We start from the raw sequence: 288,358 nt of genomic DNA, 5'->3' as shown, positions 1-288,358 counted from the left end.
GGCTTCCTTAGTCCTGCCTGTCTGGACTGACCCTGCGGCTCATGGCCGCTGGGTTGGGGAGCTCCTGCTGGCCCAGGAGGGGTGCCTGCAGGGCAAGCAGCTGACTGATGGGGAAGAAAAGTAGTGCAGCAAAGAAACCCTGCCATTGTAGGGAGAAGGAGTGGCCCTATTTTTGTTCCACTTTTCTGCGGAAGCTGTCACTCATGCTGCAGCACGTCAAGCCCAAGCAAACACAGTTTGCTGTCCACAGTGACAGGCCCACAGCAGGGCTGGGGCTGGCTGGCACCTCCAGAGATGGCCTCGTCCAGCCCCCTGCACGAAGCAAGGTCAGCCTCAGCAGCTTGCATGGGGCTGTGTCCAGTTGTGTTTTGAATCTTCCCAAGCTCAGAGCCTCTCTGAGCGGCCTGTTATTAAGTTGTAAGTTTTACCTACTGAGTCCCTTTGCTTTGCAGAAACACCAAAAGGCACCTTTCAGTGGCTTCGGCAGACAATGCTGCCTTTCAGCTCCTGTGTAACTGTAGATGCTTCCAGAGGACACCAATCCCTGCAGGACTAATCCAGGGAACAGGCTCTAGCCTTTAGCCAGAGGCAGGGTGCAGTGGCAAGGCGACCACAGTCCCACCACCTTCTTTATGTAAGCCACAGTTCAGGCAGTTTTTCCAAGTCCTGCTGGAAGCCTTGGCAAGGTCAGATCTCCTCATTTCCCATCTCTTGTCTCTGTCTTTACTCAGTGCCACAGCAGAAAATGGTCCACCTTAAGGGAAGAAAATCTATCTTTTGAGAAGCTTTGGGCTTTGGGTCTATTGCTTTAAAACCCAGAGAAAGAAAAACAATCTCTGCATGACCGAAATGCCAATTCAATGCATAATCTGTATTTATGAATTACTGCACAATTAATCTAAATAGTTTCATCTTAAAGAGACATATCATATTAAGCCCAGTCATACTGTCAACAGTAACAACACAAATTATATTTCTCAAGACAGAATAAAAAGAAGGTGGAATAAAACAACCCACAAACACCAGCCCAGTTGCCTTGCTACTGATTTTTTCTTCTAGGACTTGATACCACAAGCTTCCCACAATTATGATCCTTCCTGGTAGGGTGAGTTTAGAGGATGTGAATCTCTGCTCATCTAGCAATGCAATTCAGTTGCAAGCTAAAGTAAGTACAGATACAACAATATTTCAACTCTGATTTCCTCTGATATACAGCATAAATATATACAGCATAAATGGCAGCCAATTCCAACTATTGAGTTATCACAGCACTGAGGAGGTCCAGAGATTTTGAAAGACGGTGGAGAAAAGCCCTAGCAGGACAACTCATGCACGGAATTTTGGGCCCATCCCCCAACATTTCCTGGATTTTTTTTATTCCTACCCAATAAATGAACAAAAATATGATGCTTGACCTCCTCCTTACTCCTAACCTTTTCTTCCTCTCCTATGCTTCAAACTTCTTTTAAAAAGCCTGGGTGGAAATACTTTTATTTTTCCAAATGCTGTGAGAATAGCTGGTCCTGTAACACTTCCAGAGCAGCTTTACTTCAAATGCTGCCACAGCAGCAAACGGGTCTGATGAGGATTAACACCTCCCTGTAATTGGTGGATTTTGATCATTTACAGAAGTGACGTTACTCCCACTGCTCTCATTGATTTTGTTTCATAAATCCCAAGTGTGGTATTATCCCCCTGTAATTTAACTGCTTTTTAGGTGGTGGGAAGGATGGAGAAGGGGAAGAAAATGGGGGCAAGTGGCACAGTTCATGCTACGTTTAATACTCTAATCCATATGTTTTATTTCAACATTCTCTGGTTTAGGCTGTCTTATTTTCATCTTTAGCTCTCTTTGTTTCAATTCTCCTTGCTTCCTTCATCTTCCTTTGGTTTACAAAGTGTTACTCTGCTTTCTACTGTCTAAATTTGCTACGTATTTAGAGGTGCTTAGATTCAGTCGTAAAGAAGGTCAGACAGAGTTCAGAAATGTTTGGAAAGGAAAAAAAAACTGAGAAAGATCCCTATTTTTCTTTTGTTGATGGAGGGTGCTGATGGCTTTGTGATTTGCATGGTGAGGGTTATTGGGGACTAGCTCTGGTACAGCTTGTCCACGTGCACTCAGGACAGTGCAGGGTTGCGATGCTGCTTCCTCACATGAGATCATATCTGCAAATGAGCAGTGGGAGTTCTGCTGGGGGAGGCTGGGGGGAGGAAGGGAAGAGACAGACTGCAGTCCAATTTGAAATAATTAATCTAATCTTTCTGTAACTGGTCTGACCAATTCATATCATCCTTCTGCTCAAAACAAACTGCTGGATGTCGCGTTCTCTTTTTTATAGACTTCCTGTAGCCATTAGCCCTACGTCAGCTTATGTGATATATCACGTATCCTTTAAAATTCTACATTCATTTGAATGAGTTCTTGAGTTATTAGTTCCTCCATCCACCCACCGATCTCTCCCTTCCCTGCTCTGCTCCAGGTAATCAGCAATTCAGCAGGACACTCAAAGCACCTACTTACAAAATTATCTATCCAGGAGGATGTTAGAGGTTTTATGTATATACAGAGGAGGACCATAAACAATTGGCTGGGTAAAACGTTTACACATAACTTCTGGCTTTCTCTCAGGCAGAGCTTTTGCAAGGGATTTATAGGTCAGATTGGCTCAGCAGTTTCAGCCAATTGCCCACCCTACCTTAACAAAGCTTGCGTGTGTTTGTACAGCTGTGCTCATAGCTGTGGGAGTCCCAGGGATCCCACAAGCCTTCAGTTCCTCTACCTCCCCTTCATCATTTACCAGCACACAAATGTGCACAGAATGAAACTGTAGAAATCTGTCTGACTAGCAGGTTAAAGGCCCAGGATTCAAACCCTGTTTATTTTCTTTGCTTGATTTCCTGCTGCTACAGTGAGTAAATGGTATTTTTCTCCTTGCCTTTTTACCTGTTTGTCTATCACTGTTTGGCCAAGAATGAAAGAAACCATCCCTTTCAGGCTCCTTTAGATGACTTCAAGGGACACAGAATGTTTATGTGCTGCTCTGGGTCTTCAGTGTTTTGTTCTGTTTCAGCAGGGGTGTTGGTATAAAATGGGATATAAAGTCACACAGAAGTAAACCCACCTGCATCCCTTGAAACTTCATGCTAAGGAAGGGATGTATTTTAATTAATAGTAAGCCAATTCACAATTAAACCCAGTAAATGCTTGATGCTGAGCAGTTTAGAGGCAGTTAATATACCTTTTTGAACTGGTGCCACAAATTACAAAGTCTGCCATCTGGGGAGGTATTACATTTGAAATTAAATAAAAAAAAATCAAGATGTTTCTGAAAATTAGCTAGCAAATTCCAGCCAGCCTCACATTCATTAGGACTTTTTTTGAACAGCAAAAGAAAACAAGACAAAAAAAAAGGTTTTTAAATTATATCTATTAACCTAATAAAGTCTAGAAACTAAGAATATCAATAAAACATTAGCTTAGCTAGCGATTTCAAAAGAAACTCTATTTGTATTTCAAGTATTATTGTCATTCCTAAAGTCTGATGGCAGTTTGATAAAAGCTCTAATTCAGAAAAGGATAAACTCTACTAACAAAAGAAATTAAAAACTGTCACATTTTGAAAGGATCCTATTACTCAGTTCTTGCAGACATTTCTAATTAGAGAACTGTATTCATTAACACTTGATATGTTAGCAATCTGCCAAGATTTCTGCCTTCTCTTTCAGTCATTTGGGCCTCTGTTCTGCAATGAGCTAAGCGAAGACTCATGTCCACATCCAGCCTAACTCTGAGGGTAGAAATTCAGAGGGAGTGAGAGCAGGAAGAGAGGCTCCAACACAGAGCTTGCAGGGGCAAAAGGACATTCTCATTCCTTATTCTTCTGACCTGTCCTTTTTTTCATTTTACAATCATGTAGACATAAAAAGGAAAAATGAAAACCTCAGATGTTGTCCCCATTGACGTCCATTTATGAAAGCGAGTGCGCCAAACTTTCTAAAGGGATTAAATATTGCATCCCTGTTTGAAAAATCACAGTAAAGTTTCTGACTAGAAATAAAAAAAAAGTCAGTCTGCAGTTTCTCTTGCAGCTCTCAGAATTGCATCTGTCACATTCCCAATTATTTTAATTTTTCCAAGCTGCTCTAAATAGTTCTGGTTTACCTTGCTCTTCTCAGATTAACCCCACTTCTCACATCAGGTAAGATGCTTGCTAGCTGAAATGAAGTAAAAAGAGAAAGAGGAAGTGTATGGATACACAAGTAACATTCACTTACCAAATGACCGTGTTAAATCTTTTCATGGAGAGTCTCAAGGACGTGCCCCAGGGAAGTATTGTAAAGAAACACCAAAGGAAAAAATGTAATTAAGTGTAAGAAATCTCCAAACAGTATTTTTCTGTACAATTACCCATACTATTGCTATATCAAAGTTTTTCAAAAATCTTGCGATTTACTTTTTTTGGCGGGTAGGGAAGGAAGAAGAGGAATTGCCTTTTGGCTTTTGACACCTTTTCAGGTTCATATTTTAATGATTTCTGTCCAAGTTTAATGGTTCAATTTTTTATTTTGTTTTTAATTAGGAGATGAAATTATTTTCTCATCACACAGAGTCCTCACTTTAGGACAAGGGGGAACTGGAAAGAAGAGCTTCATGCCACACCGAATCAAAGATCCTACTTAGCACGTGACTGCACATTTCATTTCTTTCCACAGGACATATGCACAAGAGACCTTCAAGAGATCTCTGGTTGTCACAGTACTGCCTCTTCACTCGGGGGAGTTTCCTCTGCATCCTGGAAATAATTTCAGAGGCATTGCGGGGATAAGACAGTTGGACTTCCATAGTCAAAGCTCAAGATAAAGTGAGGAGGAGAATAGTGTTCAAATACCAGTGCATATTGTCCAATTCTGTACATTTTCATTAAGGAAGTAAGAAATATTATTCACTGCTGAAAGTATGACTAGCTGAAGAAGCAGCTAATCTTCTTTTCCAGTTTATGAAGAAAGTTAGATTATAAGCAGACAGTACAGGAAGGGGGTGAAGGACTGGAAAACTCAAGCCCTTCCCTTGAGATACATTTGGAAAAAATCTGTGGGAGAGCTGAAGGAGTTTTTGTTTGACTTTCCGTTTGTTTGGTTTGTTATACTCCAAAGCAAAAAAAGAGTGTGGATATAATACAAATCTCTTCAGTGTTACAGAAGATCCACCTCCCATATTAATCAAAACATGCAAAGATAGACACTTAACTGAAGGAATTTGTACAGCATGGCAAGAAGGAGAGATTATTGCAAAAATCTGGAATGGAACATCTCAGTGAACAGGAATAAAACACAAACTTATCTGGAAGTAAATGAACGTGTTTGAAACCCCCTTTTGGCATGCATGAAAAATTCATAATGTGTTTTGCATCCAAGTGAGACAAGGCATCCTCAAGGCTACTAGCCCAAAATCTACACTTATTTCTGAAGAACTCTAGGAGTTTAGTCCAGTACTTAGGCCAGGAGACTTTCTTTTGCTTTTTATATTTTTCAAATTACCAATGAATTTTAGACCTGCCTCACTTACCCAAATAAAAAAAAATAAAACCACACTAAAAAAAGGAATTAGAAAAAAATAAATATGCAGCCTGACAATTCCTTATGTCTTTTGTCATCAATGAGACTAAAATTAGAGGAAAATACAAATATGCAATATTTTTTCACCACCTTGTGCCAAACATTTTTTTATACTGATAGGGACCACATGGTGTCAAGAAGCAAGTCCTGACAACACACAATAAATACAGCTACACACAAGCTGTTAATAGCTTTCAGACCACAATGGAAAATCTTAATTACAATCTGCATATTTTCCTCACATTTCTAGGGTGCTACATATGTAATCCTGGCAGCATAGCTCATCTGCATTTATAAGCCTCTAGTATGATTAGAGATATAAAATTTCCAAAGTGAAAATCTGATGTGACTGAATGACAATCCTTTAGTCGTGCTGTCCCGGGGATAAAACTTCTGAACAGCAGATTTTGCTTTTAGGTGATCCAAGCAGAGGAACTTATCAGCTGGTAGAACCGTACAGTGCCAGGCAGTATCAGCCACCATTTCTGTAAGAAAAGGGGAACACTGAGGAGAACACATTGCTATTGTTATCAATCCTCACAGAGAAACAAAGGACCAACAATTTTCAGGATTATACTTGGAATTTGTGAGGTCTTGAGATCTGTGGAACACTCTGGAAGACTTTTATAATTAGCAAGTGATACCATTCTCATGCTGGTATCATTTAGATTAAGACTGTGCTTAATCTTTCTTTGTTCTTTTCAAGAAGGGCACTGCTTCACTGAGGGCTCATTTCTCCTGTATCCTTCTGTGATTCTCACTGACATTGTGCCATTTAAGCCTCTTCCTGCTAATTCGTTGCCTTTCAAACCTTGACCTGGAAATGCTGCAGAACAGATAGCATACTGGGGAGTATGACTGAGTGATTGGCAGGAAGGATTTAGGAATAGTGGAAAAGCTAATCAAAGAGAAGCAAGAGAAACAGAGAAAGAAGAAGCCAGAATTGAAAAACTCTGGGACAAATTCTTACAGGAGACTGTGGAATGTTATAGAATGTTTCTCTCTGGGAGACAAGAGGTTTCTCCCTATAGTTCCAGCAAACACATTTTCCAGAAACCCCTATTGGTGTTCAGATGAACAGGTGACAAAAAGAGAGGAGGAGAAGAGGGTAAGAATTCAATAGAAAACTGGAGAGAGGTAAAGGACAGGAAAGACATTAAATGCACCACAAGGAGTTCCAGTTGTGGTTTTAGTGGCTCAAGGGCTCACCAAATCTTACTTGGCTCTGCAGAGCTGCCACTGTTGGATTGGGCAACTCCATAGCTCCCTGCAAGGAGGTTTTTTTTAAGAGAAAATTTGTCTACTGTATGTGAGAGTTGAACTGAATATTGTTCCCATGTTTGGGTCTTCTGAGCGACAGTTTTTCATGTCTGCTCTGTGCCTGTGAACATTCTTGTAAAACCCTACAAACTGAAAAATAGCAAAAGTGAGTGTCAGTTTGGGTACAATAATTTAAAAAAATGTTGAAATTAAGGCTTAGATGCTTTTGCACAACAATGCAATGTTCTAAATTGCTTGAAACAAGATAGGTTTTTGGAGTTTTTTGCTACTTTCTTTAGCACAGAAAACTGCATCTCACACTGGGCAATGTCATGCAGTAACTTTAATTTCTACTACTGAAGAATTAGTCAAAGAGGCAATGTTTGCACCAGACTCCTGTAAACTTCAATCAGGTTTGGATTTTATCCTCAGCTTTCATTTTAAAAAACCACAAAGTTAAGTTTTGCAAGTATACAATGAACAATGACATGAAGCAATGAGAAAGTTCTATAGAATTGAACTGGTAAAGCACAGCTTTTTTCTATGAAGGTTTATCTGAGTTACTTTCACTTGTGAACATGAAACAGAATACAAGACACTAAATTGCAATTGAACATTTTCAGTTGTATATATTTATATACTACATATATATGTTTTTATATAAGGTAAGGCAGAATGCTACAATAAAATAGACTTTAAAAGCAGAAGTTTCATCTGAATTGCAATTTATGGAAAGGTTCAAGAAGCATTTGTCATTCAGCTCATTTTGTATGTGCACAGTTGGCTCCCTTCCTTCCCATCCTCCTCATCCTTGAAAGCAGCATGCTGTTATCCTAAGTAGTCTGTTTCCGGTCTAGCCTTCTTTAATCAAGATGAAAAGCCTAAAATTCAGAAGAAGATCCAGTGTAATGATATTTTTTTTTAAACAGAGAAATACTTAGCAAGCATTTATTGTGATTGGCCTAATTATAGCAGCAGCAGAGATGTGCCAGTATGTCCATTACAGTTTTCTTACTCATTGCAACATCTCATTGGAGAAAGAGAACTTTCAGCTCTAATTAATGGTGGCAAACTTGATGACTTTTCTTACGGCATATACTATCCAAAGTCTCTGTTTATTTATTTGAGTCTAGTTCAGGCTGGTTCTAAAGATTGAAATTATTCCTGCATTGTTTTTATTTTGGGGTGGAGAAGAGCCTTAACAGTTACGAATTATACAATGCAATGAACTTCTTCTCACCTGACCCTTTGCTACATTTACTATATGGAGAGGTTAAATCTTGAAATAGTTCTAAAAACTAGTTGTTAAAAAAAACCTGTTCAGGTACTGTAACAATTGTCTTTGTTCTGAGTTGCATCAAAAGTGAGAGCGGACTCACTGTATTCTCAGGCAAATTTCACAATGAATAAGGGTGCACTGAAGGGGAAAAGTGATGAAGTCTTGCTTACCAGAAGGAACTAGGAGGAGCCCATCAATGAAAGACTTGAACTGATAACTCATGATCTTGTTGGCTCTCCACACAAAGATTCTTTCCTTTTCCTACATGACTGCTTTTTAGGGTAGTAACTGTCTGATTGCATTTCATTCATACTACTGCACAACAAAGAACAGGGCTCACCAAAACTGAGGAGTGGTGTTACATCCTCCAAAAGGGCTGAGTATCCTGCAGCAATGAGATATCGTGCACGATAAGCAGCATATGATGTCATTTTCTAGGTCCAGCAAGATAGCTGTCTTCCTGAAAGTCAGTTAAACAAGAATTTTCAAGCTAGGAAGAAGCATCTGCTCAGCCAGTGTGCATATCTGTTGCTCAATACCAGGGAGCACCTTTAAACTGGCTATTCAAGTGGTCTTAACTCTAGTTTCTTCTTTTGAGATTTTCATACTAAGGAAATAAGCTTGTCACAATCATGGACACAATGAACATTTTAAATTTCATTTTCTTTTAGCAAATTTCAGCTGCTTACCCGGATGTATTTATGTGCAACAGAGTTATAAATTCAACTGGAATTTTAAAGACCTGCAAGCATATCAACTCTCTAATTCTTAGATCCCAATGTAGGATCATACTTTTATCTATAAGACAGCATGAGAAATGCAATGCTATCTGTCTCCTTTATCTTTCAAAAGCAGAAATAAACAGAAAGACTGAATCTCTTTTTGGCTTCAAACTAAGTTCCTTTCTTTTTCTTGTATCTAATTCATATCCTGTTCTCTCTGGTCAATTTGTGACAAAAGTGTCTTTATTATCCTCACGTGTTAGTACATTTAAGTAATGCAGTAGGGAACAGTAGCTTAGCAGTGAGAGACTGCTCCACATTTCCTGTTTTCCAGGAGAAAAAGGGACATTTCATGATCCTTGCTATGCCTTATGGATGTAAAATTCTTTCTCATCATCCCAGCAAAACTTTTGCAATGATGAAGTATTCAGGGCTGATCTTTTGGGCACTGGAAATTTCCTGGGAACTCTCACACAATTTAGTGTTGTTACTTAATTTTTTTTTAAATAACTGCCACTGCAATAGACACTTTTATTTCATATAAATTACCATTTCTAACTAAGGCTCCCAAAGTTTTAGCTTGTTATAGTGGATGATTTAAAACATAAGAAACACATTGGTATATTTTCTGCATCTTCATAATTTTTAAAAAAATTTATTTTAGAAATGCACATATGAAGTTGAGGCAATTATTTTTGTTTGAGTTGCTAAATTACCATTAATTGGTTTTCACCTGAAATCACAGAACTTAATTCATTCAGGATATCATAATGCTGGCCCATATTATGTGATTTTCAACCACTTCATAATTTTTGTAGGAAATAACTGTTAGGATATAGCAGTCACCACATTTTTTCTCACCAGGCATATACATGTATTAATTTATATGCACAATATGCAACAGGAAAAGGTTAATTCCAAAGGGAGAATTCTATATCACTCAAATATGCTGTTGCATATTCACTATATGTGAACACTTACATGCCCAGCTAAACTGCATAATCACTATGATTGTAGGTGCAAATTATGTAATTGTACATGCTGGTAATTGCCATAACTCTTTGCCTGTGAAGTCACCTTATTTGCATGTGTGACAGTGGCATCTGCATTTTCAAATTAGGGAATTTACTGTGGGGCAAAATGTTTAACAAAATAGAGCCCTACAGATTAAGTCTCACTTCCATAAAAACATTCCTAACCCTGAACAAGTTGGGAGATGTACATGGAAACGAAACAAAATTATGTCTCCTAAGAATGTCACTGGAAGATTTTCACATGGTATCACAACATTTTGAAACAGCAATTGCCAAATGACAGTGCTGCAGGAATCGGGATGAAAGAGCCCTTGCAGGAAAGTGTGTTAGAATAGCATGGAAATAAAAGAGTAGTCATGCAAATGTCAGTTCCATTTTGCAGCTATAATCTAATGCTTCAGTCTAACAAGTATTTCCAGCCATTATATTTCTTTGCTTGCATCACCTGGCCTTCTTCAAGGGTAAGCCAAACTGCTCCACAGAAAGATTTGAGAATGGGCCTGTTTAGCTGACTGTGCTATCACAATCTCTGGCACAAGTTCCTTTTTCCTCTTACTCTCCCACAAAGCAATATTAAACTTTTATGCTATGGGGGAAGGTCACTTGTTTCCTTAAATTAGCAATCTACTACTGACTGCTGGAATTTTAGAGAGAACAAAACCTCCATAAAACTCTGTTCCATGGTCTGTATAGGCACATATCCAAAATTATGATATAATTTATAACCTTTTGCTTGAAAGTGATGCATGATGTTAACCTAGCCTTAGAAGAAGAGCATTAAGAGCATGTCTATACCATCTGGTGCAGCCTGAGGGAGAGCTTCCCAGGGCAGGGCCACAAAAATGAGTTAACCTATAGACACACTGAGGTATAGACCCAAACAAGTAACACAGCACTGCTGCTCCAAAGCTAGTCGAGGGATTAATCCTCAGGAGATGCTTTTCTGACATGCAACTCCTCATCAGGGTGGATTTCCCCAGTCAGAGTGCAGCACTAATAACCTTCCTTGAACTTATCAAGTGAACTATTTATCACTTTTACTTCTATCCTTAACGTCTGTAATCCTCTCTCTTTAATAAGCACTCAGGTCATAAACACTAGTTCAATAGTTTAATGAATTGGTTCTTCCTGTGACTGTGCAGCATTAATCTCACACATTTCAATAGGTGTGCTAAAACTACTGCCAGTCATGCCCACTTGTTAGCTTGCAAGGTGGTTCTTCTCTCTAAATAAAACCTGGCCAGGAAGACAGAACAATCCTATCTGCTATCCTGTTTTTTGTTTAAAGTCCGTGATGGGAAGTATGACAACTTTGTCTGCATCCACTGGCTATGCTAACAGTCCTCTTCGTCCATTTCTTTCCAAACCAAACTATTTTCTGTTCTAGGACTCTACCTCTCTATATCTTCTTTTTGGCAATCCAAAGGCCTCAGTAAATGATAAACAAAAATTGGCACTTGCATCCTAACAGCACTTCCAGCTGCCTGTCTTTGACAGCTTCCAAGTCAATCTCAAGTACAAAATCCAACCTACAGGTTGTGTCACCTTCTTGGAGAGATGAAACCAGTGGGAGGGTCAGAGAAGGAAATGTACGGAAATTCTTTCTCAAAAGACAAATGTTGCCAGAGGTAGTTTACAAAAGCCCATAAGTTCTAGTGAGAAGATATGTGGGCATGATCCCCTCTTGGTTATTTATGTGGAGTTTATATTTGTAATGTGGAGTGAGAACAATACCGCTGTTCAACACCAGCTGTATGATTTTAGATAACACTCAATAGCCAATTGCACAAGACCAATTCCGATCTGTCAGTGTAGTGTGGTCTGTCCTGTCACAGGAAGTGTTGTTTTTGGAACAGTTTGAGCAGCCATTGCCATTTTACTGTCTACTGACAGAAATTAGTAGTGAAGGCCTTGTAGAGCAATTTATCAACAGCTGTTTGAATTCACACTTTTTTCACCCCTCCTATCTCCAGACCAGAAGGACTGCCTGCCTATTTATGTCAAAATGTCAGTGGAAGGTAGAAATTGAGCAGGATCAACTCCTGGGAGTAACTGATCTCAGTGACACAGGGTTTCCTTAAACTCCACTCGGGCGGTTTTGAAAGGGGCTGCAAGGCTGCAGCTCAGGCGGGTCACAGGAGAGATGTAAACACAGATGCATTGAGCGAGCCCAGCCCTGCAAACGCAGGTCCCAACAGCGCAATCAGCGCTGCGCGAGACAAAGCGACGGCACAAAACCTCCAAGAGGAGCAGTTGGTTTTGCTTCAATTCAACCATATAACATAAAGTAAAAAATACAGACATGTTAACTGACATAAGAAGGAAGTTTATTTTCAGCCTTTTCAACCTTTTTTTTTTTTTTTAACCCCCCACATTCCCACTCTGAGAGAAAATATGAACGACGGCTGTTTTTAAAGTCTTTTATAAATTCCATTTCTTCTTCTGAAAATGCCAGGCTGAGATTAGTGTTCTTCTATATCCACAGACTGTACTTGTGACACAAATTGTTCTGCCATCCACCTTAAATGACAGTGTAGTTCTGCTAGAATACAACAGTACTCATAGATGTACCTTATTAGTAGTGACAGGGTGTATACAAACAGTGCTAGGATGGCAGTGTCATTTCAGTATTCATGAAGAAATAAATCAACATCAGAATGGAATTCAAGGACTATACGGAAGATCAAAAGCAAAGAAGTGAATGGAATATTGACAATCTTGTAAAAAAAATTTAGGGTTTGTTTTTAGGAAAATAAAAAAAAATATTTGTTAATGAGAAAGTTATTTGAAACAATACTTGTGTGTATATATGCATAAAGATAAGTTGAAATTAAATCTTCATTGAAAAAAACACCACTCTGAGATACACAGCGATTCTAAAAGGATTACTTTTTTAAGCATGAATGACATTTATGTAAAAATATGTTTGTACGCAATAGCTTTGAAAAAGATTAATCTCTAGACAGGTTTGTCCATGCAGTTTTTCTCACTAGCTTGCATCACTGGAGAAATAAACTTTAAAGTCTTGCAGAAACTTTGAAAGCACATTTTCCAGTAGCAGGCTTTATTTTCAGCAATTTATCTTTTGCTGCTTCCTTTCTTTGAATGTGACTTTTGATGCTGTTTTGTGTGAAGGATAACAGCAAACGGTCTGGAAGAACCTCAAAGGGGTGGGGGACAGGGAAAAAACAAGGCTGCCTTCCTTGATGAATAAAAATATGCTTTACCATTCTCTCATGCAAAAAGCTGATTTTTCCAGTATAGGAAAAAAAAGGGTGTTCTTAAATTTCTGGCAGCACCTAACATAACCTTCATTACTTGCTGTCCTAACCACATCATCAAAGCCTTAAAAATTCAATGAGGAAAAATTGCTTTTTTTTTCTTCAAAGGATCTCATCGTATATTTCACCATGAATACAGACAGGAGCGATTTTCTTTCCTCTAAAAGGTGTGATTTTTATAGCAAATCAAAAAGACTGTGGAGGTCCAGACTATGTTTTACACCAAAAGACTAGCACACAAGGAGCCTTCATGACATATTGCAAGGTCAGGAGCTGTAAAAATTAATGCAGAGAGCATACCCCAGTTAATAAATAGTTTTACAGAATCTGATCAGCCCAGGAATGACTGGAATATACTTTTTTCTTAATATAGTATTTGTTTCTGGTTTGTAACTCCTTGGGAATAGTGGCTTGGTTGCATACATATTCATTTTTCAGACTTGAGATGAAATACAAAGGTAGGTGCATGAAAGAAACATGGATAGGAACCATCCATACAGAGCAGGATGAAGGGTGAAGAAAGATTGTTCTCACTGAAGGACAAATAGGATTTTGAAATAGCTTTATACACCAATGCATCTTAGTAGAAACCGTTTTTACTCTGAAATGAAATTAGATCTTACCTTCGTTTCTCCAATTGAAATGCCTGTCCTGAACGTTGCAGGACATGAATGCCGAATTGCTGTTCTGCAAGGGACACAGGAAAATTCTCCCACCAGAACCCCCCTAGCACAGCTAGTGAGTTCCACTTGTGGGTAAGTACAGCCATATGAGTTGTTGAATATTTTGAAACAATCTATCATCTATCCACGGCATTGATGTAGCAGAGTCTGGGGCATAATGCTTCACACAGAGGAAATTTTTTACTCTTTCTTTCAAGCTGTAGGTGTTTTAATAAAGACTACAGGCAGTACCTACTGAATTCAAAGAAACATAGGTAAAACCCATATAAATGCACAGACCTAGTTAGAAATTTGAAACTGAAAATACAACTGTGAATTGACTGTGGCTGTACTGTCCATATTGTGGATCTGAAGACAGCCAGAATATAATCAGAAAATGCATTAGAAGAAAATACCTGGTCTTATCAGCAACAATGTGAGATCACAGTTAAACCTGGGTGCTCAGAGTGTCCTGAAAACAGTCAGATCATCCCCGTGTGCTTTGTAATTATCTGTTTATTAACTTTATTTCACCTCTGTATACTTGCAGAGGTGCTTTTCTTTAAGAGACCTTCTCCTTCAGTACTTCTTGTTTATCATTGCATAGAATTTTTTCAGGTGATACTGAACCCAAGAGAGAACAATCACTTCTCCCAGCTTCACAAAATTTGCCATCTCTGTCTGATGCGTGTTACTATTCTGCTCAAGATATTTCTTCTCTCATCCATGTACCTTGTGGTAGTACAGGACATCTGCTGGGTGGACATAGATAGATTTCTGTTGCTCCAGTTTGGTGCAGCTTCAGAGCAACTGAACCTTCACTGGCCTTTAAGGAGCTAAGAGCAGCTGAGACACAGTTATATGTGTGTCCTTTAGAGGTGTTGATTGCTGCTGTGTTGGACAGTGGGAAAAAAAGTGGCATCTTAAACTGGTATAATTAAACCAGAGCCATAAACCAGAGAAACCCCTAATGTAATTTACCTTTTTCTAAAGTTGCTTTTTGTCAGCTGATGAGACAACGGAAAAAATGGAACAAGGAGGGTTACCATCATATTATTCCCTCTCAGCATGACAACAAAATGAGATAGTAAGAGTAAATAATGATAAATTCAGGTAACTAAAATGTGTTTGTGAGGAAAATTACAGCTCTCTTCCTGACCTGAGCATGTAATGAGGATGCTGAACCAGCAGTGCTACTGAAGGAAGACCAGATCAAAAATGGGCTTCATAAAATGAACAAGGTTTCAGGGAAACAGACAAATGCGAAAACAGGTAAAAATATGGTTGTTTACATTTTTCAATAGTGATTCTTTTTTTCCACAAAGTTTTCTTAATCCATGAAAAATCATCATAATGTCACACTATTAATCGGTTTTGATGGTTTAATTTTTCTACTTTGTGTGGAACAAGTGTTCTGTGATTGTGAGACCTGATGAGGTCATTGTGAAAGAGCTTGTACTTACACCTGTTTTACTTTCAAGACAGTGCACTCAACAGACGTGGAAATAAGAGGGTCAAATAAATCTTGATCAGAGCTTTGCCTGCAACAGATCACAGTGGTTTAGCCATAAGGCGGTGAGAGATAATGTTTCAAAGGTGAGTAAGACTGTGCAAAAACTGCTTTTGTCTTGCCAAGAAACTAATCTGATTAACAGACAATTCTTTCATGTTTTGGGTGTAACATCTTAGAAATGAGGCATTTGGTCTTTTTTTTTCACTGAATTCTACCAGTGGGAAGAGATGAACAGGTTGGTTTGTGTACTTCCCACTGGGATATATAAGCACAAGGAGAACTGGTTCATAGGTTATTTCAGCTGGTAGAGCCTCTCTATGCTTTTTGTATAGAAAATAGGTGTTTATTACTTGGGAACCCAGTAGAGAGTTGTCCTTTAATCATCTAACTGTGGGATCTGACATGTTATAAAATGCACCTGTTAGAGGCTGTGCTGGAATTCAATTAGTTCTCATGTGATTTTGCAGCTGAACTAATGGGCTGAAAGGTTATACTGGGTAAATACAAGATCCCAAATTGATTCACAGGGAAGTCTGGAGAAATGTCATGATTTCACTTTGTAAATTTGGGTCATACCACAACAATCACATTGTTGTTTTGCTTTAAAAAGGCCCTAACTAGAGTGATACTGCTTACTTACTTTGAAATTTCAAAACAAAAAAGTCTTTTAGTTAATACTTCTCCGTTAAATGTCAGCTCCTTCTGAGTAAGAAAGAAAAATTACTGTACTACAACAACTACAGTTTGATAAATGGTGACCATTCATTTCCACTCATTGTTTATACTGTCATGTTTGACTAGCATAGCTAGTCATAGAGAAAATTCATTAAGAAAGTGATTGTGGCTTGTAACAAGAAAACAGTGATTTTAATTGATCTGCCTAAAAATAACTTGTAATTACATTAAAAAAATTAAATAATAAGAGACAGTTTTCTTTTAGGCATATCTGCTACAGCAAAGATTTTTTGGTGTGTGTGTCCACCAAGGATTTGGCAGGTTTATTTCCCTGCAAGTTTTCATTTGACATTGTATAGCATGGTCTGGTATCAACTGCATTATGCATTTCCTACTTTTACATTGAGCAAACAGAACTTTTACTGGTTTACTAATATGAATGATCAAAAAAGCTATATCTTGAATCAGTTTAATGTAATCTTTTAGTGTCTTTCACATTTTTTACATTTTAGATTTTGCGTCTTGTAAACATCAAATTAGAAATACTTGGTGCTTACATAGCAAACACAGCAAAAAGCGTAAAACCAGAACGCAAACAAGATAATATAAAAAGTTAGAAATTTATGTTACTATCTACACAATTTTTGTTATCTTTTTAGATTTTGTTCAATCCTTCATCTGTCAAAAGTTGCAGATAACAGACTTTGTTCTCTTGGTCTAACCCTGCTGCCTCCACAGTTCCCATATCTACACACTTTTCACGAGGTACTGCTTCCATAATGCAGAAACCTGAGATATATTATGCTTTTCAAAAAACCCATGAACAGACCTTATTCTAAAATGGCCACAGCTGTTGACTTGCTTTCCAAGTGTACTTTGTTATAAATTAATATATGGATGCATAATTGTTTACTTTATGATGTATTATCATGATGGTAATTTTGTTTTTCCCCTGTTGAGAGGACCAGTGAAGCACTGCAGCATTCTGGGGAAGTTGCAACAGTCTTGAGCTGTGGCCAAAGCCCTTCCACCAGCTCCTGCTCCCCATTCATCAGCCTCTGAGAGCAGGGATAGGAAGGAGCTGGATTGTTACTCTGCCTCCTTGACTAAGTTATATTTTCAATAAACTTGTTCAAACAAACCACCAACCCATTTTGCCTGAAACTTTCAAAATAACATCAACCTGAGGAAGAATCCTGGCAAAGAGAATTTAAGCCTAATGCACTGTTTTAAGTAGCATCTGAGAGAAACCTTAGGTGGCCTTCCGAACGGGACCTTAAGCCCAGAGGAATACAAGAAAATCATCAAGTAGTGTGTTTTGTTACTGTGAACATCCAATATTGGCTGAGTAGACAGGCCTTGTTGTCCTTCCCATGCTTTCCTGGTTTTAGATTTGAATTTATTTTGACTTTTTTTTTTTTTAAATGTTTATTTATTAGCATAGTACAAGGCTAAACTGAAGGAATAACCTTAGTAATCCTTCGAACAGGTGCTGCTCACCATTCCTTTCTCTGATTTTTGCTCGTATTTTATTTTTTTTATTTATTCAAGTGGAAGATGCAACAGGTTTTGACAGCTAAATGACTGTAAACCCTGGTTTAGTAGAATGAATGCATCCTTTATGAAGTTTTCTAGTTTTTGAGCAAATAAATACAGCCTTGCTTCTGTGTACTTAAGCTGCCTCTAGTCAGGGCTTGGAGAACTGCCATTCCCTGCTGGTTGCTACTGTGGTTAGAAGCCTAAGTAGAGTGAAGTTATCAGGCAGCTGGATGTAATGCTAATTAATAGATCTTGAAAATGTCTTAACCCACAGCCCTAGAAGAACCCAATCTACTTTTCTATTTGCGTTTTTCATAGAAAAATGTGCATTTATAATTTTTAAAACTTTTATTTTGGAAAAATTAAATTCAGTTTTAAAATTAATTGATGTTTTGCTATTAGATAATTAATTTTATTATTTAATCCATGGTGTTCTCTGGGATTTCCTGTCAGGAACTTGTTACGATACAAATATCTTATCTGTCACGAGACTGTTACTGCACCATCTCAGGCCATGGAGTGCCCTTAAACAATTCAGATTATCAACAGTAAGACTGTCTGACCCCATAATGACTAATCAAAATGCTTTTGCTGAACTTGAATCCAATGTCTTCCTAGGCTCTATGTTAATTATTACTTAAATATAGAAGTTAAAAAGAAAACAGAGTATTAAAATGATCAGACAAGCTGCCATGGAATCACTTTGATCACTCTTACTATGATGGAAAAATCTGTAGTGCAAGAATTCATAACAGAAGAAAATTCAGGATGTTTACGTTCATAATAAAATCAGCATAATATTACTACTGCAAGCCAGACATGTCCCTTTGAAAATATGAAACAATCCTCTCTTTTATAACAGATGTTATTGAACAATGAATGATGGATTACAAAATTAAAATAGGCATCTTTCAGTACATAGGAAATTTATTGATTAAAAGTCAAAAATGCATATATTGTATTTCTGTTGTGAAAATGTTGTCACATCAGCTTCAACATTCAAAATAATCTCCCCTCCATGGTCACTGAAGATCTGGGAGATTTCCTTCTCCTCATTTATTCTTTTTCTTTCTTGATGGTTTAATTTGCACTAAGCTCCTGTGAAGAGTAAGAAGCAGAAGCAGTCTCTCCTATTTACTCCAGTTTTAGCCAAAAGCAGTAAGAAATTGCTACCCAAAGCACAGGGCACTCCCCAGCCCTGTGCCTGGCTGTAAACTGCACCTGATACGTGCATGGCTACAAGGTGCAGAGAGGAAGACACCAGCAAGGGAAGTGTGAGTGAGCATTTCATTGGAAAAAAGTCAAAAGAAATAACTCCTTTTGGGCACTGCGTTTGTTGTCAAGTCAGAGGTAGATTTCTGTCTGACATAGTTGGTTGCTCCTATTAGTTTCTGTGGAGCGCAAATAAGTAAAGAATTGCCCATTTTCCATAGCAGAAAAGAGAGGCGTCAAATAAATACGTGGCTCACCTCAAAGGTTTGTTCTGTAAACAAGAACAGAAAGACCTTGAATGGTCTGTAGTCACCTGAGCCAAAAAGTCAGCAGCTCCTCCCTGAGTCACAGGAGGACTGAAAAACTGGAGAGATGACACTGAACCTTGTACTCCCCTTTGCAGAACATCCTGCGCCCGGTGTGAGCCAGAGTGCTGTGTTGGCAGCTGGAGGGTGTCCCTCATCTCTTGGAAGCACAGATCCCCTGCTTCCTTCCTACCTTCCTGGGCACAGGGGTCTGCTTCCCCCAGCCCTCCCTGTGTGCTCATGGGGCTTTGCTGCTGTGGGGCTCACAGATTTGCTTATCTGCTTTCAGTCGGTAGCATAGGAAGGCAGTTACCTCACTGTCAGCCAGCAAGGGGAGAGCTCTCACAGCAGCGGAGGTTTTCCAGGGTGTGTTCTTGGGCTGTGCCTTTGGAGGCTGCAGGGCAGTGCTCATCTGGTGTGCATTGTCAGCCTTGCTGCACCAGTTAGCAGAGAGCTGTCAGATTTGCACTGCCTGAGAAGCTGTTTCTCCAGTGACAGCCCTGCATGGCTGGGCCTGCTTTGTGTAAGGAGGTGATTGGCTCAGCCCCAGAGAGACCTCTGAGCACAGCCCTCTTCAGTTTTGGGAAAGTTTTTTTGAGGTTCATTTTAATGCTACAACCAGAAGAAACTTTGTCTGACTTCAGGGTAGGAACACATGTTCACCTTTTAAGTCCTTTTCAGGGTTCCTAAGACAGCAGAAAAGCGGCAGGATCTTTTAATATTCAGCAGAGAGGATGGCTTAGCAGCTGCCAAGTAGAAGCAGTTGACATTGCTTGGGAACGGGAGCAAGCGCTGCTCTTGCTCACTCCTCCTACCTCCCTCAGCAGACTGAACATAATAAATATAGTGGTAAGAAACAAATGGTCTCCCCCGCTGCTTTACTAGAAACTGGAGTGTCAAGTCTTCCTCTGCTGGATAAAAAATAGAGTGGGCAGGATGTGACAGGATTTCTAAAATAAGCTTTGCAGAAGGTAGACAACACAACCAGGATATGAGCAAGAGGGTGGATATGATCTGAGGGGCACGACTGCGTGATGGAAAGCCCTGAGGAGGAGTGGGAAGAGAGAAACCATGAGTGCTTGGTACGTAGTAAAGCGTTTACAGTACCATTTCATGGGACGTTTGTGGTTTATGAGGTATGCTGAGGCAGCTGCTGGATGTGTATTAATGTATTATCACAGTAATGGATTATGTTTTAATTCCCTGTAACGTGCCCAATCCCGAGTAATGCAAAGAAGCAAATCTGGCTTCTGTGCCAAACAGCAAGTTGTGTTTGCAGATTTAAGACATGCTCAGAAGGTTGTGACCACTCCTGACCACACATTGTGCTGGACATGAGTCCTGCATGCAGCTCTGTGTCCCAGGGCTTTCTACAAGAGGGAGTATGTCTCCCAGGGAGGAGAAACACTCTGTCCCCTGTCCCTAGCAAGTCTTTTTTATTGACGGGAAAATGTTTTCTGGGTTAATCCATTAGTATAGAAACAGTTAGGGAAAGGGGCTGGAGCAGCCTCACAGGCAAGATCAGATCCTCAGCTGGTGCAAGTAGTCAAACTCTCACTGATTCCAGATAGGCCATAGTAACTTAGCCAGCAATGGTAAAAATAGTCACAACACAGGTCCCCAAGAGAAGAATCTCACTCTTATTTTACACATCTGTACATCAAAGACACCATTTTTTGGCAGAACTTATTGTACAGGAAAACTCCTCTGCCCTCAGGTTTGGCATGGAGGAACCAGGAGTGATGTCAGAGGTGATGCTGGTCACCCCAGAGCAGGCTTAAAGAGAAGCAAAAAAGTGAAGCGTGCATTTGCTGTATGAGCAGCACTGTGTCAGTGTTTGGATTGAGACAGGGAAGAGCAAGCCCAGGGTGGATAGCTTGTTGCTAACACTGCAGCCCTGCCTGGGAATTTATTGGCCATAAATGTGTTAAAGGACAAACTCAGAGGAAAAAGACTGATCCAGAATGCTTAATCAGTGATGTAGGATATACCCTTACCAAGTGTTTTCAGTAAAATAAGAACTACCAAATGACTGCACAGTTTTGACTGAGTGGCTGGACTTCAGTGTGTTACCAATAGCACCAAAATCAATAGGCAGAGACTTCCTATGGCTGCAATATCAAAGGGATTTAGGAAAATACTGTCAAATCTCATAAAGGAAACAGGCTCTTGGGGACCTGATGCCAACATTTGAATGAATTCAAATGTCTAATACCAATTAAGAGGAGCAGTGCTAAACAGCAATCCTAATTCAAGCATGGCTCTAGCAAAACAAAAAGGTTTTCCCTCTGGGTGTGGTCCTAGAAGCCATCCCTAGAGCTGTCAGACATACCCCAGGCATGAGTCAAGAAGCAGTTATACAAGTGGCTCTGCTCTCTGTGCTCTTCAGTCAAGGACAGCAGATATTTCATTCAGGTAGCAAAGAGCACCTGCCTAGCTGGGTGAAAAAGTTATGTTCTCTCTCTTCAGCAGAGCAAAGTACCTGAATAGCTGGTCTGGTGGAAATATTCCCCAGAAATGCTATATTGGTGTCCAGTGGGCATTTAGAGTTATCAAAAATAAACTCTCTTTACATGTATTTTCAAGGCTTTCTCTACTGGATCAGTAAAAGAGAAGGTGTCAGATGATGTGATAGTGCACAGCTAAAATGTTTTCTTTTAACAGCCTCATTGTATGTTGCTGGGGTGAGTGAGTTGTAAGATGATCCTCTGGACACATATTTTGGAAACTTTTTGGTCAACTGCCATGCAGCCAGCAGATTTAGGGCCAGTGATTAAGTTACTGAGGCTTTTGTTTTTTAAGTATGTTCTCCTCAATATATCTTTCAGGACTAGACATGTGCCAAGGGGTTTGTAACCAAGCTGTGATCCTCTTTCATGCCTTCAGAGGTCTCATTACAGGCTGCTGGCACCCACAGCCTGCTTCCTGCTTATTTCAGATGACCACAGCATTCAGGAGAGGTTGAACAGAGCAGACAAGTCCATCAGTGAGTGGGTCACAAGGAAACAAAATGTGTTTTTCTTCTGGGAAGGCAGAGGGTTTTATTTGTTACAAAATGGTGGTTGTTCTGATCCCAGAGAGCTGTTTGAGCTCAAGCAATTCTTTGCATACATGCATATAGCAGCCAAAGCCAGGCTTTTGAAGGCAGCAGGGCATTACATAGAATTTTTGTAAGTTTTTCTGAGATGCAGGCTTCAGGAAGAGTCTCTGCTTCAGATTCTTGGTCAGGGTAATTTGTTTAGCTCTCTTGGCTTCCTTACTGTTTAGCCAGTAGATTTTAGGTCTAGGATTTAATTGTGGAGAACTTTTGTTCTGCATCCATATTGTGGTTTATTCATATAATTTGGTTGTCATCCTGCTTTGACTATGCTAAGAAAACCATTGTGGGTTGTTCTTTTGTTGTTGTTGTTGTTGCTGTTTTGTTTTGCTGTTTTTTGGGGTTTTTTTCTTTTTCTTCTAAACAGCTTCAATAATTTTTTCTCCCGAAAACATTAATACGTACTTACTAAATATGATACTCAGATCCTCAAGTCAAAGGACAAGCTGAGATCAGTGGAGGTTGCACCAAATGAGGATCTGGCCCATGACTTAAAAACAGACAAAAGGAAATACCGTCCAAAGCTGACTTCTCTATTACAGTGTTTCAGCCTAAATGAAATGCTTTGAGGACATGATATTGGGATTTTTTTTTCAAGAGGATCAAATGCAAGAAATAAATAGGCATGCAAAGTCTGCTTCCCAGGTTATTCGGGTTTCGGAGCTCTGTTGTATCCTGCTGCAGAGTCTTTCCTTTTGCTTTGGTAAAACATCAGAGTGTAGAGGGTGACCCTGTGCACTTGTTTCAGATGAGTGTAAACAGAAGATGATATTACTTGTCTGAATGAAGTGGACTATCCCATGGAGGAGAATAATAGCTGTCTCCTAGGGCTGTTTTTCTCAAAAAGACTAGTGAGAACTTAAAAGTCAAAAGACCCAAGAAGAGGGTGAAAGTTGATTACTTTAAGGATTAAACTGTTACCCTGGTGAAGTCAGCAAATACTGTTTCTAAGCAATGATTTCAGTGTCTCTTGAGCGCTGTGAATCTGAACCATGCAATTGGAATGTATTTCTTAAAGATGCAAATATAATGTTATTAGTTTTTTAAAATGTTATTTGGTCTTTTGACTTCAATAAAATGCATTCTGGAGTAGTGCATAAAAATCAACGTATGCAGAGAATTTCATTTGGATGTGTGTTTTTAAAAAATGTAAAAAAACTGGAAGTATGTAATTAAAAAATTATGCGGCTCTTTAATTTGCATCAAACTGTGTCCTGTTAAAAATGTGCTTTCACTTGGTGTAGATTTTTAGCCACTTTTTCTTCCTTGGAATTCCTTGGAAGAAACAAACGAAAGCACTGTTGCTCTGGTAGCGTCCTGTTAGGTAGGGAGTGATTTTTCACAAAGTCTTGAGTATTATTTCATCAAGAAAGTAGGTAGATATTAAAGGTTACCCAGATGGTTTATATATTACTATAATAATCTTGTTCATAGAAACTCTCACAAAGAAAATAATTAATCATAAACATACTGTGATCCCCCTAAAGCAGTGACTGTTTTAAGTTGAAATCCCATAATGGCTATGACCTCTAACCCTGATGTAACTGTTTCTATCCTGGCTACTAAAGTGGCTGCTCATGAAAGGCCACCAAATACAGAAGTAAATGCAAAGGTTAACAAAGTTAGTGGACCAAACAAACTTGATACTGAGAATGAACTTTCACATGTAGCAAGAAAATAAACACCACTCTTCCAGACTGATCTACACAGGAGGTTTGAGATGCCAAAATATTAAATGTTATTAAGCACATAATCTCTATTTTACAGATAAGTGTTTACTCTGGGGGTTACCATCCTTTTATATTGATAAAAAGTCTTCACTCAAATTAAAAAAGAAAAAAGTTCATGCACTAGTGTGTTTTCATTGAGATGGTGTTTGCTCTAGACTCCAAGAGACCACTGGTGATTGGTTTGGGAAAGAGAAGAGATTGCACTGAGATGTGTAAGTCTTAAGCACTTTTTGTGTGTGGCCTGGTTATTAACACATCATTTGATTTTTCAACCCCTCCCCAAGTGTAACCTTTGTATGATATCATGCTTCAGGTTGTTCTTTTCAAAATTTTTGTGTTGTATTCTTCCCCCCTCCCCAGCCACCTCCGTAGATGGGGAGAATGCAGTTTGCCTTTCTAAGACAATGTCTATTGTGAGGGGTTTTTTGCTTCAGAAATAGAAATTGCTAATTGATGCTTTGCTGGTTGAGTTCAGCAGGACAGGACTTTGTAGCTTTGTAGTTAAACTCTAAGTAAGTTGGCAAAGGAGTAGAGTAAAGGCAGGTTTGCATGTGGCATGTACAGGTATGCACTGGTAGCTAGAAAAGGCATCTTCCACATATAGATATAGTGATTTCAGCAGTCCTTGAAGAACAGTGTGGGATTCAGTAGTCTGAAATTTATAGCTGTCCCCCATGCTGACAGATGAGACACCACCATCACCAGGGTGCCAGTGACTACTACTCCAGCTTCCAGCTGCCTGTGGTGTTCTTTTGTGGGATCCAGCATCTCTGCTGACCTCAGCTGCACTCATACCTTCAAAAGCACAAATTCTGCCTCCTTACTCAGAAGTGGTCCACAGCATTAGGAAGAAAGCTTCTTTATCAGCATCATGATCCTGTGAACATGCATAGGACTGCCAGGAAGCTAGTCCCAAATGAGAGAATAAAAAGTCAAGCTCTTTTTATGAGTTTTGAAAAGAAAAACAAGAGCTTTCTTATTAATTTAATCAACTTGGTATTCTAAGCCCCAGTCAGAAATTTTTAGGCTGCTAGGGAATAAGCAATTCAATGATGAAAAGAGAAAGAAATGTGGGTTATACAAAACTTGACAGTTGGGGAAACTATTTCCCTGGCCTACAAAGTAGTTTTTCAGGTAGATCAAAAAGAGTTGTTTAGCTCTACACAATTTCCAGTTTTAACAACATTAAATACCTTTTCTCCAGTTAGATATCAGTCTTTGAAGATCTTGAAATTCTTATTCCTGTGGGGAGGAGGATATTGAATAATTCCTACCAGTTATGAAACTCAATATTCTCCAGATGGTTATTGAGACAAGCTTTTATACACCATTGTAAAATGGGTTTAAAATATCCTATGCTGTGATTGACTAAACAAGTCACATGACTACTGAATGCAAGTTTGAACTCCTTTTTCAACTAAATGACCTTATTAAAACCATAAACAAAATGGTACTTAAAGGCTGGCTTTAAAGCAGCAGCTATAAATCCTAGATTTATTGTAGTATTGTCTGTTATTTGTGCTAAAAAAGACAAAAAGCTAGGAAGGCCATTCTGAACATGAAATTACGCCCTTAGTGATCAATTGGTTTAAAAATATATAGTTCCATGTGCTTTAGCAGTCCTCTAACATTGTCTTCAAACGACTTAACAAAGTTACATGTATACACAGCCTAAGCAATGTCAAACAGAGTAAGGAAGGAGCAAAATGCTATGGTAAGGAGTGTTCCTTGAGCAACACTCTGCCTTCTCTTTCAGGAGTAAATTTGTGCCTAAAAAGACCCTAAGCATGGTTCTTCATAAAACCTTCACTCTCACTTGTGGTCTAGTGCCAAGTTGTGCTGCAGTTCAGCACAACAGCAGCACAACAGCTCAAGCAAAGACTCTGCAAATCATGTAATATAAACAAATATCCCCAGGAAGGGGTTACTGGTGGGGGTAACTGGACAAGGAGGTGGGAGTCTGGCTGGTGTGGGTGGCAGTGGTTGCTTGGCAGGGCTGGACTGGTGCAGAATTGGAAGCAGGATTTCCCATCTCTGCCTGCTAATGCTCTCGGCCTGCTGCTGCTGCCCCTCGTGCAGCCCAGTGCAACCCTCCTGGCCTTCCACTGCTTCTCCTCCAACTGCACAGGCAGAGCCTGCAGCACAAGCCAGAGCAAACACAGCAGAGACAAGGCAATTCCACGGGAGAAGAAAAATTATACTTAAGACTTCTGCTCCCTGACCTTGCACTGCAGAGTTTGCTGCACCTCAGGGGAATAACATCAGGCACCTTTCACTCTTTATCTCCTCTACCATAAAACCATGTCTACCGTGGTGGATTTTTTTTCTGTATTCATTAAGATGCTGGTCCTGTAAGCTTTCTACCAGAAATGGTTACATTTCAAAGTTACTATACTATCCCCTTAGAGTTTACAGGGTGTTTAGGAGCCCCAGCTTACAAAATTAATTATCCCCATTCAAATAAGTGCATGATTCAGTTTAGGGATTCTTTGTCACTGTTTATGGACCCTTTTTTAGGGTGAGTATCTACCAAGGTAAATTATAAGGGAAAAGGCTATGTAAGTGCAGTGGTTTTAACTTTCAGAATAACTCTATGGCATAATTGTAAACTGAATAAAACCTTGGCATTTTTCTTCCAGGAATCAGCATATTTCCCTCTTACTTTTACCTATATGCTCTATACAAGCATTGTATATGGCTTGTGACAATGAAAATATTAGATATAATCATTAACAAAAAGAGCTTTAATAAAAATTACATAGTGATGAGAAAAATGCTTAGGGATTTATGTTTCTTTAGGAAACGTGTTTCCATGAAAGGGAAACAGGAAAATCCATAAAGTGGTTGAATCTGGTACTACACTTAATATTATGCTGCTGAGATTTTTAAAAGCAATTTTATTTTTTCCTCTTCTGTAAATATTCCAGTTGTAACATAACTCAACTCACTTATCGACACTTTTTTTTTAGCTTATTTAGTGTGCCTTGGTTTCAGAGTTTCAGTTTAATATTGCTAACAGTCTTAGTAAAAACCCCAGGATTAGCAGTGTATTTGAACACCTGCAAAGTTCATTTAACAACTGGAATGGCAAATGTTGCAAAATTCAAAATATATTTAACATATTTGTAGTTTGAATGTTAACCACAGCTGCTTAGCTGTTCAAGAGGCTTGGAATGTACATATTTTACACATCTCAAGGAATAGCTGTGATTGATGGCCTTTCATGTCAACTGTTTGATTTGCTGAAAGACAGAACCAAAAACAGTGGAAAGGGGAAAGACTGGGAAGTGCTGCCAGACCAGCAAAATTGTTTATTAAAACAAAAAAACCTATCCAAGTTTGGCATGCTTCTGAATCTTAGCTGAATTCAATAGAAAAAGGGGGCAGAGAGAAAAAGAAAAGAAAAAAAAGAAATAAAACCAGACAAAACAGAGAAAAAACGGTTTATTGTTTTGCTGATTGCATTCACACCGATGAGTTATGCTATCATTCAGACAGATGTAAGTCCAAAATATGCTTCATACAGAGCTATGAATATCTGATATACAGGCATTTTACTATCCTTACAGAGCCAGATTTTTCAATGGATCATTCACAAATCTTTCAGAGAAACACACTTTTCTATGATCCTTGGCACTGATAGTATCATTTTCCATACCAGACTAAATGATTAATCCAGATGCACTACATTCACTTTCCTTTTTCATTCTGAGGAACTGGTTCTTCTCATATTTATACTAGCATATTTATACTGCAGCTCAAAAGTTTTACTTGAGCAACTCTTGATTTAATTGAGGGGAAGAAATAAAGCCTTTAAACCATTTCCTTTCAGTATTGATAAATGTAATGTATTTTTGTCCAGATTTCAGCCAGTTCCAGTTCTAACCAAAACCATCATTATGTACAAATTTAACATTTAATATTCTAGGAACCTTTGGCCTTCACCTCTTAACACACTGGACTAACAGGCAGAGATGGAAAGCCTGCAAAATAAACACATGCTGCACCCTCTTCTCTTTAGTTTTACAGAAGCTACTTCCTAAATTCTTTATTAACAAATGCTGTAGATATTCAGCTGAGTGTGCTGGCAACCAGGACATATATCTTGCACTCCTAGATTTTAAGCATCCATGTAGAGTAAAAAAAAATATTGAAGAGCTTAAAAAAACAAAATCTGCAGTAGATATTTGTGCACAGCTTTTAGGCTATACCTATTTAGGGCAAACTGTTAAACATGCATAAGCTGAAAGAGACAGTAGTGTTCACATACCTTAGTCTAGACTTGCTTTGTGTTCTGTGTGAATCATCAACTCATCACTTAGAAGAAGCATGAATGAGCAAAGATGAATGTGGACAGCAGAAAGACTGAAATACTTTGTGGTGTGATCTTCAGCACCCAACATATTTCTGCTGTGGGGGACATTTTAATTGGAACTGTAACTCTGGTGTCTCTTCGGTCTAAGCAATACTTGGGATAAAAACCTTCATCTCTTTCAATGATGAATCAGAATGTCCCTTTTTAATGAACATGCGTCTGATCTGAGCACCTTCATACACTCTTCAGTACTTTTTGTTTTTGCTACAGCTGCTCAATATTTTGAGAAATTCAGTCACACTGAAAAAGCTTCAGACATTTCAAAATTCAGTATGCCAAGAGCTTAGTAACGTGGGGGGCTTATCCCCGTGCTCTATTCACTTGTTTCCCTGTGGAATGCAATGTCCAGATCAATGTTACTATTCTGATACTCAGAGCCCAGTATGAATTTGGCTACAGCTAGATGACGACTAAACAGTTCCTTTGAGAACAGGGCTTCCCACCAACAGCTAAGTTTTTTCTGGGACAATTAAATTGTGCACATTCCAGAGAGGTGTTTGAATGCAAATGCTAGGGGGAAAAAAGCAACGATTCAGAATAAAATCCAAAAAACAACTGTGAGATGTAGTTTTGCTCAGTAAAACCTGGATCGAACGAAGTGTTGAATAATTTGGCTTGAACTATTGAAAAATGTAGCCAAAACTGTTTAAAAGTAAGTCTCCAAGTTTACTTCAAACATGTCACTCAAGTATGTGCTTAATTACTTTTTCCAGAATCTTTTTTTTGCCAGCATCTTGAATAATCAAGCTTTATATTCTTATTTTATGTACCTAAATACACAGTTGCCAAACATGTAAAACACAGAACAGTCAAGCCTTTTGGGGAGGACAAAAGATTTACTTTATGTCTTTTATTTTTCATTACTATTATAATATACTTTGGAGGTGGTTAGATAATGATAGATACATTTTGTTTTCTCTGTTTCATTAAAGGTCTATACTCCTAATTTTTTCACAACAGGAACTCATTGAAAAGTGGAACTTGCCATATGCTGATACAAGGTCCTGTACATGTGCAAGTGAGAATTTCAACTATATTAATTAGTAAAGTATATTCTTAGCAAAAAATTGAAGCTTAAATAAACCTTCAAATAAAGCTTAAATGGTGCATTAAAAATTACTGGATAAAACCTGTTTAAATTCTTTTCTAAACCAACGCATTTTTACTATTTCTCCTTCCTCTGTCTGAGCTAGAGCATGCTGCCCAAGCAGAGGGATTGTTGCCTTTACTCATATCAATGACACTTATGGAATCTGTCTCTTTTGGCCCTAAATATGATACATGTGTCTAAAAGACTGGGTATAATTTCTAGCTACAAGTTACTCTTTGCAATTTAGCTCAAAATAGGTATATGACTATTAAATTATGTTAACTGTAATCAGGTTATTTCCTCACTTTTGAGGGCTTGAGTGCATTAGAGAACATTTTTGCATGTAATTGTCTTATTTCATTTTGAAGCTCAGTCTTTGAAGCTCTTTTGGGCTGAAACACCCCACTAACCGTCTTCCAGATACAAATGTGCAAGCCCCGCAATCTGGAACTAATTGCCCAGACACCATCTGGAGGTCCTGTTCCTTGGTACAGGCTGCTGTAATCCTGAGGCTTTCACAGCAGAAGTAGCATTTTACAGTATCCTCAAGATCTCAAAATATTTCAAAAATGTTTCAAAATATTTCCAAATACATCTGCCAACTGGGGACACTGGGAAGGCTGCCATGCCCATAAACGCTTGCATGCCCACATGCAATACAGTCTATTTCAGGTAAGTACTGCCCAAAATGAGAAGCTGGGTGGGGCATTGGGCAGACATACTGAGATGGGAGCAGTGTAGGTGAAATATCCTGAGTCTGGGTGCACAGTTGTTCCAGGCAGTTGCTTCTTTCAACCCATTTTTAGCACATCTTTTTCTCAGGCAAAATGTGGGGGTTCTGCAGGTGGCTGATCCTCCTGCAAGAGTGCTGCCCTAATTATTTCCTGCCTTTCAGTATGTGAGGAACTCCCCAAAACTGTGCTTCTCTCTTAATCCTGAACTTCCTTTTCATTCAAGAGGCCGTTAATTTTTCTGCAAGGAACCCCTTTTTGGGAATGGGTTTGGCCAATAACAAATAGCTTATATTAGAATTTTCCAACTTCAACCATTTCAGCTGCTTAAGAGCTATGATGAGAAAGTAGCTAAGAACAATCAGAAGAAAGAATAGATAGGAAAATGAGGACCTAAGGATTTCTTGCTTTATGTTTTCAACTCAGGAATTCCTTGCTTTGGAGAGAGAAATATTGGAGCCAGGAAATTATTGTCTTTTCTCAACAGCACTTTTCTCAGTGGCGTATAAAAATTTGGAGTTTTTGTAAGGGTTACCTTGGTCTTTGCGAGACTCACAGATTGCTTACTTCTGAGTGGAACATTTAAGCCTCAAGTCAGTGTCCACCAAAACCAGCTAAAGCCTTTGCATTTTCTCTAACTGGTTTTTGACTTTCCACTTAATGGTCAGGGGGAAGCATCTTTTCTTTCATACCATCTATTCAAATTTTAGATATTTGACTACTTAAAACTTGCTCAACCCAGAATCCTCTTTGTCTGGAACAAAGCTGTACGGTGACAATCAGTGAGAAGTAATTCCAATTCAAAACAGAATACAGACATTCAGTGGCTGGTCAGTCTGGAGGCAGAAAATGCTGCACAAGTGCTCTTCTAGTACAGCTTTCTTATTTACGGAAATGTCCAAATAATTTCCATCCAGACTTTCAGAAAACCAGAGTTGAACACTACAGTCAAAAAAAAGAATTTATAGCAAATTTTCATGGGAAAATTGGGCTTTGTAATGGAAACTATTTTTTAAGTAACAATAGCAGCAGCTGTTACTTATGTTGCTCCCCTTAATAATAAAATCCTGTAGGAGTAGTTGACCATGTTCAAACATGAAAATGTTTCAGCCAAGAAAAAATGTCTTGTTTTACTGACATTCCTTTTACCCCCAGCTGGTTTTGTATAATTAAATCTATCCATAAGGAAATGTCTTAGAATTGTTTTTGGCTGTTTATTTAAACTTCTAATTTTCATGTGTTCCCTACACATGCTATCAGGCCAAGTGCTGCTTTCAGTCACGAAGGTTTGAATCCAGAACTATTGTGCTAATATCAGCTGCATCAAAGTCGGCTCCAGAGGCTAGACATATGTCTCCAAGAGTACTAGGTGAACACTGTCTTGGAATTTAACACCGTTCTTCAAGAAGAGTTGTCTTTCTTGTTATTGCTTAGTCATTTATGAACAGGTTTACTACCGTTATTATACTGACAGTAGTCTGTTCTTTTAACCACAATGCAGTGTTTTCATGCTGGTTAACTGCTTGCTACCTGAAGACCTTTTAAGTTCTTGTGGCAGACAACTTTCATATCCTATTTTGTCACAGAAATTCATCTCATCCCACAAAAGCCCCAGCCCTACCTGTATGTTCATCTGAAGAGACCTAAAAACTCCACACAGAAAGAAAGTGAATTTAAGTTCTCCAAGGATTTTGATATGATTCTTGAGACAAACAACGTTCAGAAGAAAACCAGAAAGTTAACTAACTAAATAAATTTTCCTAAATGCAGTTAGAAGAACTTTGTAACTGCTACCAGACTGTCAACATTTAATCAATTTCTATGTTGTTCAGAAACTTTCTAATGCTCCTGCATTGTCAGCTTCTCTGGCCAGCTACTATCATAATGATGTAACCATGAATATTAATATTTTTAACAGCAATATTATCGACCACTCTGGAAAATTCACTCTTTATCATATGAATGAAATTATTAAGATTTACCTTTTTTTTTATGATCTAAGTGAATACAATACATGAAAAAGAAAAGGTAATCTGTCACTCATCAGACTTCCCAGAAGTAAAAGCATGCATCCAACTTTCATTTGTAGTTTGTTATAATGTAGAAAGACTCTTGATTAACATAGGGCTAACAGAAGAAATACAGGTAATTAGTTTCCTTCCTGCCTTCCTGCCTTCTTCATTCTCTTTCTCTTTTCCTTCCTTCCTTCCTTCCTTCCTTCCTTCCTTCCGAATTCCTTCCTTCCGAATTCCTTCCTTCCTTCCTTCCGAATTCCTTCCTTCCGAATTCCTTCCTTCTTTCCTTCCTTCCTTCCTTCCTTCCTTCCTTCCTTCCTTCCTTCCTTCCTTCCTTCCTTCCTTCCTTCCTTCCTTCCTTCCTTCCTTCCTTCCTTCCTTCCTTCCTTCCTTCCTTCCTTCCTTCCTTCCTTCCTTCCTTCCTTCCGAATTCCTTCTGAATTCCTTCCTTCCGAATTCCTTCCTTCCTTCCCCATCTAAAGGGGAATGACCAAGATTTTTTCTAGTTATATATTCAAGGGGAAAGGCTGTTTAAGATTTAACCCCTTTTCCTGTGAACAATAAAAAGTTTACTCATATATATGGCCTGAAGGTCTGGAATAATTTGTGTTTACTCATTATTTCATTTCTACCATCAGCCTTATTTTCATTAAATATTTTCAGCTTACTTTTTCATCTAGGCTGCCTCACTACTCTTGTGCTCTCTTTTCCTTGGGAATACTAAAGGACTTGTGTAATGTCTAAGAACTGCAAGATTTCCTGGTTTTTCTACAGTGGTCTGGGATGTATTGAAACATACAGAAAGATATTATCTCTGTTCATTTTTATTTAAATTAAGTAAGAATTTTTTTAATAAAGAAATCCTTGTTCCCATCATGTTCTTGAGATGCACTAATCTCACTGGCTCCCTAGCCTTACAGATATAACCAACATTAAAAAAAGGCACTTCAAAACCAGTGGTTTTATACAAAAAACAGAGAGGATGCTGATACCTGGAACACAGCTATCAGCTTACAACAGGAGGAGTATTTCAGTGGAACAGTGAATTTAATTGGATGGTGTTGGGCAAAACATTGACTTCTTTCTTTCATTCAAATTTTTCCAACATGAGTTGAACCATAAGACCATCAAAATGCAGACTGTCTTTTATGATTTTCACTCTAACTATTCTTCCTAAGTTCATAGCATGTTCTTCCACCTTACTGAGCAAGGTACAAAGCTTCATGAACCATGCAGGAAATCCTCTTTTCCATGCAGGGTCTTCATTTCTGTGCTGGGCTCCCAGATCTCAGCTATGTTGTCCATTGTACTCTGCAGCACAGACAATAGTTTTTTGAGCTTACATTCATTATCTGTGCCATTTATTGAGACTGTAAGGTGATCTGAGGTAGTGGACCACTGAGTTTGCTTTACCAGCACATTTTTTCAGAGACCAGGGATGGTTCAGACCAGGGTATAGGAGATGCTCAATAGTCTCTAGCAGGATTCATTTCTAAAAAGATTTAGGCAAGTTAAGCCTAACTGTCTGATAAACAAGAAAACATTAACACAGTTTCAAGTTCAAATTCCAGAAACGTTCATCAAAAGTTGCTGAAATCCTGAAAAAAGTAAACCTAATTTAAAATTGCCTGTCCTGTTGTGCTTTGTTACTTACAAAATCACCAATGGCTTTGTTCATTATGCCACAAAGGTTCATTATTTTTGCAGTGCAGTGGGCATGCATTCTATTGCCAAATAACTTATTTTTTAGTCTCAGCACTTCCATTTTGACATTAGAAAAATATACAACTAAAATCTATAAGACTTTGATTAAATGTTGATACAGCTGATTCCGACACAGCCAAAGCCAGTGACCATACATGGAATCTAAACAACAGCTAGTAATTACAGTGTCAAAGGCATGTATACACTGTGTGTTATGTTTCATTGTCTGGCATGCAAATATAGACTTGGTTTCCTTTGCACTATTTCCAAAGTATAAAGAAAGCTAACCAGAGAGTTCTGTTTCGTTTACACAAAAGAACAAGGTTCAATCATGTTTGATAAGTTGCAAATTACTGGTAATACCACAAGTGTTGTTACAGCTGCTAAGAGTGGTCAGGAGGATGTACAAAATACAGCAACGGCATGAATCAAAAGAAAAAGTCTAAACAATTTGAATGATAGTGTATAATACTTCTAACTTTAACTTGGTGCAAGTGCTTGTCAGCAGCATCTCGGGCAGTGGTGAGATATGTGGAGCAAGTTGCCACGTATTTGATATTCTGTGCTTTGTCAGACTCTCCACTGACTTATCTCCTAAGAGGACCAGAAGATGTAAAGGGGAAAGAAAGACAAGGAAGAGGAGATGAGAGGAGAGGAGAGGAGAGAAGAGGAGAGGAGAGGAGAGGAGAGGAGAGGAGAGGAGAGGAGAGGAGAGGAGAGGAGAGGAGAGGAGAGGAGAGGAGAGGAGAGGAGAGGAGAGGAGAGGAGAGGAGAGGAGAGGAGAGGAGAGGAGAGGAGAGGAGAGGAGAGGAGAGGAGAGGAGAGGAGAGGAGAGGAGAGGAGAGGAGAGGAGAGGAAGAAAAGAAAGAAAGAAAAGAGAAAGAAAGAAAAGAAAGAAAAGAAAAAGAATGAAAGAAAAGAAAGAAAGAAAATGAAATGACGTACACTTCTCCAATAAATGCATTTTTAAAGTTTTCAGCTTAGCAATTTGCCTTATGTGGAGATTTTCACAGCTGAGTACATCCTTTTCATTGAAACTCTAAATATGGTACATTTTTCAAGGCCTTCAGGTAGAACCCATCTCTTTTCTGCAGAATGTGGATGTTGCAAGTCTCATCTAAAGTGGAACGAGTCTCAGAAAAGAGGCACAGTTTGGGAGATTTTCACAAACCACATGCAACATGAGTTCAAGATTTGTCCTTTCTAAACCTTCAGATTGATAGAGCAGACTAAGTTCCCTTGCACAGGGAAATCTGAATTAGTATCTTGCTCTGTACTCGGCTCTTGCAGCTCTTCCAGCTGTTGCAAGACTTTCCTGGAAAAGGGCTCTGGAAAGATAAAGTCCCTTCTGATCATGAGATAGAAGAGTTGCTGCTCTGTGGGTCACTATCCATCTCCTTTCAGAGTGAATTAGCCTCCTTGACTGTGATTACAAGGGTTCCTCTTTTAAAAGATATTGGCAGGAGGTACTCACCAGGGCCATATTTAACTATAAAAAAGGAGCAAGGAGCAGGAACTTAGACATGGATCTTCTGTACAGTACTTTCATAGTGGTGGTCTTTTTATTTGCATAATTTCTAGTTAGGTTTTGGTGGTATAATGTATTTGCCAAAATTTAAAATAATGTGAAATTATCAACAGTGAAAAATACAGACTTACCTGCGTCCAACTGATATAACAGAAATAGAAAGCATTCCAGGAGACCAAGTATCCATAAAACCATAAAACCAATGCAAATGCTGCAATTTCTTCAAGTACTGCGAAAAGGAAGGAAGGAAGGAAGGAATTCGGAAGGAAGGAATTCGGAAGGAAGGAAGGAAGGGAGGGAGGAAGGGAGGGAGGAAGGGAGGGAGGAAGGGAGGGAGGGAGGAAGTGTGGGAGGAAGTGAGGGAGGAAGGGAGGGAGGAAGGGAGGGAGGGAGGGAGGGAGGAAGGAAGGAAGGAAGGAAGGAAGGAAGGAAGGAAGGAAGGAAGGAAGGAAGGAAGGAAGGAAGGAAGGAAGGAAGGAAGGAAGGAATTCTGAAAATTAGCACTGTGAAATCTTTGCATTAAAATGAGCATTGAGTTCCTTTGGGCCCTGCTAATTAGAATCAAGAGGATACAAGAAAATAATTGGCTTCTATGAAGAAAAGAATGACAAACTTTCCCTATTACAGAAATAAAATTGGAAGACTGAAAAACGTTACTAGAGAATGAATAGCTGAAAAGCGACTTAAACCCACTTTTATTTGTAGTATCTCATGGTTTGTAAAGCTATAGGAATACTGGGCAACAGGGAGAGGATGATGCTTGTTTCCAAATGTGAGAGGTAGGCAACCCTACGAATGCATCCCAGGAGGATTAATTTTTATTTGTACATTAGATGATTGTGATACTCCTAAACCTTTAAGTAATTACATTACATAGGACTCTGCATTTTTAAGCAAACTTGTTCTTCTGTAGTCCTGCCTCTTAGTCAGAGTATGTTCCACAACTGGAACAGCTCGCGCTGGGTTAGCCCCCTGGGAAAGTTCTAATTTACAAAACCCTGTTTAGAAAAATCAAATCTATTTAAAGGCATTACATTATAAACATAAACTCCCTAATGAGCTGTAGTGAAATGGCTCTAGGCAATAACTTGCGAAGTTCAAATGATTTAGCCATTTTCTGCCGTGTATTATTTTAATTTAATCTGCATCACAAGGACTGTAAAGAGTCCAGCTGTTCAAAGTGAGTCTTAAAGAGTCCTGCCAAATGCAAAGCCTTGTCCAGTTGTTTCCTTTTTTTTACCGTGTTTGGTTAAAGACTTATTAATTGATAGATCAAATGGTTCCTAAGTTTAAAAAAGAATAAAAAAAGGAATGCAAGGGGAGTCAACATTTCTATATAGAAATTATTGCACTTTAAAAATAGGCAATTAGAGGCCACTGAAAAGGAAGGAAGGAAGGAAGGAAGGAAGGAAGGAAGGAAGGAAGGAAGGAAGGAAGGAAGGAAGGAAGGAAGGAAGGAAGGAAGGAAGGAAGGAAGGAAAGGAAGGAAGGAAGGAAGGAAGGAAGGAAGGAAGGAAGGAAGGAAGGAAGGAAGGAAGGAAGGAAGGAAGGAAGGAAGGAAGGAAGGAAGGAAGGAAGGAAGGAAGGAAGGAAGGAAGGAGGAAGGAAGGAAGGAAGGAAGGAAGGAAGGAAGGAAGGAAGGAAGGAAGGAAGGAAGGAAGGAAGGAAGGAAGGAAGGAAGGAAGGAAGGAAGGAAGGAAAAGAAAGAAATCTGTGGAACATCCTTGGTGTAGTGAAACAATCTGTGCTTTCATGTTCAGATCTTCACTTCTTTGGGACCAAGGGTGCACCTTGAGGATATGATAAGTCTCTGATTGCCTTTGCCATCTGCAAGCTGCAGTGCAGCTTTTTTCAGCTATACCTGCAAGAAAGGCAGTACAGTGCCTTTGTATGGCAATTAATTTCTACTGTGTTGAGCTCTTACTAGGAAACTTTTTCAGAAATCCCATCATTTTTGCTTAGAAGCAGGACTAGAGGAAGTGATGGAGAACACACAGGTTCTCCTAGAAGAAATGCAGTGTCAGATGCAGAATGCACTGGTGACTAATAGGTATTTCTTACCATTCCTTCAGAGACCATTGTCCTGTTAAATGCAGGCCATGGTTTGCCTCAGGTTAGATTTAAGTAATGGAAATTACTTTTTGGTGAGATTTATTACATAATTCTAATAAAAAATTAGAATATAATATCAGTACTCTGTACCATTGAGTAGTTGCTCTTTTCAAGACTTTTTATTCAACATCCAGAAAATGCAAATCTGTACCTGTTACACGATTCGGTATTTTGGTCTGGTCAAAATCACTTGACAAATTTAAACATTAAAAAGTAATATTCTGAAATGTGTAAATATTAAAACCACAACTTCCATATAGTAATGGTGAATAAACATAGCAAACTAGGTCTATTTAATAAATGAAATGGTGTAATATTAACTGGAAGAGGTGGATTACATTCATTCAACTGCTTCCTATTTTAAGTAATTATTGCAAAAACATTGTATGCTGGTCGGAATGCCCATCAAAAGCAAATATAAGGAAACAATTTTCACTTTTTAACTTCTTATTAATAGAAAGATTTGGTTTGTGCAAATATTCCCTCTTTTTACAATGGGATACTGTACCAGAACTGGTAACACAAATTTGGAAGAACATGGGTCAAATAAAGATGTGATGCAGCAAAAATTTTGGTTCAGTTTCTCAGCTCAGTTGAAAATATTGTAACAGAGTCCCTTGCTGAAGGCAACTACAACTGTACTGGCATCTAAACTGGATAAGGATTTTTTTATCTTGCTAGACTGGTGTAAAAGGATGAGCCATGCATGAGGGTCCAGTCCAAGATATACTGCAATATGTATTCTTTACAAAAGAAATTAACTCATTTTTCTGATCTTCACCTATTTTCTTTGGCTATTTGCCCACAATTTAATCATGCAGCAAGTATATGTAAAAGCCATTTGACTTCAATGACACAAAACCCAATCCTGAACAAACTACAAATATAAATGAGTTTTGTGGCTCCATCACAATCCTGCAAAGGTGAAAAAAAGGGTGATTCACCACAAAGCCAATATACAGCTGAAGAACAATGTTCGGGTCTGTTTTGATACTATTAGGCATATTACATATCAGTACTGATTTGAGGGCCAGATCATTGTATAGCTCAGTGCCATTGCAGCTGCAGGGCACAAGGACAGCTTTAAGCTGTTTTCACTCTCCCTTCACTACTGTTAAGGAGACCACCCCCCAAATTTCCCTCTGGGCATACACTGTGAGACTGACAGTTCTAGGAAGACAATCCAGAGCCCTATGATAAGTTGTGCTTGAGAAAATCCAAGACACACTCTCTCCTTCAGATTAAAGAGACAGCTTTAAACCCACTCCATTACATCATGAAAACAGTAGTACTGTAGCATTTGGAATAACTTCTGTATTTAAAAAAGTAAGAATTCCTCTACCTGCTTTTCTAGTGACTGGCCAAGCAGAAATTAACGTAGGCCTGCAAGGATGGAGAAGCACAAAGGTACCTCAGTGTACTTGAGGTTCAGACTGGAGGAGTAGAGAGGTTGGGTATTGCATGGTTCTCCTGCCAGTGAGATTAATTTCATGACTTCAGGAGCCCTATATTCTCATTTACCAAAGAAAAATTGAACTGAATACTTCACTGCACTGTTGTACCAAAACACAGAAGCTCAATTTTAATGGCCTTGCTAGAGTACGGAAACAGAACCTCTTGCCCCTTTGTTATCAGAACTGGCTTTTCCTGCAAAAAATTAGTCCATGCGATGTTTCACTACTGATAGTACTTGAGCCAGCTCTGGTGTAATGGAATACAGACCTTAAGTTACAAGAGCTTCCATGACTTGCTTCTAGCTGATGTATATCAATACAGTTCCACTAAGATAAATTAATAATTGAAACTCTTAGCTCATGATTTAAGGTACAGTGCTTTGACCAGGCAATCAGTCTTTACTTCTATTTATTTGGTTAGAATTGTGCAGTGCTAATGAGATCATATCTTGGGGATTAAGAAATACCTTTCCAGAAAGGTAGGCTGAACTGGAGAGAGATGAGTGACATGCTAACCATACACAATGTCCATGGAACATGCTGACTAATATCGTCAGATCAATGAACTGTAGAACACTCAATGTATCATCCAGGTAAGATTGTACAATAGCAGTGGACATAGAGAACACAGTCTATCAAACCCAACAAAATGAAGAGTTGGTGTGTAATTTGTGGTGTTGTGCAGTCACAGACATGTTCATACTTTAGTCAAATGCACACACAGAAACAAATGTTAATCACAATTTTTTTGTTATCTCTTCATGTAAATACACTGCCTGTTGTTTCTTTTCCTACAACTGAAGAAATTTAGCTTCATTCTCCTGGGAAAAAAATGTCTGTTATTCTGTTTTTAATTTCCCATCTGGTCTGGTTTTTTGAATACAACTGCCTGGACTTTGGAAGAGTGGTTCTTTCTTTACTCTCATCACAGGACAGAAGATGCAATTATAGAATCCATCATCCGGATATTTATACAGTTACACAAATTAAAATGAAATGGCTAATAATTATGAGATAAATCTCAAGTTTTCATGTCCTCTTATCAAGTACTAATGGTTTAGGAACCAATGAGGATGAAGATTTTGATAATTTAATTAAAAACTGGAGGTAGAAAATTAGGATCAAAGGCAAAGGATTTCTTGGTGACTTATATCAGCTTATAGCTGTTGAGAAGTTTGCTCCTGAGTTCCTATTGTCCCACAGTCTTAGGCAGAATGAGTATGTACTCCCAGTACTTCATGGAAAGGATATCAAACTCAATAGTTCTTAGCATGAAAAAGGTGTGAAAAAAACTTCTAAGAAGCTACACACCAGGATAATGAAGATTGATGCAAGGTTTCCCTTGAAGAAAATGTGCAGTTCAAACAAGATGATATTACGTGATGAAAACAAGCAAAGATAAAGACAAACCAATTTTTTCCTCATCCTTATGTTAGGTCTCACTGAGGTAAAACATATTTGAGTTATTACAATGGTCATTATGATTGTCACCCTCTCAACTGCATCTCCATCTGGCCATGATAAAGAGGTGCTGGGGATGGCAGAGTTATTTCTATGATTATCTTTTAGCTGCTGAGATGACTCAGTTAAACAAGCTCCTGGCTGTGTCCTGTTGGCCTCCTCAGTTTAGTCTATCATTGCATGACCAGTAGTTCCGACACAACCTGTGCTTGCCCATCATCTACAGTGATGTTCCAAGGTGCCTCCTGTAGGTACTAACATATGGGGAGGCATCCCGGCACCTACCCTTGCAATTTGTTCACTCAGTTATCACCACCAGCACAGTCTAAGGCTGTGTGACAGAGTTCGTGCAATTGCACTTATGTACAACCTAGCTGTAACTCACTTACTAAACTTAATAATTATGTTGGAAACAAAGCGTGTGTTAATCTTGCAAGTCTCTTCAGGGGTTCTAGCCCTGTCTAGGGCTGATAAACACTGCCATTTACCCTGTCAAAACACTTGGGTTTTGAACTTCTGAAATCCTGTGACCAGATTTCCTTTCTTACTGTTAATATTCCCTGAAATACAAATGCCAAACTAATAGATGCTGAGATGGGAATAATTTTCTAGTGAGACAGAGTAAGGACTATAAGCTGTAAGAGGAAACACATTCACTGTTAAACAAAACATTTTGCTTTTGAAGGGCTAGGTTTAGGAGGGATTTCTGAAGTGTGACCACCAAGCTCATCTATACCCATCTAGTAAATGATGTGCATCAGGGTTGTTTGGCAAGGAGGACTAAACTGAAATACCCTTAAAGCAGCTCTATAGACCATGCTCACCTGCAGAGTGGAAAGCTTCAAGTCTCCATCCATCTCAGCTACTCCTGAGGTGCCAATACTGGGACAAGTACAACTTCAGGCTTCCTTCTGCCCAGATTTTCTCCGGACTTCAGTCTGTGGTTTCTCTCTCCACACACAGAGCAGAGGCTGCTAGCTATGTGTCTCTGCCCCAGTGGAAAGCCAGAGCTTTATGGCAAGCACTGTCTGGTACAAGGGAGGTGTAGCTTTCTCCATCAAGGTTTCTTCACAATAACATTGCCAGGATGGGGCAGCCTCCAAGAACTGGCACTGTCTTTACACCAGTTCTGAGACTCTTTGCATTCTACCAGGCAGTGTAAAGGGGCCACAGCTCAAATTTATGAGAAACCACTTAGTTTTGTATGTGTCCTGAAAATCTGCTGTTCTCTATGTTCATCTAAATTCAACCGAGCATCTAAAATGAACAAAATTGAAGCTGGTGGTACTGCATTCTATCTAACCCATATGAGACACGATTTTGCAGGCCTTGTTCCCAGAAGGTATATGCTGTATGAAATGGATGGAAAGAGGCAGACAACAGAGCAGATGAAGGCTGAATCAAGATTTTGGGTGGGCTTACTCCAGGAAAGGGGATTTAGTGCTGTGTGCCAGGATGCTTGTAACAGGGAACTGATTCCAAAGAAGACTGCCTCTATTCTTCAAAAAGACCTACTCAAAGGAGTTTTGAAAATAAATTAGAAACATGATACTGCAGTACCCAGAACTGGTGTAAAATTCCAGTGTCAGCTGATTTTGTTGAATGCACAGTGAAAGGAAAAAGAAAAAAGGAATTGATAGTTAATATCTACAGAAAAATAAATCTTTGACAAGTAATTTGAGCCAGTGTAACTTTACTCAGCAGGAAAACAGGAAAAGTCATTATTTGCCAAAACAAATCTTTCAAAATCTGATAATATTTAGGAAATAAACAGCTCAATCAACAGACTCAAAAAAGTTCAGGCAATTTCCTTTCCTAAGATGATGTTGGGCAATGTCAAGCAGAACCACACAAGGTGCTGTGGTTGTGAAAAACGATCCCCTACGATATCGCCATGCTCTGCTCCTAGAGAAAGGTATTTCACAGAGACCATGAACGGGTCTGTGCCGTGCACGTCTCTCCACACACAGTTGGCTCTTTGGCATCAGCATCATCGGCTTTGACTTCACCTCTGTGTTTTAACATGAGTTATTTCTCCTGTTGTGAAGCTCATGCTGTAATTCATTACTTTTAGTGAGTTAAGTCAATTGTAAATTGCATGATATAAATGATGATTGCAGTTAATTGAAGGCAGTATCCTTTACTACTGTATGAATCAACAGTGGAGGACTCAGAAGGAATTCTGGTTCTGATTAAGCTCTGATTTTGGCCAAAGGCTTTCAGTAATTTTTTCCTTTTTTTTAAAATTGAAACCTAGCCAGCACCTGTTAGATAACAAAAGAGACTAAAACCACATTCAAAAACTCTTTAATCAGCAGATAAACTAGCAAAAAAGACATGAAGTCCTGAAATCACTCTCCAATCAGACTATCTGTTACTAGCAGAACAGAAATATTTACTCTTGCCTTGGGCTCAAGAGGAAGAACAAACCTTCTGGTCTTTTCTTTTTTCCTGGGCATGGCTGTGATCAAAGAAAGAAGATATTAGTCAGTTTTCCGAAAGTCCTTCTGTAAGAATAAAGAAGTCTGGTTTTCAAAATATAGCATGAGGTTCTTACCTATCAGCCAGAGTAGATCACAATTTAGGACTGCAAATTTTCAGGAAAGGAAATGGCATGAAGCAGAACAACGAGAGCATGGTAAAGGAACACTGTTCTCTTCTCCTGTGCCATTTAATGTTTTGAATTTTTTCACATCCTAATTTTGTCTGCAGTGTTTTGTGTCTGGAGTGAAAAAACATTCAAAATGCTAAATCTAATAATATTTTTGTTTCTAGGTTTTATTTGGTGAATCCTGGCCCCATCATTACAGAAATTGAAAGGTTACTGGAAGTTAAAATTCTAAGTCCTATTTGTCCTGTTAGATAAAGGTGAAGGGCTGGATATCGGGAGAACAACCTCTCTGGTATGTTGTAGCAAATAACTCGTAAAACAAAATGTACCTATTGTGCAGATGAAAAATAAAAGACAGCTTTGAGGTTGCATTTCTCTAGATAGAATTATGTTTATGACTTAAAAATCCTCATATACAGATTCTGAGGCTTATCAGATGACAAAGAATAATATAATCTCCATTACTCTACGTGCCATGTGCGAAGGAGAAATTTCAAAGCCAGAACAATATAAGATTATATATGGCAAGCTATTAAACAGGGTCTTTTGGCATGTCATTTTGGATGAACTAATTGCACCCAACAACCAGAAGAGAAGGAAAATAGATACCAAAGGATTCATGCCAATAAAGCATGCTATAGAGACATTTGTTACTCCACTGGGTCTAGTGAAAGCCTACAGTATATCACTGCACAATTGTTCTCAGGACCTTTAGCTCTTTTGTTTTATAAACCCTGGGTGCTGTTCAGATGCAGAGGATTTGGAGAAGGGAGACTGCAAGCAGATAGATAATCACAAGACAAATTCAGCCTTTTTTTTCACGTATGTTGTGCTCCATGGTATTTACAATAGCAGCAATCTGTTTTCATGACAGCATGTTTTTGTAAATCCAAAGAGATAAACTTTCTCAGCTATTTATAAATCAGATGCTTACATTATGATCTCCTGCCAGTAACTCTGGTCACTCTTGAACTTTGCTGCGTTCAGTTTAACAAATCTGTTTGTTACTGTAGTGCCAAAGGTGAGAAAAATGTTCTGGAATCCTGTAGAGAAGATGCAATAGCTCTTTGTGGCTAGGACAGTGATGTCCTGCCACTGTTAGGGTAAAGGAAAGTCACACACCTTAGTCCCAATACAGCTAGGAGCCAACAATCACAGATTCTGTTTCAGATCTGCCATTAACTTGTTGTGTGGTCTCGGAAGAGGGTTTTGCTTTGATAAAATGAAATCAATATTATCTCTCCACTCTTCAGTATTCTGGTGACCTTCTATTAGATAAATATGCAATTAAGTGGATTATAACTAATATTTTTTCCACTTTCCTTATTTTTGCTATTTATAGTACAATTATTAGAATTATTAAAAAGTAAGATGGATTTCACAGCCTCCAGTAAACATACCACAACAAACAAGAAACAACTTTGCTCTTTAGTGTATCCTTTGTTTTGAAGGAGCTCAGCAATTTGCATTGCTTCTCAAGGTAGAAAATGTACATTTAGCATAATTTATAATGAATCACTTCTACATTGAATAACATTTTATTTTCATTTCCACAATTTTTCTGTGTGAGCAGATCACAGATATCCTAATGGGGCTGTTGAGAGCTTTTTGTTGAGAAATTTACGAAATTCTTGAACTTTTTCAAACCCTTTAAACAGAAACTTCAAGCTCTTTTAATATGTAAATATAACACCAACCATATTTGATCAGGCTGCAGGTTCACTTAGTTTAGTTTAGTTTAGTTTAATTTAGTTTTGTTTTGTTTTGTTTAATTGCAGCCAAATGTAATTAGTAAAGCATGTAAGAGGAGAGAGAACACATGCACCAGGATCTACTTACAGTTTCTAACAGGTTGGGGCTCAGGTATATATCTTTATGCATAACAGCTACTTTAGGAATTATTAAAAACATACTTAGCACTTTTGTCCAGACCATCCAGCAGTTCTCACTTATAGAAGGGTAGAGCATGACGAGGGTACACGCAGTGTTAAGCCATAAGTGCAGTGCCTAGCCACAACTTAGTACAAATTGTTACATTAACCCTTTTCCTTGTTAACTAACTGCAAACCTTAACTCATCCTCCCTGCCCAAATATGCTCTCTCACACACACACAAATAGCAACCTTTCAGATGTCCCTCTCCTTAATATTAGCAGAAAAGGTGTTGAAGTCTGAAAGCCTAAGAGAAGTAAACCCTACATAGCGCAACCCTACAGAAATATGCTATCCACACCAAAGAAAGTAGTTCTGCATCTTCTGTAGCATAGGCAGGGGTAGTGGAAACACATGAACTACCTACTGTTTATAAGTCAGTACCTCAGACTACACACTGAGATTGCTTTAAAAGCAGGAAAGTCATAGCTGGATCAGCAGTAAATGGACACGGAAGGATATGGCCATTTTTTTTTAAGTATTGCCATGTTTCAGTAACTTACAACTGGTCTTTGAAACTTGGTAGCTGAGCCTGGGGGTGGGGCTTGCCTTTTGCTAGGGCTCAAATTGCCTCAAGGTGCTGGGCTGAGCTGAGCTGTGAGCACTGGAAAGCTCCAGTGTCTTTGTGCTATACTCAAACAGCTCAACATTACCTGCATGCCAAGCAGTCTTCTCAAAATCTTCTATTGACAACTCAGACATATCTTCCCCTCACTTCAGATGCAGGAAAAAAGGATCCTTCCTTCCCTCCAAAATACCCTGCACTTACCTTCAATCTGCTTCTTCACTTCCCACTTTAAGCCTATGAAGGGAAGTTCTTGCAAATATCTGTATGAATCATAAACCCAGGGCGTGTTTCCTGAATGTCGTTCATCTTCTGAAGCTCAGAAACCACGACGGCAAAGAAAAGGGAATGATTTTGCCTTAGGAGATAATTTCCTGTCACATATCTAAAGGCAGAGAGAAGGAGAGACCAAAGGGTAAAGAATTAAGGTACTGACATTCCTCTCTTTCCATGTGCCAACCTCATTGATACCTGTATCGATAAACATAGAATATCTCTCGATGTAACCAGAGGAATATATAGGCGCACTGACTCCCTTAACTGGCACAGGACAGAGTATATACCCTGTCTTTGGGCACGTATGGCCTGACTCCTCACAGCCCAGGGCAAAACAAGGAGCTATGCTTTATCTGACAAATGGGAGGGAGGATTTGTTAACAAAATCCTACTTGTGTCTGGGTCTCCCTTTAGCCATGGGCTGCACAGGAATGTTTATGGAAGGACAGAGCTTTCTGGTGCTATGACACTGATGCGATGAAATGAAGGATGCCTTATGTCCAGTCCTAGTTCTGCCCACAGCCTTACTGGTATCTAAAAAAGTAATTTCATTTCTCACTGACTCAGTTTTTTCACTCCTAACATGAGGAATATGTCAGTTCAAAAGTTCCTTATACACAGCCATAAGAGAAGATGCCCTGAAAGCCACATACTCATATTTTGTTTTAAATGAATAAATATTGCAAGAAAGGATGGAATTATGTGTGTTAAGTAACAATAGGATTAATTAATGGACTGCTTAAATGCATAACAAAGATGCAAGCAAACTCTACACTGAAACAGAAAACTGTGAAATTTAAACAATAATTTCTCTATACTTTAGAGTTTTCTACTGCTGTGTTCCATCAGCATTGACATAATGAATGTTACTCAAATATACTGATGGATACACTTAATAAATTATGAACTATGAAGCAGGAACTTTATTTTGGGGACAATCCATATGTTAACATTTCTAATTATGATACCAGAGCATGCCAGAAACAATTGGAAAATCATTGTAATCATATCCTTCAAAATTATGTTAGACTTTTTAATGAATAGTTTAATGTGATACGAAATTACCTAAAGTCTGAAAAGTGTTGAGAGGCAAATGGAAAGCACAGAATTATTTTAGCTCAATTAAACACTGATGAGACATTTTAAAGACTTTTCCTCTTAACTGAAATACCATGACTATGAACACGTAATTATGAAATCTTAAACAATTATTCTGAGTCATAATACTGATGTTTTTATTGAAAATAACATTTGATTGCTCATATTTTGAAAAATCATAAGCAGTTAGTAAAAGTTGACCTTTGTCCAATATGATTTCTCTACAGTTGCCAAACTCATGCTGCAAGCCTGTCTTAGCCTCACCCAAAATTTTGTAAATGTTCTTCAAACTACAATATTTGGTTTCATTCAGAGCACCCAGGTGACCAGACCTTACAGTTCTGCTAGTGCCTTATGTGGCAGGCGGGATACCCACCTGAGAAGGACACGTGGCAGAGTCTTCTAGTAACTACTGTCTGCTGAGGGAACATACAGTACGTCCCATAATCTAGGAGATAGGGAGAACTTGTCTTTGAGGATACATGCATATACATAAAACCTTCACCAAATATAAATGGCTGTTGCATTCCTAAGAATTCTGAATATTCATGCTTCAAATGTATATGCTTGCCTTCCACTATAGGTCTGATTTAATGAAGCAAACAAACCTTGAACTTCTTTAGCCTTCCAGTATGAAGTGGGTAGGCATGTGTGTGTATTGTCATGAGACTGTCAAAGATTTAATTTTATTTGACTATGTTTTATTTTCCAAAAGAGAAGGGAGTGTATTGGATACCATCAGCTGCTCTGGGTGCTGTCTAAGAAAAAATGAAATACTTCAAAACAGAAACATCAAAAGACTTTGAAACAAAACCAGTTTCTCCTAATCTTGCATCCAGGGTATGTACTGACTTTGCAGAATCACTGCAATTAGTTCTAAATGATGTATGAAATGAGTAATCCCTGCCTAAAGACTACAACTTGTGCAAGCATTCACTGGCTGGCTGTGAAATGTGCTGTAATATTATGCTCAGACATGTCCAGGAAAAGAGTTCAAACCATTCCCAGTATTTCTAGACATTTTTATTTTCTCTTTTTTTCACTTCTACTGCTTCTTTAACTACTACTCCACCTCTCTGCCTGTCCTTGCACTGCAGGGCTGATCAATTTTCCCATTTCTCCTTTTCTTCAAGATGCAGCCAAGATGGCCAGTTACAACACACAGATGTTCCCAGTTGGGCTGGCCGTGCAAGGCTCTGTTATGAAAAGATCATGGAAATACAGACAGGAAGAGTGCTCCTTCATTCAAAGGCCCTAGAAGTATTTTAATGTAAATGTCTAGATTGCATTCATCTTTGCTTTGAACCCCAGCTACTTAGGAATTACATTCCCCTTGCACCACAAACTAAAGCAATGAGTCTGCAAAGAATTCTGTACTCTACTATCTTCACATAAATCAACTCCTGTTAATCTCAGTGGGATTATTCACACACATAAACCTTTGAAGAATTAGGATTTGAAGTGTTTAGTTCAAGACAGATGAAGGGACATGGTGCCACATGAATGACTGTAAAATTCAACTCGTATTAAAAATCTTAATAGTTGGCTGACTCTTGGCATGGAACAAAATGAATTATAGGTTACCCATCAATTTTGAGAAAAAATATGGATCAAGTTTTCCTACTCATACCAGGAAATAGATATTACTGTAGTTTTATCCTCTAGACACAGAATTAAACATCAGTATTCACTCATAAAAACCCTTTCTGTTAATTATTCTGCTCAAAACCAAGCTGATGTGAAAGTGTTGTGCAGTAAAATATTGAACCATACTTTTCAGACACCAGATTAGCAAAATTTGGACTCATTCACTTTATGGAATTCTTGTATTTGAAATCAGAGAGTCCATAGAAAGATCTTCCCAGTCCTTATAAGGACCCCCTGTATACTGTCTAATCCAAGAAAGCCTGGAGCTGACCCTGTCAGATGGTCATCACCTCTTTAGAATGCTAAGTAAGATCAATCAGGCTAGATTTGATGAAATCTAGCTTTGGTAAAATATGTTTAATAGCAATCAACTTGTTTTTTGCAAAAATTTTTTGTGCTCAAAGAGAGCCTGTGTCTGAAGTGATGGCTGGTTGTCAGGCAGCAGGTAGAGGAGCACACATACCTGCCACACACACACCCCCTGAATTGCTCAAGAGCTATGCAGTGTTGCTCTATACAGTGTACTCAGAAACAAAAAAAAAAAAAGAGTAAAAAGAGCACCTTCAATTTCCTGAATGAAGAGGATGGAAGCAAAAAAGCTATATCTTCAATGGGGTAGGGCAAACACTTGAATTTCTGTGCCCCACTTAAGCTGGACACTTACACCCTCAGCTACAGCATAAGAATACACAAATTTGTTTTTGTAAAAAAGTTCAGAAGATCTTTCTACCTCAGTGGTAAGACAAAACCAAACCAAACCAAAACCAAATAACAATCAAGCCACCATAATTTATATAAATCAACTCTTCGTCCCTGGCACCCAAATGCCTTCCTACACCACTACCAACATTCAGTAATACTTAAGGACTGCTGGTATAGATTGCACCTACATATAGTTATTAGATTTTGAGGTGCTTTTCTGGTAAGGTGCAGTTTGTGAAGTTTGTAAAGGCATGTGTCAATAGACTACATGGTTTTGTACTGGAGCTCCAGATCCCTGAAAGGGTTCTTAAAATAACTTGACAGTGTAATAACTGTTAAGCAGCAGTGTAGCAAGGGAGCACACTTAATGAAAATATGAATATATCCACAGAGATTTCTTTTCAATTCTGCCTTGAAAACTAAGTTTTTAATGATATTCCAAGTCACTGATAATGTTGTTAAATTTCACTCTAATGACTCTTTAGTTCTTAAAAAAAATGGCTTCAGTTCTGGTCATGTGGAAAATACTTTTGTGATGATTATAGGAAATACTGACAATAGTTTTATATGTAAAATAATCCTAAAAGTAGAAAGCCCACCAAGTTCACAACTAATTTCCAAGTGCACTTGCTGCCCTAATAGCATGGTTGTCTCTTATGTCTGCTGTAGGGAGGATACTGCTTAGAGATGGAAGGAACTAGAAATGCGAATGAGTAGCACCTGTGTTAGTGCATGGCACAGGGAATGATAACTTGTGTGCAGTAGAGGAACACAGTCAAGGCACAGCAAAGCTGTAGTGCAGACTAGAGATTATTTTGTGCCTACAGAAACACATTCCCTTTCTGTCATGTACAGAAATCATCCCCAAAGCTATGCTTCCTCTTGCTCAGTGTCAAAAAGCTGAGTGCCTGTGGCAGGGTTGGTCTCAGAACAGCACATCAGACACATCACAAGCCAAGAAAAAATAAACAAAATTCAGATTTGCCAACACCAAATCCACTTTCTGCCTAACAAGCTCACAATCGTTTTGCTTCTTTTCATTCACACCTAATGAATCAAACAATCTTCCAGAAAGTGACAGTTAATTAGGAGGTCACAGAGCAAAAGTACCTGGATGGTGAAGAAATCAGAGATTTTCCAGGGCCTCAAACAATGAGGACAGATTGCTTTGTCTGGGACATGCTGGCAGTGTGGGCATTCTACTGACACTTTCTGAGTTTAAAGGTGAGGAGCAGTAGGCTGCAGTGTAGCAGCTAAACACCTGCAGGAACATCTTCACGATGCCAAAATTGGATGATGCACACCTACAAGGCAGTACTACTCAGACCAGTAGCAAATCAATCATCTCACGTCTTCAGTACAACCACAGAGTATACAGCTCAGCCTGCCATGTTACTGGTGCTTTAGGAAGGAGTGTTCCTAAAAAAGACAGAGCAATATACAGTAAATATATTCAATGCCAAGAGCACAGAAATGTTGACATGCCTGGCCATAATTATCCATGCAAGAATGAAGAGTAGTGCCACAGAAAAAAAGAGCACCACATGTTTAGAGTGTCCTATAGAGAAAAAGATGTTCTTGCAAAGTCCCAGAGAGGTGAATCTAGGTGACCTCAATCTCTTCCTGGACGAGCCCCTCTTCCTCACTGACTACCACAATATTCTCAAGAACTACCAAGGCATGTGAATCTATGATAACTTGGACAATTTTATTTATTTTTGTAAATATTTTTGTAAGAAAATATTACACTCAAGAAAAATTACACTCAATTGGAGAAAAATTGTTTAAGGACTTCAACACAGAAACATTTTCTTAAAAAAAACAAAAGCAACTCATCAGCTATTTTTTGCTTTCTGTTCTATTTTCTGAGTCTTGTGCCTATTTCTGCTGTAGCATTACATTAAATTTCTCTTTACACCCTTGTTCTCTCCTTTTTTGGCAGCCATCCCAGTCTAGGGTTGCTCCTGTGGCATGTGTAGAGGTTGCTGTGAGTGTCCATTTGTGCTGACAGTGAAGTCACACAGAACCCCTGAGACAGCACTGTTTGTGGGACAGCTGTAGCTTCTTATCAGCAAGCACTTGATAAAGTACTTCACTTAAAAAAAAAAAATGCCATGGACAATTTTTTTTTTTTTTGTGCTTGGTAGACATGCAAACCTGAAAGAATTCTCCCAGGGGCATCTAAGGAAACTAAAGTGGGAACTGAGAGACACCATCTTAGTTTAAGCCATGGATCTGCTGCAGGTCAGAAGTGTTCTTTGAGCCCATTGCATGCAGAATGAAGCTTTTAACTAAATGTCTGGCATTTTTTATGTAAAATTTCGAAAGGTTGTTTCAGGATGAGACACCCCTGTGTGATTTAAAGCTGCCAAATAGTAATGGATTAACTTAGGCAATGGTAAGTTAGCTATAGTCTCACTAAAAAAAAATCTGCATCTCAGTCCACCACCTTCTTTTGGACCTAGCTCTTCCTGTGGTAAGGAAAGCAATCTTGTCCTGGAAATTACATTTCTACCAGGCTGTAAACATTACCTACTTGTGCCCTGTGCCCTGTGCCTGCTGTTTTCAGGCAACCAGTGGTCAGAGAGCTACATCTGAGGAGGTGAAGAGAAATAACGGTGAAAAGACTTTTGTCAGTAATGTTGACGTCTCTATGCTGGTATCTGCGCCTCTACTGGAACATTGCTGAGTAGAGGCATGTATCAAGAAAGGTTGGGAGCCACAGCCCTCTGTCTTTCTACTTTCATGAGTACTGAATCCTTGAAATCTAAGTACTATATTTTACATTTGACATGTAGATAGTGGCAAGAGTTTAAACCAAATGTAAAGGGGCCACTGGATTCCAATAAAAACATACTTCTCTTTTTCAAGAGCAGACAAGCAAAGACTTCCCATATCTAGCCTTTCTGACTAGAAACAGGACCCAGCTTTCACATTTTTGTGATCTTATGTCTGGCATGTGCTTTCAAAGTCTGTAACGTTTTTATCCCTGGGATTGAAATGTATCAGTCCCTAGAGGTGATTCAAACCAGGGCTCTCTTGGTAAGGAACCACAGGCTATTCCAAAATTTGACAGAGACATACTTTAGCCACAATATTCAAAATAATAATCAGTTTTACAAAATACAGTTTTCCCCTTTGAAGGCTGAATTGTCTTGGCCAGAGTTATATGCTAAAACAAGGGTCTAAGGTGCCTTTCTTGGCTCTGCCATTGACTCAATCTTTGCCTTTTAGCAAGCCATTTAATTTTTCTGTACTTTCATCTTCTCCATCTGTGAATTCAAAATATTAACTATTTATGGTATTTTTTTGGTGAGTCACAAGCAAAACTGGCCCAAAGATTGTGGTCTAAACTTCCTCTTGTCAAAAAAAAAAAGACTGGCATTGAAAATAATCATAATGGAACCACAGCAGCAAGGATAGTAACAGCAGTAGCAACAGCTTGGATGAGATCCTCATATTCCCAAAAATATTTAAGATCAAAGATGAAATTTCCCACAAAAAGGTAATGTGGTTTCTCTCCTGCCAGTGTCCTGTGAGAAGATCACTTGGAGGCAGAAAGTCCGAGTACCTGATTTATTTGATTCAAACTTCAGTGACTGGTATTGCAAATCATTGTTAGTATGGGGTATTTTTGTCCACTGAAGTTTGCAGAAAATCTTTTTGTTCTCTACAATATAAAATTAAATCAAAAGACATTTCTGATTTTTTTATATATGCATGCTTTTTTCACATACTCTGTGTTTTATTTTTTTAGCTTCAAGCTGGCATAACTCCCAACCACAGGTACAGAATGGCATGTATCCGTTTCAAAGGGTTTCTAATGCACCAGGTTTTCAGCCAGAGAATATGGAGAGTAAAAAAAAAAGGCAAACACTATAAAAGAAATCAGAAGTCAAAGTCAAAAACATAGAAACCAAGGCATAAACAAAAACAGAGCCAGAGACCACAAAGCCAAAAGGAATCCAAACAACATCCTTCCAAACGTCTGGGTGTTTATTAATTTGAAAGGTGTGAAATAGCTGGAACTGAAACCTGAATAACATTAAACAGAACTAGCTCTAAAAGCAACATCTTAATTTACCTTTGAGAAGAAATATAAATGCTGCAAGATGCGATAAGGGATATTTTTCTTTGTAAAAATATTAGCAGGGCTGCTTTAGAGTGTGCTGGATGATGAAGGGGCTGTTGCTGTATCCCAAATCCAACCATGGCCCTGACTCCTCCCAGCACTGACCAGTTTAAAATGAAGGGTTTCCATGCTATCAGCCATAACTCGGGAGAGTTTATTTTAGCACAGCTATTAACAGAGAAAAGGTGAATGATAGTTTTTTGGCTCCTCTTTTTACTTTTTACTTTTAGGAGTAGGTCGTTTTATACCACTCAAAGCCTAGGTCACTCCTTTATAGTCAGGGGAGGGAGGAGGTCATCTCCTCCAAAAATCTTTTGAAATTGTTCCCACAGCTGACTCCGTAGTGGGGCCTGTTTCCCCTCAGCAGCCTTGAGGACAGGCTGGGCTGGCAGGGCTGGGTGCCAACACCAGGCTGCCACACACCGATGAGCTGTGGCCCCTCGCCCAGCTGCATCCCCTGGGTACACACCCCTCGCTGTGCTCGGGGCTGCTCCCCTCTGCACCAATGCAGGCAGCTGCCTCAGCTCTGCGAGATGCTGGGGCAGCAAAAATGCCCCAGCTGCCAACTTTGTGAAAGCCAGGTTGACTTTTGCTGTCAGGAAAGGTACTGAGGAAGGAGAGACCTGAGCCATCATTCACAGGGACCCTGTGTGTCCTGTCCTCTGCAGACGGGGAGGGGGAGTGGCCTTCCCTCATGCTCCACTGTTCTTACCAAACTCTTACCCTCGAGTTTTGTCTTTGTAGAAAGGGAAACGAGCATTTGTATCTTACACATTGTAGTTGGACTGGGATAACTGAATTCAAAGGGAATTACACTGAGGAAGACTTACAGATAAAACAGGTACTTAATATTTGCATCATATGTGAGAAGTCTTTATGGATTTTTTTTTTTTTTTTGCAAGAAAACTATTTATTAGGCAAAGAAAATTCATTCTAGGTTGATCAAAACAATTCACATTTTTTTGCCAAGTGTTGTGAATATCTTTGGCCAAAGAAGTGAAGGCTTTCGCTTTTTATGTTAAAATGCTTCATCTCAGTTTATTTCAAAAAAGAATGTTTTGGTTCAAAACAGTGATTTGAGATCAAAGTTGCTTAAATTGAATACAAAAATACAATGAAAACAAAATTAAATTAACAGACTCTAAACTGAAGCATTTTTTGAGACTGAATGGAAAGGTTCATTTGACTTCAGATAAAGTTCTGAGAGAGGGGTTTGGTTTTTCAGATTAAAAAGAAAAGAAATACCCATTAACTATTCACTCAGCCTTTGTCTGGAGTTTTGGTTCAGCTGGTTCTTGAGAGAATAGTCAGCTACCAAGTTCAAATCCAAACTGGAAATTCGCCATGCTTTGGGGAGTAGGAGGAGAGAAAACAGGATGAAGCAAAGGAGACAGAGGGTGTTGGAAAAAAAAATGCTAAAAATGACAAAAAGTAAAAGCCAAAAATAACCAGTCTGATTTAAAGGAGAAACATGTCAGCACAGAATTTCCTTAGCACTAACTTATGTTTATAGTAGAAATCACTGATAAATCTTACATTGTCAAACATCAAATGTCAAACACAAAAGCATCACACAGTCCCTTAAAAATTGCATAGGAGGGAATGATTTTTAATTAAAGATAAAACAAATGAGTTCAGTATAGCTGCAGCATAAAATAAGTTTGGGAAAAATATGTTTCAAAGAGGTAGACATAATTAATACAATAGTTAAGAACACTTTCATATTTTTATTTGTTCTAAAGTAATATACACAAGAAAAAAGTCATCTTCAGGCTTTTTTAAGGGATTTTTAATTAGCACAATAATAATAATTACAATAATAAAAGAATTGTTTCATTTTAAATACATTTCTCTGTTCTATCTCTGGTTTTTGGGACCTCTTTATTTCTGCTCCAGCAGCTGCATTCCCTATCACACTTTGTCACGTCATCAGTCATACAGCTACTGAAGTCAACTCCCCCTCTGCAGAAAGGGACACTTGTGAGTTTATATTACTGCCATAAATTTTTTGGCAGTAAATTTCTTAACAAATAATCCCATATTCTCCTGTATACAGTGCACAAACTGGCTAATAAAATGATTTCTACTTGGGGATTTGTGGAATGCCTCCATCTTCAGTCAAATGTGTAGACAGAAGTATCTTGTAAAATGTACTGGAAAGTTCATAAGTTTCAGGGTTTTCAGGAACATTCCACCTGGTGAGAAAAGCAGATTTAAAAAAACCCCAAACTTTAAAGTTCTCCAAGTTCACCACAATCATGAGCCAAGCAAAACCTTAATTAGAGTCAATGGAGAAAGTTGAGCAGTTAAGAGCTGGCCTTTTGGGGCTAACAGCACTCAAAGAAATCCAATTATTAAATAATAAGTTATTTGTGGTTCTGAGGTTTGCATTGTGAATATGTTAGCCCATGCTTTATGCCAGCCTCCTCTTCCTGAACGTTTTAGCTGGAGATGCTTGAAATAAAGTAGAGCACAAAGCTGCAGAAGTCCTTGCAGGTCTTGACTTAAATTGGGACCACTTCTCATCTGCACTTCTGACTCTTAATAAACATTTGACAGTGCAAACATACTTTGAGTGGGTATAATGAGCTTGCTAAGAATGAAAATAAGCACATCTTGCCCGTGTGAAAAATAACCCTTTATTTTTTATCTCCTTTCAGTAGCTCTCAGACTCTATCACCATCCTTGGGTAATCTCACTATTTTTAGTATAGAACGAATAGTGAGAATAAACAATTTTTGTGACTTCTAAACTTAATTTGTGCATATGTTCCAGTTTCATTCAGTTTTCTCCTAAGTACATGCAATAGCAAACTCTGGATCTTGGAGAGGAGAGTAATTTAAGTGCTGAAAGAAATGCAGTTTATAATTACATAAATTACTTCACAGCACACAAAAACCCCAGGTCAGCCAAAGGAGAAGCAAAGCCAGTACATGGTTTAGGAGGCAGTCTTATCAAATTAGATTAATGAAATTCCTAGGGAGGTAATAACAGTAATCAGTGATGGAAGGACAAGAAGGGTGGGAATTCTCCTCACCAAACCTCATATGTCTAAAAGCTTCCAAATTGGGTATCTGCACCCCAGTATGTGAGTCTGCTGCAAAACCCTGGTGGTTTTGCCCACAAATCATTAGCAGTAACAACGAAGAACTGAGAGCAAGGTGCTATCAGGAGCACTAGAGAGCCCTGAAGACAAGCAAGGTTTAAACTCGAGATAAGAACAAGAAGGAAACTGTTAATGAGGCTTAGATAGAAAGTGGAATTATACAAAGAGCCGAGTTTCAACAAATATGGTAGGAACATTTTAGGTCTATTGAAAGGGACATTTATAACATGTAAAGCATATAAGAGGTTCATACTTTTAAAAATGGAAGGGTTCCTAAGTACCTCACAAAACCAGAGTGTTAATAAAAGCAAACATTTCTGCTGAAAAGTAAAAGTTCCTGCATCAGAAATGGAAGGAAAAGCCATGGAAGCACCTGCCCTTCAGTGCAATAAAATTTATTGCAGGGGCCAATCAAAGGCCAAGGAGTTCATGGTCTCCCCTGCCCAAATCTTCCCAGGCTGAAAATTATGGTGTTATTTTTTCACTCTATCAACATCATGGCGACAAAAAATATCATGTAAACCGAGTATATATCAGAAGAAACCTTCAGTACCCTGAGAAGAAAAGGGAGTTTCCTTTTCTCTCCATCAGCAGCTCTGGTGAGAATTTTGCCTCAGGTCTGTGTTCCACTATTTGCCCATGTCCCAGACACTGTAGGCTTGTTGCTGTCTGGTGGTGGCCAGTTCGTGAGCGTTCCTTGATGAATCCCTGGAGTTTGTTTTGTTACCTTGGGGAACTCAGCTCTGCCAGTAAATTACAGTTTAAGGATGCCTGCCATTTAATTTAAAAAGACATCGCTTATGCAATATAAATCTTGCTGCAATGAGGTTTATTTTCTAAATAATTCTTTTTGTTCAACCCTGGTCATTAGGAATGTATGTTTGTGAGTTGAGTCCTAATCTCTTTAGATTTTGGAATCTGTGGGTTTTAGCTGTTTGGTCATATTTAAGATCAGTTCACACATGTATCAGCTGACACACACTATGTTAACAGCATACAGACTGTCCACCTACATGAATATAAAGAGGTTTCCCAAGATTTAATTTTTAACATCTTTAATTAAGTGGTGAAATTTAACCCCCCCCAGCCCCATATTAAAAAAGTAGGATTTTTCTCTTTCTGATTTTATTTTTCCCTTTCTCATGTGTGAGAGAAAATGCTAACATAAATCAAAATAGAAGCTCTTTGATTTTTCTTCAAGACATGCAGATGTCCAGTGTAACTCTTAAGAGAAATTCAAAGGAAGTAAAAGTCTACCAAAAGGGTATGGACATCAATAAATTTTTGTTACTCAGACTGTGATCTGTGAGCCACTTCTGGTCCAAACTACATCAGATGTTTTTCTGCAAAATGACTGCAAACAAATTAGAACAGAATGAAAACAAAAATTAGGTGAATTAAAGCAAACAAACAAAAAGTGGTGGGAAAAATGGTACTAAACAAACATTGAAAGGTTTGGCATCATTTCTACTTCATTGTAAATAAAAAAACATTCCAGCACAGCATGAGTAAATACAATGACCACTTTATTACAGAGGGAAAGGGGAAAGGCTTGGAAAAATAAGAAAAGCTCTGAAACTAGAAAAACCACACTACAGCTGCTGATTTCTAGCAAAGAAATGTCACTCCCACTCTGGAAAGTGAAGAGCAGCTATCCTTCAGGAGAGAGATTTGGGTCAGCTCTGAACCCTTCCCTGGGTGCCTTCCGTGAACTCAAGGCACAATTCTGCTGGGAACAGAAGTCTCATATCCTCCTTCCCACAGAGCTGGTGTGTGGCTCTGGCTGCCCCTGCCCTGGGGAGAGGTGTCTGGGGTGGCAGAGACCCACTGTGTTCTGCCTGGGACGTGGCAAGGGGCTCTGGAATTGGCCCGGGGCTGCAGCTACACCAAGCCATGCCACATGGTCTGCAGGAGTTTTCGTCCGCTTGTTTTCCTCTGCACTCCTCAGATGAAGAGCATGTAAGGAAGAGAGCTCTTTCTTGCTAATAATAGCTTAAATTTTCCTTGTGGGAGTAGAGCAGGCACATTAACTCCAGTGTAATGGGATAAGGGAATGAAGGGTCAAGCTCAAAAACAAAAAGATATTTTAATATCTCATTTAATTTTTCCTTTAGCATTGTTCTTGTGCTCTCTGGACTGTGGCAAATGGACTTGATTTGTGTTTCTAATCTGTTTCAACCCAGTTTCACCCAGCTTTCACAAGTGAGTCCAGTGGTCACAAAAGCAGAAATGGAGTATTTCAATCCCATGTCAGCAAGTGTAAGTAACTATAATCCGTTTATCTGTAAGACTTTTCCTTCAGAATAATCTTGTTCTTCTGTAGTCTGTAATCAATCACAGCCACAAATCTTTTACTTAATGTAGATTTTTCTTCCTGAGAAAAAAAATGCCAGGGTATTATTGTTTTGAATAATTGCAGGTGATGAGAACACTAAGAGGTGAGAAAGATTGGGAAATTCTTGTTTTCTGAGATACACTAAATGCCCGTCATAGTTTGGAACAGGAAAAAAGTGAGTATAAAGGAAAAGCAAGCAGAGAAAAAGCAGATTCAGTAAGAGTTCTTTCTAAATTTTTACTGTCAGCAGCCATATGTTTGCAAAAGCATCTGGATCAGGAGAATTACAAAGTGGTGTGTGTGTTTGTGCATGGCATTTCGTTCTGCGAATGAAGTAGAGCATGAGTGCAGCAGTTGAAATTTAGGTTCAAAGAAGTGAATATCTTTATTTTTAAGTAGTTTCTCCTCTTTGTACAGACATTTTTGGCAATACACCTTCTGAAAAACTTGGCATGAAATATTTCAATCCCCTCCCAAAATCCTGAGACTAAAAATATTTAAGAGAAGCTTCTGGAGTATGAAAATGCCCAAAAATCACTCTTTGGAATGCAAGAAGTTGTAAATGTCACTTGGTTCCTGGAGATAGGCACTGCTCCATGCACACAGCTACACTTGATTGCTTTCTTGTTGTCTGAGAGCATATTTTAAGCAAATGTCTTTAGGTAGCTGCACTGTGCAATAAAAGAATGGTGCATAGTGAATGGAAATGGAATATTTAGCATTAAGAAGGAAAGATCTGTCTTGCTATTTATCTCAAGAAGGGTTGTGTTATACCAATAAACATGGAAATAAACACTGGTAATGGAGCTAAAGGCTGTTAAAAGCTGGTGGTAGAACTTGTCCCAGCAACTTGGCACTTTGGTAAGCCAGCTTTTGTAATCCATGAGCTCTAACAGCAGCTATGGGATTTAGGTGCAGAGCATGCAAATAGTGACACATGTGCTTAACCTAAAGACTTGTAAGCCAGAGGTCTCGAGTGTGTCAGATTTTACAGCCTTGGCCTCTGCTTTGTGATGACCAGTTCTGTTCCACTGAATGCTCCAAGTTACTGTTGCTCTACTTATGAACTAAACAGAGACTCCTGTCTGTGTGCTCTAGGGTAGGATTCAGGTTATTATTAAATCTGTCTTCAACTCTTCTGTTTATAAATCTGGGAGCTTCAAAGCCCTCAGCAAAACCAGCCCCTTTGCTGAGGCCGGGAGGCACTGCTGCATACCCACAGTTTAAAAACATCTTAGTGAAGAGATTCTGCAAGCCCAGTGATAAAGGTAAGGTTGTTCTAGGACAGAAGCAAGATGCCTTGCTACTCAGATCATTTGTGCCAATCCTTCCTTAGCTGCAAGGGCCACTCCAGTGCTACTCTACCCATCTTTCTATTTTGCAGAAGGCAAAGGTATTGCCACCACCCTGTGTTTCCCTGCTCTGAGATGTGCTTAAGACATCAATGGAAATAGATGTGTCACTTTTCTCTGTCTTACAGCTGTGGCACTATATAACACTACAAAAAACACTGAGTTTTCTTTTCACTCAGCAACAAGTTCAGATCAAAAGAGAAAATAAAACCAGAGCAAAAAGTTAGCATGCTAAACTGAGTGGTAAGGTCCTTAATATATGTTTCGTAATCAAAAAGTCTAAGTAATATGTCCATTGTGGCAAGAACTCCCACAAAATACTTAACATTTCCACTATTCGAATTACACTTTGGTGAAAGACAACTTCAACTAGGTCTTGCAAAAGAATTTACACAATAAACACTATCTCAGCTATAATAAGAAAGACACAGGGATGCAGTCAAGAAAGCGGAATATTAAAAATATTCTAGAGATGCGCTCAAATTCAATTAATTATTTTCATTGAGAATGAAAGGCAGAAGAGCTGAAGGGAATTGTGGGGATATAAACAGAAATGATGTCAGCCAGGTGAAGTCAACAAGTAATAGGACATTTGGCAGTGGCAGTTAGGTTCTTGCATTCTCTTCTTTGACCAGGACAGAAGAAACAGAAAAATCTGGCTAGCACTATCAGCTGGAGCTCAAGAGGATTAGAGAACTGTAGAACAAAGTTTAAGGGACAAAATAATTAAACACAAGGCAATGTATTTGGATAAATTAGCTGATTGCATCAGGACCATGGCAACTACCAATGAGAAAGGCAGATGTTGTGTTAGGATTAACCAAGTGCAGTTTTTCCAGAAGTGTGCAGTTGCCAAGGCACTGATGAGTCCTCATCCAGAAGACTGTCTACAGCTTTGGCCATGAGTATTCAGAAAAGCTGATGTCCAACTAGGGCAGATGTATGTGAAAGTTAGAAGAAAGAAGTAGAATTTCTGTCAAGCAAGAGACTGGAGGGACATAGCCTGGATCACCTCACATGATTATCCTGAGCATGTTTGTGGCCCATAAATCTATGAGGAAAATAAATATTAATGAGAAAAAGAAGAGGAATTAAAATAAACTTTTATAAAGCAGCTATGAAGACAGGTAGAGTGGAAAGGAGTTTTCTTATGGCTGTGAGATCCTGTAACAGCCTTTTGGTAGGAGTAGAGGGGGAAAAACCACTTGTTTATTTTCAAATGGGACTTGATCAGTTTTTGAATGAGATTATATGGTAAGAATGCCTGAGTTTGAAGAGGACCAAACGTAGTGATCCTTCCATCAGCGTGTTTCTAGCTGCACTTCTCTGTTCCAGCTTCACATTGGCGAGCTGGGAGGTTGGGAGGTTTGCCTTAATCATAGAAGTAACTCTACTGAAGGGAGAGAGAGGAAGAAAACTGAACTGTTCTGAACCTTTGCCAAGGCTTTGGAGACATTAAAATAGAAACCCAGGAATTTGTCCAAGATTTTATGTGACCTAGTTCAGCAGTTATGGTTCCCTCCCCCTGCACACACATCTTAAAAAAGACATAGTAGAACTGAAAAAAAGTAGAGAGGGGAGTGACAGAACTGATCAAAGGTATGGAACAGCTTCCAGGTGAAGAATAAGTAACTGCACCATGACTCTTTAGCCTCCAGAGACTTCTCTGAGGACAGACACTTTACAGAGATCTACAAAATCAGGTACAGGGCAGGGTCATTGCACAGGCAATGTGTGGTCTCTGTGAGTGGAACTGGAGGACATCAAAAGGAAGCATCCAGTGGCAGTTTTGAAAAGCCGGAGGCTGGTGTGGTGGAGCTCCCTCCTGCAGGGTGATGTGGATATGACAGGATAAATCCTTTCAATGAAAAGGTATCACAGCTGGCTAAGTTGCTGAAGCATGAAATGCTGCAGGATGTGAAAATTTCTGGGTAGAAGTATTATACTCTCCACTACCAACTTTTATTTCCCTCTGCCAGCAGCAAGATGCCAGGGTTAGACAGAGTTTTGGCCTGATTTGACACAACTGAACAGTTCAGAACTGCTCAGTACTTAAATAGCACACCATGGGCAGAACAGAGATCACATTTGGGATCAGCCCTGTGTGCTGTGCAGTGAGCAAACACAGTCCTGGCATGGTCACACAGGACAGACATCTTGGGCCACACCTGCCTGACTACACTCCACTGTCTCAAGGCCAAGCTTGCCCAGGCCAACTGGCAATGTAGACAGAGGGCAGGCAGGAGCTGTCAAACTCATTGCTTTTTAGCAATATAGCCACAGCTGGTGAATGCAAGACACGTTCAACAGCTCTTGGCAAATTGTGCTGTTGGAGCACAGCTGAGAACATTTGGAGCACATCTGCAAGAACATTTGCTGAAACACACCTGGGTCCTACTGTGTTTGTAATGGTGACCCCATAAAAAGGCTGTGGGCCTTAGCTTCTAGTAGCTAGTCCACGTAAGGACAGTTGAGGCTTGTCAGGTATTCACAGCTTCAGAGTTACTCAGTTAACAGGGAGCAGTATGGTAAGATTTATATTATTTTCTTGCCATTCTCAGTGGAGTTAAGCAGTACTTGAGTAAGGTAGCATTAAACCAGACATTAAGGTTATGCTAATTGTCAGCATTGTAATCTCCTCTCGAAATCTTTCATCCTTGTTTGCTCCCCCTCACCTGATTTGCACTACTACATTATCTTTCAGGGCATTATCCAACAAGAATAATGGGCAAGAGAAAAATAGGTCTCTAGGTACTCTACACTGTAGTACCAGGAGTGCTTCCAAATTCTTGTGCAAGGTACACAAGCTGGCCACAGCCCAATTTCATATGAGAGTGAGACTGTGCACATGTCAGGCTTCCATACACCTCAGCTTTTGCCAAGTACCACCCCAACACATTCTCCAAACGAAAGCTCTCCCCACCCACCCTGTGCCCACCACCCGGGTGGTACCCAGGGGTGTAGATGGAGCCAAAACCCCAGAGCTTAAGCAACCTGATGCCTGTAGGCTTTAAAGCTGTTAAACTTTTAACATTTGAATAGCTCACCTAAAGCTATGAGTTACTCAGTGCTTAAACTTAAGCACTTGTTTAATTAATTTGCTGGCTTGGGGCCTAAAAGTTTGGTAGCTGTTACCTAAATGCCTCGCCTACTGCTGCTCTGTGAACTCCCTGCTCTTTTTTGTGGTCTGGATCTTCTCTTCCCACATGCGCAAAACCAAAACACCTACCCCTGCAGCCAGGGCAACCCAGGCTGCCATAACTCTTCTAACAGCTTCCAAGGAGCTGGCTGCTGGGAGTGCATTTAGCCATGCGTGACCTTACAACTGTCCGTGGACATTGAAAGGCTCTCCTTTTCTTAGCTGGAGAAATGATAAATTTCATTGACACTTCTCATTCCTATGCCCAACTGGGAGCACTTCAGAATTCAAGCTAATGTTTTTGTTACAAGGATTTTTCCCTTTTTCTTTAATGGACTGCTTTGCTGCAGTAGAAGTTCCTTTACTGTTAAATCCACCATCTCCAACAAGGAAAAAGAGTTCCCTCTAGCCACCAGCTTTTGTAATAACATCCAGCTGCCTCCATCCGCACTTCAAATGTGGATTTCTGTTTTCCTAGCAGTAAAACTGTAATCTGAATATCATTGACAAGTCTACTGAAAAGTTATTTAGATCCTAAATTATTATACTGGTTTTTCAGAGGGAAGGAAAAACAAATTTATCCAGGGGCAGACAGAATGCCAAACTGAGACAAAAAAATATTGGCCATAATAATAAACTGAAAATGTTTGGAATAATTTTGAATAAAATGCTCATTCAAAAATGTTTTCCAGTTTTTGGAGAAAAGCCAGTATAGTCAAATAGGTCTGGGAAAAAAATATCCTGATATTAGAACAAGAAATAATTAGCTTGTAATAGAATTCAAAGAATCCTCATTTTAGTTCTTCAAACAGACTCAGGAACCGAAAATATTTTTATTTCATTTCTATTTATTTTATATGAATCCCAATGTACTAACTTCTGGTATTAAATCTTGCTTAAAATCAACCTTTTCAGACTTATTTGGTGATCAATGCACTCTTTAGTCCACTTTGAGTGTTAGGAACAAGCCAGAAAGAAGAGATCAACATTTCATGTAAAAAATGATGCTGAAATATGTAGAGGTTCTGCCAAGCCAATATGGCTATAAAAAATCTCTATCAAGTGGTTGAAGCAGACATGGTGTAGACACCTCACAAACAAACCAGTGACCATGTTCAAACACTACTCAGTTGAAGACTCTATCCGTAATCTATCCAAGAATACTGAGGAAATGAGGGTGGAAGAAGTGATATCAATATGGGAGTGTAGGAGGTAGAACAGAGAAGAAAAATCAATTTCATATAATATTGAAACAATGATTTCAAAGTAAAGTGAAAACTCAAATAATATACCAAGTAAGTGATCACAAAAACTATCACTTTGAGAGCCTGAGAAAAGACTAGAGAGAGGAAAAACAGAAATGATTGCTACAATAAGGACAGAAAAGCACAAGAGAAATCAAATCTGACATTAATTGTAGGATTGCGTAGGACTTATTGTAACTATGGAAAGATATACTGTGCTGTGGGTTGCATTCTGCTTTCAATATTTACGTGAGGTTTTTGAAAGTTAACTACTCTTTTATTATATCATATGAATAAACCAAAGAAGAGACTGTGAGAAAGGAGAATTAGCTCTCAGGACAGTGGAAAATGTGCAGCAGTATTTGTCATCATATTGGTCTAATAATCATTTTCCATAGTAACTAGATTGTCATTAAAGAATAACAAAAATTCCACATGAGATTTTAACCTCTGCTAGAAACCTTAAGCTGCACAAAGATGCATCAAAGCTCTCTATCAGATGCCCTGTTGGAGTCCAGGGCTCTCCCCAGGCTTTGATGCCCAGCTTACGAGGCCCTGGCAACTCTGATAGAGAACATAGAGTTAATGTTTTTTCATTAGCTTAATTTTTTTTAGACATTTGGATTATATGTAACAGTGATTTTGTTAGTCAGAGGGGGAGCTGACACCATCAGTGCTGAGCACACCGTCCCCACTGGTTACTCCACTGCCAGGTGCCTCAGGGAAATTAGGGCAGAAATCTCTTTTCCTGATGGTGGGATGCAGCCAATTTTCAACTCTGGAGTGTAACACAACCGTGGGTGTTAAACAGTGCACAACAGGTCCTCACAGCCACCATGCATTACTGTGTCTACTGGCAAGGAGACCAAAGACAATAAGTGCAGCAACTATGGCTTGAATTCTCTTTAAAATTCCCTTTGTCAGTGCTCACAAAACCTTGCTGAAGAAAACTCTAAGTTGGTGGATGCTGGGTGCTAGGATGATACATCCACTCCATGTTGTACTTGATTTCTTTCTACCTATGGGGCTATCTCACTCTTCAAGTCTAACCTAATAACACTATTTTTTTACTCTTAAGCTTTCTGACGATATTTGCTCAACTAGCAAAAATATTTTCCATTTGGTATTAAACAACTTGCTTTAAAATGGATTTTTATGCCTCAGTCACGCATGTTCTTCAGAAACAACCAGACAACAATTCACTGGTGACTGGTTTCATTTGAATATATGTTTCCTATGGCCTATCACCAGGTGATAAATGTTAAGCTATTTATAAAAACGAGATTTTAAAAAGCTGATAAATATTTGCATATTATGAGGAAGAAAAAATGCTCAAGAAAATAAGTCATTAATTTAATGGAAATTTCAATGCAAACTATTTATGTATCATGGATTGTTACTAAAATGTGTATCAGGCAGTGGAGTTAATACTATTGTCTTCTCAAAAAACCTATTTGGTAGATGTAAACTAATATTCACTAAATCTTCTTGTGACATAGGCTTGCTATAAATGAAAGACCAATTCCGCTTCCTCCATGGATGTGGATTTCCTTTTGGAGGACTTTCCTTCTTTGAAATACATAGCAGATAATTCATTTTGTGAGACTTGGCAAGATCAGGGCAGAAGTCTGAAAGACTGACAGCAAAAATAAATGAGAAGAAAGTAGTTCATGGGAAAAAATACCTGGCTTGTGTTTGAACCAACAATCGATCTAAAAATCCTATTTGATTTGCGTATAGACCATTTCTTTTAAATTTATTTTAAATATTTTCATAAAATGCATTTTAAACAGATTGTATAGGTTGCAAATGAAGTCAGATTAATGTTTCATTACAAGAAAGGGAAAACTGCAAAAACCAATAATGCAGGATGTTAAATTGTTAAAATATAAACAAAACTCTAAACCTGTTTGGGAAACTATTTTCATTCCTGCTATTCCTAGCACAATAATCTTACTCAAGCCTCATAAATGCTGGATAAAGGTTCAGTTGATATCTGTAACAGAAAAATCTTAGATATTAGTTCTTTGATATTCTTATATGCTAGGTTCTGGCCAGGACAGAAACATGTCCTTTGAAGACTGCCATTGAGTTGGTCTCACTGCAGGAACACCTAACTTTTATGACCTTTACTACCAAAATTGGACAAGACTGCTGGACTAGTTCACAAGAGACAGCTCCAGTGTTCATTATTTTATGAAGTGAAATACAAACGATACCTTCAGATGAGGAGCAAAGTTTCAGTCATAGCAGACTCCAAAAAATACTTCCCCCTTTCATGTGCAAGGTTCAAAGCTTTGCAAGTCTGGAAAGCTCGATAGAGGATGGAGAGTTGGCCAGATTCTATTCATTAGAGCACGTCTTAACTGTCAGCTTGTAAAATAAACCTTCTCCCTCACCTCTTCCACCTCCTTCAAAAAACATAATGCAATCCTGACAGAAAGCTGATAACTTCACCACGCAAAAGGAAACCTGAAATCTGCAGACAAGGATTTTACTATGTGCTGAGCCTGGAAAGTGGAAGGAAAATAATGTAGCATTGTCCCCTACATGCAGAATTTCAGGTAGAAACCCTCCAACAGTGTAGGAAATGTGTTCATGTTGTACAGATTCCCACTTAAGCAGGGATAGACGGTGGCTTATCCATCATGGAGTGGCTTGTAGAGACCTATATTCTATAGGTTATTTGCTTATTATATACAGCTGTCTATCTCTATCTCCCCAAACACACACAGGAGTGTGAACACACACATACTCCTGAGATATTTTTCTTTTATGTCTTTCAGACTATTTAGAAGCAAATCCCTGTTTTTTAGCCTGTGGACTTGCATCTGCTATCTAGAGTTAGTGGTGCTCTTCCAGAGTGAATGGAGAGTTAAACTATATAAAACATTGTGTCTGAAATAAATGTTGTCCTAGGCAAGCCTATCCTCTTAAAATGCAGCAGGAGAATCTCCAGATGAGATCTCTGCAGGATATTGGTGTTCCTTCAATCATTTTCTTGATCAAATCCAACCCAAAATAAGGTGCAAGCACTGTGCCAGCACAATATTTCTAATTAACCGTCACACACTTATATGCATGCAGTACTTGGTGTGCAACATATATTTATGACTGTGTGTGAATAAACATATATTAGAAACACAAAACATATGATTCTCTGTTGGTGAATATCCTGTTGTTAGTTTTAGCACAACATTTATGGTTGCAGATCTCCCAGATTTCACTATGATTAGAACAGTTTATTCAATGTACAGTTTACTAGCAAATATTTCAACTATTGATTAGTTCCGTTTGTCACTGGCTTCCCGATCACGATTGCTTCAGTCACTGGAATAAATCTTATGGTTCTTTTCACTATTATGCTACAGGAATAAAGGACAGAAGACAGAGGTAGTTTTACTCTTTCTTGAGCTGTACAGAGACTTCCAAAGTTCTTAAAGACACTTCTGCCACCCTAAATCTTGTCCTTTTGCAGGTTTATGTGAGAATTTACTTTTATTTTTATTTATATATTTCTAACCTTTCTGTTGTTTTGTTTTTTCATTGTTCTATAACAACCTTGAAATTGTCTCTCTAGAAGTGATTTACCTCTCCAGTAGCTGTATGTATGTCTGGAATAATGACTTGGTACTTCAGGATTGGACCTGCCTTGATAATATTGTGCATTATGAGAGATTAGCACTTTGTTTCTTCATAATATCAAACCACATTTGCATGCCAGTCCCCTAATCCTGCAGAACTTGAAACATGGGAGATGCAGTGGCAGTGAACAGAACAGAACTCAAAGACTGAGGACACGGAGAGAAACTAAAGCAGACCTTGTACATTTAAACAACATTATCACCTCAAAAACAGGTACAGGTTAGCCTGAGGGGAAGGGCAAGTGAAGAGAGGAAGAATGAGATTCTGTTTTCTTCTGGTTATGTTCACTTTGCAGCTGCAGCATAATCTTTCCTTGCCCAAACTACGCCATGAGGAAAAGAGTAGAGAAAATAGTACAGAAAGTACTATTTTTTCAATTCCCCCTAATGACATTAATTCCCTGTTTCTAAAATTCTTGCTTGGGTCAAGACCTTGTTAACAGAATCTGCACCTGAGTAAGAATGGAGTAACTCAGCTGCTTACAGGAGCTGGTTCACTATGATAGTGTTCCCATTGCACCATTTTCCATGTGTAACAGTCCTGTCTGCCTTTGTCAGAACCTGAAACTAGAGCTGCTAAAAAAAAAAGAGAAAAGGGTGTTTTATTCTATGAAATGCCCCAGAATGACTCTCAAAAGACATGTTTCTTGGCTGTTAGGGTGGCTGCCCATCTGGTTATACTTTTCAAGAAAAATTATGATTGAATATTCCTTCTTATGTGAAACAGAATTGCTAATTCAGAAATATCAGAGTGATCTGGTTTTTGTTCTGTCACAGCCTGGTGTTCAGGTTAGTCTATTAAACTACTTCAGCACTTTATTTCATCCACTCCAAATCTGCTATTCTTTAGCCAGACTTTGAATACAGCAGTCCTGACTCACGCTCCTTGCCATTCCCTCAGATATCTGTAGCTCAACAATCCACTTAGCATTAAATGTTAAACTTTAGGAATAAGCTTTAATGGTCTTGCCCTGCAGAAAGTGCGCTTACTGAATTTGGAAATAGTCAGGATCAAAATTGGCCAAAGCCTCTCCAGTCCATGGATCCAGGGATCATTTTTCCTCTGACTGGTCTGTGGTTGTGGCCCAACTTCATTGACAATTTCATCTCTTCCTCTTCTCATTTTTGTGCTAGACAGTTTCCTGAAGTGTTCCTTTTCTTGTTTAGTCACACGTTCCCATTCTCTCTATTTTTTAAGAGTTTTTCTCCATCTTGCTTTCTGTGAGAACTTTTGGCTCTTGTTATCTTATATATATGAGACCTTATATACCATGTACTAAGACCAAAAGGAGGAAACTGTGCTACATTTGATAACACCTTGCTATGTCTGTGATGCTGCTTTGTGTAAGATGTCTGGAGAAAGTTACTGTTAAATGTGACTGGGGAGCCAGACTTCACCTGTGTGTTTTGTAACAGTGGCAGCCTTCTGTTTGCCACCCAGACAAAGTCTTGGAAATTCACATTAACTCACCACTTAGCATTATCTATCTGCTTTTGGCTGATCACTGATTTACCTTTGAGTTTTAGAAGTAATCTTGCACCAAGTGCTGATTTAGTGCTGACTGTGGTTTGGATTAAAGGTGCCTGTTCATCATCATTACAGCCTGTGAACCGTCTACTCTAATAGAACATTTATCATGTATTCATTAATTCATGCTTGAGAAATGCTTTACAACTGTTAAGCAGTACATAAATGCTGATTTATTGTTTTTCTGAAATGTGCTGTTATTGATCATCCTGTTTGGGTTTGTTGCAGAACTTTCTGGAGATTGTACTGACTGTACTGCATTCTTGATGAATCCATGGGCTGGGACTTCATAGCCCAAAGGAAACAGAAGAGAGCTGAGTAATGATGGCACAAACATGTTGCTGCTTGGACAGAGATCTCAGCAATCTCTGTGGCCCTTGTCACTCAGAGGACCAAAAGATGAAGAAAGCAGTGCATTACTGCAGAGGACAGCCTTTCCCTCCTCCCACTCTCCTTAGGGAGACACTGGTACACACCTCCAGCCCACCCTGACTGTACTTTGCAATCCAGGATCTCAGCAAATGCTTTGCCATCACGTTTTCTGTCCTCCTGAGGGCAACAGCAAAGCAGGTTTGGCATCTCCTCCTTACAAGCCTCACTGCTCTCACACATACATCACACAGAGGCTCAGATCACAACTTAAGTAGGATTTCTTGGCGTCACATACTGCATGACTCAGGCTGGGTGGTCAAGGTCCGTTTGCATCTTTAAAGGAAAGACAAAAATCCAAGTATATTTTCAAACAGAACTGAGTTCACCAGATAAAGGAAATGCCTTTTTCTTTTATAGCATGAGGTTTTACAAGGCTGTTGAGTTACCCAGATAAACCCCAAAGGAGATCTTGAATGGTGCCATCTCTGAGGGATGCCAGTTTGTGACTGTATGGAGCACCTTTCTGTCTGTTGGAACAGCCTATCCATAATTTAGCAATACACCTTAAAACCAGGCTACTAGAACCAGACAAAGTTTAGACTGGCATCGAATGGTTAAGTAATCTATTGCAACCCCAGAAACAAAAATAGAAGCATAAAATGGAACATCAAACTTTGTCCAAAATTTTAGTTTCATTCCTAGCTGCTCACAGTGATCTTTCCCCAGCATGTCCCTCTCTATCTCAGGCAGAAACCAAGCTCACACTGTCAGTGTACTGCTGTGGAGGGCTACCATGTAGAACATCTGAGCCAGCAAAACTGAGGGACAAGTTTGAGAAGCAATACTACCATGGAACAGACCTGTTGCTCTGGTTTGTCTGCTGTTTGTAGGTTAGCTTGTTCATTGAAACCAAATTTAGAGGAAGGCCATTTTAATTATATTCCTCTCTGTTCCTATAATTATAATTTCATGTAAAACAACAGTATTTTAAATACACTTAAGTCAAGGGGTAAAAGAGATAGCAATCTCATTGGCAGGAGTAAAAGCTGTATTCCACCTACCAACAGAGGCTCTACCTGTAGAAAAAATGGAGAATGGTGCCTGAAAAGGATTTTAACTGCACATGGCTGTTGCTCTTCCTTTCAGAAAATCTAGTTTCATCAGTGGTCTGTGATACATGACTTTCTCAGCCTAACTGTGACATATAGAAAAGGGGTCCTGTTGCCATACAAACTACTTCAAAATAGGTTACTCAAAGATTTTTTGATAAAAGAATGCAGAATTATTAATGAAAATTTTTCCTGCCTAACATAACCATGCTGATCTCATTCAAACCTAGCCCAGCTATGAATGAGACCCATTCAGTTTAACATAGGAAGGGTTTGCAGGATTCAGATTCCATGTTTGACACAATTAATAGTGTTTATAAGTTCAAGAATGTTGCTGTTAGGACGGAGTGTATTCAAGACAAGTGATCATATTTCATAGCACACTTAGAGGGTGAAGAGGCACTTGACATAAAACACTCTCGTTTACATAATTCAAATCATTTGGTTGTTTAAGAAGATTTATATTTTCTTCAGCCTCTTTCCCTCCCTTTTTCTACTAGTTTCATGTGTAACGTAAATTTTATTTTTCTCCTATTCCAGTTCCTTGCCTTTGAGAGGATCAAAACAAACAAAAAAACCTCCCCAAACCGTTGTGAACTGAGTTCCAGCAAAACTGAATGGCAGCAAAATTAAAGCATGCTTTTGCATTTAGTGGTTCTGCAGCTGTATGAAACAAACTGTAGCATTGTCATGAAATTCATATAATGAAATGAATAGCAATGATTCTGCCCGTTAAAGCCATAAATAGAAAGAGAACATACTGAGAAAGGTACATAAAACTAGCATATCTTGAAATAAATCAATAGAAAATAAAGAGGCACTTGAGAAAAGGTGTATTGGGGGAATATAGAATTCTTAAAATGCAAATTCTGCAGTCAAAATAACTGTGATATTGACTTTTTTTGCACTCGCAGAATCCTTTTTTACCAACCTGGCTACGCAACTAGTGAAATATCATTCTGACTTCAGACCCCTTCAGATCCAGAACATATTGACAAAAAAGCAGGCTCTGCTTCAGGAAAGCATCTGTACCTCAGTGCCCAAGTTCCACTGAAATCCACTTGCTTTAACTTTAGCTCATATAGCTGCTACCTCATGTTGGGGGGAAAAAAGAACAAAAAGTTCAATGTGGAGGAGATACTTTTCAACAAAATGTACATCTAAATCAAGGAAGTAGGCATATACTAAATGAAATTTTTTTAGGCTGTAAAAGGGACAGAAAAGTTATCTCAGTTACAGAGGGACATATAAATGTGATTGATGGGCTGGGATAAAAGCAAGAGAAAAGCAGAATCGAGACAGCTTCAGAGTACAGGAAACAGTCTGTCCATCAGACATTATGTTTACATGGCACCCTCTGTGCTGCTGCAAAGCTGCTAGAACAAGAAAATGCTCCATGAAAGACCAATTAGTTAGATATTTAACATGTATGCCAGAAGAAAAACCTGGCCTTGATTGATTAACCTGGAAGGCATGTTTACCCTGCAGCATTTGTTGTATTGTGGTTCCTCAGCTCCTCAAAGAGGTGCAGGCACTGGCAACATCTTCTGCCAGAGGCCCTCAGGGGCTGTTTATGGGTCTTCTTGAGAAAAATGCCTAGTCACAAATTAACACGATTTAAAGATCCGAACTGCAAGCAGATACAAAAATACCCTTGAGGGGGCTGAGGCAGTTGCAGAGTGGAAGTGAAGCAGCCTGTATTGGGCGCCTAACACATACTGCACACTACCCTTCCAAGTGGCAAGGCCTGGCTTGTGCTTTTGTTCTTTATCACCTTTTAAAACTGAAGAACAAAAAAGGAAAACCAAAGTAAAAGAAAAAACCAACCAAACCCTAAACTAACCAAATAGCAACAAAAACCCCACCAAGTCTTCCTGAACAAGGAGCTCCTTTCAGCTGGATATTAATTAGAGAAGCAAACGCTGAATCTCCTGGCCCTCTGCTGAGCTCCTCACAGTGAAAAGTACAAAGTGAGGGCCTGCTGTGTGGGTAAACTGATGACTCACTTTTAATATCAGGTTGAGCCAGGATCTTGAAGGCTGCCAAGTTAACTCTACAGGGATCCCCACTTCAGCCCACTCACATTTCCTAATAACAGCACAGCATTTCAGCAGGCTGAGCTTAAGCGAGGCACTTTGATTTGTAAACAGAGGCGGTCTAGGAAATAATGTACCAGTGTGGTTAGCTGGATAATGTCGTAAGACAACAAGATGTAATGGCAGCACCGGTATTAAATGGCCAGAGGATATTGCTCAAATTTGAATGTGACAGCGATTAATAAGAGATAATTTTTAATGGCATTTTAAAATTCTACCCGTGCTTTCTGTAGTCCCAGGAGAGGTATTACTGCCCCTCTTTGAATCATATAGAAAGGAAAGGGCTGCTGTTAAACTTATGCCTACAGAAGTACACATTTTAAAGAATTTTAATTTATTGTTGGAAGACCAAAAAATATTTTATACAAAATAGACTGCTTGTTCCTGTGTTTTGACATAAAGGCTTAAACCATCATGCTTGCTTGAATAGTTTTATGGGTTCTTCAGACATTTACTTCAGGTCCCCTAGTCTCAGACTGGTGAAATTTAGGATGTGCAGAAACACCCCAGAGTACTGACTCACTGCTGGCAGATTTGCATCTCATTCTATCCCGGCATAAGCTACGACTCGTGCACTGTTGCCATGCAGATCAAAAGATGCATGTTTATTGTCTTGGCCACATGACTGAAAATATATTGCTGTGTAAGCTCTGCATTAGGCTTCCTGCTTGAGGACAAACCTCTTTCTGTTCAGACATAAAAAGGTTTCTTAAAAGAGATGTCTGTTTGGTTACAAGACTCCACTGCCAAACTGATTGCAAATCCAGTAGTGTATTCTGAAATGTTAAACAACTCTGTGAAAGAGGTTTAACTCCCTACCCACCCTTCTTACCTTCTTTGCCCGCTTGGCTAAGGCTTCAGCTTTCTTTGTGGCAAGCAGTCTTCCACATGCCTAACATTTGGCACTCTTTCAGGATTAGGGTCTTGTGCCTGTCCTGTATGCACAGCATAATGTGCAGGAGGTTTAAGTCCTGAGGTAGGAAATGAGTGCTTTTTCCTTTTCACTAAATCACTTTTACTTCCACTGGGCAGTCACAGAAAGTGAGGAGAAAATCCTAACCGTGGGTTGTTTAAAAATCTGAACCCAGGCAAACAAAAGGAAAAGTCCTCAGCTGACCAGTGCCATTGCACCCGCCCAATCTCCCTCAGCTGAAGCCCTGGGGCAGGAAGCATCCACCACACTCTCAATCCACTTCTGCTTCATCTGCAAGCAGCAGGTTGTCAGCCCTCGGCTTCCTGCTTGGATCGTGCTCCACAGACCTCAGGAGGTAACTTCTCTCCACATTAAAGACCTGCTAGGTCCTAGATATGCCTTAGGTCATTTGTAAACCATGATTTTTCTTCAGATGTCTGTAATGGTACAATATGATATAAGGTTTTTTCAAACTTTATTAATAGTTCAAGCAGAGAACTGGTTTTAAATTACCTTAAAGATGGCAACAGTAAAAAACTGTAGCATTTCCTAACTGTACCAGTGTAGCAGCTCGTACAGAGATTGATGATGATATACATCTGCAAGTGTGTGAGGCAGTTATTTTGGTATGTAAACATGCCTGTTGGGAAGGAGGGGAAGAAGCCACCAATTGGTTTAAAGGAGGTAATATTAAAACATATGTAAGTCACAGAATCACAGAATCAGCAAGGTTGGAAAAGACCTCTGAGGTCATCAAGTCCAAGCTATGACCTGATAGCTCCTTGTCAACTAGACTATAGCACTGAGTGCCACATCCAGTCTTTGCTTAAACACCTCCAGGGATGGTGACTCCACCACCTCCCTGGGTAGCCCATTCCAGTGCCCAGTCACTCTTTCTGTGAAGAAATTCTTCCTATTGTCCAACCAAACTCTCCTCTGGTGCAGCTTAAGACTGTGTCCGCTCCTCCTGTCACCAGTTGCCTGGGAAAACGGGCCAATCCCCACCTGGCTACAGCCTCCTGTCAGGTGGTTGTAGAGAATGAAAAGGTCTCCCCTGAGCCTCCTCTTTTCCAGGCTGAACAACCCCAGCTTCCTCAGCTGCTCCTCACAGGATTTGTGCTCCAGACCCTTCACCAGCCTTGCTGGTCTTCTCTGGAAGAGTCGCTGTGGCATTTGCAGTTCCTCAGTTTATGGTCGGCTGCCTATTGATTCTTCATGTTCTGGGTTATATTCTGAAATGGAGCATCTTCAAAATTTTGTCTGAATAATCTCTACAAATCTTTTTCTTCGATATAGCCCAAAACTGCAAGAACTTTTGCTGCAGGAAGTGCAGAATTTGTCTGAAAGCTTGGCATAATGTCCACCGCACTGAAGGCTGTGCAGAAATAGTAGTTTAATTATAATAGGCCTCCACACCTTTTGGCAGCACTAACTGTAAATGACCTCTGTGTTTTCAGTGCATTGAAATGAGTTCCCTGAAATGTGCTCATTTTTCATTGCAGTGATATTTTTTCACTGATATAGAAGCAGACTGAGACAGCATGGATATAGCACGCTCTATTCTGGTTTGACAAGAAAATGCCAAAGCTAAACATCCCCAGTCTCCATAGCAATTAAACCTGGCACAGGTGCAGTAACATTATTTTCTTGCTGTTGGGACTAATCCTGATGGTATTGATGTGACTGTTTCTCATTTCAGTATTTTGTACTAGTTAGTTTTCTCAGAAGACAGCCTAGGGGCATTGACTTTTTTTCAGCAGTTTCTTGAACCAGACCCATGTTAAAAATTATCAATGAGCTTTCAACGGATATAGATGTCATAGGACATTCAGGATATTAATGAGAGTCAGAGATGAGCATGAAAGAGGCTGTGGATGAGAAGTGGGAATGAGATGTACTGTATCATTTTCAACTGTTTGGTGGAAGTCACAGGGATAAAATTACAAACTTTTGTAATGCCCATGAGAACACAGGGGCTCCATAGTGCATTGTGAGCGCATGGAAACACAAAAATGCAGCGAGAATCTTTCTTGTCCTATTGTATTTGAAGAACAGAAGTTGTTAACAGTTGTGGGGATTTTTTGGTTCCCACCCCAGGTAAAAAACCAATGCAAAACACCTTTTCCCTCCAAAATAGCCATGAGTCTGAGAGTCAGAGAACTCACCTGTAAGTAAGAAATGTCAGAGCCAGAATAGCTTATTATCAAGGCTCTTGCTTTGACAAGCAATAGACAATTTTCTGGAACCAGAGTCTCTCTCCAGGAGCCGGGGCAATTTATCATATCATCGCCCTTTCTGCAAATTTTGGGTGTTTTACTATCAGTGAATTTTCTATCAGTGCTTGGCTGGAGTAAAAAGACACTGGTGCACTGACATCAGGGGATTTGCATTGCTTGTGTCTGCTGTGAACTCAGCACTTGTTGGGAGGTTTCAGTAAGGTCCTTTGGAATTTAGAATTTCATGTACTTTTTATCCACAAAAAATTAACAAGTTTGAAGTTCCAGCTGCTGGATTGGTTGAAAGATTTGACTTTATTTGACAGCCTGCTTTGTAATTGCAGTAGTGACATGTAGGAGACTTATTTTGGCCTCTGAAAGATTAAACACGATCAGGCTGCCAGGCCTCTAGAGAAACCCATGTGGCAATAAGAAGTGCAGATTCAGCAAACCTCTGGCCATTCTGTAGCCCTAGTTCTGCAAAATAAATATATATATGAGCACTTCAAACTAATTGTGGATACTGAATGACAAAGATTATAGATTTATTTGAGAGTTGAGGAGCATAATTGCCATGAATTTGAGAAAAAAAGTATAAGTGATTTCGAGGAAAAAGCCCAATACCTTGCTATTATATTATTAGAGCAGACAGTTGCAGTATTTTCCAAAAGTACAAGAGAGTTGGAGTTCCACAGGATTATAAAACCCCAGCTTCTAACAGGAATTTTTGTGCTTATTTCCTTGCTTTTCATCCTAGACTATGGCAGAATGACAAGGACTCCTTGTCTACAGATGTTACTAATTATCATAACTTACATGAAAGATGCTCAGATACTTTGGTAATGAACAGTATGTAGGTTAAAAGTGTAATAGCAACTTCATTTTTCTAATGAACACTTCTGATTCGACACTACTCCTTCAACTAAAATTTTTAGCACTTGATAAGAGACCTGATATTGTAATATTCCAGTATGAATAACATTCATTCCCTGCTTGTCGTGGCTGTTCATGGACTGAGCTGTCCATGAATGCAGGTGCCTGTTACCTCCAAAGCCAGATAAGATAACTGCTGTGCTATTTCATAAGCTGTTCTGATGAGGATTCTGGGACTAAGGAGGACCTCACCAATTTCTTCAGCATAGGATTTAATCTCTATTGAATTTTCAGGCCAGAGGAATGAGTTTCAAAGAGCACATCCACTTCTCTCTGCAGATCTCAACATCATTTTGCTAATGTAATTAATATCCATGACAATTTAAACAATACATTTACTCAACTGTTTTTGGAGCCCCATGACACCTCGCTAAGTTACTTTCCAACACTGTTGTAAATCAAAAGAGAAAGGCTAAGGTCACTGCGTTTGCTGTATGTTTCAGTTTGGGACCCTGATTACTTTACCAACTGCTCATTGATGTTGTTTTCATAACTTGCTAAGGAATACTTCATTTCTTGCTTCAAGACTTTAATTTGTATCCTCACCTGACATGCAAGGTACCCTTTATCTTGAATATAATATGCTTAAATTTAAAAAACAAAAAAACAACTCAGGACAAGTACTTGCAAAGGACAAAGCATACAGCAAAAATTTAACAGAAGTAGTAGAAAATCATGTACTTCTTTGATGTTTTGCTTTTAAGTTTTCCATTCCATCTGGGCACAATTCCCATTCTTACAGGGAGCAGTATAGACATATTGTTTGAGAGCAAAGTAAAAACTTGGACAAAATCTTCAAGAACAGTTTCTGTGGAGAGAGCAGCCCAGCAAAACAAAGTGATGGATAAATAGTGGAACAAAATGTTATTGGCTTGAACTGGTAGATGGTAATGGAAAAGCAGGAGAAGAGAGAGCAGACAGGCCCAGGGCAGGATCAGTCCTCAGGACAGACGTCCATCACTGCCCCAGCTGGGACAGTTCCTCTGCTCTGGACTGGGGCGGTTCCCTCAGGGAATCAGAGACAGAGCAGCATGTGAATCTCTAACAGGGAGTTTCAGACAGGTCTGGGTCGTGATGCAGACTGTATTCAAAACAATATTTTTTGTTGTTCTGAGTAAGGGTCTGGGAAGCACCAGCTCCCAGCCAGGCAAATTTTGTCACAATGCAATTTCTAAGCCAATATTAAAAGTGCTGGTGACAGACAATTGTCATCCACAGTAGATATTTCAATTTCCCAGCTAGCAGACCCTTAATATTTTATGCCACTATGTCAATATTTTTTACCTGTCTAACATAAGTTCTGTGCTTCATATAACACTGTGTATACAATTCTGCTAAATATGAAGAAAAACCAATAGTATAATTAGGGGTCAATGGAAGGTGAAGGTGTTGATAAGATTTACTCAAGTCTCCTATTCAAGGAGTGTTTTTTTCTTGGATAGTTTTCACTTATTTATAGACAAGACTGTTAGAGCTGAAAAAACCTAAGGAGATTATGAAATCAAGGGATTTGATGTGATCCTGGGAGTTCAAACTCACAGATGCTAAATTTTCTTCCACTAACAAAATGCTGCATAAGAAGAAGTCTGGCAATGAAATTGAATATATTTATATTCAATACTTGGTCATCTCCATGTTTTTGTTCACAATATTTTGCAAATGTCAACATCTATAAAATAAAGCCTCTGTATCTGATATCTTTTGTGTATAAATACCTTTTAAAATACTTTTCTGGGACACTTTTCACTTCAGGCAAGTAATCTTAAATTTTGTCACTTTTCTGTGTGCTTGTTTGCATTTATAAAATTTCCCTAAATTCTCCTATCATCCTCAGTGATTTTTTTACTACTGGTTTTATGGTATATATCTGGGAATAACCACTATATTTGTGTTTGCATGCTCGCACATACTGTTCCATCCTCTCTACTGGGAGTTGTATATAAATTTTGCAGGGTGAATACAATATTTATTTCTGTATTAATTAATATTCTTTTCCTTGAATGGATCACATACTACAGATACTATTTGTGGCCTAAATCGAGGCTGCATCCAATATTTTACATGGTCAGATATTTCAGACATGGAATAGATTTTACTTCAAAGATTCAAAAATTATTCTTGAATTTAGAACTCTAAGGACAATATAGGACTCATAAATAAAATCTGGGTTTGAGATGACTCTGAAAAACTTCTTCTGCCATAATATAAGCAGGAGTCATAGAATCATAGAATCGTGAAGGCTGAAAAAGCCTCAAAGATTTTCAAGTCCAAGCATTATAGTCTGAATTTGAAAAGCATCTGGCACCATGTGAGTGTGATTCTGATTTGGATTGGATGATGTATTGTAAAACATTTTTTGTTTTTTGCCCTTGTCATCTAGTTCAATGATTGAACTAGTCAAGTTCAACTTGACTGCCTTGAGGTTTTTTGTTATTTAAACGTACATATTGATAATTCTTGGGCATATTTTTTCTATTAGTCTAGTTATTAATTTATCATTTTCACAGATTCTATCAAATTGTAAATAGACATTAGATGTATTTTTTTAATCCTCTGTGTCCAAACAAATTATAATTTAATGGCTAATGTGCAGGTTTTAATTGGACTAAGAAGAACTAAGAATGGGGTGTTACAGCTCAGTGAGCATGGCCCAGTGCCACCCAGGGGCATTGTCAAAAAGATGACATTTCAGCGTATCCTCCATTTCCAAAAATCTCCATAAAACTTTCTATGGCCAGCTGTAACTGCAAGACCATCACAGATACAGCTGTGGAATGAGTGGGATTCACCACTGCCTCTTAATCTCCAGAGGATTTCTACTCACAGTCTAACTAGCTCACCATGCTGCATTATAAAGCAGCTCTCAGCTGCTGGCAGAACCATGAGATGACAGGGTTGCACTGGCTGCTCTTCCAGTAAAGCCTCTGGGAGGTGGAGGGGCTGCGGCAGAGCTCTGGACGAGTGACTTGAGGCTTGAGGTTCCTGCTGGACTCCACCACCTGCCCTCCTCCAAGGGCTCTGATGGAAAACCACAGCTCAGTCCTTTGGGCTCATAAATGGATACAACCAATTTGAGAGAGTTAAAGACAGAGTGGAAAAAGGCAGCCAGACTATCAGGATAAGCACATCAAACCTCTGTCCTGACTGCTGGTTCTGGAATAACACCTCACCTGAACTACACACTCCCAAGTTTCTCCTCCAGTTTCTGGAAGTGATGGTTATTTCAGAAGAAATCAATAAATGTCAGTGTGCATAAAATATGGGGCAGATCAAATAAAGGTATTTCAGTATTAAAAGCTATTAATTTTCTGCAACATACATCTGAATTACAATATTATTAAATTCCATTAAGCTAAAATGATATATTTAACTCAGACTTCAGAGTGCTAATTTCATAGTCCCCTCCAAGCTGTACCTGCAAAGGTGTTAGGGGTAATTAACTGCCATTTTCTCAGTAATTCAGAATCTGCAATCAATCAAAATGCAGGGCCTGGGTGATTGTAGAAAACAGTAACACTTAGTTTATTATGTAGTACATTCTCATTCTGCTTGTTTTATGATGGGATCAGCTACACTTTTTCCTCAGAATTTATTATGCTTACCCTTCAGCCAATTAGTTTTTCTCACTTCACTTTAACTTAAAACCTGGTGAGTTTGTTATATATGTGTGTCAGTTTGCCCGTCAGTTATACTGGTCATAGACCTGCAGGACTGCATGTGTTTAAACAATCAGGAGCCCAGTACTGTCCAGAAAAAAATGGCAACTGCTTTCTTAAGGCAGTGTTTGTTCTTTAAAAAATATGAAGGGAAAAAGGAGAGCAATGAGAAGGCTATTTCCAATAGCTACAAGTGCCTGGCATGGGGGGACACCCAGAGCTCCCCAAGTACAAGCTGTGGAGTCCCGGTCTCCAGTTGCTTGGCTGTGGAACTGGGAGAGGCCATGCTTCCAGACTGTGCATGCACTGCAAAATTAATTGCTACCAAGGCATTGTGATAATGATGGAGCAGAGATATTTGATCTTCATATTCAAAATAAAGCATAGAGGTAGTATTTCCACTGAAGTTCTCATTTGCTTTTGGAACTCAATCCCGGCGCTTTGGCACATGTTGACTTTTACAGCTAGTCTCACAGGGAAGGAGATTTTAAAATTATAGCCAGTTAAGTGGGTAGTTTGCTGAATGTTACTGGTGTGGATAGCAGTAGCAGGCCTCCAAGATGCCCTGATGGGAAAGTATAATTGACTTAGGCCATTTTTGTTTCCTAGCCATTTAAACCTGCATCTGGAAATCCTTCTCTAATTTCATAGCTGTGTGGTGTTGAAACACTTAGGGGGTTGCAGTGGAGTTTAATCAGTAATAAAAAAAGAAAAAAGATAGAAACTCTGAAGCAAACCGAACTTTGACAAGAAATTTACAGGAATGTAAAACCATAAGAAGGACAATACTGAAAGACTCCCACTGTTCCTGAGAGTGTTGGTAGAAATGAACGTCCCAGTGTGATAATGCTGACTGGATATCTTGCAGTACTGTTCAACCACAGCACTACAAACATTCTGACTAGGACATTATTTAACACAAATATAATTTAAAAATCTTGGTACCATATTTTACTAACTCCAACACTCTGGGTGCCTACAAGCCCAGCACTTCAAAGTAGCTCTCAGGTGGAGCCTTTGATCTTATTCTGTCGCTGCGATAAGGTGTGCCCTGTGTGAATGCCTTCAGAATTCCTTATCTAGGCAGGACTGGGCATTGTGTCTGATTTCTCAAGGGCTGGTTGGGACATTTGGCAGACCTATAGAGAAGTCCTTTATGGTCAATCTCTATTATACCGGTGCTAGTGCTGCCCTCTACTGAGGGCAGGGACCACTGGAAAGGATGGGGTTTGTCTGAGTTCCACTACTATTATTTTCCCTTACTGATCTATAGTGATCTATATTTTCCCTTACTGATCTATTTCTTGATGGGGTCACAGTCTAGATCAAGTGTATGACACAGTGTACTGACAGGTGGGAGACCCAATATATCTACAAAGTACAGGTTTTGCACACAAACAAGTTCTCCCACAAACTAATGCCAAAGAACATGGAGACAGAGGATATTCAGTTTGTAGATTGCATCACTAAGTGATGAAGTAAGTGTTGCCTTTAAATATACACTATATTACTTTTTTGACTCAAGTACCCTATTTGGATCTGAATAACCCTAATGACCTCACAAAGTATCTGAGAGCACAGAATTTGGCAAAATAAATTGAATATTTATTTCCCAGGGAGATTAAAGAGACATGATACTGAAAGAAGTGACACAAAATTGAGATTTTACAGTGTTCTAGGTAAATGTTAGATAAACACGAGCAGTAGCAGTATTACCCTTGTGATGGTTGCAGAGATGTAGTCAAAAAATGACAAGTGGTATTTAACTCTCTGTTACATAGCATACCACAGTCTTACTGCATTTTGTTTCCCTTGAAAAAACTGTGCCAACATATATTTCTCTTTCTTGGTTCCAAAAGTATAAGATTATATAGAAAGAGGTGAATAGAGCTCTTGTATTTCTTTTAGGATGAAAGAGAAACACATAGAGAAGTGGAGTAATAAAGACGTTTTGAGACAATGAAGTTAGGAACAGATGTTGCTGTTTATTTTTATTTCTCTCTCCCCCTCCCTATGATTACAATAAATTTTCTCTTTTTGCAATGATTAGGGAAGAAGGGGATTACACCAAGGTTAGACAGAAGCATCAGATAAAACTGAATATAACCCCACTTAAATCCTCTATTCAACATTACTCCAAGGTGGAATTAAAGCTACTATGTAATCAATCTGGTGCTTTAAATGAGTGAAGATATCAGAACAGTCTTCAGACACATTTCAGGAAAAAATAAAGAGAGTTTTCTATCTGGTCTTTGAATGCTGATATGAATGAACTGTATCATTACATAATTGCCTATTCTATGTTGGTTAAAATATGAGTAATAGGAGAGGCAAGTAAGGATTCAGAGATGCCAAAAGCAGAGGTCATATAAAAAAAAACCCAGGGCTATTCCACATACTGTGTAACTGACAGTAAAAAAGACATTTATACTGTTGAAGAGGAGGTTAGTTTGTCTGAACTCTTTGTCTTAACTCTTTAATACTAATACCAAAGAAATAATTTAGTCAGCTACTTTTTCCACTGTTCATCCTGTTTGCCTGCTTTTTTCATATTTCAACTTTGAAAATCAAACCAGACATTTTTACAGCAGACTTTTAGCTCTTTGCTCCAAGTGTGTTTGTAATGTTCCAGAGTTTAGAAAAAGATAAATCCACTGCACCTTGTAACAAACCCCTTAAGAATTCTAGGCTAAATAAAAGTACTGCTAGTCATATTCATGTTATTTTCTAATATAAGCACAGAGATCAAATAGATAGCAAAAAGTAAAAAATACTAGGAACAGATCTCTGTGTTAACATGAACAGGACAAATTGTTTTCAAACTTCAGTAACATTAACTTCTGTGATAAATACATGGGCTCATTAAGGGTTTCCACTTTGGAAACCCCACTGTGTTAGGATCCAAATATATTGTGGTTTTGTTTTGGGGAATTTATTTTCTTTTAAATTTTTTTTTCTTTTTTTATAGTCAGACAAGTCATGTTATTTATCTGTCCTGCAGAGGAAAAACATGAAGTTTCAGCAAGGTATAAGTGAGAGGAGACATTCAGATCTTGGAAAGCCAACAAGCTCTCAAAAATGGAACTAAACCCAAAATTACTGGAGCATCTCCACCTAGCCTGAATCACTTGGAAAATCTTAAGCAGGGCCAAAATGTGTGTGAATTGTCATGAGCCATGCAAATAGAACTTTTAAGAGGTATTGCTAAGTTTCCTTCTAATTTACGAACTATTACTTCTCACAAAACCATACGACAAATGGCTTTTTACTTTCTCCTCCCATAAAACCATACAAAGCTTTTTGCCAGGCTAGTAACCATTAGCAAAAATGTTAATGTTAGTTTTGTATTGTAGGAATCTATCTCCTGGGATATGGATACAGTAGCATGATTTAAAGCTTCAGCATAGTAAGGGTCTTTAAGTTTCTGCACACGATACAATTTTAATAGAATGTGTACATTATTTCTGCACTCAAATGCTTTTTTGTATTATACTTTGTTCTGTTAAGAAATGACACATATGAAACTGTACTTAGGATTAAGATATGAGTACTTCATTATACAATTCTCATACCTTAGGAACTATTTCCTTTAAAATTGTTCATGCTGAAACTTGGCATACACAGTTCTAATTGGGGAAAGGCTGGGATGAAGAATGGTTTTACAAAGTTTCACATGAATCAGTCTTGTCATTTTTAAATTATTTTTACAGAAGAGCACGACACCCGTTTTAGTACCATTTCTTGTTCTCTTAATATTTGCCAAGACTTAAATAGAAATAAGTTATTTTTCTGAGTTGTTTTCACAGCCTTTTCTTGCCGGTTTAAATCATTTCACCTTAAATAGAAAGTTTACCAAGTCACAAATCCTACTTAGTACTTGCTTTGCTTCTCTCAGAGCATTTGTAGTGATGAATGTTTTAAATTAATTTAGTGATGTGAAAGGTGCCAAACTGTCAGATGTAGATACTAAAACAGTGTGTTTGTTCTGAGAATGTTTATTTTATTTTATTTTATTTTATTTTATTTTATTTTATTTTATTTTATTTTATTGTTAAAATTGCAGCTGGAGGCTTCTCCAGCGTTGTGCACCACAAAGGCCTGTAACTTTGGCGGACATGGGAGCTGGTGACAGGGATGAGGCTGCTAATGGAAGCATGCTGGCTCATCTGTGCAACATAAAAGATGACCTGGCACACAGCACTGTATTTGAAGTACATCTAGGATACTCCTCTACCGCTCATCAGACAATCCAAAATTCTGCTGAAGGCAAAGGAAAGCACAGTGGGATAAAAGAATCTTTGATAGAGACTCATTGCCAACATACAGCAAAAAGATCATCAACTTAATTCCCCATGATTAAACACAGGGTGAGCTACTCTTGAGACCTCTTAGATAGAAACTTTCCCCAGATGCTCCTATGCAAATCTAATTATTCAGTTATTTTCACAAAGGCAAAATAGCAGGATATGAATTTTCTCTGGTTAAGGATAGCAACTTTTGTTCATTTCTTACCAGTCCAGTAAAGTATATAAACCTTACTTCACCTATCTCCTATGATTTATTTTTTCTTCTTTACCTTAGGAAGGCATTAATCTATGTGTTCTAAATATCTATGTTCAAAATTATTAGCAATGGACAGATTTCCACAGATACATTTAAGACAAAAGATGGACTTAATTCTTCAATTGGGCTTTTATTAATTTTAACTGCAGCTTGCTATTGTTTTCCATTATAAACAGCACAGTACAGAAAGAGTGAACTCTTTCATTCCTGGGGCAAGTACCTACATTCTCAGTAACAACCACTAGAATTATGTGAGTTAGAAAATACGTGCCAGTACACCTTAAGATCACTGTTTTTATTTTTCATTAAATTTATATTCTCTTGCCAGAAGCATTTTCCTGGTAAAAATAATTCAAATCCTTTTGGGGGTTCTTTTTTTTCTTTTTTATTTTTTTTAGATTTGATATCTGCTACACTCTGTTCAATGTCACTGTGTTTGTACAGGAATATGGCTATAACATTCTTGCATGTGAAACTGTGCATCAGGCACATTTTAACAAATTTATGTCATCAACCCCTACACAGTATTAATCATTCTTCAAGGTCATTTTTAGCTACCAAAGTAAGAGCCTTAGTGAAATTTCCAAGACAGCTTTCAAGCCAGGCCAGTTGCAAGTTTTCTGCAAGGTGCTGGGAAAAAAATAAAAGAAGAAGCCGAGGAATTCACAAAACAAGTTTCTTGGCAAAGTGTCCGTAAAGGTCTGTGATGGGAGACTAACCATTCATCAGCATCCATGCAAGCTGTCTCTGTTATGAAAACCAGGGCACATTTAAAGGAAAATAAACAGATTTATCAGTCTGGTTGCAATTTTATGAAGTACAATATTGAAAGGCTTCCCCTGTCTTTTTCAGACACTGACAAGATAAACTAGACATGGCTAAGGCTGAATGTGTCGCTTCTGTCAGGTGCTACGATAAGTATGAAAAGCCAGGTATGCTTCACACCTGGACTCCAAATAAATTTCAGACAAGGTTTATGTTCCTTTATTTTGTTTTCCATGTTTCATTATTGCTGAAGCCAAACAATCAGTGACATAAGATTTGGGGATGTTTATTACCACACCAAATGGCTGAGGCTTGCAAGTATGGAAAACCACATCAGACTGTTGGGTTTATGTGAGACCATGCTGACATTTAGCTAAAAATATTTCAGTTATAATCATTTGAGAGTTCCTCTGTTTGCTTTACATTTTGGAGAACTAGGTAACAGGACAATGCTGGTTTTCTGAGTTAAATTCAATTACAAAGGCTGTGCAGGGATGAGAGGCAGCCTGGAGAACAGTTATACACTATCATTTTACCAGCATGTGAGTACCAAATATCTGCTGTGGAGTAAATTCAAGAGCTGATCAAAGATCCCAATGTTGCTACATTAAGTTTAGGATGATTTTTCTCACAAAGCAACCTTGCAGATATTGTTATTTATATGTTCTTTGGGAATGTGGAATGGAAACGTTACATGTGAGGATGTCTGCAATGAAATCCTTTTTCTCCTACTTCTTCCTCTCCTATATTTTGCTTCCAGAAGACCTTTTGTTTGAAGGAGACAAAAAATATCACATTAAATAGAACTTCTGATATTGTAGTGGTTTCCTAAAGGATATGCATGGGCAAAACAGAGGCTGATGTAACAGAGAGACCACATATGATGCCCTCTTTGCTACAACAGTTTGCATCCCACAAGTGCAGTTAAGCTTTCTCTATTAACTCATTACTAATTTAAGTACCTATCACACCTAGCAGCTATGTAGGTAATCATAACTTACGTTTTTTTAGACCTGAAGAAAGACAGAAAATGAGAACTAAAAAAGAAAAAAAAGAAAAATGTGATAGAAATTGAGGAACAAACCTCAAGATATTTAGAGGGAAGTGCAATTAAAAGAGAAAGCTGATACAAGAAAGATGTAACTAATTGAGTTGTAAGCCAAAAATACTAAAGGTGAAAGAAATTGAGCTCTTGAGTGTTTGCCTCACTTTTTTAAAAAAGGCAGAATCGATGCCTTCACTTTGATGTGCTGGCTATCCTCACTGCAGGACTGGCAGGCACCCCAGTAAGCCTGCCCTGCTCCTCAGGCTGCCTTAGAGACAGGACACGAGCTGCACAGGAGCCTGCCATGGGCTCTAGGTTCAGTCACCATCACTGACACCCACTCTGTTTGAACTGTGCTGACATCAAATATGGATTATTTCCATTGTTTAATCCTTCCTTCATAGCAGCCAGTGTTAAACAAAGATGCAGTGCTCAGTGGCTTTTATTGCATGAAGCACAAATAACTGGCTTGATCCTGGAGGGTATGAAATATGAATGAAAAACTAAGACCAGAATGCAGCAGGGCAGGGGAAGGAGGAATGATGCTCTGGTTCAGAACAGATGCCTGGGAGTGGGAAAGCTGTATGAGACATGATGTTGAGAAGTCAGAGAAAAATCAAAACATAGCTTCCAGTGCACTCAGTACATGCATATATTTAGAAAGTTATTCAGAGAGAAAGCTGAGCATCACAAATATCTGTCTAAGAGTAGCACTTGGTGGCACAGGTAGAAAAAATTTGCATCTTTTTTCTAATGTGTACCTGAAGTGTACGTGGTTTTGTGGGCAGAAAGTCCCCTTTGCAAAGTCCATCTTGCTTCAAGATTAAGCACTTCAGCAAAAGAAAAGTAATATGCTCTCTGTTACTATGTAGGAATAAAGGATGTCATGTTACACCAGAATAGCCATGGCAGAGATTTTTGTGCTGAGCTTATTAACAGCTTGATACTTCTGATTAAAAATTAGTAAAGGGGAATAGAGATATTATCTAGTACTCAGGAAAAAGAAGACTTGAATTCATTCTGCTACCCATCCAACATCTTCAAATAGAAAACCATAACAGAGTGACCGTCTAATGTCTCCATCTGCCCACAATAAAACATAACTTCTCTGTAACGGAGCAGTTGACTTTGCTGGTATTTAGAATGAAGATCATGGCCATTTCCCCCTATTTGCTGGATCCTCAGGTATGAAATCTTGGTTTTGATCTCAGTACTTGCTATTAATGTTCTTGTGATCTTAGACAGAACCATCGTTATTGATACATGACCAGTTAAATGGATTAGAGAATTTTAAAAAAAGGGTTTTTAATGTAAAAACTGCTATTAGTTATGAAAAGAAACAGGAAAAGCAAGAGATTGGTAGATTTAAACTATAAATAGAGAAAATTGAAATGGCTTCTCTTATGAAAAAGTTGGTACTAAGAACTAGGGAAAAAAATTGGAATATTAAAGAGATCTTTTCTCAGTTATGCACACTGATAAAAAAGCCTTTAAGCCTAAAAAGAAGAAATTCAAAGAAGATGGATTCCATGAGCTTTATTTCCACCTCTGGTAACTTATGACTTAACACCTTATGCCTATTTTCTGTGATTAAAAGGACTGTTAAGGAGACAGTAATGAAGAAATCAAAGACAAGAGGCACTCTTATGCTCATAGATAAATAATAAAAATGTACCTTCTGGGATCCTGGGGTTGATTTCAGTAGCCCTACTACTCTGTGGCAAAAATCCTATTGTCTTGATCAAGGCTAGACTTTCAACCTTGGCTTTTAAAAGGGAGAAATTATTAAAAAAAATAACGTAGGCATTGTGCCAAGTGCACATTAAATACAGATGGGGATCCCATTTAACTTCTGCTTCAGCTGCAGAAACCAGGCATTTATGATTCAAAAAGTAAAGGAAATTTGTCATTCGTTGCAGATTGGAAGGAATAGGATTTATTTGTTGGGGTCACGTGCAGAAAAACAGTGACAGAAAGAGCACATAGTGAATGAGACCCAAAATGAGATTTGGGGATGCTGCTAATTCCTGAAGCACAGACACACCAATAAGCAGAAAGCTGAGAAACAGTTCTAGGAGAAGGCCACTATAACAATACAATGATGAATTAAAATATACTGTGCTCTAAGCAGCAAATTTAAAACTGATTAATGGAAAAAAAAAATAAACCATTGTCAAATCCTTCTTAAGGAAAGTCACTGGCTGACCCAAACCTGCATGAAACTCACAAAGGTGGTGCAGGGGCCAAGGTGTTGTCTCCTTGCTCCCAGGATGCTTGTGCATATGCCTCCCTCCGACTTGCCCTGAAAACCTGCCTTTGGCTTGGTCTAGGTAAGAATTGTCCTTAAAATTCTCAAAATTCTAAACAATCACTTTTGCCTTAAGCAACAGTCCATTCCTGTCTCAGGAGTACCTACTAATGATTGGAAGATGATGAAATTTCATTTATGTTACATGTTTTGGCTGATATGAAGAAGGACATCAAAGGGCCAGTTCTTCTCTCTGTTTGTGACAGTTGTTTCTCATCTTTAAAATTATTCCAGAATTTTAATTAAGCAGGAATATACTCAGTTGCTGGGTAGCAGCTTCCTATGGTTCAAATCATAATTTGAATTGAGATGGTGCACATGTGTGCACCTCCAGCCCTTGCAGAGGAAAACTGGGGGCTCAGGCTGGGTGGGGGCAGCAGGTCACCCTGACAGTCCCCTGATCCTCCACAGCAGGATCCAGCTGGTGGAGCATGTGGCAGAGCCCCTGGCACAGCCATAAATTACTTCCAGTGTGTATGATTATGATGAGCTGTTTGACTTCTTGTTAAGCAACACTTACAATATCTGTAGGCACACAGTAAGCAGTTTGGAACTGCTGATTGCTCTCTGATTTACGACGGGTGGTGGAGAAGGATGAAGAGAGACATAAGTCTTGTTTCACTGCAGTTTGGAAATCGGAAGCAAAACTGACAAGGAAACTAGAAATTTACTTGTCACCCCACAGTACACACTTTTCACTCCTTTGGGGGTTGCCTTTTACTTTTTTTTTCCCCTTAAGTAATTAATGCACTACTATCTTACAAGTTTCGGCAAAAAATTAGAGTATCAATATAGGGAAAAAAACCTCTCCAGATAGCATTTATACAATATCACATCCAACTAAGATCATCACTAATGTGCATCACTAAGCAACACCAATACTGATAAGTGTAAATTCAAAACACAGTCCAGATTCATGAGATTTCCAGACCAAACAAGGTTAAATGTACTTGGAAGAAGTTCAGCTACAGATCTGTGTTTTGGACACATGTCCCTTCGTAACTTCCCAACTTTTGGACACTTGCTCATCATTTCTTTCTCAAATGATGTTTCCAGATCAACAAACTTATCCTTCCCCGGGATCAGTCATTTCCTTAGTCTTGCCTTTTAGAATGCAACCCTTTTACTGTCTGTTTTATGACACTAATAACACTCTATGCTCTAGCTCTGTATTAATCTTCTGAGAATGTTATTTATTTTACAGTATTGGCACAGCAGGAGACTTTCCTCTGCTTTTGACGAGGGACCCTGGAGACAGCAGACACACCACTAGCACAGTGCCAAAATAATACTGCAGCACATTCAGCCTAAACTAGCATAAAATACTAAGATAACACCATTTCTTTTTCCTCTGATACTGCTCATATTGATACATTATGTTACGAAGAGCAGACTGAGATCATAGTTTTACTCTCCTGTAACCCCCTAACCATACCCTCCTAACTGCCTTAGCCTCAGGCCTTCAGCAGAAGTCCTGCTGTTCCCCATCTTGGCTTTGCTGCACAGGGCTGTGAATCATACTACATAAACTGCACAGACACACAAAGCTAAGAATTTACTTGATTTGTCACTTACATAATATTTTAGTACTGATCTCACAAGCAGTCTGTTAATTTTATACTGAACTAGTGAGAATACTACTCTCATAATTTGTGTGACAAATTTTTCTAATTAGAAAATCTGCCAACTCAAGGGGAAAAAAGTGGCTTAGATTAAATTTGGTACCTGAAAACAGAAACACTGCCAATTTATCAGCACTAGGACTTTTTATGAGAAGACATTTTGAAAACATTTTTTTCAAAATATATTGTTGATGTTTCGAGACTACGAGTAAATGAAATAGCTCAGTGGTGAAAGGCCCTTCTTAGTTAGACTAACAGAGTGGAAGTCTTTAATCATGGGTGGCATCTACTGAAGTAAAGAAGTAAAGCTTCTGTTTTCTAGAGCTTTAATAAGCAGAGCTTATTAAAGAGTTAATACTCATCCCATGCAGGCTGTTTTTCTTGATAGACACCCACATTAATTTTTGTATCAGATCCCTTTAGGAAGCAGTGTGGACGAACATCTTCCACAGTTTAGGGCACGTTTCTATTATATCCCATTAGCTAAATTCATAGTGAATTTATTCAGTGTTGCCACGAAAGTTATGAATTAGTATTTTTCTTTTTCAGAGAATCTCCTTAATTCTATTCTCTAGTTAAATTAAAAAAAAAATCATGCAATTCCTAAAATAAGTCAGTGGATACTTTCATGTCTAAGTCTGAAGCAACCTGAGCAACACCCACATCCATTCCAGAGCTCAGATATAACGCAAACACAGTCACATATTCTATCATATTCCATCACCAATATTCACACACACATGGCAAAGTCTTACTGATGCTTTTGAGTCCTCACGCACACAAGCCTGACACCCCACTCAAAGACAAATCTCCACAACCATTTCATTAGCAGGGCTCAGTTTTCTTTAAAAATGTAATTCATAGGGGTAAAGAATTTGTTATCCACTTTTTCTGCAAGATTCTAATGGTTACATTACTTACATGTAAAACATATGGATTTATGTTCGGGTGGGAACATCACTCACCACATTAAGGAGGATTAAGACACCTTTTAACCTTCCTAGTGAAGCTCTACAGACAAGCACTTAAGAGTACCTTATTAAGAATAAGGCTAAGTGTAATTGAGCACATTACTGTATTTCAGTGCAGTCAAGTGGGTTATGGTGTCAGCCACCAAGACAGTTTCTGTATTTTAACTTTGTGACTGATATAGTGCAGAGGGGTAAAAGTGTAATCTGATGTCACCCTTTTTACATTAATATATTTCATATGTGTCTACTAGTGGTATTGTCACAGCACAGAAGCCTACTCAGGTTGGTGGTATGCAGAGAAATTCCCCCACCTCCAATTTGCTCTTTAAAAATCTTAATTCCAGGTCTTATATCAGCCATTGATATTTAACATGACTGATACTGAGGTTTTGATAGTTAACAGTGAGTTTATGTGAAAACTAAAATGCTTTGATGAACTCAACACTAACATGGACTTTTCAGCCTCTTTTTCCCTTGTTCCCAAGGAGAAGAAACTAGGCTACAGCAAACCCAGAAAAAAAACAGGCATGTGAATAAACACTAAATAATTCTGTGTTATAAAAAAAAACCAAAACAAAACCCCCAAGTGCAGTAAAGACAAAACCAAGTTGTTTCCTCAGCACCAGAGCTCAGGATGCCCCCCTTCCCTTTCCCTCATGTATAATAAGGTGCAAAGTTCTGCCTGGAGCTTTTCCCACTGCCATGGAGTCCACAGAGTGGTTTGTGTTCACCACAGCTGAACTTGGGTCACTTTTCTTCAAACAGGTGAAATAATATAATTTCTCTCCTCTGCCCAACAACTAGTATCCATGAAAGTTATAGGAATTCAGTATTTAAGTAAACAGGAATCTGCAAACTGGCCACTAACTACAAATTTACTAAATAAGAACAAACAAATGCACCTACACATCACAGCATTTGCATGAGCTTTTATTCGCAGCATGGCCACCTAAGTGTCTTTTCCTATACAAACAAACTACAGAAAGGATATGAAATATGAAGAGTGAAAAACTGGATGAATATCAGTATTAATGGCGCTTTGAAATATATAAAAATTAGAATATAAACTAAAGCAACATGGTCACAGCAGTGAGGGTAGATGCCAAGATTTTGATGCTGACATACAAAGCACGTACAAATTCTATTTCTCTTCTAGTCTTATTTCAGTTAGCTGAAATACTTCTTCTCATCAAATACCAGTTCACAGAAGTTTTTAGTTCTTTAGATGACAGATGTGGAGAAAAAGCCCAAAAGAAAAAGCAATACTCCACCATGTGGCATTGCATGAGAACAGGCAGAACTCTTCCTCAAGTCAGATTTTTCCAGGTCCTACATTGATTTCTGACACATTTGACATTCAGTCAATTTCCCCAGAATACGAATTTGGGAGGAAAAAACCCTTTTGGTTCACTCCCTAACAATGCAACTCAGATACCTGGAATGAAATAGTCCTCTATTTGAAATGACTACTTGCACATTTAAAATATTTTATGTCATACTCCAAAAAATTAGGACGCATTTTTAATGGACTGAAAATACTTAGTGTAGAGATGAGAAAGGCATTTAAAGAAAAAACTTCAAATTTCCTTTCATTCTCAGGAAAAATTTTGAGATTTCAAAAACCTCCTTAAACGGAAATTTTTCCCTTTGCACTCTTTATGAAAAAATCCCCAGCTTTTTCTCTCTTTTTTTTTTTTTTATCCTTCTCTCCTAGTCAATTTTCCATATATTAATTGAATTTTTTTAGACCATTTTTCAAAGTGTGCTCCAGTGAAGAAACAAGTCTAACCATAAGTAATTGCAGTAATATTTTTTGCCTGAGAAAAGACATTTGCTATACTCAATTAATAGGAAGATATAAAGTTATTTGCAACAGCTTGTCCTCACGTTCCTCGTCAAAATATGGCACAACCACAGATTTACAGGATAAATATAAAACAGGAATGAATGTGATGATGCTGGGCTCTATTTTGGGATCATTTATGACAATGGTTTTGCAAACCAGACTTTGAAGTGAGATAGAAATAACCACAATACAGATGACTCCAAAACTAATCTGTGAGCATCTGCATATTTTGGTAAGTACTTCAGAAATACTACATGGGTAGAAAAATGGATGTGCAAATGCACTTAAATCTGTAACACATGCACATTTTTCTCTACCTCAGAAACCTTACAACTGTCCATAATATCATTCCTTTGGCCCAAGAAAATGAAGAGTTCAATTTTAACTAATGCCTAGTCATAATGAAAAGATGAATTTTCAAATTATATCTATGAAACAGAAGAAAACTAGAAAAATATGGGATTTAGTAATAACTAATTTACACATAAAGCAGGTCACTTATTCAGCTAAATTCACTTTAATGTCAAGAAGATCATATCAAAAGTACTTATCAGCACATCCCATACATCATCAGTGCAGACTTATTTGTAGTAGCAATATATGGAATTTCTTTGAAAGGCAGAGGTCCTGCACTGCTTCTCTAGGCAGAATGAAGAAACTACGAATACCTACACCATCTGTGCACTTTTTGTTTTGTTGTTGGTTTTTTGGGTCTGTGGCTTTTTTTCATGAAGGAGACAAACAGCTGTCCCTCTAGGAAAGTGCTTCATAAAAACTGGTCATCCTTGAGTCCATGTGGAGATGACCAAATCTCTGGAGAAAAAATGAATCTTGAACATATATGTAATAAAATGGCATTATCCTGAAAGAGGGACAGATGTCACTGGTTCGTTACCTATAACAAAAAAGGAGCTGATGCAAAAACTTTATAACGGTCCAAAACAGTCTCATTTTTTCTGATATTGATGTTCATGTTTACTGATGCAGGATAAATTTGCCTTCTCTTTTAGTCCAGCTTTTATATATTGATTTGACCGATCATACAGAATTTTTAATTTATCCATGTGCTGACACGTTTATTCTAAGGAAATAAAAGCACAGGCTGTGACTTATCACTGGGAACAGTATGTAGCCTACTCATTGAAAACAAGATGACTCTGACTTCAGCCAGCTCCCTGAATGAGTGGGAGTTACTTCATACTAGTTTTGACAAAATGCTTCCAATGAAATCTGGGACTATACTTGCACCGCCTGCATTCCACTGACTGCTGCACTCCAAGTCTCCATCAGAAGCTGTGTGTGCTGGGCATGGGGGTATCACAATGAGGTCACGCCCACTGATCATGGCTTTGCAGGTAGAACTGAAATACCATTTCTGAATGTGACCTTAACTGCAACTCAAGTCAAACCATTTGATAAATCTGCTTCTTCAGTGTCCAAACTTCAGCACTGCTTAGAAGCTTACACACCTAATTTGAGATTCTGAGCAGCATAGTACTGACAGACTGGCTCTTACCAGAGCCTCTTAAACACATATTTCTCCTCACTCAATTTGTGCAGCACAATGAAATCCTGCTCTTGAAGTGGACATCATATTTCCAGTCTATTAAGAATATTCTTAGAGATGTTTCCATACCCCAAAGGCACCTGAAAGAAAATATAAAGGAAAGATGAACATGGGTAATAATGAGCAAGAGAGCTTTGAAGTGCCATAGTTATTCCTACCTTTTTAATTGTATTCTCACTAAATATAATACAGATTCAGAGACCAAAGGTCACATCTTAACCTTCTAATCCTATGAAATACCCTAAAATAATCCATAAAAGAGGAAGGTATTAATAGTGAATCTTCTATCAAAATTTTTTCCTCCGTTCGTAAGGTTTCTTTGCTATGTACTAAAAAGTGCTGCAGTTTCACTCACCTTCTGTACAAAAAGTTCATTTCAGCTGTTTTTATAGATAGATTTCTCAAATAAGTTCTTTTCCAAGTTCAACTGTCTCTGGTTGTAACAGAAACATTCTAGCAGCAACGATACTCTATACACATATCTGTTTGGGAAATAGGAGGAGATCATGTTGTATTCAGTGTTATGGAGCAGGGGTCCTTAAAATAGGAAAATTAAAGCTTATTCCTTCTTTGCCTAAGACAGTTGGCTTCAGGGGAACTTGAAGTCATGGCCAGGCTGAAATTCCTTTTACATGCTTAACATCAGGTCAGTTGAGTGGCTTGGCACAATATTTAGAGCTGAATTTAACCCAGCTTTAACTTAGTTATGTGTAAAGTCATGAATAGCAAAAAAATCTTGAGCTGTGTCTGTAAAAAACTTATTTACTGACAGTTTTGGAGAGGCTCAGAGCTTGATTTTCAGAATCTTATTTTTGTTCACATGAATCCAGAAGATACCTTCTCCTTACAAACAAAGCCTACCGGATACTGAAGTCTCTCACTCTTTATTGAATATACAGAATTTCTAAAAGCTAAATAGCAGAATAGAATCAACATTTTGGTAAGAAAAATACATGCCTTATTAGAATGAAACTATTTCAGTCCTTCCATAGCCAACAGTTATAATCCTTAGAGCATCATATCACACAACCTCTTCACAGCAAAGGTCTGTACTGTCTGAGGGCTATCAAAGATTGGGATACTTACAAAGGAAAACTGTTTACTCAGAGGCAGATTTGATCAAGGGTCGTGTTTTTTCCAAAAGGCAGCTAGTTTGCTTAAGCCCTCTAAAAGAAATCCTTTCCCTAGAGCTCATCCACTGGGCTGTTTGGGCTGAGTATTTCAAGGAGCAGCAAAGTGCCAAGTCAAAAGCAAAGAATTTGTTTCTAAGAGAAGCAGGGAAAAGACAAAGAGCAAAAGTCAATGCCGCAGATTATTGCAAGCTTCAGAGAATACAAGACAATTGTTCTAGAGACAGCTAAAAATACCTTCTTGTAAGACTGCTCACTCTTTTGCCAAAGGCATGTAATACACCGAGAAACATTTGCAGAATCAAAATATTTGTACTGCAAAGTAGCAGTTCCTACTTTAGAAACTTATAGCTGATTAAGTCGGAACTACATTTTTCATAATACAGACAAAAGATTATCAACCACAGCCATAAGTAAATATTGGTTTGTTGCAAGCTTAATGTTAAAACAGAAAAAAGAAAAAAAAACCTCAGCAGTTTTTTTTCTCTAGATCACAGTTACCTTGGTGTAACTATCAATACAGCTATAATAGAAAATACAATTTTACTTTCTAACCTTCTCTTTGCTATGTGACATGAGTTGTAGTAGAATGTACCCGGAAAAAAATGACAGAACGGCTGTACAAACAAAAAAATGAAGTCACCTGGCCTCACAAGAAGCTTTATAAATGATTGTTCTGTATACTCAAAAATCTTGTCTCAACTCAAAATTTAATACAACTCATTTGTAGTCCAGGGGTACACAGAAAGTTACAGATTTAGAGATCAAACTTCAGAGAAACTTTATTGGAAAGTGTCAAGTTCAGCTTCTTTGTTAATTTCAAGCATCAGAAAATCTTGCCTTTTTATGGGGAAAAAACAAAGACGAGTGATTTAAATCATGATCAGAGAGAAAATTCACTTTTGAAAATCCAAGTTTTCTTGCCGAATTTAGCAAATGTCAAAATAGTATTTACAGCAATATCAACAGTGCTGCTGTGAGGCTGCCAATATTGCCTCCAATTGCGTAAAACACATTTTTCTTCCTTCTTTTTTGAAGTCCTTTCTTCACTTTTCCCCTTCCAAAGACACACAACCTAGCAAGAATTTAACATGTTACGGTATCTATATTATTGGAGCAACAACTTGTTCAGCAATCATTAATTGCCAGTTCCTACATTTATTTTTAATTGCTCTCTTTTGTTGTAACCCAAGAAAGAAACCATAAAATTATACAAGTGGGTGCCAGCCAAACTTGTGTGCCAAAAATAAACAACCTGCCTCTAAGTAAGGCCCAAAACTGAGATTACTGAATGCTTTCAGGAAGGACTAATCATCAACAAAACAGTTTGCTAAACTACAGTAAGCAATTCCCAGTAAGAGAATGGTAAAGCAGCAGAAGTGGAAATAGAGCATTCAAAGTGCTAAAAGCATTTCCACTGCCTGTTACTTGATTCCTTAGTTGCAACTTCAGTATTCCCCCTGAATGTCATCTTTCTTTCCTTGCATGCAGATGAAAAGGCAGAACAGAACAAGACAAATTTTTGGCGCTACAAAATGGCTCTATCAGCTGGTGAGGCTTGACTCTGGAGATGTGTTTCCCTTCCCTAAAAGGGCGAGTGAGGTACAGTGAGTATTAAGGAGTGAGAGATGAAGCCATGTGACCCAGTCTTTGGTTCATCTGCAATAGTAACTGCCTCCATCATTCTCTTCGTGTTGGCATCATCAAAAAATATCTTTGCTTGCCATCCTCCTCTCTGATATGTCCTTACCCACCCATCCAACTTGTTTCTCAAGTCACTACATAAATATACAGATATTTATATATATATATACATATCTAAAGGGGAAAATAGCACATAATTTCTGACTGTAAATTATGTCCCAGCCTTCAGGCTGCCTGTGTACTTTAAATATAGCAGGGTGGGACTTCTGTGCCATTCTCTGCAACCATGAACACACCAGAATACTGCCCTCAGCTGACCTTGCAGCATGGTGTAATACATTACAAACATCATCTGACTTCTCAGGTTTTGTCACAGTACAGGAAGAATGGATAGATGAGCCAGCACCTATGAAATTGCATGTAGACCAAGTGTCAGCATCATCCCATGTAGAAAGACAGGGACAATTCATGTTCATCTCAGGACTGTTCAGAAACTGGCTTCAGGATGAAGTACACTGAAGAGCAAACACAAGAGGATATACTGCAGTTTCTGCTGCTTCTGCTGCCACTAACTATTTAAGCTCATTTTCTTGTACATCTTCAAAAAGTCTTAACTTGGTTCCTTATGGTATCATAACTTTAAAATGCCTACTATGTACTGCCATGCCATCGAGCCTCTAAGCTGGTAACTTTGTCTTGGTAAATTTGGAGCTTTAAAGATGCATAAAAGACATTAATATAGCACAAAGTGAGCCCTAAAACAAGCATTGTCACACCTGAAATTCAAACACGTTCGATGTGAATGGATGTCTTATTAGAAATGGTAAACACATCTGTTAAAGTGAACTAATAGCATCAGCATTAATCACTAGAGCAAAATGTTTTGTCACCTAGGAACAAAGATAAACAGCAAGTTTCCACATTCATGCTGTTTACTCACAGGGTTTTCAAAGAGCTGGTTATGTTCTTCTTGTAACAGGTAAATCAATACCAAAGCAATCGTGGCCTCCTACCTAGGTGAAAGACTAGACCATGTCACACTACAGCTCTCCCCAGAGCTCCTCACAGTAGAAAAGAGCAGCAACCAAAAGCACTGACACATTTTTTTGAGTATCTCTTTTCAGCCCCCTGGGAATTCACATGAATCTCCAAGAAGCCAAAAGGTAATCCTAGTCTACTCTTGTAAAATCAAGATTGGCAAAGATGGAGTTAGAGCAGCAAACATCCTAACTACCGACTGGCTAATGCGTGGAGCTGGAAAGCAGACACAGAGGTGATGCATGTGTTCCTGTGATTACATTCCACGGTTCTTTTGTGCCTTGTTCTCCAGTAAAAAAAAACCAGGCAGATATTGGTTCTATCCCATTTCTTCTACTACTGCTTTAAAAGATCCTGCCTTTCAAGCTGCTGGTGCACATATGCACACAAACACCATCTGACCTAGCAGAGCAGACTGTGTAGTAAAGAACATAGGCATTTTGAAAACAGGGTTTTATTGAAACTTATCAAAAACATCTGAAATCTAATTCAGGAAAGGCACTTCAAACTTTAGTCCCTTTTCTTTTTTGCTTTGGGTTTTTCTGACATCTGAGACAACTCATTTTCTTCAACTTCATCACAGTGCTTTCTTTTCTTTTTCTTTGACTTTTTATGGTCACTTTGGTAACCACTGGAGTCACTGGCAGGCAATACGAGTTCCTGTTCTTCTTGCTTGTCCTTTTTCTTTTTCTTCTTGTTTTTATCATCACATAATCCATTCACAGCATCAACACTTTGCTCTTCTTCATTTTCCCTCCCAAGGTTATCTGTCTCATTTAAAGGCTCTTCTGTGACAGTATCTTCCCCACAGTTATTCAAGCTGTTTTCCTGGTGGCCAAGCTTTTGAATTTTGTCCCCATTTGTACTTTCAGTGACTGTGTCAGATTTTTTGGGTCGCATGCTGTGAAGAAATATACAAAATAAACTGAATTAGAGACACAGCATTTACACCAAGTAGATAAAAGATAAATATTTGCTAAAAACAACAACAAATGGATAACACGATACTCTGTGTTATAGAGAATCATAAAATTTAATACTCTCAGGGTAGTTTTTATTACCTTACTGGCTTCCTTCTTACAACATAAAAATATTCTCTGTCAAATCTTAGCCTAAATTTATTCTCTAAAGTGCCATACAGACCATTTGGTATTTCCTCTTTTCTTGTGCTCCTTTATCCCCTAATTCATTACTACACATTGTGTAGTGAAGTTTTTTTTTTTAAGTCATTCACAAACACACACAGCTAGTGGCCTATTCAGTCATACATGAGGCACAGAGCTGATTTTACCAAGCAATTACCCTACTCTAATTAAAACAAAGGCGATGCCAGAAAAGTTAAAAAAAAAAGGAAGAAAAAAACCTTCACAAAAAACACCAAAAAAAAAAAACCCCAGCAGATACCTTGCAACCAAGAGCACCGGAGAAAATATCTAGGAAGACAAATATGGAAAGAATGCAGTTAAAAACCATGGAGGTTTTTATGTCCCCAGAGGCATTGAAGATAAAATTGCTAACTTTCATTGTGAATTCACTGAAACGATTCAGAGAATCCTTCCAGATTAAAAAAAGGAAAAACAAACAAAAAATGCTATGAATTTGCCAGTAGGAGTCATAGCATACATTTAATTAAAACCAAAACCATGTTGGAAGAAAAATATTGCTCAGTAAATGACTGTTTTTTAAAAAAAAGTGAATGAACTCTTCTGAAGATAAGATTTCTTGCAAGGTGCCCTATAAATTTACAAAGGCCTAAGGAGGAAGTTGACACATTTGCTCATCTCTGAAATTCTATGTTTAAGCAAGTATTTAAGTCATCCACATCTATTTGTCATTATACAACACATATGCACTTGTTTGTGTGTAAATGTCAATGTAACCACTGTGTTCAGGACCCCGGGGCTGCTTGCACTTGAAAAGCCAATGCACAAAGCTACTCTTAGACACCTGCATGTATTGTTTTGAGCATGTATTACATATGCAATCAACAATTCATACATCAGCAAACTCAGATTTTTAAAGATCAAGAAATACCTAGTTTTACTTTTTCCAGAGAAAACTTCCATGGGAGTCTTTAACAGTGGAAAGTTTAGTTTAAGACAACATATATATATAATTATATAATTATATATATAGGGATCTGTATGACAATAAGAAAGCTTAAAGATTAAGATGTAATTAAAAATCACTTAGCTTGTAAAAAACCTATTAACCAATTAAAAATATTCTCCATTAGGGCACCATACCTGCTTTTAGTGAGTCCTCCTCGAATGAAGAACACTCCAGCTGCATCAGAATCCAAGTGCAACACTTGAAATTTCAGTTCATCCCCTATTTTTAACCCCAGCTCTTGCCACTGTACAATGGACATTTGTTCAGGCTTAGGGATAGATGCATTGAAGCATCCATGTATCAGGCAGCCAATATGACTAGGGGCCACTTTATTAATTACACCCTAAAAAAGAAAAAGAATGTCATGCAAGTCTGTAGCAAAAATCAGCCCTTTCAATGCACACCCTTTAAATATTTAGTTTCCTATATGGAAAGTTTTCAGTAAGAGTTTATGTACAAGGTATGAAATCAGTTTATCTAGCAATAAGTTAATTCTCCTTCACTAAAATCAAAGCTATTCTTGTAAACTCTTCATACAATTCCTCTGAAAATAGAACTGAACTGCAAGAGAAGAAGTCAAAACATGGGATTTAACTACAGTGAATACCTGAACAGAGGAGGTAACTCTTTCCTTACACTACAGTGATCAACTTTGCTTTGAAGCCATTTTAAGTCTGATTTACTTGCCTAAAAATGGCCTTCGAGCTGGCACAGCACTACTTAGCAGCTGAAGATAGGTAAGACACATAAAAAGCCTTTAAATACTCCATTCAGAGGGTTTCTGACACATCTGCATGTGAAACCATATCCACCTTTGTTTTAATCACAGAATGAAGGACAGACATTGAAAATTTTTTATTCTCTTCCTAGGAAGATGGCACATTCATCCTTAAACACAATTACAAAGACACCATCTATGCTGCAAAAGGTGTGGCACAACAATGAATGTAAGCCAGCTCTCAACATACTTTACCCACAAGTGCTGAGCAAGGGCACTGACAAGCTTAAAGCTGTTCCGTGAGCCATACGCTTCCTTTACTGAACAGCAGGCTCCAACTCGATGTACTGCTCCTGTGCTTGAAGGAACCGAACTGACGAGAGCATCTTAAACACTCCTGTCACTATAAGAAATGCACCTGCTTGAGAACTACCAACTCTTCAGAAAGAAGCACCGGTACGATGTATGCAGTCATGATACACTATTTAATACGTAATCCTTATGATACAATGCTTTAGTTATACATAAACTCAATAAACCTAGGGATGGACAAAACAGACAAATTAGAGCAAAAAGTACTAGTCCAAACTGCTAAAAAATTGCTATGAACTACTCATAAATGAATAAGCTAACATAAACTAAAATATGTCTCCACCTAAGCTCCAGACCACCTCATGCTGGAGATAAATCAAGCTTTGACCACTTAGCAAAAAAGCCCGTCCCATGAGACGCCAAGGCGTTCACATACCACCAGCTTCTTCCCCTTCTTGGGGCTGAAGATGATGAAGTCCGCCTCGATGTTCAGGTGGATGAATCCTTGGTCGTCGTAGATGTCGCCGAGCTCCCCCACCACTTTGATGTTGTCGTAAGCCACCGGCACACCCTGCAGGCTGGAAGGACAAGGAAGAGGGAGGCAGCGTTAGCTGCTAGGCCGCGCCAGCCCCCCCGCCGGACCCCGCGGCCGCACCTCTCCGAGTAGCGCAGGAGCTCGGCGTCCAGCTGCGCGCGGATGCCGGAGCGCTTGCGGCCCAGGAAGCGCGGCGGCAGCGCCACGTGCCGCCGGTGCGGCGCCGCCACCAGGCACGAGTAGCGGCGCGCCACGAGCGCGCGGGCCGCGGCGAACGACGGGGCGGCGGCGGCAGCGGCAGCGGCAGCGGCGGGGGCGGGGGCGGGCGGCAGCGCCGGGGCGGGCGGCGGCTCCCGCGGCACGGCCATGTCCCGGCGTTCCGCCGGCGCCGCGCGATGGCGTCAGCCGCCTGCCCTCCGCGGGGCGGGCCCGGCCGCGGCAGTGACGGACTTCCGTGGGGGTAGGGCGAGGATGTGTTCGCAGTGAGGCGCGCCGTTTCGTGCGCGCTGCGATGGTGCCGCCGAGGACGGCGTGATTTATTTCCTCTTTCCAACCGATTTTACATCTCGGAATCAGGGAATGTTCTGAGTTGGAAGGGACCCGGAAGGATCATCGAGCCCAGCTCTGACGTGAATGGCCCACAGGGGGCTCGAACCCGCAGCTTGCTGTGAGCGGCGCGCTCGGACCAGCCTGGCGGGAGCCCCGTCGCGCACCCGTCCGCCCCGGGAACCGAAACCAAACGCGCGGTCCTTGGGACAGGAGATGTGTTACGGTGGCCTTGTAAATTTAAGTTGAACATTTGGTGATTTGGACAAAAGACGCAATGACAAATTATCTTAGTAGCACTCTTCGTATACAGCAATTTTGAGAATACAGGATTTGTTTCCTGTTGCTAGACCCCAGATCCCGTTCGTGCATATGGTGAGAAATGTTGAAATGCATTTAATAACCACAGACCGAGGAGAAAAGAAAAAGTCCCCAAAAGCGTTGCTGGTGCGCTGTGCACTGCAGTGACTTACAAAATGAGCTGCAGTACTACAAATAGAAACCTTGTCCTGCTGTAAATGATGGAATTTGTGGCTGGTTAGTGAAGACTTTGTCCAGAAAAGTAATTTAGACTTAATATCCTCTCTAAATGGCACAGTATTGCCTTATGATTTTACTTTAAACTGATTGAACTGAACTCATGCAAAACGTTGAAAAGGTGTTCTCCTATTGATTTAAATCTAATTTATATCAATTTAACTTGTTACAGTAAATGTACACTTTCAAACTGATTGAATCCACATGGGGAGTTACAAAAAAAATAGGAATTGATGTATCAGTTTCATTAAAGGTGTTAAAACTCCTTTTATGCTGTGGAGGGCTCAGAAACACTTGTTTTGTGAAAACAAGCCTTACGTCAGATACCAGAAATCCTTGAATTCCCGATAAAACGTTAAGTGATGCAAAAGCCTTTGAAACTACTCAAATACTACATCACCAGAAAGTTTTCTTTGACTGAACTTACAGTGAAGACAGGATATTGTTTGCTTTCACAAGTAAAACAAGTGGTATAATTTGCAGTACTTTACTGCAAGTAAAGTTGCATTAGTGTGAAAGAACTGACATAAAAATGGCTTTCAGATGTCATACTAAACTCCAAATTTGAAAGAGAAAATGTCTTGAACTACTGTAATCTGTATTCCTATGTGGCTTTAGTCCTCCAAGGTATTTAATGTCTGTTGAAATTAATTTTATGTTATGTGGTCTCAGCTTTCTGGAAAAAATATCGTATTTTTTATTTCATCTATTTGGATCATATTTAAACCTTGCAATGTGCTTTCAATCTTGGTTAAAGACCTTAATAACTGCATGCACTCCTATTCCTAAAAGAAATATATGTTTTATAACTCTTATTTATGAGTGGATTTAGTTTGCAGGGAGAACATATAATACACTAAGGGCTCTGTTCAGTTTTATCGAGGACAATAAAAACCTACCTCTTCTCTTAAAATAAAAACTAAGAATAAGATGGAAAGGCAACATGAACAAAAATGTGGACCTTTGTCTTTCACCCTGTAGTCAGGTTGGACAAGATGGTGTCAGAAAGGCTCTGTCTTTCAGGGCCTGCAGCTATCTGAGGTTATCCCCATGGACTTCGGTCACCAGAAAAATCCCTACAGAGATCGAGTCTGTACTTTCTAATTGAACCTCCATTTATCCCTGCTACTGTGCCTGGTTTTCATTGCACAGTGCTCTTGAGACTTCCAGATTTCCTTTCAGGCTAAAGTAATCAGAAGAATGAACTTTAAATCCTAGTGGTCATTAAGGCTGTGTGGCAGGCCAGAGATAATTAAAAGTAGCCTATTTGAAATCCTCTAACTGTGGATACCTGGCCTCAGCACCAGCTGTTTTCTCTGCAAGTCCACACTTGTCAGGTCACACTGCTTGCTGATGCAGCATAGACTATCTGTACCAAAAGCAGTGTTGTCTTGCAGTCTTGTAGAGACTTCAGACCCATGGTGTGACTTGGACTTTCACTACCTCTCTGTAAAAGATACTCTGATAAAAGAAGGAATCTCAATCTGACTGCCACCTCCCCCAGCCACAGATCAGTTCTTAAAACCATCTGGACTATAAGACTTAAATCCTGATATCCCCACATTCATTTCTTGAATTTTTCTTCCCTTTTCACTTCTTGATGTTGGCTTCCAGCTTAAAGAGCCTGTCTGAGCTGACCTTTCAGCAGCGCTGCAGTGAGCCTATGTCCAAAAAGGCAGCTGAAACCAATGTCTAAAACAGCACAGCTGTTGGTATGTTTGCCAAGTCCCACAGTGGCTGATAAGACTGTTCTGAGCCTGTTTTTCTCTAGAGGTCAGGTTGCCAGTAACAATGGGGACCAAACCCAAAAGCTGCATTTGCAATCACTGCTGTTCTTTTCCTTCCTATTTTATCTGGGTTTGTCTTATTTTCTCTGTGAAACAAAGGCCAGATTACAAAAAGGAGATTCCTTGACAACCTCAAATTCAGCACTTCTCAGCTGGTCTTTTCTACCCATGCTGTTATTGCCATCTTGTATCCAGGTGTCTGAATTGACCATATATGTTGGGTAGAAAGCTCATCCAGTTGCTTATTGATGCTCTGTTGTGGCAGGTGCATTCATTCAGAGGGCAGCCCTCATCCCGCCTTAAAATCCTGGAAGTCATAGCTGTGACAGAATACAGTGCATCTTATGCAGAGTGGAAGAATGCCTGTGGCAGTGTGCTGGAGTAGGAAATACCCTCCCCCTTAGGACTGTGAGCTCAAAGGACTCAGTGCATTTTGAAATTTATCCCATTGCGGGTTCCTTATACCACAGCTTGCACTCTATAAAAAAGATAAATGAAGAAATGCCTCAGTTGCATAGGAAGGGTGGATACGATACAAAACTTGTGCTCTGAACTTTTTTTTTAAATATTTCAGCTGGCTTCTCATTTTTCATTTTTAACCCTACAGTACTTCTGTTGACAGTTGTTGCTGTCATACTCAGAAGGAAGAATCAGTACTCAAACACTCAGTTTTGTTTTCAAAGTTGTGTGGTAATATGTTTGCTTCAGTCTTTGACACTCATCTCAAATAGGGACTAATAACATGTTTGGTCATTGAGAACTAAGCATCTAAATGCCATTGTGGATGTCAACTTGTGGTCCTAAATACGGAATTCTGTTACGCTGGTTTTGTGGAAGTTATTTTTGAGAGGGCCACCATTCAATTATGGTGAATTATATTATATTTAGAAAAAATGCATCAGTGCAAAGGGTTAGCTGAAGTTAACAACAGTTACCACAGTAAAGACTCTTTTGACTGCGAATGTGAGAGGAATTAAGTTATTACTGTAAGGCAAACATTAATTTGAGCAAATACAGGATGATAAGACGAATACTGTCAATGGCCAAAGAAGGTAGATACTCCTGACAGTGTAGCAGGACTCTCTTTATTTGTACTTAAACAAAATGCACCAAATGCTGAAAGTCCACCAGATGGCACACGAAAGCCTTGATACGGAAAAGTGCCATCATCCAGGAGAACGAGGGGAACTGCATGCCTGGCTGAAAATTTAATCTGTGTTACACTATGCAGACTCTGTTTTGTCAGCAATTAGTAGGTCAGTCTCTAATAGCTAGGAAATGACTTAGAAAAACATTCAGGGAAAGAATGCGATAAGACAGCAATTATGTTAATTTCTGTCAGCTAATAATTTATCTTGATTTGTAGTGACATTCATGATGTAAGGACAGGGAGCAGTTGGAGTGAGTCCAGAGGAGCGTCACAAAGATGATCAGAGGGCTGGAGCACCTCTCTGTGAAGACAGATTGAGAGAGCTGGGGTTGTGCAGGCTGGAGAAGAGAGGGCTCCAGGGAGACCTTACAGCACCTTCCATTACCTACAAGAGAGCTGAAGAGAGACTTTTTATGAGGGCATGGAGTGATGGGGCAAAGGGAGAGTGGCTTCAAACTAAAAAGGAGTGATCTTAGATTAGATATGAAGAAGAAGTTCTTTCTTGTTAGGGTGATGTGGCACTGAAACATTGTGCCCACAAAAGTTGTGAATGTCCCTTCCCTGGAAGTGTTCAAGGCCAGATTGGATGGGACTTTGAGCCAATGGAAGGAATCCCTCCCCACAGCAGGAGGAGTTGGACCTAGACAACATTTCAGGTCTCTTCCGTCCAAACAATTCCATGATTCTGTGCTTGGGATGGACATCTTTGAACATTTGGGGACTGACTAGATTTGCCTTTGGCCCTTGATTCTCTTGAGTAGGTTATTGCCTGCTGGGAAATGGCTGATATGGCTGGCGATCACTCTTGTGGAGATAAAATATCTTGTTTATAGGTATACTCCTGAAAGACCTGTGTTCAAGTAGCTCCCTGGCCTTATATCTGTAGAAATGAAGGAACCTGATGTAAGATGCCTGGTGCTGACTGTGGTGCCCCTGACCAGCTCTACTGGTGCTTGAAGGCATAGTTGCAGTAGCAGAGAAATCATGGCCTGTGGAGATCTGGCTCTTGGTCTAATGCTGAGACTCTCCTGTGTGTTTCCAGCCAGTGAGTGAAGTGTGTTCAGATAGTGGATTAAATAATGTGATAACGTGACTTTTCTCATACATACAACAAGTGAAGTTGCCACAGAAACAAGGGAGGAAAGCAGCTTGTGCCACTGTAGGAACAGTAGGGCTTTTCTACAGCATTGTGAATGCTTCTGATGAATGATGCTAACAAATGAGATGGATGCACAGGTTGTAAATGGGGTAAATGAGGTGTCCCTTGACAGTCTGTCTGTGCTATTTTGCAGTTTATACTCGGAGAAACTTCTAGCAACCCTTTACTCCTGTGTTTTTAAAATTGTCAGGAAAGATGGGAATTAAGGATCCACTGGGGATTGCCTTCAGAAAAGTCAGCTGCTATTCATTTTAAGAGTAGAAAATGTCTTTTTGTCATCCTGTTTAATGACTCCTATACTTCTTCCAGATACTGCAAAAGACAAAATAATTTTCTGGTTCTACTAGTAGTAGCCTACTCTGTCTTTTCAGTGCTCCTCATATCCTGAGCACTGTTGAAAATGGAATTGTGAAGACATTTGTAAATGTAAGGAAGAACATTGAGGCATTTATACCTTAATCCTTTCTTGCACGGTGCTATTCCTAGTTTTTTTTAATTTTTTTTTTTTTTAATAGAAACCTGTTAATCCTTCTGGCCTGGAAAACAGGTCCCAGATCTGAGGAGTTTGCCATTCAAGAGAGGTCCAAAGTAACCATCCATTTGATAGAAAGATAGCTGATTATATCTCCTAGGCTACTTTCAAGCCCCTGTACTGCAATCTCATTTTTACAAGTGAGTTTCGGGAGGGTTGACACTTGAGAAATATTAAAAACAAGGGTGAAGAATTCAGTTATGTGGATTTTTTTTTTTTTTCATTTTATCTACAGACTTTAGCAGGTAGCTCTGTTATCAACTGTGTTTAGGGTAGCAAATTAATCTGGGGTTTTTTGTCTGTATTTTCTTCTGAAGTTAAATGTACTTTTGCATTGATAGACTGGAAGCCTTTGCCCCAAATGTAATGGAGATGAGAGACAAATCTTTTTGAAGTTAAAAAATGTGGTTAGTTTTAGTCTCCTAAATGTATGGTTTTGTTTTGGATCAAATATGGACTTGCTTGGATAATATCAAAACAATTGTTCTTGTTGTATTTCCATCCTACAAGAATGAAAAATAAAATCTCAAATCTAATGGGGATTCTGTTTTCATATTGCAAGCCAAAGAGGCTGAGTAATCATTATAGCATTTTCCTGTTTATCTTGTTTATTTCCAGGAGCCACTGAGATTCATTTTTCAGGAATACTTTTTGATAACTCAAAGATAAGCTTTTAATTATTATAATCAGTATTTTGTATATGAAAATATGCCTAAATGATCTAAATCTCTGCTTGAAGATGAGCATAAAAGAAATGACATCAGTGTAAAACAATTCTAGATTTATTATTTTTTTGCTGCCCTTCTCAGGTAGTGTATACTACTTCAGAAAGTCTGTAATATAATTGATTTTCTTAGAGGAGCTGAGCCTCTGACTATCAATAGCAGCATTATCTATCTTCAGGAAAATAAAGGGTAGTAGTCATTATTTTGAGTGAATGCTGAAGAGCTTGAGGTCACTATTTTCATTTGAGTACAGAAGCTGGAGGTGCTGAAGCAAATGTACCTTCAATAGATTAGGTAATCTCCAATGTGCTGTGCCTTATCTTGAAAACTGTTAGAGCATTAGTCACCTCTGAATGAATCAGTGCTAGGTATCACTTGATGCCTGAATGATAACTGAATGTCAAGGTTGAAGACAAGGTAGGATAATTTTTAGGCAATTGCCAAGTTGTTCTTATTTAAAGAGAAAATTTTCCGTTCTCATTTGACTTCCTGCTGAGTTCATGGTTTAGTTTGGTACGTCACATTCTCAGTGACCTGGTTCAAGTGCTTACTATTACATCCACCCTCCTACATGTAAAAATCCCAAGATTTCAGAAGTCATGGTAATAGTAAAAAAACTGAAACCAACCAACCAACAAAAAAAAACCACCCAACACCCTCCCCCAAAAAAACCCCCAACCCCCAAACCAAAACCAACCAATAAAACAAAACCCCAAAGCAACCAATCCCCCAACAACCAAGGCAAAACAAAACACGAGTGTCAGGGACTCTTCTGTGAGAAACAATTTTAATGTTCCCTACACTGGTGAAAGTAGGAAAAAATAAATGAGGTGTGGACAAAATCCTGCGCTCATATCAGATTATCTTCTCACTTACCCAAATCACTTATGAGCATTTTTCTGCTTAGGCGGTGATGGAGGAAGGAAACTCCAACACCCAAACCTGAGAGAAACTGCAACAAGCTGACAGCAAAATCAAGGCCTGCAGCTGACTGTCCTAGTCAGTAGTTTCCTGAGCAGTGCTTCTGTTCGTGCTCCTCTGTGCAGTAAATCATTCTTACTTCATTCCGACAGAAGAGGGCCTCCCAGTGTAACCTTTAGCGAGACAGTGGATGCTGCTGAGGAATTGGAATGGGAGCTTGGATGCTTTCAGACTGAGCAAAATAGGCTCTTGCTGTCGAGGTGTCGTTCAGGAGGTAGGACCCTGAAGTCCTCTTGAGGCAGCCTGAGTTTTTAAGTGCCCAGTTTTTTAACAGGTTACTGATTTATGGTAAAATTTATGAGCTCTGGATTAGGAGAAATTAGGAGAAATCTTCCTCTGGAGAGCCAAAGCTCACCCCTTTCTCCACAGCTAGCCAAATATCTAAATAAACTTTGGACATTCCACTCTGAGAGCAAGGGACATAAGATATCAGGCTTGCAAGACCTTGTTTGAAGCTCCTCAAAGCATTTATCAGAATCTAATGCTTTTTAATGCTGGACTCATCAGTGGGATTTAACATGACATGGTCCTAAACTGTGCTTACTCTCAGTTTGAGACCATGTTCACTATCTCCATTGGAGGGTCTCTAAGAAAATGCAGACCTGTTGTCAAACTGGAGTTCACTAGCACAGCCAGGCTCAAGCTGAACTCCAGAGAAGTGGTGTGAGGACATCCCATGCCTTGGAGTGCTCCCAGGTTGTCCATGGCTGGATGAGCCAGGTGTTGTGCGGCCGGGCTCGCTCGCAGGAGCCCAGGGCCAGCAGCTCCGAGGCTGTACGGTGGTGGCAGCCAGGCTGGCCAGCTGGAGGGGGCTACAGACTGTGCAGGCCATGGGCTTCAGCGCACTTAAACCCATGCTTAGGCCTGTTCCTAATCTTGTGCTGATGAGCTATCCAAAAAGTTAAGTCATCTGGCTAAACCAGTACTGAGCTCTTTCTCGGTAAGTAGTGTCGCTTCTGCAGTGATCCCCACTGCCGTCAGTGGGGCAGTTGATGTGGCATATGCAGTCGTCATTTGGAAAAATACACTGTTTTTTTTAAATTTTGTTTTCATTTTTATTCTGGTTTCATTCTGTGTCTCAGAGCAGAAGGCAAGACGCCCATATTACTGTTGCAAATCTTTGGACCATCTCTACAGATACTTGCAGACAGGAGGAACTGAACAGATCTCCCTGGCAGCCTCCTCACTGCTCAGCTGTGTGCATCCCAGCAAAAAGGACAACTTGGGGTGTCATCGTCTTTTTCACTTTTTGCAAGTTTTCAGCTCAGCAGAAAATGATGAAAAACGTTTCCTGTAATTTTCCGCCACAACTGCATTCAACTGAACCTATGGGTTATTCTAACATACAGTACAATTATAATTTTCCTGGCAAGTCACTGCTTTTTCATACTTTTTATTTAATTATTTACCTTTACTGGAGATGTATATTTTTAATTATGCCTGTGCAAACTCATTATGTTGGATGAGCTCTCTCATGCAGGTTTATAGATTGAGAATAATTAAACTTCATGGCTGTCACACACTTTTGGTAAGAAATAATACATATGTTTATATGAAAAAGGATTTATAGTTCTTATATTTATAAAGACAACCTGAGTCTGCCAAGTTATGAAACTTTATTTGCAAATAAATATTCTACTTAAGTGTTCTTAAGACATCAGTATAAACATTGGAAATGTAAATGCCAAAGAATGAGTGCCATCAAAGAAGGAGATTTTAAATTAAATTCTTAGTTCCCAAAAAAATGTGCTGTTTTGTCAGAACGTCCTGTCTTTGCCAGTAAGCTGGGGGGCATCTATAATGTTTCCATTCCTTGATAGAAGCAGTATATATCCTGGAAGTCCCCAGAATGTACTTTTACTTGAAATCAAAAGTAAATTCTTCCAAACAAACCTGCAGTGTTCAAGCATGAACCTTTTTTGGGGGTTAAGAGCAGTGTATTTGAGGAAACCATTAAAAGGAGTCATCTTAAAGGCTTGCAGGTATTGCAGACTGTAAATGTAGGTGTCGTGAGGGGTGAAGGATGGTGCAGTCTATCTCGTAGGAGTGTGCAGGCAAGGCAGCTGTGATTGCACTGACTGATGGAAATGGGCATTTTTCACTATTGGGTGCTAATGGAAAGGTGGGGAGAAAGCAGAAAAAATCCCTTTGTTTATCCCTTTCCTTTTTTTATCCTTCAGTAAATCTGTACTTATAAAATTCATTTATTCTGATTGATCAGTTCTGTGTCTGCACATCCACTTACTATTTTTTGCAGTGTTCAGAGCAATGCAGATTAAGGCCCTGATTCTCACACTAACACCACTACAAAAATAGTTACTAATCATTGGACTTGTCTGAGTGTTAGGCTGCCATTAAAAAGGAATCCTTGTTTGAGACAGTTGTCCAGGTTTAACTTTAAACATAAATCTTAGTCCAGTTACTCTCAGTGGAAGCAGTTTCTTAAGCATATCTTTAAATACAGACCTCAAAAGAGACATTAACTTAGCATTTGAGAAGCTGAACCCCAAGGTACGTGAACATACTACCTTCTGTTCATAAAGCATGAACAATTACTTTCAAATATTTTTCAATATTTTTTCTGTTTGTGGGATTTTTCAAACCAAATATTGAATATAGTACTATAGAGCATTGGGGAGTCACAAGCATAACATAAAAGAATAAACTGAATACACAAAAAAATTGTTACAATGAAAGTGAAGAACTTAAAGATATATTGAATAGACCTATATTAGTGGGATTTTTTTGTTTTGGTTTTGCTTTTGGATTTGGATTTGTTTTGTTATTTCTTTTGGGTGTTGGTTTTGTTTTTTGGTTTTTTTTTTTTTGTCAGCCATTAAAAGTATGATGTGCCAATACATCACTAAACTCTTAAGCCCTTCTTCTCAGAGGTTTTTTTTCCAAATTTTCCAGTCTTGCAACAGATCTGCAACTGGCTCCTTTGTGCCTACACAATCTCATCACTGCAGCCATAGAATAACCACAGAGTTAAGACTGTTGCAACATTTTCTTGAAAGACCAATTGCAACAAATTAATATTTATATATCCTTGAAGCTGTTTTGTTGGATGCTCATTCTGGCTCCATCACTTGCCAAGAGACTGTTGTGACTCAAGTACATAGCGTAGACTCTGAAAAAGCTAACGTGTATCCTAAGAGGGGGAAGAAAGGTCATTCCCTCTTGAGCAAACCATTTAACATAAGGGAAACATCTTTCTTTTGACAGATGGGAATGTAATCCCTGCATAGTCTTCCAGCTTTGTTTGACAGCTGGGTTTGAAGCAGTGTAGGCGTGCCTGTGCTGCACAGTGCATCCTGTACGTGACCTGCAGCGTGCAGGAGCAGTGCGTCCGCGCGCGTGGGCTCTGTGTTCTGGTGTCAGCCCCACCTCCCAGCATGCCCCAGAAGCTCAGCTCAGGGGTGCCTAACGAAGCAAATGCTTGCAAAACATGCTGATAGGCATGACTGGCTGTCTCACCTGTGTGTACTGAAGCAACGACTGCACCTGAAAAGGTATCCACTGATACATGGATATTTTTAAATTTCCCGAAAGGAGGGTCGGTATTTGGTATTAACTTTACCATGACTCACTCTGTATCTGTGTTCTGCAGAATTCCTTTTGGCACAGTGTAAATGTTTTAAAATCCTAGATATATAGGCATCACTATTAAACTTGCCAGCCTGCGACAAATTCACACAAGAGATCTGTCTATCCATTGATGGAAATCAGGGAAGGAGACAGATTCTAAAATATAAAATAATTCCTTATTTTCCTCATTACTCCTATGGGTAAAGCAAGCTGTTTATCTGACAAGAAACTGGGCAGAGTTAGACAGTATGAAATTTTATTCAATTTTAATATCCTTGTAGGATAAAGATTAGTTCAAAGCAATCAAGGAGAGATGAGATGAGATGAGATGAGATGAGATGAGATGAGATGAGATGAGATGAGATGAGATGAGATGAGAACTCTTAGCCTACTAGCTGTTGGTCCAATGTAAGTTTGGTAAGGCAAAGTAAAGATACTGACATAATTCCTATGCACAGGACAGAAAGAATAAGTTTACATGGGAAGATTTTAAAGGATTCAGGAAAGAAGTTATGTGTGTGTATATATATATTCTGGAAATCTGCCCCAGGGTGAGGGAATTTAAGAAGCTAACCCAAGAGAAGGTTAAGAAATTACTTGATCCCAGTTTGTCCCAGGCTCCTTAATTTAGCAGATAATAGCATAGTGAGAGCCAGTGCCTGGGAAATCTGCATAGAAACAAATCACTTTAAAGTGGGTAAGTTTGTGCTCATTGGAATAAGGGAGGTGATAGATTACATCTTCTGAGGGAAAAATATATATTGCTTCCAAAGATGTTTTGTGATTGATAAAAGGATTATCAGATAAGTGTCCTGTCTTGTGCTATACAGAAGGAAAAGTTAATCATAAAATCCATTCAGGTATTTCTTCATGTTTGAATATTTTAATTTACAAACTCAACAGTTTTCTTCATAGTTTTATACATTATTTTTAGCAAGTGTAAAATAGAAACAAAACAATCCATTGCATAAATAGAATCATGCAGAATCCTGTTCCTTTTAGGTCCAGAACTCTTGGACCATTTTGAGATCTCTGCTGCTGCCACCATAGTGTGGGTATAAATATTAACCTACTGTTCTTCATGTGTAATAGTTAAAAAAGGAGCTCTGACACATACTTTTCCAGGGTGCTACACAGTGCTACAATGAATAGTCCTCAGAAAAATATTAGCTATCAGCATTCCTGGAGTTTATTCCTGGGTTAAGGGGGGAAGAGAGCAATGATATCAGTAATGTAGTAAATCACAGGCATTTAATACTGTCAGTCTGCATGTTTGGACTTCATGGTTTAGATTTAGATTTGCCTTGTTTGCAATCTCACTATAAAATGAAGGCAGTGATCAGTATTTCCTTTCTCTGGGCAAGAAAGGTAAGAATTGATTCGATGCTAAACACTTTAAAGGATACAGCTGCATTTTAACAGAAGAGAAGACATGATCTCCTAACTTGAACCAGCATGAAGAGGGAGGGAGAGAAAAAAGGGTTCACCGAATGATGTGGGAGAGGAGCTGAACAAGTTTGTGGTCCTGGTAACATAATTTGATTTGTCTCACACTGGCTACTAGCCATGGGATGCAGGAAAGAGGGTAAGAAATCCTAATGGTTCTTAGATCTCTTTTAATGTATGTATGATTTCTTAAGGATGCAGAAGGAAGTTTTGTTGACTCCTGTGCCTGGTTTATATCAGCAGAATCATATACAGCTTTTCAGTTGTGCTTATGGTGCCTCTTTGTCCCTGCCTTCCTACCATGTTCCCATTGCACATTATGCCAGCTCATTTAAACAGCTATTTTCAATATGCAGATGAAGTAATTTTTAATTCATGTACCTGGTCAACCTGTTCAAGATGCGATAACTGCATGTATTTTTGGAAAGACACAGTTTGCAGTTTATGGCAGGATTTTAAATTAATGTCAGTGATCTCTGGGAAAAAAAAAACCCCAAACCTTCCACTGGTTATGAAGCAAAATTGCACTGATATGGAAGTCACTAAAGCAGCCTGCTATGACTGGTGGTTAAAGGACATAAAAAGTACCTTACAGCAAATCAAATGTAAGGGGAAAAAACAAAAAACCTGCCGCTTCTGTATATGCTTGGAACTCATTTGAGGGAACCATAGAGCAACTGTGAGGTTTCTCTGCACAGCTTATTGTTGGTTCTCTGGCAGAGCTAGGTGTGTCTGTGCTGTGTCTTCAGTGTTTCTTTGCTTTGATGAAAAGTGGCAGGAGAGACCCTGGTGCAGCTCTCTGGACTTTCTGCTCCAAGTCAAAGCTGCTTCTTTCTGTAGCAGAACAACATTTTCATAGCCAAGCAAGTCTCTCCAGGCACACACCTTCTGCTGAAATTCCAGCTACTGATTAATCTCATCCAGTTCCTTTTTTTTCCTTCAGAATACCAAATTGCATTCTCATAATTTTATAATTAGGAGTAAAAAGGCCTTTCCAAGCAAGCTTCCCAAGGTCATTTAGAGCTCCTCAGGTTGGTGATATTAAACTAGGATGGGTTTAGCATCTTCAATCAAATTATGTTTTACCAAAAATATTCTGCCATTTTCTTCTTACTATTTTTTTTCTACCCCCTTGGCAACTCTGAGTCTGTCTGGTTAGCCTTTGGACAAGTTCTAAAAATATTCCTCAAAATCAGTCTCCAGATGCATGTACAGCAGCTTTGGTTGTTTATGTTGGAGGTTTATGGTGGAGCTAAAGATGTCACTTTGATACAGAAAAGGAAAGCTAGGCAGAATCATTTTAGGCAGGAAGATTATGCAGTAACATCTACAGTGATATGGTAGCCTAATACCAGTCTGCATTTAGCTGTTTCTAAGCATATAATTATAAAAGTCTTCTTTTAACTCCTTAACCTGCCTGGGACTGGGATCTGAAAGGATTAAAAACGGCTTAAACCACTAGACACTCTTTTCACTGTATCTTTAAAATCACACTGTCAGGGAAAATTTAGATATAAGCATGATTATTTGTGATTACAGCTTAATGTATAGCAATTTCCTATTGAATGTGGCCTGCTCCACTGTTCTTCACGCTTCTCCAGACGATCGGAAGGGAAATTTGGATGTCCTAATACAACAAATATATACTGAAGATTGTGCAAGAAAGAGATTTAAAACATATTATATGCACTTTTCTGCACAGTTTGCAATAAGCACTGCTGATTGTTGTAAATTCAAAACGTGTGCGTTTCTCATCAGCTGAGGTTCAATGAAATGCAAACTATAGTATAAAATATAGCCTAAGGTATAGCACATATCAAGGACTTACCAGCTAAGTCTTCTGCACAAAGTTCAATAAGTAAGTTCCTTCAGGAAGAGTGTTGCTTGACCTAGTAAATAACAGCTGAATATCTCAGAGAGAATCTGAGCCAGCATCTGATTTTACAGCAGCATGAATCCGACAACTGTGTCAACGGCAATACATGTTTCATCCTATTTAGACTGAAAAGGACTTTGGTGCCCAGCCTTCAAGCTATTGGTGTAGATACACTGACTGGTCACATTTTGAAAAGTGAAAGTTTTGTTTTTCATGCAGTTGGATAAGTGGAATGAATGTCCTTTCATCTGTACCAGTAATGAAAACATACAGAGAATGCTTCCATTACAGTTGAATTCTGTATGCAATTATGGAACAAAGCCATTAAACAAAGTGAAACTTTTCCCAGAATTCCCCTACCACACACATATTGTGGTAATTTGCTTTGAATTTAAGAATTCTGATCCTCTTTTTATGTCTCAAGTAGCAGTGCTCTTTGTCACATTTGTTCCCAAGTCTTTTAATTTCCAGATTTGCATTTTCAAGGCTTTTATTAATGTAGGGACCAGCCAGTTTTTCTACATTCTAAAGGCTTGGCCCCAAAAGAAGGGAAAAGAACCCTACCAATTGAATTTGGGGCCCTATCTCTTTTCTCTCCTTCCAGCACATCTGTGAATGCAGCAGAAATGGTGTGGTGCCATTTCATAATTTACAGCAGGGCATCAAACATTAGGAGATTAGAGAATGGATCCTCCTTTCCTGTCCAAAGTGGCTGTTGTACTGCACTACTGTGTTGGATGCAGAAGATCCACATATTTCCCTGCACTATTCTATACTCTCACTAACATGCCAGGAAAGTGTTTGTGATAAATAACTGGGTGGTGTTATGCTCAGTACTTTCATGTCATTCCTGAGCAGATTCTGAACTGCAACTCCAAACTGCTCCAGGATCTGAAGCTACCATTCCCAGTCCTGAGGTGTCACAAGAGACTCTGGTGAACTGTGATATTATAGTTGTGCTATGGAGGTAGTGATGAACCTCAGCCAGGTAGTTCCAAGGTGGATTTCTGAGTAATTTTTTAATTTACTCTTGATTTTATTTGATAAGGCCCTTTTACATGTTTTTTGCTGAGACAGTGAGGAAAGGAATGTTACAGAACCACCTCCTCAGGCTGTATGTTCAATGTGCATTTTTCAACATATGTGAATCTCTGCACCCATTTATACCGTGGTCCTGCCTTGGCAGGTTGTGTCCAGAGCTGCAGCAAAAATGCTCCCATAAGGGGCATGTACTGGGGACAGATATATCTCATGCTTCCTGCTGCAAAGGAAGAGGAGTATCAAACTGAAGGGACAATGCCACCTGTAAAGAGCAGAAACAATCTGTAATGTAGTGAAGGAGACAGGTTAAAGACTGGCAGTGCCTGGGAAGGGGAGCACCTCCTTGAGCAGAGATACCTTAACATCTAGCTGTTTTGCTATGACAGTATCTGTATTCTTTATGAACCTGAACAGTGTCATTAGCAATTTCTAAGGTATGTAATAAATACTAGTATATCAGGGCCTTTGAGGAAATCCAAAAACTCTTTGGGACAGTAAGTAAGTGAAGAGAAGCCTTATAAGGTGGACCGTTTTTTGACTCATAAGCTTAGCCATCCAACTAATTAGCATGGAGTTTAAGTGAGAGACTTAAATTGCAGAGAAGATATTCCCCATGTTGTAATTAGATAGGAAACTCCCTTATGGAATTCAGAAATTCTAAGACAGGTGATTTAAAGATTATTTTGTACCATATAGATTCACAAAACAATTTAATGTAATTTATAGCGGTTTTTAGGGCGTGGTTTGAACAGTAGTAAGGTTCTATTCATTCCTGTCTGGGAATATGGGTATGAATTACCAAATGCTGCCAGTCATCATTGATGCTCACATCTGAAACTTATGTTGCTGTGCTGGGCAATACTGCAAAGTCATAGACTCACTATGTAACATATGAGTGATTTTATACGAATATTTTATATTAATATTATGCTGTAATTGTTCTTTTACAGATCATACCTTCCATTTTTCACGGCTATACAAACCACTAGGTTCTACAATAAAGTTTGGGGTCAGTTAAAGCTACTACCTTAACATACCTGCAAACTTTATTGTGGGTGTGGAGAATTGCCAGTAACTTCTGACCTTGACCATGATTCTGTTCAGCCTTCATTTTTCTCCTTTCTGAGCTTGATTCACTGTTTTGGAAACTTTTCAATATATTGTGCTAAACTGCAAGCATGACAGTTCAGCTTTGCGAGATCTTTCTAACAACAAAAAAACCCAAAAATCTCTCTTAAATCTCTGGTTTAGATTTCATTTTATTTGTCATCTTTTATGAACAAATTACGAAATATACTTCATTCACAAATTGGAAATATTTACAATTTCTTTACAACAAGGCATTATTGAGGTTTTGATTTATGGCATTCTTAGAGCATTCTGTCTTTCAAAACAAAGACATTGGTGTTGTTTTCAGCACACTGTTCATTTACACTCTGGATGTGAAATAGGAGCTTTTTGGAAGAGGAGTTTGCACTCTCTTTTGATATGATCTACTGAGAAAACTGAGGCAGGATGCATTCAAAATGTGAGGAGAGGGACTGTGCAGATGTGTTGCTGTACCATGCCATGATCTGAAGCCATTGTATTACACCAGATGCTGCTAAGTGAAGAGGAGAAAAAGATTCCCCTGAGCCATTCTTCCTCTGCCTTCTCCTTTGAGTGGGCTAAACGCAGTTCAGTTTAATTTTTTTCTGATTTTCGAGTCTTCATGAGAATAAGAGTCTTGAGAAGTCTATTTCAAATACTATCACAATTCAGAAAGATTATTCAGACAAAAAACTGAGAGTAGCCAGGAAGTGAATAAATATTGTATATCCGCAAAATGTTTAGGAGACAAATTTTGAACATGGTTCTAAAAGGGAATTGCAACTGTGCTGGTCTGCAGTTGTGACATTTGAGCCATAAAAGCTAAGATAGTTTCATTTTTTAATTTCTTGGAGTCTATTTTTTTTTCTGAAGAAAATTCTAAAACCACTTCCTTCCATGGAACTTTTAAAAATTTCTTAATATACACCTCCATTATAAATCAGATGTGGGCCACCATTGCTTAGGTTGTCTGTCATTTCCTAGAACAAGAATAGAAAACATTAATTAAAATTAGAATTACTGTAAGGTGTTCAAAATTCAGTTATCTAAGGTTGTGATGAAATTTGAACAAACTCTGAATTTCAAACATTCAGAAACACTTTACATTTTTATTTAGCTTAATAAATCTCATGATAAAAAAAAATTAGATTTCTTCCTACATAAATTAAGTACATTTGAAAGCTGATAGACTCATTGATAGTGATTGAGTTGGACATTACACTCAGACCACACATACAGCATTGACGGCATCTGTACAAGTTTGTGATGTTGTCCTTTGAATCGCATCAACTCAAGCTTGTGTGCTGATCTACAAAAGAACGAAATGGTGAAGTCTCTGTTGCCATTCAAACCTCTGTGCTGACATGCTACAAACAGATGCCATTCAATGCTTGCTGAAATAGACATTTGGGAAGTAGATCTACATCCAAACAGGATCTAAGGTTTTTAACTGTTTGTTTTCCCTTGGGATGGGACTGATTTTAGTTTTCCCTTAATATGCCAGTCTACACTTTTTAGCAGTTTGGGGATTGCTTCTCCAGTGGCAGGTGAGTCATCCCAGAGTAAGCTGACCGGCTCATGAGTCAGAATCATAAAGCACCTAAACCAAGATTTATTCGGAGATAGATTTTCTAATTCTCAAATTGAAATCCAAACAATACCCCCTTAGCAGCTGTCTAAGCATAGACATGGCTACATTAATTAAACAGTTCCCTGATCTTCAAGGCTGCAAAGCCACACTGAGTTTATGGTCAGAACTAACTTATTCTGAGCAGTCCCAGGCCTGTGTCATACCTAATTGAATCTGGATGCAGAAATAAGTGATCTGCTGCTTATGTCCAATGACAAGAGAACATTCAGCTATGGCAAGAGGAATGGGTACAGGTAAAAATGCAGCTTGGGGTATTTCTAAAATTCTGGTAGATGAGGTGGAGGTGCCAGTGTTGGACTAGTTCTAAAATAGTTGCATGATGACCAGAGGCTCTTCTCTGCATGGAAAGATTAAATTCATCTCTTCTTCCTCCTAGGTACACTTGGAGAAAATGTGGAATAAAAGGGATTTGTTTGTCTCCCTTCCTGCAGAAGCTTCTGTAAAAAAAGTGAAGCAAGATTCATTGGGCTAGACAGAGAGAGAGAGAAAAAGACAGAAAGAAAGAGCCCGACTCCATAGCATAGTAGCTGAGATTCATGGTAAAGAGAAGAAAATTATACAACCTGGTCTTTATTACTAGTCTTACTCTGTCTCTCTCTTATTTTAATCCACAATATTTGGCAAGCAGAGACCAGAACTCAGAGTAACATAAAGTTAAAAAGCACTGATGCCTCCTTTCTCAGGTGTTCCCAGCTACATTTTAAAGTAAATCACAGGACTTAATCATTCCCTCCACAGTTTTTGAAAGAAGGGACGTTATATTCTTCTCTACAGTGTAAGCTGAGGGTCATCAAACCAAGTAGCCTTGCCAATTAATACTCCTGAATCAAGCATAAGCTTCAGAGAAAATCAGGCGTGAAACTAATTTTGAGTATTTTCTACCACCCAGGTCTCCATTTGCAGATGATGGTGTTGGATGTTTTGGTATTATGCCTTATTCTTCTTACAGATTGAAGAGGAACATGCATGCCTAACACTGGACTACGGATCCCAGTTTGGGGTTGTCTGTTCTGAAACAAGGCACTGTAATATCCTTATTTGTGGGTGCCTAAAGCCTTTTTTGGATCTACACTGAAGGTACATGTCAGCTGGGAAAGGGACCAAGAATACCAAAGCCATTTAATAGCAGCTATCAGTCAACCATATTTTGATAGTAATGATCTGTCAGAAGGCTACTCATGAGTTTCCTTTTGTCAGCTTCATCACTTGAATCATCCGCAGACATCAGCTATTAAAATATCATCATAATTTCAGAAATATATCAAAACCCATTTATTTTCCCCAATATTTCTATTTAAAAAAAATAATTAAAAAAAAAAGTTGCTGAATTCAGGGAATGAAGGAGCACAGAGATTAGAAGCAGAGTGAATCAATGGTGGCTACATCCAAATAAGAGTATTTGGATGCCTATAACTAGGGTGATTATTTTAAATACTCAACTTACTTCCAGATTGCAGCATTCACCACGTAGAGTTATGTCACTACCTGGAAGCACCATTCCTGCCTCAGAGTGACATCACAGCATCAGCCAACTTTGATTAGCTGAAACTATGACTTCCTCGTAGAGGTGGCCCTTCCTGAAGTGACATAACAACATGGTAGCTCCCTAGTGTTCAGCGTACCTTGGAGGTAACTCTGGTGTCGGGGGAATCACCGGACAGCTGGGCAGGTCGGTTATTTCAATACCCCTCAATCTCTAATATAAATATAACAATTATACAATAAATATAGCACAAACAAATGCACATGCAGTACATGTCTATATTACTGTATATCAGTATAAATATACAATATAGTCTTATATATAAAACACTTTCAAGCTATTTTCTAAATTAGGGTCTAATTTAATGTAAGTTTTAAGTAGACTTCATTATTTTTAGGGACATGCTGTGAGCTAGTGTACTCAGCCCTGCCATCAGCAGGCACTCTGTGGGTCTAAGAAGTCCCAAGTGAGGCCAAGTGTACGTGGATACTTGACCCTACAGCAGACACGTGGGAAGTCTGCCATCGATGGGGCACATCCCACATCCACTGAGCGTGTGCAATAGGGTAGCTCTGCACATGCATCATAGCCCAAGATACATGGACACCTGGCAGTCCTTGCTGCTCAGTGTCAAAAAGCTCAGTAGGTCAACAGGCCAGGAAGGTAGGCAATGAACTACTGCTACACATGGTCATCTTCACCCCAAACTGATTGGGTTGGCAGGTTTTTTTTTATTTTGAAAGGTTTTTCTTTCCAAGCCATTTCTTCTTCCTTTCCCTCTCTTCTTTTCTCCCATCTTTATCCTTGTTGAGGCAAGAATCTCTCTGAAAGCCAAGATCTAGCCTTCCATCAGCAAGACCATCATACTTGCCTAATAGCTCATCAGAATTCTTCTTCATTTTAAAATGAGATGGAGAAATGTATCTCTTCTGTTGATTTTATCACCCTGCTTTATGTTGCTGTTGTAACCTCTACTATTGAACTTTTTAAAACATGTTTAAATCATCATCTTTTTAAAATGTTTCAAACATCCTCTTTTTAAAACATGTTTCAAACATCTAAGATTAATTCAGTGTATTTTTCTACTTGGAGTCTCATCTCAGTTAAGAAACCAAAGAATAGTGACGAGTCATTTTAACTGCTATATCATATTTTGTCATGGAATCTAAAAACCATTCTACAGTCTGAGCAAATTAATCCTTGCTCTGCTCCTCAGAGGTTTCAGTAGACAACAGACTCTTGAACTTAACAGTCATGAAAACTTGCATGTGAAGGTTTAGGTGGACAGTCCACTTGACTTCTGTTCTTTTTTCTGCTCATTTATCAAATGAAAGGCATTGGATAGATACTGAGTCCAAATGCAAAGCACAGGGTTACAGCGAACACTTAACTCCTCAAATATTATTCAGATGGTTAAGTCAAGGAAGTGATCTCAAGAATTCCATTCAATCAATTGTTTTGATCCTATGTGCTCAGTTTTGGGAGCTTCAGTTTCAAGCACCTAAATATGTTCCTACACACCTTGGTAGGCTTCCTGTTAATACAGAACGGAAGTAAATGCTCAGTGCTGCTGCAAATGAGACCAGTTTCATTTAGGTGTCTAAATATGCCCTTAGATGCTTAGGTTAAATCATCTAGGTTTGTGAACTGTGGCTTTTCTGTTTAAATAACCAAATTTATATGCTGAGTACTTGGGAGAGGAAGAAATTGATTAAATCCTGGAAGCATGCAATGATGTGGTTACAGAAAGCTTTCTGTGCTTTTTTTCACAGTAAAATACATGATAATCCATATTAATAAGGCTTCCAATTATTTATGAGGTGCTATATTTAGCAGCTAAGCCCCTGAATAGCTATACAATGGAATTATGTTGAAAATGGATGTACTTCATTGAAATGGATGTACTGCAAATATACAGTACCTAAAAATAGCTCCATATAATGCAACATAATAAAGCTTACACAGAATGGCAGCATTTCATTTTCCAGAAGCTCTTTCTCATATAAAACTGAAAACTGAACACATCTCTTGCCAATTGTAAACGTTAACACATACAGTAACATTTCAGGAGAAGCAGAACAAATAAGGGAGGACACACAACTCACTTTTTCTGCCATTTCATGGGAGTGATGCAATGAATGTTCCCTTTCTGAGAACATTCGCCTTTGTTCATAGCTGGCTAGCCGACAAGTGAGCCATGAAGAAAGGGTGCAACCACCAATTCCAATGCATGCAAGGGACATGGAGGCAAGATGCAAAGAATAGAGAGCAGATGACTTCTTTGTCAGAGCACGAAGAAATTGAAAATTTAGGATTCCTCCTATTAGTCCACAGATGCAACAGGCAGAAAAAAGTATCATCTGTCAGGAGAGACAAGAGAGGTTATGTCACAGCGATATTTTTCAGAGATGGATTCATGCTTATAAAATATGAGACTAACCATTGTTCAATTCTTTGATAGCATCATTGACTGCAAAACACTGCACAGACACTTATTTAACTCTCTTATCTCCCACATTGCTCCCAGGGAATACATTACCTTCTGGTATACAAGAGTTAAGATTGATGTTGCATGTAAGGACAAGTTGGGTAAAATGAGTAGGTAAACCTAAAACCTATTCAATGGAAGGACTGCTAGGACACAAATGTGATTTCCAGCTGTTCATGCAGAACAGTAACATGACAGAATGTGTCGTAATTTTCTATTGTGCAGTTTATCACTCCTGCCTCAGGAGTGAATGCCTCATGTATTTGTAGTGAATCTCTCTTGCTTTGTGTGCCATCTGACTCTGCCTCCTGCTCAATTATAATTTATTCAGTCAGACAGCAGATTGGAGGTTTTCTGCAGCTTTTGCGGGGTTTTTGAAAGTGTTCAAGGTGAATGTGCTGGTCAAAGAAGCAAAAGAAACAACAAAGAAATCTGTGATGCTGCTTTACAGAAGGTCAGTTCGGTGACTATATGGTTGGTTGGTTTGCTTGATTTTAACTTGACTAAAATGTTCCTGGGAATTTTAGAAGGCTGTGAAACAGGCTGAAATCAATGAGAAATATTTAAGGACCTCCTATTGCTTTTAACTGCAAAGATGTTATGCTGGTTCAGGATGTGCTTTAATCACAAATGACTCAGAAGCAAAAGACCTTATTATGGGGACAGTGCTAAATGATTGTCTTATTCACTTCCCTTGATACTGCTGCCCTGTCAGATGATGATCTAGATGGGCTTTTGATGTTTCTCGATACAGCCTTGTATATGTACTTATCTACTCTGGTGGCAAAAACTTATAGAGTCTTACAGACTACTTCTGTACACAACTGGGATGAGAATTTCATCAGGAATGTTGCACTGAGGATGTATATTGCAGTCCATTGGCAAGTGACTATTCCATGAGACCTCCGGAACAGATGGCTTTTAGAAACTGGTTATGGTACACATTGTAAGAAATGGAACTGTCATTTTAACAGGGTTTAGGAAAACTCATTGATATTAAAAAGTAATCAGAGAGAACTCTTGGTTCCCATCACACTTATACTGGTTTTATGTGACTTCCATCTGTATGTGGCAGAATAATCAAGCTGACGGCAAATTAGGACTAGCATTATCACTTACAATAGGATCATGTCTTTTACGCAAAGTTCTGCTGTGACTTGTTGAGTAATAACACCATTTTTCTACAGTCAGAAAATGACTGTATCCAAAGAGACATCTTCCATCATTTTAAAACTTACTTACACGTGTTTCAGATTGCTAAACAAACTTCTTAAAACACTTAACAGCTATGATATCTAGAAACAAACTTGGTCAGCAGCCTTATTGAGATGGCAGCCCAGTGTTGTGTTTTTGAAGGAGAGAAGATACATTCCAGTGACATTACTGAGAAGCATTTATTGACTTGGCATAAATCACATAAATGTGAAGTGGTTTCCCATCAAAGTTTATCCAGACACGGATAAATAGGGATGTATGGCTTAAATAGCATGACCTTCTTGGGCCATTTCAGAACTGCCTTGTTTTTATGATTATTCCAAAGTGCTGATTTCTTTTTCTGGATTGCTGACTCGCAATTTTTCTAATTGTTTATCAAAAACACTTGGATACAGAAAGCCCACAGTAAAGAGTTCAAATTAGATAAATAAGCCTTTCAAATACTTTATGTTATAGATGCAGTGGAAAAACTTACAACAAGTCCAGATTTTTTTTTGGCGCACAATATTCCACATATGCCACAAAGCAAGAACTGCAAAAAACAAAAAAAACAAACAATTACTTCATCATTTAAGGTATGAAGTTCAAATCCCACTGTGTTGCCGTGGTGGTGACCACAGTTTAGGCAATGGTTACATTTGTCAGCATTTTTGCCACAAACCTTATGTTTCAGGAGGTTATAACTCAACCATAAACACTCTTATCTGATAAGAAACTGGAATGAGAAGTCAGAGTGACCATGATAACTCATGAGAAAAGAAAGAAAATCTGAATTTTAAGCTGCTTAGGTAAACAAGGTGGAAAAAAATCCCCCGTGTTGCAAGGATAAAAATGCCTTTTTACTGTTTTTCTCTCAGAAAAGTTTAGCAAGGTACTAGTCAGTGATCCAAATCATCTACTTCTAAGCATAGCATAGGGACTTAATGCCCTGATCCTACCATCTGAGCCACTGAAGAATTACATATGGATCTTTTTCTTCAGGACAGTGGAACTCTGGGCAAGAATGTAATTCAGTCATGTCTGTGGGTGCAGGTGTAAATATGAGTACATCTGTTGGTGTGCCTACTCTGGGCATGCAGAAAGATCTGTTTCAAACTCTTGATAGATGAATTTGCAAGAGATAGCGTGAAGGTATCTATACTTTTTTTTAAGTCATTCCATCACACAAACTGATCTGCCAATTGCAGCATCAAGCATCAGGCAAAAATTAATTAACAAAACCGGACAAAAACGTCTACCAGCTGATAAAAATAGATGGTAATGCTTAATAGTGACCTCTGTCAAAGACCAGTGATGTCCTCTGATGTCTTTTTCCTCCTACAGAAAAGTTTAACGAGGAAAACAATGAATAGTCCCCAAGGAAGCAGTCATGGTAGGAACTACAGTAGTTGTATGAAAGCAATAAGTCCTTCTCCAGGTGTTAGCAATACTGTCAAAAGATTTCCTTGATACCTCATAAACTCCTTTGTTAAGAAATCTGTGCTATTTATTTCAATAAAACAAACCCTACATCCCTATTGGGAAGTAATTTTATAGTTTTAAAACTGGATTTTTCCACATCCTTTTTCCTTTGAGATGGTATTTCTAGCAAAAGGCTCTGCTTGACCCTGATTTGGAATTAAATCACAAAACAGACCTGGCTGTTACAGAAGAAATTAAAAAAACCCAAACAAACGAAAAAACTGAGAGTTTCCATACAGCATTCAGGGTCTGTGTAATATATTGCAGGTACTTGTTATTCACACTCTAAAATTTTGGAACTTCACTATTTCAGTTGAGGAGTTGCTTTAACTCATAGTTTATCTCCCTCTAACTAAAGCAGTTCATGTGTATAAATATAAACCTTGAGGTATCCTTCTACTCTGAGTTAGACCCATGAAATCAGTTCCCCATAATGAATGTGGATAAATTTTGTATATTATTTACCTTCACACTAAGCATGGGATGTGAATTTAATACTACTCTGATTACGGAGAGGGCTGGGTCATGTAGACCATGGTGCTGAATGGCTCAGGACATACCAGAACACACAACTGGTAATTGCTACTAGAACCCACTGACTGAAATAACAATAAAACAAAACAAATCACCAGGGGCAATGCTCCCTCTGCACCTTTCCCACACACAAAGAAGATTTCAGCTCATCACCTCTGCTTTATAAGTGTTCACTCAGACTTTCTGTGAAGTTTTGGGGTTTCACTCCCAGTCCTGCCATTGCAGATTGCCTTCAACTGAAGGCATGCTTCAGATTTTCACATGTAGTGTTTTGTATTCCTCAAAATGCAGAAACCGCAAATGAAATTTGTTGAAGACATCTTTGTAATTAAGTTCTATTCAGTCAGACTTGATAAACTGGATTAATAATATATTTTCTCTCTGTAGTGATTGAATAGGATTGAAAGGAAATTTTTGTATATAGAAAAATTAATTAGTGTTGGAAGATACCATCATAGATAGTTTTAACTTGTTAACTAGTTTAAAAAACTGTGGGTTTGATAATTTACCTTCAAAGCTGAAAGAGTATGAAAGAGGTCACACATTTTTTCAGGAATGCTTTAATTCTGCTCCAGTTTGAGTCAATGAAGCTAATCTATGAGCCCTAAGGTACCACCTTCTCAAAACAAGGGGTGACTATTCCATTTAAAGTATCTGACTACCTGGAGTAAAGATCTGGATGCAGTAGTTAAATACACATTAAGTTTGCTAATGATATCCATTAGGATATACTATACTAGGAGATATCGTGGGCTCTGTTAAGTGTAGAGAGGCCTTACAGAGAGATGTGAATAGACCTGAGAGCTGGGCAATCACCAACCACATGAAATTTAACAAGAGCAAGTGCCGTATTCTGCACCTAGGACAGCATAATCCTAGTTATACATAAGTATTGGGGATCAAGACATTGGAAAGCAGCCACATGGAAAGCGATCTGGGGTCTGGCTTGATGCCAAGCTGAATGTGAATCAACAGTACCCTAGTAGTAAAAAAGGTCATCCATGTCGTGGGGTACATCAAGAACAGCATCACCAGCTGGTCGAGGGAAGTGATTGTCCTGCTCTATTCTGCTCTGGTGCAGCCCCATGATGAGGGGGGCTGGGTTGGAGGCCTCAATGGGCTGTGTGCTGGGTTGGAGGCCTCAGTATAAGAAAAGCATGAAACTATTGGAATTTGTCCAGAGGAGGATGCCGAAGCTGGTGAAAGGCCTCAAGGGCAAGACTTACAAGGAGCAGCTAAGGTCACTTGGTTTGTTCTGCTTGAAGAAGAGAAGGCTGAGGGGTGACCTCCACACAGTCTACAGTCCTCAAGGGAGGCAGTGGAGGGAGAGGTGCTGATCTCCTCTCTTTGATGATCAATGATAGGGCACAAGGAAATGGAGTGAAGTTTCATCAGAAAGAGGTTCTTTGCTGAGAGGGTGGTCAGTCACTGGAATGGGCTCCCCAGGAAAGGGATCATGGCACCAAGTCTGTCAGAGGTCAAGGAGCACTCGTGGATGCTGCTCTTAGTCGTAAGGTTTAGTGTTAGGTAGTCCTGCAAGGAGCATGGAGTTGGACTTGGCAATCTTTATGCGTCCCTTCCAACTTGAAAAATTCTATGATTTTATGATAATATTGTATTGTGACATGTATACTCTGTATGTATTGTCTCTCTTTACATCTACAGTATTTATACATATAGGCAAGGAATAACATATTCCATAGTTAAAGAACTAAAAGAGTTCTTTGTATTCTGACTCAGAGGAATTGGATATTCATGCTTCCTCCACATTCTTCTGTTTAATCTTGAGGTCATGCTGAAGTTTTATAATCTGTATGGCTATGAGATAAACAAGTTGTGAAACCGAATGCACTCAAGTGCCTGAATATGTTAAAAACCTTGGAAGAAAAGCATTCGGGCAGTAGCAAAGGATTAATGTTACGTAGGTTGAGGGGTTTTTTATATGACAATGTATTGCATTAATAGAGAAAAGGCTTGCCCAAAACCCAGTATAGTTATTTATTTATGTCAGCAGGCATTTTGCAATTAAAACCAATGGATGACTTTGAGCCACAGGGTCAGGCAATTATACCTCATGCAAAGCTTTGAATATTATGAACCAAGTTTACCACTTTCTTCTAAGGCTGATTCACTGGAAACAGTGGAAACCTGCTGTATGAAGCGAGTATTAGTAATACTTGTGGCTCAGGAACACTGCTCATGTAGTTTCTTTAGCTAAGCTTCTCAATGTGGAGACTTCTAGATTTCAGTGGGACATTATGTGGTTAACTCTGTTCTCTGCTTTTTGATAGCATAGAGACGATTTTTTTCTTTTTTTGGTGGTGCTATAGGAATTTCCTGTAGAATTTTTGATGTCTCAGTGTTGTGATCAGCAGTAGTGAAAACTGGATGGGAAAAGCTACACTAGCTCTTTGTACCAGAAAAAGGATGCAGTAAAAATGAGATTGAAAAGTGTCTTTAACTTAGAATCTTCTATTTTATAGTACTGCCAACTGGAATACAGCCATCAGAGGCTCTGTTGTCTTGACACTCTCTCTGTTCTTGGCTATCCTGAAAGACTTCATGTCAATATGTCAGAACAGTAAAACTTGGTTTGTAAATGTTGAGCTACTCTGGACTACAGTTTACCCTTGACTAACTAATACTGTCATGGTGAGGACTTGCTCCTTTCTACTTGATCATTGATTATCCTTACCAATTTTTTCTAACCAATCTCATGGACTCTTTAAATACAGTTATATTTTCTAACCATGTCAGTCTTGAGGTAGGTTAGACAAAGGGACTTCTACTGAGAATACAGTAAATCAGGAGTGGAAAAGGAATATATTACTGAAGATAAGCTCCTTGTAAAGAATGGTCAGTTGTTGAAGTGTTCACAGCTCATGCAGAGAATAAGGCTAAAACATTTCAGTAAGGATAAGCTAAGCTAATAAGCCCTACAAAATGCCCTGGAAGCCAGAGAGGGAATTTCAGCTGGAACTTTTTTAAACAGATGTCTCATAGTTGGGCTTCCATTTTAATTATGATTCATAAGAAAAAAAAAATAATAAAATGCTAAAAGACCCAAAGACTCACTTAAAAACCTACAAGATCAACAATTACACTCAGTCCCTATTGATTATAGGGTTACTTTTGGTTGCAGACTTATTCACACCTCCTATACATACATGATGCTTTGTGTCAAGACTAGCAGAGAAGTCATGTATTGAAACTGTTGGCACAAGTCCAGAGCAGGGCCAAAAAGTTGTTAAGAGGGCAGGAGCACCTCCCCTAAGAAGGCAGGCAGAGCAAGTTTGGGCTGTTCTGCCTGAAGAAGAGAAGGTTCAGAGATTCACAGATTGACAGAATATTCTGAGTTGGAAGGGACCCACAAGGATCATTGGGTTTGCATGGAGACCTCATAGCAACCTTGCAGTATCTGGGAGACTTCATCAGGAACTGTAGTTATAGGACAAGGAGTAATGAGGTAACTGGAAGAGGGGAAATTTAGACTAGATGTTAGGAAGAGATTCATTACTGCGAGGGTGATGAGGCACTGGAACAGGTTGCCCAGAGAGGCTTTGGATGACCCAACCATCGCAATGTTCAAGGCCAGGTTATACAAGGCCTTAAGCAACCAGGTCTAGTAGTAGGAGGGATCCCTGCCTATAGCAGGGACAGTTGGGACTAGATGATCTTTAAGGTCCCTTCCAAGCCTTAAGCAACCAGGTCTAGTAGGAGGTGTCCCTGCCTATGGCAGAAACAGTTGAAACTAGATGATCTTTAAAGTCCCTTCCAACCCTTACTGTATGATTCTGTGATTCTATGAGTTTATGAGACTGTATCATCAAGTAATAGACAGGGGCATAACCCCTCTTGGGTGAATGGTAAAAAATCCAAAGAAAGATACTACAAAAGCACAAAAGCTACTTAGAAACCAAGTGCCTCAATCCCACTTTCAGCAATGATTCACCATGGACCCACCAAAGTCAGAGTCGCTCTGACAGCACCAGTGTGATTGCAAGGTGATGCAGTAGTGTCTGTTTGTCTGAGGAGGTTTTGCCATTCACACTGCAGCGGTACCTGCTAATGTTCTATATGCATATTGGAAAACCTCTCCTTTTGTCTGTTGAACTTTGAACAAAAACCCCAAAGACCTCCCAGAAAAGTGGAATGTTTATTTTGAGACTGCTTTAATTTACTTTATATTGAATATTGCCTTGAAACAAAACCTCAGATCAAAAACCCCATAAATTTTGGTACGAAGGCCAAAATCTCAATTTATATTCAAGTTCTGTGGTTTGGGTCCATCCCTATTTCATATTTTCTGTAACAAAAGACTTGGCTTCTTTCACTTTCTTCTGGAAAATGGGTACTTTCTCCCTGGCAGTCTGAAAAAAAGATTCAGTTTTAGTTAATCTGCAGGAAGCCAAAGATTTGTTTCTTTCCACCATGCAGAAGAAAAGGAGCTATTTTTATTTTATATCTTGAAGCTAAGAAACCTTTCTGTCTTATGTTTTGAAAAGGCAAAAGCAATGGTGAGTGTAATTCCCTTGAAAAAATGAAAATGGCACATAGAAAAATTTCCTGGACACAGGGTGAACAAAATAGTAGAGAAAACCTGTTGAATATAAGGACACCTTGATCCCTAGTCATTGTTCATGACAAAAAAGACAGCTAAACTGTATACACTCTATGGAAAGTCCTCCACCATTCCGGGTCATCCATATGTATCTCATGAAACAGAGGAAGGGAAGGTATTCCAAAATGGAATATAACACAGTGAAAATGCATCATATCTATTCAATGTATCATACCTATTCAAATGACACTCTACTTGGAAGACTAAACCATCAAGACAGAATTAACAGGTTCCCTTTTATCTACCCTTGTCAGGTAGTAAACTAGAAAAATCTGTGTTTTACACTAAAGCTGCATAACCATGTGACTTCCAGGAGAAAAATCAGGAATTTGATTTTAATAATGTAAAGAAAGAAAGATTCTATTTAATAATGTTGTTTCAACTCCATCCAAATGAGAAAAAAGCTGAAATCCCTAATGGATGAACTAAGCAGAAGAGATATCTCTAATTGTAATCCTTCTCCTAAGCAGTATTTCAGAACAAGGACTAAATTTTCTTAGCGCAGGCATAAAGGGCACAGAATCCACTCATGAAAACAAAGACATCAAACTAAATAAAAATTACAACAGGCCAGAAAATCAAGCTTAGGTACTAGGTTTGCCCATTACCTCCACAGAGAAACACAATAATCTTTGCAAAAGGGGGATGGAAACTTCTAATGACGTCCCATGCAAGTGGTTGTGGGGACAGGAATGTCTAGCTGGCAGAAAGTCATCCAGACACAGAACAAGACGCAACAGCATTTCTACAACCCAACCTTGTGTTCCACCAAATCTGTCATGCTGAGAGGGGAGGCTCTGTTATAACTGAGGCATGGTGTTAAAGCATGTCTAATCTGAGCCAATACCTTGTCTGGCAGTGTGCTATTGGGTCTTATCAGATCAGGTGCTGCTACACTTCCCACTGATTCAAGCCATATGCCAGCAGTTAAAACTCCATCCCAGTCCCTGTGATTAGTGTTTCCACTCGTCTTGTTACAGACCTTCAGAGATGCTTTAAAAATGGGAATTGGTTTTTAGAAACAATCAAGGAAATTTAGAAGTGTGTTTCTGAATCTGAATCTGAAAGTTTACCTAATGTCCATGATTCGAAAAACCTCCACCCATCTCTAAAAACACTTAAATTCTCAGCACAAAATAATAATATTTACTTTTTGTTTGTTTAGAGACTATCAGAATAACAAATAAGAATAGTGCTTTCTGTTTGTTTTCTACCAAGTATTTGGTTTCGAGTGTGACTGGTTACATCTCAAAAAAGTAATAAATGAAAGATTATTCCCTGCAGGTGAACTAAAGTCTTATCGTAGTAAAACATTTAAGCATATGCTTAAGTCAGTCTCTATTCAACAGAACCTCTAAATACAACCCAGGAACTAGATGGACCATCTTCCAGGTTGGTTTGTGCCTCTGGAGTCTCTGAATGACAAAGAAAACCTACTGAAAGACTTTAGCTCAATTCAGTGAATTGTCCTGGCTCCATGCAAGGCAAGGAGCTTCCACCCTTGGCATGTCCTTCCCCATCTATAGGTACAGAACTCTTTCCAGCTTCCACTGAGCTCACTGAAAGTCCTGTGATTAATTTCATCACGAGTGAGAGCCAGACAGAAATACGGTCAGTTTGATGAAAATGCAATGCATATGTTAAAATAAAGTAGGATCACATCTGCATTTTGTCTGCATGCTAAACAATAATGTGATTTTTTTAGTGCTGTTTTGAAAAAAAAAATAGTTTGACTGTTCTTTCCAAAGGAAACTTGGCAACAGTAAAATCTAGATGCAAAATTTAGTGGTTTAAAATTTCAGGCCACCAACATTGATTTAACAGTATAAAAAGGTTTTCTTGCTCTGAGAAAGTCCATACAGACTGACACTTGTTCTTTTCCTTCAAATTTTGGATAAAAAATTAAAGTAATTTAAATCAAATATTTCAAGTGCCAACTAGGAACAAATTTCTGTAGCCAAATGCAGATTTTTAATGAGCAAGCAGACTTCCACTGTGATAAAATCCCAAATCATGGAAACAATAGTTCTGCCTCTATCTACAGACAAGCAAACAGACCACCATACAGAAAGTGCATATCTCTCAAGTAAATTCAGATATTTGCCTTTATAAGGGAGAAAATGATTACTCTTGAGGGGTATAGCCATAAGTGAATCATCAGGTATCTCTCCTGCATATGAAGATAGATGACATATTTGTCTAAAGATGTGGGTTTTGTCTCTCATTCTCTCTCTCTGTGAGGGAGACTCATTTACAACAAGGATTTATTCACCACTGCAAAATAAATGAGGATTAGACCCATACACATGTATGTGTGTGTGTGAACATCTATTCACTACTCATAGTGATGGTGATGAAACCACTATGCTCTAAATATAGATGGGGAAGTATGTGACCATTAAAAAAAATATCTGTGAATACTTTTTGGTTGACTACCAACTGATTTTTTTTTTTTTGTTTGTGCAAAAGCCTCTGCTATGGATGCTGTCATTCTTACTATGTTATTGTTAGTGGTTCAGCATTCTCATTGGTTGAATTATTTCTATAGTATGTCATATAACTGAACTGGAATGGTGGATTTCAGAAATATCCCTCCGTTCTGGGAAACAAGGAAATCTGGGAGACACTGATTATAGCCTGTAGAATAGTTTATCCCAAAACAAACGTAACAAACAGAAAGAAAATTCAGAAATCAACAACGTGTGCACTTTAGAGTATTTGGGACTGTTTTTATTGTGGGTTTGGTTTTGGTTTTGGGATTTTTTTGCAATTTAACAGCCATGGCCTATTTTAAAAAGAACAGATTGGTGATGATGTAAACTGGTTAGTTGTCTCCACATGCTCCAGATAATTTGAGAAGACAGTTACACCTTCAGTTGTTTTCTTTTGGCTACTTTTTAAACAATTTGTACTACCTTAATCCAATTCAACTCCAATGAGAACAACAGATTTGAAACTTTTGTTCCCCATTTTTATGCATTTTTTGATACAGACATTGCCTAGGCTTTCAATTTCTTCATTCTGGTGCACTCTACTTTCCCTGGCTTGCTTATACGTAATGCATGGCATGCAATGATCAGGGTACTTCAGCCCATGCTTAACTTCACTTGTGTCCAACCCTGTGGATGGAATCCACATGGTTAAAACTAGGTATGTTAGTAAATCATCTGTCTGAATGGAGGCAGTGAACAATAAGAAAACCTCTTTTAATAGAAAAGCTAATGTTTGTCAAATGCAAAGCATCATAGGGAGGCAAGCATAGAAGATAGAATGTGCAGGATTTTTTAGATGCCCAAATTTTAGGAATTCAGGTTAAGGTTTCCATGGTGATGCTATCTTCATCTACTTCCTTATGAACTTCGGTCTCTGCTGAGTTCCACCCACATAAAAGGATAGAACAGGGTCAAAGGTTTTCTGTGTATTTCCAAGTAAATTGCAACAGGAGGACTGGTGCTGTTCAACTTAAGTGTTTTGTATCTTAACATGTCAAAGAATTAGTTTTTCCTTTAATGTCCCCTTCTTTTCCTTAGTGTTCACTTCTCAAAGGAAAACCCTGACTCAAGAGTGTGAATTGGAAAAAAATAACATATTTTATGCAAGACATATCCTTTAATAGAGGCAACACGAGCTCAGTGTAAGATTCAGTGAGCAGAAAGACGGCTTATGCCACTTCTGAAGCAGGACAGTCCTGAGGATTGTCCAAATAAACCTTTGTCCAGGTGTTTAAATTTGAAACTAGTTACCCATGGCCCTAAACATCCCTGGAGAACAGTAAATCTCTGGCTTCTTTCTTGGCCTGCCTCACCTGCTGGTCCCTTAGTCAGAAGAATGCAACCTAGCAGTTTTACCTGCTGGAGTAGTACAAAGAGAGTGGTATAATGGTGACAATTTAGACAACATATCTTCAGTCCAAGGAAAAGTAAGTCAGCCTTTAGAAACGTGTCACCCCACTCTGCACGTCACTTTGATTTCTCATTTCCTCTGCTACATGAAGCATAAGCTTCTTGCTTCCACTTTGCATTTTCTTTGAGGCCTCTCTCTGCCTATTCAACTTGCAGTTTTTTGCTCAGTTCCCAGCACTTGATGCCAGCCTCTGCTGACTCGGGTTGTGGGCATCCTTTGCCCACTTTTTACATTTGCAAACAAGTCCCTTTGGGTTACCTTCCATGCCTCTGCACTCACATATGAGAATAATTTCCTATAAACATCTGCAAAACCCCTTCATTGTCCTCTGTCTTATTCCTCTCTAAAACTCTATCTATGAACAGCTTGAAAGCAGCCAGACTGCTGGTGTGTTAATGCAACCACCTGTTATACCACTCAGTTTTGGTTTGTTGTTTCTTCATACTCGCTTACCCCCTTTTATACGGTATCTGTCTCTTACTACGATTATAAAGTCCTTGGAAGCCAACATCTAATATAACAGAATCTTAATCTATGCCTAGTACAAACTCTGGGGTAACAGAAAGCATAAAAATGAATGAGGCAGTTATGCAGGAAATGTGCATCGTCATGAAATGATATCAGCTGTGATAGCATTGTCACAAAATACAATCACTGCATAAAATACTGATCTCACTGACTGATCAAAGCTCTTTGACTTCAGTGAAACCCAGGAAATTGCCCTTTGCCATTAAATCTTCAGATAGACACATGGTTTAAAGTAATTTTTTTCTTCATCAACCATGATCAGAAACCTCCCTTTTTGAAGTGATTTTGATAATATCATTACCTGTTGGCCTGGTAATATCATTACCTGTCTGAGCTGGTCTTCACTTTCATTTCTTGCCTACCTATTCTGCAGTGCAGAATTATATGTGTGTTTATATACTGCCAAAAATATTTATCACTGTTGTCAATAATTAATAATTATTGACAGTGCAAATATTACATGAAGCACTTTGGCTGGATGAATCTATAAATTAGAGGAGGTTATGCTGGTGAATAACCAAGAGTGTTTTGCATTTATCATATTATCTGAAACAAAGCAAACAATCCTATTTGAAATACTGCTGTAATACAAGCTGGCCAAAACCAGCTTTGGACTTCAAAAATGCCCACTCATGTTTAGACTGAAAACTCTGTATTTCCTATTCTTTGTTTCATAAACATAAACAACCATTTGGAGGAAAAATCTTCCTAGAAACATGCATATCTCAAACTGGAAAAATAAGAAACATTTTTGAGAAGCAAGAAATGCTCTGTGATATGAACGTGCTACTTCTATTAACCCATTATTTGGTTTTAATTTTTTTGTTCATTTTACAAGAAGCTCAGGGTGCCCAGATCATGAGAACATCATTCTCCTTTTCCTTCCCAATGCCTCTATTTTTCCTCCAAAAGCTCAGGACTCAGCTGGTATACCCCTGACATTAATTTAAAGCACCTTTTGACAGTCTCCTCATCACGGACAGGGTTGTTCTTTTTAAAAAGCAAAACTCACAGACAGTTTAGAGACTGTAAGCTATGGCCCGGGTTCCACGCGAAGCATCGGGCTTTGCCGGGTGTGACAAGGGGCTCAGAGAAAGTTCAATTGTTCACAGCAAGACTGAAAAACGGAAAGGAGCGAGAAAGAAGGGGTCTCCCCCCGCCCAACACACACATACATCTGTCCCCGCCGTGCCTCCCCCTCTCCCCACGACTCCGCAGACCGTACCCCAAGCACATCGGAAATGGACCCGGCGACATCGGCGCAACATGCACTCGCGGGAGGGAAGGGAAGGGAAGGGAAGAGGGGATGCCTTCGCACGGTCTGATCATCACCATAAAGAGTTAAAGAGAGAGTGAAATGGCTAACGTACACACACCCCGCTCCATACCGGAGAAGAGTCTCCCAGCTGAGGTTTATGCTCTGTGAGGACCAGGCTGAAACTGACCGCCCCCACGGCCACGCTGGACACCCCTAACCCTATCTCCAGCACGGAGAGCACCAGGAGGCTCCCGATGATCTGGCTGCTGGTGCACATCCTCCCTCGGTCATCCTTCCTTCCCGATCAGCCGGGGAAACCGCGCATCCTCCTCCTCCTCCGGCGCTCCCGCGGCCCTAAGTCGCCCCCAAACTTTTCTTCCTTCGCCGGCAGCCGGGGCGGAGCGGCGCATCCGCGGCCGGCGGGCGCTGCCGAGGGACGGCGGGGCGGCCCCGGCGCCACCGGGCCCCGCGCAGGCAGCGCCGCGCCGGCCCCGAGCGCGGCCCCGAGCGCGGCCCCGAGCGCGGCCCCGAGCGCGGCCCCGGCGCGGCGGAGCTCTCCAAGGTGCCGGGCCGGCGGTGGGTGCGCGGCTCCGCGCCCCTAAGGGCTGCGCCTCCGCCGGGAAAGTCGACCTTGTCCGCTCGCCTCCTGCGCTCTCATTGGAATGACCTCACCGGGATTTTTTCCCCCCCTTCTTGTTTCTCTCCCCCTTCTCTTCCTGGGCTGGGGGGCGGGGGGTAGAGGACAGTGGCGAGCCCAGCCCGGCTATATTTATGTATGAATCTAGACCCAATGCACGGGCAAGGCGCACGGCAGCCCCGCCCCGGGGCACAAGGCACGCCACCTTCCCCGGTCCTCCCCCGGCGCGTCGCTCGCACACCTCCGCCGTCCCGCGCCGATGGCGCTGGCGGCGGGACCCGGGAGCCGATGGCAGCCACAGGCGGACGTCTGAAAGGTGACCCTTCTCGGGGGATGGGGGGGAGGTCCGCAGGCCTCCCTCCCCCCAGGTGCTGCTGACAAAATTCAGGAGGAAGCCCGTCTTCCTCTTGTATTAGTAAAAGGGCTGGAGCATGTTGTGTCTCACCACTGCAAAACTCTGGTCTTCTGCAAACCCTACTGCCAAAATAGGCAATTTCTGTACCCATTCCTGACACTGACGATGGCCAGAACTGTGTCAGTCCCAAAGCAAATGAGCAATAAAGCAAAACAGAACAAGAGGTTCAGGGCTGCTACTTAAACCATACTGGATTGCTTGGTACCAGTCTTTATTACTGTGTCTGAGATACAGAGAATGCTGTGCCACTCTGACTACAGTTTTGCAATCCAGATGTGTTGCACAACATGGTAACATGCAGACACTCAATGTTGCACCTTGGCTTTCCTAAATGTAGATCACCAACATTTGGATATTTACCTTAACAAGAGGGCAAAAGAACTGCGTAGATAATTATATCCCCCAAATCTATACCAGGATTCAAAAATATTGGCATCCTGCATGATTTAATTATTTCCTCTATATACACGCTATTTTTTTATTCTAACAAAAACTTATATAGAATCTTTCCTTTTATCAATTCATAGCCTGTATATAAATCTTACACTCAGATGTCAGAATCCAGAATGTCAGTCTAGACTTGTCCAGTATTTCATGGTGCAATTTGGAAGCAAGACCATAAGATTAGCAAGCTCTGACTGAATATTTTTCTCTGGACTTCACAACGTGTCTTGTGTTTTGAGAATAGGTATTATATACACTTGAGAAGACTGGATCCACCACTGCAGTCCAGAGTTTAGTTCTCATTTGTGGAACTCCTCAATAGTTAATTGTGGTTAGTGGAGTTAGACTGGCATCAAAGTCTGTCACCTTATGGTGTATGTTTTTTAGGTATCCAAGGGTAAGAGTAAGTGGTCCTAAGATAGGATCTTATGCTTTCTAGTTTAGAACTTTATCTGTTTCATATTTTCACACACTTTTCCCACTTCACAGAAGCAGAACAGTTGACTACGTCCAAAGGAAAGCTGTGTTATAGTTAAAGCTGAATTGCCCCCTTTTCATGTCTTATGTTTTAAATGGTACGTGGCATCTCTTATCATTAAAAATCAAGGCACAGCATAAAAGTTCCTAAGCTACTATATTTATGTAGGAGGATGGAGAAAGCACAGATTTTCAAGTACCCACATGGGTGTAGGAAGGTGTTTCTGCAATGACAGTATCCTTATTATGTCAGATTGTTATAAACGCTAAAGTGTGCTAAGGTGCAATGATTTTGGCACTCAGAGTATATTTTACCAGGTCTATAAAATCCAGTGGTGATAAGAGGAGAATTGCATAATGACAGATATAATTAATATATTTAATGCTTGCAGCCAGATAGAGAGCCTGTCACATCAGAATAGAGCTCATGTGACAGAAATAAGATTTCCATAAACAGCTTGTTTTATGTAACATTTCCACTTCAGTCATAATAAGCTGTCAGAAAGATGGGGGGAAAGAGACCTTGTGAAAAGTGTGCCCTAGATGGAGATCATTTCATGCAACAGTTAATAAAACAGAGATGTAAAACTGGAGTCCAACATCAGGAGAGCAAGTGTTCTGGGTACCTGCTTTCTAATCAGCAGGCTACAGAGAGGTGAAGGGCTAAGCAAGACCTCAGCCACAGTTAATAAGACTGCTCAGGAGGAGCTGTCTGAGTTATCTCTGTTTTGCACCCTTTCCAATAAAGACAGGAAGGAAATGTAAAGTTCTAATCACTACCTTTTTTAAAATTAAAAGATACAGTCTTTGTCCATGTAATCACTTGTGTTTACTTGTACTGTGGTGCTGCATCATCATTATGTGCTGATCTAGGCAATTAACTTTACATATGGGACTATTCATGCATATATTTTAGCACATGCTTACATCTTTGCAACATTAAGTTATTTAACTGCTTGCTGTCTCAACTGCTTGCTGGCTGGTTTTAAAATGTTTTCTGTATTTGTGATTCCAGTAACAAAAAGATTATGATGAAATATGAAGGAAAAAAAAGGAAAAAATCCTTCAATGTGCAGGGAAGTTTTCATTATAACTGCATAAAGTTAAATACTAAAATCCCATCTCCAAAGTAAAATTAATTAGAGTCATGAGGGGTTTGGATCTTTTAATTTAAACTGTTGGGTTCATGAACAAAAGACATCAATCTTATTCTTCTTGATTTCTATGAAGGAAAACTTTTTTCTCTCTTTTTTGTCATTGGAGACTTTAAAAATGGTTCATGGCAAAAAAAATTCTAGTCACACAGCAGGATGAAGGGTAATTGGATGACATAGCACTGGCAATGAAGAAGTAGAAATCAAAGCACAAAGATTCATTTATACTTAGTCCCTTTTACACGTCTCTGATGACCAAGAGACCCTAAGAAGGTTATAGCCTCTCCATTGGAAATTACCAGCTTTATGTAACACTTGAGTATGTATTCATAACTGAATACACTCTGTTCAAGTAGTTCAGTTTATTGATTTCCTAATTTCATATGTCTCGAAAACAATACTGTATAGATTTTCATTATGAATAAGAACTGGGCCTATAGCATTAAATCAGAACTCAGGCCCTTGAATCCAGTTCACCCTAGGAAATTGGGAATAAAGTTGAAACTGTACACATCTTGTGTCTGCTTAGACGATGAGAAATAAGTTGGTGCAGTCCAAGAGGGGAAATACTCCCTAAATATGATGTTCCTAATATGCAAGTATAAGCTAGCAGTTTTGGAGAAATAAACACAATTTTGAGTGATCTTGAAAGCTGGATTACTCTTTTACCTTATGGATTTATTTTCTTGTCAGTACCAAGGCATATCAGTTGTGCTATCTTGGAATATTTGACATAGACTAAATGAATTCTACCAGGACATTCTCTGGGAAATGGAAAAAGTCAGCCTCAAGGGCAGCTTGCAAATCCTCTTTTTTTCACAAGTACCTTATGCTTTCAACTTTGCAGATTCCATTTTGTTACACTGTTTTGTCACCTGGATCCCTTCAATTAAGTTTGACTGAAGCAAAACCAAGGAAAACCAGTACTCTAACAAACAGCTTTTAAGTGTTTGGAGTGCCACACTGCCTTGGGTTCTACGAAGAGTTGCCTACTGATTTCATTCTAAAACCAGCTGTATCAACTGCATCCTATCTATAGAAATGTGTGCAAAACAGTCTTCAGAGCATTCCTTCTTTTTTTCCCTTTTTTGTATCTTTTTTCTTTTTCTTTTTTTTTTTTTTGCAGAATCAACTCTTAGTAACTCCCTGGTTTGTTCATACTCTAAATTAATATGTGCTGGTGTTCTAAACTGGGAAGCAAAACCTATGTAAATCTCATACAGCAGAAGATAAGGGACTGTCATTGATTTTGTCTGTTCAAAGTTCAATACCCAGGCAAACTTTCTGCTGAATGCGTAGTTCAGGCCCAATAAAGCTAGGATCTGTGTCACTGAAGTGACTGTTAAGCTGGTTAGGTCAAAACTGGTTTTTTTTTGATCAAGTCATTAAGGCATTGGCTTATAACACGCACAGAAAAATCTGAGGACATAATCTAAAATTACTTGGCACATATTTTCATTCTCACTTCTACTTTGTACAGTTGCAGGAAGTTATTCCACATCTCTATGTACATCTCATAGTTCCACTCCTGAAGCTGTGAAGCTGTGGAGAGATGTTAGAGAAGATCAGCATGAACAGTTGCAGAGGATGAGCATATAGCAGCTCTGCAAAGAAAAAGCCGTCGCCATGGACTGCCTTCTTGTACTGTACCTAATAATTATTAAATCTACCAAGACAGTGAGCATTTTGTTCAGACCATTTCTGAAACCTGCCTACAACCATGAAGCAATTGCACTTTTCAGTAATGCACTACCATAGTAGGTGTGAGCATATTAAAGTTCCAGACAGTTCCTAGCTATGCCGCGAGTATCTCACTGACATCTTCTGAACATATCTCATTTTCATCTTGTCCTCTGCAACAAATGGAGTAGTTTTCAAATGACATTTGTGTCATCACTGCTTGCAAGAATCTCCACCAATTTACTCTGCTGTTTGGGAATACTGAAAATAAAAAAGGATTGGGATCTGAAATAAAAAAGGAACATAAATCTTTAATCCAAATAATTTATTCAATGCAATGATGAGGAAAAATACTGACTTAGTTACCTTTTTTTTGTTTTATTATCTCAGTTGGTTAGAGCATGGTGCTAATAACACAAAGGTTGCAGGTTGGATCCCTGTATGGGCCATTCACTTAAGAGTTGGACTTGTGGGTCCCTTCCAACTAAGACTATTCTGTGATTCTATTATTAACCTTGGATGTTCAAAACAAAGCAAAAGTGAGATAACATCATTCCTGTCTTGCTATATAAACAGAATGTGTAAACAGTCTCTTCAGGATAATAAATTAACGTGTGCTTTGAATTTCATGACTTACATAACTTACCTGACATTCTGCCATCTTTCAGTCTCTGGCCTTCCCTTTTTGGGGTAAGTTTCATATTCCACAGAAACCCATTAAATTGTGATTTAATTAAATTCTTCTGATCTGAAAGCAGTCAAAATATTTTCTTACAATGAGGACTGTAATACAGCATTCTCAAACCTGAAATACTGTGAAATGGGTGTCTAAGTAACACCTCAGTATATTGTAGATCTGCCATTGTACTTTAGAACCCTGCAGCACTTTCAAGTAGTAAGGTTAGAAAGTGTCTCAGTAATATCAGCCCTCATACAGTACAGCACTCAAGTGAGTTCAGAATTCACCTTATGTATAACACATTTCTGAATGAGGGTGAATCTAACACATGTACAGCTAAATATGCACTGAAGGGCTTTGCTGAATCAGTCATTACAGCTTCCATCATGTAGACTCCCAAAGCTCACATTTGTCTAAGTGGGAGCACAGCCTGAGTGAGGGCTAGAACAGACCTGCACATGTTAAGTGCCCTGACACACCACATAACTCCTGCATGAAAGGAATTTGTGCTGCTACAGTGACCAGGAATAGTGCTATCCCAGAAACTAGCACTTGAGAACCTCAGGACTAGTATCTGCTCCCATTTTCAGCATCCAATACACTGTAGAAAAAGGCAGAGACAAAGCTCCAGCTGTTGGCTGCTCATACATTTTGGATGAGTCATGAAAGAGATAACAGCTGGTGGGAACCCTGTTAAGAGCCCTAATCTGAAGCCTCTCAGGATAGTTTTGCTGTTGAGTAAGGAGTGTGGTTTTTTTCCTTCACCAGCTCTTTTAATTAGATCAGAATTTGTCTCTCACAGAGTAATTTTTTTCTAGTGATGAGATATATTGTATTGAAGAAAGTCCTTGACCACGGGGTATCTGAGCTGTTACTTGAGAAGATTTGAAATGAGGTTTTCTTTTGTGGCATTGTTCTTTGCAAAACAATTGTTAAATTTTTTGTGTCAAAGGTACAGTACAGAAAAAAAATCATTAGCAGTCTAAAATAAAAATGAAAGTATTTAGGGACTAAAGTTTAATTATTCACATTCTTTCAATGTTAATCAAAAATAGGAATTAATGGTTAACAAAAAGATTTCCTTTGAACTGTACATGCCTCCATCATCCCCTGTTCTCTGCCAAACTGTAATAATAATTTTTATTAGAAACACACTTTATGAAGAAAGTGAAGAAAGAGTCCAAAATAGTAAGCTCAGAGGGCACAGAGTTGAAAGAGTGATTTGTCAACATGCCTGGAAATCATAGTTTTTCTTGGACTCTACCCAGCAAATTGTTAGTTACTGTAACACATGATTTTATGGAAGACCTGTAGTCTGACCCAATTCCTTATCTAGTTGGTAAAAATCTTACAACTGAATGAAATGTAAGTTGAATTGGGTATTGCTGTATTATGGCTATTCATTGGTCAACATTTACAAGTAATTTGTACAGCTGAAAAAACACAGGGTATATTGCTAGACTAAAGTCCTGTTACATCCATCTATAAAACTCAGATTATTTTTGGCCAATCATATCTGCAGATTGCTGACAGTTTAGCAGCAGCAGACCTGCTGGGAAAGTTATCCAGTCACATCAGTGTCAGGGAATTAGGGGCTTATGCAGAAATACCCAATGCTAACAGCGTGAAGAAGCCATAGTTACCCCAGCTCTTTCTTTCACTTTATAAAATCACATCTGGACTATATAAGAATATGTGCTACAGATATAAAATTATAAATTAGAATTCTGGCCTTACAGCTCTGAAAAGCAAGCATGTCTGAAACAACCATCCCTGGAGACATCTCTGGGTTGCTGGTTGCCCATGGTGCATTTGGTTCCCACATGTTTTGGTCAGACCAGTTCACACATATCTGTCAACAATATCAGGTCCCATAGACAATATCTCCCTTCACCTAAGTTCTGACATAATTCACTCCAGGAGAGCTCTGCTCACCCAGGTGAGTACTCTGCTGCACCTGGTGAGACAAGATAGTGTGCTTTGGTTTGCATCTGACTCTTTATGGTCTGTGCTATCATACTGTACTGCTAATCAGCTCTTCAACTCTTTCTAATGAAATGTTAAAAACAACAGCACATCAACAAAATTATATTCCTTAGCTAAACTGCACAATGATTAATTTCGTAGCGTTTTATCCTGGGTGAGCGAGAAAAGAATGTATCTCAGCAAAAAACTGCTGAGGAACATATTAATTGCAATTGTTTCAAGATAAAGTACTGAGAGCACAGGAAGGATTACAAATAATGATCTTAAAATTGCATCCATCTGGCAGCAGTTAATGTAGTTGAGCAATCAAAAAGATGTCATACCTTCCCAACCAGCAGAACAGTGAGTTCTAGCTTATAGTAAAGACTGATTTTGTAATAATTTCTAAGGGTTGTATTACAGTAGTATTTTCACTTCTGCTTAGTGCTTTTTAGTTCACCTTGAAAAGGTGAACACAGAGCTGGTTTGGTTTCTGATTCAAAGCTCATACCCCAGTATGTGTTCCTGATACATTTTTTGACATTGTCTATTCTCTATGATAATTACAGTAAACTACTCTTAAAACTGCTGATTACTGCATAAAAATTTTTGAGGGTTGGTTTTTGTGTGTGTGTGTAGAGAAAATCAAAACATCTTAAAATAAAACAATGGTAACCTAAGAAGTGTGTATTTAAAAGACCTTCACCAATTGTCTCCTGTCTCTGCTGGAAGGGTGCAGGTTATTTTCATGGGACTGGCATTTCCTTTCAGAGCTGGGGCTGAGCTACTCAGAGAGAGAGAGTCAACCAGACCTTCAGTAGGGGAGGAATAGCACTGCCTTAGGTCATCTCAGCCATCTCTAGGACACTTCACTCCCATTTGATTTTTGCATTTCTTTTTCCATTGGGACTGAACAGACTGCCTCTCGTGAAAGCATGATTTCCCTCAGCTTTGTTCCAAACTTTCTTAGTTTAAACCATACTCGTAGAAGTCACTGATCATGTTTTACATATTTTGACTGTTTTAACTACCATAAAAAAAAAAATGGAAACTATTTTTATGACCTACCAACCATTTGAGGATGTTTCCCTTTTAGTACAGTCAATATGAGACTTTCCTCCCAAGAGTATCAGGAATAATTTTTAACATGTTTGAACTGTATATTTTTCCCAAAAATTAATCCTTGGTCTAAATGAATTGCCTCCTAAACAATATTTTCCTTCTGAAAACTAAATGCTAAATGTACATATAATTAATAAAAATATCTTGAACTTATTTTTAAGATTAAAGTTAAAAAATAATGTAAATTGTATCATGTCTGTAAGATGCCTACATGAAAAATGATGACAGTTCAGAAATAGATGCTTTTATGAAAAAAAATATTTTGAAGAAAGAGAGGCCACTTCAATATAATAAACAGAAAACATGTTTTTCCTCTTGCCATGCTACCTCATCTCCCTCCAATAGCACTCTAGAAATAACAGCATATATTTCTGCTTACAACATGATATTTTGGAATCGTAAGGAAAAGATAAAATATTATTGAAATAAGCATATTTTAATCAGTTCCTAGCTATTGTGGTCAAATGCAACTCAACATAGGTCAAAAAATAAATTTCTGTCATTTACAGACTTAAGTAGGCTTCATATTAATCATTGAGTGCATTAATCTATTTTAAATCTGGTGGAGCTGAACCAATGAATTATCACCCAAAAACCTACCCTGCAGAAATAGACATGAATAAAAACATCCTCACCCATATTTAACACCAGAATAATTAAGGTTTCTAAATTTACCAACTCCTACCACACCACATACAACTTTTTATTTGTCAGCTATTTCTCAGAGCTATAGTGCCTTGGGGAAAATTGTCACCCCTGGAAGATTGTCCTGTCATTCATAATTCATCTGTGGTTCCACACACTGTAGATATAGGTTATAAACCAAGACAGGGAATTTGAAATATATAGGAAAGAAATCAGGTTTTTTACAGGAGATGTTCTTTTTATATTATATTTGTTTCATCAGTGCTTCAAATTATTTAATAGTCCTCTTTACTGATATAGAAGGAAAATTTTCACAGAGAAGAATATGATTGCCTTGGTTCAAATAATTTAAATATGTCAACCAAATTATATTACTTGAAATTATACTTGAATTATATTACTTGATCTAAACAAACACTTTACTGAAATCTTCTAGCATGCAAACACAGGTAAATTATTTCTATGTGGCCCTATCTATTTAATATTCATAAAGAAAAAAAACAAATACAAGGGCATCACAACTTGGAAAAAAAAACCCAAACCAGAAAACATTAATCAGATTAAAATCTACAAGGCTAGTGATATACCAAGCCAAATTCCTACTCACATTTAAAGTTAAATAAGAAAAAAAGTATTATCCAGGTATATTTCCTACTCCCTTATATCACTGTAAATTAGGAATATACAGCTGAAAGTAGTGGGCCATCAGCAGACATAAAAATGAAGGGAAGTGCTTCTGTGACCAGGTACGTAGTTTCTACACCACATGCTCATGTATAACACCTGCATTTCCAGAGCAGCATAAAGAGATTTAAATATGTATTATAATCAGAATATTTGCTTCCCATTAAGCTTGGAGTTTATTAAATAAGAATCTGTTGTTCCCTGAAAATAGCCTTTCCCATTTGTAAGACAGAAATAATCCTTGTGCTTTTCTTTTTGTCTGATTTGATGTAGAGCATGCCCTTTCTCAGAGGCGGGTTCTTGTTACATGTCAGCACTGTGCCTCACTCCAGTGCCGTTTGTTGTCATGGAAGAAAGCAGTAAGTGTTGTCACTCCAGGTCTGAATCAGTAGGATTTGGCTGTCATGCCAGCCTAAGGCACAGTATTCTGTGGTTATGGAAAGACATGGGGATGCTTCAGCCCAGAGCCTGTCAGTAGGAGAGTATCCTCATTAAAGGGAAGGTCCCCAAATGTTTAAGCTTTAAGGTTTCTTTGTGAGATGCTTCAGGATAACCACCTGGGCTCTTGAGGACAGGCCATATCCCTGACTTCCCCTCTTGTTTCAAGAGGATAAAGGTCTTCAATTAACTGGAGAACCACTAAATCAGATTTTCCTTACTTGGAAGTAAATGAATGACTTTTGGTTTCAATTTCCTTGCTCTCCATTTACAAAAGTGTGTGAAAAGAAACATTAATTACAGATTATATAATTTTAATCTTTGCTGCTGGGCAGAGAAAATGCTGCATAGTCCTGAGAATTCATAACATGACGGTAGGCATACAGTTTTCTTAATTTAAATAAACAAAACAATTAGTATATTAACAGAAAGGACTGAAGTTATTTCTTGTTTTTCAGTTTCCAAAACAAATTACTATTATTCATTGTACTTTAACTCCAGAACAACATTTTTCAAATTAATTTAATTCAAAGAGATCAGAGGAAAATGCCTCTGGATGAGGGAAATACAGCATAATCTATGACACAGGCTATTTTAATAGATGCCACTGGCTTCAACTCTTTGTGTTGCCATATAAGCATAAATCACAATTTGAAATTATTTGAACATTAATGCAAAAACAAACAATGTCTATAAATATTCAGGGTAAAATAATTTTAAGAGAGTCGTTCTTTTGAGAAAATATAAACTACATAGGAATTATTTTATTTCAGTAACATTTTTAATTAAAAATATGACCTATTTTCTTTATTTCCTATTAGTCATTTTGATTTCCATTTTTTGTGGATCAATGTGAAATTACTCTCCATATAATAATAACTATTAACTTGATGATGATGTTCTGTGGCAAAATAAAATATTTTAATTTGACTTTGTTCCAACAGGACAGAAATCAAATTAGAAGCATTTCTCTCAAAAAAGAAATGCCTTTCAAAAGACATAAGAAGGTTTCTTACACCTTCTACAAGTTATCGTACCGGTTTTATTCCACAGCTATAAAGATTAAGGTGTAAGCCAACTAGTTTGTCTATTCTGCATACAACTTGAAAACTAGTTTTCCACACGTAAGGAAATTGCCTTACTTAAAATCCTAAGCCAGATACAAGACATTTCCTGCTCTACTGGTCAATCTGCAAAAGAACACTGCATCTTGTTTCCTACTCATTCCTACTCATCCTCTCTCATCTTCCATTTCTCTCTCCGTCGTAGGTAAAAGTCTTTCAACAGGTTACTGTGATATTTTAGAAATGCCAATACTGCGGTATAGACTACTGCTCTTTCATTTTTGTTCCTTAAAGTCACATTTGTTTGAAAAAATACTTTATCAGCTTCTTCCTCTGTGAAGGAAGACACCTCTGTGTGTCCGCAGGAAGTGGTGTCAGCTCTTAAAGATTTGATCCTGCTGTCCCTGAAATAATTTAAAAATGTCTGCCGAGATCTGGTACACTGGAATAGCTGCAATGGTAAATCCAACTGGAAGATTGTAAAAATTCAGTGACAGCAACATTGTGGAGTATATTAACTTTCTACTGGGCAGGAGTCCATCCCAGCTATTTCGCTGGGCTTCTTACCTGGCTATGTAGATGAAGGTAAATATTTGCTTACTGTTTCACCACTACCACCACCACAAGCTATTATATCAGTAACATAGAGCTAAACCAGATTTGGAAGAACGACCTGGATTTTTGTCTGCCTTGTGTATCAGCAGGAAAATTGCCAGCTAAACCCTAATTGTGGATTCTTTATGACAGGTAATAATAGGAGATGCAGAGAAGAGCACAGCTTGTATTTCATCTACCATGCTGAGCTGAAAGAGCGAACAGCTTAAAAAAAATGTTTTGATTTGTAAGCAAAGCACATTTTATTTGGGTGTCACCAAGCAAGGATATACAAGGGACTGTACTGTAGAGTGAAGCTGACCCTGGGGAAGTCGATAGGAATTTTCCTAATACTTTAGTGAACCAGGAATTAATTCAATATCTCTTTTCTCAACAGCCCACAGCTTTTCAGGCTTATTAAAAAAAAAACCAAACAAACAAACAAGCAACAAAAAAAACCCCAAAACAGAAAAAAACCCCACAGTACCAAACAATACTTGTAAATAATGCAAGAAAGATTTCTTTGCAGAAATATATCTTTGTCAAACGCTCTGCCTTGCAGTGTAGACATGCTGCTCCCACCAGCTTTGTCAGGAGCAGGGCGTACTCACAATGGGAAGAATTTGGCCCCTGAACTTGGTGCCTGTTTAGTGGTTTGGCACACGACCACCAGACCCTTTGGATCTTGTGGCCTTGTTCCATCTATGTATTGACTGTAATTTAACATTACATCCTCAGCTAATCTAGCTCTTGATTGATTTCTGAGCAAATCACAACCTTGAATCATAAATGACACTAATTCTTTTCAATGTGTAAGTCCAGCTAGAAGTTTTGTGTGACTGCAGATGGTTTCTAAATCAGCTTTCCCATAATGTGACATAGGATACTGTGTTTTCATTAGTACAATGCAACTTTCCATATAGCCAGTTTTGTGCAGTAACTGGCTCAGTAAATCTCTCATTTAAAGTTGTTCCACAGCCGATGACTGAACTTGGAAACACACAGCAGGGTTTTTAAGATAAGTCTCAGACACGTTTCCTAGACTATGAATCCTTCTCAGGTTAGCAGTTTTAAATATAGTCTGGTTGGGAATGACTTTTGCCCTCACTTCATTGTAGTTGTCAATTATTTAGACAGGCATCTGACATTCCTAGGTCTGGTGTCTCTTGTAAAGCCTCATGCCTGGCAGCAGACAATAGGTCTTTGAGCTCATTCTTTTCTACTTTGCACCTGCCAAGCTCATGCTCATGCTTTCTTGTAGAAAGTAAGAAGCGACTCTAAAATGCCCCAAAACTGGAATAAAGTCATCTCACCTCAAGAATATGTGTCATGGACAAAAAAAGCTAACAGGTAGTGGAACTGTGGACCAAAATCTGCTTTCTGAGTCATAGTATTGATATTCTTATTTTGTATTTATTCTTTTCATTGGCAGTGTAAAGGTGGATTCAATCATCTAAATCTTAAACTAGGTTTTCCCTCCCTGTAATAAATGATTTAAACCAATGCTGTTAATTTTTATTCTGTGGTCTTCCTGGTTAATCTTTGTCTAAACATTTTCATTCTATGGAAAAGTGCTTACTAAGAAAAACTTCAGTTAAGTATGTAAAGAATTTCAATCACATGCATTTTTCAACATGCCACTTCCTTTTTAAAAACATTTTGTATTGATTCTGCAAATTACAGGCGACTTTTTATTTATTTTGAGGACAGATTTTTAGGTGGAGAATACCTTGAGCTAAAGCTTCACAGAAAGTTAATAAAATTCCTATACATAGTTTCAGTATTAACTACTTAAATTATGTATTTTGATGGAATTCAGTTTTTAAATTTTTAGTTTTAATACTAAAATTGTCAGGAAGAATCTTTAATAAAGAAGTTTGCTTCTCATCACTTTTATGAAACCAATTACTCTCAAATCAGCTACTCTGAAGCTGATTTTCTAAGGAGTTTCTTCTTGGGCTTTTCTCCACTAACCTGTGGGACAAACAACAAAGGTATGTGGTAATGGCATGTACTGATCTGAACCCATACCAAAAGACACACACCGTTGCCCCTCCTGATCCTTTGGAGCCCAGGAGTAGGAAACAGATGGCTGATCCAACTCCCCATGCAGCACTCATTGCAGTCTGTTCTGGCCTAGCTACACTGACTCAGTGGATCCTCGAGGCCTGAGTGAATATTTGATTGCGGTCTTAAAGAGCTAACACTGTTAATTATTGCAGCTGCTAATAATTTTTGAGCTCTCAGCTTCTTGGAAAAATGGGTCCTGCACTCCACTTTTGTGCTGCAACTCATTTTGGCCAGTGGAATGTGCTTTGTGTCCACAGAGCATTAATGGGTACCTACTCATGGGTTGGCATAGAGCAATTCTGATAGCATAACTGTTACAAAAATGCCATTTGTTTGTATAAATATGCATCTAATCACCCTAACGATGCTGGCTATACCAGTTTTTCTTGTCAGTAACAGACTTCAATCTCCACCAACAGCTTTGCATTGAACTTCATAACCTTCAGATCGATGGCAGATTGAACATAGCTGTAGGTTGTCTTTACTAGAGGGGAACAAAAGCCACCTCACCGCTGGTGCCAGCCAGGCTAACCAGGGCTGTCTGGCAGTCAGGCCAGCTCCTGAGCTCTGCGGAGTACATTGTGTCTCCAGTTCCATTAACACTCAACTCCTCTGCTTATGTTCAGGTCCTCATGGACTGCAGGAACACTGCTGAAGAGCAGTAGCCTGCATGAGACTTTGTTGAAGACCAAAGGAGATGAGACTCATGTTCTGGGAAGCTGTGCCCTGTGGTTCAACTTTATTCTTGAGGAGAACATTGGTCTGGCAACAGCTGCTGTGCCCTTTTCACAAGCACATTAATTGGTTTCCAAAAGCATGGCTTCATGGAACCTGATACTTTGCAATCATGTTGCTAAATGGCCTGTTTTGGGGGGGATCCTAATGACTGACCTGGGGGAGGATGTTAGGGACTGCTCTGGTCCAGACACAGTCAGCTCCAGCCACCTCGATGGACGCATGGCAGGTCAAAACTCAGTCTGACAGTGTGTGCCAGTTTGTCCAAATCTAGAAATATATCCTCTGAGAGAAGGCAGGTCACAACCACGTCTCCCCCACCAGGTTAGGGAAAAATAAATTTTCCTCGAAGGAAAGTGAAAGAGATAAAAACTATTTATTTAACAAACACATGGGAAAAGGATAATAATGCTAAATGATAAAACCTCCCGCTATACTGAGAGAAACCTGGGGGAAAATTTCAGAGTCCTTCCATAGATCTCTCTTCCCCTCCTTGGAGCTGGGACGGGGTGGTGGGCCCACCTCCAGGGCCAAGGCCTTGGTGGAAAGTCCTCCCAATGTATTCTGATGTTGAAACAGTTCAGCAGAGAGAAAAGGAAAAAAATGAAGTCCCAAGAAAAACAAAAGTTCAGCTCTCTGGAGGAAAAGGAGCTGAGAAAAAAAAACCTGCCAAAAGCTGGCTGGAAGGAAGAGCAAGCTGGGTGCTTCCCTTCCCTCTCCCTCTCCTGCCACTCTGAAAAAAATGTCTCTATCTCTGTGTGACCTTGGAACATGAAAGAAAACTGCTTTGAAAAAATTTTGCTCAGTTTTTCCTTCCCCCTCTCAGGCTCAGTGTAAAGGCATAGAAAGGCAAAAAAAAAAAAAAAAAAAAAAAAAAAAAAAAAAAAAAAAATATCTGGGCATGGGGCAGCGATAGGGGATACACATCACAAAGTCACTCCAAGACACAGTGGAGTTAATGTAGCCTCCAAACCAGAGAAGGCTGCAGTGATGCAGTGAAATCATATTTCAGAAATTACAGAAAGTCACAAGGCCAGAGGAGCAGGAGGTGCTTTGTGCTGGAGCAGGGACATCCCCAAGGTAACTGAAGCCCATGCACAACCTGCACCAGAGCATATGCGCCCATTGCAGCCCTCAGCATTTAAATGTTTGTCATCATTGTTTCCCAATACCTGAAACAGTAATTAAACATTGCAAATTAAGTTAAATCCCCCAAGCCAAGTCTGCTTTGCCCGTGATAGTAACTGCTGAGTGATTTGTTTTGACCCACAAGCTTTCTCTTGTACTGCCTGTTTTCTCCTCTGTTCTGCTAGAAGGTGGGGAATGAGTGAGTGCATGAGTGAGTGGCTCTGTGTGCTTGGCTGCTAGGTCAGGGCCAACCCACCATGTGATGCTCATTTTTTCTAAGGACTATTTTTTTCCTGGCTATTTTTTGTACTTTGTGTATATTTTAACACTTTCAAAGTGCAAGAAAGTAGATTTGACAGTAATTCATGACAGAAACAGGGAGAGAGTAGACAGCTTGTTAGTTCTACATACTGCCAGGTGTGTGAGTGAACCTAATGACAGGCATCATGCAAGGTATGAACATATATTTGGGTTCCTTAAACTGAGAGAAAATTTGACTGCTTAAAGATGTATTCATATAAATGAGAGTTACTGACAGAAAGACAAGTATTATTTCTCTGATAAAAATGTTCAAATGTTTCTTCTTCTGTTTTCAGTTACATTTATATAATTTTCATTTCAATTCAAAGTTACCTATGGGGGTTATTTTCTCCTAAGTATACGGATATTAATTCTTGGGAGCAGGTGGCATGCAAACATGCAAGATGACAACTATCAACATCAGGGTAAGATATTGATATTTCAATCCATGTCAAAATTTGGCCAGCCCTTTCTATTCTCTATAGAACAATAACAGTTGAATTCCTCCAACCACAAATTGTGAGATCTTGCTCACTTTTTATTTGAAGACTGCACATGCCCAGGGTTATGCAGTATAGTAGCCTCTTTCTTTTTGAGCTCAGAAAAAATTCAATATAAACAAAAATGCTGCAGCAAATCTGTTCAATGACCCAGAATAACTCTGTATTTTTCTCTCTTTGTTCCTTTTCATATATGATTAGAAAAGCTTTTCCTTTGTCTCTGATGTGCCCTCTGCCTCTGTTTATCCTTGCCTTTTAGTTATTTCACTCTGTAATTGCACTTTTCTTATTCTGAGGATTCTCTTGTCATGGCATCTTTATTATGTAAGGAGAGGTGGTCTGAAAGTAATAATCACAACTTTGTGAAAGTCATGAGCTGCACAATTTGTTTGAGAATACTAAATTTTTTAATTTTTTTTTTTTTAACTGAGCTCTAGAAGTAGTCTTCCATCAGTAATTGTCCATCTGGAGACATTGTTGTGCAGTCACTCTGAAATACAAAGAAATATCTTTATTTAAAAAAGCCCTATATTTCACAGAACATTCCCCATCACCAAGATCCCATACAGTTGAACTGACGGGTTAGAAATCTAAAGAAAGAGGGAAGAGGCATCTACTATAAAAATCTCTCCTGAAAAGAGTGGTAAAGTTACAAAGAACATGACAAAAAGAAGGTTTGGAGACAGTAAGGATTTTGCCTTACCTTTGTGAAAAAGGGAGAAGTATTGGAAGGGTTTAATTTTTTTTTTTTTTTTTTTTTTTTTTTTTTTTTTTTTGGTTTCTGTTAATAAGTAGCTCTTCCTTTTCATAATTAAATCTGTCTAAATACACATGGGCTTCAGGCACCTGATGATGGTGATGATGGTAATAATAATGTTGTTTGCTATGTGTGTAATTAAAAATCCTACACTGATATTTTGCAATGTTATTTCTAGAAAGCCTTAAATAAACTCCAAGGCAAATTAGAAGCTATATATACTTCATAAGGCTTAAAAAATGTTTTAAGCACACCAAGTGCTCCAGTCATTTTTTTCAGTGTCTTCAGGCAAGGTGGTTCACCTCAAAGCATCCAAAGTGCACAGCAAGAGATTGTGGGATATTTCTTGCTGATTCAGATGGGGTGCAACATGCTCAGTCTTGATCTGGCCAAATAACGGAATGATTGCTTTGTGCTGTGCTGAGATACAAGAATTTCATTCTCTCCTCTTCGGTAAAGCTCATCCTCTGGTATTTTCTGGATATTTTCTTGGCCTTGCAAATCTCTTGACTCTGTGCTCACTGTTTATTTTGGTGAAATTGCTAAACATCAAGCTCCCATTGCCTGCTTTTTTCCCTAGTTTAGTGAACGATATCAACGGTGCAATTTGTTTTTCTACCAGGTGACAGAACTGAAAGAACAGAAAGAAACTGTATTTTCTCATGGTAACTTTTTTATTTAAATACAAATCCACTTAACTAATCACATTTATTTGTATTCTTCTTGGACACTAGGTTTCTAGTTTGGTAGAGTTAATGGAGTATGCACATTAAAAATTAATGAAATCAGCATGAACAAATACAATAAATAACTTCTTTGTTTGCCTAGCCACATAATTTTGTAGACTTTTCTTCTGTTTACTTAAATGCAAGAAGTGAAACATTCACAGTATTAATCCTATGTGGTTGTGGGGATAAATGGTTTCTCTACTTTACCATGATGATGGAGGCTTATTGCCAGACTTCCAGTTCTTCATGCATTACAATGCGCAAGCAGTAGAGCTTTGACAGTGCTGTCAGAGTATAAAATAATTATTAAAAAAAAATTAGTCAAGTGGAATTCTCAAAATGTCAACCCAAGATAAACTATTTATCTATATTGAACACAGACAAATATTCTGCTTTTGGAGCATAAGTAAATGCTTTGAGTCAAGGACTCAGTGGGAAATTCTGATGGTACTAAAACAATGCCAAAGTGGGAAAAAAGTCCTTCAGGCCTGACTTTATGGGGGTGTGGACACACAGTAGGATGTGTTTTGGATGACATCAGAATGAAAATCATAAACATTGACAGCTGCCCACAGTACCTGCTGTTATAGCTAAGAGCGATCAGATGGCTGACAGGATATGCGATTTTTCAGGACCTCTCCTTTTAGAGGCTCACTGTGGTTCTTCTGGCCTTGGTGGAAGGACTGTTTTATCAATGGCAAGTGTTTTGGTAATCCAGCTGGAGAAGACATAAAAATTTTTAGACAGAGTCTGACAGTGCTCCCAAGAAAAGTTGCCTCTGCAGAAAAGAAGTTAGACTGAATGAAGGGGACAGGCTTTTCTCTGTGTTACTCAGGAGATCAAAGATCTGTCTGGATAGCCAGATTGGGCTGTAAATTACATTGGGTAGTCTTCTTGCCTGAACAAGTCTTTCTAAATAGTACTGGAGATAAGCCAGAGGGATCAGTAATTGTAGGCTGGCCTGAGAAACAATCAGTTCTCTCTGACGGCTCACAGCAAGCTAACAAAAGGTTTTCTGCAAGCCTTTGCTTATTCCGAAGCAGGTAACTCTCTTGAATGCTGGAGAAATAGAGCTACTGTGTTAGAAGTTTCCTACTAGCTCCTTCTTCCTTTGTGGATCATCAGTGTATTTATTGTTTTCTGAGAGTGACTATGTAAATCAGAAGTGCAGCTTGAGCAAAACACAGTGAGAATCAACTGGGAGATCTGCCACAAATCTCAGTGAGGTTGCAATAAATGATGATCAAAACAGGCAACTATTATCGACCCCAATAACACTGCAAATTAATCACTGTCTCTACAGAAGAAATAGCTCTAATCGTCATGCCAGCTCCTTAACATTAGGTTTAGAGTTCGGCTAAAATCCAATCCTTAAGAAAATATTTGAACTTCATATCCTGCAACACCAATTCAGCTGGACAATTTCAACCATCACAACATACCTGCAAAAGAATGGATTTTGAATGATAAATCCAACATATTTTGTTGCAGATGAAGGGAGAATGAAATGCTGGTTGGGGGCACTTTCCTCAATTCCTCTCCCTCAAATGTGTCCTGGCTAGGAAGAAGCGCATGGTGTATACAAGGCCATACTGACCATTTTATGTAACACCCAGCCTCAGTTTTTAAAGTTCCTGTCTTGAGAAGTCCTAATCAAGTTCAAAAAGTGAGGAAAAAGTATTTGTTAGTAGAACAATCTCTCAAAGATAAGGATGAATATATAAAAGAAGAAAAACCTCCAGAATTTTGTCCATACAAAGATGAATAAAAAAAATCTTCAGCCTAGAGCAGTCAACATCCCCCTTTGTTTTTATTTTGTTCGGTACCACAAAAGAATCAATAGAGCCCTGGGAGAAGGATACTGGGTGTACAGTATGAGCTGTGCTATACTTTTCTAAACTACAAAATAATTGTTAAAATGAAAAACTTGCAACATTACTTCAATCACCAAGGACATCCTCCAGCTCAGTGAATCTGTCAACAAAGCTACAAACTACAGGATTTTACATTTTGGGGAAGAAAAATGAAACAGAAAGCTTCTAATTTTAAGCAGGTGGATGAAAAGAAGGAGGTTGTAGTCTCTAGCAGGAGAATTCCAGGTAGCATAATTTACAGAAGAATGAAAAAGTCTGAACAGGAGAGTATCAGAATAAAATACTATCTAATAAAATCATATTTAAATGCATCAATCCTGAACAACAGCAGAGAACACTTCAGAAAGCATTTCTGGTATCATCACTCCAAAGGTCACAATGCAAAACCATGACATACATTTTCATGCAGTCTTGTATATGTAATAGCTTTATCTGAGACAAAGCAGAACTCCAGATGGAGTTGTATGATATAGCTTGACTCTTGACAGGTGTTCCTCCTATATTTGTGCACATACATATTTGTGCATAGTAAGTCTTTTCTATGTAGCACACATAAAAATATTGACAAGGAATTATCTCTAACAGTAAAACGAAGTGAGGGGAAAACATGCATCAAATTCAAAGTTAATATAACTGCATTATTGTCTGCAAAGTCATACCACTTTGTGATATTTACCTGAATTCAATTACAGCAGAGATTAATATAAAACAAGGTCTAATTCACTGAGAGCTTAAGAACTAAATGTGCAGGTATGTTAAACCTGCATGTATCTAATTAAAGCAGATTAATAGAGAAAGAGATGAAGATGCAACCAATATCCCACTAACGTCTATAGCTAACAATGGAATGCTAAATGTTTTGAACTCATGCTTAGCTGCCATAAGTATAAATTTACACCACACAGGGACCTACATTTTTATTTATCACAATGCCCAACATTCTAAGCAATTTGTTTCTAATTTAAGTGTATAAGTTTGCTTCTGCTCTAGTGTTTATTAATGCAAGTCATAGAACTGAAGTAAAATGTACAGCTTTGAGTAGATGTGGCTGGATTTTTGGATGAAGCAAGAGCAGTGACTGCAGACTTCCAGGCTGCAAAGTAGTTCTGGGGATATTGGAAGCCTGTGAACATGAGACAGATGTGCTCACTTGGCAGCAAAGAAGGTCAGCAGTATCCAGGAGCATATAAACACAAGTAGAGTCAGTGGATGGAGAGAAGTAAGTACTCCCCTTTACTTAGCACTCATTAGAGCACAAATCATTAGATCTAGATATTGCATCAACTGTTGGGATCCTCACGACAAGAAAGATGCTGATAAATTGGAATGAGGTCAGTGTAGGGCCACCAAGATGTTTGCAGGCTGCAGGATTTCGCCTTCTGAGGAGAGGCTGACAGAACTGGCCTTGTCCAATTTGGAGAAGAGATAGCTCCTGGAAGCCCCCACTTGGGCCTGGAGAGAAGCTATTGGGAATGTAAGTCAGGCTCTTCACAGCTGTATGTACAGTTGTGCATAGTGGGAGGCTGGGAGGCAACGGGCACAAGATGAGAGGCTTCAGAGAGCTCTTCAGGCTGGATATAACACAGATAAAAAAAGATTGATCATGAAAATAGTTGAGCAGTGGAACAGGGTGCCTAGAAAATTTGTACTGTCTGTACACCTGGAAGTTTTCAATATGAGGCTGGACACAGACCTGGAACAACATGGTCTGATCTCTGAGCTGGTCCAGTTCTGAGCAGGAGTTTGTGTAAGAGACTTCCTGAAGTCTCTTCCTGACTTGTATTGCCATTTGATTTTAGGGCGGCTTTCAATATGCATTCGTGAGAATATGAGGAAGGAAATATTTCCTATTGCAGATTCTTGCTTATCAACACAAAGGTCCCTGGTCTGTCTTGTGTCGTTTATTTTAGTCTTTTCTTTTCCCCTGAGGAAAGTTCTGCCATTCAGGAAGCAAATCTTAGTAATAAAACTGAAAAACTCAAGCCTGACTTCCTCAAACTGAATTAGAAATGATTCATCATTAGTTTAAACAGACCCAAGTCAGTATTTTATATAATTATACAAATATTCACCATGAAAGAGTTGAATCTGAGATGATTCAGTACATAGATCACCTAGTATGATTCTGCCCCAATCCTGGATGAGTACATTAATCTTAGTCAGGCATGAATATTTACAGTAACAAAGGATAAACTTTTGTTTTTAAAATATTTTTTCATCCTCTCTTAGAAGTCACTGTACTCGTAAACAGAATGAAACTGGATTCATTTATCATAATATTTGCAAAGAAGTGACAAAAATGGAAACATTGAAAAATGAAACAGTTGAAAAATTTCTTAAAGTCCCTCAGACTATTCTGATTTTAGAAGTTTTAGTTGGTGTTCAATGATTGTTAACTTGTGCACATGGCAGGAAGATCAAGGCTCATTGCTCTTTCAGCTCAGAAAGTCATGAGACAGGCAAGGATGGAACTATGCAGTCAAATACTTTAGCAGTCTACTTTTACTGGCCTTATTACCACTTTTATAAATATATATAATGTGTATCACTGGAAGAAAAAGAAAAAAATCTGATGATGAATGGCTTATTCTTTTAAATATGTCAACTGTTAAGGAAATCTCTGGATAAGATTAAACTACATAGAAAACTCTTATCTGTATCATCTACTCTTTCCAGTTTTCTCATACGGCCTTTCTTTTCATTCTAATAATCCCAATGATTTTAAGTCATCAAGGGTATAAGTTTATGTAATTTTCCTATAATAATTTCATCTGAAGGTTATTGAATATCTAGGAACTGTTACCATGGGGAAATAAAAGTAGAATAATTCAAATACAACTTGAAAACATGAAGGGCTACTCTAGAGAATTTCACATGGTGCAGAGTAATCCATTGCAATGAATATTTCAAAGTGGAAATTTAAGGCTACAGTTGTAAAAGATTCACATAACATTTATAAAGAGTCAGCCTAAACTGCAAGTGTCACTCTTTCTTAAATGCAGTGCACAGCCATGCAAGTTTCAGGATTTGGGAATTTTCCTCTTTTCAGTTTGCCATTACGGTCAAGCCACAAAAGACAATCTAAAAAGACAGGAAGCATGGAAACAGATGTTCCAGCTATAAAATATAAAAGGAGGTGTGGAGAGGAGGAAAAGAGTGAGTTACAATATGGCAAAAATGGCATATTATGTTTATCAAGTGTATTAAAAGATAGGGAAGGGTCAGAGGAACAAACTGGTCAGGGACATGTCAGCATGGTTACTACCAGAGTTTTCATCTGCTAATTCTATCTCTTATTAACACTTGATCCACATGTCAATTCCTCTGCAGAATAATATAGTGTGGTGGGCTATTTAGAAGTTGATTACTGATCACAAATGAAAAGCAATTGAGATTTTCATTTTAAAAAGTAACAAAATGAAGGAAAAGCATTTAACTGCAAAATCAGATCCATAAGAGTGAGGAAATCCAACCCACTGACTTTGATGCCTGACTTTCATATTGAATTCCTGCAAGGACAGAAAAGGTAAAGGGCTTCAGGTGCTGTGGCTACCGAGCAGAATTTATTCCACGGTTGTCTCCTATAATTTACAGTACACAGAGCCAGATTTCTCTCCTCAACCTACATCCAGTTGGTGCAGAAGATAGTAATTATCACTGAAAATGAACTGTATATACTGCAGGTATTTTAGTTTGCTGCTAAAAGCTGGCCTGTACATAACCTAGGGCAGCCTTAGGGCTGCCCTAATTTATGGCAATTTCTTAACACCCAAACGTAGTGAATTAGAGCTCCTTTCTGCTTCTCATCTTGATCAGGTATAAATAGAATATAGACAGTTGTGCCCAGCCAAAGGAAAGAAGACAAACAACTTATCTGGGATAATCTTCATACCAACAGAGGCAGCCTAAATTGGCTATTTTGTCTGAAAGTGGTCAGATAAACTGACCCAAGGGATAGAAAAACACCAAATCAAAATACCTGAAGTACAAACATGGCCTGAATATAACCTAGGAAGTTTGGTTTGTTTTCTGAAGCCATGACCTGAGCTGAACCATCTAACAGGATGGTCCCATATTTGTAAGAATAAACAAATAAAAGCCATTACATTCTTGGTTCCAGTAAAGTCTGTTTTCTTCCTGGGCTGGTATTGAAAGATTTTACATACAGCTGCTGTACATAGGCAGCTGCCAGTTTAGTCAGCATTTGGGAATCCCCAGATGCCATAAGAAAGGACAAAGCTTTTTCACAACTGCAATAGTTCTGTGCTGAAGAACATTTCTAGGAGAGCTAGGACAATACTTCAATTTACTTGGGGACTTGTTCATCACTGTACTAAAATCACTGAAAACATTCAACCAGCCAAGTGAGTGAAAACCAAAGCTGTATAACTCCATTGATCAAGCCACAGCATGGCCCAGGAAGTGATAATTGAATCAATATGACAAGCAGGTCAAAAAGAGCCTGATAGTTTTGGCTTCTTCCGAGGAAAGCAGTGAATCATTTTAAGACAAAAGTTGCCTAATTTCTTGTCCACTCTTATAGCAGAATGAAAACCCAGTCCGCAGCCTTTACTAGGGAAACAAAATCCTGAAAAAACAAAAACAAGTGTCATCATGATGTCTTGAGTTTTGGACGTAAATCTTAAAAACAACTGCTCTGAATTGCCAGTAAATGTGGGCTTCCTATGCACAGTAAATATGAAATGTTATTCAATTAACACCTGCTGTCCTATATCATCAAAAATTTTACAATCCCTTTTCATCAGAATGAATAGCTATAGAGAGGAACACTAGTGGAAAAGCAGACCTTTAGGTAGAATAATTAATTGCATTTTGTCTTAAGTATCTTATATGGCATCTTATATCTTTTAGACCTACAGTAGAATCAGACATTTAGATTGCAGGAAACTTCATTCCCTCACTCCAGATTCCTCATTGTCTAACTACCATATCCTTTCATTGGTTATTTTTGACTTATGGGGAACATTTTTTTTCAGACTACTGTTGAAAATATTTGATTTCTCAGTGCTTTGCACCATTAAAGGAAGATAGCCGTCAGCTTTGCCCAGATTTCATTCTTTCTTACACCAAAAATATATCTTTGAAATAAATGTATCTCTCTTCTAATAATGAAAACAACTATCCCATTCAGCTCCTGATTTTTGGAAGGTTTCTGGAACTCCTGCATTAAATCATGCTCTAGAGCTAATATCCTCTTACTGTCGTTCTTTTAAGTATGGCTGGCACTGTTCTTAGACAACAGCCAAAAACTTCTACTGTTCAGTTTACAATGCCATGTAGACATGTGCATTTTTCCTCTGGTCATCTAATACCTTCATTGTGAGAGGTCTGCCTGGATCTGTACACCAAAGTGTGCAGCTTCTTTAAATGCTTTCACTTGAGACTAACAGAATGTTAGGGGCAGCCAGCTTGCTGTCTGCAGCCAATAGATGAGAGCCTCTAGAGGAGGGCCTTCTGCTAAGCAGGGATTTGTGAGTAACCCTGGCCTTCAGCATTGCACAGAGAGCATTTTTATGCTGTTATTTTCTTCACAAATGTACATGTAGGGGTGGTAGATAGTTCTATACTTGGCTGTCCTATCTAGGATGTTGGTAGTCTTCCTGTTCAATGAGAAGCAGGTTTTTCTTCTGTTACATTGCATAAGCATTTACATTAATGGTTCACTAATGAACTCCAGTGCAATTTGGTTCCCTATATACATAAAAGGATGGAAAGAAAACTTTCTACCAACACCTCTATTATTGTCCCCAAGCCCTTTTGCTTCAGGAGCTTAGGACAATATGAAATATGCAGGATAGGTTTTAATATTAATCAGATGGTGTGATTGTAATACTACCAGTTACTGAGAAATGGCTAATTTTTCAGAGAAGTGGCAAAAAAAAAACTATGGGAGAGCAGAAGTTGAAAAAGAAAAGAATATAAGTTATAAAATTGATGTCACAGATAAAAAGTAAATCTGCAGTTCCACAGGAATCCCTGTTCAGCCATTCAGAAGAAATACTTCTGAAGCAGCACAAGCTGGCATTGGACTTTTTGAAAAATTTGAAAGTACTTTTTCCATTTGTATTTAATTTGTCTCATAAATCCTTAATTCAAACACATTGAGGGGGGCTTTGCAAATTTCAAATTTAAGTCTAGAGAAAGAGTCAAGTGAGAAGCGTAATAAAAAAGAAGTTCTTTCAAGAGAGGCACAGAACAGGTAAATGTATCAGTGTGCTGAGTGATGGGGAGGATATGAAAGGAGGAAAGGAGAGAAGACAAAGGAAGATATTCTAAATTTTAAACAATCTCTTTGTGGCATGATGTTCAGGGACCAACACAGAGATAAGTGCTGACATCCTGAATGTGTGCCATGCAATTCAAATTTTCCTTCTATTGTCATCTAAAATGGCTTCTGCAACAATTGATTCTGGCCAACACAATCTATTTGAATACTAAGCTGTATAAGGTAGAAAGTCAGCTATCTTTGTATTTAAGGCATCTACATTTATTTCCATGGTAGTAGAGTAGCTAACAATACACCTCAAACTAGCATTTTAGTATGGTAGTTTTGTGCTTAGTTTGTTTGGATTATCTTTTTAAATTTTACATTACCATTTCCAATTAAGCAAATAACAGTATTTTTCAACTAAGTTCAGTGAAAATGGTGAAAAAAAATGTTGGTTACTTTTGTTTTACACTTCCACAGATGCAAGCAAATTTTCACCCAATGCTGAACTCAATTGTAAACTCTTTAAAACACGTTGAAACATTGCAGAGCAGAATTCAAAATGACACAGGCTTTTAAGCAATGAAGATTCAGGAAAGACTGAAAGAATATTTGCCTAAAAGCTTGGGTGAGAAATGTTTCCCCATTGTGAGAAGTGTTGCTGAGATTTGTTTTACATTTCATCACAATGAGCTCAGCATAACTGTAAAGATTTTCAGACTGGTTACAGCTCTGACAGGAACACTATCACTGTCAATTATTTCATCCATAATGCCAGAAAAATAGAAAAAAAAAAAAAAGACAAGAATGAGACATGAAATTCCAATGAAGTCTTTGGATACTTGTGGGTTTGGGATTTTATCTGTTTCACTAGTTGTACCTGTGATGACTGGATTTGAATTTAAGTGTATTTTTTCCTCACAGCTTTCATGAGTGGCTTGGCTTGTTTTTTTTAAGACTAGGAGCATCATGAGTTCTTCAATTTTCTAGTTGTATCACAAGAGTGACAAAAGCCTGTAAAGCTAAGGAAAACAAAAAGAAACAAAAAGAAATTATAAAATTGTTTAAATGTGAGATACCTATCTTTCACACTTACACTTTGCTACAGAAAACAGAAAAATTAAATCAGTGCAACAGGCATATTTCGAATATATACTTGCTTTGAGCTTAGCAAGAAATTTCACACAAGGAGAGAAGATGATTAATGATGAATATGTAACAAAGAACTCTTTCCATATGACAAAACAATTCTCTCCTAGAAATTTTTGTTATCATTCTGCAAGGGAAGTAAGAGAGGTTATTCCTTCCTGTAATACAAGAAGTCCATGGACCTGCCTCAGAAAAAGAGGGAAATATATATAAAATGTCGGAAAGCAGTTGGTGTAGATTTCTGAGAGTAACTGGAACTGGGTTCTGCTAAAAAATGCAGCAAAATGCTCCATAAAAATTCACTTATTTATGCCAAAATACCAGCAAACTCAGCGGCCAATCACTTTGAACCTGAATGATGATCTGCATGTCACCAGTTTGGTGACACTTTTTTCACTCTCTTCAGTAAATTATATTTCAAAATATAAACTTGCAAGATGCCGGTTCCTGTACATGCAACTTCCAAAATAAAGCAATGTGGTATGAGTCATGATTTCTACACAAGGTAAGTTCAGAAATAAAAGATTAGAGAGCAGGTCTCCTAGGACCAATAGGCCTACAGAACCTCACAGGTTACTGTCTCTAGATCTGAGTTCAAAGGCAGTGCTTCAAGTGTTTCAAAGAATGTCTTTGACTTCTGTAGAAATAAAATTCACTTTCTTTTAAGAAGAGTCCTTCAAATTGCTATATGTGTAAATGCTCTTTACAAATATTTGAAGAGATACCAATTGAGTACTTTATTTTCGGTCCTGTTAATACCTGCTTGTCTGTTGTTTTGCTCTCTTTTATGTGTGGGCATGAATAGATGAATTAGAGAAGAGCACACAGTCAGTAGTGCTATGAAACATCATAGTTTTCTTCCCAATCCTCATTTAATACGTGAGCTAACAATAGAAGAAAAATTGGCATTAAAGGATATTCTTATTAAGAGAAATACAGCAAGCAAGCAGTTTTGCTGTTTACTGTTTGATGGAATTAAATACAACTGGTTTTAAAAGCTTTAGTCACACAGTCATTTGTATTTGTGTTGTCTTAAATTTGTCTTGCATTTCCATTGGCATGGTGGGTGACTGCAGTGCCTACATCATGGTTTGATGTAATTTAGGGCAATTAATATTTCAAGGTTGATTTAGTTGGGATTGATGATGATTTCTTTTCAGGCTAGCATGCTCTCCCCAGATGGTTCAAACTACTGCCTCAGTGCTGGTCTCTCTACAGATTTGGGAAGTCTTGATGCATGCAGAAATTTACCATATGCATGTATTTTCACAACATTGCAGCTTTTCTAGGCAGAGATGATGGTTTGATGTGTGAAGGCTGGAAACCAGACCTTTGGTGCTAGCTTCAGTGTTCCTGAAACTATTTTTGTACTCCTGACCAAACAAGTGTTGATGCTGTCTGTGTATGTCACCCACCCGTGCTCATGTGCTGTGTGGAGCTGTTGAGAAACGAGGGTCACAGTAGCTGCTACCCACAGAGAGACCACCTGCTTCACCTTCATTTTGAACTATGCTCTTCCTGCCTCTCATCTTACTGACATCCAGTGCAGCAGGTATCTGTGACAGTGACCCAGGACCAAAACATGCTGTACATGATTGTCACATTAATCTTCTAGTAATCTGTGTTTTGATCATAATTCCATAACCAGTATTTCAGATTGAAGCCTGTTAATGCTTTGTTATGAGGACATAAATTTGTTTGTACAGAAGTTTGTACAGAAGCTCACCTAAGTAGCCTAACTATGCAGGTGGAAAGACTGGGCTCTGGAAGGGTGTCTCAGTGTTGACTGCATATTTAAATGTAGAGCTGCATGTTTAAAACCAGCTGGGCCTTAGCTGTGACCCTGAAAGCAGTGTCATAGCACACAAACATCTTCCCAAACAAAGCTCAGGGAGTGGTATGCTGCTTTACACTGACAAATGATGAACTGATAATGTTTTCATAATTGCAATCCTTTCAATATGCGGGCAAGTTAATGATATTCTACTTCTACCTAGCTAAAAATCATGCTAAAGGCTCTTCATTAACAGGTATTAAGGTTTTCAGAAAGAGCAGTCTCTGATCATGTCTTATTGTATTTATGATGATGATATTCTGTCTTTAAGAGTTTGCAAATGTCCTTTTCTTGAGACATAATTTAGAGGGTTAGTTGAAATCTTTTAGAACTTCACTTTTCAGTGATACAGTGAGGTTATCTGTAAATGCTACCTTTTGTTTTGTTTCTGTGCTCAAAAGTTCATAATTACAAGGTTGGCAATTTTAAAAATTTTATGGAAAAGTGAGTTCTGAGCTGCAGACTTATGAACACAGCAGCAATTTCATAAAATTCACTGTGAGATTATAGTGTAGCCGAGACATCAATTCCGGAGAGATTTAAAAACCTGTCCAGAAGCATTCATTTTTTCAGATGTAATAATGTTAAATGTGAAGATTGAGTCATTAATGTATGAGTAACTCATTCTGTGAAGTTTTTTACAAAACCATTTTCAGGTTATTATGATTTCCCCTTATGCAGAGGTATGAAACCAGTCAGATATCTATTGTATGAATGACTTAGCAGAAAGCATGGTTTGACTGGAATATTAAGACAAGGTAGATGCTATTAAAGTGCTTCATCTTTGTTATCAAGTTATCTAGGTGAGGTGAAGAAGGAAGAAAAGAGAGAGGCTTATTGATAAAGCACTAATGCTAAAAATTAAAAAGAAAAAAGCACTATTATTATTATTATTATTATTATTATTATTGCTACTACTACTACTAATATTATTGCTATTATAATTGTTGGTTGCTATACATTCAGGGAAAGCTGAACAGTAGTCAGCCTGTGATTTGAAAAACATTGCTAACCTAGTTCTAGTACTATTTGCATTAGCTGCCTGATCAACACACTGAATTTTTTAACACTGAGTCATAGGTTACAGGTTTTACAAAGTGCTAGGAAAAAAATTCTCATGATCGACTAAAGCAGTAGCTCAGTTCTGAATGAAGGGAACAAGCTGAAATTGTATTAGTTGCTGCATGGCTGTATGCCATCCCTAGACATACCCAAATCAAATCCTAAACCTAAATGACCCAAGCAGTCACTTGTTCCTGAGAATTGTAATAACTTCTTTGACTATTCAGTATGAATTGTCTTGGAGGAATCATTTATTAACTGGACCTCTGCTGACTACAAAAGTGTTTTAGGCACCTTACTCACAAGCAGTTACATACACTTAAATGCATAAATTAGGCATTTTAATTTCATCCTGAGTTCTACCTGAAATAATTTATATGGACTATCCATGTACTTCCTCAAAAGCAGTGGTTCCAAAATGACAGCAGCTCACTTTTTCTTATATCCAATCCTACCTCATGCCACAGATTGAAGGGTACCTCAAAAAACCAAAAACAAACAAAACCGAACCAAACCAAAACAAAACCCCACAAAACTATAAACAAACCTAAAATCTCGTAAGTACAAATAATATTGTCCTAAATTTAGCCCTGACATGTTTTTTAACCACAATATGAAAATGAATCTTAATCTCTTTGTATTATTTACCCCAAACTCCAGATTTAACTCTGGCGCAGTATAATGGAAGTGATGGAAAGTCACTTACCATATTACTTCCTTTCATGTACAATTCCTAAAGGTTATGTTAGAGAACATTTCTAAACCCAGAATTTACTGCAGCTCAGAACTCTTTACATTTCAGAATCCTAACCAAATTCTAACTCTTGCAATCACACCACCTTAGAATTAGAAACCTAATCTTGTATACGTTAGAATACCGTGAAAATACCCTGGAAATATCCAGAAATAATATTACTCTGGATCCTAAGTGAACCAGCCATAAGCCTAGGTTGATTAATGTGTCTAGATCCTAAAATAACAGGAGCTGCTCAGACCTTCTATATCCAAATAGTGAATGCTACATGTGCTTTACTTCCAGAGTGGTACCTTGGAATTTTATATCCTAATCTAGGATTATAGTTGTAGTATTTGATTTAATTCTAGAGAAATAAATTAAGTCCATCAAGTTTTAGGACCTTTAAGACAGGTTAGCAAACCTACCTACACTATGACTCAGCCCTCCCTCTATTCAGCATTACTAAGTCCCAAACTGAGAGATCTTAGTTTCTCCAAAATAAATCATGTCAGGTTTGTCTTTCCCCTTGCAGAATCAGATGTAATAGTCAGGAAGAAAACTTATGGGAACCCACCAGTAACTGCAGTTCATGTTCCCTGGCATTCCCAGGCAAACCCTATATCTAGACCTAACCCTAATCCTGTTTATGTTGCTTGTTCACTTGCACCAAAGTCAAGGAGAGAGAAGAGCCTTAATGCCTTCAAGTAGGTTACTAATAATAATCTGCCTGCTCCTGTCCAGAGCCCCCAGATAACCCCACTGCCAGCTGAGAGCCGCTGTCACATAGAAAGTGGCACACACCCCTTGTCTGTAGAAAAGGTTTGAAGATATAAACCAGCAACATGCATCCCAAGAGCTCCCTCTGATATTCTTCTTGTCCTTTCTTCCTTAGTCATCTGTCTGCTTCTGTGTGGAGAATACTTTACAGTACCTCCCTTGCCTGCCACAGGTCTATTAGCAAAGTAACAGTTATCAACAGAATAAAAAGCAGCCATAAAAGGAAGAGAAATAAGCTGAAAATAAAATAAATAAGCACTGGATTCAAGCAGCAACGAATATTTAGCCTAGACACTAAAAAACTTTTTCGTGGTTTGAATAGCTAATTATCAAAATGGATTCTTGAGGTGGTGCTGTTGTGTATCTGAAAAATCTGCAAGTTTCTATGCAGGGAAACAACAGGCTCATGAAGAGGAGGTCTCACAGTTCCTCTTGACTTGTTTTCCTCTGATTTGTATCTAAATAACAGAGTCAGGTGATGCCAAACTTCCAAATGTAAATCTGTCTTTCCCTTGAGACTAAGGAGGCGACCATCTCTAGATTCCTGCAGTGAACAGTGCTGTGTCCCAGATAAGCTTCATGTCTGAATAATCCAGTTGTTTTAAGTATCAAGAATAAAATGTTTTTGATACTTCTTCATTGCATTTTTATTTTCAGTCCTTGCCTGACATTACTTAGATACCAGCCAGATTCAAACTATGAAATGCTTTAAAGGGATGACAGTTGTATCTTCACTAGCATAAATGATGCACTTCTTGAGAATGTTCCTATCAATTTGTTCACATTCTTTAAATGAGAAATGTGAGTTTCTATTAACAACCAAACAATTCTATTACCCAGTTCTCTCACTAAAAGAGACACTTTGGTCAGAGTATGCTCTGCAAGACTTTACAGAGTCTAGAAAGTCCTATAACTTACACTAAATCAAGTCTGTTTTGTCAAACCAAGCATCTGGGCAGGAGTGGCAAACAGCATGAACCTGTACCAGTAAAATATAGAAAAAGAAAATGTGCTAGAAGAAACAAACAAACAAACAAAAAAAAAGAAATAGGTACAGAACACAGACAGTTTAACCAAAAGTTTCAAAAGTATTTTAGGAGCTGAAGGAAAAAAACCCCAACCTGCAAATGTCCAGATGATTTATCGAAGCCATAAGGTATTATGTTCTTTAGTGCTTAACATTGTGACTATTACATAATGCATTGCCTGATTGCAGAATTCCTTGCAATTAATAAAAGTGTTATTTCTTTCTTGTACATTGTACTGCTGCAGAATGAACAGTTAGCAGGAGTAATTTTCTAAGCGGTCTGATTAATATCAAATTAGTCTTGTTTAAGTTTCAGTGGCCAAATTCTTATAAGAATAATTTTCCTAATTAGCTTGAGATGTACTCCTCTTCCTGCTGAAAAGAAAAGGAAGTTTGGGTGTTGTTTTTTTTCTGTGGATTCTCATCTAACACTAGATGAGGTGTCAACCATTGTCCATTGTCCTTTCTGAACATCTGTAAGTTTCACAGTCACCCTACTTTGTTCTCCGTGGAGCTGGCAGGTCTACTCCCACTCCTAAAACCACAGGTCAGTGAAAGAGGGCTGGAATGGGTCAAATTTTGATTTACAAGAGGTTAAGAGTAGCAGGTCATAGCAGGACATCTCCCTTCCTTCTTCATTCCCAAGGGTGATATAAATTCAAGTTCTTCCTAGTTTTGAATTTTCTTACTTTTTTCCTTCTCTCCCCCATCCTGCAGTGGGCCAGGGAGGGTCAGTAATCAGCTGTGTGGGACTTAGTTGCCAGCTGGGGTTAAACCATGACACTGTGGAAGCTTGCACTAGATCCAGCTTTGCTGAATTAAGTAAAAAGGCAAAAAGCCCCAAACCAGAAATGCCAACAAGTGGTAATGAAAATTTAACTTCCAGAGGAAATGAAAAAGTTATTTGACTGTGGTGCTGTTTATCCTTTGAAACTGATCAGGACTTGATTAAATGGAAGGAATCAAAAAAATTCCGTGGCTCAATGAACCTTGTGTGTGTATCTGTACAATTCATTATACCGGTAATAAAAAAAAGGCTTATAACATTACCATAGTGTTATCTCATCCTTGATGAAGTACAGTGGCATAACATAGCAAATTCTCTGTCCTCCAGAGACCCATAACAGTCACGACCTGTCACTTGCATAATTCTATCTCTTTAAGATCCGTTTTTAAATTCAGAATATTCTGTGATTCTGTGGTAAGATGTGTCACTGTTGGACGTTACAAAGGATGTCTAAAGTCTTGTATGTCCCTAACTGGTAAAAATTCAGACAAATTTCAAGTTTAAATAATGTTTCAGCTTCTCTAAAATACTGATGTAGGGATGCCTCGTAATTTTCATTTTTAAAATTATCCCTCATAAATGCAATAGCATTTGAAATAGCATTGTTCTGAAACCAACAGCTTGGAGGAATGATAAGAACAGTTCAATATCTCAGTTCTCGAGTGGCACTTCACACTTCCCAGGAAGGGCTGTTTAGCACTCTAGAAATATGAGCAAGTATGTTCTGTTTCATTTAAACAGACTCTGCTCATGTCCTTTAACAGGCAAACTGTTTGCCTTTCAAAGAAAACATTTGGTTAGATGCAACCACAAGATGTGTTTCTTTGATCACTATAAATAGCTGACTTTTGTTTATACAATGTGATTTAAGCTTTAGCACAGCTAGAGAGGTGTCATAGTGCAGCACATTCTTAGGGAATATTTTTATCTGAGTTTTCTCTAATATTCTTGGAAAATCAAACCCAAAGTCTGAAATTTCATCACCATTATGAAGACTTCTGGTCTGCATATGCATCTCAGGCCAGCTACTGCTGCAAAGCATTGGTGGCAGAACACAACTAAAAATGAGGTTTTGCCTGAAGGCACCTATGCTTCTTCAGGCAGCAAAAAATTGGTTGCCTGGTGGAGCACATTCTTCACACACTCAGGGTTAAATTGTGTCAGGAAGAAGTTTTTGTCTGGTCAGGTGGACAGAGAGGTTTTTGGAGGGATAGCTGGGAGGAAAGGCTACGCTTCTAGTCTCTCCTCTGCTCTGCTCGGCTTGTGGGACCTTGCAACTTTTGAGACCTCATTTGCAAAAGTCCTTATTTTACTTTCTGTTCCAAGAAAAAAAATGTAAGTTTTCACAGATTTTATATATATATGTGTGTGTGTGTTCAGATAATGTGAATAACATGCTAAGCAAGGTACATGCATTTGCCTGCTTTCTTTACCATCAGAAAAACAAAATAAGTATGAGCATATTTTGTCAAAGCAAAATACATGTAGGAGATAAAGGGAAGTATTGCTAAAAATGGTGGGGACATTTAATTTAGTTGGCTTTTCTTATACCTACAAACCATGCAGTTTCCTTTACATTTAGTTGCAGTGTACTCACAAATGTTAATGTGAGCAAATAATAATGAATAAATCTAAATTGACAGCAGACTTCAGTTAAAGAAAATACAGTTAAAGAACTCTGTGTTCCCAAAACTTATCCCAGCAGGAAACGAGGGCGATATGGAGATAACATATGTGATTAAACCCGTGGTGCCAATAGTGAACCCTGATGAACAGCATATAGTAAGTACTGGCTTGCAGACAAAGTTTTATGTCCTGATAATGCCCATCACATGCTGTGTGAGCACGTACAGCATGCTCCCCTCCTGAGCAGCTTACTATCTAACAAGCATATTTCATCAGAGTGTTTGGAAAAACAACACATATTTCAACACATTCAGTGATGGTTTGTGAACTAAAAATGGCTACACTTGTCCTCTATGTTATTTTCAGTGAAACATTCACGAAAGTCTTGTGAAGTTGCAGACCTCATCTGTCTTCTGGCAATGCAAAGGAAATGTGGATCATGCAACTAAAAATGTCATTTGCAAGGTACACCTTGGATTAGATTTTGTATATTGCTAAACAGTCTTTATTGAGAGACTGGAAGCTTTTTTATTGTGTCCACAACAGTACCTTGCAGCAAATGCTCATCTTTTCCTAATTACTTTTCTCTACAACATTTTCCAGTTTCAGCAGGAGCATAATTAGGCAGCATTACTAAACAGCTGAAGATAAGACATCCCTTGCTAGGCTTTTATCTGGTGACATTCATTATGAATAAACACATTTTCATTTCATTTTAAGGAATGTTGTTTTAAGAAAGATGCATATATATTGCTGTTAAGTTGCAGCCTGAATAGTCATGATCTCTAGTTATTCAGATTGTTTGGGATGTATTATTTCCAATTTAGCAAATATTGTGCTGCAAAAGGATGAGGTTTGGAAAAGAGCTGTCTAAAAATAGAACTGCTGATTCCACAATGGTCGTTACTTTACCCTCAGGCTTTATGCCTAACTGAACAGCAGTGCTTGCTGAGGTGCCGATGCAATAACCTCGCTGAATGTACTCTGCTATTTCAGGATTATCACTTCAGCATCTATACAGACTCCAGCTTTGAAATCTGCCTCTCCTAAACTGCACATATCACAGCAAAAAGCTACATTCTGTGCAAATTGTATGTTTAAATAATTTCAGGACATAATGTAGAGTAAATATATGCAGGAGCACATCTACAATAGACAAAGCGCTTATGAAGAAGCTGTTTGTAATGTAAGGGGCCCTTTTCTGAACCACTGTGGGTCAGTGGCTTTTTCTCTGTATTTTTCAAAATATATTCAGTGCTATGCTGTGGCACCTTCCACAGACTATATTTAAAGCACCATAATCATAAATCATATGCTACTCAATACCCGCAGGCAAAATCAGTTATAATTCAATTGGTTAGCCTTGCTAAATGCTGCAAGGGTCTCAACCACCCAGCTGAGGTGAAGTTTAACCATCTGCTTCAAAAGAGTAGCAGCAGAGAAAAACTAACAGAGCTGACATGCAAGTCTCTCAAGGAGAAAAGAAGCCTTGGGCTGCTAAATGTCAAAACTGCTTACTTCTCAACCCACCCCAGTGCCGAGTCAGCTGTGGAGTTTGAAGATAAATGACCCACTGAGCCTAAAAACAAGTGCTTTGACTGTTGGCTGAGCCCAAAAGGAGGGTATTTTAATCTATCATGTTGCTTCCTTTATCAAGCCCATTACACCATCTGAAGCATAGTAGCTTTGTTTCCAAATTAACAACACATAAGCCTATGAGCAAAACAGAATAGCTGAAAAGCGCTGGTAGTCCCTCAACTGTGCTTCATTTGCTAGCAAATATACAGCTGAGCAGATGCACGGGTGGCTTTGTGAGACATTTTTAGTCAAAATATCTGCTGCGCTCCCTTCTAACCCCCCTGAGAAGGTGCCATGCTAACACTAAACATTGTTTCCTTTGATTTCTTTGCTGTTTCCCCTCCACACTGAGTGCAGACTTTCAATACAGAGTGGTTTGCAGGGTAGTTTGAAGCCTAGGATGCTTTCATCAACAGCCCCCAAACAGCAGTTAGCCTAGACATGGGATCTTGCTTCTAAAACTGCTGTGCCATCATTACTGATACTTGTCTCTGCTTGCAAGAAAGCTAGTGCCCAGCAAAAATAACAGAACAGATCTTCTTTCAGCCCAGGAGCACTTTCCTTAGAAGGATCCATGTATTTTGTACCGCATCAAGGAGAAAATTAAAATCAGTATCAGCATTCCCTTTAAAAAGCAGAGCAAAAATAGGCTGCACAATGTAAAGAGAGGACAGGAAAAGAGGGTAAGGCATTCAGATGTTGCTCTGTGAGGCCCACAGCATGGGCTGCTTTGATATGGCCTCCCTAGACTCTACAGATGTGTTGGGTAGCAATCCCACTGGCCTCTATTATAATTTCAGGCATCCAGTGAATCAGTCCCCAGACATCACCAGAAAAATTCCTAAACTAGTCCACATGACAACAATTTTCCAGAAAGAAATCCTGCATAGATAATTTTAGATCCTAGCAGTGGTGTTGACAGAGCTGCTACAAGAGGCTCCAGAGACACTTGCCCTTGCCACCGCTGAGGAGGCAGACAGGCATTGGTTTTAGGAGTGGACCTCTGATGAACCCCATGTGTATCTATCAGTTAGGTGCTCCTCTTGTTTCATACACAAGGACACCCTACTGACTCAGTTAGACATTCCGAATTTCAGCTTCCCTCATACTAAACTCTCCTTTTGAAGTGTGGCAGAGATGCAGACATGGTACGCTTTACAATAATATAATTGATGTTATTTATAGCAAGAAAACTTTAAAGTCATTTTTCCCATGATCTCATAAATTCTTTCAATTTTTTTGTCAATTAATAGTGGTGAATTTTTTAATCTTGTACATATATTTTTTCTTGAAGTAGATGCTGTGGAGAGATTCCAGGTTTCCAACACACCCCTATGTTCACTTAATTATGAACAAAAACTATTTGGTGTCTTACACTCTGCATCCATAGTCTCATACTCTAAATTACTTCTTTTTAAATGAAAATTTTAGCAGATATCTGCCCATTCAGGCAAAATAAACAAAAAATCTTCCATGTGCATCATTTTCTTCCCACTTTTAGAGCACCTTGAACCCAACAATCTCATCAAACTTTTCCCAATACTGGTCAAGTATTGCAATGGAACTATAAGACTGCATTAAGGCTAACACAGCCTGTGCTGGTGGAAGACTGCTGATGTTCACAGGCAGCTGGTTCCTCAACACTAAATTTTCCTTTAAGTATCAACTATATGCTCCCTGTGAATGTTAATGGAGCTGTGATTACCTCTCACAGCCAAGGAGGGAGATGAAAATGTGAATTTGAAAGTTATTTGAGTTAAAGAATGAAAGCCAAAACCATGCAAAATTATCAAATTAAAATTCTGAACTCCAGTTGTCTTGATTCAAGTTCAGTATTCATTTATAAGCACAGATCATAAATAATATAATCAGAACAATTATTGTGAATTATGTTATTTGTGTTGTCCCTAGCTATACACAGTATAAGAGCAAAGTTTGCTAGCAAGTCTCAAGTAAAAATGGTATTTTAGAGATGTGACATTTCTGCTCTATTTTTTATGATTGAAAGAGGTATGAATCCATCATACTTAGATTTTGCATGCCATTACACCCACTCTATTGTTATTTGCTAAACATAAGCAATTCAAATCCATCAAAATATTCCAATTCTTTAAACCATTGCCTGTGTTTAGAGACTGAGTTGATGTATGGTGGAATGGAAGTCTAAAATACTGCTGAAGTCAGCTCTTAAATTAATTCAGGATTTCCTGATCTATAACTCAAAGAAAGTACAATTGTGGTGACTGTGCCTTTGCATCTGAACCCCTGGCAGGAATCATAGGAAATATGTCACCTGTCCTAAGGTTTCTTTTTATGTGAGCCCATCTATTTCCTTTTTAGTCATTTTACCTTTGTGAAAATATGTTTTGTGCATTTTCTGTAGTTCTGGATTATTTATACTATCTACCTAAGAAATTTGGTCACTATAAAAGCAATAAAAAAAGATTTGCACTCCAAGATGTTTCTTAGAAGACCCAGGCTGCTGAACAGAGGGAATTCTCTTATTCTCAATGACAAAGTTATGAACCCTAAATTCATTTTCTACATCACAATCCCGTGACAACATCTATACTTGTTCTGTCACTTTATATTAATAAGCATTTCCTTAGCTCAGATTTCTGAAGTATCCATTCACAGAAAAGATAAAAAAGATCTTATCATTTATTTAGTAATAGCCCTTGTCTGTTAATCAAGTATTGCACACTCTCTATTGGCTATCAAATACAAAGAATTCAAGGTTCACCTGAGATATCTGCATCAGACCCATTCATTTTCTCCCATAAGGAACACAAAACAGTAGCAAACTTTAGTTCACAGATGAACTAAATACTTCAGTCACCATAATCTAATACTAATGCACAAATCTGGTATCTTGAAAAAATACTTTTTGTCTAAATTGGATTTTTAGTGCTCCTTTTATTAAATCAGAATAGAGAAATGGGTTTTCTATGTTTTGAAACCATATTTATTTGCAATATTAATCTCTGGAGACAAAGCTTGCATGAAGTTTGTTAACCAGGATACAATTTCACCTGAATTACAGATTTCATATACAAAAGTCTATGCACTAAGGTTTGGATCCCACCGGGAAACTTAGAATGTAATAACTCCAAATCAATAAAACTCCCCAAATGTTAGTTAAGAAGGATGGTCATTAACATAGTCTGTTTACTGTCTGAACAGGAGATGGCTCCAGATAGCCATACCCAAGGGGCACTAGCATTTTCTAAGTGCAATGTAACATTATCATGAAGTTATAAATGATGAGAAATCTTTCAGAGAAGATACAATGCAACCTGAAAAAACCCACATAAACATAAAAAGAAAGGCTTGTCTCCAGATGCAAATCATCTGAACTGTGAGTGGTGTACAGAACTTAGGAAGTTAAAAAGAGGTAGCGATCCCCTGCAACCTATTTGTTTCTAAATTTGGTAGCTGTGTTAATATCGGGATTACAGAAAATACGTATCTAGTTTACATTAAGCAGTTGTCTGATTTTGAAAGTGAGTGCAGGGAACTACCAAATAAAATGGCATTCCATCCATAGCAGGGTGATGATCTCAAAACCTGGAGTACTGTGTATGCTGTCTTAGACTACCACTTCCTAGCATTCCAGAATATTAAAAAACTTTCTTGCCCTTTCAAAAGGAACAGATTTTAAACACAGGTATATACACTCTATTTTAACAGAGCCAGCAAACTAATTGGTATGAGCCAACGTATCTCTGAGGCAACTGATTTTAAAGTTCCGGAACGGAAGAAAAGTTTAAACCATGAACTTCCCTCTTTACAGCCAAAAAACTTATTTTGGGGGAAAAAAAGTCACCATAACTGCCCCAGTACATGCTTATGATTTCCAGAAGTGGATGAACTCCTTCATGGATCCAGAGATGTGCTGAAAATAAACGTTTTCCTTGGGATGTCTCACAATTTTCATAAAAATATGGCAGCTGCTTTGGTGATTTTTAGGAGTTCAGGTCAGATATACCAAATATATGGAGCCTGTGTATCTAATTGAGGACCTCGGATCCCATCAGGCCAAAATCCTTTTGTGGATGGGACTATACAGAGGTTGCTACTATTGTGGCAGAGAAAGGAGCTCTATTCTCTAATGCCCTCCACTATCATCTTAACAATCAGGAAAAGCAGAGTAGGACTATCCTAATGAGACTATCCTTTGTACATTTTTATAGCACCTGTTTTGACAGCACATACCACAGTGAGACAAGGGAAGGAGAAACAAAAGGAGATTCATTTTCTGATTTGCAACCAGGCAAACTTTAAAGTAGGTATGGAATAGAGTGGGAGGGATGTGGAAATGGGCTGTAGTCATTAAGCTATGGAATCAGCAATTTGTTTAGCTCTCACAAAGCCCTTGACAAAACATTCATTGACTTAATGCAAATGTTTTAGCCCCAAGTAACACACAGCAATACTCCGCAGTCTCTTTGTAATGGGAAAAAAAAAATCTCTGTGCTGAAAAAGCAAAATACTTAATACCACTTTCAGAAAAAAATGTCTTTGCAATGCCTAACAGTAGTTAATGTAGAAAATAACTCCAGCTGTGCCGTCTCTGTTCCCCAGCCAGCTGACATCCCTTTTCAGCTTTTTGACATGTTATCTTGTGCCTGAAAACATTACTTTTCCCCCCATTCCATTTCCTTGAGCTTTAGATTCAGAATGCAAATATATGGAAAACAGCATATATATTGTTTACAGTAAGCAGCAAGAGGCCTTCATTGGCTTACTTTTTGAACAAGAAAGGAAGGTTGGTCAGTCTGCAGTTAGACAAGAAACTGAGTTCAGAGTTGAGGTCTCACACAATTGTCTGTTTCATTTCCACACTCCTCTGTAAATCATTTAAAATACAGCACATTGGCACTGCATCATATTTCACTATGTGGAATGTAAAGAATAATCACTCCTTGGATGAGAAGCCAGAGCAGCAAAGATGCTAGTGAAGAATAGCTGGAAAAGGGTTAGTTCAGGTCAAAGAGCTGTTACACCATCTAGCACATAGCATCTGAGTCAATTGCTGACACAGACAAATTTGGAAGATAAACAGGGGCCTCATATAGAAACAGGGAAAGAAAATGAGTTTAAAAAAGGCCACCAGGAAACTCTGTAAGTATTCTGCCATCGGAAAATGATTCTGTAGCATATTGGAAAGGACCATACAAAATGACTTTTTCAGTGAGGCACAGTAAATGAAACTTTTAGTAGTTCTCTGCAAAAATGAAAGAACATCCTTAAAATAAAATAAAAAAAAGGAAAGGATGGGGATAGCTATAGAAATATGTCTTCTGCCCAAGTATACTGTAAGGAACTTGGTATCTGTGGAAGCAAGAAGTTATTCAAACATCATAAGTTACCAATTTATGAAGATCCTTCACCATAACCACCATACCATAACATAAACTATAACCTATGGGCTTGCATGGGCATACATATACATATGTATAGAATACCTATGTGTAGTATCATATACCTATGTATACCTAGGAGTGTAGTATTTAGACATCTATAGAAAATATAAAAATTTGCATTATTTCTCCTTTGGGGAACTGGAACAAGGCAAATGATTTAGTGAAGAAATTACATGAAAAAAATGAGTCCAAATGAAAGGCTGAAGCGATCAAAGAAACATAGTAAAGAAAATATGAGTATATAAGCAATATATATATGAGCAATAAATTTGAGTGTCTATTCGACATGATTTATAGAAACAAACTGAAGTAGTGAAGTTAAAATGACATTAAGATAGTCTCAGTCTCAGGATTTTATGAAAGATATCTAATACTTGTGACTTCAATTTTCTTTATTTAAAAAGTATTTCTTTGAGGAGCACTCAGGTCACAATTCAACCTTCTTGTTGGGTAACCACAAAACAGAAAATGTAATTTAGGGAAAAAAAGAGAAAGCTGAAAGTTCCAAGGTGATCCTCTAAGGTCAGTTAAAAAAAAAGTTACATTCACAGTATCTGTGACATTTGGTGACATCCCAAGTTTCTTCATCTCCTACAACAAAAAAGGAGTGACAACCTGAAGGCAAAAGGCATTACACTTAAAAGCCAAAACTCTCCTTGTACTGCATCCTAAGGTTTTAGTGAAAACCCCCATGATTCCATCTCATCTGATTCCCTCCTCCCAGTCAAAGGGAACACGATTGATTTACTCACAGGATTATCCTGATGCTGTGAATTGGCCAGGGATGAAGCCTACTCTGGAGAAGTACTCCCCCAGAGTGAAACTCCTTGCTTGAAAAAATACATCACTACTCATGACTCCCACACAATTTCCCTTTTCCTCATATGCCAAGCTTAAAAGCAGAAACTCATAACCAAACTGGCATCAAAACAACTATTCCCCCAGAATTTGCATATTACGTGCCAAATGCTCTCATGTCAAAATGAGAATACAACTTGAGAGGAAAATTGCTGAAACATTGCAGGCCTGACTCTGGTTGTGCTGATCTTAAGGAAACAATGTCCCACTAAGACACTGTGCCTGTGCAGCACATCTCATGCTGAGCATTCCAGCCAGCTTTCCTTGGGCCAAAGAGTGAACCGGACAATTTCATACAGTGTGCACAGCCCTGCCTGGCAAACATACTCGCTGCAATGCAGGGTGCTTTTGCAGAGTGTTTAATTCAGCTTCCAACTCATCCAAAGAGTCTTCCAACCCATCCAAAAGCCAGGACACAAAATACACTGGACTTCTATACTGCTTTGTGGGTAGATATGCTTCTTATGCTAGACATATATCCTAGGGAAGTGACTAAAGGGCTTCCAGGGACTGAAGACATCCCTTTTTTGTTTGTCTCCCAAAGTTACAGTGACACAGCTGGTTCTCCATACAAGGTTTATGAATTATGAACTCACAAACCTGAATGGGAAAGAAAACCAGGATCAGAAAAAAATCCGAATCCACATACTGATTTACATAAAACAGCTAAGGTGCTTGTCATGAGAATCACTGATTCTAAGACTTGGGAAATAAAGGAAAATACTTGAATATGTTAATATAGAAACAGATAAAGAGCAATATCAGGAATGCAATTTATTTTTATTTTTATTCTTATTTTTCAAGGCAGTTTTGTATTCCTGAATTCTTTTTTAAAAAAGAAAGGCCAAAGTTGGAGCACTGGTACCCAAAATCTGAAGCAGACTACAGCCTTTTCTGTATTTGCTCTCAGTACAGATAAAGCAGGGATTTTTCCAACACATTTTGCTGCAAGGATGCCACCAAGACAGCAGCATATATACCTCAATGCAAATTAACAAGGGCTGTTATTTTACCATTTGTCATAAAAGCTCTTTCTGAGAACACAAAGCACATATTTCGTTTCACATAAGATGCAGCTTTACAGCAAGGCCCAACTTAGTGCACCTCCTGCAGTTAGCAACAAAAAGCTTCCAAATAGTTTTCAGATACCACTGATATTTCATAAGAACACAAAATTTTGCTAATTGCCAATCCTGTTGAGTGACTTTTGCCTGAAGAACAAGAAACAGAAATCCTTGCTCCAGTACCAGCATCACCACCAATTCCCATTGACATCAGTAAGTGCCCTGAGACCTTCAATATTCACAGATTAGCTGAAGTCATTAGTCACAGTAGATCATATTGTTGCTGTTAGTCATTGATTTTCTATTTACGCTTAATGGCAAATTTAGCACTTACCAAAGCTGCCAAATTAACAACATTGACTAGAAAACCAAACTTCAGGAATGAAAAAAAAAATAAATAACACAGTCCAAAATTTTCCACATTGTCAATATTGGCTCCTTGGAGCATGACTGAAGAAAAAGGATCTTGTATATTACTACTCATTCCACTCTGGTCAGACAGCCCAGAAAAGTGCTAAAACACAGCAAGGTTTCAAAACCCTGCAAAGATTCCTTAGTCATACTCTTATTTAACTTCCCTGATAAAATTCCATTAGCTGGTTATTTTTCTCCAAAAAGAATTCATATTTTATTAGAAGGACTTCTTTATTCTGAATCTACCTGGTGCCATTGTCTCTGGCCAAACTACTAGAATACAGAAGAGTACAGGATATACCTTAATATAAACCTTTATTTGTGGGTGAGACTGTGTTTATGGGTTTATATAATCACCAACCACAAAGACAGCTCAGTCCTTTAGAAAAAAAGGGTTTGACATTTTAAAAAATTCAAACTTTTGAATTTGAATTCTCTTAAATTGCAGACTATCAAACAAAATTTGTTAAAAAATTAGATCAGAAATTGTACTGGTATTATTTCTATTTTTTTCTAAAAAGTTATTTAATACAACCATGGTAAACCTTGGCTTTGAACAAAAGTAAAATCATAAGCTCTTCTCCTCTGGCATACTTAGATTATAATCATGACATAAAAATGTTTATTTTTAAAAAACAATAAAACCTAAACTGGGGAGGGTATCAAAGAGCTGGAATTAATATGCTGCTTACAAAGACCTCCACCTTTATAAGGGAACTCTTATGAAAAAAAGAAAATAATCTTCTGTCCCCCCACCTTCCCCTCCCAAAGACCTTGTTTTCTTTTACTAGGAATAAGCAGCCTGATAAATTTTGCATTTTCACTTGGTAGGGTTGGAGTGGGACATTTAGCCAGGGAAAATTACATAATAAACTCACAGTCTGGCATTATTAGCAAACAAAAAAATGCCATTCTGTTAATGAAGCTTGGAAGATCTGAGGAATATAAAATCCAGCATCTCCTACTGAAAGCAATCCTGCCAGCAAAAGGCAATATTTTTCTTAATGAATGTTTTATCCAGAAGGCTCTCACCTCCCAAATTCCTGAAGCTGAAAACCTAAACCATGGAGGATGAAGTCAAAATATAGAAGAACAACAGTAAAACCCCCAACCCATCCCTAAACCTTTTTCAAAATTCCCAAATCTTAAATAAATGAAATGAGAACTTGTCAGATATCATTAATCTCTGCTGACTTTGGTAGAGTATATTAACTAAATGCAAATGCTATCAAAATGTACCAAGGAATTTCTCTTTCTTTTTCACAGGATAGGGAGAACTGTCAGGGCTTCAGTTACTGTTTTCAGCTCCAAAGCACAACCCAGATATTCTGGAGCATATTAAGAAATATCAGTTGCTTCTAACTACTTCTCAGGAGCAACCTTGATTTTTTCCTTTCCCCTCACCCACCACCCCTCCCATTTCCTGTGATACCTTTTGGTTGCAATTTTTAGTCCTTGTTTGTATTGTTTATTAGAAGTTTTTATAAAATGCTTTACAGAGTGGGTTAGTTAGGGCTTGTAGACTATTTTCTATAATGACCACTGAATACTAAATGATCACTGTATGGGTTTGGGCATTTGCAAGGACAGGAGGCTGCTCTCAGTGATGCAAGTGGTCCCAACAAGTCTAATCAGGAGGAAGATAAAGAGGTAAAAAAGGAAATCTCCAGAAATACCCTGCTAGGATTCATATGTGGAATAAAATAACTGGAACAGCAACACACAGACCTGCCAAGTATCTTGTCTCTGACCAACTGCCATGCATCCTGTTTTCCATGGCCTTTGCCTGCTCCTCCCATTTTAGTTCAGTACCTACTTTTCTTGCAGCCTATACCTGACCAAAAATCCTTCTTCATGCTCATGAAATTTTCTTTTTCCTCAAATTTTCTACTTTTACTTAAATGCTGTTATTGGTGGTCTTGGATGATTTGGGGCTGGTTTTATTTTACTCTGTGCAGTTCCAATTCTAAACCCTATAAAATGGGGTGTAAATTCAATTAAATGTTGGTACAAATTCCCCGTAGTAGAGAAAATACAAGCCTGATATTCAAACATGTTTCTACTAAACTGGTGATAAACTCACTGACTCTGGCTGTAGTCATACTATCACAAATGAGAGGACATTAAGACCATTTTTTAAATCCTATAAATATTACAAACCTTTTAAGAGCTTGTTTGTTTGTTTGTTTTTTCATAAAAGCCACATCCTTGAACAAAGCAGAGTTATTCCTATGAATAAAAGATTATGTATAAGAAATAATAAAAGGACACAAATAATTTTAAGAAATAAAATTCTGATGACAATTGATATTAATGTATTATGCTAAAACATGACTATTTAAAATCAACAGAGCTACAATTTGAGTACAGCCTTAGAAGACAAGTAAAGAAATATAGACATGAATATATTATATTATTCACTCCTGCACAATCTTCTGAAAATCACACAGCACAAATTTTCCATAGATCTTTTGTTTTCAGATGGCAATGGCCTCTTAGAGCTACTTGACTCCATATCTTTCAGTACTCTGTATGCTAGTGGACACAGAAGTAGATCTGACTGAAAGTAGGAGATGCACGTTAGATGATTTACTGGAAGGTACTGTGCTGTATAAAACGCTTCTAATCTAGCATGACTAATCATTTGACAACATTTATGTTCAGGGAGAAGATCTACATCTCTTTGGACCTTCACCCTGACAGACTCTATGTAGCCAAAGACTTTGCAAGAGGGTAATTTACTAGCTAGCAACCCTGAGATGACCAGTGCAGAGGGTGATTGTTCGGTAGGAATCAAGGGATCTATGAATACAACTGTATCTTTTGGCAAGGTTAGGATAGGCAAGGCATGAATATAAAAGAGGATTAACCAATCTCCCTTTGCTGGTGAGCGAGTGGCACATAGATCAGTGAGATGACTTCACACATTAAGATAAAGCAAGAAAGTGAAGCCAGAACTTTCAAAATCCTGAAGTATTTTACCTTACCAATTGATCTTACCAATTTAGCTTTCCCCAATTTTCTTTTAACTTACCTTCATGCTGTTGTTTCCCTCTATGTTATCCCACCACATCAAGTGTGTCTCCCTCAGCCTGAAAGTTACACAAGAAAGCAAAATGTCATAATGTACCTCATTTTCCAAAGCCCTTTAAAATATCACTGGATGAGCATGATGTTGATTCATTGGTGGAGGTGTTTTAAAAAAGCTGCATTCTCTTTTTGAAATTAATTTTTAATGCAAACAGGGTAATTTATGAGTTAAATCCTTAACTACATCAGGCTTTATGGATGAGTTTCAACCATGATGAACTAAGAGTTTAATAACACAGCTGTCAGAGCAGCTAAAGTTAGCAGAACTTTAAAAGCTGTCTTTCAAAAAAAAGTGTCCTAAATCTTATGAAGGATAAAGCACCAAAAACAAATTTGATGGAGAAAAATCCATAATCTTTGGTCCTGGCCATTTACGTCCTTTTCCTCTAAATTGCTTCTCATTTAAATGGAAGTATGAATGATGGGAGGAAAAAATTCTGTGTCTGCTACATAGTTTTGAAAGAAAAAGTTCCAGTTCAATTCAAGTCTTGGCCTAATAATCAAAGCCCCTTTACTGGAATGAACTTTAGTCCCCTTGAGAAATTTTATTTTTCCCTTCTCTTTTCCTTTCCACTTTGAGGGAGAAATTGCAACCTTTCCTTGGGACATGATTCATTTTACTCATATAAGAACTGTAGATGATATAGCATAAATATTACTGCTTCACTAATAACCATGGGCAGACAAATTCATCAAGAGTCATAGTGAGAGCAATTACATGAAAAATTAAACAGAGAGAGAATCATAGACATAGAATCAAAGAATCAGTTAGGTTGGAAAAGACCTTTAAGATCATTGACTCTGACCATTAATGTAGCACTGCCAGGTTTACCACTAAACCACATCTCTAAGCACCACATCTACATGTCTTTTAAGTACCTCCAGGGATGTTGACTCACCCACTTCCCTGGGCAGGTTTTTCCAGTACTTGACAGTCCTTTCAGTGAAGAAAATTTTTCTGGTACCCAACCTAAACCTCTCCTGACACAAACTGAGGCCATTTCCTCTTGTCTTGTTACTTGGGAGAAGAGTCCAACCCCCATCTCACTGCACCCTACTTTCAGGTGGCTACAAAGAACGATAAGGTCTCTTCCGATCTTCCTTTTCTCCAGACTAAACTCCCTCAGCTCCCTTAGCCACTCCTCATAGAACTTGTGCTCCAGACGCTTCCCCAGCTCTGCTGTCCTTCTCTGGACATGCTCCAGCCCCTTAATGTCTTTTTTTAACAGTGAGGGGCCCAGACCTGAACACAGGATTTGAGGTGTGACTTCATCAGTGCCCTGTACAGCAGGACAACCACTTCCCTGGTCCTGCTGGCCACACTATTGCTGATCCAAGCCAGGATGTCACTGGCCTCCTTGGCCACCTGGGCACATGCTGGATCATGTTCAGCTGGCTGTTGACCAGCACCCTGAGGTGCTTTTCTGTCTGACAGCTTTCCAGCCACTCTGCCCCAGCCTGTAGCACTTTCCCGCAGCCTGTAGCGCTGCCTGGGGTTGTTGTGACCCAAGTGTAGGACCTGGAATTTGGTCTTGTTGAACCTCATACCATTGGCCTCAGCCCATCAATCCAGCCTGTCCAGATCCCTCTGCAGAGCCTTCCTGCCCTCCTGCAGGTCAACACTCCCATCCAACTTGGTGTCATCTGCAAGCTGAATGAGGTTGCTCTCAATCCCCTCATCCAGGTCATTGATAAATATATTAAATAGGACTGGCCCCAACACTGGTCCCTGCAGAACACCACTAGTGATCAGATGCCAGCTGGATATAACTCTATCCACCACCACTCTCTGGGTGGCTATCCAACCAGTTTTTTGCCCAGGGAAAAGTTCACCCATCCAAGACATGAGCAGCCAGTTTTCCAGGAGAATTTTGTGAGAAATGGCATTGAGGGCTTTACTAAAGTCCAGGTAGATGCATCCACAGCCTCTACCAGCAAACAAAATAGGAAAAATGTTTTTTCTCTAGCTGTTGGTTTCCCATACCTAAGGAGAACTAACCAAAATTTTCAACAGCTTTCAAAAATAAAAGTGGCTCTACATTTTTCCAGAGTATATTTTATGTGCAGAATATAGCTTACTTTCAGGTCAGCTTTATTTCAGTAAAAACATTTACCTGGTTTTGCATTCTGCTGTGTTGTGTCCAGTGGAGCTGAGATACTGACAACTCTGGCAGTGCTGAGGTCTGCAAGGAAGTACAGTGGCCTCTGGTCAGACTCAGCACTGCTGTGAATTGAGAGAGTTGTGATTGCTGTTGCTTTAGGTGGGCTGTGTATGCAGAGACTGTGGCTTCTATAATGTAGTGAGTGCAGTGTTTGCTGAGGGCTGCACCAGAGTCCATCTGACCTGTCCAGAAGGAGAAGATTCACTTTCTCTTTGAATACTATTAGAACTTCTCATGAGCTACATCCTCCCAGGTGGATTAGTGTGAAGAGGAGTACAGTACATGAAGTCCTGAAACAATTTTTCTGTGCAGCTTTGTGTATTATTGTCTTGGCTAGAACATGTGGCACCCACATGGAGCTCACACAGAGTATACAGTCAAGGTTGCCTATTTTCCCTTCCACTGCAGCACATGTGCTGATCTACTTGAGTTCAATTACCTTGTTCATTATTCAGTACAATTCCACTGAATAGAGATGACTGGAACTAAGTAACAAAACAAACAAACAAAGAAACAAATAAATAAATAAATAAAATCCGTTGTATCTTAATTTATATTCTACTCACAGAATTACCTCTTTTGATGATACTTCAACACTTGGACTCTAAGATCTTAGAGGACTTTTCCAACCTTAATGATTCTAAGTTTCATAGTTCTGTGACTTTTTGAAAGCTAAGCATTTAGATAAGGTTAGTATGGAATTTAGTTTTGTACAAGATTCAGGCAGAAAGGCTTTCTCAGATCGATTAGTGTTCTTAATAACTGTTAATTCTTTCATCTCTATCTAAATTGAGGTTCTTGGCAGCTGTAATGTTTCTCAGAAACAGCTTTATTGAACAAGTAGATTTTTAGTTACTTTTTAAAAAATCATATTATTTTGATAAGAAGCGAAACACAAAACCAAATAATATTCTCACTTTGGAAAATCCTTGATGTTCATTTTTACCAGGCAAAATCTTCCCATTAAATTTTGGAAGTCACTTGAGCACACTTATTAAAAGCTATTTCTTATCAAAGGTGGAGCCTAGCAGGATTTTACCTGCTTCTTACTTTTTCTCAAGACAGAGTTTACATCAAAATTTATGCTGGAATGTATGGGACTCTCATAATTTATTTTTTTCTCTCTGCTAGTTTTTGCCTATTCAGTAACTTCTTCATTTTATAAGTTCTAATATAGATTGATTATTATTTTGGGAGCAGAATTATACGCCTCCAAAGCACCCCCTCTGAGTCAGTCTGTGGAGGAGAAATTCATTCTATCTCCATACACTGTAAATAAATTGTATGCTAAAGAGATCATCCTTTTTAAATATCATTATGTCTTTCTTATTTTATGCATCTTCATCTTTCCAAGCTCAATAAGCAAACTATTATGAGTCAGACTAGAAAACAGAAAAAACAATCAAAAACAGAGAAGTGCACTACTACCTCTGCTTTCCAAATTATTAGGCATTTTAAATTAGATTATGACATTATAATCTTTCAGCTAATATTTAGTTTTCCCTTACCAATTGCCACTGTGAAGTGTATTTAATATAGTCCATAACTAGAGGGAATTTGAACAAGATTACTTTAGGTCCATAGTTCTGCAGAAACTATCGTCATCCCCATTTAGCACTTTCTAGGTCAGCAGTTAATCTTCCAGCCAAGTTCTAAATCAATCCTGATTCTTAAATCACTCTTGAATCTTGAATGATCCTTTGACAGCAGATACTGAAATCAGTGATCCTTCAAGCATGCTTGTCCTGCATACAGTCTAACAAAACTTAAGCCCCCAACCCAGTCACAGCTCTCAAAATCCCAGTCAATTGTGTCCCACAGTCCCTGCTCCTGGGTCCCCACATCCTCTTCTTCCAATCCCCTACCTCAAAGCTCCTTCATGATTTCCTTCAGCAATGTCCGAATGTTTCAGAAGAAGCAGAATATCTCAGACAAAAGTCAACAGACAAGCCATGGGAAGGAGAAGAAGAGGAACTTTCATTGTTAAGGGAAGGGAGAAAAGAGAGTGAATCCAATTCCCTCTACTGAAGAATGTCACGCTAAACAGCAGATATTAGGAGAACCAGATGGCTCTTTGTCAGGTCATAAGCCAGTGGAATAGGGATAGATCAGAAGAGCTCTGCCTCAGACCCAAACTTTGTGTGTTGTGGGATCCTGCTCTGGAAAAAATCCCGTCTCTGAGACTAGAACTGAGGAGTTTAAAACCCAAATGTCCATATAGCACCAAAAGCCTTTGAGAAGATCAACATGCTACAAGAAACCCAGAAAACAATGACATATCATTATGCTTGTTCCAGGTAAATTTCACAGGCGAAAGCTGTGGGAGAGAAGGGCTTTGGCTTTACACCTGCCCATGAATATAAAAGCCCTGAGCAGCATGTCTATCCCCTGGGTGACAGAAGTGTAAGAGGTGTGGGAAGCTGCCAGACGCTTCCTCCATATCCAGCAGAGCCAGTTCTAGATGGGTCTAAGATGGCCATTCTCCTGACAAGGCTGAGCCAATTAGAAGTGGTGGTAATGCCTCTGTGATAACATATTTAAGAAGAGAAAGAAAAAAGTTATTGCACAAATGTAATTGCAACCAGAGAAGAGCAGGGTGAGGGTATGTGGGGGGGACAGTTCTGCAGACACCAAGGTCAGTGCAGAAGGAGGAGCAGGAGGTGCTCCAGGTGCCAGAGCTGAGATTGCCCTGCAGCCCATGGTGCAGCCCATGGTGAAGCAGCTGTGCCCCTGCAGCCCATGGAGGATCACAGGGATGCAGAGGTCCATCCACAGCCCATGCAGGAGCCCCACGCTGGAGCAGGTGGATGCCTTAGGGGAGGCTGTGAACCTGTGGGAGGCCCATGTTGAAACAGGCTCCTGGGCAGGGACCAGCAGAGAGAGGAGCCCAAGCTGGAGCAGGTTTGCTGCTAGGACACCATGGGACACCCACACTGGAGCAGCCTGTTCTTGCACTCTGTGGAAGAGTACACCCTGTGGAGGAGTGACCCAAACTGCAGCAGTTCGTGCAGGACTGTTGACAGTGGGATGGATTCATGTCCAGCCAGGTAAGATATCAGGGAAAGGTTCTTCACCCAGAGGGTGGCTGAGCACTGGAACAGGCTCCACAAGGAAGTGGTCACAGCCCCAACCCTGACAGAACTCGAGAAGTGTTTGCACAATGCTCTCAGGCACATGGTGTGACTCTTGGGGTGTCCTGTGCAGGGCTAAGAGCTGGATTAGATTCTTGTGGGTCCCTTCCAACTCAGCTTATTCTGTGGTTCTGTGTAATGCTAATTCGCAATTACGGTATTTTATTTTTGTTAGTATTTTTCCAATTATGGTTCTCATTATTTGTTTTGCTACCATTTTTGATCCCTGCTTCCCTCATCTATCTGTGCTATCCATCCATCAGTGTTTTGTTTTATCATAATTACTCAGTTTTTGCTTTTCTGATATTTGGCCTGAAGGACGTATTTCTTTTTCTCTTCACACAGCCTAATTTCCTTCCTCTCTAAATCTCTAAATTGCTATGTACAAAATACGTTACATCAAATACATGCTGCTATAGAAGCTGAGAATAAATGGTTTGGCACCTGGTAGATGCTGAGTTGCCAAGTTACCACTCCAGATATCTGCAGCCTCATTGTGAAAATGCTAGTACCATTCCTTTGCTCACATACACTATAGAGTTATAGGAAATAAAGAGAAATCATATTGAATATAAAATATTACCATTTAAGGAGATGATATGAGAAAAAAAAATTGATGAAAAACACCTAGAAAGGTTTTATGAGACCTTTAAACCTCCTGAATAATTTCCTTCAATGCTAGTGTCCTTAATTAAATCCTCACCAGCTCCACTCTAACTCCAGGGTAAAATTAAAATGAAATCCCAATGAAAATTGATCTTTTCATTGGGATTTCTAAGCTCTCCCATTCACCAATTTCAATTCTCTTTGTAGAGAAGGAAAGGCTGAGAAAATTAGGTTTGTTCAGCCTAGAAAAGAGGAGGTTTCAGGGTGCCTTAATCCCAGCCTTCCAGTACCTGAAGAAGGAGTGGGACTTTTTACAAGACATGTAGTGACAGGACAAGGGGGAATGGCTTCAAACTGAAAGAGAGGAGGTTTGCATTAGATATTAGGGAAATATTCTCTACTGTGAGCATGGGGATATACTGGAACAGGTTGCCCAGAGAATTTGTGGATGCCCTATCCCTGGAGGTGTTGAAGGGCAGGCTGGATGGGGCTCTGAGACACTTGGTCCAGTGAAAGGCGTCCCTTCCACCAGCAGCAAGTTGGAACTAGATGATCTTTAAAGGTCCTTCCTTAAACAAAACTTTTCTGTGAGTCTATTCTTTTTCAAGTGCCCCTTGCTGTATTTCCTGCTTGTAACATGCCATTTCTGCTGTCTTCCCCATCACTCTGTCCTCCTCTTAGGGACACTGTTGCTAGTGGTACCACTCTGTATTAGTCCTAAAGTCAGGTAGTCAAAAATAATGACATTGATAATTTTCCTTGATCAATTTTTCTGAGATGGTTGTAGGCGCTGTATGATTATTGAAATGGAAAACATATACAATATGAACAAAAATATATTAACCTGTACTAGACATCTCTTATTGCCTCAATGGGTTTATGTTTTGTGCCACCTTTTCTCATTAAATTATGCTTTTCCTTGTATTTGCTCTTCATAAACAGTCTAACAAATATGTTCTAGCTATTTAAACCCTATTGTGTTTGGCAACTTCCATACATTTTGTGGGGATTTTTTTTTACTGAAAAGGTTTATCTATGGTTGAAACTATGTATCAAGTCCTTACCTGTGATGAGTGAATATAACATCTCTAACACAATTAATTGAAACTTTTTAACCTCTTTCTAGATCTCTCTCCGCCTTCTGTTATTTCATTCAGAAATTATTGTTTCGGAAATCCTTTAAAGAAACAACACTCATAAATTTGGGATTATTTTATTTCTGAAGTTATTAATATTTCTTATTAAATAGCAGCAACTTTTTCAAATTTGCTTTTCCAACAAAATTATGTAATCAGAATGATGGCAATTGAAATGGGAATGAGGATACAGTAAGGAAATGTATGGAAAGCATAGAATAGAGGAGGTAGAAATATTATTGTCAGTCTTGCAAGAATTATTTGTTTCTGTATTTGTATTGTCTTGGATGGGATTTAAATTTTTATTTAACATTTACTGTTCTACCCAAGCAGCACTCTAAGACGTTCATGTCATTTCTTGATTGTTTGAATGTATTATGACATTAATTGTTTCTTTGGGCTTTTCTTGGATTGTTTTCTGTATGCATTTGCTTTGGTTTTGTTTGTTTAATTCTTGCTGTTCGTATTCTATCTTTAATTAGTTCAGTGGTCGTCATTCCACTCCAAGCTGCACAATGTTTTTTTGTAGTAGCAAAGTAGGTCAGGAGGGAAAAATTCAGTTCTTCAGGAAATGGTGAAATTTTGACTTTTTTTTCCATTATGAAATGAATCTAAAATGACCTATAAAGCATATTTTCAAAAACATCACTAAAAACATTTGGGGCAATCACATTGCTTTGTTACAAAAATGACTAAACATTTTATTGTTAAAACATTTTGGAAAACACATGATTGGTACTAAAATATAAGTTATTTTAAAAGTAAGTTTGGAAATAAATGATTCAAAACTTCCACAAATGTCAAAATTGGGCAAAAATCTACATGAAAAAATGTGCCAAATTATCCAGAATTTCCAAATATATTAATTTCTTTTTCTAATAATTTGGTCAAGATTAAGTACTCTCCACACTAGGGTAACCTTCAGGCAATACAAAGCAGACATTTCTAAAGGAAACACTACAACTTCCTTCTCTTAGAGAAACCGTTCTCCTCTCCCTTTATGCCCCGCTTACCTGCTCCCCTATTTTCTTCTGAACAGCACCAAATAGCAGTGCTGTCTTCTCTTTGCTCAGGCTTCTGGCAGCCCCTCTCCTGGTAACTCCTGTTCATGGCTGGCATTAGCTTACAGAGCTCTGACTCTTTTTAGTCAGCTTCACTTCAAGTTGGCTTTCTTGCCTGCCTTTGAATTGGCAACATCTGTTATGGCTTTGTCGCAGCCAAAATGCAGAACTGTCCCCATCTGGAAGGACTAACAGCCATGCTTTACACTACCCCACTTTTGGCTTCCCTGGCTCCAGCTGGTCTTTTTCTGCCCTTGGTGTCCATAATTTCCATTTTTTCTCCTTCTGTCAGGGCTTCAATAGGTCCACAGGTCTTTGACATAATTTATTTCCCCCCATAGACCCATTTCTGTGAATACAAATTCAACTGCTGTCCTGATACTGATGCACCCTTCTATCCAAATAGATTGGTTTTTCTCTCCAATTCCGTCAGTCCAATACATCCAAAACATTTTCTTTTCCAAGTTTTCTCTGCCACTGGGGTTTTTGATGAGCACTACCCTTTCTGCTATACCACTTCATAACTGGGTATTGACTTTGATTCACTTGGCATGTGAAGCCCTACAGAAGTTTATAACTATGTCCTCCTGATAGTTTCAACCAAGCTTAGTAAGGACACATCTACCAGACACAAACATTCATCCAGTAATTCATCTTGCATTTTGATTTCTGCAACATCCTGAAATTGGGATTGAACTAGAACTGCTTGAGAATTGGACAGGATAAGCATGGACTGGAACACAGGACCCAAAGTGAAAGGGCAGCTAAAGGCACAATTTACCAGTACTCAGAGAGAGAGGCAAATAACGTGTACCTGCTAGAGTGCATACTGTCTGGAGTTTGACATGGAATCTGGGATTCTTAATTGTCACGATTTTGTCCACCATTAAACAACAATTTGGTCTTTTGGTGGTTAATTATTGTTGCTACCAGTCACTTTAATTTCTCAAGTGACAGAAATTTACATGAATCTAAATACTGTTACTCTGCTGGTGAAATACGTGACATTCAGAGTCAACATAAGATGATGTTTTTCTTTTTGCAATGTACCTAGGAATCACCAGAAGAAAGTTTGTCTACAGAGAAAATTTAAGTCAGGAGGTTTATATCTCTTCAGTGAAATGGGTAAAGTAGAAAAGCATGTGAATGGTTAACTTCGTGCAGGAGGATGAAACACCAGGTGAAAGCACACTCATCTTAACCCTTTAAATCTATCTCCAACCACAGCTGAACTCCCTTGCACAAAGACCCTTCAAGGAAACAAATTAAAGAAAAACCCATAGTGTGTTCCAGTGGACATGAAATACCTTCTCTGGGGTTGGATTGGGGTGTTATATTTAAGGTCACTGCCACATGCCATATTCCTACTTCATTTCTTGCAGATGCTGTGAGAGATTGCAGTACTGTACCAATTAGAAATGGAAAAATTGCACTTTCTGTAAAGTTCCTTTGCCTAGAGTCTGAACTGCAGAAGTGCTTAGCATGTGTGACTTGTGTTCTTGCCAATGGAAGCTGTGCTTCATATTTTAGAAATATGGGTACTGCCTGCATATTTAAAGGAAAAATTTGGGGGCAATTATTTTTCAAGTTAATTTTTATGTCTGTAGTTTAGATGCCTTCCATTTCCACTTAGAACAGCAGGAGCACACTGTCATCTCAGAAAGATCTTGAGAAGATTCAGTCACTAATACACACCTGATTGAGTGAGGCCCCAGCTGAGAGCTTGTGAAGGAGATCCAGACCTAGCTACTGCTGATGTATCGACTTCAATTACTCTGAGGGTCTTCAGAGCAAGCTCACAGGGCTTGAACACCATGATTCTCAAGTAATGTTTGCCAAGGTTAAGCCCAGTCCCTTTATAATTATATCTTCAAAACACATTTTGAAAATTAAGTAAGTTCTAGAAATGATGGGGTAAACATAAAAATATTATATAACTAGTCATTAAAGGGCATTACCAATTTTGTGCACAGGAGGAGACAGACATTTTGTGGAAAAAACAGCATGTGAACATATCCTAATGTATATGTGAAATAAAATTAATTATGGGTGATGAGGCATCCTTTTTTACAACATTTCTTAACTGGCAAGTGTTTGACCCTACAGTTGCAGTAGTGTTATTCTAATGTAACTATGTGTGTGTAATTGAACTAATGAATATTCTGCACATACTCTTGACTTCTATTGATTTCAGCTGATTTCTGACTGGTTCTTCTCATTAGTTTCTCACTAGTCCCCAGTACATGATAATATGTTTTGCTGCAGTAATGCTGATCGCTCAGCCTAAAGTCTAGTGAAGAAAACCTGTAATATATTCAGTGCAGAGGAAGTATAGCACATTTCAAGGAGTCAGCACAGTCAGCTCAGATCACTTCTTGTGCATTGGCAACAAAAGTTAAGCTCAAAATCTGTGCTGTAACTCAGAATCTCTGAAGCATGACAGACCATTCCGAGTGCTTTCTAGTGACACCTTTTGGTGATAAACCCATGGTCTGTGATCTCATTGAATGCACAGTCTTGTTCCTCTCTTTTCTGCTGGCGTATTTTTCCCAGCAATTTGTCCATTTAAAGACCCTTTTTAGTGGCTGAGAAAGAAAAGAGAAAAATCAATGCATTATTTAAATAAGATTTAAATAGGGTATGCGGTAGCAATGCAAAGTATAAGCAAACAGGATAAACTCTGAAAATAAACACTGTTTGTAGGCTAGGATTAATTACCTTGTATCCCAGCTAGGGTAACATCTGGAAAAAGTCGAACATGAGAATTATCTTTAGATTTAAGACTTCAAATTTCAGAAAAAAATTAAGTGATGATCTGGTCAAGGTCCACTGAAGTACACAAGTCCAGTAGGTACACAGTTACAGTGATCACACTGACAATTGAGGTTTGAAATAAAATGGTCCAAAGTCAGTTTTCTAGAAAAAATAATCAGTATAGCAGCACTCCATAAAATCCTTTCTTGGCTAGATAGAAATGAGTCTTTTGTATGTCTTATTTAATAAGATACATGAGTCCTTCAGTTGTACACTGATTGTTACAGTTTAATTCTCCTAATTTTAGCCAGTGTGACACAATGACTAGGAAGAAGGTGCACTGGATTAATGTTTTAGGAGATATTACTTATTTACACATTTATTAGCTCTTATGTCTCTTGATTCATTGATATTTAAACCTATGAGGGACTACTGTGATCCTATAGATGGATTTCTTGCAGAACATAATCTATAAACCCAGTAATTCATGTCTCAAATCAGTAAACTCTGTTTGAGGTACATCTTTCAGAGCGAGGGCCTTGCCATATTCATTCTTCTCCCCTTTACCTGTTCCTGTTGCTTCCCTTTCTTTTTCCTCTGAAAAAGTGTCTATTTTCATCCTACAACTCCTAGCAACCCTTTTTCTTAAATCGCTCACAAATCCCAAATGCCATATATTAGATACTGTGTATGACAGTCATAGATATGCTTATTTTTTGAGCACCTGCTCTGTACCAACTCTGACCTGTTCCTGACATGGCAGTGGTAATTTTGCTCCTGCATTGGACATAGACACACTACACATAAAGACTGTGTTTCTGTGATATAGTTTGTCATATGTACAGGAGGCAGAAAGGCAGGTGGAGAGTTACCATGACCTGTCTTGAATAGCTCTTCTAAGTGCTCTTGTTACTGCCACAGCCACAGAAATCTTGCCAAAGGGGGAGACCCCAGGGAGATAATGTTACAGAAGTCTTTATGTACCTTTCTGACTAGAACAGATGAATAGCTGACATCTTTTTGTGGAGGAACGCCGGGGTGTTATCAGGGAGGCAGGAAACATTGTCAATATAGAGCAGAACTTGATCAGAATAGAAAACAGATATATTCCCAACCTTCCCTTATGTGCGAGCACCTTCTAAGGCACCAGCAGCAATCAGTCTCTATAGAGAAATTTAATTGGGATATACAAATAATGACCTAGAAATACATTAATCTTTAGATACAAAGGAGCCAGATCTTCTGGGAAAGAGAGAATAAAGCTGGTAGGAAGTGGAAGAGACCTTTAATTATGCATTTTAAGGAAACAATCATCCATAGCCTCCCTTGGACCTATCTGGTCTCCTTTCTATCTTGAGGCCTATCTTCCATTCTTTCCTCCCAAGGCCTAGCTATTCATTGTCCTTTACAGCACACAAGCCACATGACTCCACTCTGCAACAGCCACAGAGGAATTCCAATCTGTTCCAAGCTTCTGAAGAGTCCTTGCTCTGGCTTCAGCCTCTGGACTTGCTCTGGCAAAGGTCCAGATCTGTCCTTACTTCCTTCCAAATATTTCACTGAACCCAAGGGCCGAGATTTGAGATCAAGACAGCATCATTTCAAGATATGCAAGATATTCTTCTGCATTAAGCACTGAAAAGTTAGCCAAAGACTGGAGGAGCATGGCAACAGCCCTGTGATCTCTAAAGAAAGCTGTATAGAAAACTACTCTCAATCCCTTGAAGGAGAAATGTGGCATGTCCCCTTACCCTTGGTGCAACAGAAACAAAGAGAATACTGTTGAAACAAAGAGAATACTGTTGAACCAAATACACCACAATATAAGCTAGTTCTCCATCAGAATGCTATATTTACTATGTGCACTACATATGTGCATATATATTTATATAAACAATATATATATATGTACCATACTTACTGTATTTACTATGTTTTAAATTATTATATGGTTTTAATATTTAATGAAATATGATTTTTCATCCTATGTCCAAACCATTCTGGTCTTTCCCTTTTGTGTGTGAAATGGTGTTTATAAATTCCTAATGAATACTCTGTGAAGAATGCAACAAACATTACAGCTGCTTTCAACTATAGATTCCCTGAGTGAAGTGTATTGAGCTGCACTTTTCTCTGACTGTTGGAGCACTGCAGTGTTGCAAGAGGAAAATACAGGATTTATCCATGAAAATCAGATGTTATAGCAACAGAAGAAATTATGATAATGTGAATAATTAACAAATTGTATTTCTCACACCTTTATCTCAAGATTTTACACTTAGCGCGACTTTATGATCCAGCCATGCATAACATCTGCAAATGACACAACCAGTTCATATGAACAATGCTGATACTGAATTTATTGTAAGCTGGACATGGTGAAATGAATGACTTGAGTGATTCAAGAAACTACAGTAAATGATTTGTGCCTTCTCTTCATTAGCAACTTTTAAAAATTTTTCTTGCAAGATTTTATCTCATTACTTTGTACTTATTGAGAATTTTCATTAGACGATCCCAAAGTTCTGAGACTGAACATGCCGAAGAGAGAAAAACTTTACTGTTTTTTTAATAAACTACAATTGAGGTTGAATTAATGGCCAAATCAGTGAAAAAGCAGAGAGTCAGACCCACTGGGCATCTGGGCTGAGTGCATCTGAGCTCAGATATAACCACCTGCCTGGAATTACTTGAAAGGGCTTGCTATATTGAAGACTTTTCTCATTTGAGTTATCCTTTTCTAAGCTTTCTAAAACACAGTCTAAGGTAGCTTAGCTAAAAGATGTTGTATTTATAAGAAGAGAACAAAGGAAACTTGTATTTAGGTGTTATTTCAGCCACCCTTAGAAGTAGTGTTATGCCACCTGAAATAGATATAAAGATAGATAGATGATAGATAGATAGATAGATAGACAGATGATAGAAAATTGGGATCTAGTACAGTGTTCATTGAAGACAGCGGAGATGCAGCTAACAAATTGTGCATCTGGTCTCTACAGAGTCAAGTGCAATTTGGCACCCTGCAGGAATACCACCTTCTGAATAGACAGATGTGAAACCAGAAGTTTTATCAAGCTTAACTGTCGTATGTGATTATATTAATCTTGCTTATAACATTGGACTTTAAAGACAAGATTCCCAGGTTAAAATTAAGCTTATTCCATTTTCCTCTAAATTGTTCCTAAAACATTAATGTAGTAGACAAAGTCAGGGATAAGGTGCTGAAGAATGCTGCATATATCCGTAAAAATTATGTCTGCACGAAAAGGAAATTCAGGAAATTTCTGTGTATTAATGTAACCATGCAGCATATCCATGATGCTGCATTTTATGGATATGTTTAAAAGAAAGATGAAAGAAAGAAAATTGTTTTTCTGCAACCAGAAGAGAAATTCAGTTTCCTGTTTACACACTATAAAACAGTTAATGAATACAGAAACTTAATGGCTCTGTTAACCCAGCACAGAATTATGGTATATCCAGATTTCCCTAACTTCTGTATTTTTTTCAGCATCAAATACCAGAAGATCTTTAAAGCTTATTGTCTTGGAGATATTAATAATCCTCCAAACCTATATAGATGTGTCAATCCATGATGTAGGGCCCACATAAAATGTGCAGGAACAGATGCTCTTAACCACTGCACCCACTGGCAGGTGTAGGAGTTTAAATTTACAAGTGTTTTCAAGGCAGAATATGTATATTCCTTTGTTATAACCAGGATATTACATTATTTTTCCCTCATACAAGGACACAAGCTTGTGTCATATTTATGTTGAACTCATTTGGGAACCAGGAAGTTGGAGTTTGAAAGGTTTTCATTCAGACTGTATGTTGAATTTAACTGTGTTAGACTGGTAGTCCCCTGGTTTCCACTCTGGTCTGCCTTTAAAAGCAGAGACAGCCACTGCTTCCTCCTTTGCTGTGCCTGTCAGGGAGGTGGTAAGAGAAGTATGGTAGCTCTGCACGCAAAGTTACAACCTCTGGCACTGTTGTAAAACTAGGACTTTTATGCTGGTTTTATGGACCTGGTCATGAATATGAAAACAGAAGCCTGGATTTTGGCATCTAGTTTATTAATCCCTTTGCTTTTGGTTTCAGATTCCCTATGCAGTGTGGTGGGCAGCATGGCAGTCCAATAAATCATATTGACATCATGCAACTGAGAAAAAGGCAATGCCTAATAAAAGTCTTAAATGTCACCCCTTTCCAGAGCTGAAGGTTAAAGCTGAGTTCAAGTTGACAGCTCTGAGTACTGAGAACCAACACCCTGTGTGCTGTACAACCACAGCCTTCTTCAATTCTCATCTCACTTCCATTTAAAATCTTTCCATGCATATATATATGGTTACATGTGTATCCTACTTTAAATTTAATGAGTGAACTATGTAGTTTGCAATTGACACTATTGCCATCCCTGGAGTTCTTCATCAGCTTTTTTTTTAAGTCTAAGCTATTTCGTGAAGCCTGCTATTTCTCAAGACCCTGAAATCTTAACATTGATTTTAATCAAGAAATTCCACATCATATAATTCTACAGAATTATTATTGTTTTCACTAAGACGAGTTCTTTGCAGAATAGTAATATTCAGACTCCATGGTTTAAATCCCTACCTTAATAACTGTTAGACACAAAAATTTCTAAATGTGTTTCTATGGAGACCTGAAAGGAAGAAGACACAATTTATAATCCTGGTAAGTGCAAGTCTTCAGTTTTCAGATCTGCATAAAGGTGCCAGTTTGGATAAGCTCTTTCATTCTTAAATGTTATTTTATTCTTATCTGACATCCAGTTTTTCATATACAGAGGAATTTTATGTTTGATAAATAGTAGACAACAAGAGGATGACACAACCAAAGAGATGTTAGGGAATGTTTTTCAAACAAGTCAGGGACTTAGAAGTGTAGAAAGTGTCTAGGCTGTTCTGACTGCAGAAAATAAAAAGCATTACAATTTAAATTACATCATTCTGTTTTATTCACTCTTTGGGTATGCTGAACATCAATAATTCTTTTTCTTTAACTTTTCCTCCTAAGTCACCCTGAGTTTGTCTTGGGTTTTTTTACAGAGAGTTTTACGAACCCCACCCATAAAAGAGAGATCTGTCAGTAGCATGGCCTCTACCCAGCACTATTGCGCCAAGAGAATATGGGTTATATGCATGTGATCCATCAGCTATGTAAGTGACTATACTCCAGACCTATTTATTCAGAATCTTCCATCAAGATACATCATTCTTTTGAGTACATTTGGGGGGAGAAAATGCAGAGAGAAAGAAAACCAAACAGTAACACTTTCTTTAAACAAAACAGTACCCTAAGGACCTTTGGTTGGACCCTTTAATTTGGTCCATTGCCAACACCTTCGATTTCCTTTATCTCTTGAGCTGATCCACTCAATCAGTCTTATTTGGGACAGAGCTCAACAGGCTATGTGAGGTTTGGTTCAATTCTGCTTGAAGAGTTAACTACAGATTGATTCAGCAATTCTGTACAAAGTATACATTTACCAGCTTACCTGTACCCACACATGGAATATCTCACTGACTAATAGGCTATAACATTTTGTTTTTCTATTTATGGAATACCCTATGGAATAGATGTGAGATTCATAACTCAATGCTCCTGTCATGGTGCAAAAGGAGAATTCCCACTGCAGGGCTGGCTGACTGCATGTCCCAGGCTCTGACTCTCTGCCCTCAGCAGATCTCCAGCTCTGCTCTGAGTAAAACCAGCAGATATCACATAAGTGTTATATTCTGTTAAGTATCGTCCAATAAAAGTATTTCTCTTACTTGTATTGGGCTTGTATATGCTTGGCTTTCGTATTCACAGCCTGTTTTTAGTTCTTGCTTTATTGTTTGATGCAAATAAAACAATCTTTTTAAAAAGTAATAAAAATTATATAAACTTATTTCACAAGGGCAGAGAAAGGGAAAACAATTCCACAAAAGTAATTGTTTTGTCATAAAAATCAGGGTTCTGTCAAATATCTACTGGTATTTATAGTCAAGTCTTTGCACCCAAAATTATGAAATACATTGAATAAAGAAAAGTACAGAGTGAAATTAATAAACTTATTCAAAGAAAATGTTTAGTATACAGAACCTTCATGTCTATAAAAAGATTTACACTTCAACACTAAAGATGATTATTTTATTAAAGAGTTGTACTTTGCCTTCATTGTTTTTGAAGGATATTTGCTTTCCAAGTTCTTAGATTTATAGACGCCATCATCATTCCTGCAGTGTGTGTCTTCTGGTAAGGCTGCGTTAAGCATGCTCTGCTAACGTATATGCCTCACAGGACTCTTCAGTCTAGACTGGAATTCAGCAATTATTCTCTTTTAGGAAGGGATTTAAACTGAGGCCTTTGAGTAAAACCAAACACTTTGAATAATTTTAAATGCTGTGGCATGGAGGTGAACATGCTTGCATTTCAAGAGGGCTGGAGACTGGACATGTGGCTCTGTGCTGCCACAGGGGAGTGTTGCCAGGGAATTACAACCCACAAGACTGCATCAGCTGTACCGCTGCTTGGAACCCCAAAGTGAACTCCATAGTCTACCAAGACACAGTTCTCTTTTTGTTTTCTTTTATGCTCTTAAAATGACTTGCAGATGTGTTGGCAGTCACAACTCTTGCGGAAGGCAGTTGGGATTGCAAGTGCTCATCTCAAAGTGATTAAAGATCAGATTTATGTAAAATGTAAATATTTCATAACCTATCTGTCATCCCATTCTGAAGTGAAAAGAAGTGTAACAGCTGACTAAAAGCTTCGGTTTGATATTTAGAAGAGAATAGCTCCTATAGTTTTATAAGGGTTTTTTTTGTTTTGTTTGAGATCTATTATTTTAACTCTGTCTATTTGATAATCTATATGACTTAATCAGTACACTTGAATTAGTTATGTGACTGTTATGGCAGGTGCAGTTCTTTTGCCACATTAACAAGAGCTCAAAAATGGTTTTGTTTTGGTTGAGGACTGCAGTCAGCCCAATGAGGCAGCACTTCTGCTAATGTGCTCTCATGAGTTTTTCTGTCAAGCCACACAGGAATAGAACTGCTTTTCCTTCTCAGGAGAAAAAAGCTGGCCAGCATCTGTGTGGGTGAAACTAGTCAATGGGTCCCTCTTGCCCACAGGTTGTTTTTCCTTCCTACAGTTCTTTAGCCATAGGAGGAAATGATTGGGTCCCTCCTAGTCAGGTCACATTACAGCTCTGAATATGCTTTCCTGGGAAACCTCTTTTTTTTCCAGGTGTGCTAATAAAACTTGGGTTTAGGCAGGTGTGTTTAGAAACTGGGGCTGTCTATGTACGTTGTCTTTCTTTTTAGATATCTGCTTTACTGGACTTGGAAATTCTACCAGTCAGAGAGGTTTATCCTTGAATAGTCTCATTAGGAGTCACTAAAGAGCGTGTTACTTTGATATGAGGTGAGTACTGCTCTTTATTTTTGTATAACCCTTCAATTTCTAGATCCTAGATTTTAGTATCTAAAGAACTGGGCATTTAAATACAGCATTTACTGTCAAGAATACTTTTTATTACATGAAGTAGCCCTCACATATGGTAAGCTTTCCTGAAATATTTGTCTGGAAAAACTTACTCTTTCTTGTAGGATTTAAAATTGCATTCACATTTGAAGGTTTGACCCTGCCTTCATTTAATCAATTTCTGGTATCTATTAGAAATATCGTTCTCTCAATCATTGTACCATCCATGCTAAAGCAGATTGATTACTTTATTATCGCTTATTTCTTATGTCTCTCTGTAGAATAAGAACTGTTTTCAGGATGAAATATTTCTTTGAATAGCATGTAATAAAAGGAAAACAATAAAATCAGAATTCATAAACTTGGAGAAAGTACATAATTTAATTTAATTTGAACTAATTATCCCTAGAAAAAATTGCACTAATTTTATAGCTTTATCCATGGTTTTTGCTTTTGTTGTGACTAAACATGTGGCTGTGATATAAATTGTCTCTCTTTTAATTTAAAAGAGCATTACACTGTTCTGCAAAGGAGCTAGATAAAGTTAGGGAGAGGACTTTTTTGTCTTAAATGAGTATTTTAAAATACTCAAATGAGTATTTAAAACTTCAGCAAAATATCAGGCAAGCAGGGGGAAAATAATCTTAGACAACACTTTAAAAGGAAAACCTACAAAAGTAATAGTTTATAAGGAAGATAGGTTCAAAGACACCACTGGGTTCCAAGACAAGATTGGGAGTCTTGCATTTACTTCTTGCTCCAAAGGGAACTGTTTGTGTAGTTTAGTTGTTCAGCTTCTGTTTACATTAGCGTGACTGTACTACTTGATCTACCAGTGTAAGAACCTTAAGATAGGCCAAAATAGAATTAACTCTCTTTTAGGCCACTTTTCCTATTAAACATCATGAGAACAGACCTATTATAGCTGAAAATCAGATCTCCCTGCTTTCATTTTTCCATTTCAAGAATAAATGGAATGGAAAATAAGCAGAGATGCGGCTTTGGAAAATCAATTATTTGGATCTCCTCAATAAAAATTTGTTTGATTTTTCACAGAGGAAACCTGTGAGAATATTATAGGTGCCATGTTTATAGTTTCTTCAGTCAGTTTATCATTTACTTTTGGTGGGTTTTTTGCTATGTTTTTGGAGGGTGGGTGTTGTAGAATTTTTAGGCCATGTAGTCAAAGGCAATAATTCCTTAGCATTTCTGAGACTGGTTTTGGAAAAATAAATTTCTTGCTAGAGGGAAAATGAAATAATGGGCAGCAACAGTGTTTAGCTTTTGCTTTATTTGTTGCCAGTTCATTAGTACACTTAAAATATCAGTAGTCTGGGGGTTTTTTTGCTAATCTTTGGTTGGATTTTGGGTACTGGTTTGTAGCTTTTTCCTCTGGACCAGAAAATTCTTCTGTTTCTAGTGCTCTTCTCTTTAATTTTGCTAATAAAAATCCCTGCCTTTTGTAGAAGCCTACAATTTTCTTTCCTCTTACTACAATTTCAATTGCCTAAAACTCAACAATCAATTCTCTTAACATAAATGTACAGGAGATTCAACAGAATACAAGAAACCATATCTTGTTTTTCTTTATATCCCTTATTCCAAACCCAGGAATATCTAACTTTAGGGGAAGGTAAGGTGCAATCCATTGATAAGGAAGTCCTGTGTTCAGCTCTGGGCCCCTGGCATGAGAACCTGGACCTGTTGGAGTGAGTCCAGAGGAGGGCCACAAAGATGACTGGAGAGATGGAGCACCTCTCTGTGAAGACTGAGAGAGCTGGGGTTGTTCAGTTTGGCAAACAGAAGGCTCCAGGGAGACCTTATAGTTCCTTCCAGTACCTAAAGAGGACCTACAAGAGAGCTGGAGAGAGACTTTTTACAAGAGCATGGAGTGACAAGATAATGCTTTAAACTGAAAGAGGGTAAGTTTAGATTAGATAGAGGAAATTATTTACTGTGAGGGTGGTGAGGCACTGGAACTGCCCAGAGATGTTGTAGATGCCTCATCCCTGGAAGTGTTCAAGGTCAGGTTGAATGGGGCCCTGTGCAACCTGATCTAGGCAATGGCATCCCTGCCTGTGGAAGGAGGTGGGGTGTGAACTGGATGATCTTTAAAGTCCTTTCCAACCCAAACCATTCTATGATTTAAAAAATCATATTAAAAGGAGTAGATGGAAGAGAAACAGACCACAGACAATTTTGGCTATGGTCTTGCCTGCTTGAGTATTAAAAGAAGAATTGTAGTGGATATGAAAAGTCTTATGGACTTACATTTTCTCAGCATGAGTTATTTGAAAATAATACAGCTTCCAATAAAAGTGCTACTTTTATATTATAACCTTAATGCCCACCTTCCTTCTGGCTTTTATTGTAACTTTCAAGGAATAAAATGCCAAGCACATTCTTCAGTTAGTAGCAACTGATTCATTGATGAGAAAATTCTTGGCGTTTAAAGCATCTGACAAACATCTTCACCCTATACTGTCTGCTGCTAATACGCTATTATTGGGTGTGTGCATGTGTGTAGGCATCTGTCTATCCAGACATAGATTATAGTGTATACCTTGGCATTTAAAGTTTTATCAGTCCACATGTTTCACATGAAATCCAAGAAATTACATGCCTCAGAAAACTTCATAAAGAAGAGGTATTTGACATAAGACTGTTGTGACTTTTTCAGCACATCCAACAATTGACTACAGCACTTAATTTTCTTCTTAGGTATTAATATTACATTTGATATATTCCACACCATACTGATTCCTTTGACATCAGTAGAAATTATATCTGTTAATCCGGTGAGAGCAAATTTAAACCTATGGTACTTACAGTTAAAGACATAGCTTGGCAACAGAATTTACAACATGATAAGCAAGGAGTAGGTTGTATTATTTATCCCATTTAACCTATTATTTTTCTACTCTACTGAGGCAAATAAGTGCATTTTGTTAGAAAATCACTCTCCTTCAGGTTTATTCTTCTTTAAACTGTATGCATTTTGTTTTTTCCTTTTCTCACTCTTAACTTATACCCTAGGCTCTAGTATTCTAATCTAACATATTCTAAGACAATTTAGGATTTCTAGTAACTATAGAGATTATGTACTACATACACCTAACAATATGAGTACAGTATGGTCAGTTACAGTATGGTCTGTAGGCAGCTGAAGGTAGAGGAATTCAGTCTCTTCATTCAAATGGATTCTGGATCAAGAACTTAACTTTTGAACAAGAAAGAAGATAAGATTACTGGCAAAACTCCTTCAGCAATTTGTCATTAATTTGTAGCTGGAGGTCATAACTTCCTTGCTAGACAGATTGAAAGGACAGTGTTTGAAAGAACAGTTTTACCAGTGGTTGTTTCACTGTGAGATCTGTGACAGGAGTTATTTCCTATTCCAAATGTCTGCAAAGGCTAAGTTTCCCAGGCAATAACTAGGGAACACTGAGTGTTTATAGGGAACTTCTGTGTCTGGTGTCCCTTATGAAAATCAATTATATTCAAGCAAAATCTTTCTTGTCCAAGGGAAAAGAAAAAAAAGGGAGGCTAATTATAGATACATCTACAAGGATTTTAGTATATGTTTGCTTACAAAATGGCTCTTTCCAGTTAAAGAGAGAGAATTGCACAGAGTTTTTAAAATCAAACATGTATGTATATCTCCTGAAAAATTCAGGAAAATCTGGAGAACAGTAGATTCTATTCAGTTTTGATTGACCAAGAACCGTGTGCCCTTGCACAGTTTAAGAAATCCTCTTTTTTAGAGTTTGATTATTAAGGGAAAAAAACCCAAACAACCAAACCAGATTTCCAACTGACTTGCAGGTTTCCTTCTGTTCTACTCATGGCTCCTGCCTCTCTAATTTTTTTAAAAAATCGGAGGATTAAACTCAGAGTTTTTTGATTTGATTTTCTTTTTTTGTTTGTTTGGGTTTCTTTGTATTTTGATTGGAATTCAGGTTTTTGTTCACATCCTTGCAAATTAAAACGTGATAGTTATCATTACTAGCTAAATGTGACAACAAGATTTTAGGTCATTTTTTTTAGACCCTTTTTGATGACCTGATTATCCAATGAGACCATTCCACTATGGTTTTCCTAAAAGCCTAGCAAGAGGTGCGCACGAGAGATAAAAGCTTTGACTGCTGTAGTGAGGCTCTGGTGAATATCTTGTTACAAGAATAGCTACTGAAACACTTGTTCTAGTTTTTACACATGCATCTCACTTCTCCAGCTTATCCCATAAATGGTCCAGCTGTCCCTGCCTCAGTCCCCTGACAACCTGAAAGTTTAAATGAACACAGACGATGCATGTGGAACAGAGACCACAGATTGTGCATTCTTAAAAAGTCACAAGAAAACTGAAAGAGGTGTTCTCCTAAGCACAGTTTCTCGTGACACACAGCTGGCAACTCTGAGGTAGCATATGCCTCATGCAACAGTGAATGTCTCTATTTATGGATGTACAGAACAGGACAACTCGAACACAGAAAAGGCAGTTCACAGAAGTATTGTCACTGTGCCGATAGTCCCTCTAAGAGGAAGGACTACACAATCCACATGAAGTTCAGGAGCCTCTTCAAGTTAGTGAGTAATTAAGGGAAAAGTTAACAAGCCTCAGGGAAATTGACCATTTCAATTATGACCATGCAAACTGCAAAAGACCCTGAAAAATAGTAATATTTTAATGTAAAGGATACAGAACTTGGGATAAATTTGGGAAGCTTTTTCAGTCACACAGAAAATGATGTGTATGAGGTTTGAAAATTACATTGAAAGACCATGTTAAAAAAAATTATGGTGACAGAGGGGAACCGTGGACAGAGGGAACAACAAAGCAACCAGATATCTTTCTGGAGATGTCTTTCAGGAAACAAGCTTTTGAATATCATAAAATGAATGTTATTAAACTAAATTAAGTTATCAACAGTGTTTCTTTCGAGTGTTTTTTCCTGTTTTTCCTTTCACGCCGGATTAAGAATTGGGACAAAAGGAAGATGTATGGGTAAGAAAGACACACAATGAATAAATATTCTTTCTGTGAACTCTGCCAAATACCATGAATTGTGACATATAGAGTCATCACAGAACTAAACAATTTCCTGCCACTTTTGCACAGGCTGGATTGTTGATTCTTGAAAAAAAAAACTATTACAAATAAGCAGCAATGTGATGAGGAATGTAGAGATCACTTACATCAGCAAGTTCTAGGTGCTATGTGCTTTACCCAGGTCAAATTTTGTACTGTGAGGAAACTTATTCAGGCAAATCTCCACTTACCAATATGGATTTAGAATTAGACAAAATAAAACAAAAGAAAAATAGGAGTTCATTTGAACTGATTCTTTCCTTAAATTTTTTTTTTTCCTTTCTAGCTCTTCCAGGTACATTGTCACCTTTTGCTTAAAGAAGTTGTTACTCTGATCTAAACCACCTATTTCACATACTTGTATGTAGATACAAGCTATAGAAACAGAGAGGACTTAATAAAAATAAAAGGAAAAAGAAGGTCAGTTCTATTTTGCGACCAGATTTTAGCACATAGCAAATTTAAAAGATCCAATGATGAATTTCCTTCTCAACTGACATTGATGGTGAGGGATTTCATTCTGCATAAGAAATGAGGAATTGCTCACTTCTTCCTTGCTTACTTACGGTTACACAGAATTTCCTGAAATATAAATATTGAAATATCTCAATTCATAACTAAGGGCCTGTGATTGCCTGTAACTTCCAAGAAGATATGTGTCATGGGAGACCACCATTCCTTTTTACACGGATGAAGGCCAGCAGTAGTCTTGCCTTTTAAAATGTTCTGGAACACTTCACACTTGTATCAGCTGACATTAATCCTCTGTTTGTACAAGAAATATCACAACCATGTGGGAAACATTCACTGGCCCAAGCAGCAAAGAATTTGAAAATACCATACCCAGTGTGTCAGTGATTTATGTTAGTGGGAGGAAACACAGGCATTAAATCAAGATGTATTTATGCAAACTTCATTTTACTGTATATTTGGCCTTGTTATGAAGTTATTTATAGGTATAATTTACTTAACTAGTGCTTCTGTGTCTGGCTCCTGTTTCAAGAATTCATCAAAAATTCATCATGTGGTCTGTTCAATAATATATACTTTAAAATGGAAAGCAACAAACTATAAATGACAGAGGAGGGAAAGAAAACACATGCTGCTAGATATTCATTTTTAATGGATATGAATCACAGAAGTGAGTGCAGGTAAAATAAATGGGAACACTGGTTTGCAAGATAGCAAACAGAAAGAATTTAAAGATGTTTGTCTTTCATAATTTCTGAATATCTCCATTACCAAAATTTAATGGAGGGAGGTGCTTTTACTACACTCATCAGGAAGCTTAGATTCAGATCATTCTGTCATGCTGCAAATTGTACTGCATTGCACAGGTCCCTGCTTGGTATAAAGGGCCCTGATATCTGAGTTCATAAAAACTCATGGGGAGGATTGGACCCTTGAAAGTCATTGCTTCTGAACTGTTACCTTTGCTTTGCTGCAGAGGTTCAGTCCTGCATTTCCAGCCTGGTCCTAGGCAACATCACAGAGATGGTGAAGGGATTTGGATACACTGTTTATTGCTGATCTTTGTATACCCTCACTACCTGAAAGAAAAATCTTCCCTGAAACCAGCACAAATGCTGCTGTGAGCAGTGAATAGGGTGCGTTCTCAGACTTGTAGTTTTTGGGTATGTATCTAGCAAGTATTGAGTAAGAGGAGACAGCACTGGGTGAATAGGGAAATGGGATTTGGAAAAAACCTTCTTGCATAACCTTTGATTCATCCTTACAATAAAACTGTGTTCATGTCATTGTTAGTGACAAGAAGATGTGTGTAATCCTTGTGGGATTTATCTGCTGGGGAGTCTTAATCACTTCTCCCTGCAGGCTAGTGAAGGGCTCATGTCAGCAGTCAGAGTGCAGACAGCGATGCTCAAACAAAAACTTCTTAAAGTCTTCCTGGCAAGAGTTCTTATTTTGATTTCAGTTACTGTCAAAAGCACTGCAAAGTCCCCAGGCATTTCTTGAAGTAATGAAGTGGAAGATTTCTCCCAGAGGAAGATGGACAAAGTTAGAGAGACCCATATTGCCTTGCATTAGCAGTGCCAGTCTCAGGAGAGCCCTATGCAGTGCTTTCCAACCAGCGTCTGAAACTGCAGCCAGTAATTGCATGTCAGAGAGCCTTATAAAATGGTGAGATGGACAGAAAGGCTCTTTGTGAAGGTAACCAGCATTTTTACGCTTGGAAGAAATTTGGTTTTTCTAGTTTATGGATCCGTGATCAAAAGATTTGCAGACCCCATACATAAACATTTCTCAAAACATTCGAGTTCAGTTGTGATGTAGAATTGAGAACCACATTTCCTGTAAAGTATTTGTCTAAGCTATTCCAGAAGCTTAAAAATGAGCTGAGATTTCTCTTGCTGAAATCCAGGTGTGGTTGTCCTCCTTGCTGTTAAATACCAACATAGAGATGTGAGCCCCGTGGTCCAAAGGAGTTCTAAGATAACGTGAGCCTGGACCTCTGTCTGCTTTGGTTTCCTTCTCACCGGCAGAGTCCAAGTCAGTATTTCTGCTCTTTTAAAGCCATTTCTTATATTTATTCCTAATAGAAGAACTTATCACCCTTCTCTCTTTTACCTCTTCTCTCAAATTTTTCTGAGGTGGGCACAGGCTCTAGGGAGCTGTGAAACCTCCCTTTGGTCAATCAGACAAATAGGTCTGATAATTTTAACAACATTTCTGAGTCATAAATTAGGTAAATGTACATGCTTTTCCATGGACAATTTTGAGTTTAGCATGGTCTGTTGACACAAAATGTTGGGATTTACTGAATTACAGAATGGAAATAACTAGAACAGAAATAATCAGAACTGCAATGAGAAATGTCATCCTGTTGGGGCTCAGCACAAAACTTCAGTATGGCTTTTTCTACAGAGTCCTTCATATGCAGTTGCATAAGTGAACTTGTTTAACTTGTTTATAGAACTGGACTACAGAAAGTAAGGAGTTAATAGTAGAATCAAATATTTGAAGTTTTTAAGTGATAAAGAGGAGAAATTATATACTTTAGATAGTAAAATATACCTAAGTGACATACTCTTGATGGAAAGGTAGTCCTCAAAGAGTTGTTTCTCCCCAGAATTATACAGTGAGCTATTAGACTGAATTCAGGAAAACTTGTAAATATAGTGCTAAACAAGACTTCTTACCAGGAGTTTAAGAAACCTTTAATATTAGGCTCAGAAGTGTGGGGGGTTTTGCCATCTGTAGTATTTCTAGGATGTCTGTTTTGTTTTCAATCTCTTCCTGGATCTTCTCTCGAAGTGCTGGGGAAGTATTTGTAGCAGTTTCAAAGTTCAGATAAAGAAGGGTTTTTTCCTCATGGGAAAAGTCATCCTTTCTGTTATGGAGACGAAAATGTACATCAGGGTCCCTAACACTTTGATACTTTATATTACTCCTTCCCCATGCCCCTTATCAGGGTGGATTTTGTTAAGTAGCAACAGTAATGAAGAAGAGTCCATCAGATTCTTAATTTGGCTCCCACATGAATCGGTCATTTTCCCGTCTAAAACCAATGAATATTTGTCTTCCCTGGACGCCTGAAAATCACAGTCCTTGTGATTGTAATCATTATTGCTATCTTATCCTATTGTTACCTTATTGTTGTTGCCATCTTAAATGCTCTTTTTCATTGATGTTTTATTTGTAGTGGTTACCCACAATGTAAGATTTGCAATTAAACAATATCAAATGACTCAGTGCCTTCAGAAGAAAACATAGCTGATAGCATGCTTCTGATTTGTGTGATAAGTATTTTTATTAGAATTAGATTGCAGATTCCTCCTTTCCCTCATTCTCTTTAACCAATCAGAATAATTATGGGTGAATACAAGACAAAATATTTCTTTATCTTCCCTTGTAAGATAATTGTTCATAATGGTAAAAAAAGATTATTTGCATGTTTGCATAATGAAATGCAAATGAAGGCAGACTGAGTGCAAAGGGAGAGCAATGACAGCAGTGCACAGGGCTCCACATGAACATCAGGGTGGCTGGTGGACTCGCTAGGCTGCGTCAGAAAGCCATGAAATATCAGTATACCAATGCAAGAGCTGAACTCCCGTTCTGCTACAGCTATGTTTACATTTTAAGAGGCATTTATTAGGGTATAAAAACAAAAATGCCCACAGATTAGCTCTCCACAATTCATTGTAGGGGGCACAAAAATCCCTTTGTTTGGCTCTGTGTATTTAATCAGAATAATTAATGGGCCTGACAATTTAATTCTGTGTCATCATATTCTTATAAGAACCTCTACAATTCCTCATTTATCAAATTCTGCAGGAGAAGCAGAAATGTTGCAAAAATAGGCACAAAAGAAAACTTGACCTCCACTGGGTGCTGAGGCACCTGAAATTTCAAGAAAAAAAAGATGTAATACAAAAGTATGAAAAGTAGGCTGTTCCATCTTTAAGTTAAAGATTTTGTGCTGCACATGTGAAAGATTAGGAAGTAGATTGGACTCTTCCTGTGGTTCAGATTATTGGTGAGCAAAAATCATGAAGAATAACAGGAGTTGGGGGATGTAATTGGATGATGTGGCTAGTATCAGCCCCTAGGAAAGGTATATCTCTTTGAAGCCACCATTGCCCTTCCTAAGGACACTTTTCCAGTTAAGAGAGACCAAACATTGACCAAACACAGTCTAGAGACTCTCCCTAACCATCATACAGATCCAGTTTTCCAAAGTACCCTCAAATAATTACAGTTACTGTTATAATTCTATAAAAGTGACTTAAGCACTTTGAAGGTTAATGGTTAGTGAAAGACATTGGGACATGAAGTCTAACAAGGACATCATAATAATGATCATTTATTATATTGGGGTTTAAAAAAGCTGCTTTATACTCTACCTGACTACCCATAAGCAGAAATGCTGCACCACATTTGGTACAAGAGTTGCTCTTACCATATGGCACCCTGATGCTATGCATTTCCTTTGTAGGCACAGTATTAATATTCAAGTCCAAAAATTTATGAATTGTCTATAATTAATTTTAATTCTTACCAAAGTTATCTATAGTATTCAGTTGTCTTCCAAGGGATCAGGCATTAGGCATGCAGAGTTCACAACAGAGATCTGGTCTGCTGTTATTTCCAACCTCATCAGGAGATGGAAAGTCATAGAATCATAGAATATCCTGAGTTAGAAGAAACCCATGAGGATCATAAAGTCCAACTCTTAGCCCTGCACAGGACACCCCAAAAATCACACCATGTGTCTGAGAGCATTGTGGAAACACTTCTTGAACTCTGTCAGGCTTGGGGCTGTGACCACTTCCCTGGGGAGCCTGTTCCAGTGCCCCACTGCCTTCTGGATAAAGAACCTTTTCCTAATATCTAACCTAAATTTCCCCTGACACAGCTTCAGGCCATTCCCAAGTCCACTTATTTCTGCTCAGATCTGGTGTCTCTGCCAGTTGTTAGCAGTGACTCTCAAGTCAAGTGGCAGATCCTCCAGCATTTCAGATTTGAGAAATATGTCATAAATTTCTGGCAGCATTGTTTGTTTGGAGTAAAGGCCCTGTGAGACCCTGGGGCAACCTATTGTGTCTCACTACTGTTTGCAAGTGTTGGGTTTTTGGGGGCTTTTATGGTGGATTTTTTGTTTGTTTATTAGTTTAGTTCTGTTTCCAAAGAATCATAACACTAGTTTCCTGCTTCTAGAACATTAAATCATACCAAAGAGTCTTTGTCTTGACTTTTATATCTTTTTATTCACTTTTTTCCTTACTAATCAGGAGTGCAAATATTTTAACAGATGAGAGGTTCTTACTGCAGATTTCTTTTAGCCAAAAGCAATAAATGCTATTTTGCAATTAAATCATGCTAAATACAGATCATACTTTGACTCTGCATTCTTTCTATTTAAGATTTCTATTCTTCTGTCATTTTCGTTCTCTGCCAGAACATTGCCTACACATTATAGAGGGTGTGCTTATCCAAGCTATGCGCTGACATTTTAGGACCCAGTTTATCCATTTGGTGAATGCTAATGCATACCTGGACTTCACCCAGGGGGGAACTAAACAGCTCCTATTCTGAAGAAGCCTGACAAAGAAGTTACTCCTTCTTAGGTTCCATCCCTCTCTATTTTATGTCAGTACCAGAACTCTCAGGTTTCTATGGACTCCAGTGATTTCATGCTTCTCTCCTCTCCACAGAGCCTTATTTCACTGCACAAATTGTTTAGTCTTGTAGAGACAGTGCTCAAACTGATATATTCCTGCACTAGGCCTGTACATGTAGCTTTGCTGCAGAAAGATTTACTACTGCACTTTGAGGACACATCTACCAAGGCAGGTACAGTCTGGTTTCTAGGAACCAGCACATCATGCTGGATCAAATTTCAAAAGCTGAAAAGTGTGAAGTCTAGGACAAAAGCTTTTATTCAGAGTCAGGTGTAAATAACTTCCAGATTCTGAGACATCTTTGAGATGATAATCCCTAAGCATCTGGCTCTCCTTTTCCTTCCTCAGAGTAAGTACAGGACACCTGCTCCATCAGTGGCCGTCACAAATGTCAGAGCACTAAGCACACTTGCCTCCCCCTGGGTTTGGCTGCCTGGGCTTAACATGCACAGAGGTAATGATGCCCATGTCAAGCCTTGAACACTTTAGAATGCTCTGCCAAGATGCCTTGTGAGAGCTTTTTCTCCTTGTTTTAACCCCCCAGCCCACTTTGTTCAGGGACTGCTTTTGAGCTATGGTGCAGCCTTCTCTGTGGATGTTCTTTTATCTCCCTTGCTCTGATCCTCTTTTGGGGTTTAACTCCAGCTGGCAACTCAAAACCATGCAGCTTCTTGCTGTCTTCCCCTCCAATGGGATGGGGAAGAGAATCAGAAGGGTAAAAGTAAGAACTTGTGGGTTGAAATAAAGACCATTTAACGGGCAAAGCAAAGCAAGGAATTACTTCACTGCTTCCCATGGAGGGGCAGGTGTTCTGCCAGACCAGACTAGCAGGTCTCACATAATAGCTACTTGGGAAGACAAATTCTGTCAACAAACCTTCCCCTTATCTTATTCTTCCCCCAGCTTTATTTGAGGAGCATGACACCATATGGCATGGAATATTCCTTTGGTCACTTGGAGTCAGCTGTCCTGGTTGTTTCCTAATAACTGCTATGAAGAAAATTAACTACACCCCAGCCAAAACCAGCACAACACCATGATTCACTGATAACTTTCTGGCTTGTCCTCAGACCTCCCTATATGCTACATGCTACAGGAAAGAGGGTAGCATATGGGAATCTACATCATTTATATATAGAAGCAGACTGTCTGAAAGTCATACAGGTGCTATTAACGAATAGCATGAAAAGGTAGGTGGGTAAGATGGCATCATCTGCCTTCTCCATGAGAAATCCAACAGCAGATTTGTAACTCCAGACTGGTTCTATAGTGGTCGGGGATCCAGGCGTCATTCTGGCACTGCTCCTGCCCTGGAGGATGAAACTGTGGGGTGTGGTGTGAGCTCACACTATAGCACAGATACCAGTTTCTCACCAGGACCTCTAATGCAGACATTTTTTTAATCTTGAAGCTCATTCTTTCTTGCTAAACATCCGATGTCAAGGAGGTTGGTACTAGATGATCTGGAAGGTCCCTTCCAACCCACATATTCTATGATTCCATGACCAGCTTCAGTGACTAGTATCCAAACGGGAAGAGACTAACTCTTACTACAGGTTTAAGACCTAGGGAGAGGATTATGGGGGAAAACTCTGAGATTTTTAAAAGCAATTTTTTACTGCCTACACTCTAAAAATGTGTAGCTTCTAATTGTCATTTCTTATGCATAAGGAAAGTTGTTACTTCCTCACTTCTCACATATGCACACTCACACACTCTGCCACCCTGCTCCAATTCTTCAGGGAAATCTACAGTTAAAGTTGTGCCTGTGAGGAGCTGGACTAGGATGAAAAAGGAGAAATGTATTGTGTAGAGGTGCCTATCACAGACTTCTTTAAAAATCTAATATTTAGGAATATCATCAATTTAGCTGTTTGCAGGAGGGGGTTGTCTCTTTTAGCTAAGAAAATAAAAAAGTTACCAGCATTAAATTTAGTTGGCGTGCTGTGCCATCTATCACAAGTCTATTCATCCCACAGCATAAATCCCACTCCCAAATCATTTTTGTCCTTCCTGGACTGGGTAGATATGATGAAATGCTTTCTGCCATCATGAGAACCAGTTAGTCCTTTCATAGCAGGACCTGTACATTCTAAAATGGAACATTTCTAGGAAAATGCTACAGCCTGCTATGGTTTGGAAGAATTACTGTGTACTCTTTTTTTTGTGATGCCTGCTAGTTAGAGGACAATGGCTTAGAGAATGAGGATTGCAAAAATATGTTGTGGGAATAGTTGGAACCAAAAAAAGCACAATCAGTGAAGTAAGGAGCTAACATCACAGCTGATTGTATCAAGAGCTGATGATAGACCTCAGTTCATCATATATTGCAGAAGTTCTGTAATTACACTGAAACAGTTGAGCAGGAGTAGCATTGAGCTAGGTCAGAAAATACTATTTCTTGTTCTCCTTGCACATATGTTAAATTTAATTCAAAACATTAAAACATTTTTTTTAAAGACTAGCAAAGAATTTGGAGAAGCCTCATAATGGTTTTAACTAGTTAACTATGAAGACACATTTAATCAAAGCGCTGTCTCAGGTAGACATGAACTGCAGCCAGCAGGAGGACACAATGTGTTCAGTTTCCATGGAAATTTACTCAAAGGAAAAGGAAAGGTAAGCACTTCTTCTATAGATAAGGTAGTAAAATATTCTTTAAAATATTGTAAAGTCAACTAGTCTGCTATAAAAAAAAAATGGAATGCAACAGAAATTTTGAAATTCCATACCTGTAAAAATAAACAGTATGAATTTCTAGAGGCAAAAGAAGCAAGGGAAGAGTACAAAACTGTACCTGTTAATGAGTTTGCTTAGTAACAGGTGCAGTCTGCTGAGTGAACCAAAGCTGTCTTTACCAAAGTCCTATTTTTAGAAAGATCACTGCATTCTGCAAGCTCATCTATGACTTCATTGGTTAAATCAAAACATGATCTGGCCTGAAAAGAGTCAAAAATGATGATGATTTTTAGGAGTACATCTGCCAATATAAATGAGGGGCTTATGCTGTATTTTACTGATCATAATTTTATACTGGTGATATTTGGGTTTGTTTAAAAAAGTCAGGAGTCAGTCTGAGAGTGAAAACAAGTGATCTTTAGTAAAGGACACAATCGCTGCTTGACTATATAAACAAAAGGGGGGTTTTATCATTTTATTCTAATCAGAGATATATGTATTTTTTGTACACTTAATATAATATATGTTTATTGATTTGTTTTGAAGGTCTATTCAGGCTTTTTTGTTGCCTATCTGCAGTCTGAAATACCCTAAGGGAATTAGAATTAAGTCTTTTGCAAACAAGGTCTGCATCAGCTCAGCTATTGGTCAGCATCATTCAGAAACATAAATACCTTCTTGGTAAATTAAACAGCGTCAATCCAAATGCAAATGCTAAATTCCATAAGGACAAGTTGTAACAGGTGATTAATAAAACTCAGTTTAATTTCAGTGAATCACAGTCCTTCTGAAGTCACCTCTGCTGCCTGATGGCTGTACATTAAATTGCACATCTAATAGAAATCTGCCAGTGCCAGCATTGACATATTTTAAAGGTAAATTCTTGTGAATATCTTGTTGAATAAAGGCCTTATCATGAAATTTTGATAGTTTGCACAAGTCTTGTTTCATGAAGCAAACAGGTAATTCCTGGTGACCTTAAGTCCATGGTACAAGCAGTATTGGTATAAGCCTTCCTTCACTACTTCTTTTCATTACTGAATCAAAGCAATCATTTATGCTCTATTTTCATTTCAACCCACTTATTTCCAACAAGGCTCACATGTGATAAACATCATAATTTCAGCTCTAAATGTTAACTCCTACTACTTTGTTGGCTGGAGGTTTGTTTGCCTCTCATTTTCTATCATATGAGTCCTTCATATGGGGCAAAGCTAACATAAATCCATAGTAAATAATTAGATATATAATATTCTTGCAGAGATTTTGCCATTTAGGTTAGCTACACTGGAAGTATACAAGGTCCTGAGATTTATGTAGTAATAATCTTTTGCTTTTAGGGTTTGATCCAGATTCCACCGAAGTTAATGCACATTTTGTCACACCCAGAGCAGTTGACTTAAGCCTTTAGGGGTGAACTTATTAAAATAAAAATAAAAATAATAATAAAAAATTAAAGGATCATCTTGCTTTTGTATTAAAGTAGTATCATATTAAGGAGATAATTAGGCTTGATGAAACTTTATGGGTTTGGCAGTCAAATGCAAGAACAATTTCAGAATAAAAATTCTATTTAAAAGACACACAAGATCATTGTTAGTCAAAGTAAAACAGTGCTAGGTCGAAGGAAAGGGTTGAGAGTTTGGCTGACTTCACTGGTTTTTTACCTTTTGGAAGGCACTGGAACTTGCACTAAAACAGGTCTCTCTCTACCTGAAAAATACTTTCATACAAACTTTTATAGTCATACTTTGCGACTGGACCTTTTCTTTTAGTCATACAGCAATTACAATATTAAGTAGATAAAAATAATGAATATCACATTGTTAGCATGTGTACCACATAGCAGATGTGTGAATTTGTGAAAGCATGGAGCATCCCTCATGCTAAAAAAGCATTTTATTTCATATTTTCCCCAATGCTGAAATAAACTGCTGTGCAATTGTATGGCATTTGGCAAGCAAGAAGCAAAATCCCTACAATGCTGAGGATATCTTATGTTGCTACTATTTTTGATCATCCAGAATGTGTGTGTCATATTTATTCCTGAAATATTTCCTCTGAAGAACTAAACTGCTATTTTAATTACCTAATGCAAATTCCCCCCCAATCAAAAACATAAACAAACTAACCTCTCAGAAGCCGATAATGAGAACAAATCAATAATAGCATTGTAAAACAGTACTAGCTTCGGGAGACAGCTGCACAAGTAAATAGGTCCATTTGTTTTGAAATCCTTCCTGAACATCATGACTCATCTTCTGGTTCTATTTTGGGCTCTGTCGTATGTGTGTGTGGCTGAGGTCACACAAGCCAGTAATCCAAGCAACTGAAGCAGTGAGAGTTGTCAAAAAGAATAGTTTATTATGTGGATTTGCTGTATAGAAATGTCTTTTTGTACTCTACCTGTTCATAAAAGGATATAAGCAATAGTCTACCTTGTCTGCAATGACTTAAATCTTCTTATGCAGAATTGGAATGAGCTTCAAATTCCTTCTCTAGGTAACATCAAATCTAGCCCTATATTTCCAGGGAAATCAGGTAAAACCAGTTAAGAGGTTTTTTGATTTTATCTGGAAAGCAGCTTGGGAGGGGTCAGAGAAATAATATATATTTAAAGTAGAAATAGATTTCTAGGTTTAGATAGTAGCTTTTGCTGTAATAATGCCCTCAGGAAACTAAAATGGTCACTTTTTACCCATTCATCCTCTAATTAGGAAAAGTCAATACATATGCACTTGATGAAAAGCATAATCATGAGTGTTTTTTAGCTTGGGTGTCAAATTTGAGGGCTGCAAAGAGTGCAGAAAAATGTTCACTGGCTGGGGCATCTGCACGGGGATGTCAGGCTGGGGCTTGTTCAGGGCACATGATGAGTCATCTGTGGCTGGCAGAGAGTGCTGCTCAGCAAGGGTGAGCAAAGCCCCCTGGCCAGACTCTTACCCGCCTGCAGGGAGCAGATGTGCAGGGAAAGGAGGGAGAGGAGACATCCACCATTCACATAGAAAATGCTGTGCTTTGTCCAGTTTTTAAGATTTTCATTTGCCCTTTTGAGAGCTGGGAATACTGGTGTACTCTAATACAAACCTCTGTATGAAATGATGGTAGCTCTTAAAGTCAGTGAGAGGAATAAACCTCCACTAGTTTCAACAGAGTACTGTCACTGTGCACTCATCACTTCAAAATAATCCTTGGTTTTAGATTTGACAATTTTGGAATTCCAGGAACAGTATTGTGTTACAAACAGACACAAAGAAAAATAAAGCCTGTGAACCATACTATGCAGTAAAAATTCTGGGCAGTTTATGTCTGCCTCAGATCCTAAGTTTCAAAGAAAACTTGGTTGGCAGTTTGGTTTGGGGATTTTGTTGCTGCTACCACTGCTGATTACCTATTTAATTTTTGACTTCTTATTTTATTATTTTTTCTCCAAAGAATTCCAAAGCCTGTCACAGTATGGAGACCTACTAAATTTTCTAGCTTAATTGGGATGGGAGTGGGTGTTTTTTAAAACACTAAGACTTCAAGATCCATTAGGAAGCTTCTTTGGACTCATCGCTAAACTTAATTATTTTCACCAGTGTCCTGGGAATAATGTCCAATGGGAAGAAAGTCATCTTATGGCTACAAACATCAGGCCCAGCACTCCATCTGCTTTCTGACCTGTTAGTTTCTCAGCACTTCTTCCAGTGATGCCTTTTCCTGGTCTTAAAATCAAGAGTCAAACACAGTTAGAAGAGAAAAAGGGGTTTTACCTCTGTATTTATTTTAAGGATCCTTAGGTGCACCACGCCCAGGTGGAATACACCCCAATGCACACCACAATGCGCACCCACAATAGATCTGGTATAACATTATAGGTCTTACTAATTAGCATATCTATCAAAGATTCCCCAATGAGAAGCTTGAATGAGCCCCTCTCCCCCAGGAACCTTCCCCTGAATGGTTCTATCTTAGTTCACAGAATGTGTTCTGGAGAGGACCTTGGGGTCTGGGGCACACTATCCTCTACCTACAAAGCTTTTATATGTTTCGTCTCCTGCCTGAACAAACAAGTCCAAGAATGTAGGCAAAAAGCACTAAGAATACAGAAGTTGTAAAAACATATAACAGGGGTATAAATGAAAAGGCAAAAAATCATCATGGCATCATCAGGACTTGCTGTAATGGACATCCTGATACTACCACAGCAAAGCTTTGAAAAAACAGAAATGATTGGCAACCAACAGTAAAATAACCAGTATAAGCTTTATGAAGAGTTCAGAACACAATGGCATCTGGACACCTCAGAGTCAGCAGATAATGTAGACAAAAAGGTATTTATCAAACAATAGCATAAAGTTCCTTATGTTTCTTTTTCTCTTATTACATGTAACCAGTACACTTTATGGTGGATGGCTTTAAAACCCTGCAAGAGTTTTTCAGACAAACTAATAAAGCAAGTGAAGAAACAGTGGTTATATTTTTCTATTCAACTGTCCAGAAAAGAGGTCTTTCCATTTCTTGAAGGAAAGGTGATATTTGCAGTAGATTTATGCTCCACATAATCTCCCATCTCTGCCACATACAAGTGAATGTCTTCCAAATTCTGTGTAATTTGTCTCATATACAACAGTTACAAGAGACTCCAGTACCTAGAATAGTTCTGGAAATAAAGTTATCAAGGAGTCTAAACAGACAGCAAAACCTAGTAAATTCTAATTAGAACAACACATGTTGTTATTAAACTAGAGGTGCTAAACATACTCATGTTCATTCATCTGGAGGAAAGTGATCTCAGCAGCATAGCCAGCAGCATTCTAAGAAGGGAAATGTATGAAGTATCCAAATGATTATTAAGTTGTCTTCATTTTGTGGGTGTAGTACAGACATTAAATGCTGATGGAACAAGCACATTTGTCTTACATTAAGTCAGCCAGGTAACCCCTTTCACCTGTTGGAGCTCATTGTCTAGTTTCTCTCTGATATCAATATAGACTCTGGGAAGAAGGGGTAACTTGCTCTGATTCTCTGAGACGTAGTCTTCACAGCAAAATGACTGGCTGGGATCAGTATATCCTGCTTTAAAATAAAAAATTAGAGAGAGTATACTTCTTCCAAGGTACAAAACAATTATAAAAATTATTTTGCCTAAATTCCATGTTTACCAGGCCCAAGCTGTACAGACTGACTTGTTTGTGGCACAGATGTAAAAAGCTCTAATAAGGCAAGCCAGTAGGAGCTTTTGGTTTGGCATTTGGTGAGGTTTATTTTAATCCAGACCATGGTGCTTGCCTACCTCACGGCAAAGCTCTGGCATTTTAATTAATGCAAATCATAGTCGAGTTGCAACAGATGACAATATGCAATGGAAGCATAAAGTGCTGTTGTTGGTCGTTGCCCTCTACTATGGAAATTTGGAAGCTGCAGTACAAAGAAATCTGCTGAATTCTACAAGAAAGTGAAAAAGTAGAGATTTTTTGCAGAAATATTGGATGTCAGTTAATAGAGTCATTTTTCTCTCAAAGGAGAATAGATTTTTCTTCTGTAAAGATTTCTTTTATTTCCTCACAGTGTTCAGAACTATAAATTGTATGCAAGGGACTTGGTTGGAATTTACAAATGACTATATCCTTTTATTGTGTTTTATGCACTTGTCAAACTAGAATGGCTAGTGTAACTGAAGTAATACAGTAGTCATTTTCTAAACAGGGAAATCTAATGTCTGATGAGAACTTATTACAGGATAGAGCATTCATATTATTTCCTGCTCTTTTCTGGTTTAGTATCTCCCTTAAAACACAAAGTTCATTGACATTCTCCCGGTCACGCTTAAGGTTATTAATTACATGATCATTACTGCCTACCTTCAACTCACTTTTGGGGAATTTCCAGTCTCAGACAATTCCAGTATTTGAAAAGTCCTTCAACAATTTTAAAGTTTTGCAAAAATATATAATACTTGCTTCTTCAGCACTATCCAAAGCTCTGGGTGCTATTGAGTCACGCTGTCACGCCACTCTTGCCCCACATGAGGAGCTGCAGGGGTAACCCCCAACAGCACATCTGTACCTTTGTTCCATGTCACTGATGGCAAGTGAAGTTTCCAAGTTTGCCATGGGCCTCCACACCACTCTTATCCTTTGATGTGTGACTTTTATTCCAATACACTTAAAGCTATTTCTTGAGATGGATTTGTGCTAAAAATAAGGACCATTGAACCCAAATGTGCCAGAACTCTATAGGTTTGATTTGCAGGGAACATGCCTTTCTGCACTGTCAACTTTGTGATTTTAAGATGAAGTCTCCTGACATTTGCTATTTAAGTAAATGACCTGTCTCTTGAAGGTTGGTGATTGTAAGACTGTCTACTTTCATTTAGGTGAAATCTCTAGGCCTCTAACTGCATGGCAAAGTTTGAAAAGTTATTCTGAGTTCGCTTTACATTTTTGGAAACAAAGACAGAAGCCTTCAAACTAAAAAGTAAGTTAGGCTTCAGGACTATTTCGGTTTTTTCTTAATGAGTTTGCTTTTTTTCTGGTGGAATTTAGGGCTCTTTTGAGGCTCTGGATTTCTTATTTTCTTTTTGGATTGTGGCACGTTTTCTAAACACAGAACATTTGTGCTTGGCAAAAGAGCACATTACCTCTACTGTCATTTTTGTCATTGTGGTCAGTGAAACAGTGGCAACTGCTGAAAATTTCTTTGAAGGTCTCTTAGATCACTATTTCTTATTAAATCAGGCTGTAAATTATAAGAGTTAGCATAAAAGATGGATTAACCAGCTGACCCAGGGATCCCTTTGTGAAAATCAATGACATTAGATTTTTCAGAAACTGAATGAAATGAAAATGCATTAGGTTTGTCAGATTAGCTCTTTGGTCTTGGCCAAAATACCCTATCTATAACAATGTATAAGTATAAAAAACTAGTAAAAAGTGGATGTCTGACAAAATAAAAAACAGTAAGGTGTTGGAAGGGAAGGAAAGGAAAACTGAGAAAATCCAAGTAGTTTTCTTCAGGAGTATCAATTTCAGAGAGCTGATTAACACTGAGAAGTCAGAACTCTTGTTGCTGACACAAGGCAAAGACAGGCTGCCATGTTGCAATAAAATAATCTTCTGCTGCAAGGAAAACAGTTCTTTAGCTGGAGATGTTTTATTACTTCACAGAAATAAAGCAGTGGGAAGTGCAAAATACCACACTATATAAACCCTCTCCAGCTATAGTAACTTTTGACAGACTTCCTGTAATAGTTTTCTACAACTTCCCTCATCCTAATCCCTAAACTTTGAATGCCACAAGTAGGTGAGGGATGCCTCCTGGATGGAGCAAGGGGCAGAAAGAACTCCAACCTGCTCTAAAGAGGTCAAAGAGGGAAAATTCCAAGTTTGGAGGGGAATTGCTCTATCAGAGTTATAAACCAGAATGAAATCAGTATTGAAGAACACCTCTGAGCTTGACTCTGCAGGCTAACCCTTAAGGCACTTAATTGATAAAGACCTTGTTTAAGATGCATGTTCCATGGGGGATATGTGAATGTATTATGCCATCCTTGAATTTTAAAAAAAATATTATATTTATAAACACCAAACCAGACAGAAGTAGGTGTTCCACATTCATCTGGGTTCCCTACTTCCTAGGTTACAAGGCTGGGATATTTCATCTCTGATATAATTTTAGCCTTCTAACCATTAAGTTTTAGAATGTAGCCCAGATTTTTTTGGGTTAGAATCTTACATTTCATATGGTATTTCTTCTTTTACGCCAACACTGAGGCTTTATCTCCTCCAGTGCTTTGTCCGAGCTCCAGTTGGCATGTCATGGCAAAGCTTACCTTGTATTGGCAACAAGTCCACACAGCTAAAGGGTAGCAAGGGGACTATTCTGTTTCAACCACTGTCATTTTAAGCTTTCCCTGAATTTCCTTGCCTTCCTGCAGACTCCAGGAACAGCAGGGTTTCACAACCTCCTCAGTAGCTGGCTGCCACTTCATAATACCAAGAGGGTGTTCAAACAGTATATTCAGCAAGTACAAACAGCCTCATTTCAGTATTAAATTACTGCTAGCTGGTAGCTGGACAGTAACCAAGCCATGGCAATGCAGGAAAGACACAGACTTAACACTTCATGACTTTCTCCTTCATCTTGCCAGATATTTTTCTTTTTCTTTAAACAATCATTAAGGAAGCGTATGATGAAACAAAATGTAATCTAAACATTTCTTCCTCATAAAGTTTCAATCATCACTAACATCCCAATAACCACTTGTTTGAACTCAGCAGACTGTTTGTTGAAGCAGCAAAGTACATGAAGATTTTATAGCCTAACCGTAACGGTGTTTGTCATGTACTAGAAAATCACTTAGAAATGTTTTTTCCATAAGCCTTCTGTCTTGGAGTGCAGAGGGTTTAGCATTTGCATAAGGTGTGTCAGTAGGCTTTGTAGGTCAGACCTATGTTCTTATATTCCATTAAAAATCAAAATACATTGGAGGTTTTTCTCCTTTTCATTTCATAATTATTTTCACCTTTTCATTTGGTTTTTTCCTCATATTTCCTGTGTGTTTTTCCCCTTCTCCTACTCACTTCCCTCTTTTTAACCCCCCTTTCCTGTGATTATCTAATCAGACTTGTTCTTACAATGACTTAAGCTGGAATTGGAGAACAATGTTTGCTCACTTCTTAGAAATAGAAAATGGCCAGGAAGCATGCACATTACCTGTGACCAGAAAATAATTGAAATGGTAAGAGATGTATATCTGGAGACAGGACACTCCAGGGTATCCTTACAGGTGGTGCTAAAAGACCATGTCTAAGGAAAACTCTCCTTGCACTGCTGAGAAGAAAATATTGAAACATTAATGTTCAAAACACATTGACCATGGGAAAGGAAATACTTTGTGAATCAAACAGTAAATCTAAAGAGTGTATTGGTAGAAATGTGAAGTGGGGGAAAAGAGGGGGAATAATGTCACGTTTCATGAAAATACATCACATGTCCCTCTAGAGACAGTCTGCATCTGGGACATCTCACCAGCACGGCACTTTCATCCTATTTCCCCAGTCACCTTTTTCTTGCTCAGTCTGGGTAAGCATTGTGGAGAAATACAAAACAAATTATGCTCACTATGCCAGAACAACCAGTTCACCAGAAATTCAAGGAAAAATTATGAGGGAGGAAAAGAAAGATGGAGCTCAGAATGTAAAAGGAACTGATTTAAAAAGGAACAAGTGGAATAGGAATATCAGCATTCCTTACTGCTGATGAATGGTGACCAGCAGGCTGATTTAAAACAATTATTTTTCTAAAGTCACTTTTACAGCTAGAAGGTGACTGCTATGTATGAATCTACACCTACCTTTAAAATATGCTACTAATTCTGCAACACACATACAAGGAAGTCTTGTTTCACCATTTGAATAAACAAGAGGGGGGTTTAGTAAATGTCCCAATATATTTGTCTCAGCTCAACTTTGCTCAGCTTTGTCTCAACTGATCTGTGTGCTATAATCAAAAAATCAAATTTTTAGTGTATTATAAATATGTTTGTCTTATTTGCTCATTTATTTAAAAAAAAAAGTCTTCGTGCACTGCGCATGAATAGATGTGAGAGCTATAGAAAAATAAAGTGTTTTTCCAACAGAAGTCATAAATAGTAAATTATGCAGGAAGCAGTTACTAATTCTAACATTTGAAAAAAAAAATTGTGCTGAAAGGTGCTGGGTTTTTTTCACAAAGGCAGGTGCTTATTACTTACAGACCTGATGCTGAATCAGTGTAAAACTTATTTAAGAGATATTTTTAAAACTCCTGGTGGAACTGAGAAGCAAATGTGGCTAAACTACAAAGTGTTCACAAGGACTGGAAAAGTGAACAGTTTGCAGAGGACCCTGCAGCAACACCGGCCCTGCCTCTGTAGCCCAGGAGGGACAGAGCCACCAGGGAGATCATTATGCAGGGGTTACTATTCAAAAGCTTCACACCACCTTATAAAGAAGTAGCAAAACAAAACTATGGCAGAGACAGATCTCTAGGACCTCAGCACAGCCGGCATTGCCTCAAAAATAGGTAATCCTTACTTTCCCAATCCCCTAAGAGATCAATTATGGAATTCTTTTGAATAATAAAACATAAGTCAAATTTCAGTCTCAGCTGCTACTTTACCTTACGTTTAAATTCAGTCCTCAGAAAGCCTAGCTTATGGCAGAGGCAGTGGGGCACAGAGGGTCAGAGAAGTTTATAGCTTATAGTTTATAATTTATAATTTATATATAGCTTACAGTGCTCTAACTTGACATGAATAACATAGGCACCTTGCACAGAAATGCTTTAAAAATCTTATGGTTACAGTGTCTGTGGTGTTACTGGTTATGGGCACATAATTTCCATCCCATCATTTTTAGAAGATGTAACTGTGCTGCTGCAGAGACACTAACCCTGGAGGGCAGTTTGGTGTGGGAAGTCCCAAGCTGGAAGTGGCTCTCAGGCTACTCCCCTCCTCTCACTGAGGCAGTGCTCCCCACTGTCCACAGTTTGCTGCTGCCCGGGGACACCTGGCATGGGTTATACCAGCACCACACCACCCAGCCTGCAGCCCCCCTTGGTAAGGAACATTTACACATTGATTGCTGCCCAAGGACAAGCTTTTAGTTAGTGCCACTTCTTTGTAGTTGATGCATTTGCTTATTTTAACCTCCCACAGCAAGAAGTCCTTTTTCTGTAGGGCTTCCAGATAATCCTGGTTCTACCTCCAGTTTTTTCCCAAATGGTTAGTGCTGGAGCTTGCTGGTTGTTCACTTAACAGTGAGGCACAACCTGGAAAATGGGGCATCACTTTTGCATCCCTTGACACATGGAGCTTTTCCCTCACTCTGCTATGCTAAGATACTAACATAGCATGTGATCTCTACTACTATTTTTGCAAGCAGTATTTGAAAGCAATATATGTAGAAACAGCTCCTGTACCATGAAGTAAATTTAGAGTGAGAAAGCTGCAATACGAATACACAGCTTGTTTTCCAGAACATGCCTCCTTCTTGCTGTGAAATCCCTTTGCAGAATGGCTGGGCTTGCACATAGTTGCTAGAAGAAAAATGTGTACCATTGCATGCTTGGATTTTTTTTTTTTAAAGGAGGGTTTGTATTTACGTTGACAGAAGAGAGGCAACTCCAGCCGGCCTGGGAGACCAGTGTGATGGCACAGTAAGTGGTCTCTGCCCCAACTCCATGGACACCTGGACTCTAGCTCATGGCCAGGCACCTGGGAATCTCAAAGCAGTCCTTCAGAGCAAGGGTGTGGGATTATGGGTTTATTTCCTCTGAAATTGAAAACTTCAGCTACTAAGTTATCACCATAAATCTCATAAAGGTTTACAGAAATTTTCTAGATGAAGTATAGATGTATTTGGAGGTGTTGCATTAAAAGCAAATTGACTATTTAGACCTCCTTTATGAGTAATGCTTAACCAAAACACTGTTTGGAGATTGAGACTATTATAAGCAAGTCTGATCATGCAGAATACCGTGATGGTATTTGAAAGGTTAACATTCAGTAGTGAGAGTATCAGAAACATCTCAGCCAGAACTGACAGTTTTATAGCATCCTAGAAAATATACCTTTACTTTGCTCAGCAGCACTTCAGAGCCTTCATATATCAATCGTCCCAGAAGGAAAATGGGAACATTATTGTCTTGTCTAAACAAAACAAATCTGTTCCAGTAAACTTTCTGTCCAAATTTAATTGGGCTAAAATAACATGACAGAAACAGTGCTTAATATCAGTGTGATGTTCACTTGTTTTTGTTTGTGTCTGTACATTGGCAAACATTTACGGAATATGGAGTCCTTTTGAAGTTCCATGGTTTTGCAGCCTGTAGATAAATTCAGTAGTATAAAAATACATGTGATTTATGACCAGTACTTGAAATAATACTTCAGAAGTATTGGTAAAGGTCAGATTCTTCTATGCCCCCATTCCATCTTGTTTTCTGTGGAAAATGTCAGTCTACGTTGCTGAAGTCCCAGTGTGGCATATATGGGTCCACTTGTGTCATTGCACAGATCTTTCAAACTTATCACTGACCAAATAATTTTTCTGGAGGCCACTGAGGTTTGTGAGGAAGCTATGCCAATTCCAACCAACCAATATTAAGCTCAACAGAGTGCAAGGCATTTTTTTTTGCATTACAGCTAAAACCTCATAACCACCTCTATCCAAAAGAAATATGAGCTTTTAACAGTTTTGAGGCAAAACCTCATAATAATAACTTTTTATGTAGCATTTTTCATTTTGGGATTGCACAAAGCACTTTGATTCATGGAATTGCTTGTAAGCCAAGAGGAATCACGATTTTGGCCTCCTCAAAAACACAGACCTGTAGTTCTTCTACAGCGCCTTGTAACTTGGGACCACTGCAGTAACCTTGGGAAACCCCCATCAGACAGGTTATATCAGACTTATTTTGAAAAGAGGAAAATTGTGATATTCAGTTAACTGGCTGACTTTCAGAACACACAGCAAGAAGTGGCAGTGCTCAAAAAAAATTGAGATTAATCCAGGAATTACTTGTTTTACCAGCTGCAAAATGCTTAGCTGTTTTCAGACATGCATTTCATAGGGGAAAAGCAAGCTTTGAGCACAGTCCCTTCTTTGAGTCTCAAGGACTTGTGTAAACAGAACTAACTGTATTTACCTGAAAGGTTAAAAGCAGTGATAGAAACATGCTGTTAACAATTCTGAGGTTTCATTATGGTATTTGGAGTCACAATGTAATGTAGATGAGGTCCAGTTTCTCTTCTTCATATACCAGTAACAAGCCTGCTGGTGATGCAAACAAGTCATAAGGAGTGCTTTAAGGAGATTTTATTACATTTCTTCGCCATGAAAAAATGATGAAATAATAATGAAAAAGAAGTAAATCTAAAGGCAGCAAAAGAAAGGGGAGATTTAACATCGTTTATTTTCCATGCCAGTAAAGGGTACTTGCTATTGTTTTCATGATGCTCTAATGACCAGGGCTGTGTGGATAAAGACAGAGCAATTCAAACAGAATACCAGGGACACAGGGATTATTCCTTTAAAAAAATTTCTAATGGGAATGATGACATTATAAGGTTTATTTTTTAATCTACAATGGTGACTTTCTGAGATTCAGTGCAAGATAACGCTGTTAAAAGTTAGGATCAATGTAACACAGTTAGCATATCCAATTTATGGCTAAATTAAAGTTACTGGATTGTTCACTTGCTACAGGAAAACATAATATTAACATCAACTCAAGTTGCATGTAAGTCTTTTAGACTTGGTTTTAGATGCTAGGGCTAATAGCTATGTAAAATGCTTAATAACCCCGAGTCTGCCAAATTCTTTTTGTAAACCTTTATTTATATGTTTCCATACAGCCTTTTTTAAAAGAGTTGCATGGATGGGATTTTTAGGGGTTTTTTTTAAATCTACTTTCCTTTTGTAAAAGTTATTTTGTATGTTGTTACTTTATCACATTACAGCATTTTAAATACCTGAAGCCAGTGATAAATCTAGGGCTTGTAGGGGACATCGTTCCCTATAGAAAAGTCTCCACTCTTTTGGGGAAACTGCTGTTTCATTAATATGGACATGGTTTTTTCTTTAAATCAGTACCAAAATGATCCACTTAAAAAAAGATAATTTCTTTCTCTAGAAGTGCAATATAACCTTTTATCTCTTTAGAAGTCTGAGAAGTGTTTCTTACACTTGGAGTCAGGTCCTGGGTATTGACTGAAAGACTCCATCCTGTTAAAGGATGTCTTTCATTGTAGCACTAAGTAGATGAAAGGGCTGTTCAAACAGGGTCACCTTGTTGTTTAGGTGGTTTCTCATCATTCCAGAAGAGACTTTTCCAGCTTTACTGAAAAAGCCAAGGAAGCAAAATAAAATTTCCCGTTTCTTCGCCTTGCACACTTAGAGCCACTTGAGATCAGTCTCCTGCCTTTTATCACAGAAACATATATTGCTGCACACTCCACCAGAGGAATTTGTTAGGATTTTTCATATGAATGATAGAAATAATTAATAACTTTCTTTTTATATTAATGACATTTCTTTCAAGGTGATTCTATGCTATGTTCAAACTAAAGTACCCACATCATTGATTTTTAAGCACAAAGACATTCCTGATTTCCTGCAGATTCAATGATGTTAGGATGTTTGGGAAATGTTAGTTTATCCTGACCTTTTTTTTCTTTCCTGATGTGTTCAAATTTTTCTTAGTTAGTGCTGTATTGATTTTAGCGCTAAGTGACCTATGATTATGGTCTCATTTTCTAACACTGGAGGGAGGAATGACTTTCTCTATATCAATTTTCTTTCTTACTCTAATGGCTAGGAAAGCACAAAAATTTGAGATAAGCTGTGTCAGTGAGATTTCAGAGACGAAATGTTGGCTTCAAAGCATTCAGTTTATTTTGAAGTATGAGATGCAACATAGCAACCTGAGCTCAAACTACTGAATTCTCTCATCTACAGTCTACATTCTTTGCTAGTACTGTTAGAAAACAATGAACATGATAAGAACAATGCAGGCTTTAATTTCAGCACTGCAGAAAGGTACACTGGAAACTATTTACACCAAGTAACATGGTAAATTTTACACTGAGCACCTGAAAAAAAGAAAATTATTTGAAGCATGCCTTTGTGTTTTACTGTGACTATAAAATTACAAATTTAGCAAATTAGAACATTGGCACAGAACAACCTCTATGGAGCTGAAGAACTATCATTAATGTGGTGCAGAATCCATTAAAACAACATATTGTTTTATGCAGGGTCTTTGATAATCTGACTGGAAAAATGATCTACCGTAGACAACAAACCTAAAGAAAACAGATGCAGTTGGCATTTTGCACAAAAACACAGGAGAACTGTTGTTATTATCTGGTATGCCTGAGGCCATCACTTGGTCTGCAGCATACTGCAAATGCTGCAGTTGGGGTTTTCATTAAAAACTCTTGTCCAAGCTGCTCAGAATCACACAGTGGAGGGCACGGACATCACCCAGATCTGAGTCTTGTATTGCCAGAATGTTACCACCTTTGCTTTTCCTGCTGCTACTGGCATAATGCTATTTCTGCATTATAGAATTACATGGCAGTTCTAGAAAATCTACTGATCAGAAACAGGACGAAAGCAAATCCTTCCTAAGGTTTCCCTCCCACTTCTGAAGTACTGGATTATCAGATACAGTCCAGAATACCAAGGACTTTGGTTGTAAGGAGACTCCGGTTGCACGTGAGTCACGAACACATGGAACAGCCAATATGACTCAGATTTCCTGGTCTGAATTATGACACCTCTGGCTTTGAACCCAAAGTTTCTTGCTTCTCACCTGAATGTCCAAAGTACAAGAAAAACAGTATCTGTGATAGCTCAGTAGTTTTGACTAAAAAAAATGTTTTCAGCAACTTGAGAAATCCTTCCTAATGAAAATTGCTGAGCTTGATACCTGAAGTGTTTAATATCAAGTAACATAATAACTGCAGCTTGTTCTGCAGTTTCATTGTCCCTGCATAAGAAGATTTGAATAATGTAGAAGTTGGGGTTTGACAGATATTTTTTCTGTACTTTTCCTAAGGGGGTTGGGGGAGTGGTTCTGGGGATTTTTTTAGATTCAGATTTTATTTTATTTTTGGTCTTATCATGCATAGACACTCTGGAAAAGATAGAAGTATCCCATAAATCTCTCTCTTGCACAAATAGACTCTTCCATTCTTGTATAGATGCCCATCATATTGGAGAAACAAATTGTTTATTGTGGTCCTTGGACCTCAGCTATGATCTGTCTTCCAAAGCTCACTGCTAGACTATTCAGACCAGTATGGAGAATGAATATAAACTATCGAGAATATGTTCCTGGGAAATGCAATGCAACTTTCTGTACTCATTTCATATCTGTGTGGGACATCCAGGAGCTAACTTACACATCTATAATGGAGACTAACTCACCATCTGCCAGTGACATGTAACCAACTAATTGATCAGAAATGGTAGGTAGCCACATATGTCAGAAATCTTACATGAGATCAAAATGTCCATAGGGCATGCAAGAGAGTTTTTAAAGTTCTCTGTGTATCTATGTCAGTTCTGGTCACAACCCATCCCATAGCTGTACCATGATATGGCAGCTCTGCTAAAGGAATATCGCTGTGCAAAGATTATCTGAGCTATAAAAAGATGAAGAAATATGTGTAATGCAGCAATCAAAGAAGATACTAAGTATGAAAATTAGACAGAGATTAGGAAAGTTGCTTACAACGTGAAAACTTCACTTAATTATCAGCTGCATTACTGAGGAACTAGTCTTGTATCTTATGCTTGCTGATCTTTGTGGCATCTAGGAAATCCAGCTATGAATGCACCAAGGCAATCAAAAACCTTATCAGATATATGATACCTGTAACAGAAATATATTCTTGTCTCAGAAGAACTAAAAATGTAATAGTTGGACATCTAAGAGACAGCAGAGGTATGGGTATAGAGAGAGCAGTCCTCAGGAATTATTATGTTTAACCTCTCACTATTCAAAAATACCAGCCAATGGGCTAGCAAAAATCCCATGTGGTGACACTTGATTCCTTATTCTTAATGTCACATCTGAAAAATCAGAAGAACAACCTGCTCTAAAGTTCTTCTGAAATGATGTTAGAGAAACAACCTTTCCCTTTCCCTGCCTAAACTACAACTTCTCTTTCAAGTTAGCTGGGAAAGTGCTTTTGGATAGTCTTTTCCTAACTACTCAAACTGCCTGCTTATATAATGAGTACAGCTTTAGAAAACAATAATTTAGTTCTTGGATTAGAGGCAAGTGGATGTTCACACCAGAGTGCCTTTGCTCATTTAAAAAAATCTAAAAGATCAGTCAATATAGTTTGCAGATTCATACGTCATGAAATCACAGGATTATGGAAAAGGCATCTTAAAAAGTCATCAACCCCATTCCTTTGCTTGAGGGTGGGGTCAGCCAGGTATGTGGCATTTTAAGAGTGGAGTTTGCATACCCTCAGCAATGGCTATTCTTGACAATGTACCCCCATTTTATCTCCTGCAAGAAAAGCTCATCCACGTGTTCCGGCAGCTCCTGCCTTAGTAATATATTTCAGCACACTGTATTACAACAAAACTGAGCAATGTTCAGTAGGGGATGCACCAATTTTTAAATTATGTTCTCTTTTAATACAGTTCTTTTTTTTGCTGGTAGGATAGAAGGTGAGGAGACTGACAATGTCCTTTAAATTAACTTTTTTTTTTAATTGACGTATATTTGAAAAATAGATCAGGGAAAAAGTAAATGCAGCACTTAATGGTTTCTGCTGGTACTGTTCTGCTGTGATAGTTCAGATAATTGCAGTACCCTAATTGTATTTTTTGAGTAATCAAGCAGAATTAAAGTTTTCCAAAATAATTGTTATTGGCAACAGTCATATTGTTTCCCTAAAAACAGTGCATCCAATATGTACAAATCCAATTAGAATCATATCAAACCAAACTTTTTTTTTGGTTTTTGACAACCCCTCTATAAAATTTTTTGCAGAATGAAGGTTGGAATACTTAATGGAACATACTAGTTTGACAACTAGCAAGTTTTACCAGGTAAAATGGCTTTTATATAATACCCAAATATTTGATCTGTGGTTTTTTTCTGAACCCATTATAAATGCTTCTGCAATATTGATTTTTTACACATTCACTTCGGTGTTAAAAATTAATTTCTATTAAATAAATTATTTAGAAACATGAAAATTTAACACTGATATACAGTGCTATATAAATACTTCATTTCAGTGAAGACTACAGATCTGATACTAAAGAATCAATTTACCAAAGCATTTTAAGGACGAGCACAAAAATGTTTGATTTCGGTGGAACTTAAGATGAACTGAATTTTCTTAACACATTTGTAATTTGTTTAATACCCATTTTGCAGTGAGGAAAATAAAACTTGCCGTTTAGCTTGGCTCACTTTGTCAAGAGCAAAGGTAAATAGTTTGCTTCCTGCACCTTTCTACCATTACTGTGCTACTTCTCTAGAATAAGGGGAAAAGCTGCTGAAGGGAAAGAAGGCCACAACATCTGAACTGTCAAACGTGTGATATTCAGCCTGTACATCTGGTAACTGCAGAGATAAGGAAACAGACAGTGCCATCCTCTTGCCAGTACTGCTAGTGCAGAATGGGCAAACAATTACTGTCCCAGGCCTTAGTCTGACAGGGAAATCGGGGAGACAACTTCAATGCACTCCTCTGATCCGGCTGTCTGACCTTGGGTACATCAGTTTTCCAACTGCAAAATAAAGATGAACCTAACTCCCCATTCCTTCAAGTGTAGGGAAAAGATGAAATATCAGATGTTCAAGAAAGACTATACCGGCAATCTATAAGGATCCAAAAATATTCAGTATGATGCCTTTTAGGAGCTTAATACCAGGTGAAAATTTAACCTATCTAAAAACATTCTGAAGACTTATTGCTAGTTGGATCTTTAAGGGAAGGAATATGTCAAAAATTGAAAGAATAGTAATTAGATTTTCATTGTAACTTAACTGAAGAACAGTAGAACACTGAAGAACAGTAAATGACTTCGTGGCACCAATGTAATGTTATCAGAGTGGTCCAAACCACAGATTCTGATCAAGCTTTTAGCAGACTAAACACTTAAATTGCCAAATTTTAAAAGAACAAATTCTGAAACACAATCCTTAAAAATTGTTTTAAATTGGTGATTCAAAAAAAGACAGTTCAAGTCATTAGTATATTTTGAAAATCTCAGACTTGACTTTAGAGCAGATCATCATATTTTGATAACTCCATTTCATTCAAAGAGCTCCTTATAAGCTCTCCTTCAGAAGTGTGGGACATGATAGTTAATGTAAGCAATTTCTACAGCATAAGTCATGGGGATAGGTTTCAGCTTAGACACATTCTGGTACAGTTAAAGATCTGAAAAATGAGTACAGAATAGAAGGGCTGGCTCAGTGTTAACCTTGTGCAATTAAATCAATACTGTAATACAGACCCCCGAGCTGAGGCAGCATCACCCTTCCTGAGCAGCCCTACTTACTGCATGCTCCAAAGCACTGTGTGATTCCTGCCTTTACCATTACAGGGAACTATTTAAAAATAGAAATGAGGTGAAGTGGTTACCTTGGGTCTGGCTTTTAGAAAGTGAGGATATTGCAGACATCAGAGAAAAATCTTATCCTTTCCTTCTAAATGCACTGGCTGAGAAAGACATCTTGTGTTAGCTATGACAACTTTATTCTGACACAATACCAGTAAACCTCCCATCTTTTTCAATTTTTTGGCAAGTTTAGAAGCCCAAAAGTAGGACCAGACCCGCATACTTGATGCAGAAGACAACAGACTGCCTTTTGGCTCTGGGATCCCCAAAATTTTTCCAGCAGTTTTGCAAATAATTCTGTGGTTTAGTTTATTGTGGTTCAGTTACTGATCAAACAAAATTATTAAGTGGACTCAAAAGACTTTTTTCTAGCTAAAACTAATAACTTAAAAAAAAAAAACCTGGGAAAAAAAACCCCAACAAACAAAAACATGCATGTCCTGTTCCTTATTTTCCATTTTTGAAAGGTATTTTTATTTAATGAATGTCTAAATTATCCAATTTGTTTCCACTTAGAAAATGTCAAAAAATATTCTGATACTTCAGGAGGTTTTTTATTATCCTTCATTGTTGTTTTTTGTGAAGTCCTCCTGAATTTTTCTCAATCTTATCCAAAAATTTTGAATAAATTGGAGAGGGGAAGATTTCTCTGTCAAAGAGATTTTGCTAAATAAATCACCCATCTTAAAGATGTGCCTATCTGTATTTAATAGTCTATTTAAAATATGTGTGTGTATTCAGTCCAGTCTTTAGAATTATAATCAGCTTAATACCACTATTAAGCAAAAAATCACTGTCAAAACTGATTCCATTGTTGGCAGTCTTGCTGAGCAGCTCAAAGACTGAATGGACTGTGGGGCTAATTAGGCATCTGGAATGGGATTATTTCTTATCTGTAAAGCTTTGCTCATCAGGACAAGACTAGGGAGGATGATGGAAGAAGAGCTTTTCTTTTTGTCACATGAGCCCACCGTGTTATTTTCCATTTCATTTCATTAAAACATAGAGATGTATTGAATGACAACCTGATGATTTAATTGCCATTGTGAAACTAACTAGATGATCCATGATTTTAAAGATTTGAGTTAGAATTCAGCTCTGATAAGTATGGAAATCATTATACTGATTTCCAATTTGCCCTGTCAGAACTATTTTTCTAAAGGTAACTAAAAACTCAATATAATGTACTCAAATATTTTAAATATCATTACAGAAATGTAGTGATCTAATAAAACAGTATCAATAAACATTAAGGAATCTTATTTTAAATCACTGTAATTTTTTATCACTTTTGGTACTTCCACCAATAGGCACCTTTAATATGGATTTTGAATTCTCAAATTAAGTTTCTATTCTTGGCCAGAGATTCCTTCTCCTGTCTTTAATCTTATTAAAGAAAATTTTCCTGTTATTTTAAGGATCAGTTTATTAAAACTCTTCATCTCTCTGCTTACACATTCACTTCTGCTGCTTGAACTGCTGCACTCCAATAAGTCAATGCTGAAATAAAATCTATTTTTCTTTATAGCTGTCAAAGTGACTGGTTTTTTGTTAGAAACAAATTGCTCATTTGCAATTATATTCTGATTTATCAGAAAGCATTCGTACAACTTTTATTTTTTAATTCCTTGTGGGGATTAATAGTCTTTGCTTGAGAAATTATTTACCATGGCTTCTAGGCAAATCTCACTTATTCTAAAATTGCAGCTGAAAGTTCACCAAAATTTTATAACAATTATGTGGCCTCTTCATAATCTTTTCTCAGCATGCAGCACAAATAGAAGACGTTTAAGAGGATATCAGGAGTGCCAAGTGTTTTCTATAAAAACACTTGCTTATTACAAGAGTTTCATAATCATAAGACAAACCTTGGAAAAGGTGAAGTTGTAAAATACCTTTTGTGTGTTTTATACTTACCCTGTGGTTTTCACTTTAAGATATGCTCTTCAGATATATTTTGCACCCTTTCCTTTGTAATCATTTGGCTCCTAAAATAAAATGCAAACTGAGATTTTCTGAATAGACTTCTAGAATGTGGAGGTTTAAAGAAGATGTAGACTGTGAGAGTTGATAACTGTGCTTTAGGATCTCACCAGTTAATATGGAAAGTGACTCTTACTGCTGAGATCTGACTACAACCCTCTAGACTGGAGACTTAGGAGGTAACTGACTTAGGTGGTTGTGATGTTTATTAATTAAGTAACACAACCACCAAGAAACTACTAATTTTCTAAACTATTTTTTATCTGAAAAGATACAGCTAGAAGTATTAAGTCACCATTGCTATGGAAAACCTGTTCAAATCCCACGCAAACATATTCTTTCCCTTTCTCCATTTAGTGTTAGGATGCAAGTCTGTCCCTGCTTGCTTTGTCCTGTCATGCCATGGTATACATTTGATGGGAAGCCCAGTGGGTTGTCTAGGGAGTTCTTCCTGGCATTCCATGGGACTTGGACGAAGTGTTGAAAGATTTTTAGTCCCTCCCTCCTCTAAACAAGTACATGGTTGTTTAGTTAAGATGATCTGCTTCTTTGCATGAAAGAAAGAAAGAAAGAAAAGAAAAATAAACTTATCCATAAGAAACATATGTGTGGCACATGGTTCTTTTTGAAAAAGTCAACATTGTGCTGAACTAAGTATTTGTTACTGGAATTCTAAATTGCTTTAGCCAAATCTGGATCTCATGCCATGATTCCTCACTGTAGAAGTCTGTGGTATTTATCTTCTTAATCATGAGTTTCTCGTCCTGTGTTCTGAAGGTGAGTGTGATGATCTTCCTGCTACAGGAGCCCTACTTTGCTTATAAGACAAAGTAGAACCCCTTTTAGAAAGAGAGGAGTGATAGAGACACTTCTAACTGAAGGGCTGGTGTTGGGCTGAGCTGCTAATCAGGGAGTACTTAAGAGAAGGTAGCTAGAATGTTTAACCAGCACAGGTCATGAAGGTGCAGTTTAAGGTGTCTTAAAACTTTTACTTTAGTCTCTGGGAATAAAATATTAATATTAAAATCTTACAGCACTTTATGTCTGTGTTGCTCAATTAACATTAGTTAATGGTAAGTCAGCACTCTAAGAAGTGGAATCTGGCTCAGTCATCTGACTTAGATTTCTTGTGGTTTTAGTTAAAAGATGAGAAAAAGATACTTGTCCAAGAGTGTCGAGTTCATTGCAGATGAAGAGTGAAAACTCTAGCAAGGCCTCTTGGCTTAGTCAAAACATAAAATAATGTAGCCTCTAGTGCTTAGAAAATATCTGATCTGTGTCTAAACAACTTTACAACCCTATTTAGAATAAATAATATACAAACAATATGTTGTCCCTTGCTTTTCATTTGAATTAGGCTGGGAAGTCTTACAGGGATCAAATAGCATGTGCACAGCTAGGCATCCCTCAGCTGACTTATGGTATTTTATGGTGTAAAACTAAACCACTATTCAAAGTTCTTAAACAAAGATATTAAAATTATGCCAAACTGGACATTTCTGAAAATTGTTCTGTATTTGTTATGGTTTTTCTCTCCACAAAGGCATGTGTTTGAAGAGAGAAAGTATTTTTTCCTCTTATTCAGTATTTGGCAAATGCCATCACAGAGAGTGAATTAAACACCTAAAGATTTTGAGCGTCCAAGGTATAAGACAACTGTGAAAAAGACTCAGTCTGAGGCCCAGGTATCAAGTGGTTCCATTATTTTCTGCTTGGACTCCACAGTGGACTTTGTTTTATGTTCCATGAGAACCATAATCTATATACTTCAGGCAGTTAGGTAAACACTATTTTTTTTATTCCTATTTTAGACATATTTTTAGCTAATTTTACAATATAGATGTAAGAGGAGTGGAAAAGATCCCAGCACTTGAAGTTTATGATCAGTGAATATTTTCAAAAGTAAAGAGCTCACAGTCAAACAAATAGAGTGTTACTGAAAAATAATTGGAGTGTTTTTCCTCTAGGGGCATTGCTTTTAAACCTTATGCAGTTTACCCTGCTCTTGGCATCCTGCTGCTGACATCAAATGGACAAATTTTACTGTTAGTTACCTAGGCTGTCTCACGGATGTGTATGTCCCAGGAGAAGGTAACCATATAAAAGTAGCTTGGCAGAACCATCAAGCCATTTAAAAAGTGTCTCCAAACACTCCCTGGCTTTTGCAATAAAATTCCAATGGCAGTTGCCACAGCTCCCAAAGAGCTGCAGAGCCTGCTTCTCATTTGGATGGCAAAGAGGGTGGCTAGCTCATTTTTGTCACTGTTGTAATTGAAGCACACTTCCAAGAAGACTTTAAAAATTATTTTTTAAATGTTGTATGTGTGTGTATTATATTAGATAATTTGTATATATTTATTGCCACTTTACAAATTTTGGATCCAAGCCTCACTTAGTGTAAGCTTCCACTAGTGATGCTGGATTAATTATAGATCAGATGCTGTCCATCTGACCTGTAATTAATAGTCATGTGATTTTTATATCTGTTTTATAGCCCAAAAGTTTAAGCAGAAAATTTTGAAGGTAGCCTCTGATAGTGAATGAATCACCCACAGACACATGGTGTTATTCTAGAAGGGCTGTAACTCCTTCCTTACCCTTCCTAATATGGTGCACTCACTTTCTTACCTGTGATGCTGACATGCCTGGTGAAATATTTCTTCTCCTGTTCTGTCCGGACAACTGCTACCTCAAACCCTGAAATGATAGCAGGGTGCTTACCTATAGGCAGCTCAGCTGAGGTTTTCCAGTTGATTGCTTATGATTACACACCACAATATCTACACTAGCATGCACTATGTCATCCTTAAGAGTGCTGATCACCCCAGTCCCTTTTCTTTTCCTCTTTTCCATTGTCATTTTCTCCAAATGACACCATGTTTATTTTAATTCAGAATGGAAAGACATCTCCTGGTCAAGAAACAGATTCAAGGTGGGACTTCACAAGACAGCTGAGCCCTGCTCTGACAATGAAGGTAGCTAGTCCAACTTACTGAATAAGTAGAAAACTAATTTAGGAAAACAAGGGATTGGTTTTCTTCCAGGATAGTATATTTCACATATTTGTCAGAGAATTGCAAAGGAGAGAGAAGGCATTTAGCCCTTTAAGGAGAAATTACTAATCTAGCTGGCCAGCTGGAAATCTTCTCCTTGAGCTTTAAAAAGCTAAACCTATCCACAACCCCTCAAAAAGGCATTGAAGAGGAGACTGGCTGTAAAAGTCCTTATCCCACACTGAAACAATGTGCTCTCTGATGAGGTCTGTCTAATCATTGACTCTAACAGCAGGAATTTGGGGCACACAGACCTTGGAGAAGGATGTGACAGTAGGCCATATTTATAAGAGGTGTAGAAAGAGTGATATTTCTAATTTCTTAAGTGTGTTAAGCACACTGGATTTGTTTATTTTTTTGTTTCCAAATTTGCAGCTGTCTTGTATAAATAACAGTGTTGTCTACTTTGGAGTTTCATGAATGTGTGCATTCATTTGAATTTGACCTTGAATTGCCTTGAATGAAGTGAAAGTTCATGGTAGTAAAATAGCAGGAGGACATTCCTTATATAACAGTACTGGAGCACCCTGGGTCCCTCCAGAGGATCTGTAAAGTGAGAGCACTTTTCCAGCTGTGAGGGCCAGTTAAAGATCTGGTACCGCAGCTGTCTGAAAGAAGTTTCTTCCCACAGAAGGTGGTGAATTCAAGTTGCAGCAAGATGGTGAGATGCATGTTTGGACTCCAGTTTTTCTGCAGCAGTAACTCACCGCAGTCAGTGAAGTAGGCAGCTCTGGAAGCTGACCTAGTCAGATGACTGAGCCAGATTGTTATTCCTGATAGTTTCTACTGCCAGTTGTGTGAGTTGGGACAAGTGAATAATGAGAGCAGACACACTGATAGTGCTCAAATCAAGGTGTTTGAGTCAGTCTGAATTTTCAACTGACTGCTGTCTGTTCAATATCGCAGGAGGAGCCAATGTAAGAAATGGCTGGTGCAGTGGCTAGAACACATGATTTTCAGTTCTTTATTTCATATCAATCACCTTCACTTGTCCTGTCCAGTCAGTCATGAATATTCATGTATGTAAAGTCCTTGTTTGCAAGAGAACTAAGTCTGTGGTTCTCAAACTGCTGTTGCAGAATCAGATGGCTAATGGTATTAAAATAACACTCATGATCAAAGGGACTATGGCAGTTGAAAATTAGTGGACATCTGTGACCTTTCAGCATAGATGAAAAGCATCTCTGTGCCCTTTACAGTTCAATTCTGTGGTTGCTTCAAGGAGATCTTGACAACTGCTTTTTGCTCTTTTATGCAGTGCTTAGCATAACAGTACTGATGCTGCCTGTTTCTGGATCAGTTACTACAAATAGCACAGTAATAAAACCCTTTAAATACATTGGTCTAAATTATCTCCTGACCTTCAGCTGTGTCCTATCAGCATCAGACTACAATTCTCCACAGGCTTTTTCAACGTTTTCATCAATAGCCAAGATGTGTCAGAGGCTGAAATAGGTTTAGCTATAATAGAAGAGTAATGAAACACGAAGACAGTGTTATAGTATTATATGATGCCTTCAAAGTAATCTTAATGAGTCTTGATGTTAATATGACAGTGAAGGGGGAAAAATTAAACCAGTCGGTAAACAATACAGAACCAAACAAACCAACCAAAAGCCAAAAATAAAGAACTCAATTATATGAATAGGAAAAAAAAAGGACAGAATTCTGAACACTGAGACTTTGAATGCCATTACTTTAATTTCAGTAGGTATTTTGTAGTTACTTAAAATTTTGAAACTTTCCTATGATCCTCTCCTTCATTAATTAAGATAATTACAAATAGGAACACAGGCAAAATTATGCAAGCTAGTGAATGGTTACTGTATTGTGTTCAGAAGTGATTGATTTTTTTGAGGAGAGTACTAGCTACAGGGGAATATTTTCCAGAACTGTATAGGAACTAAACAAGGTTAGGAAAAGGAATCCATATTTTGCTATTATTGCATTCGTGAATGAAAACTGTGAGGCTTTTCCACTGAATGAAACACAGGAAAGAGAAAAAGCTCCAGAATGATGAAGACTCACTCTGGTTTTTATTAGTCTCTGACTTGAGACAATGGCTGACATCAGCGTTTATTTTGTTTTAAGTCATGTTGTTTTGCAAAATTTTGGTGGGCCATAACTAATAACAACATACAGGAACTCTCTAACTAACCTCAGCAATTATTTTTCTGCCTATTACTCTGTACTGTGATGGCCTCCTCTTAGCATTTTTGTAGCATTTTTGTAAGCACTTTTGTGCTCATTATAATCTTAGTCATGTGCTGCCAGCATTTCAAGAAGTACCTCCCACAAAAATGTTTCTTTGTACTGTGTACCAAGTGCTGCATCCTTGTGCACAGAAAAGAAGGAGAATGAGGGGAAAGAAAAATTAGATTTTTAAGTACCTTTTCTAAAAAAGAGGTTAAAAATCCCTGATGATTTGCGGTATAGGCCATTTAATATAGGTAAGTACAGAGAAATAGTGTGGGATTTAGTGATGTAATTTGTCAGCATTTGCAAGACCATTGTGTAAAATTGTAATGGTTAGTGACATAAAGCCATCAGAATACAGGCCGCTGTTGTTATATAGGTATTTTAGTAGTACAGTGAAAACTATTACTGCTGCACATAATAAAGGTGCAAACCATCTTTAGCTTATGAACATCTTTTAATGCGTCCCTTCTGCCTTAATTAGAAAAAGGGAGACCTAACAGCACTATTCTAAGTTAACAGGTATTCTTGAGAACAAAAATAATTGGACTTGAGGGAAAAAAATTTATGTAAAGCCAGTACCTTACTTGGAGGCTTGTAGGTGGGTCCAGATTCTCATTTAGATTAAGTAGACTGGGATGTTATTTTCCTATAATCAATGATATCTGTTTTGAAAGAGCCAGTCTGAGAGAAAAATCTCACCTGAAATAATACAGTTACAAGAAAACTGCTCACTTTGGGAACGGTGAAATGTGAAATAATATTTCAATTGATAAAAAGTGATCAAAAATCTCACTGCTGCCTATTCTAGAGATGTACCTGACATTATGTAAAAAATATGTCTGGGTTATTTAAGTGTTGTCTTTTCTCAAGATAAACTTCCTGGTTTGGTGTTACTGTTTCTGGTGATACTTCCAGCTGAGTATTACACAGAAACAGGGGGCTCCTCTATCAGTGTCTTTGTCTGCTAAAGATATTTCCCAGCTTTTATTTTTACTGGCTACACTTGCATTGAGAAGGCTGAATAAAAGATGTACAGAAGTCACGGCTTCTACAAAACGTCCTGTCTTAGATGTCCATTAGTATATGAATAAAAACATCTCCTACATAGCTAATCTTACAGTTCATCACAGTTTTTGGCCTACAGTTGCAATGCAGGCTACCTCCTCTCTCCTAAAGCTTCAACCCATATCTGCATATGGTGAGTGTCCTGGGTTGCAGTGTATTCTATTACCATTCCCATCAGCTGTTGAAATCAGGTGGGGCAGTGTTTCCTTGCCTCCTCCCCCCAGACTATCTTTCTGTTAATTGCCCATCATTGTCCTGGCACCTGACTCAGAGATAACTCCCTCCGGACTATCTTCTGTTAATGAGCCTAATCAACACTTGGCCTCATGACTCATTACCCCATTGTGAGATGCTCCATCCAGAGGGAGGAACCAAGCATCCCATCGTGGATATAATCTGAGGCTGAACACCAGAAACACCAGCTTCCCACTGGATTTCCAGAGGACAGGAGCTACACAGCCACCATTGGACTTCCTGAGGAAGAGCAGACTGTTTTACTACAGGATCACTGCTTCAGAGGACTGCAGCCACCATTCTACCAGACTGCTACCACCACCCTGCCTAACAGGGTGTCAGGTTGTATCTCGACTCTGTCAGTTTGACAGTGTTTTCTTTTACTTTTTTTTTTTTTTTTCCTTTTCTTTAATTTTCATTAAATTGTTATTCTGACTTGGTGCCTCCCACTGGTTTGTTTTCAAACTAGTACAGTGAGGTATCAATGAACCCTCCCAGGAGTGACCACCAGTCAGGTGGAGGGTACTTTCTCCGGTGCAGTAAGATGCACAGATCCTATGTGCAGAGGATGCCCTCAGTTTGGCTAAGTGAAAGAATATGTGTCTTTTTGGATGACAAAAACATGCACACTCTGAATAACCTGCAAATGCTCCTGGAAGAACCCATGAACATTGCTGTGCAAAACCACAAGTATTTTTTAATATGCAGCTTCATGATAATCCACATAATTATTAAGGTAGCAATGCTTAGCAGATAAGGCCTGAGCAAGAGTTTAGAAAGGTCCTGGAGATATCCTTTGAGTGACCTTGAAAAAAAGGCTTTACTAGCTTCACTTTGCTTCTTGTTCTTTTTCTCACTTTCCATTTTTGGAGATCGTTGCACAGTACATCTTCAGCTTCAAACCAACCATTGATGTAGTACAAATAGCTAACAATCATAATCATCCAAGTAACAATAACCTCTCTTTTTCCTCTCTCTCCTCTTTTACCTTCATCTCCTCTCCAGACATAAAGCAGGCAAAAATAAACTGAGGAAGACCTGAAACGCGTGGGGCTTGAAATGTGTTGATTGGCTGTTAATATCTTGTAGTGGTTTTAATTACTGTGGCTTCCACATCCTGAATCTTGCTATATTTTCCTTCTCTGGTGAAGTAACCTGACACAAATTTCTGTAGAAATGCAATAGTCCATCAACATCAACTGCTGTTCTACTGTGCCAGCAGTGCCTACCTTTATGCAACCCAATTTCCAAAGCAAAATCCTACTTGTTAGAAGTCTTTCAAAAGGACAAAAGCCTTCTGACGTTAAAGTCGTTGCCTTAAACAGATACTGACCGTAACTACTGTGTTTCTCCTAAATATTGTGGCTTAATTAATTAAAAATGTGTAAAATAGCAAGAAACCAGAAAGCCGTGAGAAAGTGTATTTAGCCTAGGGTCAAAATTCATATTTCATCTTTGGTTTCTGTCTATTAAAGGACACAACTACCAAGTTTCTGGTTTTGCTTTTGATTTTTGTCTGGATATATTCAGCTCTCCTGCCTTTGAAGTTATCTGTGGGTAGATTTTTCAGCTGAGGCAACCTATGTCCATGTTGTTTTCAGTCTCATCAGGGGCTGGATCCTGGAGTCTATTCCTCAGCAAGGAGCCAAATAAATGGCTGTGTTCAGCCACTATGGTGCTAAGGGGAGAGCATAGCATCGACTGACCAGGGATCGAGCAACAGGTAACACAAGATTTGTGAAAATCCTGCAAGGACCTGCAGGGCTGGGATGAGGTGGGCAAGGGGCAAGGAAGAGCTGGAGAGAAGCTCACAGAGGTGTGTTACAGGTGGTAGAAAGCCTAGGGAGCTAAGGTTGTTGGAAGTGGTTGTCCAGCTTAGGAGGAACTTTGGAGAAAGAGGAAAGTACAGAAGACTGGGGGTCAGAGGAAATGGGTATCTCATTTCCCAGGACCCAGAGCAGTGGGAGAGGGAGAGCAGCTGAGGTGTGAGGTGGAGTGGCAGCGTACAATGAACGACTGCCAGCTAGGCTGAGGAGAGGATGCCTCAGGGGAGAGGGGAAAGAGGGTTTGGGGACATGAGAAGGGCTGGGAAGGCAGGCTTGTAGCATGGGTTGCAAAGAGGTCTGTGCCTCTGTGGCACTGATGTGAACACTTCCAACCAGAAATCTGTGGTGGAAAATTGTATCAGACAGCCTCCACATGGATCTGCACTGTTCACTCTCATTCTCCCCATCTCAGCTACACCATCACTTTTTCTTTATGGTGCAATATAGGCCTTTTATAGGCAGATAAAAATTGAGGAAAGGATGAGGTTTTTGCCCTTTAGTTTTTCTACAGTGGTTTGTTATGTTTGATACCCTGACATGAAGGGTAAATGACTTGCCACTGAAGTCGTCCTGCTGGCTGGAGGTCCCCAGGTGAAGAGACTTGTTCATATGTATGAAAATGAAGCTTCTGACCCAAAACCTTTAATGAAGCTTGCAGGCATGTGGAGCCAATTCAGATTTCTGTTTCTATGAGATAATCCCCTGGTACTAGTGGCTGAGGTCTATAATTTATTCAGCAAAATGTCCCAGCTCCTTCTTGCTGAGGCTTCAGAGCTTTGGGAGTTTTTTATCTTTTTTTATTCTTTTAGATTTGATAATCCTATTTAACCCTCCTGCAAATGGGACCCCAGGGAGAGCTTTTCAGTTGCACACAATTAGTTTTATAAGCAGCGTTATTAAATCATCCATTGGCTGTTTGGTATTTTTAAATTCCTTTATTAATAACAATAGAGGCTTTTGTATGAAGAACAGAGGGTGGCATTATATGAAATAATTTCAGACTCTAATAATAACTTTTCCTGCTTGTGAGTAGAACTAAGAAATGAGCTCTCTTGTCTAAAATTTTGTTCAAAATCTGCTACTGCTTTCCTCCACTCATCCTTCCCCCTCTTCATGATTTTCCCTCAGATTCATAAAATAGGACTATGCTGGATCCTGAGGGAGAAGAAAGTTCGTGGAGCAGGGCCAGCCCTGAGGAGTCTTGGTACATTGATGTCTCCCTGCCTAAAGTTAAGGATCATGCTCCCCTATCAATGACCCCATGGCCAGAGGCAGCATGTCAGAGGATCACAGCTCATTCCAGCTACTCTTGGCACTCAAGGCCACAGAGCTGGAGAGGTGTCATGGTTGTTGCTAAATAAACTGAGGAACTGTTGCCTGAGCTGGGGCAGAAAGGAGGCAGGTGCTAGAAAGGAACCTGCTGGGATATGTGAGGACCATGTGAGTCTCATGGTTATGAGACTGCAGGAAGGGTTGGGTAAGAGCAGGCATCTGCCCACTCCAGACCCACAGTCTCCAGAGGAAATGGTGAGAAACTGGATAAGTAGAGTATAGTATTTCTCCCTGCTGCATTTTTAGTATCCAGTTCTGTGTTATATGAAGCTGGTGGCTGTAGACAAATCACCAAATCCACTAGGCACTTTTTTTTTCTCTGTAAATTTGACTGATTTTCTTTCGCACCCATGTGTCATTTTTTCTTCAACAATATCCCATAACAACACATTCCCCAATTCCTCACTGTATGAAAGGGCACTTTTGCTTATTTTTAAACCCATTGCCTGATAACATCATTGTTATGAGACAGACTGAGCAGTCATTGCATATTCACTTCCCCCTTGTCACTCCGGATTCTATTGTTCTCAGGGTATTGTATTTGACAAGGCTGTATTTTAGATCTTGTACTGAATTTAACACAAACACAATGTTTAAGGCTCTGAAGTCGTGGAGTGGAGCTGTTCGCATTTCGTCTTTGTCTGCTCTCCTGGGACTATTGTGCTGCCATGTCTATTTCTGCCAGGCCACTTCATTTACATTTTAAAACCTGGGATTTAGAATAGATATGTAAATTGACCTTTCAATTCACAGGGTAACTCCTCATACTTCGTTTAAAATTTAAATCCTAACCATAAATTTAGGATTTAAGATATAGACTGTGTTCCTGTCCAATGTACACTGAAAGGATCATAAGAATTTGATTTGAGAAAACTGAAATAAACGTTCAATTAAAAAATTAATCAGCACTATTTTTTCTTTCTATGGAAGGTTCAGAAGCTTGTGTTAGTTCTGAATGTCCTTTTCAAATGAGGATTTATCTTTTTGAACTTACATTCATGATTCTCCAACAAAAAAAGAAAAAAGTTGAGAGCATGTCCTTGTGAGAAGGCCTGGTTTCTGCTGCAAGGTCCACAGACTGCCCTCTTCTCAAGAGTGAGATAATTCTGTTTCTGGAAGAAATATCAGCAAATTACTTTTGCTTATGAACACACTAAAAGGACTGTGAGTTCATCTTTTTAACACACAGGATTTTTAGATGAAGAGAAATGTGTATGAAAGCATTGTTCATTTCCTGGTATTTACAGAACCATTACCTTTCACCTCATGACCTCTTCCTCCACTCTTCTTAGTCTTACAAAACCAAAATATATTGTCCACTAGAATCATTTGTGAATTATAATTTTGTTTATTTTGTTTAAAAATATATACTGTAAGCTAAAAAAAATAATTATATATATATATAGGCAAGAAATAGAAAATGGTACTTTTTGTACCAAGAATAATCACAGGTTATTTGAATGTCCCATAGTGTCTGTAGATATTTATTGGCAGCAAAACTATCAAGAACAATGATTATCACTCACACTAGACTAATATTTTCTTTACATATCTACAATTGTTCTAGGGCCTTGCCAGAGAATTTAATGGTTGGTGTCCCACACTAATGTGACGAGTATAATTTGCTACATTCTATTCCTGGGCGTGGTGGGAAATACAACCCTTTTGCTCTCTATTTTATTCCTTTCTTTCCACAGGAAATCTTCATATCTATGACACAAACACAACAAAACAGCATAGCTTTATATTCCTATTTGGTACAGCTGTTCATAGCTGAACAAGCTATTAGATGATGATAAAGCAGGATCACTGGATTTAGCTGGGAATACAGCATTGCCATCTGCAGTTCTACACAATTGCCTTTGTTATTTAGTAGGTCACTGTCAGTTGGATCACTTACTGAGCCCAGAGATACTTAAGGAGTAGGTCTTTAGAGCCAGCTCAACACGACAAAATTGAGTTGCTCCTTTGGAGCTGCTTAGTGTTTGTTTTCCCCACACCTTAGGTTTCCAGAAAGGATTTGTGAAAAACAGACTTTTTCATGAAAAAATTACTTAATAAACACTTGACCCCTTTTCCACATTTTCTGTTCTCAGTAGGAAGAAAGATGGCTGATGTCTCCTCCCAAATTCTTCCCTAGACAATTCCACAAAGAACACCCCATAACATGTAGCTTGGTTTTGGCATCCACCCTGCTGCCTGGAGCCTGGCTTGGGGAGTAGCCCTTTACTTACATTTTAAAAGAAACTTCCTTTTCCTTCCCTAAACCTCTGCTTTCCAAAAAAAGCAAGTAAAACTTAAGAAACCAAACCCTTCCCCAACCAAACTGGAGGGCTGGAACTTCTTGGGGGAAATAATTTGCCTTTTCTCTCCAACCCTGGCTGTTATTAATTCAGAAATATGTCACTGCACTGTGTCATTAAATGGCATGAAGCCTCTGCAGTGAAACATGAATGGCTTCCAACTTCACTGAAAAACCAGCATTTCTAGTACGAGTGACAGGCTTTCCTTGCCACTGCCCACCATGGAAGGTGTCTGCCCTACTCAGGTGCAGACTCAGCCAAGGGATCCATTATTCCAGCTGTCATGGGTAGGTGGAATCATAAAGCAACAGACGCGCTCACAACTTTTCCATTTGCTCATTTGCTTAAGAAACACCTATGCAGAAGACAGAAGGAAGGTGAGGGGGTTTTCTGCCTACAACTTCAAAGGGAAATGGAACTGGCTGACACAGCTCTTTTCTACACAAAGAAATTAGGAAACCTGGAAACAGAGGGTCATTTAAGGCAAGGAGCAGCGGCTGGTATTTTTCCTAGTCTCCTCCCAAAGAGTTGTTAATCTCATCTCACTTTGAAGAAACCCAAGAAAGTATGTGTGCAGGCTCATGGGAAAGCTGTTCTCTCTTGACAGGGTGGGAGGAAAAGAGAAAAGGTCAAGAACAGAGTGTGTTTACCTAAGCCATGTGCTCCAAGCTGTGTGTTGCTGTTGAGTACAGCTGCTTCCACTCTGAGCTGGCATTTTGTGGTTTTGAATACTAGACCACTAAATAAAATATGGGGTTTTAATACCTGGGTTTTTTTAAATATATCCAGTGTGGGCTGCTAAAGTAAACAGAATATTGCATGAGAGCACATTTCATTCATATGAGCAGAAGCTTAAAGCAGAAACAGGAGTGCAATTAGCAACCAAAACCAGCAGTCGAAGGCCCTGGAATACAGCAGAACTACAGGCAGATATAAATTTCCTTTTAAAGAAACATACTTGGAGGACCAGTTGCATAATTCTGCAAGCTAAGGAGAACACTGACTCACTGAGTCAATATTTGCTAAATTTACTGGGCCAAACTCAACTCTTGTTCAACACAGAAAAAACTTTCAAAGCAAAGAAAGGGCCTAGGCATGATAGTTAGAGGCAGCAGCCTCTGGTCCCTGGGCCCTTCTCTTCCTGAGACCACGATCGCCGACTACCTTCTCAGGGTGGACTTTCCTTCAGCTTCAAAGATTTTGGGCAGCCTGTCCTTTATACTTGGTATTTGGTAGACGTGTGCCATTAGGAATTGGTGCTTCTTGTAGCTTTTTCCACTCTTTTGAATAGTATTCATAACAGAAAAATACAGAATTGAGTAAAGGAATTACTTCATGTCTTGTTGAAAAAGAAAGTCAACTCATATTTACTAAAGATAAGAAATTAGCATGTGGGAAAAATGGATGGAAGCACAGGCTCGTCTTCAGAAACAGATGTAGGCTGAGTTGCTTCGCTGTTGCAGCCAGGTTAACAAAAGAGGGGGAAAATGAAAAAAAAGAGTTTTAAAAATTGACTTAACAGGGTTTTAAGCAAGGGAGCATGGCCTGCTGGGATACATGAAAAGCAGATGGTGAGCGAACATAGTGAAGCTGAAAGATTTGCTTTTTGAACTCCTCTGGTATTTCAGCTCTGAGGAGGCAAAAATATATTTCCCTGAGGTTTTAAGTCGATCTGGTGTGTGGCCTCTTGCACCACTGAAAAATCCTGTTCAGGTTTCACAGTCTGCTACGAGCAGGGTCTAAGGTGAAAGTAGAAGCTGTCTGGGAAACCTAAAAAAAATTCTCAGGGAGTTTGCGGTGGGTTTTAATATTTTATATTTTAATATTTGAATGTGTCTTTTTACCTTTAAAGATGTCTATTAATATATTTAAAGGTATCAGTATGCACCTTTTCCTTACCTAGTAGGACAAAAGAGTAGGACAACCTGCTTTCTCACCTTCTGGGGGCTTCACTACCTGCATGAAGGAAGAACAAGCATCTCTGCACTGAAGTGCAGATCACAAGAGAATTTTATATTTTCTCTACAGCTCTTTTTTAAAACTATGTGGGGAAAGGTATAAAATAGGTGCTGGCACCTGAAACAACAGGGAGCTTTGATAAACTGACTCTTTTTTGTCCACCTTTCCTTGATCAGCAATAACAGATAGTGCTCTGTGGATCTAATTCCTCGTTGTCCTGCAAATCAAGGGCAAGTCCACTGAAGCCAGACAACTTGCATGCATGCTAATTCAGTCATGCCCTGATGCTTCTTCTGGTGAACGAATTTACCTATTACTGGGGCAACTACTCCTTCCTCAGCCTCCTTCCTGAGCTACGGGTGCTTTGGGAAAGCTTAATGAAAGTAGAAAAGAAAAGAGGTTAGAAGAAAGGAGAGGGGAAGAAAAATGTCTAAATGTACAGTTTTATTTTAGAATCACAAAACCTCCCTTTTTGGTAGAAATGCACTAAGACAACAGCGGAAGCGCAGTTTCTGGACTGAAGTGCTGTTTTGTGGTACTCCTGAAAGAATCTGGCTTTGTCTTGTCAACCACAAGTGATGGCAGAATGCCAATTTTCTTTTCAACTGGTTGTCATGAGTATTTGCTGATGTTTCTGAATTAATGTTGATCAAAGGAGCTCAAAATGGCTTTAACCTTTTAGATCTACCACTTAACTAAAAATATATTTAATATGTTAAAAAAATTACATTAAAAAATTTGGTCAGCCTGAAACTACTATTCAGCCTGTATTTTCTGTACTTATAATAAGCTACTCAGTAATTGAAAGACTTTTTACTGATATAATCTAAGCAGGGTTCTTTTTAGAACTTATGACTAGTTATAATTAATTGCTCCATAAATAAATTAATCTAAAAAGCACCCCACTGTTAAGTTTTTTTGAGAAAATAATAGTCATGTCCCATATCCAGTGAGGTAGAAGAAAACAACCAACAAATGTGGATGTTAATTGTTTCCAGCCCTTGCACTTACAAAGTCTCTTTTCCCTATATACTCTTTTAAAAGCAACAGAGAAGGACTACACAAATTATCAGAGACAGTGTACACAAAGAAGGCTTCCAGAATTTTCTGGAATTTCCACTCAGCAGAATGTAGAAAAAAATTGCAGAAATATAAACAAAAATACAAAAAGAGAAAAAACCCTGTTGAGTTACATCAACAAATCAATCAAAACCAAACACTTTTGACATTTTATCTTCTGTCTCTCTTCCAGTCTTCAAAATAGACACCAGAAGCTGTTTTGGAAAAGTGCAACACACGCCTATTTTTCCAGGAACTGTTGAACTCCTGTTTTGTGAGACAATTTAATTAGTTTTGTCCCAGATGAGGATGAAAGAATCTTAAATGTTTTTTTTGTAGGCTAACCTGAACCCATTAACTTAGATTTGAGGGGTTTGAGCACCAAATAGTATAATGTATTAAATATTTAGATTTTAATACTTTGCTGAAAACAATGTAAACTTAGGTCCCACATGCTGAACTCATCCATGAACAGTTCTGGTTTTAAAACTGGTCTCTGCCTAGAAGTCAGTGCAATCAGAAATAGCTCCTTTTAGAAAATACCCCATAGAATTCAAGTCACTTTTGTTGACCTCATTAGCTTAATCCCCCATTCTTTTCTTATTTACTCAGAAGCCGTCAGCAAGCTCTGGCAATCTGTAGTTGAGAACCACAGGGCTAGACTCAACATCAACTCAGTTAAAACAAACTTCATTCTGTCATGCTCTATAAGCATCACCGAAACACAAATATACACAAATAAACTGTACACAGCAGTATAGTTTCCTAAAAGATTTTCCAAAAACATATTTTGGCCATCTACTCTTCCTCCATTTTGGAGAAAGCACTTGCTCTTAACACCTCCATGCAATTCACAAGAATCAGAGCTCCAGTTAACTCTCGCCACTGTTTTGTTACTGGGTTTTTCATTTTATCCAAGGCTGATTGCAGATCTTGTAAGACGTCCCTGTAACCGTCTCCATAATGGGCAGCCCATGTGTAGAGAAAGTCATATGCAGGTTTCCACATCATCTGAAAACAAAGGGAAAAAATGAGGTTTAGTGTCAGAAATTTAATTATTGAGAGGAGAAAAGAAAAAAGCTAAATAGTTGAAAAGTCATAGAAGAGAAAAGAGAAAATAAGTGTTTAATCACTAGGCATGCTGAAACGCTTTATCAAAAAAGGCATATTGATATAAAAACTGCAGTAATCTTATTTACATTATGTCTATGAAACTCTCAAATTCTCAGAGAGGTAAATAATAGCTAAATTCTTCATTCAGATGATTATCACCAAGTCAAAATATATCCTTGTCTGAAAATATAAGTCAAAGAACAAGGGTGGAAAGAAAACACTTTTCCTCTTGATCATCTTTTGCAGTGCATACACCCAGAAACAGTTTCCCTATTTGGTTGTGCTTTTGATGGTTACTGCCCCATTAATCAACATCCTACTGCCCCTCTACTTAGCCTGGAAATTTTAAACATGCTTTTTACCTTTCAGAAATATTTTCTGACAACAGCAGCAGGAACTTAATCTGCCTACTCTCTTAAAAGACAATAAAAAGTGTTTCTAGAAAGGCATCAGTAACAACAGAAGGATTAGGGAGAATCTCCAACCTTTATTGGATACAGGGGGCAACATAGTGATGAAGGATGAGGGAAAAGTTGAGGCTCTTAACGTCTTCCTTGCCTCAGGCTTTAATACCCAGACCAGATATTCTCTGGGTATCCATTCTGCTGAGCTGGAATACAAGGATGGAGAGCAGAATGAAACCCCCTTGATTAATTTAGATTGGATATTAGGAAAAAATTCTCCACTGAAATGTAGGTCAGGCATTGGAACAAGCTGCCCAGGGAAGTTGGTTGAGTTGCCACCCCTGAAGGTATTTAAAAGACGTGTAGGTGTGGTACTTAGGGACATAGTGCAGTGGTGGACTCGGTAGTACTGGGTTCAAGGTTGATCTAGATAATCTGACTAGCTGATCTTAGAGGTCTTTTGCAACCTTAATGATTCTATGATTCTATAAAATCTGTTTAAGAAAAAAGGGGGGGGGGGGCAGGGGGGAAGCACCCAAACTCTCTAAAACCGGCAAGTCAAAAACTTTTATAATAATTTTTTTTTAATTAGGACATACAACTTAAAAATTTTCCTGCAAGAAACAAAGGAAATAAAAAGATAGGTTACCAGTGCTTTTTTGTTTTTCAAACTGCAATTTATTTGGTTTATGCCAAACAAGTAGAGCAGATCCTTAGCAGGTGTAATTCGTCATTGCTCTAATGACATTAATTAAGTTATAGCAGCATGATTCAGATACCAAGCTGGACTTACATCTTTCAATGTGCTGAGTAAATTTGCTCAGTTAACAAACAAAATAATTATTTTCCCAGCTGCTGCTTTTCCAAATGTTACTTGGGCAATCAAAATTCTAGTTTCTCTCTCCTCATTGGCAATAAAGATTTTGCAATCAGCAATTGAGTTAACAGTTGCAGGGATGATACACAAATCTGCAAAGAAACCCATGACTCTCCTAAAAGGTTTTGTCATTTACTGTTTTAACAGGAACATACTTATGCATAGTAATAAGTCTATATGGACTGATGACTGCACATGTTTATATAGATACACAAAAGTGATGAGGAAGTTGAGGTTTTTTAGCATCTTTTCCTCTTTTTTTGAAAAAACTGTTTTTATGGTTCTGAAGGATAATTCTGAAGGAAATTGGTTATTTCCTCAATATAATCTTATTAATTTACAAACAGTACACAACATAAAGCTTTATTTCCTTGACTTAAGCTTTATTAACTTGCTTCCTGGAGGAACTGAGTAGGAGGAGAATTTCTTTACTCATAGTCCTGAGCTTTTGTCCATATTTTTGGGCTACGATCTTTCAGCTTACCCAAGACTGATTCTGTCATAGTTTCTATAAACATTTACCTCGACTTCTGCTGCCATGCCCAAATGGAAAAAAACATTAAACTTACACTAAACTTACTCAGCATGTCTCACAGTCTGATTAGTCTAGTTTCTACTTTGAGTTTAAGCCACAGAAAAGTGCCTATGCTTTCAGTGAAGTTTCTCATTTCAGGTCTACAGGAGGGAAAGGTATTGTCATTTACCCAAATGAATGGTGCCTACTTTGTCCTTTAAGCAAGTCTATCTTAAGTCATAACCATAACGTTACAGAAGGAGAAAAGTACAGTAGTGGTAGGTGGGAAGAAGAAGATTGACGAATTCTTTCGGGTGTTTTTAGAGATGATAAGCTGAATGTAATTTTTTAATTTACTGCTGTAAATATTAGATATTACAACATATTTTAATGAACTAAAGCAGGTCACCACTTTTGTATTTATGCTGAGACCAGAAAGTTTCTGTATTCCTATTTTTAGCTTGTTTGCCAAAGTAGCCAACAAGAAAAGCTGGTATTTCCTACAAGAGAAGCTGGTTTCCTGAAATTCTGTCACTGGTTATGCTTTTTCTGGGTCTCTTTCTTCCTTCTCTTGCTTTCTTGTTAGACAAAGTTATTTAAAGGATTAGGGTATAGTCTGCTGTCTTCACTAGAATGTCAAAAGACAACGAATACGAAAAGATGCTACGCTTTGACTTGTGTTGAAGGTCAGTCTGATATTGTAATAAGACAGTTGGCTGAAATATCCTTAAATACAAACCTTGGTTTCCACTAATCTATCACAACTGTTTGTTTTGGGGTTTTTTTTAATCTAAGAGAAAAGAAAAGAAAGAAGAAAAAGAAGAATGTGGGGATCAAAATCTTCACAAATTGGTCACCACTGATGCATAATTAACTCAGCAATAATCTACACACTCGTCACATTAAACTAATACTGCAAACGCAGCAGTGGTTCTAAGGAAGATTCTTCTCCACATCCACATACTCTAATGCAATGGGTGAACTGAATTGCATTCAACATTCCTGAATTGTATCAAAGCAGAATTTCAGGAAAAATATTAAATCACTGCAGCATCCTGGTCAAGTTTCATCTCAGCTGTGTGAATGAGTTTTCCCTCTGTTCCCACTCTCTCTGCTGAGTACACAATAATGATACCTACATCCACTGCAAAGTGATTTGGAATTTACTCATGAAAAACGCTTCATAATCTATACAACAACTGTATGTACCCTCAAGTTGCCCGTGATCATTTGCAAGATTTCTCCCACCAAGAAAACTATGAAGTTTAAAAGCAGAAACATTTTTCAACCAATCAATTCTCCTGATGGTGGAACAGTCCTTGGTGGGGAATGAACCAGTTAATATTTTCATATAATCCTCAATAACTAGTCAAAACTTGTTATCCTTCCCCAGCTTTGCTGGGTTTCGGATTTTAAGGCAAACAACTACTATCAGTAGGAAATTTTAAGTTTAAAAAGGTTGGAAGAAAGCATTGGTATTTACTAGAAAGTACTGAAATTTAAGGTTAGATTCACAGGACACTGAGGGTACTCAGTGATCACATGAGACACCAGTGCTAGAAACCTTGTACTTTGAACTCACATCCGTGTGGACAAGCACAATTAAAAAGCTCACCCCAAACCAATAAATCTTCCATGGATCCAATTTAATCCTTGAGAAATGACACAGAAATATAGAAAAATTCTGATCTTTGCTTGTTGAATGTTCTCTGAAAAAATAGGAGTTTGACTGCACTGTGTTTTGGCAGCAGACACTGTCACAAAAGGCAGAGAATTTTGTGGGTGGTTTGCCATAAAAATAATGCAAAAAACTCTTGAAAACAAATTAGTAGGGTGTATGACGTGGAAGATAAGCTTCATGTAAAATCAAAACCCATTTAAAGCAAAGTAAATGTTTGTTTATAAATTTTCTGAATATAAAAAAATAAATAGGTATGATGCTGGAAAAACAGTTATAAAATTGTTTTATTTCTGCTGCCTGTTAGCAAAGGGGAAACATTTCGAAATCACATGGAGACCAGCAGAGTTCTACATTGTTCAGGTCTATAATTCCTTCTGTAGAAAGCTGGACATTTATCAGCCAAACACAGAATCTTAGTAAATAGAACAAAAGTGTAGGAAATGACACAAGCCACTGCCTAAGAGTAAAAAAGAAAAAAAAAAAAAAAAAAGAGAGTAGACATGGGATTGGAAAGGCTGATAATTTTATGAGAAAAAATTGGAGGAAGGTGCATCCAGACTTAAGTACCCAAAAACAACTAAAAAAAAAATACACGAAATAGCTCAAAGAGAAAAACTAGATCTGAGAAGGAGGCTGTGTTTGCAAACAATTATGGAGATAATTTTGTTGAAAAGTACAGAAGCACATGAGTAAACATGGGGAATTTTGATAAATATTGATTGGGGAGGGAAGGCAGAGCATTCAAAAGGAATAAGAGGTAATGGTTCATGATTAGAGCAGAAATATCTTGATAGTTATCACCAAGCAGATAAAAACAAGATGACAGATTCACTGAATTCAGACAGTGGAAAGTAGAATGTGTTTGGCAAGGAATAAGAAGAATCAGCTACAGGGAAACAAAAAAGAAAGAAAAAATTATCCAAGTAGTTGTGAACCTGTGAACGGGAAATAACAATTCCTTTGGCACGAAGAGGTCAGAGAGAGTGAATGCAGTCCGGATCATGTACATTACCTGCAATAATCAGGGGATGATGGTATAGGCAGAGGGAGAGCCAAGCCTGAATGTAAGCTCTCAAGTCAGAAAGATCATTCAGCAACGCTCATAAAAAAGGGAAAGAATGGACCTACTGCATGCTTTGATGTTAGAAGAGAGAAGGCCAGGAAGTAACGTGGTTGCCCAGGCAAAGGTATACCAGGGGCAGAGGCTGACCCTAAGCTCAGCAGTGTGGACAAGAGTCTTGTGGCATACCTGACATTGCATGGGTGCCATGAGTACCTCTGGTCACCTCAAATGTCACTAGAGATTAGTGACGTAGGCACATAAATTGCTCCTTAGATGTGTATGCACTAAAACACCTCTGAGAGGATAAATTGACTTTTATACAGAACTCAAACTTCTGTATAAGAAAAATGCTGTACAAAGGAAAAAATTCATGATCTACCTGAAAAAATATAAACTTAAAGCACAGATTTGCCGCATTCATACAACAGAAGTAGAATTGGTGTCAGAGCTTCCAACCTCTTCTCATGCTACTTAAGCTAAATGACAACAGCTATTACACCAGCATAGAAAAGTATTAATGACAGAAGTCAGCTTCCTTTTTGCAGAAAGAGCCAAAGCTGTACGGAGTGTGATCAGAAGTGGCTCCTGCAAGGACCACTGTGTCTGAAATGACAGCAGAGGTGTGAGTAAGGTTAACAAGTGGACAGGACAATAAAAAAATTTGAATGTGGCCCTGAAGCTCAAGACAGGGACCAAGACCTTCACTGGAAAGTGCAAAAGAAAAGAAGAATGAAAAACAAGGAAGAAGGAAGGTCCCTGGCTGTGTTCGTGCAGAGCAGCAAATGTGCATGCACTGCTACACCAGGCCCTTACCTCCAGAGCTACTGCTCCATTTTTCCCTTGGTGAGGCACTTCATAAGCCTCTATTTGCTGCTTTGTGAGTCGGGCTAGCTTCTCTGCAAGCTCCCGCCAGCTTTTGCCAAGCTTGACAGCTGAAGTCAAGATGATGGTGTCCTGGGTAAGACGTGCCACTAATCCCTGGCAATCTATTTTCAAAAGTGCCTGCAACAATGATTTTCATTAGTGATCCTTCACCAGTAATTACAAACAGAACATTTTCATTTAATTTTATAACACTATTCTGCATTTCTATGCAAACAGGAAGATATTTTGTTACTTTTTTGTTCTTACAGATATATACTTTTTTCCTACAAAATGGTGCTGCCAACAGTTTCAGAGGAAAGCTGCCCACAAGCTTAAGAAAAAAATGAAGCTGGCATTCAGTTGGTTCAGCATTCCAGTGACAAATGGATCCTGCCAAGCTTACAGACCCTGAAAGAAAAACATACTTCTCCAACAAAAATATTTGAGACAAAAAAAAGTTTAACTTCTTAGAAGTATGACATGAAACTTGAAAATTAAGTTAGAGCACTATTTTACTAAGGTGTGGTCCTTCATCTAGGGCTTTATTTGGAAAATCATTGATCACATTGGCCAGCACCTTTTGATTTACTCCTCCCACCAAACTCATAATTTGCTGACCACTAAGGAGAAATTCAAACATAAAACCTTTCCTCCTCCTCACCAAATAAGCATTTAATAACACTCAAAATGGTTGAAGGAGTAAAACCTTGACATGCAGATACATTGCATTCTCCTTTCTTTATTTGTTTGGATAAGAGCTAATGGGTAAAACAAATGTTGGGGTTTTTTCTTCTCCTCAAATTAACACCAAAATATTACACTGAAACTGTTGAGGTTTTCAGGGAAAGATCAAGATCAAAATACAGAATTTTTACTTGTTTTCTAAATACTGATTTTTTTGTGAAATATCAAGCATTTCTGCAGAAATCAGACATATGTGTAATTTAATTTTAAAGTATAAACCATAAAAAACCCTCATAGCAAACAGAACTTTGGTAGACACACTAGGGAGAAGCTGACTACAGCGCACTGTACAAAATTCCCCTAAACTGGAGAGACAGTGGTTCAGTATGCAATTTGCTGTGATAAGCAAGAACCCTATAAAACACAAAAAATGGAGATTTCTTAAAAGAAGTAACTGAAAATTCTACCCCAAAATTACATGGATGACATCTAGATTTATGTCTAGCTCTACAAAGACGAGGACCTGTTTTGGCACTTCCTAGCAAAAATATATAAATCTCACAAAACAGGACATTGAGCAACTTGGTCTAGTGAAAGTTGTCCTGCCCATGACAGGATGGTTGGAATGAGATGATTTTTAAGGTCCCTTCCAACCCAAGCCATTCTATGCTTCTATAAGTTTAATCAAATTATGCCCCACATTTTGCCTGTTTTGTAATGAACTCTGTTTCACTGCATTCATTTGAAAGTTTAGATAATTTTCACCTTTAGGCCCCCCACTCCTTTTTGTACAGAGACATGACAGACTTTGCAATACCTCATACAGGCTCAGTTTTATTCCACATACTTTGATGTGCTCTTAAGAATTGCAAGTGGCAACTGCTACCAAAATTTTCTGAATCCTGCTGAAGTTTCTGTCAGCACTTCAAAGGGGGTAGACTAGTGATGAGGAGTAAACTCAGCTGAGGTTTACAGTTCAGGGTAATAAAAAGGCTTTAGATGAATAGCTACAATGTGAGTTTTTAAACATCCATTTTTGTAATACTTTATTTTCATATCAGAAATTTAATTATCTTTTGTTCCTTAATAGGTTGGCCAACTTTTCTGTCAGAGACAAGGAGAGTATTAAGGGACCATTAATTTCAAATTAGTTTGCACACAAATCAGTAAGCGAATTAGGATTGTTAACAGTGCAACTTATTACCTGGAAGTAATTAAAATAAACTTTTGATTCACATTTGGCAGTATTTAGTCACATGGAAGTTGTTCAATGGCTTACAAATGAGGCCCATGAAAATAGATACTGAAATACTTGCAATATCCTCCTTAGGCCAATACAACATTGACTATGAAGTTGTAAGGTGTGGATAGAAAATCTTGCCTTCAACATTTGGATCAAGATGTGTCTTTTAAACATATGAAGCTAAGCTAGACATGAAACTTAGCATAGACAAATATCTATATCTATAGAGATATATAGATATATATAGATATATCTATGTATGTATAGTGGAGTTCCCACAGTATAGTAATGTTACTTAATACTTCACAACAGGAATGTGAATTTCCCAGGGAAGCAATTTACCAAGACAAAAGACAAAACTATTTCAATCATGGATATTTAGAAACAAAAAAAGTTATCTTAGTCAACCTACTAAATGAACACAGTTTCTGGAGCATTAACAGAAGACTATTCAGAATTAATTGATCAAAGTATTATTCTTCATGAGAGTTTGGATGTATTTTCCACCTATTGGTGTCTACAGCTTTTAGTAATATGTTCAGGTTTGTAAAGATCCTGCAGGGATGCAGAATCAGATTTTCTTGTTCCTACATTACAACTGAGTAGTTTCTTGGCAATACATTCCCAATAAGCCGGTTAGTTCATGCAATACTTACAACAATGAGTTCATAAAGAAATAGTCTTTTTTTTTTGTTAGCATGGCAGTCTTGCTTCATCTTCTTCACAATATGTGCAACTCTTTCTGATTCTTTATCAGCATGTGCCTCATTAAAGTCATCCAAAGACATATGTGAGTATCCCAACACCTCAGCTAAAGCTCTCCAGTCATAAACACTCTCTGATACCGTAGACAGAACTACTGAGTAGATATAAGTCAATTTTTTGAATGGCAAGGCAATTTGTTCAACAAGATTCCTGGTAGTTAGCTCACTATCAGCAGTGTCCATAGCTTGTTCTTTGGAAATCACTTTTATGTTTTTGCAATGTACAAGACCAATCTTTCTTCTGAGAACTCCCACATACCACTCTTTCATTTTGGTTTGTCCAATGGCTTTAACTTTATCTTCACCAAGAAGTGCTATTGTGTCCCCTTTAAAATATTCCAGCAAATAGTCAATCTTATTTTGACGTAACACGGTTTTCAAAGCCACTCCATAAGTATTGACACTCAAAGTTTTGTCTTGAAACTTTGGATATTTTATTGTTGGTATCAAAAGCCATGGTGCAGACTTGATTTCTTTGCGGTTTTGTAGGCGCTTTGGCCTATTAATAATTCCACTTAATTTTGGAGCTGGATCGGGAGTCGTAACATGGAACTGTGTTACTTGGCTACTTTTTAAGATTTTAATCTGAACAAGGAAAACAAAGAAATGCATCTCCCTACATCCAAGCATGGAAAACAGGAATTGCTGGCAGACCATTTCACCAGTTTTCAACTCCTCCTTTTTAATATTTTTGCTTTGATCTTCCATTTTTACTTCAAAATCTGGATCACAGGATATCAAAGAAATGTTTAGATCTTGGGGTTTTTCAAGCAGAAATGTGTGCTTTCCCCACAGCTGAAACACCACAGGAGGCATACCTTTCCCCCTTTTTTTTATATCACAAATAGTGAGTTTTGTTGGAATGTAGTTATGACCAAAGACTGTAAAAACTGCAGTAAAAGATGGATGAATATATTTGGGACCATAAATTCCAACTGAGACTGTTCTATGAACATAGTCCCACACATTAGTTGCTGGGGGCTGGATTTTGCTTGCTTGTATGGCAATCACTGCATACATCACATGACTTAGGTCAGTTAGCTTCACTTGTATGGTATCTTGATAAATATAGCACTTCTCCAACTTCTTAAAAGGTCCTTCTTTGTTGAGACTAAAAAAACACACAATATCACTCATAACTTGGCTGAGTGGATCATTCTTCACTTTAGCTGCAACTTTCACTTCTAGGAAAATGGCTTCACTTGTGTTGAGGTTGCTCAGTGTAAGTTCTATTAGAGGACTTACTGTGCTGGACAGATCATTGTTGCATGACATTGGAGGGTTAAGGATGGCCTTTAAACCAACTTCTTGGAATTCTCCTGGTAATACATGACCCACAGGGACATGAATGTTGATATCTGAGTCAGGCAGCTGCACTGAACCCCCTTCATGATTCAGTTTACAAACTACATGAATGTCTGTAGCTTGCGTTTGTGCCCATCCAGGACTGTGGCTCATGGCTTCTAAATCTAGGCAGGACCGGGTGAGCTGTCGGTGACTCAACCAAGCCATCTTGTAGGCTTCGCGGTCGTTCTGAAGCCATGTTATATCGCAAGCTGTAGTTTTTTGAGGTGCTGTCTTGTGAGGATTAAATCTTTGGTTATCAACTATATCCAGGAAGTCAGAGATGCTTTTGGATCGTCCAGATCTTCTTGCTGAAGTCTTTCTTAGGAGACAGTCAATATCTAGCTCATCACCTGAGGAATCCAAAGAGTCCCTATTGCTAGAAAGTTTAGAGAACAAATAAGGTTTTTCCTTTAAGATAGAAAGACGTTTATTATTTTCATTTCTATTGGAAGCAGCTATGTCATGTACAAAAGGGTTGGATCCTGACAGCTCATTCCAGAAAGGATTTGTCTTGGAAACAGCTTGAGCATGTTTGAATACGCCAGACCAGTCAATATCCAAATCCAGTTTACTTTCATTGACATCTGTTTAAAAGAAAAAAAGAAGTATTTCCTAAAGCACAGAGGCTTGAGACATTCCATTCATTTCCAACTGATAGTCTGTTAAATTAAGAGCTGACTAAATTTTCCTCCTGAAATACACATAGATAATTTCTATATTTCTCCTTCACGTTTTTAAACAGTATCAATGTTGATTTAATTAAGAATATTTCTTAATAGAAAGAGTGCTAACAAATTAGTGCTGAATAACAAAATAATATTGAAGGATGTAAAGCATCTTTTTTGAGGTGTTGAACATTATCAACTCTTATGAGTATTAATTGGCATTGAGTATGATAAAGTTCTATAAGGTTCAAACCATCATATTCCAGTAATCTTTGGCCTCTTACAAAATGCCATGGATTTCTTTCCTTTGTGTCTGTCTCTTTGCAAAGACTAAACAACTACAGTTTCATTTTTCAAACACTGCAGACTGTACAGATAAGTGCATTATTCAATATTCCTTTTCATGCTAGTGCATGTGCATTTAATTGATAACAGCACTCCTACAATTTATCTCCATGTGTGTGGAATTTGTTATACTAGCTTTCCATTAAAAAAAAAATTGATATAATTTATGAGACCTTGTACAACTTGAAGTTTGGAGAGAAATGTTTGTGTGACTACTAATTTTTTGAGATTGCATTTTAATAGACAAATATGGGTGTATAAGTGATATTTACATATCTTTTCTAATACAAATACTCATTATTAGCAGTAATATCTATTTTTTTGGAAGAAGAGAATTCCTTACATTTTATATTAACAATTGTTCAGAGAAGCTGGTTTATAGTTGGTTGAGAGTCACCCTTCTTGCAATGGAATATCCGCAACTTTTTATGCTAAGGGTTTCCATTACTTCATTTTGCCATTATTTTTTCTATATATAGAGGCTATACCATCCCTTCTTTATACATTCTTGCAAAGAGTTTAAATTTTAGAAGGAAAAGCCATAATTTCTAATTTTTTCACCATATCTATAGCTCACATTATTACACTTTCCACAGTACTCTCTATTTCCAAGGTTATTCTACATTGCTCAATTGCAAGCATTACAGTGCATACAGCCACAAAAAGAAAAAAAAAAAACTTTTAAACGTTAGTACTTCTCTTTTTGTTTCCTTTTTCAAATTGTGATAAAAAGCCGAAACTGTGAAGTCTTTCCACTGTTCCAGAAAATTCCCGGTTTGGAAGAATCAAGGTGGAATTTACCTGTTTGCCAGCTGCCTATCTACATTGCCTTGACAAGAGCTTTCCAGGTGAGCTGCCAGGGGGATTGAACCCAGGGGCAGCCTCCTTTTCCTCAAGCTCCTTGTCTTGACCAGGGTCACCAGAGGAGGCGAGGCTATTCCAGCCCCCACTAAAAAGTTCTTTTGTCTCTGCCCATAGGCCAAAAAACTTTCCTTGCACTGTGATGCTATTACAATCAGAGCATTATTGCATATTAAAATATAAACTAATTAAGCCCAAAATAAACATAAGGGGTTTGTTTGGGTTTTTTCCCCATCCTAAAGGGCATGTTTCTACAGGAAAAATACGAGCAGAAAACTCTGTCAGAGCCTGAGTCACTAGGACAGATGCTTTCTCATGCCAAGGTAACAGCACAATTACTAGAGCACAGCATGTCAGCAAAGAAATAATTCCTGCTCCACAACTTACACAGCGTCAGGCTTGCTGTTACATCTGTTACTGGACAAGAAGCTAAGAGAATGCCTACATTGTGGAGGGCAAAGTTTTCTCAGCATTGGGGTTAAAATAGCAAGGAGATTAAATAAACTTTGCCAAGACTCCAGTTTTTAAATTGGGCTAACTTCAAAATTACCCTGCCTTCATGCTTCTTAAAACCCTAAATCAATCTAGTTTGGCTAAGAAGTCCCTCTTCTCTTCCCCAGTCTTGGCCCCCAGTAAACTTACTCTAAGTAGCATTTTTTGATGTAAAGTTAAAGATTTCAACTCTTCCTCCCAATCTGCCTGATCCAGAGTTTTGCAGAAATAAAGACTTTAGTTTGAGAGCCTTAGTACAGAAAATAGCAGAAGAGTCATACTGTAGCTGTCTGAAGGTGTCCGGTCATCCATGTCAATCAAAGTCCCCTCCGACCGGCTTCGTGGAATCTCTCCACTGCTTAGGGAATCTGTTCCACTACTGGAAGAATTTTCCTCCTAGAAGACAGTTAAGCATATAAAACATCAGCAAGTATGCAATTTGAAAAAGGGGAAACTGTTGAAGAGTTATTGAGCTTTGTTCCTGTATTGTGACGTGAAAAAATAAATATGAAGATATAGATTATGACTAAATTTATTAACTCTGCCCAAGAGCATCACAATCCTGAGTGAGTCTTACTATCTAATGTCCATCAAACCCAGCAGATGCTACAGCCGCAGTATAATGTGGTACCCCAGCCCATAGTGAAGTCCAATAACTCACAAAATTAAGTGTCTTGTAATTGGAACTGAGCCAATTATACAATAACTTCCACTCAGATGTCTTGAATAAAATGTTTGTTTAAAAAATAGACACCGTAATTCCAGTTTTCAGGTTAGTTTGAGTAGAATCATTAAAGGGGAAGATCTAGACCCGTTACTTTCCATGCCAATTAATATAAAGTATTTTCTTGCCATTCTGCCTTATTATTCTTATGTTCCTCCCTGAAAGACGATCAGGTCAGATTTCCTTTTAGTCTGTCCAAGAATGACTTAAAGTACCCTTCCTTAGTGAGCACACCAGCACAGCAACAGCCCAAGAGAGGATATTCAGATCTCTTTTTCCTTGTTCCGGCTACAAGAAATTGTTTCATTTTGGTGCAGTCCCTTAGAGGCAGGCAACAGAAGGATGAGCCTCTCAAGGTAACTTGACTAATGCTGAAGAAAGTGGGAGCTGTTGTGTCTCCTAAAGAAAGAGGAATTACAGAAGTTTCAAGCAAGCATTTGGTATCCTACATGCTGAGATTACTGTATCCCAGGAACAGAAGCTAGAGGAAATAAAATAAAAGAGATATTTTGTGGAGGGAAGCTCTTCAAGTTAGTGCTATAAACCAAGACATCACCTAGTGACTTTCCCAGAATGCTCTCACAGATCCTATATGTAGTGAGATATAAATGCTGATGACCATTAAGATATCTGGGGAAAAAATGAGACAAATGAGACAAACAAACAAGGAAGGGAGAAGAAGAGAGAAGGAAAAAATCCAGAAGATTTTTGGATCCATACATGGGATACAAAAGTCAGCTTTGTTCAGAAGTCTGAAATACTGCAGCCTGCTACTTCTGCAGTGAACACTGCAGCCTAAGGAGGCCTCATTTTATCACTTTTAAAATAAAAAAAAAAAATGAGAGAGAAAAAGAAGAAGGATTTGGCCTGGTTTTGCTGCAGCTGTAAGAAAAATGAGTTTTCAGGTCCAGTTCTCTCCAGTTCCACTTGAGTTATGGGAAAGGACACATACCTTATATCCAAGCATTACTGCACAGAAAGCAGAAGCCAGCTGTCTGTTTTCATTGAACAAAGCATGGTTTAGGATACCTTTTTTTTCACTGCACATGTAAATTGATAGTTTTTGCTCTTCCCACAAAAGGTACCTTCAGCTAATGGCAGTCTGTTCAGGCGCCGTTTTGTACACAAGCAGGGTGCAAGACTGAGGTCGGGCAAAGCTCAACAGTCACCCAGCACCTCAGAGGGCTGTATGGATTTTCAGATTCCTTTGTTACGAGAAATCTCTTTTATTTGGCCTTTGGAGTCCTGATTTTAGCTAGTAGGTAAAGCTAGCCTCCAACATCAATACATTCTGGCCTCTGCTACTAGCCCCCTACCAGAACAAAACTGGAAACTAAAATGCCTCCTTAATCCCAACACCATTAATTCCAAGATATGACATTCCACATCTATATAAAGATATCACTGTTGCTGCTGCCTCTGATAAGCAATGGTATATTTGATAATGTATACAGACTCCTTCAAAAGAAATAAATTTTGGTTTGCTACTGCATCTCAAGATGTTGAAAAACTGAATGCATTTTATAAACATGCAAGATTTTAATCTCTGGCTTCTACATATACACTATGGAGGTTTAATCACACAAGCATAAGGTATCCATAGTCTAAAATCTCAATAAATGTACAAAAAGTAAGTCTTCTTTTTACAATACCAGTGTACTTGTTGCCAGCACTAATCTCTGTCTGACAATTTACTGATAATTCACAAATGAATTTAAGAACAGTTCTTTAAATAGTTAAAACACCTACAATTATTTCAGTAGCCACACAAAGTGGGAGGTAGTAAATAAGGATGAAGAAGGGGCACGAGAGTGCATATGTACAGGGGCTAAAATAGGAAACCCATGGAGAAGGGAGAAGAAGAGAGGAAGAAAGAAAAACAATCTCTTTACGCAGTGGGATTATATTGACAGAGACATGACAACAAAATTGCTTGTGGAAGTTTTTGAAACACTAAGGACTTCTGCAAATAGAATAAACCATTTCCTAAAAGTTCCCTCTGGGAATTCCTCAAAATGTTCATCACTAGCCTGGCATAGAGATAGAAAAGGCAGATACTGAAAAGGAAAACCACTTTCAAATATAATCCTCCGCCCCCATGAAAGCATGTCTTGGTATGACAGCATGATGAGGGATCCCTTGTGACTGGGGCACATCTTCAGGCCAGCTAAAAAGAGGATGAGAGAAGGGGAGATATATAAACATTCCTGAGCAAAAGATGACCACATTTGGCCAGCATGTCAAGGGATGTGGGAAATGCTGGGGACAAGCTGTACACACACCACTGCGTACTGGGCGATGCGGCTCTTGCACAGGGTTACATGAGCTGACACCACAGTTGAGTCCCACCTCTTCTCTGTTCCAGCCTGAGTGCTGGGAAGGCCTAAAGCCCCAGCTCCTTTCAATGAGCCTAAGAAAATAAGAAAAACAAATGCCTATCCTTTTCCATTGATACATTCTGTGATAAAATATCCCAAACTTAACTGTTGATAGGACAGACCTATTAACTTGGAACTTACCTGAACAAATTCTGAAGCACAATCATTCACAAGAGAAGTGAGATCGATGCATGTGGGATATACAGCCATACTGATCAACACTGAAAAGCAAAGGTATAAAAACCTTTTGCTGCAAAAAAAGGGAACTATGTGTAGGAAGAACCAGAGACCAAGCTTTTCATTTGCTGTAGTCACTGAATAAGAAAGATATAAACTGACAAGTGTTTAATGGTGAAAGGAATTATTTGACTGATGGCATGTCAGCTCACAGTGGGAAGTCAGGAGGGAATGAGGAAGTGAAGAGGTTGGAAAGAGATCAGCTGTGGAGGTGACCAGTGAGTGAACCTGAGTGAGTGCTGAGAGATGTGGCATTTTTTGTATGAGGGCAAGCAACAGTTAGCCAGGTGCACTCTGCTGGGGATTGCTTGACCCATGAAAGCACGTAACCCAGGAACCAGAGCACTGCTAGCAGGCACATTGCAGCACTGTTACAGAGGAAGAAAAATGCACTAGATGCTCTAGAGGAAGAAGAAAGTCTTGGGTAGAAAGTTCAGTTTCACAGAAGTCAGGGGACAGATTTGCTGCAGACAGCATTTTTGCTGCATATAATGCCTCCAGAAATTTCTTCCAGGTCTTTCAAAATTCAAGTGCACCTTTTTTTTTTTTTTCCCAATCTCACTAACAAAAAAACCATATCCTGCTCTGTCTAAAACAGTGGTAATAAAGAAAATAAAAAAAGCCCAAAGGCAAATGCTTTGCCACTGCCTTTGCCTTAAAAAATAAGAGAGAACACATTCCTTTGTGTTTTTTAAGTATCAATATCCCAGAGCAAAACACTAGCAATTTATATTTCATTCTACCTTAATCCTTCTTCAAAAGCAGGTTTTGTTAAGAACAGAGCTCTCCTGTGGCCATGTCTCCCCATGGACTTCTACATGTTCCCCACACAGTGCTACCCTTATTCAAAAAGATTCATGGCCTTTGTAATCAGAGGATGAAGTTTATGCGTTAGCAGTGAGAGAACAAGCAACAGAAACAGGTGATGGTGATGTGGCTCATTCCTTGGGGTCATTTTTGGGTGACACAGGGGAAAATGACTTTCTAGTTATATAGGTTGAGTTGTTAGACTTTCAAGTTTCTTTCTGAAAAAGGAAAATTGTAAATGTAGCAGAATGTTAAATAATATGTTCCTCATCTAACCAAATACTGAGTCTACTGAATTCTTGAAATTCTATTATATAGAGAGAAGAAAAGGGATTCTAAAGAGACAGCAATACACAGAAGAGGGAATGTTTCAGAAGGACTGCACATCACCAACAAACCTAAAACACTGCCCATTCTCAGCAGACTAACATATTTTTAAGCATTAGCTACAGTAATAGATCATATTTTAACTGTCTCTTGGTTCTTGTGGCTTAGAACAGCTTTATGCAGCTCAGAGTTCAGTGAGAGGCACTTGGACCCAAGTTACTAATCTTTGATTACAGAGCTGAACTGTGGTGCTTTAGCCACTGGCAGCACAGCAAATGGAACATTCTGCTGAAGTGAGGAAGCCTTCAACATATTTTAGTCTGGTGCATGCAAGGCATTCAAGGAAATCCATCTGTATCTCACTTTGTACAGAGACAAGATCAACTTTTAAAGTTCAGCAGCAACATTAATGATTTAGTATGACCCAATACCTTGCCATTTTGACTATAATTATAAAAAGGAATTTTCAATATATTTATCTACTGGTTTACTCTATTGTCAAATAGTTGCCAAGTTTGGTACCTACTTTTTCAATGTTGTGAAAATGTATCACCCTGTGGGAACTGCAGAGCCGTTCACACTGAACCCAGGGCTTAGACTTTCTGCAGACCCAACATAGGTCTGCATGGCTGCTTGGAACTGACACAATCACTGCTCGTAATACTTCACCCAAGCCAGTGCTTAAGGGTAGAGCTGGTACTCTCAGTACAACAAAAATGGGAATTGAATTGGGTCATCCTCTCAGTAGATTTCCACCATTTTGCAGGTGGGTTTTTATAGCCTCTGCTCAGCTATGCACAACCCAGAACTTACTTTACAGCCTGTTTGGGGAACACTGTGCAAGCAAAAATAGCTATACCATAAACACTCCCTCCACAAGGCAAGTATCCTTCCTTCCATTACACACATCTATGCTTCTAAAACTGCTTGTTATAAGCATAAGTAGTAGAGCATTTATTTTCAATTATAAACTTTACATTTGGGAATATTGCTTTCCAGAAACCTCAAGGATGTGTAGTTAAGTTTTGATGTTGTCTTTTGGGTTTTAGCTACCACTCTGAAATACTCAGTGGTTTCCCTTTGGCCTCAGGAAAAAAGAAACGTTGCCTTCTACTTACTTTACCAAGTAACTTCTTCGAGAACAGGAAATGGGAAATAAAGATATCACTAACAAATTAATTAATGGATCCAACTTCGCACTATGAAATTGCAATATTTCTTCTTTTTGATGAACAGAAAAAGCTTTGCAAGTTTATCAGCCTAATTCTTCTGTGGATTTATGTCCTTACACCAGTTAAAAACAATAGTTAAAAATCTCACTGGATTCTCACTTAGTGTGTATACTTGTACATACTTCGGAAGCACAGTTCGTTTCTTCACTTTTGGAGGTTCTGTGAAAGCACTTTTGGTTCCTTCACAGAGATTAGAATACTACAAGTATTGCAGTATTGTACTTCTGACTGAAGCCAACAGCTATTCCTTCAAAGGGGATATTGAAAGTACTCTGTAAGGAGCACCTTTAATTTAGAAGTTTCATTACAAAGTAAAATTTTCATTTCTAGGTGCTGCAAGTGTTTCAGTGTCACCATAATTAATGCATGCAACACTTCAGAGCAAGGCAAAACCTGTAGATACCATGTTCTGCATGTGAACTAGAGCCCTGCTGCTTTTCCTTAGGTACTTTTAATGTTTGCTAGGATGACACAGAAACCTCAGCTATCAACATTTTTAATCAGCCTAGAGAAGTGGGAAGTACCAGGATGATCAAAATCTCTGTTAGCTATTTATATCCCCGTGAACTATAGCTGTGATCACAGGTTTTTAAGTACATGACACCTCCAAAGTGGTCTATATATTATTTCATTACCCTGATTTCTTCTTTTTCCACTAAGTTAGACTTTTTCTCACATCCAGGCTGCATGAAGGAATTACATTGGGTCTTTAACTGAGCAGCTTGCCTGTCAATGGCAAGTGGAGCTAAAGGCTGAGACATCTGCCCACTAGTTTGGCTTAGAGAGCACTCCCGACTTTGCATAGCATTCATTATGTCCTTCCCTGGGAAAGGCTCATGTCTGAATATGTTAATGCCACAAGTCAGCTTTGAGCAGGATAGATATGAGCTGTGGTCTTTGAGGGCAGGAAGCAGTGGTGGGGGACAGAAATAGTGGTGGCATAAACAGAAATCCTTTGAATGCCTCAGAGTCACTGGGGCATGACCAAAAGGAGGCAAAAAAAAAAAAAAAAAAGGCTTCCTCTGTCCCTAAGACTTGATTCTGGCAACGTTCCTCTAGCTTTTCCAGTTATATATAGAAAATAGCGCATCTACTATCCACCCAGAAAACAAGCAAAGGATCCATTTTCCAGACAATCAAACCCAGGTCAAGTAGTGAAGTAGTTCTTCAGTTCTTCCATAGAAACTGGCAATCAGGCACTTCTGAGTTACATGTGTCATAGATATAATTTTAAATTTAAGGGCTGAGCACAGGCAGGGAAGAAATCCCTCTTGACTTTCAACATTCAAATGTCTCATCTGGCCCAGTGATGTGATAAAAAAATCCTGCAAGGGCTGCACTCTCTTCACAGCATCAGGGTAAAGCAGAATACATCAAGGAAACCACCCACAGAGAAAGACCGGTGTTTTAGCTGCTTACAGCTCTAAAAGCTCTTGAAATTATTATTGTAATTAATATTAACAGCAGATTTTGAGAACCTGAATCACCTGGATTTGTTGCAAATATGTAGGATGATTTTTCTGTTATTTCAGGCCAAGAATGATATGACAAAGTGATGTGGCTGACACTACGTCGGGATCCAGTCTTGAACATCCAGCTGTGGAACTAAATTGCCTGTCAGTGTGCTGCCTGGATAGCAACATTTTATTTTGGACAGGTGTAGATTAAAGATGCATGAGCAAAATACGCAATGAGAACCTTGAAGGAAATTGAACCTGATATCCAGGCATATGAAAGGTGCCTTTAGGCTTCTGGTGTTGTGCTTTCAGCAAATTGAGGTGAGTGCCCAGAGAAGGATACAGGGGGACACTACAATGTCCTGTGGCTTTGATGAGATAAGGTAAGGTCTATCTTTCCATAAGCATGACAGAATTCTGCCTCAACACAAAGGAAAAACGTGTCAGAAAACCTGTACTGTCAGGTGGACCTTTTGGTTTGGTGTTGGTTAACTTGGAGGGGGGACAAAAATTCCCAACAACATACCAACCAAAAAATGAATTAACACAGTTAACACACATGGAGAATATGCTTTGGAAGGTTTAAACTACCTCAGGCAAGCTTTCAAAATGTTTAAACTAGCAAAAAAGGTACCCCAGTTTCGCAGGACAAGAATGGCATGGTGAAGAGGGGGGAAACATGACAATCACTTGTTCCATTTCTCCTGGGAAGTATAAAGGGACATCAATACTGAGACGGCAGAAACAATGGAAAATGGATGACAAATGATCAGATCAACATGGAAAAAAATTAATAAAAGAGGCAACTACCTGTTTGGGAAAATAATTAGATTAAATATAGTAGAAGAAAGTAAAGCCATTTGGCAAGGATTCCTCCGGTTGTAATTAGAGGTTAGTTCAGAGAGTTAATAACTGCAAGCATAACCGTTCTTCAGTGCATCCACAAATTACATTTTGCTCTACTTGACTGACCACATAACAGACACATGGAACATGTACCAGCACAAATAGTATGTTTGATAGACTGCAATAATATCCACAAGGAAAGACTGTTACCTATTTTTTGTGTATTGACCTGTTTTGACTGAAGGACTCGTTCAATAATCCTTGACACTTTAGGAACATGGCAAAAGGAGCATCAGAAAGGGAGTCTTAATCACAGAGACAACATCCAAAATATACTGCAGAAAGTGAACTTTTCCTTTGTTGCTTTTTATGGCAACTACAGTTCCCAAAGTTTGGTTGGATCTTTCCTCCAGAAGTGAGACATCATTGCCTTTAAAGCATTTGTGCCTGTGTTGTTAATAATAGCCTGAGCTGTCCTTTAAGCTACACCTGCCAATATTATAAAGTTATTTTTGACAATGTAATTTTGAAGGGAAGAAGGGAGGAGAGTTCATAAAAATGCATTTTGTTCTCTAAAAGCCAAAAACAGCACCTCTTATTATACTGCAAACTCTCCCTTTACATAACAATCACACATGCTCTTGACAAGGAAAGGCCCATTATTTCTATCAAATGGGATACATGTTTAAATGGATAGTTTCTCTACTAATGAAGGACATTTGAACCTCTGAACTGTACTCTTAACTACTACTTTTTAATAGTACTTTTAACTGAATTCTTTCACTGAAGTAATATGACTGCCAGATAGACTCTAAAATGGTAAAGATCCAGCAACAAAAATTAAGTCAGAGGAAGATAAACTGCCATTCAATATCAGGTTCCATTTAATAGTCCAACTCCAATTATGGAAGACTACACATTTCAGAGGAAAAAGGAAAAAGTTCTACCTATGAAAATGAAGACTGCTAATTTCAGTATTGTTGGTAGTCTTAGAACCAAAATGGCAGTGATTATACCTTAAAAAAAAAAAAAATTAAATACTGTGTACGTTATCACTGTGGATCTTCTTCTAAAGGAGCAATCAAGTCTGAGAAGATTTGAGGCAACAAGTTCCCAATAAATTGCATGCCCTTATGTGTCTAAATTTAGTTTTTAAATCTAGCTGCTTTGCAGGCTCATTCATTGATCTGTCTATTCCTACGTGTTTAGAGGAGGGCATCTATAATTTTGGCTGTTAATGTTTGGTACAATAAGCAGAATAAGATGTTCAATCTCATCCACTTTTATACAGCAGTTACAATCATTCTTCAACAATTTTCTTTTTTCAGAATTGAAAGCAAGAAGTGTAAGAGATAACTTTTCCAGGTCTCTTCTTCCTCCAGTCCCTATATTCTTTAACCACCTTCATTCTCTCCACTGCACCACAGTATCCAACAGTCTTTTCAGCAGCAGTTGTCCTTCTGGTGATGTACACCATCAGTCTAGATGCAGCATTCAGTGGAAAGCCAGTTTTCCCATCCAGGAAAACCACACTATTATATTGTGATGGATAGTATTACCTACTGGAAGCATCTTAAGCCTGTGTATTCTCTTGTCCTGGCTCCCTGAACAACTCAGACATAGAAGCCATTCCTGAGGTTCTCACCAGACAGTTGGCTGATCTCCAAAATCGATCAGCGAAATGCTTGTACAACAAATTGGAGAAGTTCCCCAAGTGAGCCCAGGCATTCCTGTGCTGACTTTTATCTCACATTGTCTCTATTCCCCCCAAAAGCAACTGCAGAGCTCCAACTTGCTTTTCCTAACATCCCTGCCTGTCAGGCTGCTACCGACACCCTAGCTTCTCACTGGCTCCTGCTCTTCCTTCTGAGCCAACATCACTGAGGGCAAAATTTGATGAAGCAGCTGAGAGAGCTGTAATTGTTCAGAAATAGTATGACCTGGCACTATACACCAATGGGTGCCTAATGATGCAAGAAATCTATCTCACACAGCTCTATAGCATCTTTCCATACCATTTGCCATGAAGAAATCTTAATGTTAATAATAACTTAATCCTATTTCTTTGCATTTAGTATGGCAGTGGTACAAAGAGAAAGAAGGCATAAAGCTGTTGCTTCCTTCTTTCTTATTTCCTTCCCTACCTCTATTACCATGCCCTAAGCCCTAGGGTCTATCACCATGTCCTGCAGCCATAGGGAGGAGAAGAGAAGATACAGCAGGCAGGAATTGTGCAGCAAGACTGATCTAATTAATTGTTTTACAAACTCTTTCATAGACTTTTTTCTTCATAGTCTAATTGGACAAGGATCAGCCACCCCTTGGGGGTGATTGGCTAAAATCCTAAAACATCCATTGTCAAAATATTTTCCTACTATACTATAAGCAAGACTTCTCAAGGCAGCAGGTGTTTGGTTATTTACATAACTCTGCTACCTCTTCTGTGAGAGAGAAAAGTCTCTCACGGACTTAGAAAATAGCAAGAAAATCCTTGCTAGCAGCATTTTTGTATCCACATACCTCCACACAGGTTCACTGGCTATGACACTGTGCTAGAGATTTTGAGGAAATGAGCATAGGATAGAAAGTAAGGATGTCAGTGGCCCAAGCTCTGTAATAGAGAAGACTCTCCACTCCAGTCACACGTCAAAGGGAAAAAAAAACAAACTAACCCCTAAATTATCATAAATTTCATCTTTTTACATACCAGAATTAGTTAATTTAGTTGCAGAAAATTTATTTTTTGTCCCAAAAATTCTGGCTGACATCCTGAAATAAAAACAATGGCTGAAGAGATGCAGTCACAAATTGCTTAGAAAGTTGGACCGAAAGCAAACTTATCAAATTCCCAAAGATTGCCTCTAAGACACTCCTGCAGAAAATCTCCAGGAAAATGATTCAGAAATACTGTTGATTATACTCCATCAATTCAAAATATTTGCCCAGACTTTTATTTCAATGTTTCTTTTTCAGAAAGCTTTACTATTTTTCACCACAGTTGAAGTTATTGCCTTTCCAACAGAAGTGAAGGGCTGTAGATCAGTAACTTAGATAGAATCACAGCATTTCTGTACGTTATGTCCAGCTTCTCCCTTGGTCTCTCCCTGTCCCCTTCCCCCCCTTCCAAAAAAAAACCCAAAACCAAAATCCAAACCCTAAACCAAAACAAATCCATAACTCCAATCACTCTTGCACTCTTCCAAGAACTTTTAAAAGCAGAAAATTAATTTTCACCAATAAAACTGGTGAAAGAACTGACAAATCTTAAGCTTTGTGACAATCCTAGTGTCAATACTTTGTTTTACCTCACTCCTCTCAGACACCGAGCATGTTCACCTTCCAATTTTATACAGACTAAGCAAGTTCAATATTTTATAATACTAAGTCTTTGAAAAAGCTGAAGTTACATGGTCTCACTGGCTTCCTACACAAAAAAAAAAACCCTGGGTGTCATCAATCATCTAAACCCACCTCTGTAGGCACATGATGCTCCACTCACTAGAAAGAATAATCATCTGGTATACAAAGTGAAAATGCTCTTTAGACTATTGTCAGACTACAGAAATTACAGAAAAGTGATTTGAGACCACTCTGATGTTTAAACATCATGCAAAACCACATTAATTTCACAATTACTACTTGGAAATGAAATTTTCATGTGATGTATAGAGTTGAGGTTTTCTCTGACAGCCTGTCTTGCTGGAGGGGAGGGTAATTTCTCCCTGCTGGAGGAAACTACCAACAGTGTCCCATACAATGGCTACAGCAGATTGAAAGGAACAGACATCCATCTCAAATATCACTAAACAGCCCAGGGCAAAAGTCCCTACGGGTACCTGCACAGGCCATTTCTTTTGGGATCAATGCCTCTGGGAAGCTCGAGTTTTTCTAGCTGGCCTGTTTCAGTCTGATCAGTAAGAGCAGAGCAGTCTTTTCTTTAGACAGAAATGTATCAAATACAAGGTTACAAGTGAAATAAACTAAAACACAGACCTCACTTACAACAGCTTTCTAATGCTTTGATTTCCCTAATTAGGAACCTGGAGGCACCTGCCATGTGTTAGCTCAGAGAATTCAGCCTATTCAGCAACACCTTCCAAATGCCAGCCCTAAAGAAGAACTTTTCCTGGTCTCACCTTCATAAGTTTACTGTCCTTGCTCCATTTGTACCACAACGTGGGAGGAAGAATTCACAGCCATTCCAAAAGGTCACTGACTTTGATGATCAAAGCATTCCCTTACCCATCTCACCTCCTTGGCAGCAAGTCTTGAGTTTTACACCTTTAACTAGCTCCTACACTTCAAGATAATAAGGTTCAAAATACGTGTTTTGTTATGTGAAATCCTGCAGAACCATATATGCAAAATTCCACAGTTTAGTTTTTCCTAACCAAATCTGTTATTTTGGGTTGGATTTTTTTTTTTTTTTACTATAGAGATCAACATATACAATACGTTTACAGTGCAGTTTAGGTCAATCAGCTCACTCTTACCATTGCACATATATCCTTGCCATCACTATCAGGGGTTCCTTGACTAAAGTGTACAAGTGTCATGATGTCCCAAATACCATAAACATCCTCTTAACATTTAGCTTACAAATAGCAAATCAAGCACACACCTTGATGTGCACCTTGATGCATGACACCAAGTAACTTTGCTTACGGCATTTTTCCTTGGCTGTAATGAGACAGGAGACTCCTGTTACTTGTTTTATCTCTATCCTACAGACACATGTAATCCTGATTGTGCAATTTATTGAACGTGTTTTTCAGCATCCCTTTAATGGAAATTATTCATCTATATTTCAGTTCACTGCTGATGACAAGCAGATATTTGCAGAACATAAAATTCTCCAACAAAGTGTTGTCTAGTACAAAAAGGGAAAGAAAAGCATGAAGTATGTGAATTGATATTCAAATATATTCTGCTTCCAAAACTTCATCTAAACTTTAATTTGGCAGGTGCTCTTGGAGGTGCATGATCCAAATATTGACCAGCACTAAGTTAGTTGAGGTCAGCTCCTGACAGACCACAGCCCAAGGTTATATTTGTATAGGTTCCTTCTTTGGTAAAAAATAGAAATATGTACAACTTTGCTCAAAACTTGCATTATTATGATCTAAATACCTTCTATGATGTGGTGTTTTTCTGTTAGCTGTTGTACAGCTATGTCACATCCACCAGAAGTGAATAGTATCACACAGTGGTCATCAACAAGAACATAAGAAAATATTTGTCTAACATGGTACAAGTTCTAGTCTTCAGAACCTCAGGAGATTTCACTCAACTTCACACCAAGAAGAAATGATGTTATGCCCCAGCAGTCTTGATAAATGGCACTAAGCAAATTTGCTCTGTTGTGAAAACTGGTTCAGATAATTTTATTTTACAGTACAAATTAATCTCAAATTGCTGATTTTAGCAATATATTACAATGGCAGGTCAATGTCTATCATCATCATTCAGTATGCTGAATCACTAGCATCCACACAAGTAATTTCATTTTAAAGTTCTTTAGAGATTAGCATTTAAAAAAACTTGAGGCTTAACCTGTAATCCACAAGTGAACTTTTTGCCTACAGGGAAACAGAGTGAGCTTTTGCTCCACTTTCTCCATATTAGGAGAGACTTGATTTGCCACCTAGGAAACACTTAGGTTTTTCAGCCTCCCAGACCTATTTGTGCCAAGACACAGTTTTTGGCACCACAAGCATAAAAACCTGGAAAGTCCTACAGTTGATAGTTTCAGAATCGCTAAATTTGATTTATTCATAGATTTCAAAGCAAAAAGCCCAAGAAAAGCAATCATCTTCCCTCTTCCTGTGAAGAATCAAGGCCATAGAACTTTACCTAGCTGTTATTGTGACAAGTTGTGTGATTGTAACACTTTTTATTGAACTGAAATGTTAAAAAAAAAATCCAATTCTATGCCTCAGAGCTTCTGTTTATATTCTGTTGTGGCCCAAATCAGGGTTTTCTTTTACTTTTTCATTGATATTCTAGTAGAACTAGAATAAATAGCGTCCCTATGCAAAGCTTTGTACAAATACATAAAAAGCAGAGCCTCATAACAACAAACTGTTTAATGCACAAGATAAGGAAGGGTAGGGATGGGGGAAAATGGAGATAGACAAGTTTACATATCATAAAATCATATAATAGTTGGGTTGGAAGCTTACCTTTGAAGGTAACCTTTGACAGTTTACTAGTCCAAACCAAGATGGGAAGACTAGACCACAAAGAAAGTGATAACCATATTCCAGTGCCTTCCACCCCTACTGTAAGAATTGTGTAAACATGTGCTAACCCCTTAAAAATCCAGCTCCAAACAACTTGTCCCAGACTACTTAGAAAATCAGTGAATGGGAATAGGACTTGAAAGTGCCGTGGGAAGAGAACTGTCACCCAGACCAAAGGGATGAAAATAATCACGTAAATATCACAAGAGCCCTTCTCTGTACCCGGGCGCTCACACCCTGAAAAGGCAATTAACTGGAGAGCAAGGCAGGTATTCATAACACCTCCTGGCAGCCTTTCACTCTGCTATGTTTGTCTTCCCTTTCCAGCTATGACCAGAAACAGATAAAACTGAACTGTAGCTATGTATTACAGGTAGCAGAAAATTACTGATACACACACACACACACCCCTTTCTCTCTCCCATGTTTTCATTTATCTGGTAAAACTATTTAATAGCAGCCAAACTTAGAATTCTGATACCATTTATTATTGAAAAAAAATTTGCTGTGGTGGAAAATGCCACTTATATTAAGTTCAGACTTCCAAAATATTGTCCTTTTGTTTCTGCTACCATTTATTACATGAGATGAGGAAAGGTCTAGAGAACTTCTTACTTATCTGGGGAGCACGTGAGTAGTGCACACAATACCTTTTGCTGTGTGTTTTGTGACTACAGTACAATCATTGCCGGTTAAAATACACCAGAGAATTCCAAGGTGCAAAGGGCTCTCCTACATATTTTCCTGATTAGTTGCACTTTTCTGCTCTGCCATATTAATATCCACTGCTCAGTGCAAGCAAGAAAAGAAAAGAAAAGAAAAGAAAAGAAAAGAAAAGAAAAGAAAAGAAAAGAATCCCTGAGCAGAACAATCTGTCATTACTCATGTTTGAGACATTATAATTTCACACAGAGCAACAGGTAGCAATTAGTGCTACAGGAATTAGGGCAGTACTATGAATAAATTTATACGTCTTGTCTCTCTGCAGTGTTCCACCCCTCCCACCTTTACAGAGATCCTGTTAAGGCTAGTGGATCAGGATGAACCCAAGAAGGTTATCATCACATGACAGCCTTTTCTTCAGGGCAAAGAGAAGGTATTACGTGAGATCATGTATGAATATAAACAAACCACTTCAAAGTCTTGTCAGCTGTCTCTCCCCCAAGTTATTTCAGGCAATGCCATTTCCTTTTAATTACGCAGCTTAGCGCATGTAGAAAAACAGTTTATTCTCTATGTAAATACATATCCAAACTTTAGTCCCATTTAGGATCATAGGACAGAAATTAGGCTGTAGGATTTGCCACTTATGGGTCACAAGCTTTGCATTGACTTGTGAAACTTTTGGGGTTTTTTACAGACACCGGCTCAGGTGAGAACTTGAACAATTCCTTGTCAAGTTGTTACATGAACGTTTTGCGATACAGCTTATTCAGCCAGGGGAAAGGAGCTGCTTCCTTTGGCATGATCACAGAATGAATGGCACAATGGACAAGCAAGGCTGTTGGCAATTAGTAGGTAAAGATGAAACCTCAAATAATATCATTATATCTAACTAGAGGTCAGTGCAAATTAAAGTATAAACCAATATGCTTTAGAATCAATTTAAATACTTGTGAACCCCCATTTAATGCAGGGAAATGTTAAATGCCTCCATGGAGAAAGAGAGAAAGAGATTAAAGAATTAGCTCAGAGCAAGCCTGGAGTAGAAGAAGGGTCAAATCTCCCAAGTCTTCAAAGTATTAGAAAAGAGATGAGATCATATGGCACTGTGCTTGAGGCTAAGCCTGGTCTTGGGGATGCCATCTGACTGACTGGCTGGCTGGCTGGCTGCTCCAGAAAACAGCAGTCCTGCATCTCCTTTGCATCAACCCTGGTGCTTCTCTGGTCTCACCAGGAGCTGGTCCAGGCACAATGACTCAGTGTTCTCCTGCACTGGCCTGCAGGAAGCAATGGCTAGGTATGAACAAGGGGACTACCCCATTCTGCAGCAGCAATTACCGAGCTTGAATGGAGTGCAAGAAGTTACCCAAAGTAAAGTGGCAGCTCTCCCTCTCACAGGTGTGAAGCAAAGAACACAAAGATTTGTAAGTACTCTGAGTATCCAGTGAAGGCAGACTTTCTCTAATAATTCAAAAAGATCCTTTCCCCATAGAGAGAGCTGAAGAAACTGGCAAAATAGTCTACTCTTTACATTTTGGACTCAAATAATTGTCATCTAGTCTTTTGTAAATATATACCCCAAACATAACATCTTAATTCTTCTCTTCTGGGCTGTGGGATTCCAGAGAATTTAAGCCTGCAGAGTCACCCACAGAGCAAGGGAAAGACAGCATACAATATAGCTTTCAGCTAAATAATCAGCCATCTTCTCCTTGATCAGGCTGGCTTACAAGGTGAAGTTCAGCTGCACAAGAAAAGGACTCCTTCTCTTACAGTAATTAATCAGTATATGCCTCCTATAAAATTCCAGGTACATCCAAACCTAAATTCTTTTTCTCATCACCAAAATGACACCGAACCAGAGCCCAAAACATCCCTTGCAACAAGCTATAAAATTTTTTTTGGTTTTCTGATGTTTTCAGTGGTTCAAAGCCCTGCTTCAGCTTCACCACTGCTCCTTGGTAGGGATGTACTGCAGTACCTCCACATATTGAAGTACACAATAGGCTCTTTGAGGAAATTCTGGAGGGTGGAAAGGGAAAGCCAGTGGAAAGTGATATGACTGTGTTTGGTCACAAACCAAAATTACTGAGATTATTAACACTAGAGCAAACTATGAAGAGCTATGGAAAAGCCTAATAAATGAGACAGTGTGAGATTAGGTTTGCTGTAGATAAGAAGAGGTGCTCTCAAAGGAACAATTTCAAATTACTCACACATTGATTTCTAAACTAGTTTAGAAATTTATTAGGAAAAGTTTGAGCATGACCTCCAGCAGTTTAAAAAGGATGTGCAGAAATGCAAATGGAATACTCATCTGTACTGAGAAGCAGATGAAAATATGGTAAAATATTGCAGAGCTAATTGAAGTACATGCTTTCCATTAGTATAGGATGTCACATTTACACTGCAATTCAGTTTCTGAAAAAAAACACCTATTTTTTCCTGAAATTACAGAGTTGAAGGAGATGAACTGAAAACAATTCCAGAAAGAGGGCAAGAGATGAGAGGAAAAGGCTTTCATAGAAGTTAACATCTGGTGATAGCAGCAGTGTATGGGACATCAAGAAAGGGATGATGTTCAAGTAGCTTTATCTTTCCAAATCATGTTTCATTTCCCATTGTGGGATCTGTGAAGTAAATTACAATTCTATGCAGTAGGAGAAGTGATAGAAGAGCCTATAGTTCCAGACAGAACTATGCTTATTGTTTTAGAAATTTTGCTACAAGTATGGACCATGTTTGTGGTATAGAAATATGATGAACTACAGCTGCCACTACTGCAGAGCTCAGCTCTTCAGACAAGAGGACATCCTTTAGAGATCATCAGATTAGACTGACTAATTGGCTGTTCTGTCCAAAAAAATCCAGTCTTTGACTTTTACAGCAATGTGATTTATTTTCCTGGACCGTATGGGGTTTTGGTGTTTGTTCCACATATTTTGTATTCATACTTTAAGGGTGGACTTCCCTACAGGGACTTGTGCCAAAGTTTGCAGTAGCATGAACACATGTAGTTTTTCAAGGAGTTTGAGTTTATCTATTTTGAAAAATAGAGAGGAATGGCATCCAACTTCAGAGACAGTGAGCATCGAAGGTTTTTTTTTTCCCTTGGATACCATTCATAGAAATCTCTCACAGATAGTCCACCAAACACAAATATTCCTGGTCCACAGGGGGAAATAGCTATGATAAAGACTTAAAATAAGTTGAATAACAAAGTGTACAATTAAACCCAATTAGCCATTCTCATAATAACAGGAGAAAGGGAAGAGAGCAGCAGAATGTAAACCAAATATTTAAATGCTAAATAAACCTTCTATTACAACTTATTGCTGTGTCAAGTCCGAGAAAAGGCAAAAAAGTTGATGAAGGGTGTACAACACAGGTATTATGGGGAGCAGCTGTGGGGTTGTTTAGGCTTGAGAAAAGGAGGCTCAAGGGGGACCTTATTTCTCTCTACAGCTACCTGAGAGGAGGTTGATGTGAGGTGGGGGCTGGTCTATTTTCCCAGATAACAAGCAATAAGACAAAAGGAAATGGCCTCAAGTTGTGCCAGGGGAGGTTTAGATTGGATATTATGAAAAAATTCTTCACGAAAAGAGTTGTCAAGCCTTGGAACCCGCTGTCCAGAGAAGTGGTGGAGCCACCATCCCTGGAGGTATTTAAAAGATGTGTAGGTGTGGCGCTCAGGCACACGGTTTAGTGGCAGACGTGGCAGTGCTGGTTTAATGGTCAGACTTTATGTTCTCAGGGGTCTTTTCCAACCCAAGCAATTCTTTGATTCTATGGCTCTATGTAATTAGCCTGTTGAGCACACTCCCACAGGATATTGTTGTGTACTATGTCGTTTAGTGAATACAAATGTAAGTATTCCTTGTTTTTAATGTACCCAAGGCAAACACCATCCTCTGGCTTCTCACATGTCAATAACCAGCTTGAACTTGTGCTGTTAATCCCATTGTGTATGTCCCACCCAACACAGACACTGTGCAACTGTTTTCAGTGTATAAGTTCAGTGTTGGAGCCTTTTATATTAACAACTATCAAGTACATGATTTTGGGCCAGGGAAAGCGCTGCCAGTGTGGCAATTTGTGCCTCCCAAGACCTACCCAGTATGAATGATTCCCTCACTTCTCTCTCTAGATCAGTTACTCAGGAGGATACCTATTTCCCTTTCAATAAAGCCAGTCAAAAACTATTCCCAAGCTGTTAAAATTTTGATCATTCTTCTTAAAAAAATAAATCCATATGGAAAAAAGAGGTATTAGCTGAGTGGTAATAACAGGTGGGAAAAGAACAAGAACTGCTGCTTTTTTTGTCTTTCACTTAAATCTTTCTATTTTTAAACAGACCGGCCAGCTCTGCTTGTTATTTTTTAGCCATAAAGGGAGTTGGTTCAAGGTATGTTAGCATGATAGGTCTTGCCTCCATTTAGGCTGGAGGTATTACCTTTCAAGGATTCTTTTAATAGAGAATGAATATTTCAGTGTTCAGAAGTGTATGTGCTCTTTAAACTCTCTTTTTCTGACTTCTTATGGCCGCCTTGTTCATAGGGAGGATTGTTAGGAGGTGTTCACCATTCTGAGCCCCAACTGACAAGGCCGGAGGCCAACTCAACAGCTACATGTGTGGAGTGTTTTAGTTCATACAATGCTTCAATAAAACCAAACCAACTAATCAACCAGCAAAAAAAACCAAACCGCACAGAGGTGCGTGCGCGCACACACACACACACAGAGATCTACAGCAGCTCATCTCGCAGAAGTAAGACAGAGAAGAAGAGCTTAAGACTGACTGATTAAAAATTTTAAGAGGTTCACCATTATTTATGCTCTCAGCAAAGGCAGTCACCAGCACTTAGCAAGTGCCTTTCTCCACACATCCCAAATCACCCTAGGGTACGATATCATGCAATTCAAAATGTACATAAGTTCTGCACCTTCTCCAGTAGCACTTGGAACTAGCAATGGCCAAAGATAGTATTGGACTGATGCAATAGTACTAGGCAAAAAACTGCTCTGACATTTCAGATCCTCCAATGTATTTTAAACATAATCAGCAAAAGATACTTTAAGAAAAAGCAAACTCACCATTCTGGAAACTAGGAGGTTTTCCCTAGATCCAAACTATGGTTTTGTTCAAGACATCAGTATTGTTGAAGGAGAACTTATTCCTGCTCTGGCTTTGAAACACTCTGGCGTGCTCAGGGTTCAAGTAGGTGCTGGAGCACACCTGGCAAGCCTCCCTCTTCAGAGTGCTGAGCAATGCCTGCTGGAATGTGCAGTCTAGCAGGAACCTGGCACCGCTTGTTCAAACAGACAGGCGTGAGCCATGGGACTACATTACCCATAATTGCCTTCAGCTGGTTTATGATTACACCTGAAACCAGTAGAGGTGGTGTGGGAGTTTCATCTTAAGGGGAGAGAGATACGAAGAGGAGGAGGAAGAAGCATGTGCTCCTTGTGTGCCACTGGAACAGACTTAGGATTTTCTACTCACATACACCATGTTGCAGATATATTGAATTGTTGGGAGGGTTTCAAAATGTGGCCTTCTGGTTAAGGTCAAGTTAGAAATAATTAGATTTACTGGCAGTGAATA

General features: G+C 38.4%; 3 protein-coding genes and 1 long non-coding RNA gene across 9 annotated transcripts; all 4 read right to left on the bottom strand.

The window, feature by feature from the left end:
* Positions 1-94,836: 94,836 nt before the first annotated feature.
* Positions 94,837-111,449, bottom strand: POLR1F (RNA polymerase I subunit F). The gene is made up of 5 exons (XM_039569380.1): positions 111,196-111,449; positions 103,297-103,476; positions 103,078-103,219; positions 101,746-101,954; positions 94,837-100,400 (listed from the first exon to the last, which is right to left on the bottom strand). Exons 1-5 carry the CDS (start codon positions 111,447-111,449, stop codon positions 100,010-100,012), a joined length of 1,176 nt encoding a protein of 391 aa, XP_039425314.1. The 3' UTR covers positions 94,837-100,009.
* Positions 111,450-119,783: 8,334 nt separating this feature from the next.
* On the bottom strand, positions 119,784-139,268 carry TMEM196 (transmembrane protein 196). Of its 6 annotated transcripts, none has more exons than XM_010399060.3 (5): positions 138,906-139,263; positions 126,946-127,002; positions 124,873-125,127; positions 122,907-122,980; positions 119,784-120,613 (listed from the first exon to the last, which is right to left on the bottom strand). In XM_010399060.3, the coding sequence occupies exons 1-5, from the start codon at positions 139,050-139,052 to the stop codon at positions 120,607-120,609; spliced, it is 540 nt and encodes a 179-aa protein (XP_010397362.1). In that variant the 5' UTR covers positions 139,053-139,263; the 3' UTR covers positions 119,784-120,606. The 6 variants fall into 6 exon arrangements, with proteins under 6 accessions (XP_010397362.1, XP_010397359.1, XP_010397360.1 ...); XM_010399057.3 differs by having other exon boundaries at positions 138,888-139,257; XM_010399058.3 differs by having other exon boundaries at positions 138,894-139,224.
* A 17,672-nt stretch (positions 139,269-156,940) lies between these two features.
* LOC109144493 lies at positions 156,941-220,993 on the bottom strand. Its single transcript, XR_002045285.2, has 5 exons — positions 220,910-220,993; positions 186,467-186,524; positions 185,593-185,661; positions 157,570-157,709; positions 156,941-157,275 (listed from the first exon to the last, which is right to left on the bottom strand). It is a non-coding gene; the product is annotated as an uncharacterized LOC109144493 (long non-coding RNA).
* A 30,077-nt stretch (positions 220,994-251,070) lies between these two features.
* On the bottom strand, positions 251,071-288,013 carry MACC1 (MET transcriptional regulator MACC1). Its single transcript, XM_019285858.3, has 5 exons — positions 287,848-288,013; positions 268,122-268,236; positions 264,023-266,061; positions 261,389-261,577; positions 251,071-255,934 (listed from the first exon to the last, which is right to left on the bottom strand). Exons 1-5 carry the CDS (start codon positions 287,848-287,850, stop codon positions 255,722-255,724), a joined length of 2,559 nt encoding a protein of 852 aa, XP_019141403.3. The 5' UTR covers positions 287,851-288,013; the 3' UTR covers positions 251,071-255,721.
* Positions 288,014-288,358: the final 345 nt, after the last annotated feature.

The sequence above is a fragment of the Corvus cornix genome, chromosome 2 (genome assembly GCF_000738735.6).
Source record: "Corvus cornix cornix isolate S_Up_H32 chromosome 2, ASM73873v5, whole genome shotgun sequence".
In the NCBI taxonomy this organism is placed as follows: Eukaryota; Metazoa; Chordata; class Aves; order Passeriformes; family Corvidae; genus Corvus; species Corvus cornix.
Note: the sequence above shows the minus strand (reverse complement) of the source record. Positions and strands in the feature narration are given on the sequence as shown.

Bases quoted from the DNA above. Each gene is read 5' to 3' on its own strand.
- POLR1F (XM_039569380.1), bottom strand. From the start codon at position 111,449: ATGGGTTTAAGTGCGCTGAAGCCCATGGCCTGCACAGTCTGTAGCCCC. The intron at 103,220-103,296 runs GTGCGGCCGCGG...TTGTCCTTCCAG, and splicing joins CTCCTGCGCTACTCGGAGAG to CCTGCAGGGTGTGCCGGTGG. The intron at 101,955-103,077 runs GTATGTGAACGC...TTTCTTTTTTAG, and splicing joins AGAAGGGGAAGAAGCTGGTG to GGTGTAATTAATAAAGTGGC.
- TMEM196 (XM_010399057.3), bottom strand. From the start codon at position 139,052: ATGTGCACCAGCAGCCAGATCATCGGGAGCCTCCTGGTGCTCTCCGTG. The intron at 127,003-138,887 runs GTACGTTAGCCA...TGTTTTTTGCAG, and splicing joins CGGTATGGAGCGGGGTGTGT to TTCTTGCTTTGTGGCATATG. The intron at 122,981-124,872 runs GTGAGTTGTGTG...TATTTATATTAG, and splicing joins CCCATGAAATGGCAGAAAAA to AGATTGAGGGGTATTGAAAT.
- MACC1 (XM_019285858.3), bottom strand. The intron at 266,062-268,121 runs GTATGACTCTTC...TCTTTTAAACAG, and splicing joins GACACCTTCAGACAGCTACA to ATGTCAATGAAAGTAAACTG. The intron at 255,935-261,388 runs GTAAGGGCCTGG...CTTTGTTTTCAG, and splicing joins ATGGAGCAGTAGCTCTGGAG to ATGATGTGGAAACCTGCATA.